This window comes from Narcine bancroftii, chromosome 3, assembly GCF_036971445.1.
Source record: "Narcine bancroftii isolate sNarBan1 chromosome 3, sNarBan1.hap1, whole genome shotgun sequence".
NCBI lineage: Eukaryota > Metazoa > Chordata > Chondrichthyes > Torpediniformes > Narcinidae > Narcine > Narcine bancroftii.
The window spans coordinates 226,575,359-226,863,716 of record NC_091471.1 but is presented as its reverse complement, the minus strand read 5'-3'; the positions used below and the strand labels follow the sequence as shown (position 1 = coordinate 226,863,716).

General features: G+C 41.7%; 3 protein-coding genes and 1 pseudogene across 11 annotated transcripts; 2 read left to right on the top strand and 2 right to left on the bottom strand.

Moving 5' to 3' along the window:
- The first annotated feature begins 15,928 nt into the window (after positions 1–15,928).
- Positions 15,929–28,147, top strand: LOC138756392 (C-X-C motif chemokine 11-1-like). Its single transcript, XM_069922889.1, has 4 exons — positions 15,929–16,033; positions 23,779–23,911; positions 24,712–24,795; positions 26,269–28,147. Exons 1-4 carry the CDS (start codon positions 15,973–15,975, stop codon positions 26,276–26,278), a joined length of 288 nt encoding a protein of 95 aa, XP_069778990.1. The 5' UTR covers positions 15,929–15,972; the 3' UTR covers positions 26,279–28,147.
- A 24,907-nt stretch (positions 28,148–53,054) lies between these two features.
- cnot6l (CCR4-NOT transcription complex, subunit 6-like) lies at positions 53,055–187,880 on the bottom strand. Of its 9 annotated transcripts, XM_069926768.1 has the most exons (16): positions 187,706–187,880; positions 179,117–179,195; positions 140,132–140,321; positions 138,368–138,459; positions 123,507–123,629; positions 122,635–122,821; positions 115,992–116,077; positions 112,857–112,946; positions 111,667–111,735; positions 107,677–107,727; positions 86,914–87,071; positions 81,418–81,572; positions 77,781–77,929; positions 75,834–76,067; positions 75,223–75,425; positions 53,055–54,896 (listed from the first exon to the last, which is right to left on the bottom strand). In XM_069926768.1, exons 4-16 carry the CDS (start codon positions 138,375–138,377, stop codon positions 54,687–54,689), a joined length of 1,725 nt encoding a protein of 574 aa, XP_069782869.1. In that variant the 5' UTR covers positions 138,378–138,459; positions 140,132–140,321; positions 179,117–179,195; positions 187,706–187,880; the 3' UTR covers positions 53,055–54,686. The 9 variants fall into 9 exon arrangements, 8 of the variants coding, with proteins under 8 accessions (XP_069782869.1, XP_069782874.1, XP_069782873.1 ...); XM_069926773.1 differs by lacking the exons at positions 138,368–138,459; positions 140,132–140,321 and adding an exon at positions 176,312–176,416; XM_069926772.1 differs by lacking the exon at positions 138,368–138,459.
- Positions 187,881–187,908: 28 nt separating this feature from the next.
- mrpl1 (mitochondrial ribosomal protein L1) lies at positions 187,909–262,267 on the top strand. Its single transcript, XM_069926776.1, has 9 exons — positions 187,909–188,017; positions 197,322–197,427; positions 201,180–201,450; positions 203,994–204,077; positions 204,915–204,986; positions 231,863–231,974; positions 238,725–238,825; positions 255,745–255,826; positions 261,588–262,267. Exons 1-9 carry the CDS (start codon positions 187,990–187,992, stop codon positions 261,698–261,700), a joined length of 969 nt encoding a protein of 322 aa, XP_069782877.1. The 5' UTR covers positions 187,909–187,989; the 3' UTR covers positions 261,701–262,267.
- LOC138759664 (U2 spliceosomal RNA) lies at positions 225,718–225,835 on the bottom strand (annotated as a pseudogene).
- Positions 262,268–288,358: the final 26,091 nt, after the last annotated feature.

Here is a 288,358-nt window from a genome sequence, read left to right as displayed (position 1 = left end):
CCTCGCTGGGACTCGACACACCTCTCTGCAACTGGATCCTGGACTTCCTCGCAGAAAGTTCAGTCTGTCTGTGTCAGTAGCAGATTATCGAGCACCGTCATGCTGAGCACTGGTGCAATTCACAGCCGTGGGCTCGGCCCGCTCTTGTTCATGATACTGGCCCATGACTGCATCACCATTTCCAGCTCCAACAGCGTCATCAAGTTTGTAGATGACACGACAGTCGTCGACCTCGTCAACAACGAATCTCACTACAGAGAAGAGGTAGGAAATCTCGTGAAATGGTGCGAGATAACAACCTGAGTCGCAACATGGACAAGACAAAGGAGATGATCATGGATTTCAGGAGGACCAAGAATGACCACCCTCCACTATTCATCAACAACTTTGTGGTAGAGAGAGTGGAGAGCACAAAGTTCCTTGGAATTCACTAAACTAGTGGCCTATCATGGACACTCAACATCTCCTCACTTGTCAGGAAAGCTCAACAGCAACTGCACTTCCTGAGAAGACTGAAGCAGGTAAGGCTATGTTAACCTTCTGGAGGAGCTCTATTGAGAATGTCCTGGACAGCTGCATTACAGTGAGGAACGATTTCTGGAGAGAAATGGATCAGAGGTCAATCCACTGGACCATAAAAGATCTCTGGAGCTCCCCCAATATCGATGTGCTCCACCAGGATCGTTGTCTGAAGATGGAGTTCAAAATCATGGTGGATCCTTTTCACACAGAATCTCTCAGCTACTAACTGTCCAGGAAGAGATACAGGAGTATCGGAGCCAACACTATCTGGTTGAGAAACAACTTTTTCCCAGTCAATGAGAATGCTGAACGACCAAAGGAACTGCTCACACTAACCTCCAAGACTTTGATCTGTACAAAATAATATTTATTTATTTTGTTACGAACCGCATGTAATTAGCAGCAATAGCCAATGAACAAGACAGTGTTTAATTTTATTAAGCTATAGTCTTAACTCCTAAACTATCTTTAACACTGAATCTATCCCCATCTATGCGCAGGTGTCGTGTGTGTGTGTGTGTGTGTGTGTGTGTGTGTGTGTGTGTGTGTGTGTGTGTGTGTGTGTGTGTGTGTGTGTGTGTGTGTGTGTGTGTGTGTGTGTGTGTGTGTCCCTGATGGAGACGGTGTCCTCCCTGCCACGAACGTGGGATTGGCGTGGAGCAGTTTCACCCTTTCCACCAGGGGGCCAGCCTTGCTTCTCCTCACGTGCTTCCTGAGAAGGACTGGACCAGGAGCAGTGAGCCACGTTGAGAGTGTAGTTCCCGATGCCGACCTTATTTTGAAATTGAATAGGATCTCATGAGGAGTAGCGTTGTTCGCAGTACATAGTAGCAACCCGATAGAATGGAGCGCCATGGGGAGGACTTCCTGCCAGCATGAGTCTGGAAGGCCTTTTGACTTCAAGGCCAATTTGACCACCTTCCAGACCATGGTGGCTTTTAAGAGAGGTCGAGCCTTATCAGCGTATTGAGGGATCCACTGGGCATAATATGAGAAAAACCCCAGGCATCTCCTCAAAACTTTTAAGGTCCTATGAACGGGGCGCTCTAACAGGGAGCACATCCTATCAGGATCGGGGCCAGTGATGCCATAGACCCAATACTGTGCAATATCATTCACCATGTCCAAAATACAAGGGAAGAAGTATGCGTCAGGAGTGTGTATCATTTAATAGTTTGACTATAGTCAATTACTAGCCGAAACTTGTTTTCCCCCTTTACCACTGCCACTTGCGCTCTCCATGGGCTGGTGCTAGGTTCGATGATACCTTCATCGAGCAGACGCTGTGTCTCAGACTTTATGAAGTCTCGATCTGCTGTACTGCCCCTTCTGCTCTTGATAGCAATAGGTTTGTGTGGTGGTACACCACCGGCCTACTGCACGGGGCAACCTCTGTACCTGCAGGAGTGTAAGGGGACAGGACAACACCTGACTGACTGTCAATCAGTCAGCCTGAATGGATCAAGCCCCATCAAGTCGGGTGTTAATCACCCTCCGCCCTCCCGAAGCCTCATTCAGAGTTACTGCAGCTACAGCCAGCCTGGGCTGGCTCTGTGGATGAGTCTGTACCTTGTGTATCCCTGATTCTGGCTAACAGCGCACAATTTAACCCACAAAATTTTCCCACGGCTGCCATGGAAAAACTCCTGAGCGCAGGGAGCCTCGAAGTCAACCCACGCCATCCAGAAGCCCAGACACGCTTCGAGACCTGGCGGCATGCGGTCGAGGCAATCATCGAGGCGCAAGCAAGCAGCATCCTGGACTCAGATCGGAAGAGGCTGGTCCTACTCCAGTCAAAGCTAGATCCCCACGCCTTCCAGGCAACCAAAGGCTGCTCCACGTACAAGAGCGCAATGGACACTCTCGAGAACTTGTACAAGCCGCCCGTGAATGCAGTCTATGCAAGGTACCTCCTCAACACCCAAGCCCAGCAACTCGGGGAGACGGCTGACTCTTACCTGGGACACCTGCGAGAGTTGGCCCGACCGTGTCTGGCTGAACCCAGGGTAGGCGCAAAGGAGGTCGAGAGGCTAATCCGGGATGCCTTCGTCCAAGGGCTACACTCGAGGGCCATCCAGCAGAAGCTGCTGGAAGATAGTATCTATGCCCTGACCAAGACAGTGGAAGTGGTCTGAACCCTTCGATTCCAGGTTCCCCCAGGCTCCCTCATGGCCCTCTCACACTGCAGCTTCAGCCCCAGACTGAGTTGGGGAGGAGAACATCACTGTGGCAGGCGCCTGGTGCCCCTGTAAGTACTGTGGGTTCTGTTGTGGGTCAGACCGATGATCGCACTGAAACTTCCTGGCTCGGAACCAGTACTGTTCCCGATGCAGCAAGTAAGGTCTAAAGTGCGCCTCTCAAAACCAGCCAGCAGCTCAGCGGCCCTCTATGACTTCCCCACCTCCCCCACGGACCCCTCCACGTGAGCGTGCTGGGCAGCACAACTTCCGCCTTCCCCAACTCCGACAGTGCAGCATCTGGCTCTGCCAGCGATGATCGCAGCATGTGCCCCAAGCACCTGGACCAGCCCACCCCCCCTCCACACACCGCCAGTGCCGCTCGGCAAGAACTACAACGACGTCACTTCCGGCTCATGTAATGATGTCACTGCCACTGACCGTGACGACGTCACTTCCCCCAGCGCAATTAACACAGCTGGGGAAGGAGGCCAGCCACGCAGCGGGCCCCCATGTGCCGCCGCCATCTGGGCCATCTCAGCTCCCGACGATGATGAGAATGACATGGGCAACGCGGGCGATGACCAGACCACCCTACCGACGCTCCCCATGCCTCCGGACGCCATCGGCTGCCGCATGCCGCACCCCACGACCATCATTGATATAGTCAACACGGACGATGACCTGCTGCCCTACCGACGCTCCCCAAGTCTCCGGATGCCATAAATCTCTGCGCACAACCAGAGAGCAATGGCTCCGAACCCGAGACGGCCTTGGCTGCCACTAGGCTGACCAGGGACATCCCTCACGACCTCGGGGACTCTATGATGGTCGTGCAAGTCAACGGGCAGGTAACAAAGTGCCTGTTCAACGGTGGCAGCACCGAGAGCTTCATTCACCCGAGCGTGGCCCTCTCCCTGAAATTAAAAGTCCACCCCACCACCTGCTCGATCGCCCACGCCACCAAGGATAAGACTGTTGGTACCCTTGGGCGCTGCTCAGCCGATAAAACTGTGGGTGGGGAGATATACACAGGGTTCAGGCTCCTGGTCATGCCCAAACTGCGCCCCAGTCCTCCTGGGCCTAGATTTCACCTGCAGAGTGTCACCCTTGCCTTCGAGGGGCCCCAACCTTCACTCACGATACACAGCATGCCAACCTACCAGCCCCGGCTAACCTGCAGCCTCTCCAAACTACGCATCACCCCACCAGTGCTCTTCCCACATCTTATGCAAGGTTGCAAGTTGATCGCCACCAGAATTAGGTGCTATTGCACTGCAGACAGAGACTTCATCAAGGCGGAGGTGCAGTGACCTCTGGCAGAAGGTGTCATAGAGCCCAGTAACAGCCCTTGGAAAGGCCAAGTCTTGGTGGTCAAAGGGGGAAGTAAGCTGAGGATGGTTGTGGATTACAGCCAGACCATTAACCGGTACACCCAACTGGACGCCTACCCCCTGCCGAGGATTGCCGACATGGTCAACGATATAGCCCGCTACCGGGTTTTCACCATGGTTGACCTGAAGTCAGCGTATCACCAAATCCCCATCCACCCGAAGGACAAGCCCTACACCATCTTCAAGGCAGACGGGCACCTGTACCAGTTCTGCTGAGTTCCCTTTGGGGTCACGAACGGGTTCTCCATCTTCCAGCGGGAGATGGATCGCATGGTAGACTGGCACAAGCCAAAGGCGACACTCCCGTATCTGGATAATGTCACTATCTGCGGCGTGACCAGAAGGACCACGATGCTAACCTGGAGACATTCCTCCAGACATCCGTGGAGCTGAAACTCACTTACAACAAGGAGAAGTGTCTGTTTAGCACCACCCACCTCGTCATCCTGGGGAACATCATAGCCCATCGGGTCGTCGGCCCAGATCCAGAAAGGATGTGCCCATTAATGGAGCTACCTATCCCACCACGCTAAAGGCCCTCCTCAGGTGCCTTAGACTATTCTCCTATTACTCGCAGTGGATCCCTCACTTCTCGGACAAGGTCCACCCACTAGCCAAAGCCACAACATTTCCCCTCCCACCCGAGGCGCAGGCAGCTTTCATCTGGATCAGGCAGGACATCGCAGATGCCACGATGCAGGCTGTGGATGAGGACTCCCCCTTCCAGTTGGAGAGCGATACCTCTGAGGTAGCCATTGCCGCTACCTTAAACCAAAAGGGTGCCCTGTTGCTTTCTTCTCTAGGACCCTCCATGGCTCTGAGCTAGGGCATTCCGCCATTGAAAAGGACGCCCAGTCGATTGTGGAAGCGATCCGCCACTGGTGCCACTACCTGGCCATCAGGAGATTCACCCTCCTCACGGACCAGCAGGACGTGGCATTCATTTTTCACACTACCCACAAGAGCAAGATCAAGAATGACAAGATCCTGGACTGGAGAGTCGAGCTGACAACCTACAGCTACGACATCCAGTACCACCCCAGGAAGTTTAATGACTCCCCCATGCCCTCTCTCGGACCTGTGCATCTATGCACGACAACATGCTGCAGGCATTGCATGAGTCCCTCTGCCACCCGGAGGTCACCAGGTTGTACCACTTCATTAAGTCCCGGAACCTGCCGTATACCATCAGGGACGTCAGGGACATGACCGAAGCCTGCCAGGTCTGCGCGGAGTGTAAACCCCATTTCTTCCTCCCGCCACAGGCTCATGTTGTAAAGGCCACTCGGCCCTTCGAGCATCTCGGCATGGACTTCAAAGAGCCTCTGCTTTCCACGAACCAAAACATCTACTTCCTCACAGTAGTGGACGTGTACTCACGCTTCCCTTTTGCTATCCCTTGCCCAGACACCTCCATGGCCACCATCATCAGGGTCCTGGGGCAGATCTTCACCTTGTTTGGCTACCTCACTATCATCCACAGCGACCGGAGTTTTAGTTTCATGAGTGACAAGCTGCGCCAGTACCTGACGGTGAGGGGCATCACGACCAGTTGCACCATGAGTTATAACCTGAGAGGCAATGGGCAAGTGGAATGTGAAAACAGGATGGTCGGGAAGGCAGTCCTCCTGGCACTCAAGTCGAAAGGGTGGGCTGTTGAGTACTGGCAGGATGCCCTGCCCGAGACGCTCCATGCCATTCATTCGCTGCTATGTACGGCTACCAACAAGACCCCTCATGAATGTCTATTCACATTCCCCACGAAGTCGGCGACTGGAATGTCCCTCCCAGCATGGGTCACATCCCCGGGACTGGTATTCCTGTGTAAGGACGTATGGACACACAAACCCGAAGCCCTGGTGGAACAGGTCTTCCTCCTACATGCGAACCACAACTACACCTACATTAGGTTCGGCAGTGGCAGGAAGGACACCCTCTCAACCAGGGACCTGGCACCAGCAAAGGCACCCACCACCCCACGGCATCCTTCAACCCAGGACGACGCCGACCAGGCATACATCCCTGTCCCCAGGCAGCTATGGGGCACGCAGGACTTCCTTGACCACCAGGACCCCGCTTCAGCCCTGGGGACGAACCTGCCCCACCACCCATCCAATATGATTCTCATACATCGACCCTCGCCCCCTCGGCCACCCCTCCACGCAGCACCACACCAGTCACACAGGCCCCTGCTGCCAGCCACCCCATTTCCCCTCCAATCAGTGATCAAAAGCCAGTCCTACGATGGTCACAGAGATCCTGGCAGCCGCCGTATCATCGCCGGATACCCCCATTCACAGCAACATCCCCCCATTCACAGAAACACATCCCCCCCATTCACACCAACATACACCCCCATTCTCAGCAAAACACACACCCCATTCTCAGGAACACACCCCCCACCGTTCTCAGCATCACCCTCCCCCCCCGATCTCAGGAACACCCCGACCCCCATTCTCAGCAACACCCTCCCCCCCCGATCTCAGGAACACCCCGACCCCCATTCTCAGCAATATACACACCCCCATTCTCAGCAACACCCTCCCTCGTCCCCAACAACCTACACACACCCTCATTAACAGCACCACATATGCCCCCGTTCTCAGCAACACACACCCCTCCCCTGTTCTCAGCAAAACCCTCCCCCCCGATCTCAGGAACACCCCGACCCCCATTCTCAGCAATATACACACCCCCCATTCTCAGCAACACCCTCCCTCGTCCCCAACAACCTACACACACCCTCATCAACAGCACCACATATGTCCCCGTTCTCAGCAACACACACCCTTCCCCTGTTCTCAGCAACACACCCCCCTCATACACAGCAACACCCCCCGTTCTCAGCAACACCCCCCCATACACAGCAACACCCCCCTCATACACAGCAACACACACCCCGTTCTCAGCAACACCTGCCCTCATATACAGCAACACACACCCCTGTTCTCAGGCACATTCCCCCTCATATAAAGCAACACTCCCCCCCCCCGTTCTCAGCAACACCCACCTCTCCTCATTCTCAGCAACACACACCACTCCCCCCACTTTTAGCAACACACACCCCTCCCCCATTCTCAGTAACACACCACCCCCCACCCCCCGCCGATTTCAGAACCTCCCCTTCATCCATGCGATAAATTCCCCAGCATGATAAACATGACTGTCCTTACCTTAATCATTTTGACTCACCACTTCTAAATATCCGCTGCACCTCAGGGTGACCGTGCCCGGTACTATATCTTTTAAAATGGCCTCACTTAACGTCCTCTCTCAAAGAACATTTGGTGGACGTTAACGGGTCCTAGTACTCATCGCGGTATATCCGAATTCGCGTTAAATTGGGGCACATTAAATCCATTGTAGAAAGGTCCTTTTTGAAAGATCTGGGGATTAAGGGCTATATCGTGCACAGTTGAGATCTGGGGAAGATCAACCATGATCATGTAAGATCTACTCCTGCACCTATTTTGTTGTATTTGATTGCCTCGAGCAAGGCTAAAGGGATTACATTTAAGTTCTAAATTGGTAGCCCTGGACCCAAATCTGGGTTGCAAAGTGATCTCCTTTGCTGAGTGAATAATATGTCCATTTATGATATCTGGTGACTCACCACTCCTCTTCCATGCACCAGGCCTTCAAATGCCATTTTGGAATCAAAACAGCTTCCACAATGCCATACAAATGGATGCTTCAGAACAATGAATCCTCTCAAAACGTTCACTAACTCACTTGACCATGGTTCCTGCCTGTGGGTAAAATAACTTTCTCATTCAGAAGTTGCCATCTGCTTTTGATGCATATCTTTTAACCATCTACCCCCAAATATACCCCAGACTGTGGATGTATCTGGCTTATTTTCGAACAGCCACTTTCACTTTCTAAGACTTGTGGTATGTGGGTTGATTGTGGTAAACAGCATCAAGATGCATCGAACAGTTTCCAGTCAGAAGTTTTTAAAAACCTGGCCCTCGTGTGCAGCTGGTAAGCCCTTTTATAACCCAAATTCTGCTGCTTAAAAGAGATAGCCAGTGAAAGATTTCTGTCTGAGAATAGGAATGATCAGAATTTTTGTACCTGCAACCCCTTGCAAGGAAAAAGTTGCCTTTCCATTGACTTGAGATCCCATTAAGAATAGATGCCATCTGATCACGAGGAAAATTACATATTTAAAAAAGAAATTTTTTTAAATGTTTAATTTTAATATATTTTAATTTAGACACACTGCACTGTTACTGCCCTTCTGGTCCGCAAGTTCACGCCACACAAGTACCCCAGTTTTGGGGTGGCACAATTGGCATAACAGTTGGTGCTGTTGCAGCACCAGCGATCAGGACTGCGGTTCGAATCCCCCGTTGTCTGGAGTGGAGCTAGGGATTCTTTTGTCCTCTTGAAAGCCGTGACTGTCTCTTCGCTCCAGGCCAAGTCCTTCTGTTTGTGCTGCAACAGGTATAAAGGGATTGTAAAAATTGACCATGCTGACGAACTCCTGAAGGCCCTTGACTGTGTTGGGTCTTGTGAACTGCTGAATGGCCTCCACCTTCTCTAGCAATGGTATCACTCCATCCCTGGTGATGCTGTGGCCAAGAAAATCGGTCACCTCCTGGCCGATCTGGCACTCTGCTGGGTTGATTGTGAGGCCGAAGTCAGCCAGGCAGGAATAGAGCTACCGTAGGTGGGCAGCATCTTCCTGGTAGTTTCTGTTGTTGATGAGGATGTCGTCCATGTATATGAAAACAAAATCTAGGCCCCTGCCCATTGCATCCATTAGGCACTGGAAGGTCTGCGCTGCATTTTTTAGTCCAAAAGGCATGTGAAGGAAATCGAGGAGTTCGAAGGGTGTTACGTGGATGTCATCTGGATGGACAGGGATTTGATGGTAACCTCGCATCAAGTCGACCTTGGAGAAAACGGTTGCACCGTGCAGGTTGGCCGTGAAGTCCTGTATATGTGGTACTGGGTAGTGTTCCAGGGTAGCTGAATCAATGAGGTGCCTATAGTCTCCGCAAAGGCGCCAATTCCTGTGGCCTTGGGTACCATGAGCAGGGGAGAAGCCCATGAGCTGTTGGACCTACGGACAATACCCAGCTCTTCCATTCATTTGAGTTCCTCCTTGGGTAGTTGCAGCTTGTCTGAGTGTAGTCATCTGGCCTTTGCATGAATGGGTGTCAGAATGTGGTGCAGCACCCCATGTTTTGGCATGGCGGACGTGAACTGGGGCCTGAGGATAGACAGAAATTCGGCCAAGGAGCGGCTGTACCTGTGGGTGGGGGTTGGTAACAGTGGCCCCACTGTCTGGTCCCGAGCACTGGTGGCCGCAAGCTGGATCATCTGGGCATGCTCCAGGCATTTAGCTTTGAGGTCCACCGGCAGGCTGGGTGCTCGGAGGAACCGAGGAGTTGCTTCTCTACTGTGGCCAGTGTGAACCCCCAGTGGAAAGTCTCATCGCCAAGGCAGTGCACGAGGCCATGGACAGACATGGAGTGGGGAGTGGAATTGAAATGGTTAGCCACCAGGAAGATCCCCTGCCATTGCCATGGACAGAGCAAAGGTGCTCAGTGAACCATGTCTCAGTCAGCATCCAGTCTCTCTGAACAATGGGAGCACCGGATGTAGTAGATGACCCCCCCACCGCCCCCCCACCTCCACAGATATATGTTTTGTTCTATGAAATATTGAGGAACCTCAAGTGATTAATGCAATTTGTGAAATTTTTAGAAGAAGCAGTGCAAGTGCATTTCACATGTTTCACGGAGAAAGCCTTGTGAGAATATGATCTTGTTGGTGTCCAAGGCAAATAACAAGGCCTACTGACTCCACCTCTTAGACTCCTGCCCAGCATTGACTGAGCCTGAACCAGATATGGTTTGCTTGTCTGGAATCCAATCATTCTCACTTTAAAAGAATGGGCACAACGAAGATTTTCCTGAACTACAACTTGTTGGTTTCTCTCCGGTGCATTGAGGAACCCAGTGGGGTGGAGTGGGTGGGGGTGGAGGGGTTTAGAGTTCCTCAACCCTACATAACCACTTACCAGTTCCTTAATGTTTTCTGGATCCACAGTTTCAGGTTCAGCAAGCGTACCCCGATTCCAGCTTTTTTGATCTTCTTGGAGGTGCGGTCTGAAACAATTATCAGTGAAGCAGGCTCAATGGGGCTTGCCTATGAGTTCTTAGGACATTAACAGAAATACTGTCCAGGTCCGGACTTAATATTCATGTCCTGACCAAGTGTATCGTTGAGTCCCAACCCGAAATGTCATCCCACCATTTCTCTCCACAGATGCTTGCCTGACCCCATTGTGTCCTTCCAGCTTACTTTGGAAATAAGAGCAGGAGTAGGCCTGTCGTGCCTGCTCCGCCTTTCAATCATCTGATGATTGGCTCATCTCCACCTACCTGCCTCTTTCCCCTAACCCATATTTCCCCTTGGTCTTTAAATTTAAATTTAAACAAACATCACGGTAACAGGCCTTTGTGGCCCACGAGCCCATTCTGCCCAATTTACACCCCGTTAACCACCAACCCTGGCATGTTTCTTTTTTTTTTCTTTTTCTTTTTTATTTGTTTTTTTTTTGAGCCAGTTTCTCCGCCCCACCCACCCCCCCCCCCCCCCCACCCCCACAACCCTGGTATGTTTCGAATGGTGGGAGGAAACCAGAGTGTCCCGGGAAAAACCCACGCAGACATGGGGAGAACGTCCAAACTTCTTACAGACAGCGCGGTATACGAACCAAGGTCCCAGTCGCTGGAGCTGTAAAAGCATGGTGCCGATCACTACACTGACTGTGCCACCCTTAAATAATTGAGGAGTACAATGCTTTTACAGGTACACAATCCTTTATCTGGAACCCTTGGGAGACAGTGTGTTTCAAATTTTGGATTTTTACAGATTTCATAAAGCCAGGTTTAAGCCCACCCAAATTGTGCTTCTGTATCCACCCCACCCCTTCCAGTCACCCTGTCATCTCCCGCCACCCCCTTTGCCCGCCCGGCCATCCGACTCACTCTGCCGGTCTCTCGGCCGCCCGAATCACGCCTGCCCAACTTGCGCTGCCGTCTCTCTCCCCACTTGCCAGATTTTGGAACTTCCCGGATTTTGGATGTGTGGATAAAGGATCGTGTACCTGTATTTTCAAATTACATTAGATTTTGCCCTCTGTCTTTTGTCTTTTAAACTTGGCACTGTGCAGATGTTTTAGTGAAGTGCAGTATCAGCAAACTCCAAGACCTGGGAGTTAACATGCCACTGTGCGATTGGATTATGGATTTCCTCATTGATGCCCCATCAATCACTCAGGAGACTATTGTGGAGAAACCCATAGGCTTTAATTCACTTGAGAACATAGCATATCCCTACTGTTTGGTTGTCCTGCTCTGAGTTGCAGGGGGGCTGTGGAACAGCCACCTTTATACAGGAGGCTGTGAGGAGGGGCCACTGGTACAACCAGCCAATAGGTATGCTTGACCAGCTCATTATACATCACAGTGGTTTACCACACTCACCTCCAGACCACAATCAGCAGAAAGTGGTAAGAACTTCTCCTCCACAATCTCCAGCAGTACTGGAGTACCGCAGGACTGTGTTCTTAGCCCCCTGCTCTACTCACTACACATCTATAACTGCGTTGCTCGGTACGAAACTAACACCATCTACAAATTTGCCGACGATATCATGGCAGTGGGTTGTATAAAGGAAGGGGATGAGTCAGCGTACAGGATGGAGATTGAAAACTTAGCTGAATGGTGCACCAACAACAACCTTGTGCTCAGTGTCATCAAAACTAAGGAGCTGATTGTTGACTTCAGGAAAGGAAATCCAGAGGTTTACAATCCAGTGATATTTGGGGGATCAGAGGTGGAGAGGGTGAGCACATTTAACTTCTTGGGAGTCACTATCTCGGAAGATCCTTACTGGACCCAACACACCAATGGCATCGTGAAGAAAGCAGAGTTTGTGGAGGTTTGGTATGGCACCAGAAACCCTGGCAAATTTCCACAGATGTGCAGTGGACAGTGTGGTGACTGGCTGCATCACAGTCTGGTATAGGGACACCAATATCCCTGAGTGAAAACCTTTCCAAAAGGTCGTGGACACAGCCCAGGACATCACAGGCAAAACCCTCTCCACTATCGAGTACATTTACAGGGAAGCAGCAGCGATCATCGAGGATCCACACCACCTGGCGCACGCTCTGTTCTCGCTGCTACCATCAGGAAAGAGGTGCAGGTGCCACAAGACTCACATCACCAGGTTCAGGAACAGCTGCTCCCCCTCCACCATCAGACTCCTCAACAACAATCTCAATCAGGGACTCATTTACAGACTCTTGTGCACTTTATTGACTTTCATTTTTATTCTCTCTGCATTTCACAATCAGTTTGTTTACATTCATTATCTGTTTGCAGTTCTTTGTTTGGATGTTTCACGCTGTGTACAGTTTATTTTTTGCACCACAAATAATTGGTAATTCTGCCGTTCCAGCAGGAAAAAAGGAATCTTAGGGTTTTATATGATGTCATGTATGTACTCTGACAATAAATCTGAAATCTGAAAGAGTGTGTCTCAGTCAACCAAAAAATTTGCATATCCCGCATCCGCAATCCCGTAGGTGCCAGATACCATGGATTTTACTGTATACTTACTGAGGTCACCTCCAAGGGGAAGAGAATTCCACAGATTCACCATTCTCTGGAAAAATTAGTTCCTCCTCATCTACTACCCTGAATCTTGAGGCTGTGTACCCTAGTTTTAGTCACACCTACCAGTGAGAAAAAAAAACTTACCGACCTCCCTCTTGCCTATTCCTTTCATAATTTTATCCCTTTCTCCAGGATCCCCCACTCGTTTCTTCAGAATTCCAGTGAGTACAGTCCCAGATGGCTCAGGCCCTCCTTATAAGCTAAACCCCCTCATCTCTGGAATCAACTTGGTGACCCGTCTCCAAAGCTTCCTCAAGTTAGGGGAACCAGAACTACATACAGTACTCCAGGTGCAGCCTCACCAGTACCCTGTACAGTCGCGACACAACCCCCCCACCCTGGGCTCCTCGCTGTTTGCTCAAGGTTTCAGCATCATCTGCCATCCTCTGTGCTGCTGCCTTGCTCCATCTGTAGGGTTGTTGCAGACATTGCACAGCCGAGCATTGCTTTTTTCCCCACTGTCAGCTTGGAGAATGGAGGTGATGTGCCCTTTCCTGTCAGTTCTGCCAGACTGAAGGTGCCATTAAAATCATTCCCCACAATGCCCACTTGGATTCGCAAGGGGAGCAGTGGTGGGAGCTGTTGGAGGGTACAAATCATTTCATTCTTCCGTGCGGATTGATGGTGCAGGGAGAAATATTTTTCTGCCTTTGCATCTTCGACTAAGGTCGGTAGGCAGCCACCTCTTAGCTTCAAGGGCAATGCCATCCACCGAGTCTGCTTCGCTGAACGTTGTTTCCTTCTGCCTGACTGACACCTACAGGGAGTTCAAAAGGCTGGAATGGAGTCGGGTGGGGGGGGGGGGGCGTTACATTTGCTGAACCTGAAACCGGAGATCCAGAAAGCATTGAGGAATTAGGACGGGATAATGTAGGTTTACAAGCTCAAAGAGTATCAACCTGAGTCCCAGTGTGGACAAGACAAAGGAAATGCTTGTGGACTTCAGGAGGACGCAGGACCACTTCCCACTACATATCAATGGCTCCGTCATAGAGAGAGCAGGAGCACAAAGTTCCCTTGGCGTTCATTTACTGGATGGCCTATCCTGGACCCAATAGTCAGGAAGGTGCATCAGCACCTCCACCTCCCAAGGAGGTGGAGGAGGGCAAGGCTACCGGCCAACAACATTCTGCAGGAGCATAGAGAGTGTCCTGGCCTGCTACGTCATGGCGTGGTAAAGTAGCTGCAAAGTAATCGATCGGAGGTCAGTACGGAGGGCGGCTACAACTACTGAGAAGGTCACTGGGGTCTCCCCTCTATCGACGACATTTACAGGGAACGGTGTTTAAAGAGGGCTCGGAGAATCATTGAGGACCATGATCTGCAGCAAAGATGATCTTCAAAGAAGACTGAAACTGAATTCTAAGTAAAGGATCCTGACCCGAAAATGTTCAGCCACCATTTCTCGTCATGGACGTTTCCTGACCCATTGAGTTCCTCCAGCTTCTCATGACTTGCTCGCTTCACTGCAGCTGCTGTTAGATATATTTTTTTAAACTGGTGTAGGTTAGGGGAAAGTAACAAAGGGTGGTTTGATTCTGAGCAAAAAAATGCTTGTAAACCTCCCAAAATGAATTGCACCGTGAGACCAAAAACATGAAAAGCCAATGGATTTTTTCCCCCAATGGATGGGCGATAAAATTATGTCTCGACAAAATCTACTAAATACTGCAGTAAACACAAATTAAATCATGTTGATCGCACACTGTTTCTCAGGTAGTCATGTTAGTCAAGTCCAATCAAGTTTATTGTCATCTGATTGCACAAGTACAACCTGTACAACCTGTCTGCAACAACCCTACCTCAGGTCCTCGGTGCAAAGCACGCAGACACACAACCAGACGTGACACACATATGGGCAAATAATACATATGCAGGACAAGTATACATATAAGCAAATAAACATATATTGGTTCATAATTAATGAGAGTCTCAGATGGTCAGTGTGAGCAGTTCCTTTAGTCATTCAGCATTGTCACTTCCCATTGGAAGAAGCTGTTCCTCAGCCTGGTGGTGCTGGCTCTGATACTCCTGTATCTCTTCCCTGACGGGAGCAGCTGAAAGATCCTGTGTTCAGGGTGGAAGGGGATCCCCAAATATTTTTGTGTGCCCTCTTCAGGCAACCATCCCGGTGGATCACGTCGATGGCGGGTGGAGGGAGACTCCCATGATCCTCTCTGCCACTCTTACAGTTCTGTGTTTGACCTCAGATCCATTTCTCTGCAGCGACCATACCACACTGTGATGCAGTCAGTCGGGACACTCTCGATAGAGCACCTGTAGAAGGTTGACGTAATGGTGGCCAGTAACCTTGCCCGCTTTCATCTTCTCAGAAAGTGGAATTGCTGTTGCACCTTCCTGACATGTTGATTGTCCACAGTAGGTCACTAGTTAAGTGAACTCCAAGGAACTTGGTGCTCTCCACTCTCTCCACCACAGATTTATTCATGTGTAGTGGAGGGTGGTCAATCCTGGTCATCCTGACATCCACGAATCATCTCCTTCGACTTGTCCACATTGAGACTCAGGTTGCTAATCTCGCACCAACACAGCAGTAAAGGCAAATCACCTTCCCTCGTGCTGTAGCTCTCATTGATTACCTACTCCATCCTTTTAATAGGACTTCCAGTACTGCGAATAACTGCCTTAAAATACAACTGGTGTCAAATTTGGAAAATCCGAAATAAACCGCAGATGCTGGAAAACTGAAATAGAAACAAAATGCTTGGTTGAGCAGTAGCGATGGAAATAAAAACAATGGTTCTGTGTCAGAGCACTAATTGCAGTGGGACTGCCAGATTGGAATATATGTGGCCGGATTGGCTGGAAGGACAGGCAGATACTCGGAGTGGTCAACGAAGAAATGTGCACCCGGAACTCAAGCAACTCATTGTTTCGTTCACAGAGGATAAACTTTTAGAGCTTACCAATCACTCTTTCCAAAACAAAGCATAAATAAATGGAGAAAGTCTGTCCTCGCGTCATTAGTTCAGAAGAAATGACTCAAGAGCAAAAAGTTAATGACTATTCATTTATGCTTATGTTTTCTTGCAGGGACTGATGACCTAACTTCCTCTGCACTTGCTAATAAATTCAAGGTCTGGCGTACCAAATTAACACACTCTGAAGGGTGTCAACTGCTGATTGAAGACCAGAAGTGATACAAGCTCACTGACAATGAAGATTCAGACAGCATTCCTGTTGATGGCAGTAGCTGTCGTCTGCCTAGCTGTTCACGGTAAGTAACCGTTTAAATTTAGTGGGGCCACCACTATCTTCTATTTAAAACAGGGCTGATATGATTAATGATAGGGGTTTCGTTGATTCTGGAGTGAAATGGACACAGTTCTGTTAGCATAAAGATAGCCCAAATGCTTGATTTCCCACTCAATTGAAATCTTCCACCATCTCATCTAAAAGGAAAGGTGCATTGTATGATACAGAGAGTTGTTGTCTCACATCTGAAATCTAATCCAACCTAATTTAAACATCCCAGTAAGATTAACCTGTTATCTTTTCTCTGATTTAAGGAATAAATTAAGGAATTTTTTTGGAGAATTTCAATGAAAGCTGTGAGCCAATCTGGATACATTTGAAATTTATCAATCTTTTAATCTCAACAGAAGCCAGTAGCATTCACCATTAGTGTGGAAGGATGCCCCATTACAGCTGGAGTGTGGATAGGTTTTCATTTTGCAAAGGATGCATGCTTCCATTCAATATACAGAGCCTTTCTCATGTCACTTTGCCATAAACTAGTGCCATCAGGAGGAATGGCAACCAATTCATTGCAAGCAGTCTTTGAAGCTTGAGACCGATTTTCCAATATTTTCGGTTATTAGACAAGTTCTTGTCGCAAGTTATCCCAGTTACATCCATTGAATAAATCAGGGGAAATTTGTACCTTTTGAGATCTTTTCCCTATATAAAAAAAATACTAAGACTGCAGACAAACTTGGGAAGGTTTCCTAAATGGCTCCGCAAATCATTATGCTTATAACAGGGGTTCACGGTTGGCGTAGCAGACGCCTTTATTGCCCCAGTGATCGGGACCTGGGTTAGAATCCCTGTTGTCTGTAAGGAGTTTGTACATTCTCCCCATGTCTCCGTGGGTGTCCTCTGGGGGCTCCGGTATCTTCCCACCCTTCAAAACGTATCGGAGGCTGTAGGTTAATTGGGCGGCACGGGCTTGTGAGCAGCAAGGGTCTGTTACCATGCTGTATGTCTGAACTAAAATTAAAAATTGAAATTCACATTTTTAAAATTAAAATTTATAATTTATGAACTCACATCAACAGGGCACTTTTCACGTAGCAGTTAGCACAACAGGGCCAGCGACCCAGGTTCGAATCCCACATTGCCTGTAAGGAGTTTGTACGCTCTCCCCGTGTCTCCGTGAGCTTCCCCCCGGGGGCTCAGTTTTCCTTCCTCTGTTCGAATCGTAGCAGGGGTGTAGGTTAAATTTGGGGGAAATTGGGTGGCACAGGTTTGAATGGCCAAAATCTGCTTCTTCCGTGCTGTAAATAAATTAAAAAATTTACACAAAAGATTGGAATTCTACTGCTTACCGCATTGAACAAGCCTTCAAGCTACGCTGGGTCATCCGGAGTTATCCACAATTAATCCCATTGTCATTCTCTCATTCTTTTGATCTGCATCTACTCAATTTCAAATGTTTAACACAACTTTTCTTAAAATGCTTCATTCTTTGCCCCAATTATTTCATTGTAACTTGTATCGTTCTACTCTTCCTGGTTATTTATTTATTTCTGTACTCTTTGACAATTTTTGATTTGTCAAACAATGCAAAGAACCTTTTCCAATTTACCCATAAACAATTTTTCAAAATCCTTAAAAATGCAAAACCACTATCACCCTCTTGAGTCAAATCCAACTCTGAAAGAATTGTAAAATATATGCTTCACTTTATAATTTTGCCTTGATTCAAAAGTAAAATGGGCTGCCTTCTTGCAATGAACCTGTGCTTTACCCAGGTTTCTCTTTAAAGGTATTGGGGGATTTGGGGTAGATGGAAAATAAGTCATTTCATTTTATGGGATTAAAATCAAGCCCAATGAATGGCAGAGAAGTCCCCTCACTCTGGGGCCGCTAATCCTCTTGCAACGCATAACAAATGTTGTTGATACGAGATATTGCAGATACTGGATCCTGGAAGAAACAAAAATGCTGGACGATCCCTGTTTGATGCAATATCAGGAAAAAGGCAGTCGTGATGCAGAGTCACAACCTGAAACGCCATTAACGTGGACTTCTCCAGCATCCTCTAGCCTGCGCTCTGTCCTCCCTCCATTCCCTTTCCCCTTTTTTCTTCCAGCTCTCAACCTCCATCCCTCTCCATTTACAGCCATCCCCCGCTTGCTGTTGTACCCTCCCTCCATTATCCACCTATTACCTCCTGCCTTTAGGGCTGTTCTCCTTCCCCTTGCACCTCCCTCCACCATGATGTTCGGGCACCTGCCGACATTTTTTCATACCTCGAGCCTGAAACATTGGTTATGTACCTTTACCTTTGCTATATAACATCATCAACATTCATTGGAGCGACTTCATCTCCAACATCGAAGTACTCGAGATGGCAGAGGCCGACAGCATCGAATCCACGCTGCTGAAGATCAAACTGCACTGGGTAGGTCACGTCTCCAGAATAGAGGACCATCGCCTTCCCAAGATCGCGTTCTATGGCGAGCTCTCCACTGGCCACCGAGACAGAGGTGCACCAAAGAAGAGGTACAAGGACTGCCTAAAGAAAGCTCTTGGTGCCTGCCACATTGACCATCGCCAGTGGGCTGATATCACCTCAAACTATGCATCTTGGCACCTCACAGTTCGGCGGGCAGCAACCTCCTTTGAAGAAAACCGCAGAGCCTACCTCACTGTCAAAAGACAAAGGAGGAAAAACCAAACACCCAACCCCAACCAACCAATTTTCCCTTGCAATCGCTGCAACCGTGTCTGCCAGTCCCACATCGGACTTGTCAGCCACAAACGAGCCTGCAGCTGATGTGGACATTACCCCTCCATAAATCTTCATCCGCGAAGCCAAGCCAAAGAAAAAAAGAAAATAATGTCCACTGTTTGACCAGCCAGCATTGTGCGATGCACCAACAATAACTCCAAAAAACTGGAAGTGATGCAAAACTGACAGGCTTTTATTTGCTATAGAATGAAGGCACATCCATGCTGGTCAACTGTCCAGAACTGGAATGGGGGCTGTAGAGCAGTCACCTTTAATCAGGAGTCTTTGAGTGAAGCCACAGGTACAGTTGGCCAGTGGGTGTGCTCAGGCAGTTAAGTATACAGACAGTGGTTTACCACATTCACCCTTTGTTTTTAAAAAGGTTTGGCAGAGTGAATTGCGTCCGAAGTTATCAGAAATCAAGTCTTTCGGGTAGTTTGATCTGCCGCTGAGACCATCGTAGGGCCAGCTGTGGCTGCATTGCAGCAATGGGGTCCTGGACAGTCTGTCTGGGACGCCTGTCTGCAGTCGTCAGCGATGGTTGGGTGGATATGTGGCGTTGAGTCTAGCATGGTTGGGGCTGGAGTCAGATGCCATGGTTCTGGTGCATTGTGGGTGATGATAAATGAGGGGGATGTGGCGTGATCGGTAATGGTCTCTGGAACCCTGAGGGCGCTGTGATAGTACAGATGCTATCACCAATGTGTATATGTACATATGTACAGATGGTAGTGTAGGATGACTGTGATTGGCTGAGAGTGTAGCCAGACCTACTGGTAGGTCTTAAAGGATTGCTCCAAGCCAGACCAGATCATTCTGGACTGGTCAACCTACTTGTGATATGCTCCAGTCTTTTAGTAAATAAAAGCCTTGGTTTGGATCAACAAGTCTTTGGTTCTTTCGACGCACATTACAGGCGCCAGGTCCACAACGAAGATTTTGCCCTCTTGCCCGTCAGGGTACACCACATAGGTGTTTTGGGGGTTGGCGAGCAGGAGGTGGATCCTTTCGACCAGTGGGTTGGAGTAGGTCCGGCCCTGGGGACATCAGCCAGATCGGTAGCATGGTCCTTGTTGCAGACTTCCTGGGGAAAGAAAACATTCTTTTTGTGGAGTGGCATTGGTGGTGATACATAGGAGAGGTCTGATGGAGTGGAGTGCCTCAGGGAGGACATCTTACCAGCAGGAAATGGAAGGCTTCTAGACCTCAGGGCTCGGAGGACAGCCTTCCAGACAGTGTCATTCTCCCTTTCCACCTGCCCGTTCCTTCGGGGGTTGTAGCTAGTAATTCTGCTTGTGGTGATGCCTCTGGCCAGCAGGTATTGGCGCAGCTCAGCACTCATAAAGGAGGGGCCCCAGTTACTATGGATATAGCAGGGAAACCCAAACAGAATGAAGAGATTGCGTTGGGCCTTGTTGACTGTGGCAGTGGTCATGTCCAGGCTGGGGAAGGTGAACGAGAAACGTGAGGACTCATCAATGATGTTGAGGAAGTACAGGTTGTAGTCAGAAGAGGGGAGGAGTCCTTTGGAATCAATGCTCAGATGTTCAAAGGGGCAGGTGGCCTTTATCAGCTGCTCTCCGTCTGGTCGTTAGAAGGGCAGTTTGCACTCTGCGCAGACCTGGCTGTTTCTGGTCATAGTCCTGATCTCCTCGAGGGAGTAAGGTAGATTGCGGGCTTTGATAAAGTGGAAGAACCTGGTGACCCCGGGGTGGCAGAGATCATTGCAGAGGGCTTGTAAGCGGTTGATTTGTGTGCTGGCACATGTTCTGTGGGATAGAGCATCTGGGGGCTCGTTGAGTTTCCCGGGCCACTACAAGATATCGTAATTGTAGGTGGAAAGTTCAATTCTACACCTCGATATCTTGTCATTTTTGATTTTGCCTCGCTGTTGGTTGTTAAAGTTGAAAGCCACTACCCATTGGTCAGTCAGCAAGGTAAATCATTTGCTGGCAAGGTAGTGTCTCCAGTGCCGTACTGCCTCAAAAATGGCCTGGGCCTCCTTCTCGACAGAGGAGTGTAGAATTTCAGAGCCCTGCAGGGTGTGGCTAAAGAAGGCAACAGGTCTGCCCGCCTGGTTAAGTGTGGCAGCCAAAGCAAAGTCGGATGCATCACTCTCTACCTGGAATGAAATGGAATCATCCATTGCATGCATCGTTGTTTTGGCAATGTCTGCCTTGGTGTGGCTGAAAGCTGCACGGGCCTCTGGTGCCAGGAGGAAAGGAGGTAGATTTAATGAGGGGGCGAGCCTTGTCCGCATAATTGGGGATCCACTGGGCATGGTAGGAAAAGAAGCCCAAATGTCTTTTCAGGGCTTTGTGGCTGTGGGGAAGGGGGAGTTCCAAAAGTGGATGCATGCGATCAAGGTCGGGGCTGATGACTCTGTTCTCCATGACACAGCCATGGATGATAAGGTGTAACAAAATACCCATTTAGCCTTATTGTACGTGAGGTTGAGGAGTCTGGCAGTCTGGAGGAATTCTTGGAGATTAGCGCCATGGTCCTGCAGGTCATGGCTGCAAATGATGACGAGGTCCAGATATGGGAATATGGCCTGCAGCTCATACTGGTCTACCTGGAAGACCAAGACCCTGTTAGTGATGCTGAAGGGAACCTTCAGGAAAAGGTAAAGGTGGCAATCCACCTCAAAACCAGTATATTGGCAGACCTCCAGGTGGATGGGGAGCTGGTGGTTAGCTGACTTTAGATTGGTGGTGGAAAAACCCAATATTGTGGAATTTGGTTTACCATATTGGATACGCAGGGAAGAGGGTACATGTCCAGCTGTGTATCTGTTAATGGTCTGACTGTTTTTCTCCCCATTCCTAACCACCACCAATTGGGCTCTCTAAGGGCTGGTGTTGGCTTCAATGAACCCCTCATTGAGCAGCCCCTACATATCCGACCTAATAAACGACCTCGTTTGATTTCTTCAAGTACTGTCCCCAGCACTGTACCATCTACTTTGGGTAGCAACAGGTTTACAGTCAGGGGTGAGGTGAGTGAACAGTGGTGAACAGTGCAGGGGTGATCTTGAGAGTTGAGAGTCCGAGGGTCATGCGCTTTGGGAAATCTTCAGGTTACTGGCAGGAAACATTGGGGTAAGAGGCCGGGGGTGGGGTTCACTGGTGGAGTGCAGTGGACATTTTAAGAATTGCTACTAGTTGGGGCACATCCTACTCCATCATCACGCTTTTAAGGTGGCATTGGAAGTCCAGTCACAGTAGCACAGCAGCAGAGTTTAAAGTCCTTGTCATCTGTAGCCTGCATGGTCAGGGTCACTATGTAGGGACTTTGAGGCCAAGGAGAATTTATGACTCACTGGCCTAACCACGAGGGAGTAGCACTGCACTGTGTCTGGGTGAATGAAGCTCTCCATGCTCCCACTGTCAAACAGACAGCTCAACACCTGGCCATTCACCTGGATGTCCACCATTGATCTGGCGAGCTGGTGAGGACCACCTTGATCCAACGTGATGGAGGCCAATGTCAGGTTGCTGCCTGTAGCTGCAGTGGATAGTTCGTGTGTTAGGTCGAAAGATGGTGGCATCCAAGATGGCGCCCCACAGCTCGTATGCGGCACTACTGTGTCACAAAGATGGCGGTGTCCAAGAGAGTGACCCCCACGGTCCGCACGCAGCACTGCTAGTTTGGGGTGACTTTGACTTGCCCTCTTTCTCGTAATGACCTTTCTTTCCACAGTTGGAGCAGACCGTATCTTTCACCAGGCAACTTTCCCTTGGGTGTTTGCTCAGGCCACAGAAGTAACTTTTCAGGGGCTCACAGAGCACAACTGCCATGGTCAGATTGCTGGCAGTGTGTGGCGGTGGCAGTGCATCCCAAGATGGCGGCACCCAGGGCAACCACAAGGCAGCTGCATTGACAGCCGAGTAGGCTTGCATATTCTGGAGGACCACCTCCAGCATGCCTGGCAGTTCAACCACCCTCTGCAAATTGAGATGACCCTGCCCCAACAGTCCCTGAATGATGTAGTTGGACCTGATGCCTGTGATAGATGTGTGTCTAATCAGGTCCTCCATGTTCTCTGTGGCTGTCATGGCCTTGAAGTCGCAGGCTCGTCCGAGCTTCATAGAACCTGTAGGTACTCAGCGCTTGGTTCCTCGCGTCGCTGTTTTTGGGTGGCCAGGAGGTGCCTCGCGTAGAACTCATTTATTCTCTTTAGGTACTGGCCCTTCAGAATGTCCATCACGTCTGAGTACAACACAGCATCCCTGATTACTGAGTACACCAGGGGCCTGACCCGGGAGTGTAGTACCTGCAGCTTGTCGTTCTCTGAGCAGGCGATGGCAGATGATGCCTGCAGGAACGTTTCGAAGCAACGCAGCCAGAGTTCGAAGTTGGTGGAGGATTCAGGTGCTTTCCAACTTCTCCGGCTTCAGGATCTGCTCCATTGTCAAAATTTATTGCGAATAAAATTGATGCACCATCAATAACTCCAAAAGACTGGAAGTTATGCAAAACTGACAGGCTTTCATTCACAATAGAATGGAGGCACATCCATGCTGGTCGACGGTCCTGAACTGGGCAGGTGATTGTCGAACAGTCACCTTCATACAGGATTAGTAAGGGATTGCTTAAGGTGGTATGTAGGTGGAAAGAAAAGTTTTGAAAACGACTGTTTTAAATCGTACCTCATCGACTTATTATGTGCACGGTTTCGTAACTCCAAAGGAAATGAGCCAATCACATTTTTTCAAGCAAAATATTTCAGTAACAGTTGGGTCAATTGGAGCAGTGGTTCTCAACCTTCCCTTCCCACCCTTAAGTAATCCCTTACTAATCACAGAGCACCGATGACATAGGGATTACTTAAGGTGGAATGTGAGTTTTTAAAAAATGATGCCCATCCCTAATCTAGTGTAATTAGGAACAGTCAGTGAAAATGTTCACAATTGGGTATAAATTTTGAAAACTATCTTAAATGGAATTTTCTGTATTGAATGATCCATTTTAGATCTTTCTCGTTCTTTTTTCTTTCACTGCAGGTCTGTGTTTAACAAATACAAAAATCTCAAGGTGCAGATGTGTGAAAGTCTCATCACAATTCATTCACCCCATAAGATTTAAACATATCGACATCTTTCCTCAGGGCCCCTACTGCCGAAAGGTGGAGATTGTGTAAGTACTCAAGCAAATTCAATCTCCTGCACTCTAATAGTGAAGCTAAGAACTCAACATTGTCATCCTGAATAAAAGTGTACTTTGGATGAATTTTGTACCCTTAGGAGTTGATCAATCATGCATTACTCTGAAGGGAGAACTGAATTTCTCCTATGATAAAATCCAAATCACCATTTATTATTGACTCTTTTGGAGAAGGGAATGGTGTAAATCTATCCCATTGTCTTGTTATAGTTTGAGTTGGTTATTAACATGATTTGTCTTTATTAAGTACTTAGTCAAGAAAATCTACAGATGTCACAAAGGCTTGGATGTAATTGATTAGAATTTTGCATCCATTGGCATATATTGCCTTTTTTTGGTAACTCCATAAACATTGTCTTTTTGGTTTATTTATCTATATATAGCTGTCTCGCGCTTCATAAATTCCCATTCATTTAAATTGTGAAAGAGAATTCACTTCCAGAATTCTACATTCTTGTGTTAACATTTCAACAACAGTTGTGGGAGGGGGGGGTGGGTGGTGGCACGATTGGCATAGTGGTTAGCGCAACGCCTTTACAGCACCAGCGATTGAGATCGGGGTTTGAATCCCGCGCTGTCTGGAAGGAGTATGTTGTGCGTCTGCGTGGGTTTTCCCCTGGGACACTGGTTTCCTCCTACCGTTTGAAATGTACCGGGGGGGGGGGGGGTGGGGTGTAAATTAGGCGGCACAAGTTCGTGGGCTGAAATGGCCTGTTACCGAGCCGTAGGCCTAAATTTAAAATGTAAAAATATTTTCTCTTTACGTATGGCAGAATTACCTTGAAGAACGAGATGAAGGTCTGTGTGAATCCAAAAACTTTATGGGTCAAAAGAGTCATTAATATCCTGACTGAAAGGTAAATCATATTAATTGATGATCAATTTTTTGTGTTAACTGGATTTTAGTTGACTGTAGTGCCAACAACCTACAAGCACAAGACACACGACTCAAGGTCACATACGGCAGCCACTTAAAACTGAATTCATATTATCTAGGTGAAAGAAAGATATGGATTTATAGAATGTCTTTCATGACCTGAGACATCTCAAGTCCATAAGACCTTAAGACATAGGAGCAGAACTAGGCTATTAAGCCCATCGAGCCTGCCCCACCATTCAATCATGAGTTGATCCATTTTCCCACTCAGCCCCACTGCCTGACCTTCTCACCATAACCTTTGATGCCCTGGCTAATCAAGAACCTATCAATCTCTGCCTTAAATACACCCAATACCCTGGCCTCCACAATCACCTGTGGAAACAAATTCCATGTATTCGCCACCCTTTGGCTGCAGAAATTCCTCCACATCTCTGTGGGTACCCTTCAATCCTGAAGTTGTACTCTCAGGTGTTCGACTCTCCCAGCATGGGAAACAACCTTTCTACATCTGCTCTGTCCATGTCTTTCCACATTCAAAATGTTTCAATGAGATAGCACCCCACCCCCACCCCCATTCTCCGAATTTACGGCGAGTACATGCCAAGAGCTGCCAAACTTTCCTTATTTCTTTCATTCCCGGTATCATCATTTTGAAACTCCCCTGAACTTTCTCTAACGACAGCACGTCCTTTCTTAAATGAGGAGCCCAAAACCGCTTGCAATACTCCGAGGTCTCACCCTATAAATTATCAACATCACTTCTCAGCACTTAAATCCCACTCCTCTTGGCAGTATTGCGTGCATTTGTGTCATCCCCACTGTAACGCAGGGAGAACAGTCAAAGGGCGGATGAGCCTTCTCATAGGGTCAACGGCCGTCGAGTAAACACGTGGCGTGAAGCGCATAAAGGGCATCCCTTGCATCGAAGCTTGTTCTGGCCATTCACTGCAACAGAACTTCCCCGAGCCGTTGGGGAATGTCAAGAGGGTAGGGTCTGGACCTTTGCAACCACCTACTCACCTAAAATCCATTCATGCACATGCTGTTCCTTTCTGAGGAGTGGAGTATCCTATCAAACCCCACAAACTGAGAGGAATCATTGTCCTATGAGACAACTAGCCAGAAGAAGTCGGAAATGCAAGGGGCTAATTTACTTTTGGTAAACTGCATTGTGAAAATGGCCAGATAATTTATTTTTATTTGTGCCAATTAAAGGTAATGTGATAATACAGATTTTCTTTGAAATGGAGTACTGAGGCTTTTACATCCACCTGAGTGAGCATACTTGAATCCAAAAGACAAGATTTTTCCATTAACCTTGTGATTGTTCAGTCACTAATCTCCTCGTAGAATGCAATACTTTAGCCAGCAAATTTCAATAAATGTCATCAGCAATTAAAACCAATTTCACATTTTCAACTCATCTTGTTTCTTTTTTGGTATTTCCTAGAAACAGATAAAAATGAAGGCTCTTTGCCACCAACTGCAGCAAACGCATTGGCTCAGTGAAACAAAGTGTTCTTCCGAAAAGCAGATGGCATCCATTTTCAAGGCAGGCTTTGCATTTAAAGGTGCAGTCTGGCAGTCCTGCACATAGCTAAAACGTATTCTCTTTCTCTCACTGACAATTTGGTGACTATTGCAATATATAGAAATCCATATAAATCTTTGTAATCTATCACTTGTGTCTAACTATTTCACAGAGCTTATGAGGCATACGTCTGAATACAGTGACGTTTTTTTATTCAATAAATTGACGATAATGAAAACATATAATTATTTTTCCTCTGCTGACAAGCATCTGAAAGAATTATTCCTTCAGTTGATTTAAGTGGATAGAAGGGTCAAAGCTGTCATGTTTTAAGTTATCATGCTCTAACATTGACCTCTGTAAATTGGAAACAAAAGCAATGTGAAAACTAGTTGGCTAGAGAATTTTGCTGGTTGGCTAGCGAATTTTGCTGTAGTTGGCGAGTGAATTTCATAACTTATTCATGATAATAAATTCTGAATCAATGTAATAAATAATAGAACATTACAGCACAGTACAGGCCCTTCAGCCCACAACGTTAAGCTGACCCGTGTAAAATGACTCACAAAAATATCATTTTTCTCCACCTCACATCCATAACCATTCAAATGCCATTTTGGTAAGTCATAGGGCTAGAAATCGAAGGGCTTCCAAAAAGTGGGAAGGTGGCACATTCCTCCCTTCAACCCCCCCCCCTTCCCCCCTCAAACTCCCACTCCCATTAGCCAAACCACAAAATTTTGTTGTGTGCAAACAGCAGAAGGATATTGGGGCCCAGGTGGGTGCCAGGTTGTTGCTGTGGGCGGGTCAGGCTAAGTTGAAGAGAAGATTGTGGAAACCAGATGGGTTAATGTGGCTGGTTTCAAATTGAGTGAGTTGTGCTTCATAATAAATAAGGCCTCTTAGGGTAAGAGAAGCAAGGGTTGGAATGGGGGGAACAAACACCAAAAGTACTTAAAGTGGGACATACCCAGAGGGGAAAGGGCACCTCACTTCTCCTTTTAGCAACACCAGTGCAGATCTTAACCTGCATTTGGGTTGCAAGGTCCACACCTTTCACAAGATTTCCCCCCCCCCCCACCCCCCACCCCATGTCAGAACATGCAGGAAATAATAAAGTCTCCAGGAGTGTGTACATCACACAAATGAAAGGCTCAGAATAAATTTCCAAACATCTTTAATGATCAGGTTTCTGATAAAATCCCATCACCTGGAACATAAACTTTACACCAAAGAATTTCTAGCTCATTGGTCAGCATCCCAATTATCACTTAGCACAGGTAAATTGTTATCGGCAACTCGTCAATTATCTCTTTTTGTAATCACCAGCTCATGTTATTTACTGTCATTTGATACAATTCCAGTAATTGATCATTCTGTTCATCTTTCTAATGTACATTTAAATGCTGTTACAAGTATCCCTGGAGTATTTTCTACCAATTTACATGTATAAACTTGGGACAGCACAATGCTATTACAGCACCAGCGAACCCAGGTTGGAATCCGGCACTGTCTCGAAGGAGTTTGTACGTTTTTCCCATGACTGCACATGGTTTCACCCCTCAAAACAAACAGGGGACAGACATTAATCAGAATATTTGGACAGCAAGGGTTCGCGGGCTGCAAGGGCCCTATTACTGTGCTGTTTGATTAAACTTCAAATAGAATCATGCATAGGTATTGTATAATAAGAGCATGCATGGAAGAATTGTGTGGACCAATTGAGATGAATTTCAATGCCTTGATATACTGTGCACTGCTCCTCATGGATCAATAAAGGATGTTGGTTTCGTCGTTCCATTCTTGTTGCTCACTTTACTGTGAAAAAAGCTGCAGACGTTATACACATTGACCAGTATGGAATATTCCTGGAGAAGTGTATAGTGGCTGCATGGAAGTTCGACTCTCCACTTAGCATTACATGCTGGAGTACGGAAATGTGGAGTTGCATTCCCCTGGAGACTTATAACGGAAGTATGATACGTTCACCAAAGTGTAGCAGCCGTACCTGGGGCACATGGGTGCGCAGATATGATCTATACTCCCCGTTAAGAAAGGAATCAAATTACTTTGGAAAATATACCTACTACCTTTCATTATGTATTCATTAATCCGTGACTAGGTAACCATTAACTATGTAATTCAAATACATTGTTTATAGAAAATATTCATGCAATTAAGTAACAGCCACAGTATGTAGAAAAGTTGGCTGATTATAGGATGAGTAGAATTTTACAACTCCAAAGCCTGCTAACTTTAAAACACAAAGAGGGAAAATATCTTCTTCCCCAAGGTTACACAAAACGGCTAACTTTAAAACACAAGTCCAGAAAGAAACGATGAAGATCATACATTCAAATCTAATCGTGGTTACAGGCACCAGGAGAATAAGCATTCATACAGGATGAGATTAGGGGAATAACAGGAGATCAGATAGGAGAAGTTAGACAGGACGAGGTAGGAGGAACCATAGTGCCAAGTGATTTATTCTGAAACAGGCCAGTTACAAGAAAATAGTGTAGTGCAAGGAGATGTGATAAGGGTACCAAGAATGAGAAATGAACCCGGGATGAGCTCATTGGTACAAAACATTAATCAAAGTCAAACATTGGTAAGTAACTGAAAGTCTGTACAAAAAAAAGAGCAGTGTCTCATAGCAACAGGCATTTCAGAGTACGGGCTTTGATTTGTCTCAGCCTTGACTTGCAAATAAAGATTAAATCTTCCTGAAGAATTCTCCACGTTGCCTGACTTGTTTTTGGACCTCAGAAAACCACACCAATATAAACCGTCCTGTGCAGTGAGCTGGGATTCACTGTCTATGCGTGTGTAGATTAGACGGCCGACTGCTCCTCTTGGCTCCTGCCCCCATTGGTCCCGATATAAACCCTGTTTTCCCGCCTCACCTCAGAATTACCTGAAGACCTCTGTAAATACTGGCCGTTCATCCTAAGCCAATAAAAGAGTGTGCTCCTCACAAGTCTCCGAGTTCTATCGATCATGTTGCATTCTGAGAGATAAATAAAGAAAAGACTGGATTAAGGTTGTGGAATAGATGATGTGTTTTAATTTTTAGATTTTTTTTTCTTTGCCTTTTATGGTTTATTTAATATTGGGGGAAGAGTGAAAAAAACTTTATTTTTATCTATATATAAAATATATTGTTACACTCCCCAGCAGCAAATAGGAGGCACACAAACGAATGAGTTAAATTTAACACAAAAATTATTAACCAAACTAACAATAATAGAATTAACTCAATAAACTTAATGCCTGAACACCAGCCTTAATGGCAACTCTATATCAACAACAGTCTATTAATGTACGGTGTATGTGGAAAAAAAAACCCAGAACATTACAGTCCGGGCTGAAATGCCCCAAAAATCACCAAAATTCCCAAAACTAAACTGCAAAACCAAAAACCCCCAGGCCAGTCATGTCAAGTCTGTCAGGGCAGCACAAGTCTGCCTTTGGGTACGAATGGGGCTACCATCACCCTTCACTTCCTTTATCTGGAAATTTCTACAGTGATCTCCTGGTCACTATATGAGGTTCACGCCTCCGGAACCTACTTTAGGGTTTGCAAGTGCCCTTCTAGCACGCGAGTCCTTCTTCCTTGGACACCTAACTTGAGTGGTCTGGTGACCCTCCAAAGCCCTCTTTAGGGTGTGATAGTGCCCTTCTGGCACATGGGTCCTCTTCCTTGAAAGGGGACAGGAGAGGCACTGGTTAGTCCCGCACACTCCACCAACAAACCCTCCCTCCAGAATTAGCACTCTGCGGTTTTTAAGCTGCCCAGTGCTGCCTCCAGCTCTCTCCATTGGTGGAGAGAGGTTAGAAGCTGCAGGCTGGCTCTCCTGTGAGCCCACAGACTTCTAGCGTCTGGCTCCCATGCTTTGACAGCTCCCAAAATTTCCTAGTGGCAGCTTAGCGCTACTACAGCCATCAAATCCCCACAGCAAGTTCAGTCCTGTCAAAAAACAAAATACTCAAGGTCCATAACTATACATATATATTGATATTACATTGTATGATAAGAAAATGACTTATATTGTTTATATATATTTGCTAGAGTCTTTTAAAATAAAATATTTTAAAAAACAACTGGCATTTTGGAACAGCAGCATAAATGATAGCAGTAGACAAAGTGCATATGTGTGAGAAGTGCAAGGAATCTGTGTAATTTGTACTGTGGACAAATAAGTAGAAATATTCCTGCAAATAAATTATATAGTCAGGGCCCAGAAGGACAAGGCATAATAGATTGGTGGTTTTCAAACTTCCCTCTAAACTCACATCCCACTTTAAGTAATCCCTCTGCCATTGGTGCTCTGTGATTAGTAAGGGATTGCTTAAGGTGGGATGTGAGTGGCAGGGAAGGTTGAGAAACACCGCTCTAGACCCAATTGTTACTGAAATATTTGCTTGAGGAAAATTGTCATTGGCCTTTGGAATTATGAAACCGTGCACATGAGGGACAATTAAAACAGTGGATTTCAAACTCTTTCTTTCTACCCACCTTAAGCAATCCCTTACTAATCACAGAGCAATTGCGGCATAGGGATTACTTAAAGTGGGATGTGAGTCACCGGTTTGAAAACCACTGCAATAAAGCAACAACCGACACAGAAAGAAGAGGGAGTGGCGAATTTTACAGGTGCAGAGGCAAAAGACACACAAAATGTCTGTGAATTTATCAACGCCTCATGAAAATGTGGTGAAAACTTTGGAATGATATTTGAACATCATGCCTTCAAACATTTTAAGAGTTACAAATGAAGCAACTGCAACCAAAGCTGGTGGATAGATTGTCAGGATATGTAGACTGGCTAAAACAATGAGATTTTCAGACATTTTAGATTGGAGTCATTTAGTATGTGTGCAGTTAGCAAAACAGAATTCAAGGAGAAATGTTTGAAACACCAATCTTAAGTTTCAAAGAACTAAGAATAATAGTCATTGGTACAAAAATGTGAAGTTGTTTTATGAGGCGGTGTCTTAAAAAAAGCACCCCTACCACCCAGGCTATGCCCCCTTCACTCTGCTACCATTGGGGAAAAGATACAGGAGCCTGAAGATGAGCTACTCAGCGGCACAAGGACAGCTTCTTCCCTGCCACCATCAGATTCCTGAATGATCAATGAACGAAACGCACTGCCTCACTTTTCGTGCACTAATATATATTTTTTAAGCAGTCTTGTTGTCAGATGGTTACAATATGAATATTTACACTGTGATGCTGCCGCAGAAACACCGAATGTCATGACTTGTTCGTAACGATAAATCCTGATTCTGAAGGATACATGAAAGATAGGAGGAGTGCCGGCAGGAATTCTAGTGTGATCATCTACCTCATGACCAAGTCACATGGTTGAGGCATATGGATTCATTTGGATATCAAATGAGTACCTGAGCCAGAATGTTTGTGAATCCTTCCTCCCTCCCATAAAAGATTCATGGATAGTCTCCTCGCCACTGTTAACGTCAATTAATTGGACCTCTCGTTGGTAAAATCAAGCCGCCTTTTCACTTAACTAAACTGTTTCTCTATAACTCTGCACTTGTGTATAATTCTGCATGACCTGTTGTACTCAAGAATAGATTGACTTGATGAGATGGCATACAAAGTATTTTTCACTATACTTTGTGTTTCATTTTGCATTTCTTTGTGTGAGTTCTTAGACAACACATGCATGAAGGAAAAGGTTCTTTACTTTAAATTTGTTGCAAACAGCACCATGAGACAGGTCATGAGGCTGCAAGCCTCCATTACAGATCTTGCATATTATATGTCAGCCCCCTGCTGGCAGCCAAATCTAATCAAATAGGAGCTATAATCCTGAAGGCATTGCTAGTTGCATTGCAACCATGATCACTGTCATTACATATTGTTCTATTTTTAAAAATTTAGATATACAGCATGGCAACAGGCCCTTTTGGCCCGCGAGCCTGTTCTATTCAATTGCACCCAATTAACCAAAACCCCCCGTATGTTTCAAGCGTTGGGAGGATACTGGAGCCTCCCAGGGAAAACCCACACAGACACAGGGAGAAATGGGTATTTTGGAATAGCAGTATAAAGGATAAGGCAACAGGGTTGGCCCAAAAGGGGGTATCCGCGGGCATTGCCCCCCCAACATGGTCGCGGCCAACCCTGGCTGTCAGACCTGCCCACTCCCTCCCGCATCAGTAGCGTCTAGGTTGACACGCGCTAACAACTCCACCCACCCGCGTCACTGTCCAACATCAGAGGGATGGCCTCAAGGACAGGCAGGCCCCACTGATAGGTCGGACCCTGCCAGCAACCCCTCCAGTTGACAGGTCAGATCCTGCCACCACCTCCCTCACCAGTTGACAGATCAGTCCCTGCCCCCCTCTAACCTGCTAATGCCCCCTCTCCAACATGCATTCTGGCGCTAACCCTGTAAGGCAGACAAAGATTCACCATCAGAAGAAATTGCCCGCCCCCTCCCCTTACAGTTACAGAAAGAGAGTCCCTTAAGAGTACCCGAGTGTCTGAGCATTTGCCCCCAGCGCTCCCGCAGTCTCTGCAGCTAAACAGACTCCACTCTCAACTATTGGAACGTGAGATCCAGGTCGAAACCTCGAAAAGGATGAGCCAACTATCAGCATCAAAGGCCCCTTGGGAGCCCCTTCTGCCCTTGGCCCTCTCTTGCATACCTGGTACCTCTTCAACCAGTCTCAAGCAGTCCTCCATCTTTGCTTGAGTCCTTTGACCACAAGTAGCTAGTTGCCTACAGCCTTCATGGGTTCCTCACTTCAGGGCAGCTATGGTTGGTGTAGCAGTTAGCGGAACACCTTTACAGCACCAGTGATCAGGACCGGGCCAGTGTTCGAAGCCCGCGCTGTCTTCAAGGAGCTTGCATGTTCTCCCTGTGTCTAAGTGGTTTCCTCCCACTGAGAATGTAGGCTAATGTGGTGCAAATTGGGCAGCACAGACACATGGGCTGAAGTGGCCTGTTACTGTGCTGCACGTCCAAATTTTAAAAAAGACCAACAGTCTACCGCCAGTGCGCTCTTCATCTGCACAGGCCTCTCGCTCGTCTGCCACCATGCTCACAATCCCGTAGCGTCATCTCTTCACCTTCTCCCTCTCAAATGGGAAGTGTTATTCCCATTTTCTGGTGCCCTGCACCAGCCCTCTGCTTTCCCGCAGTCTGCAACCCCTTGGGGCCATTGCCAACACAGGCACCGCCATCTTGGGCCCAGACTAGACGGTCGCAGGATTTTAGAAATAAAACTCCGGCAGTTGCTTCAGCAGGAGCTTCTCCAGAGCCGTCGGTTGAAGGACTGGGAGGTAGAACCCTGCGGAGACCACTGCGTTGCCCTTCCCTGCTCGCCCCAGGTCCACACCACTGCCAATGCAGCACCGCCATTTTAAAAAAGCGCGCGGTGTAGTGAATAATTTAATACGCAAGGATGTAAAAGGCAGGGGGCCTTGCAATGGGCATCATTAAATGAAACGCATTAATCATCAGAGAAAATTCGTGGCCACAGACTATTCACCTGACAGGCTCCAAATACGACCGGTTTGCCATACAAGATTAAAGAAACCTGGCTAACTCTAGGATTTTGAAAAATATCCTATTAAAACCCTATCAAACTTCTACAGAAATGTGTTGTGGAAAGTGTGCTGATCAGCTGCATCACTGTCTGGTATGGAAACCCCTGAGCGTGAAGCCCTCTAAAAGATAGCGGACACATCGCAGGCAACACCCTCCCCACTACTAAGCACATCTACAAGGAATATTGCTGTCGGAGGGCAGCAGCGATCACAGCACACGCCTTGTCCATCAGGGAAGAGGTACAGGTGCCACAAGACCTCGTACCCCCAGGTTCAGGAACAGCTGCTACCGCTCCACCATCAGAACCCTCAACAACAAACATAATCAGGGACTTGTTTGAGGACTCTTACTTGTGCACTTTATTGTTTATTTACATTTATTATTTGTTTACATGTTTATGATATGTACAGTTTATTTTTTTGCACTACCAGTTAGTGGTAATTCTGCCTTGCCCGCAGGAAAAGGAATCTCAGGGTTGTATGTGACGGTGTGTATGTACTCTGACAATAAATCTGAAAGAGAGTTTTTAAACCATGAACTTAGTTTGGTAGAATTGGAGTAAATTAAGTTTCAAGGCAGAATTTGTATAACATATTTTCCAAAATTGCTTGACCAAGGCCATTTCCATCTTTTACTTCATCAGGGCTGATTGTGGAAACTCATTCCTTACTAATTTCAATCCAAAAGCTTACTGAAGAACAAATTAGAGGTGTGCAGCGGGGTCGCTACGGTTGTTGCTCAAGGTATAATGGGGTTATAGCTCAAGGTTGAAGAAAGAAGACTCTCACACCAAGGGAGTGCAATCAACACTGATTTTATTGGATTGCAGCTCTGCCTTCTCAGGCAGCCAGCTGCATCATCCCCCTGCCATCCGCTGGCGGTGATTGGCCGACTCGACTGCCGTTCCTGTGGCCTATGGGGAGTGGGCATCTCATCCTGCATGCTGGGTGCCCGATCACCGTGCTCAATGGCTGATCCCTGGGTCAGCCCGCGGGCCGCCTCAGGTGAGAGAAAAAGCACCTTATCTGTTGCACCCATTTGCGGAGAATTCCCAACATTGTGTGTTTTCTTGATTTCCTATGTTGACAATTTTCTGCTTTGCAACAGTTGAAGTTTTCTTCCTGCAACCCTTTCCATCCCATGAATGGATTAATTCCAACATTAATTCAGCAGGTGAAAATAAAACTTTAATGTCTTCGATGTAACATGGGATCTGCAACGTACAAGATTGGCACAAAATCTCCAGTGTTGGTGTTGATGATCCACGAATCTCTTCATCCTGCTTGATCTAATTAGGCAAATAACTTCTTTTTTCAATCACGTAACATCTTTGTCATTTTGAAAGTGATTAATGAAATACTCAGACATTAAAGGGATTTCAAGTCTCACTTCAGTTCGTCATTGCTGTGAATTGCTACATTTCAACCCTAGCTCTCAATGGAAACATCCTATCAGCACTTATTTTGTTTTTTTTTATTTTTATTTTTCACACTATGAACCATATTAACCAAAATACACACAAACATTTCCCTCTTGAATATACACAGTGTCATTTTCTCCCCTTTTCCCCCTTCCTTTCCCTCCCTCCTTCCCACCCCCTCACTACCCACTAAACGTTCAACATATACAATACAATAAAACCATTAAACAATGTCATCACACAATGAAAATAAACAAGACAATTGTGTCATCTACTTTTACACACTGGGTCAGTTCATTTCGTCTTCTCATTCTGTCATTTTAGGGGGTGGAGGTCCGCGGTAGGTCCTCTCTGTTGTGTTCCATGTACGGTTCCCAAATTTGTTTGATTACTGTGATGTTATTTTTTTAATTATATGTTATTTTTTCCAATGGAATACACATTCATTTCTATGTACCATTGCTGTACTCTCAGGCTCTCTTCAGATATCCAGGTTGATATTATATTTTTTTTGCTACAGCTAAGGCTATCACAATAAATCTTTTTTGTGCTTCATCCAAATCGAGGCCTAGTTCTTTACTTCTTATATTACTTAGAAGAAAGATCTCTGGGTTTTTTGTTATGTTGCTTTTTGTGATTTTATTTAATACCTGATTTAGATCTTCCCAAAACTTTTCCACTTTCTCACATGCCCAAATTGCATGTTCTGTTGTTCCCATTTCCTTCTTACAGCGAAAACATCTATCTGATATTGTTGGAGCCCATTTATTTAACTTTTGGAGCATGGTATATAGTCTGTGTAACCAATTATACTGTATCATGCATAACCTCGTGTTTATTGTATTTCTTATAGTTCCAGAGCATAGCTTTTCCCATTTTTCATTTTTTATCTTTGTTTAGATCTTGTTCCCACTTTTGTTTGGGTTTACAGCTTATTTCATCGTTCTCTTTCTCTTGCAGTTTGATGTACATGTTTGTTATAAATCTTTTAATTATCATTGTGTCTGTAATCACGTATTCAAAGCTGCTTCCTTCTGGTAATCTCAGTCTGCTTCCCAGTTTGTCCTTTAAGTAGGTTTTCAGTTGGTGGTATGCAAATATTGTACCATGAGTTATTCCATATTTGTACTTCATTTGTTCAAAAGATAATAAATTGTTTTCCAAAAAACAATTTTCTATTCTTTTGATCCCTTTTCTCTCCCATTCTCAAAAGGAAAGGTTATCTATTGTGAAAGGGATTAGTTGATTTTGCATCAATAAGAATTTTGGTAGTTGATAATTTGTTTTTTTCCTTTCTACGTGAATCTTCTTCCAAATGTTGAGCAGATGGTGCGGTACTGGTGAACTTCTACGTAGCACCAGCTTTTCATCCCACTTATAAAGTATATGTTCTGGTACCTTCTCCCCTATTTTATCTCGCTCTATCTTGGTCCAATCTGGTTTTTCCCTTGTTTGATAAAAATCTGATAGATATCTTAATTGTGCTGCTCTTTAATAATTCTTAAAGTTTGGTAGCTGTAAGCCCCCTTGTTTGTACCATTCTATTAACTTATATAGCGCTATCCTCGGTTTCCCCGCTTTCCATAAGAATTTTCTTATTATTTTCTTTAGCTCATTGAAGAATTTCTCTGTTAAGGGAATTGGTAATGATTGAAATAGGTATTGTATCCTTGGGAAGATATTCATTTTAATGCAATTTACCCTTCCTATCAGTGTTATTGGTAAATCTTTCCAATGTTCTAAGTAGTCTTGTAATTTCTTATCTAATGGCTGACAATTTAATTTGTATAGATGGCCTAGATTATTATCGAGTTGAATACCTAGGTATCGGATTGCTTGTGTTTGCCATCTAAATGGTGATTCTTTCTTAAACTTTGTGAAATCCGCATTATTCATTGGCATCACTTCACTTTTATTTGCGTTGATCTTGTTCCCCGATACTTCTCCATGTTCCTTCAATTTCTTATGTAATTCTTTTATTGATAATTCTGGTTCTGACAAGTATACTATGACATGATCTGCAAATAGACTGATTTTATATTCCTTCTCTTTTATTTTTATGCCTTTATTTTATTTTCTGTTCTTATCAGTTCTTCCAAGGGTTCTATAGGTAAAGCGAACAGTGAGGGAGATAGTGGACATCCCTGCCTAGTTGACCTGTTTAATTTAAATTGGTTCGATATATATCCATTTACTCTAACCTTCACCAATGGTCCCTTATATAATGCTTTAATCCAATTAATATATTTCTCTGGTAGGTTGAACCTCTGTAGTACTTTGAATAAATAATTCCATTCTACCCTGTCAAAGGCTTTCTCTGCATCTAAAGCAACCACCACTGTTGGCGTCTTATTTCCTTGTACTGCATGGATTAAGTTAATGAACTTACAGATATTGTCCGTTTTTCATCTTTTCTTAATAAATCCAGTTTGATCTAGTTTAGCAGTTATTTTGTTATAACAAATCAGTACTTTGCAGGAAATTATCTTGACTCTCTGGTCTGCACATTCAAGCCCCTTTTGCATTTGCCAGTGATCCCAGGAATTGAAAGCCAATCAGCCTTTAAAGTGGCAAGTGTGAAAGCAAAATCTGCTCAACGCTGGGGTAAGATGATGTCATATCACAGCGGGGATTGTCGGCCTCGACCCCTAGGACAATCCCCAACATCTGCATGATGCCGGCATTGAGATCAGGCAGGTGTAAAACTGGCAGCAACATTGCAGGCACTTCTGATTAAAGGTAGAACAGACCAAATGCCGAGTATAAACCCTTGCAAGTGTGAAAGCATTCAGTGTCTGGTTAGTGCGAAAGGCCAAACCCCCTCCCCATTCCTATCCCAGGATACTGAATGGCCAATTTACTGGGATGCTAGTGTGAAAGGGGCTTCAGATACACCCCCTCCCCCAACATGTTAGGTTTGAATCCTGCTGTGTTAGGATTCAGGTGTGAACCCAGATTACTGCTGATACTCTTGCAGCAGTGGAGGAGATGAACAGTCTGCCTTGCTGCCTCCTGATGCATGTAAGGGAAGACCCCTATTTGGCTTCACAGCTCTTTCCAGCCCAGACAATTGTCCCATGGTAACAAGCCCTAGGAAGGGCCATACAGTGGCTTCCATCAGATCCAAGAGGTGGCGAATTGAGAGACAATAGTAAGTGGGGAGCATTGCCATCTCCACAATTGATCCACAATTCACCATGTGACCAAAATGCTTCCCCAGGCACCAAGAAGTCACACAGTGACCTCAACTCATCCAACAAAACCCACCTTAGGCAGGCTTTCCCCATTGTGCCATTCTGATTTCTCGATTTACACCAAGTTCCAAGTTCAGCTGTGCTGTCAATAATGCAGCTCAATGTATGTACAGGTAGTCCCCGACTTAAAACCATAATTGGGACCAAAGGATCAGTTGTATCTCAGAATGGATGCGTCGGAATTTTGCATGCAGTACAGAAACCTTAAAGCAAACATTTCAATCAAATCTTTTTTCTTCAATGCTGCCCAACTGTTGGGGGACCCTCATGAGCAACATGCTCGCTCTCAACAATGGCCACACCTCCTGCCCGCTGTTCCAGCGGATCTTCCTGGAGAGGCTGCCCGAGGACATCCGGTTGCTCCTCGCAGAGGAAGACTTTGATGGTCCCAGGAAGGTGGCGGCCCGAGCAGACCCGCTATAGACGGCAAAGAGGGATGCCTCGCTCAAGCAGTTGACAGCACTGAGTCATCAGTGCTTGGCCAGGAAGACCACTGACCGACTGTTGATACGCCACACACCACTGGTTAGCAGTACTGTTTCTATCACCAACAGTGGGGTTCTAAGGTCCATCGATGCCACTCCCCCTGCACATTCCAGGGAAACTCCCAGGCTGGCCGTCATTAATGGCTGCGATGACTGACCAACTGCAAAGCCTGCTAGGCATTCAAGAGTCCCTGTCGGACCGACCTTTCTTGGTGGACACTAGGACATAAAACAGCGTTATTCCCCCGACCAGCCTGGAGGCCTGTTGTTGCAAAGTGGGCTGGGAGCTCTGAGCAGCAAATGGCTCCAACATCCGAACATTCGGCACTTGCACCGTTCCCCTACAATTCGGGGAGAGACAATTCACTTGGAAGTTTCAGGTGACGGCCATGCAACAACCATTACTGGGTGCAGATTTCCTGTGGCCCAACTCACTCCTGCTGGATATCAAGGGGGATCAGCTGTTGCACACCCAGACATTTCAGTCACTCTCGTTCAAGGGTACTGAACTCACCAGCCCCCACCTGCATGCGGTGAGTACTGCCAACAATGAATTCACTCACAAGAGCACTGAACTCACCAGCCCCCACCTGCACTCCGTGGGTACTGCTGACAACAAATTCACTTTGGTCCTAGCAGAATTCCCCTCCATCACCAAACATGGAGTGAGGTGCCAAATCGTCACAGAGGGACCTCCCCTCCACGCCAGGGTGCAGCATCTCCCCTTCCCCTGAGAAACTCAACCTAGCCAGGGATGAGTTCCAAAAGTTGGAAGAACTCGGCATTGTGCGGCGCTCCAATAGTCCTTGGGTTTCCCCTCTCCACATGGTCCCCAAGACAGTGGGTGGAGGCCATCCGGAGATTATCGCCACCTCAACAAGGCCACCATTCCAGACAGATATCCCTTGCCCCATATCCAAGACTTCACCACTAACCTTCAAGGGGCAAAGATATTCTCAAAGGTGGCTCTCATCAGGGGCTATCACCAGATCCTGATCCACCCTGACAACATCCCAAAAACCACCATCATAACCCCCTTTGGATTGTTTGAATTTTTCCACATGCCCTTTGGGTTAAAAAACGTGGCTCAGACTTTCCAGAGGTTGATGAGCCGGGATCTGCATTTTGCTTTCATCTACCTCGACGACATTTTAATTGCCAGCCACACCTGCACCGAGCACACCACCCACAATTATTCTCTGGACTGAGTGATTTTGGCCTAACCATCAACCCAGCCAAATGTCAGTTTGGTGAGAGACTATGGACTTCCTTGGCCATTGTATCGACCAACATGGAGCCAGACCGTTACCCACTAAGGTAGATGCTATTCGCTCTTTCCCCATGCCATCGACAGTGAAGGGACTACAAGAGTTTGCGGGTATGGTCAACTTTCGTCGCCGCTTCATCCCTGCAGTGGCCCGCATCATGAGCCCTCTATTTCCCCTCATGGCAGGATCTGGTAAAAACATACAATGGAACCAGGAGGTGACCAATGACTTCCAGGTCACCAAAAACACCTTAGCCAATGTTACCCTCTTCGTACACCCATGGACGGATGCCCCAACTGCCCTCATGACAGATGCCTCCAGCACAGGGGTTGGAGGTGAACTTGAGCAGCTCGTTGATGGACAATGGCAACCGCTAGCCTTTTCCAGTAAATACCTCAGGCCACCAGAGCTCAAGTACAGGGCCTTTGATAGAGAACTGCTAGCTTTATACCTGGCAATTCGGCACTTTCATTACTTCCTGGAGGGCAGGAAGTTCAACATTTAAACAGACCACCAACCCTTTACCTGTGCCTTTAGTAAGCTGTTAGATCTGTGGTCAGCCAGGCACCAGTGGCACATGTCCTACATTTCCAAATTTACAATGGACATTGAACACGTAGCCAGCAAATCCAATATGGTGGTTGATGTCCTATCCCATCCGGCTATCTTGACAGTGCACAACCCTACCCCTGGCATCAACTATGCGGCCCTGGCTGATGCGCAGCAAGCAGACCCTGACTTTCCAGTGCTCTGGACAGCGCTCACCAGCTTACAACTGGAGGACATCCAGATCACCCCTGGCAATCACACACTGCTCTGTGACACCACGATGGGTAAACCTTGCCCTGTCATTCTGGCTGCATGGAAGAGACTGGTTTTTGACTCATTCCACAACTTGGCTCACCCCACCATCTGACTACAGTCGAAATGGTGGTGAACAGGTATGTCTGGCATGGCCTCTGCAAAGAGGTTGCCCTCTGGGCCAAGATTTGTACTCAGTGCCAGTCATCCAAATTCCAGACTCATATCAAAGCTCCACCACAGACATTCGAGCCAGCGTGTTGCCACTTCAGTCATTGACATTGTGGGACCCCAACCCATATCCAGAGGCACACATTACCTTCTCACAATGGTTGACTAGTGACCAGACGCAGTGCCATTATCAGAGGCTTCCACAGAGCATGCACACAGGCTTTACTCAACACTTGGGAAGTGGGCTTCGGGGTTCCCGAACACCTTAGCTCGGACAGTGGGGTCCAATTCACTTCCAGTCAGTGGACTGCCTTAGCCCACACCCTGGGGATTCAATTCCACCACACCATGGCATATCACCCAGAGGCCAACAGGTTGGTGGAGAGGTTCCACAGACACCTTAAGGCAGACTTAACGGCATGGGTTACCGGACCTAACTGGGCCAACAAACTCCCTTGGGTCCTATTAGGCATCCGCACCACACCCAAGGAGGACCTTGAGGCATCCTCTACAAAGTTAGTCTATGGGGCCCCCTTAGTTATACTGGGCAAATTCATGAAGGCCTCTGAGGACTTGGAGCCCTTGGTGTCCACATTGTCCCATCTACGCGAATGTCTATGCACCCTGGCCCCCAACTAAACCTAGACCCCACAGCGCAGGGGTCAGCATCCTTAAAAGCAATGCCCCAACTGCTGGTTCTAGGGGAGGGGGGGGGGTCGTGTAGTGGCCTGCACCTCAGGCTAACACAGTAAATGGCCGTCGAACGCAACCGGCAAACAGGGTGCAGGCTGAAACACCTGTTTCCATAGGCCGCCGGCAGAACGGTGAAACTGGACAATCACCACTGGTGGATCGCAGGAGGCCCAATCAGGGTCCAGGCATCCAGAGAAAGTCAATCAGCAGCTGGCTCGCTCAAGGCACGCCCCAGTGATGATGAGGCCGAGCTAACTATAAAAGGCAGAGCTGCCACGGAATAAACTCAAGTGTCGAACACACTCTGCTGGTGCGTGTTTCTTCTCCTGCAGATTCGAGCTACAGCCTTGGGGGTATAACCGAGAGCTGTATCCTTGTTGCAGCCGTAGTGCCCTCGCTACACTCCGCCAGTTTAAAGTTTACAATTTCATGAGTTTTACTGCCAATAAATTAATGGGTTTCAGCAATTTTTAAGTCTAGCTGTCGCAATGTTTTAAAAATGGATTATAATGTATTTTTGTGGCGATTGGAGAACCAAAGTATTAGAATCCATTGCAACTTAAAATGAGACAAAACCCCATCTATTGCAAAGGTGTTTTTAAACAGGAATGGTTCATCAACTTTCAAAATTCACCAATGATACATTGCACAAATTAAATACGATGATAGTTCTTGAAGATGTGATTCAGATGACAGCATCTTCCTCTGCATTCAGTTATATACACATTTTATAAAGGTTTGAATGAATAATTGATGTCACACAATAAGCAGCTTCATTTTGCCAACTACCCAATCATTTAAGTCTGCAGTGTTCAAAATCATTTAAAGTTTCAATGTCCAACAGTGACAACTCAGTTTATTCACGGCATTGTCCTTCATGCTTTTAAATACCTTCTGCAAGTTTAAAGGTGTATGTTTGCTCAGCTGTAGATGCTTCAACTAGGGAAGCAGAACTGTAGATGGTGGAATCTCAAGCAATGAGAAGCTGGGGGCGGCCAAGGTTGCACTAGACTTGTTTTTCATCAGACCTGAAAGTGATCAGACATGCAAAATGCGTAGAAAGTGCAGCGTGTAGAATACCTATTAGTTCCGACAATGGATCATTGACCTGAAATAAAATCATTTTCTCTTTCCACTGATCCTACCTGAACGCTGAGTGGGCCCAGCACTTGTGTATTTTTTTTTACTAACAGGAAACCCAAGTGTTGCCCGGGTGCAGAGACAGCAACCTACACCTGAACGTCAACAAGACAAATGAGATGGTGGTCAACTTCAGGAGTCACTCTCTACTGCCCATCCACAGCTCCACCGTTAAGGTAGTCCAGAGCGCCGAATTCCACCTGGTGGAGGATCTCTCCTCATCCCCCAACACCAGATCCATTGTCAGAATGCCTTTACTTCCTGTGGAAGTTGAGGGAAGTCCAGCTTCTGCCCTCTACCCTCACAACATCCTACGTAACTGCATCACCACCTGGTTTGGGAACTGCACCATCCCAGAACGCAAGTCTCTGCGGCGGATAGTAAAGTCTGCTTAGGGTGTCTCTCTCTGCCAAGATAGACATTTATAATGGCCGCTGTTTGCAGAAAGCCATAAACATTGTTAAGGACTCCACACACACACTCCTCCCACAATCTATTCTCCCTCCGGCCATCCAGGAAGAGGTACCAAAAGCGATCGGGCCCTCACAACCAGATTGTGCAAGATTTTCCCTCCAAGCCGTGAGGCTTCTGATCTCCGGGGACACAGGGCTAGCACATGCAACATGATATTTTAAAATGATACATTTCTTAAAAATATTCTGATGCAATTTATTCATATAAATAACCAGCTCCAGGGTCTGGAGAAACACTATCTCGTTTTCACTGTACACTGCATGAACGACAAATAAACGCGACTTGACTTGAATCACAAATAAAACTCAGTTGTTGACTACTGTACATGGTTGAAACAAAATACCCCAAAAACATAATGGTTATTCTGCATAAATACATTTTTTTCCCCCAAACATAACATCTATGTTCTTTGCAACATAGATACACAGTTCAAACAAAGTTAACTTCTGGCCAAAACATAGACAAACAATTCTCAGCTAAGGGCTTCATTATAAACAATGTTCTTAGTTTTTCCAGCTGGAGCACTTGCCAGATTTTCTATTAGAACAACATATCGATGGCGTTTCCACTTCTTTGCTCCACAACGTTGACATACCTTTGACAATGGAGCCAGTTATGACTACATTACTGAAGGGACACTCAATGTCAACTGAGTAATTGAATGCAGCATTTTACAGGTTGGCTGTAGTAAATGGCGCTGCCCTTCAGCTGTTGGCTTTTCTTCACGTTGCTTGGAGTGTTGCTTTATTCATCTTCATCAATCTCTTGTTGTCTGCTCATGAAATTCCTGGTGGCATCAGCCCTGGGGTGGGCTTGGCATTGTTCCTCAGTTTCCTGAAGTTTGTTTGGCTGGAGGTCCGAGGCAGGCCTGGTGTTGCTGCCCTCTTTCCCGCTGCCTGTCCCCCTTGCCTATCCGAAGGCCTGAGCACTGAGACGGGCGTATCGCTTCTGTTCTGTTTCCTGCTGTCTGCTCCTTGCATGCCTGGAAGCATCAGCAGTGAGGGGGGGAGAGACTGATGATCCTCTGCTGTTTCTTGATTTCTCCTTTGTCTCACTCTACGGGCTTGTAAAGAATTTTGGCCAATGTTGCTTCGCTTTTTTGAGCCCATATTGAACTGGGTTTGGCCACTTGTTTTTATTCTGAATGTACATTGATGCACAGCACTTGACTAATTGAACTTCATATGACCTTAAAGGCTACATTCAATGTGGTCATGACACTCAGCGACTTAATGTTACCACAATTATAGTAAACAGTAATGCAAATCAGTGCTGGCTGGTCCAAAAACACTTTTGAACTTCATATGACCTTAAAGTGGTCATGACATTCAGTATCAAATGTTCCCCCTACTGAACCTCCCTTAGATATTTCAAGAGTGCTTTGTATTGATTTGCATGGAGAACAGACATACGTGTACAAAATATATATTAAATTTCAGGATTCCAGCAATTTCTTTTTTAAAAAAAATTACACTGTAGAATTTTCCTTCTGATATCTCCAGAGCCATGCTGTTGTCAAAAGATGTATTTATCCATTTTGGGGGAAAAAAATTCCCAAAGATTAAAATAGAGATAAATCACCCAAGCATAAAGCAAGTTACATGTTCAAAATATTGAATACAAGTCTACCTGTGTGCATGACTTGGAAGAGATCGGCAGGGGAGGTGTCCATGCTTCTACACCTGCATGTCGCAGTAAATTCCAGAACAAATCATGCCAGAAAGTTCCACCGTCTTCTCCTCAGCAGTGAGGCTCAGGAGGAGCTCAATCTGAACACACTTGGCATCTGGCTTGAGTTTACACCACCAACTTGGTTTGAAAGTAATCAGTTCAATATTTCTGCATTTAAATCAACGCTCATTTAATTTCTCGTGTATTTTTAAGTTAAAAATGTTAAAGTTCCTCATTGGCAGACCCCAGTCAGTAATGGATAGGCAACATCTCCTTGCTGACCTCTGTCCTTGTCCTCAATTTCAGCTCTGGACCAGGCTATAAATTCACTGATGGTACAACCGTTGTTGGCTGAATAACTGGAAAGGCTTCGGAAAGCACAAAGGAGATTAAGAATCTGGTTGGGTGATGCCTGACTAACAATCTGGCTCTCAATAGACACCAAGACCAAGGAGTTTATTGTTGATTTTGGGAAGGGGAAGCCGAGGGATCACGCACCTGACGGGTGGAGCAGATTAGTACCTTCCAGTTCCTGGGAGTCCATTTGTCAGAAATCCTCTCCTGGAGCCAGCACATCAAGACAACTGTGAAGGGATGCCAACACCTCTACTTCCTAAGTCATCTGAGAAGATTTGCCATGTTGTCGAATACTCAAACATCTGCAAAGTGTATTGTGGAATGCATACCATCATAAAAGGCCTCATCACCCTCACCCTTTTCTTTCCAAAAGCCACCTGGGCTCGTGAATCCTCCCTTGTTACACAAATCATGAACTATTCCATCAAAACACAAAAGTTGTCCGCGCAGCTGTAATGCCACCTAAACTACGGGAACAGTAAATATTATTTATTTTTTATGACTCTAATACATTTTTAAAAATTGAGTACCTGTTCAATCGCGGGCCCCCCCACCAAAGAAATTATTGTACAAATGAACAATGCATATGACAATAAAACCCATTATTATAATTCAACAATAACGTTTCTCTTTATCTTGATTGTTTTTGGATGACTGATTATGAGGTACCCCTCTATCCGACTGTTCAAAAATCCCAGTGTCTTGGGGTTTTTACTCATCAAGTGCAGGTGACTGCGTCCGCTGAAACACACCAGGACGTTGTCCCCACACTTCTTCAAACATACTCATCCCATCCTTGGGTCAAATTCCCTGAGGCCACCCCCCCCCCACCTTTCCTGCGATCTATGAAAATTTCCAGACCCTGTTCTTCCATACTCCCTCATTTCTTGCACTCTGTTTAAAATCGCAAATCCACTGATAAACCTGAGTGACCATGCATCAAAAGGTGGTCAGTATCAAGTGTTGGCATATGAATTGCAGTAACATTCAAAACCTGTCAGCCTGGCATCAAAGACCTAGCTGGCTGGATGAGCAGTTTTAACGTGATGCAATTTTGTCATCAAATTGTTGTTGATACAATTAAAGCAGCATATGGTTTCAGCACCCAAACAGCACCCTGGATGATTATACCTCCATAAAGAGGTGACGAGACTGCGAGCACAGTTCCAAATTTGAGTGCTTTGATTGCCACACCATTGCTCTTTTTGATTCTTCTATTCTTACTTTTAATCCCAGACGTCTCGCCTGTCAATCACACTCATTTTCAAGCAATCTCCCCTCTTAAATATCCATCCTGACCGGCCAAATACCACTCCATCTTTAAATTCACTGACATCAGTATTGAAAGTCAAGTTACCAAATAATGCTGAGACAGAATACTGAAAGGCAACAGAATCTTGTGATCTGGGGCAAGATAACAACCTCTCTCTCAATGTCAACAAGAAAAAGGAGCCCACTCCCCTACCCACATCAATGGCGCTGATGTGGAGGCAGGAAATAGCTTCAGTCCTTATGAGTAAACATTTCCAGTGATGTGACTGGGACCGACTATGTAGAGGTGAAGGTTCAGAGAGCACACAAAGTTCAGCATGTCCCCCTAGCCTGATGTATGTTCACCTGAGATGGGAGCTACTCTGGCCAAGATTGGAAGCCACAAACCTCTCTCCCTTCCATCAACTCTCTGATGCCTCAGTAAGGCAACCAACATACTGAAGGACTCATCCCACCCTGGTCGCACTCATCTCCTTCAAGTATGTGAGATCACAAAGGCTCAGACTATTTCTTCCCTTCAGGCCTCCGAATGAACCTCACGATTGGGATTTAATGCTGCCAGGGCCATGTTCTAATGATCTTATCAAAGGATGATTCCAGGAATGAAAGGGTCATCATATGAGGGGTGTTTGATAGCTCTTGGCCAGTATTCATTGGAATTGAAGAGAATGAGGAGGGATCTCATTGAAACATTTCAAATGTTGATAGTGTGGACAGGGTAGATGTAGAAAGAAGTAAAACATAAAAGTCTTCAGGCAGTGATTGAAGTAAAAACAATGCTGGAGAAACTCAGCAGGTCAAATAGCGTACTTTATATAGCAAAGATAAAGATACATAACCAATATTTCAGGCTTGAGCCCTTCATCAAGTTATGGACAAAAAGTGAGCAGGTGCCCAAACACAGAATGATGTGGGGGGGGGGGGGAGGTGGAGAAGGAAAGACAGGGGAGACTCCCTGCTTTTCCTCTCACCTCCCTTGTCTTCTTTCCACCTATCCACCTCTTCCCTCTCCATATACTGAGCCACCCACCCCCCCATTTGGTGGTGTGCCCCCCCTCTCTTATCCACCTATTACCTCCTATCTGTGGGACTGCCCACATTTTATCCATACCTTGATAAGGGCTCAATTCCATAACGTTGGTTATGTATCTTTATCTTTGCTATATAAAGTACACTGACCTGCTGAGTTTCTCCAGCATTATGTGTTTAGATGTAGAAAGGTTGGTTCGCATGAAGGGAGAGTCTAGGACAAGAGGGCATACCTTCAGGATTTAAGGGTGTCCATTTAAAAAGGAGGTGCATTGGTAAATCTGTGGCTGTTGTGGAGTCCAGGTCATTGGGTGCATTTAAGACAGAGGTTGATAGGTTTTTGATTTGGCAAAGGCATCAAAGCTTATGGCAGACGGCCAGTCAGTGGGGCTGAGTGGGGAAATGGACCAGCTCATGACTAAATGGTGGAGTAGACTCGATGAGCTGAATGGCCTATTTCTGCTCCTACGTCATGGTCTTTTCACTACACATTGTAATATGCTCTTGCTCTTCTTTCTACTACTGCATTCAGGTTGACTTGCTGGGCAGCTTCTGAAATAAACCTTTCTCACCATATCAGGTAGAGCAGTACATTTCAAATGCTACCACTATCTTCAGCTTCCTCATGAACAAACCAAACTTCCTCTTTGGTTTCTCGTCATTTTCTAGAGGTCTTAAAATAGCATTTGCCAGTTTTCTTTTTTTTTAAAACAGCAACCCAATTACTCTATCCTACATTTGCCTTTTCAGTTCTCACCTTCACCATCCTTGCAAGCTAAACAGCAGTTCACTTACACTTCATATCATTTAGTGCCTGTATTTGGCGCTCACCCCACAGTCTCCTCTACATCAGAGAAATCAGAGCATCTCCATACAATCCTCAATCACTCCTGAGTTTTCAGTCACTAGAGTTCTCCATCCCATTCTGACCTTGCTGCTCTGAATAAAACCCATTGTGCGAGCTTAAAAAATGAAACCTCATTGTTCATTCAGACACAATGTAGCTACTGAGACTATCAAACTGAATAGGGTTGAAAGACTGATTTCCCTAAAACTATGCAAGAGGCTTTCAATTAATTTCCAACATATAGAAATCATAACATTAAACGCTATGAATGTTTTTCACATGTAGTTTTAAAATCTGATCCAAACCAATTTTCATATCTGCGTCTGGTTAGTTAATTCTTTCTTCTTTGGCTTGGCTTCGCGGATGAAGATTTATGGAGGGGTAATGTCCATGTCAGCTGCAGGCTCGTTTGTGGCTGACAAGTCCGATGCAGGACAGGCAGACATGGTTGCAGCGGTTGCAAGGGAAAATTGGTTGGTTGGGGTTGGGTGTTTCCTCCTTTATCTTTTGTCGGTGAGGTGGGATCTGCGGTCTTCTTCAAAGGAAGTTGCTGCCCGCCGAACTGTGAGGCGCCAAGATGCACGGTTTGAGGCGAGATCAGCCCACTGGCGGTGGTCAATGTGGCAGGCACCAAGAGATTTCTTTAGACAGTCCTTGTACCTCTTCTTTGGTGCACCTCTGTCACGGTGGCCAGCGGAGAGCTCGCCATATAACACGATCTTGGGAAGGCGATGGTCCTCCATTCTGGAGACGTGACCTACCCAGCACAGTTGGATCTTCAGCAGCGTGGATTCGATGCTGTCGGCCTCTGCCATCTCGAGTACTTCGATGTTAATTACAATGCACTGTAATTTTGCATGGTTTGGCTGCAACATTGCAAAATGAGACGGTTAAATGACTAAATTACAAATGTACTTCCGAATCACATTCAAGTATCATAAAACTTCTGTGACAATTTATATAAACTGACAATATAAAATTAAAACCAACTCATTGGTGTTAACTGAACTCCCACAATGATGTTTCCTTATTGCTTCATTCAAAACTCATTGAACACAGGACATTTTCAAATGATTGTTTATTGCCTACAGTTAAAGGAAAAAAAATACACAGGTGCAAGGGAACAAGCAGACATAATTTAGCTCCATATATTAAGAGCAATACCTGACCTCCATATGAAATAAAAACCCTTTCTTTCAATCTTTCTAACGGTACATGCGAAACACACATTTGAGCTGCCAAAGGTTTAGAGGCAGGCTGCATGAACAGTTTCTGGCTTGGTTTGAATTTCTCAATTTACAGTTAACCAACTGCAGTCAAGAGTAGATCAGATACTGCACAACATTTAAGAGATTTTGCAAATTAAAAGTTTATCCTTTGACTAGTAGCACTTTTTGGAGTTAAAAAATTTAGCTGGTGAAAATCCAAGAACGTTCTATTACATACTCAATCCAAGTAAATAACCATCTAATAATATCAGCAAGAGCCAATTTTCTCTTACTAAACTACAACATTTTAATCCATTGATTCTGCAAAGAAACACACCATATTTTTGTGAAGGGGGGGAGAGAAGGAATATCTAATTGTTCATGCTTCAGGAGAATAAATACTACCCAATAACCAATGGTTCAATAGACTCCGGTGACCCAGCACAATCCACTTTCATTTTCCTATTAACCATGATCATTTTTAATCATAATTTTTTTTCTTTAAAAATTTTTAAAAAAATAAGTGGCCAAATGCTGAAAATGTTTGATCAGTGTTTCAAAAAACTAAATCACTGCTACCACATTTACAAACTATAATCTTTTAATACAATGCAGACAAGTTTGGCAAACAGAAGCACCACATGTCTCAAAGAGTCATATCACTCATTTTTTTTTGGTATTGAAAATCAATTAAAAATCTAAAATATGCACATCCAAGTTATGTAGCTCACTCTAAAATCCCACTAGGCATCTTTCAAAATTCAAAGAATGAATTTTAAAATAAATCATTATGAATTATGTCCAATTTAAATCTTCTAAAATTGTATGCAGAGGTGGCCTTGAAATTACACTTTCCAGAGATCAAATCAAGAAAATTCAAAAAAGTTTCTATAGACATCCTTTAGTTGTTCACTGTTTCAATTTGAGTATCACTGCACCAAGATCTTGGTGTCCTTAAACTCGAATCTTGTAGAAGTGGTTACAGGTGACATACAACATGCAAAAACCTGCATCCATTTCTTCTGCCATTATCAGAACTCAGTCCTTTCCCCAATGACATAGAGGTGGGGGAGCCAATCAGGTCAGCAGTCTTTGAATGATTCATTTATGAATTATGAGGGGAGAGGTCTGCAAAAGTAAATCAACCCCTCTCTCACTCAATTTAAAAGAAGTGCAATAATCTTTTTTTCAGTTCCTGGAGACTGATCCAATTTTAAAAAGTATTTAGAAATAGTTTCCATTAGCTGATGTGGAAAATGCATTTTAATTAGCTCAATTTAAGTCCTCCTTTGACATTCCATTAAAAGTACCTGGAAATTAAAGCCAATAAGTGCTTTACTTTTGGTACATGGTTTCAAAACCACATTTGTGGCTATCTGCAGGGTAGCATTAAGGTTGGCCTTGAACAATTCTGAGAAATACAAAGCAACCACTATAAAAATCTTTCTTCCTTTCTTCCCCAGCCCTTTTGTTCAGGTGCCTGCCTACTTTTCACTGATGCCTTGAAGGGCTGCTCAAGCCCTCAACATTGGTTACGCATCTTTACCTCCAATGGACGCTGCGAGACCTGCTGAGTTCCTCCAGCCCTTTTGTCTTTCCCCAACAATCACAACATATTTCACGTTTCATTATAAAAATCTGCCTTTTATAACTGAATTAAGCTATGAAACCCGTACTTCATTTTAAATGACATTAAGTGACATCAATGCTGAGTGATATGAAGCCTTGAAAAACTGGAATTCAGTAGCTTTTCAATCCGTTGAAGTTAGTAAGCACTTCTGATAAGAGCAATTATTACTGAACAAGGAAGGAGAAGCTTTCCACATCAAAATACATAATACCCAAAAAAGTAATGAAGACCTTTATGCATATCCAATCTGTTGCTGAGGATAGGTCTCCTCCATTACACAAAGGCAAAACCAAAAGGCAAGCCGTGCTAGGAATGGGATGGGGGAAAAAAAAGCTGGTCTCAGAACTTATTATGACATGGTGCAGTTTCCGACAACTTACTCTCCTTACACCAAAGATAAACATATTACAGAGCTTGTACAAAATTGTTTTTAAGTTGTTTTTCTTCTCTTTTTTTTTACATAAAATCTCACAAATCTTAATAGGTTTATTGTACAGAGTTTTAAAAGTTGCCTGGAGAAGGCCTGTCAGGTTTTCTCTGCTTGCTTCGGCAGTGTTGCTGCTCGAGCAAATTGAATGAGGCACATTGTTATGAAACGATTGACATAAATGTAACATACATGAACCTGACCATGTTTTCTTCACTTTTTTGCCTGAACAACTATGATCAACACACATACCAAATTTGCTCTCGTCGTATTTCACTTTTTAAAAAAAATGTTCTTCCCCTCAATTATTTGTATATTTTTCAGTAGTTATCTGTACTGTAAAGTATACAGTTGTGGAAAAATACATAGAGAAACAAAGAAAACCTGACAGTCTCAATTCATTTACATTGAAAGCAGTCAAAGTTTGCAGCTATTAATACTTAAATTTTCCCAAAAACTGTTTTCCTCTTCAATTATATAAAAAAAACCAAATATTCAGCAAATGGGCTCCTTGGAATTTCATGTACAATCATTATAGATGAATTTTAAATTCCATTTTATACATACAGATCTGACAAAATATTGGGAGTGAAGTATGGGAAGATAATATTGCTTGTCTTTATTAAAATAAATGTGTGAATGAATTGAAGTCATCAGGTTTCCAGAAGCAAGATCAAGACAATTATATGTACAAGGCCAAGGGTACGAAAGGTTCAAAAACTTCATTATCTCAACAAAAAAAGGCTTTAATATATATATCTATATAGATATACATATCTATATAGATATATATATCTATATAGATATACATATATATATCTATATAGATATACATATCTATAGATATATATATATCTATAGATATATATATATCTATAGATATATAGATATATATATATCTATAGATATATAGAAATATATATATATCTATATAGATATACATATCTATAGATATATATATATCTATAGATATATATATATATATTTTTGTATTTACTTAGTCCTTCTGGTCTCCCTCGGTCATCAACTTTGCCCTGCTGAATAATTTGCACCCTTAAGAGGATGACCTTCTTTCAATAATGTTGGCTTTAGGATTAAAGTGCTGACTTAAAACTTCAGATTTCAAGTAATCTTGTACCAAAAATCCAGTCAAAGATATAGGTGGTTACTGTATCTACTATAAGTATACCATGGCCACTTGTAAACTTTATTCAATGTAAAACTAGCATTACATCTTAAAACAGATTTTACACCAGAAGTTACGTTGTTTTGCTAATTCAAATAATCCCGCACATCGGTTCTTGAAGCACAGTATTTCTTTTCCCCTGAAGTGCTGGGGACACATTAGACAGATGTTATATTGACTGCACCAAAACCCATTTCTCTATAAAGTGCAATATGTTGTTGGAATAAACAACTTGAAAATTAACGACCATTAGATGGTGCTCTTTGACTGCAGAGTAATTTTAAGGTGCTGCACTGATCTCACAACCAAATTACTTTTAATGCACTTCAATTTCTACTTGCCCAATGTTTTATTTGGTCAAGAAAAATCTGGTCTCTACCAATCACTTCATTAAATTGTACTCTCTGTTGGCTAGTAATGCACATCATTGACTTGCACTTATGACCACCTTGCCCTCTTGGAAGGAGCTGACTGAATATTGGTTTAGGAATTTTAAAAAATGATTCATGCATCAATTTTTTTTTTCCAAAATCTCGACTTTCATTGACTTCCACAAAAGGACTTGTTATTTCCTTCAAGGGCAATATATTTTAACCTATTAATTTGGAAAATCTGAAGCTTGCCTCTCTCTCTCTCTCCAAAGAAATAAATAATGGGTGAAAATAGGTATGAACCATATACCATGCGAAGAAAAAAAGCACAAGAATGTTAAATCAAATTGTAGCTAAATAGTATTCCCTATGGCTTCAATGACCTCTACATTCAAAATCCAGAAATTCCACTAAACTGTTAAGTAACCAGAATAAAGAGAGGGACTCTGGACATCAATGGCAAAAACAGATTAAATGCATGAATGAATTAAAGTGAACAACAAAATATTTGATTGATACAGGAAAGGAAATGGAAGATGCCAAATGGAAAGGCATCAAATTCTTATTCAAAATTGTGAAATGCATCAAGACAGGTTTGGAAACAGATGCACAAATAGATCCAAGGCAACTCGGGCAGGGACAAAGCTCAGAACAAATACCTCAAGGTATTTTGCCTGTTGGTCTTTGGAAGAAGAATCAATGGCACTGCATAGCAAAGCATGTAATGCTGCTGTTTCAATGCCAGATTAGGTATATAATCCAACAGGAAAACATGAAAATAACACATGACATTATGAGATAAAACACTTTCAGAGTTGTGAACAATGCCTAGTTCCAGTGTCCCCTAGGATCGTGGTTAAACTCCAGCCTAGTGACAATACAGTGATGTAAACTACGAAGGAGTAATACTAGAAACTACAGAACATACATTTAAAAAAAGAGAATTTTTTTTTTTTTTTTTACAGACCATACTTCACTCCGTCATACTTTGATTTTACAACTGTACATGTCCATAAAAGCAGGCAGTGCTTCTCGGTGAGGGCTCCACTACCTCCTGCTGGGTAAGTGCACACCATTTAAAGGTGGCAAGGAAAGTTGAAGTTCAAGCTGTATTAACAGTGAGAAGTGGTCAGAAGGGATATGAGGATGTGGACATCCAGTGATAGAGTTTTCCACAAGCCACTGAGGATCCAAAGGGCCAAGAACACCCAGCACTTTCATTAGCGTCTTGGAATAGAAAATGTAGTCAATAACACCCTAGGAAACAAAAGAAAACAAAGATCATTTTGACATTAACCTACATCCTGTGAACATCCATCTACCTACATCGTATCACGAACACATTCGCTGTTTGAAGAAGAGTAAAACGATGGCTCAAAGGAAACAAAGGCTTGGGCCCATTATATTTCTATTACCAATCACAGGGATATATACACCTTACTGCACCCATCTCCCCATAGAAAAGTATTTTAAAAAAGATGCGAGGAAAGGGCTGAAATTACAAATCATCAGCTCTCGACTGTTAACCCATTTTGCACCACAGCAATAAAAAAAAGCACAAAAATCCTTTTGTACACAATTTTAACAGAATAAATCTACCAGCACTGAATCTCAATGAAAGTTAGCCCAAAATGAAGTTAGCCAAATCAGACTTACCCTTAGGTAGCAATGTTACATTTGGAATCACATGAATGCAGGCACTGGGTGAATGCAGAGAATTGCTGGAGGTGCCGACTTTCAAATAATATGCTCAACCAAACACCCGATTTGCCCACAAAAGAGGAACAGTCATGCAATTTATGCAATATTCTAACATTTAATGAACATCACTAATGCATTTTATCTGAATATTTATCTCATGGCGACTTATTCCGTGCTGAAGCCTCCACTTCCTTATGAATAGGATGTACATTTGTTAGTTTTCAAGCACTTGAAGATTTGTAAAATGTTGAAGAAATGCTGTGCACAAATGAAATATATTATAAACATTGAAGTTAAATGTTCATAATATATATATCTTTGGCTTGGCTTCACGGACGAAGATTTATGGAGGGGGTAAAAGTCCATGTCAGCTGCAGGCTCGATTGTGGCTGACAAGTCCGATGCGGGACAGGCAGACACGGTTGCAGCGGTTGCAGGGGAAAATTGGTGGGTTGGGGTTGGGTGTTGGGTTTTTCCTCCTTTGTCTTTTGTCAGTGAGGTGGGCTCTGCGGTCTTCTTCAAAGGAGGTTGCTGCCCGCCAAACTGTGAGGCGCCAAGATGCACGGTTTGAGGCGATATCAGCCCACTGGCGGTGGTCAATGTGGCAGGCACCAAGAGATTTCTTTAGGCAGTCCTTGTACCTCTTCTTTGGTGCACCTCTGTCACGGTGGCCAGTGGAGAGCTCGCCATATAATACGATCTTGGGAAGGAGATGGTCCTCCATTCTGGAGACGTGACCCACCCAGCGCAGCTGGATCTTCAGCAGGGTGGATTCGATGCTATCGGCCTCTGCCATCTCGAGTACTTCGATGTTAGGGATGAAGTCGCTCCAATGAATGTTGAGGATGGAGCGGAGACAACGCTGGTGGAAGCGTTCTAGGAGCCGTAGGTGATGCCGGCAGAGGACCCATGATTCGGAGCCGAACAGTAGTGTGGGTATGACAACGGCTCTGTATACGCTTATCTTTGTGAGGTTTTTCAGTTGGTTGATTTTCCAGACTCTTTTGTGTAGTCTTCCAAAGGCGCTATTTGCCTTGGAGAGTCTGTTGTCTATCTCGTTGTCGATCCTTGCATCTGATGAAATGGTGCAGCCGAGATAGGTAAACTGGTTGACCGTTTTGAGTTTTGTGTGCCAGATGGAGATGTGGGGGGGCTGGTAGTCATGGTGGGGAGCTGGCTGATGGAGGACCTCAGTTTTCTTCAGGCTGACTTCCAGGCCAAACATTTTGGCAGTTTCCGCAAAACAGGATGTCAAGTGCTGAAGAGCTAGCTCTGAATGGGCAACTAAAGCGGCATCGTCTGCAAAGAGTAGTTCACGGACAAGTTGCTCTTGTGTCTTGGTGCGAGCTTGCAGGCGCCTCAGATTGAAGAGACTGCCATCCGTGCGGTACCGGATGTAAACAGCGTCTTCATTGTTGAGGTCTTTCATGGCTTGGTTCAGCATCATGCTGAAGAAGATTGAAAAGAGGGTTGGTGCGAGAACACAGCCTTGCTTCACGCCATTGTTAATATATATATAATTAATGTTATATAACGTTCATCACTCTCAAAGCAATGTCTCAAAGTTGCACGCACAAATATGCAATTTAGAGCAAAGTAAGTCATCCATTTGAAACACGCTATGCCTGCATTAACAATACAATAGTCCTGGTCATTTTCATCCACTCTCTGTTCACATTGACTCATCAATTTAGTCTCAAACACTGATGGAATTTAGTCCTCAACCACGAAGAGCAGATGTGAATGACAGCCTCACAATTCTAAGGTAATTATTTTCTGATCTGACTCATGTGTTTTTGATCCTTCAACTAATGAAGACAGTCTGGGGCAATCACATACCATTCTTTCCTAAATTTAAATCATAAGGTAAAGGAGGTCTTTGTGCCAATCACTCTATGTCAGCTCTTTGAAAGACAAACAACTAACCCCATTTCTATTCCTATATTGTTAGAATTTAAAAAAAAAACTGGCTCAATTTGTGTTTAAACACAATAGTCGAATCTCAGTGAATATTGTTTCCATGTCTCAAGTCTTAATAGTTTTTACAATAGTGTTGGATATGGACATGCTTGAGGTTTTAGATAGTTTCACCTATAATTTATGCCTTTCATATTCTCCACTTCGCATTTTCAAAACAAAAACTATTACAATTAACACCTTCAACTTGCTTAATCTATTTAGTAACTAAAACAGTCTCCCCATTATGTCAACGCCCGTTTGCTCAACACACTTAGCTTACCTCTTCAAGTACAGTTTGTTAATTTTGAACGAGACATGTATACAAGTTGATCGTGCATACGATTGTGGACACAATCGTTCCCCAGAAGACACGTCACCAGTTCCAATCACTGGAAAAACTGCCTCTAATCATCAATTTTCCTCCCACCTTTCCAACCATTTTAAACTTAATTTATTATCTTTTCCCTGTTCAATCTCCCTTCAGTCATACCTTTGAACATTTTTACCTTGGACAAAGTTGCAAGTCTGCTACTGCTGTGTGACTTACTTGGCAGATTATTACATTTGTTTACAGTTCACTATACAACTTTAATATGGGTCTGACAAATCTAACTGTTCCCTCCATAGATCTTACATGACAATCTCGTATCATAAACTGAAGTGGCAGACAGTGGAATATAATAAATATAAAATTATATAGTTCCAGCAACTTAACAATGATAAATGCAAACAAAAAAACTCCAGAAGCTAAACTAAGATTTCTACCATAACTAGGATATGGCAAATTTAAGTTTGGAGGATCTTTCGTGGACTCAACACACTAATGGCATTGTGAAGAAGGCTCCTCAACACCTGTAGGTCCTCAGGATTTGCATACCAATCCTCAGGTTTGGTATGACGTCGAAAACCATGGCAAATCTTTACAGAGGTTTGGTGGAAAGCGTGCTGACTGGCTGCATCATGGTCTGATCTGGGGACACCAATACACCAGAGTGGAAAGCCCTCCAAAAGGTAGCCCAGAATATCACAGGCAAAACCCTCCCTACCATCGAGAACATTTACAGGGAACGCTGCCCTGGAGAACAGCAGCAATCATCAAAGACCCACACCACCCAGCACATGCTCTATCCTCACTGCTGCCATTAGGAAAGAGGTATTATCACCACAAGACTCACACCACCAGGTTCAGGAACAGCTGCTCCCCCTCTACCATCAGAATCCTCAATAACAAACTCAATCAGGGACTCATTTAAGGTCTCTTACTTCTGCATTTTATTGATTTTTTTCTCTCTCTGTATTGCACAGTTTGTTTATATTTCTTTACTTGTTCACATGTTTTTGTTGAGTACAGTTTTCTTTTTGCACTGTCAATAAGTGGCAATTCTCCTTGGTCCACAGGAAAAGGAATCTCAGCAATGCATGTATGTACTCTGACAATAAATCTGAAATCTCAGAAATTTAAGACCATATCAAAGTAATCCTATTTTATTAACTGGTGAGTAATGATAAATGACAATCGATATTTTATACACAATCACTGGCTGCAATAATTGATTGTGTTAAGATTTTTCAGATACAAGTGTGGACCGATTCTTTGAATCAAGATCCACACTCTGAATTTATACCAATAGTATCTTACAGCATGGTCAGAGACCCATTCTTAGGATCAGTTATGATGAGGCGACATCTGTTGGAGCCAAAGTCTTGCAACAGGCCGGGAGTCTGCGCACACAGTGGGCTGGATGACGCAATGCTCCAAGGCCGCAAGTATTCAGACACTTACAAAAATTGGCACTCTTATTTTTTTCTTCTACGATGGCAAATTTAACTTCAGTAAATCTCTTGTTAATCCAGCACATATAGGATTTTGATGGTGCCAATTGTAGATGTACCAGACTATTCAATGTTATTATGCTCCAATACACAATTAAGAAGAGAATAAAAACACTTGAAGGACCCAACAGGTCAAGCAACCTCTGTAGAGGCAAACTATCCAGGTTGACGTTTAGGTTTGAGACCTGTATCAGGACAGAGGGAACAGGAAAGAACCCAGTAGGTAGCAGTAAAGAGGATTGGATAGCTTTTAGAAATCAACAGATGGCAACAATATCAAAAAAAACTGGAAGGGGAAATAGAAATAGGAAGGTAAGCTTGTGAATAATATGAAAGGGGACATTGTAGTGGGCGCACAGCACGGTAATTACAGCAGACGGCATATCTCCATTATCAGGCAAGGTAGACGTCATCCATACATTCTCCAGACCTGTCACCATCAAAGGGCTACAGAAGTTTTTGGGAATGATAAATTTTTAATCACAGATTTATTCCCAGGATTGCTGACATCCTGCGACCCCTGTTTGACATAATCTCTGCTCCAAACAAAAACATTACCTGGACTGCAAAGGCAGAGGCCGCATTAATGTCCGGCAAAGAGGCATTAGCCAAAGCAGCAATGCTTGCACATCCAAATCCTGACCCTGCTTTAACGCTTAGCACAGATGCCTCGGGAACAGCTGTGGGTGCAGTTCTGGTACAATACATCAATGGCCATTAACAGCCCCTTGCCTTCATTAGTCGTCATCTAAGACCAGCAGAAATGAAGTACAGCGCCTTTGATTGAGAACTATTAGCACTTTATCTGGCTATATGGCACTTTCGTTATATCTTGGAAGGTCGACATTTCACCATATTCACAGACCATAAACTGCTCATTTTTGCCTTTAACAAAGTCACAAATCCTTGGTCGGCAAGACAACAACGACATTTGTCCTACATTTCGGAGTTTACCACGGACATACGTCATATTTCTGGAAAGGACAATCTGGTCGCAGATGTGCTCTCTAGATTAAGTGTGTGCCATATTCAAGGTGGAGTCAACATTGCTGAACTGGCTGCGGCACAATCCGTGGATCCGGATATACAGGCATACAGTACACCTATTACTGGACTTGACATTCAACAGGTGGCACCACAACAAGGTGGTGATATATCGTTGGGCTATCCTTGACCATTGGTCCCATTATCTTGGAGACGTCATCTTTCTGATGACATTCACAATCTATCACACCCATCCATCAGGGCTTCAGTCAAAATAACGTCAAAGAGGCATAATGTGGCATGCGCTGAAAAAAGATGTCGTGCAATGGGAACGAACACGTATATCCTGCCAATCTGCTAAAATTCAACACCACACCAAGGCACCCCTGCAGCCTTTCCCGACAATACGCAGATGATTTGAGCATGTCCACATGGATCTGGTTGGACCATTACCAGTATCACAGGACATGAGGTATATTCTCACAGCAGTAGACCGCTTCACACGATGGCCAGAGGCCATTCCATTAACAATCAGTGATACTGAGGCATGTGCTAGAGCATTCATCTTAAATTGGATTGCTAGATTCGGAGTGCCGACACACATAACTTCAGACCGTGTGGATCACAGTTCACTTCAGCGTTACGGGCTTCCTTGGCTTGTTTTTGTGGTACACAGTTCCACCACACTACTGCATACCATCCGCAGTCCAACGGCCTGGTGGAACGTTTCCATCGACAACTTAAATCTTCACTGAAAGCCCGACTCACCGGCCCCAACTGGGTCGATGAACTACCTTGGGTTCTACTAGGAGTATGAACACCTCCAAAAGAAGATCTGTCTGCATCGACTGCAGAATTGATGTATGGTACGGCCCTTAGGGTTCCAGGAGATATTAACTTCACAAGCAATTCAGACATGTACATCCTGCAACAACTCCGCAAGGGTATTGCTAACAGCAAACTATCCTCTACCAACTGGCATGGAAAACCTAGGCAACAAGTGTCCCAATCACTATTAAACACTGAATTTGTATTCGTACGAATACAGGTTCCAAGAGCACGGTTACTAAAGCCATGTGAAGGACTATTTCGTGTGATAAAGAGAGATGGAGTGGTATATAAATGAGACATCGGAGGGCATCTGCAGCTATTCAGCGTGGACAGACTTAAACCCACCCATACGGACCCTACTTCACCACTTCAGTGCCCTCAACACAGGTGACGTGGACGTCCGCCTAAGTTAAGCGTATCTCGTGTCTTAAGTTACGGTGACGATTCTGGGGGGGGGGAGGGGGCTGATGTAGTGGGCGCACCGTCAGTTCACAGTTCACAGACTTACTTGACAAATCGCAGGTTAGCAGTGCTGAGCGCCAAAGTACAGCGAGTGGATCAGATGAAGCCCCTGCCTAAAGGCGCGGGACGCTAATGGCTCATCGCTTTCACCTGTTGGTCCACAGGATCAGCAGCTGTTCACTAACGAGCTCGTTAACAGGTAGGGAATAAAAGGTCTGTAAATGTCTGCAATAAACCAGTCTTGAGTTGACTACCTTTGTGTGCGTTTGTCTTTATTTAGTAGCATCTACCGTAGTAGCCGCTACAACATCAAGTTTATTTTTTCCCCAGACATATAAAGACTGTTGGAAATTTTTTTTTGGAATATTTTATTTTTTCTTTTACCATCAAAAAACAAGGAGATAACACCACTGACTGTTAAAGAATTATATCAATATCTCTCAGAAATCTACATTCACGAGGTGTTTCTCCACCTCCCATTTCCACCTCCCCCCACAAAGGGAAAGACAGAGAAAAAAGAAAGAAAAAAAGTGGCACTTCCAGTAAATGTCCATAGAGACTGTGGAGCCACCCCCTTATATAATTACTTATATTAATCCATACTACTGGTAGATCTCTAAGTATTTTATCTGAGTGTGACTATAGCTGTGCTCCCGTTTATGTCACGGACTGTTGGAAAATTACAAAGTAACGGTGAATGAACTGAGTACAGGTACACAATCCTTTATCTGGAACCCTTGGGGGACATTGTGTCCCGAACTTTGGATTTTTCCAGATTTCGGAAAGCCAGACTTAGACCCACCCAAATTGTGCTGCCCACCCCCTTCCAGTCGTGCTGTCATCTCTCCCCTCCCCTTGCTCGTCCGACTCGCGCTGCCAGTCCTCCCCCCCCCTCGCCCGCCCGACTCATGCTGCTTGTCTCTCCCCCCTCGCCCGCCCGACTCGCACTGCCTGTCTCTCTCCCCCCTCACCCGCCTGATTCACGCTGCCAGTCCTCCCCCCCCTCGCCCGCCCGACTCATGCTGCCTGTCTCTTCCCCCTTGCCCGCCCGACTCGCACTGCCTGTCTCTCTCCCCCCTCACCCGCCCGACTCGCGCTGCCTGCCTCTCCCCCTTGCCTGTCCGACTCTCGCTGCTGGTCTCTCCCCCTCGCCTGCCCAACGCGCTGCTGGTCTCTACCCCTCGCCCGCCCAACTCGCGGGGCTGTCTCTCTCCCCACTTGCCAGATTTTGCAGCTTTCTGGATGTTAGATGTCCAGATAAAGGATTGGGTACCTGTATTTTGCATCAGTCTTCAATATGAAAAACACCAGTCATATGCCAGAAATTTGAGAAAGTCGGGGGCAGAAATAAGTGTAGTCATTATTACAAAGGAGTGCAGTAGTTTGTTGGGAAGGTGGATGTCTCCTGGACTGGATGAACCACATCCAAGGGTTTGGAAAGAGGAAGCTGAAGAGATTGTGAATGCATTAGTAGTGATCTTTTAAGAATTACTAGTGATGGGAATTGGTCTAAAGGGCTGGAAAATTGAAAATGTCACTCCACTTCACTCTTTAAGAAGAGAGAGATTAAAAAGAGTGGAAAAGGCCAATTACCCTAACTTCATCAGTTGGCAAGATTCTAAAGTGTATTATTAAAGACAAGGTTTTGGGAGTATTTGAAAACACAAGATAAAATAGACTGAAGTCAGCATGGTTACCTTCAGTGGAGACCTTGTCTGACTAATCTGTTGGAGTTCTTTGAGGAAATGACAAAGGAGAGCCAGTGGATATTATTTACTTGGATTTTATGAAGGCCTTTGACATGAGGCCGGTAAACAAGATAGGAGCCCTTGGTAATACAGGAAAGATACTAGTATGCATGGAAAAATAGCTGACTGGTAGAAGGCAGAGTGGGAATAAAAGGGGCTTTTCTGGCTGGCTACTAGTGACTAGTGATGTCCACATGGGACGGTGTTTGACCTGCTTTTCACGCCGTATGTAAACTATTTAGATTATTAAATTGATAGCTTTGTGGCTAAGTTGTGGATGATATAAAGATAGGTGGAGGAGCATGTAGTATTGAGGAAGTTGGACTGCAGAGTAATTTGGATATGTTCCCCACAGGAGGTTGGAAAATGGTGGAGGCATTAGGTATAAATAAGGAGGTAGTGAAACGGATTCAGCAATGGTTGGATGGGAGGTGTCAGAGAGTAGTGGTAGAAAATTTTCTGTCAAATTGGAGGCCGGTGACTTGTGGAGTTCCTCAGGGATCGGTCCTGGGTCCACTATTGTTTGTTATATATATTTACGATCTGGAAGAAGAGGTGGTAAATTGGATAAGTAAGTTTGCAGATGATTCAAAGATTGGTGGTATTGTGGACAGTGAGGAAGATTACCATAGCTTAAAAAGAGATATAGGAAAGCTAGAGGAGTGGGCTGAGAAATGTCTGATGGAATTTAATAGAGTTAAGTGTGAAGAGTTGCGTTTTGGAAAGGCAAATCTAAATAGGTCATATACATTGAATGGTAGACAATTGAGGAGTGCAGAGCAACAAAAGGATTTAGGAGTTATGGTAAATAGTACCCTCAAAGTTGATACTTAGGTAGATAGAGTGGTGAAGAAGGCATTTGGAATGTTGGCCTTCATAAATCAGAGTATTGAATTCAAGAGTTCGGATGTTATGATGAAATTGTACAAAGCATTGGTGAGGCCAAGTTTGGAATACTGTGTGCAGTTTTGGTCACTGAATTATAGGAAGGATATAAACAAAATAGAGAGAGTGCAGAGAAGGTTCAGAGAAAGGTTGAGCAGCCTGGGGCTTTTTTCTCTGGAGCGTAGAAGATTGAGGGGGGATTTGATGGAGATGTTCAAGATTTTAAAAGGGACAGAGAGAGTCAACGTGGATAGGCTTTTTCAATTAAGAGCGGGGGATATTCAAACCAGAGGCCATGGTTTGAGATTGCAGGGGGAAAATTATAAGGGGAACATCAGGGGAAATTTCTTCACGCAAAGGGTGGTTGGGATATGGAATAAGCTTCTGGCAGAGGTGGTTGAAGCAAGGACGTTATTTACATTTAAGGAAAGACTGGATAATTACATGGAGGGGAGAGGATTGGAGGGGTACGGACCAAGTGCAGGACAGTGGGACTAGGAAGGTGGGGATTTGTTCTGGCATGGACTAGTAGGGCCAAACTGGCCTGTTCTGCGCTGCATATGGTTATGTGGTTATATATACATAAATACAAGTTAGAATAGAAGTTAACTACCGGTGTCTTGGAGAGGCCGTTTTATCCAATGTCGTGGCACCCCTCATATTATTTTGCAATAGTACATAAAAATGTAGTATATAATGTTAGACTTCAACTTTTGTCTGCCGTGGGGGCGTGGCAAAATGGCGTAGAGGACAGACGTGCAGTCCTAATCCTCCCCAGCCAGTTTTTTTTAAAGTACCCGTGTTTAAACTTTAATTTAGGTATATAAACGCTTTAATTCTGTTTTTAAGTATATCAGTTGTCTATAATGGCGACTAATATTAAAAAACCTTAGGTTCAACTACAGAAAAAACTACTTTTTAAAAGTGCTGAAGAACTGAGGCCTACCTGTCCAGCTGGAACCATGGAGCTGCCGATAGGAGCCTCCAAGCAACAGGAACTCCAGCCAGGTTGAATATCACGCTGGCACCAGCCTTCTCCCCGCAAGATGGCACCGGCTTGTTGAAGAAATCGACCAACGACCCGCGCGTTTGCAAAGTCGGGCGTGCGGCCGATCTAATGGAATAAGGAACCCTTGGGCCCGCGCTACCGTCAGGCGCTGGAGACTGCCCCTGCGTAGCCCCTTGCTCTACCGGGCATGCGCGGTGCTTCCCGGGTCCGGGATCTGTTAGAACGTGTGTGGGCTGCGGTAGGGCCTGAGCAGCGGAATCCCAACATGGTTGGGGTGCTGTCGTCGGGTGTCCAAACCCGCAGCCACACGGGGAAAGTCTTGACAAAGAGGGAACAAGAAGAGGACTTGCCTTATACAGCTAGTTCGCAGGAACAACTGGAGGAGGAGTTTGAAGAAGGTTGGTCTCAAGATGTGGCAATGGCATCCGGACTGAACTCTATTTTTACTGTGTTGGAAAGGATTGCTTGTTATATGGATATTACGTCTCATCAAATGACTCAAATGCAATCTACAATGTCTGAAGATTTATCTACGCTAAGAGAGAGGTTAATAAATGCCTTAATTCAGTAGATGTGGTACAGGAGAATTTAAAAAAAATTGAGACAGCTTTTTCTGAATGTAAAGAGTAAGTTTAACATAATAAAGAAAAAGTAGAAAAAGTGGAAGATTTGTTTGTGGACTTGGGGAATTCAGAAGGGAGAATTATTTAAAAAAAATAGATTCATTGGAAAATCAAAGACGGAGAAATAAAGTAAAAATTGTGGGCCTTCCGGAAGATATGGAAGTTGTGGATCTGATAAAATTTTTTAAGGATTAGATCCCTGAGATGTTAGGTAAAGAGTTCTTTCTGGGTGATTTGGTACTGGAAAGGGCACATAGAGCGTTGAAGAGGAAACAGTTACCGGGTCAACCATCACAAGCAGTGTTAATTCGGTGCTTGAATTATCAGGATAGAGAAATGATTTTACTGTTGGCAGTACAGAAGGCAAGACAAAGTCAAGCCCCAGTGATGATTGAGAATAATAGTTTTTTTTAAAATGTTGATTTGAGTCAAGAAATTATCAGACGTCGACATGAGTTAAATTCGGCCAAGGAAATGCTGTGACGGAAAGGATACAAGTTTGCTTTTCGATATCCTGCAGTGTTGAAGGTTTTTTATGGCAATTATCAGTCTCGATTTTTTGAGAATGATCATGATGTATTGGTTTTCGCTAATTCGTTACCGGATTTACGTGGTCAGGGAAGAATTTCACCGTCGTCACCCAAAAGGGCCAATGGACATGGAAATGGACAGAATGGAAAGAACGGGAAGAATGGGAAAGATGGGAAGAAGGAGGCTTTGACACACAGTCCTAGTGATGTTGAGAATTCGAATCAATCTTTGGGACTGGAGTCCCAGGGCTGAATATATTAATGATGCTGAATTACATTCTTATATATATTGTATTTCTGGCTGGGGAGGGAGGTGGATGGCACTGGTATCTTTGATAGTCATCTGCCACTGGTGGGGTGTTCCACACCCAGTTTTTTAGGGAATTAGGGTGTTTTTTTTTCTTTTCTGGGGGGGGGGGTGGAATTAATTGTATTCCTTTCCATATTAACTTTTTTTTATAACATTAGGGGAGGGAGAGTAGATTTTGTTTATTAACAGGAGAGCATTTTTTTTATATTACATGCTTAAATTGATAGTTTATTAAAATGTCAAGTTTGAAATTTGCAACTTTTAATGTTCAGGGATTAAATTCAGGGATTAAACGAAAGAGAGTTTTAGCTTATATTAAGAAAATGAAAATTGATATTGATTTTTTTTACAAGAAACACATTTGACTGAAAAAGCACATTTGAAATTGAAAAGAGATTGGGTTGGTCATATTTTTTTTTCTTCATTTAACTCTTAAGGCAAAAGGTGTAGCGATTCTTGTTCATAAAAATTTATCTTTTGAGTTACAGACTGTAGAGGGGAATGCTGGGAGGGTTTTAAAAGTGGACTGTAAAATTTTTTATGAACTCTGGACTTCACTCAATATCTAGCACCTAATGTAGATGATGAATGTTTTACTTCAGACGCTTTTTTTGTTATTGTCAAGCTAATGAAAATATTTTAGTTGGGGGAGATTTTAATTGTGTTTTGGATCCATTAATGGATAAATCCCCAAAATGTATCAGAAAATCAAAGATGGCGATACAAATTGGGGCTTTAATAAAATACTTAAATTTGGTAGATATTTGGAGAAGGATTTTTCTTTTTATTCTTCTAGGTATGATTCCTTTTCTGAATAGATTTTTTTTAATAGCGTCACATTTACAAGGAAAGGTATTGCAGGCAGATTATAAAAGTATAGTAATATCTGATCACTCTTTATTATTTTTGAAAGTTCAAAGGTGTTATGTCCATCTTATAGATGGAGGTTTAATACAATGTTGTTGAAAAAACCTGAGTTTTTGCTTTTGTTAAGAAACAGATTGATTTTTTCTTAATAGAAAATGTTAACTCTGTTCAAGTAGATTTGTAGTATGGGATGCGTTAAAGGCTTATTTAAGAGGGCAAATAATTAGTTACACTACTAAAGTTAAGAAAGGGTATATGGCTGAAATTATTAAATTAGAAAAGCAGATTGATGAATTGGAGAAGGAATTTCAGAAGGTAGTAACAGAAGATAGCTTTGACTAGATTGAAACTGTGATAATACATTACAGACTTAACAATTTGAATGTTTACTTAATTGAACCAAACAACGATATTATGAGTGGGGTGAGAAGGCACATAAAGTATTTGCGTGGCAGTTAAAGAAAGAGCAGTCCTCAAGGGTTATTAATGCTGTTAAAAAGGATTCAACAGTTACCTATAAACCTCAGGAAATCAATGAACAGTTTTATTCATTTTATAAAAAATTATATACTTCTGAGGGGAAACAGGATAAAAATGGATCTATTGATTCTTTTTTATCTATATTAAAGTTACCAGCATTAGATGAAGAAGATATTTTAGATTTGGAAGCTCCGTTCACAGATCTAGAAATTAATCTATGATGGAAATGCCTAATGGTAAGTCACCAGGTGATGATGGGTTTTTGGTGGAATTTTAAAAAGTTTTTTTTATGAAGATTTATCTTCGGTGTTTGTGGAGGTATTACAACAAGTGACTGAACATTATGAGTTACCAGAATCTTGTTCTAGTGCTTTAATTACTGTAATTCCAAACAAAGATAGAGATCCATTAAAGGTCTCTTCATATAGACCTATTTCTTTATTGAATGTGGACTATAAAATAATAGCTAAATTGTTAGCAAATCGGCTTACTAAATATTTACCTAAATTGATACATGTAGATCAAACAGGTTTTATTAAAAATAGACATGCTTTGGATAATATTCTTCGACTAATTAGTTTAACCAATGCATACCGACGGCAGCCCAACTTGATGTGGAAAAAGCTTTTGATAGGGTCAAATGGAATTTTTTATTTTAGGTCTTGGAAAAATTTAAATTTGGCCCTTTTTTTATTGGCTGGGTTAAAGCTTTATATACAAACCCGACTGCTAGGGTGGTGACAAATGGACAAATTTTGTCGTTATTTAAATTAACACGTTCTACTCGACAGGGTTGTCCATTGTCACCAGCCCTATTTGCGTTGGTCATTGAACCGTTAGCTCAATTAGTACGGCAAAATGAGTAGATACAAGGGATGAGAGTTTTGGATGAAGAGTATAAGATAAATTTATTTGAAGATGATGTTTTGATATACTTAACAAATCCGGAACAATCTTTGCTGCATTTATGGGAATGTTTATTACAGTATGGATCATTATCTGGGTATAAAGTTAGGTATAAAAGTGAAATTTTAACCGGTAGGTGGAGATTATTCAGTTTATAAAAAATGTTATTAATTTGAAATGGACAGAAAAATTATGTTCCATTGTTGAAAAAGATAAAAGCAGACTTAATTAAGTGGAAAAACCTTCTGTTAACTTTAATTGGTCGGGTTAATTGTATTAAAACGAATATTTTTCCACGTATTCAATATTTGTTTCAATCAATACCGTGTTTTCCTACAAGGAACTTTTTCCAGGATTTCAATAAAACTAGGGAATTTTTATGGAAAGGTAAATTACCAAGGGTAGCATTAAATAAGCTTTCTTGGAAGTATGCATTAGGTGAATTGCAGTTACCTCATTTTCAGAATTATTATGAGGCAGCCCAACTTAAATTTATTAGTGGTTTGATGGATTTGGATCAATCTCCAAGTTGGGCTCAAGTTGAGATGGCATGTATTTCTGAAACTGCAGTACATCAATTTATATTTCGGTGGAATATAGATTTATTATGGGAGTATAATGTGCCGATATTAAAACATCTATTGATGTTATGGACAAAAAAGAATAAGACTATAGGATCAAAAGGTAAATTATCTATTTTAACGCCATTATATAATAATCAGCATATTCCTTTTTCATTGTTTTAATAGTCATTTAAAGAATTGGGATTTTAATGGGATAAAAATATTGCAGGATTGTTTTGTAGAAGGTCAATTTCTTTCTTTTACTCAATTGAAAGAGCGTTTTGATATTGCTGAAGCTTCTTTATTTCTTTATTATCAACTTCGGTCACTGGTTTAAAAAAATGTATGGTTGAGAGATGGTTTTACCTGTATTGTCGGAGTTTGAGTCTTTGATTTCTTCTATGTCTAAAAAGGGTTATATTTCTGTTATGTATCAGGTATTACAAGATAATATGGACAAGTTGGAATGGGAGAATGGGAATGGGAGAAGTCAAAGTTTTAATTGGAAAATGATTTAACTTTTGTTTTTCCTGAAGATTACTGGATGGATATGTGTCATGATAGTGTTCTTTGGCTTGGCTTCGCGGACGAAGATTTATGGAGGGGGTAAAAAGTCCACGTCAGCTGCAGGCTCGTTTGTGGCTGACAAGTCCGATGCGGGACAGGCAGACACGATTGCAGCGGTTGCAAGGGAAAATTGGTTGGTTGGGGTTGGGTGTTGGGTTTTTCCTCCTTTGCCTTTTGTTCGTGAGGTGGGCTCTGCGGTCTTCTTCAAAGGAGGTTGCTGCCCGCCAAACTGTGAGGCGCCAAGATGCACGGTTTGAGGCGTTATCAGCCCACTGGCGGTGGTCAATGTGGCAGGCACCAAGAGATTTCTTTAGGCAGTCCTTGTACCTTTTCTTTGGTGCACCTCTGTCACGGTGGCCAGTGGAGAGCTCGCCATATAACAGGATCTTGGGAAGGCGATGGTCCTCCATTCTGGAGACGTGACCCATCCAGCGCAGCTGGATCTTCAGCAGCGTGGACTCGATGCTGTCGACCTCTGCCATCTCGAGTACTTCGACGTTAGGGGTGTAAGCGCTCCAATGGATGTTGAGGATGGAGCGGAGACAACGCTGGTGGAAGCGTTCTAGGAGCCGTAGGTGGTGCCGGTAGATGACCCATGATTCGGAGCCGAACAGGAGTGTGGGTATGACAACGGCTCTGTATACGCTTATCTTTGTGAGGTTTTTCAGTTGGTTGTTTTTCCAGACTCTTTTGTGTAGTCTTCCAAAGGCGCTATTTGCCTTGGCGAGTCTGTTGTCTATCTCATTGTCGATCCTTGCATCTGATGAAATGGTGCAGCCGAGATAGGTAAACTGGTTGACCGTTTTGAGTTTTGTGTGCCCGATGGAGATGTGGGGGGGCTGGTAGTCATGGTGGGGAGCTGGCTGATGGAGGACCTCAGTTTTCTTCAGGCTGACTTCCAGGCCAAACATTTTGGCAGTTTCCGCAAAGCAGGACGTCAAGCGCTGAAGAGCTGGCTCTGAATGGGCAACTAAAGCGGCATCGTCTGCAAAGAGTAGTTCACGGACAAGTTTCTCTTGTGTCTTGGTGTGAGCTTGCAGGCGCCTCAGATTGAAGAGACTGCCATCCGTGCGGTACCGGATGTAAACAGCGTCTTCATTGTTGGGGTCTTTCATGGCTTGGTTCAGCATCATGCTGAAGAGGATTGAAAAGAGGGTTGGTGCGAGAACACAGCCTTGCTTCACGCCATTGTTAATGGAGAAGGGTTCAGAGAGCTCATTGCTGTATCTGACCCGACCTTGTTGGTTTTCGTGCAGTTGGATAATCATGTTGAGGAACTTTGGGGGACATCCGATGCGCTCTAGTATTTGCCAAAGCCCTTTCCTGCTCACGGTGTCGAAGGCTTTGGTGAGGTCAACAAAGGTGATGTAGAGTCCTTTGTTTTGTTCTCTGCACTTTTCTTGGAGCTGTCTGAGGGCAAAGACCATGTCAGTGGTTCCTCTGTTTGCGCGAAAGCCGCACTGTGATTCTGGGAGAATATTCTCGGCGACACTAGGTATTATTATATAGTGTTACTAGATTGACAAATGCACGATATGGAATGGTTAATTATAATTTTTTGCATCAGTTATATTGAACTCCTGAGAAATTGAAACAAATATGGCTTTAATAATTCAGATTCCTGTTTTACATGTGGTACATGTGTTAGAACTTTTTTTTACATGCTGTTTGGTCTTGTATGTATGTACAACCATTTTGGGAAGAAATTAAGTCAATGTTGGAAAAATTGTACAAGATTAAGTTACCATTAAATCCATCTGTTTTTTTACTGAGTTATGTGATTCCTTTAAAAGGATTGGGGTTGGATAAATTTCAAATCGCATTTGTACATTTAGTGTTGTCCGTTGCTCGAAAATGTATAGCAAGTACATGGAAGGATAAGACAGTGATTAGTATAACGCGATGGCTTAATGAAATGAAAGCTTGTATTGGTATTGATAAAATGCATGATAATTATTCTTTTTTTGTTAATAAGGTCATTATATTTGGAATATATGCATTTAGAGGTACTTTGATTTATTTTATTCTTTTTTTAGTTTTTTTTCATATATATTTCTTTGGCTCTCCTCAAGAGAACTGGATGAAGGGGTGGGGTTTCCCTTTTTTTTTCTTTATTTTCATAAATATAAGTTTTGTTGTGAAGTGCATTTTGTATGTTTACCAATAAATTTTCAATAAAGTTTGAAAAAAAAAACCTTTTGTCTGCCGTAAAGCAAGGAGTCACCATAAGCACTATAGAGTGCTCCTAACAATAAGAGAAAGAGAAGTAAAACAGAGTTCAGATACCGAGTGTCCATGCATTCACCTCCAGCACTCTTGCAGCCTCTGCTGCTACAAAGACTCTCTGTTCAAACCATTTGCATCCTGAGCTCCATGTCCAAACCCAGAATTGGACATTTTGGCACCCGCATTTTGGTGACGGACATTTTGGTAAAAAAGCCTTTTGTAGTCCTTTGGACATTTTGCCACCCACAGTTTGGCTCTGGACAGATTGGCCCAGCTCCCCATCTCACTCACTGTCTGCTGGCCAAGGTCCTGCTGCACTGCCTGGCATTGTAGCATTGGCTTGGCATTTCAGAAACTATCACCCCTGGGAAACCCCTTTCCCGGCAAACAAGGGCTTTCGAAGCCCATAATTTTGCTTAATTATTTAATAAATATTTTTAAATAATTTAATTGGTAATTTTTGCAACAACTGGATCTTTTTAATGTGTTTTTAATTTTTAATACCTTTAAATTAAATTAATTATTTATTCCAATTAGACATAATAAATATATCATTATAATTTATCAAAAGCTCTTGTTTTTGATTCTTCCTTGACTGTTTTTAATAAGCTACAAAAAGCCCTTGTTTGCCAGGGAAGCGGTTTTCTGGGGAGAGGGAGTTTCTGCAATGCTGAGGTTTCAGGCAGTTTGATGGGACAGCAGATTGTGAGGGAGTGTCTGGTGTCAAACTGTGAGGGCCAAAATATCCTGGACCCCTCCAAACCACCTACACAATCAAGAGGCCTTCACCGCCCAAGGCCCTTTGGAAGCCCCTCTTGCTCTCAGCGTCCTCTTAAATTTTGGTTCCCATGAACCAGTCGCCAGCAGTCTGTGTGAGACCTTTGACCGCTTATCGCCAGTGTCCTGAAGCCTGTGTGGGTCCTTTAGCTGCTAAGCCCCTTGCTGGTCCTTTGCCATTGTCATGTTCCCTGTAGGGCCATTCCCCCATGTTTCTCCTTCTCAATGGGGGATAGTCTCCCTGTTTCTGGTGCCCTGTGATTTGTTGCTCCCCTGGAGTCTGCAACCTCTTGTAGTACGCTGCCCAGCACAGGTGATGCCATCTTTGGCACAGATCTCAGTGCTTACAGCCCTTTAAAGCCATGCAGCAGGACTCTGGAGCAGAGCCTGTGTCTCTGCTCCTCACTCTCCTGAATCCACACCAGTGGCAAAGCTGCTGTTAAAGCAACACTGCCTTTTTCTAATAGAGCATCAAAGGTTATGGAGAGAGAGCAGGAAAATGAGAATGAAAGGAACAATCCATCAGCCATGATTTGATTGTGAGCGCAGACTCAAAGGCCTAATTCTTCTCTTCCACTTTCTGGTTTTAAGAGGGTAAGAAGGTGACAGGTGTAACCAGATTGAAAGGGGCTGATGATTAAATGGAACAGTGTGGCAATGCATGGGAAGAATAAACAAAGGGAAAAAGAATAAAAGATAGATAGACATGGTATGTGTGGAGGAGAGACCCTGAAGTGTGGATCCAACTCGACCCTACTATTTGTTTCACTATACCTCTTTCCGGCTTTCCACAGAGATCACTCTCATAAGATTCCCTGGATTCTCATCCCTCACATTAATTGTAAGGGAATGGGACAGGTAACACCTACCCCTTCAACTTTTCCCCTTTTCCATCACCATCATCCAACGACTGAAACAGTTCTTGCAGGTGAGGCACAGGCTCACCTGCATCTCTTCTAAACTGATCTACTGTATTTGGTGCTCAAAATTGGTGTTACCAGGCATGGATGGCGATCATTTTGGCAGAGCATCTATACTCTGTTTACACAGCCATCTCAGCTGTGAGTTGCATGTCATTTCAACTCTCCTTCCCATACCCATGACAATTTGTTTGTCGTTGGCCTCGTGCATTCAACGAAGAGGCCAAACTTAAATAGGAAGAACTTTTCATTTCCCACTTGAGTTGTATTTTTTTTTTAAATTTCAGTTAAATTGGACATGCTGAGTTCTTCCTACATTCCGATTTTTGTTCAAGATACCAGAATCTGAAATCTACTTTGCTTGTACGCTTAATTCATTTTTTCTTTAAATGTTACAAAGTAAATGTACTTTTACCTGTAAAAGCATTTAAAGTGAGTGCAAAAACAGAGACCACCCCCCCCCCCCCACCCCTTGCAGGTGAATAGGGAAACCACCTGAGAGAGTGGATGAGGAGGGAAAAAAAAATTATTTACTTCTGAATGGCTAAATAATGGATTATTGGAGTTTTACAGTTTTTATTCCATCTCTGACAATTTATTTTTGTTCCCCCCCACAACCCCCATTAATGCCCTTGCCTCATTCCGAGAGAACAAAGTTTATTTTGCCTTCTCTTTTCCAGATGGTTAACATTTACAAACTCTTCCTGAGCATTTCTACAGTTCATGTCAGTTTGATCCCACAATTTAATCATACTATTAAAAACACTTTAATCTATTATTTTAGTTATGCTTGATTTGGCACTTGTCTCTCAGAATGATTCCTGTCAATTAAAATGAATGGAACTGTTCAACTTTGTAGTATCTAATGATTAACCATATAACCATTTACGGAGCGGAAACAGGCCATGTTGGCCTTTCGAGTCCGCACCGGTTCACTGATTTTGTGTGCCCTCTTCAGGCAGTATTCTGATTTCCAGTAATAACTAGTGAGAACCTCGTTTCCGTTGCAGGACTTCACAAGGAATGCAACATCAGAGCGCAGTTGGAATGTTCAAGATTTTATTGAGTATTTTAGATTGTTAATCTGGCCCTTCCTGCAAAATGTCGTGTGGGTCCGCCCAAGCACACAAGAATGATGGATTTGGTTTGAAAGATAATCCAATGGGCAAATACATTTTCCAAATATTTAGACAACAAGCTGGCTGAGTGTTCACAAGTACAATATTTGGCATAATTTTCTCTTAAAACATGCACACAGCCTTAATTAGGGGATAAAAATTTAACTCTACACCATCACCACAAAATTAGTCAATAATGGTTCATACCCAACAAGGAGGTGAAAAAAAGTCTGCAAAACATAACCTCAACATAACAGTAATCGAAGTGCAAGTTTATTATTTACCTTGAAGTCAAAGGTGTAATTTGTGTAAGGCATCAAGTTGTTTTCATAGGCGCTCTTGAGTTGGAAATCATGAGTAATTCTGCCATCTGAAGTTCCGTTCTTTCCATTGCAGCTGAAGTTTGTCAAACACTCATTGTACCTCAATTCCTTGAAGTCTTTATGATTCTGTGCCACACCTCCAGTACTCAAGTATTCCACAACACCTATACATTAAGTGGAGTTAATATGATGCATCTAAGCCATTGTTTGTCAGTTCCCATAAACACAATGTTGATAGCCGCGTAGATTTGGTTTACAGCTTATTACACAATGGTCCATATCTTGCGCTCTCTTATATAGTACTTCAATTGAACTGTACACAAAGCTTTCTATAACATAATCTGCTGAATACAAGGAAATGTAACATCATACTGATAAGGACATGTGTTTTTAAAAGAAAAAGCAGTGCACTTCAACTTGAAATGGACATTTTCTCTGCATAATGTTTAGAAGTATTCCAAAACCTATTTCTTAACTTTACTGAAAATCAGAGTGAAATGTGTATTAAAATATTTAAAAATTCACAAGTTAATTTATTAAATCATTTTGAGACATTCTGCTCTTAATCTTACCAGAATCTGGTAGTGAATTGAGATCTGCACACAGCACCAATGGGATGCAGTTAGGGTCTGCAGAAGGGCAACTTGGCCTAAGAGATACAGCTGACTTCTCAAGGAGAGCTTTGAGTTCTGAAATAATCATCATGGTTTGGATGAGCTTCACATCAGAATACTCAGGGTCCCAGTGCATATGTGCATTGGCCACCAGAATTAGCTGCTTTTCTGCTCCATGAAGTGCCTTTGCACCTGAAAGGGATGACGCCTTTAAATGTATGCAGCAATTGAACAAAAAAAACAAAGTTAGATTGACATAGCGTCTTTCACAATCTCAGGACATCCCAAAGCGCTTTTAGCAATGATATAATTCTGATGTCTTCACTTATTGTACCGTAGGTAACATGGCTACAAACTTGCACACAGCAAGGTCCCACATACAGCTACAAGATAAATCTTTTAAATGCTGGCTAAAATAAAAACAGTGGTTGAAAGGAGTAGTAGAATTTCCCTGCTCTGCTTTTAACAGCTTAACATCCACCACAGGATGAATAGAATATTGATTTAATGCCACGATTAAAAAAAAAGCAGTATTTCCACGAATATTACACCAGATGGATTGTACGCAAGCACGTGTGGATTTAATCTCTAGGTCCAAGACACACACTCATTAAGGACATTTTTTTATTAACTTGCATGTATATTTAGAAGTGATAGAAAGATGTTTTGCCTAGATTTTCTGAAAGTGAGTCATCTGCCTTATCCAGCAGTGAAGTAGTTAGTGACATGTTCCTCTGGTTTACTGTGCTACCCTTGGACATCACCAATTGGTCTTAGTGGGCATTAGTACAGGTCTGTTCAAATACTATGCACATGAGGATCCCAGTCCTCTCTCTCTCCAATACAAATCAAAAAAATATTTTTATAAAATTTGTTAATTTCAATAAAAATTCCTACTTCATTGAGAGGAAACCATCCTTGCTAAAATTTGAAAAGAAGCATTTCTAAAGGATCTGTACCTATAAACTTCACTGTGGAATATTACAAAAAAAGCAGACCCAAAACATGGTCTTTATTTATTCTTTGATTATACAAACACAATAAATTTTGACTTATTTTTCACTTCAGTGCCAGTGCCAGACACAAAAATATATATTCTAGATGACATCTTGGGTTAATTCCTGCAATTTTTAGAAGAGGTAGCATTAATAAAGACTCGTGGCCAACACAATCACTCTGCCTGCATGAATCTCCCAGTGGCCAATCACTTCAATTCCACATTCCAAAGCCAGTGACATGTCTACCCATGGACTCATGTTCTGCCAAGTTGAGGCCACCCAGAAAACGGAGGAACACTTTATATCTATCTTGGCAGTTTCCAACCAGATGGCATCAATATCAATTTCTCCAACTTCCATTCACCCCTTTTCTGGTCTCTCCCTTTTCCCACATCCCTCTGACCCCCATCTTCCAGCTCCTTCCCTTCTCCTATTGGAGCTATCTTTCTCAGTCCTGTGGCTTCTACCCCCACCCCCCATCACAGTGCTTTTTTTCTCTTCTCCCCCTCCCACCAATAGCCAACTCTTATCAGGTAGCCTGTTCCTCCACCCCCCCACCCCATCTTTTTATGCTATTCAGGCATCTTCTGATTTTCTGGATCGCTCAGGAAGGGCTCATGCCTGAAACACCGTCAGCCTTTACTTATTATGGATGCTGCATGACCTGCTAAGTTTCTCCAGCAATTTTGTGAAATGCACTAATAACCCACCCTTTTGCCCAAGGAATGAGTCATAAATGGAGAAAGCCACTGACACAAACCAAAAATTATCAGAATCATAAGTACTCTTCTTCCCTTCAGAGACCACATATTAAATTATCCCTGAAAAGTAAGGCAGATGATGTATCAAAAACATCATACACATAATCCCCATCAAAAGGTCAATTAGTTTAGTTCAAAACATGTACCTCCAAAGAGATCCTTGTGGACTTCCAAAAGCACTGCCACCCCAATATTATCTTTTGTCATGACTCGATTGAGCATGGCTTCAGAGCCGTCTGAATTAGCCATTGCCAATTGGTTGAATTCCACTGTGTGCTTCTGCACCAATGCAAATCTAAGAATTGGGAGGGGGGGGGGGAGAAAAAAAATGTAGGTATAACTGTATATCTTCCAAAATTAACTGAATTGAGCATACATTGACAACACAAAGAAGCATGATAGTATGTTTTTATAAGACTGACAAATTAGAATTAACAACGATTAAGGTAAACAGATGAATGAAAACAGTCAAATTTATCAGAATAGAGACATCAAATAGTTCAGCTCAATTATTTCATCCTTAAAATTTTTTTTAAAAACTTTAATAAAAATGGTGGCCCAATCCTCAATTCTAAATTCTGACACAGGGGAGGTGGCAAAGTGGGATAAGCTACAATTGGGAAACTATAATTTTAATACTTGGGTTATTTTAACTTACACCAAACCAAAAATAACTCAACTACTTTGAACACAAATGTAATTGCCAATGAAAAAGTATTATCATACCTCCACCCTCTACCCACCAGCCCGTATTTTTTTTTCCCCCAATATATTTTACAGGAAAGAAAATCAAAATTTCATAATCTAAAAACGCCACGTTATCTTGAGCAATACAACCTCATTTAAAATGATCACCAGATTACCCCTTATCAAAAATTTAAGGAAAAAAAAATCCACATCCAAGATGCACCAGCTTCCAGTGCAATCTTGCACCAGATCTGGTATTGAGTATTATGTAAAAATCAAAAGTCCCCTCAGCTGGCAGAACAGAATGTAATTACTACAACTAAAAAAAATTCAAAACAGAACACATGGGAATAAACCTAAGAATAGTGTTACAGGTATTTGTGGTCAGTTAACATTTGATTGAGGACCTGCTTCTGAGCGTAAAGGGAAGATGGCCAGTTTCAAGAGGAACAAGGGCAGGGTAATAGAGAGGGTGATAAAAGGAACCAGGTGAAATGGGAGATGATGAGCTGATGTAACCAGGTGAAGTAGAAGGAGGATGGGCGTTTAGACAGAAGCTGGTGGATAATACGTAGAAACAAGCAAGAAATAAAAATTAGGCAGATGGAGCCAGGTGATTCTGCATCTCAATTCAAAATGTCAACCATTCCTTTGCTTCAACAGATGCTGTTTGACCTGCTGTGCTCCTCCAGCAGTTTATTTTTGCTTCAGATTCTGATCTTGTCTCTCCATGTTGAAAAATAAGGATGCAATATCCTTCTTCACTTCATGTATTAAGGCACCTCATGGCCTAATGGTGGTAGTGGACAGGTATTTTCAAAATAAATGCGAGTCCTATTAATCAACTCAAATAGATATATTGCTCTTACTTTGTACAAGCACAAGCATTCTTTCTTCACCGTTACAACATGCTCTCTTCCACCCCATGAAATCTCAATAGGTATGGCCAGAATAGGGACATCAAAACAAAGTCATGCTGACTGAAAGTAGGCTGAAAAGAAAGGAGCAGTATCTGAAGAATTTCATTACATTTGTTCATGATTTCTTGTATTCCCTCTGGATAAAGGATAAATATCAATGCTTCAAGTACATGAAGAATCTCCCTGTTGTGAACAGGGACTGGATTTCTAATTTGAAATCATCCACAAAAGGGTTAAAAACAGCAAGAGAGCTTCAAAACACAAAATCTTTTTAACTGCAAATTTAAGTGTTTGCACCTCCATTAAGAATATAGCCTGCAATAAAAGATGCTGGAAGCACCCAGCAGATTTCATAACATCTCTGATTACAGGAAAAGTGGTAACATTTCAGGCCAATGGCATTCTATTAAAACTAAAATTAGAAATCTAACATGTTTAAGGTTGTATAGAAGATGGAGGGGTGAACAGATGAAGGATGAAGGGATTTAGTAATTAGTGTTTTTTGGTATGTACTTTAAATTCTATAAATAAAGTTTTCAAAAAAAATTATTACATTGTAAAATGAAATACAGCTCTTCAGCTTATATTGGAAAAAAGAAACAAATGAATAGCCAAAATGCTTCAGAAAGTGACAACTTCAGGGTTCAATGAATTTAGTAACTTGAGATAACCATCAAAATATTCTTCAGTATAATTTAATAGAACTGGCAAAGAATTGTATCATAACTGGGGATTGTTAAAATGAATAAAGAAATTATTCATTTTCAAATCCAACTTTCAAGCTGCACTAGGACTGAGTAAAAAACATTCCCAAGATTCTCTGAATATTGACAAACTTATGATAAGAAATCACAAAAAGTAAGTTTATCCAATAACATTTAAGATCAAACATTCAATGTACATTCTGAACTCCACCAGCAAAGTTTGTAGGCAACTGAAAAGGCACCAGTGTTCAGCATAGTGTATTACACTGCCCTTCAGGCAAAAGCAAATTGGCATGGACACGTCCTTCATTCCTCTTTGTGATAAGAAAATCCTCAACCAAATCATCAGTTTCGAAGAATAAAATACATTGCGCCATGACAGATTACATTTCTGAGAAAGAATGTGAGATAATTTGGGCGACATGATTGGCGTGGCGGTTTGGGCAACACTGTTGCAGTGCCAGCGATCAGGACCGGGGCTTGAATCCCCCGGACTGTCTGTAAGTTCCTCCCGTGTCTGTGTGGTTTCCTCTGGGGGCTCCAGTTTCCTCCCACCATTCAAAATGTCCCAGAGGGTTGTAGGTCAATTGGGTGGCATGGACTCAAGGCCTGTTACCATGTTGTAGAACTAAATTTAATTTTTAAGGAAATCTGGCCAGGCAAAGCAATTTTCCAGAAAATCCAAGTACAGTACTTTGATTCAGCTATGTTAATGCTTCCTCTAACGTGACATTTTTGGTTGAAAGGTCCAGCGAACCCAGCCTGTTCAGTAATTGTGCAAATGCTCTTTGGAAGCTGACAAATACAAAGTTTCATGGTGTTCTCCTTTGCTCTCTTCTGACTGAAACAATAATACAGGTACACAATCCTTTATCTGGACATCTAAAATCCAGAAAGCTCCAAAAACCGGCAAGTGGGGGGGGGGGGGGGTTGGGGTGGGTGGGCAGAGAGAGAGACGGCAGTGCAAGTTGGGCAGGTGAGGGGAGAAGACCAACAGCGCAAGTCGGGAAGGTGAGGTTGGGGGGGGTGGAGACGGCAGCGCGACTGGAAGGGGGTGGGGGTGGATACGGCAGCACAATTTGGGTAGGCTCAAATCTGGCTTTCCGAAATCCGGAAAAATCCGAAATTCAGAACACACTGTCCCCCAAGGATTCCAGATAAAGGATTGTGTACCTGTAGTGTATTTAAGTTGTACCTAATATGAGTTGACTTGCCTGGGTAGCATATGATACAACATTTTTTACCACATCTCAGTACAAGTGAATGTCACTTTATTATGATAAATTATTGTAAGTTCTTGCTATAAAATCCTTGATTAAACTGTAGTTTTGTTAATCATGCCAATTATGTTAGATAAAAACATGATGAATGAAGTTAATGTCACCAATAAATCAACATCCATGATGAAAATTACAAGATTTGAACATTAACAAATTTAAAATTCCCATCAATTGAGGCTGGCTCGAACATACTTCTCTGTCTTGAAGAATATTGCACATCCATCTACATGCTTCCTTTCCTGTTCAGACATCAATTTGGCACGAGATTTTGGACAGAAGAATCCATCATAGCCTCGTTGCTTCAACTCAGGCAGAAAGAGGTTAAAGTATTGCTCCGTTTCTACTTCCTATTAAAGATAAAGAAACAATTCTTATACGTCCATCAAGATATCAAAAACCGGCAAAGAACTGGAAATTTGTTTATAATGTCGACAGAGAGTGTTACAGTCAGTGCTAATGGGTTGTAAATCAGATATGAACCCCCCAGCCTTCCTCTGATCCTGCATGCTGCTAAGGGACATGCTGCAACCTCCTGCCTTCTCTGCTGCTGCGGGATTTGTGGCAGTAACCTGAAATAAAATCCTGCCCTCTACTAACACTGTCACAGCAATAAATCATCCATGGCTCAGTGTGAAGAGACTGCAGCCATGGATGCTGAGCAAGGTGAGGCAAGCAGTTTGATCAGTCAGGATTGTGACACTCTGCATACCGACAAGCCTAATGAAGAGGCTCACTGCTGAAAAATGTGCTAATGTACAAAGCACAGCTGCTTGAACATCTGACAGATTGTTTAGATCTTATAGTATCTTTCATCATTTTCTGTTTAATGTCTTTCTGTCTGCCCACAAATGCTTGCTTTTCCCACCCAGAGAGCTCTTCTCAGGGAGGGAGTGGGGCCGAACATCGAAGCAGAACGGGTGGGGGAAGCGAAAAGTGGGCAGGAGGGGAGAGTTGGGCAGAGAGCGAGGGGAAAGAGGGGGAGCGGAGAGCGAGGGGAAAGAGGGGGAGCGGAGAGCGAGGGGAAAGAGGGGGAGCGGAGAGCGAGGGGAAAGAGGGGGAGCGGAGAGCGAGGGGAAAGAGGGGGAGCGGAGAGCGAGGGGAAAGAGGGGGAGCGGAGAGCGAGGGGAAAGAGGGGGAGCGGAGAGCGAGGGGAAAGAGGGGGAGCGGAGAGCGAGGGGAAAGAGGGGGAGCGGAGAGCGAGGGGAAAGAGGGGGAGCGGAGAGCGAGGGGAAAGAGGGGGAGCGGAGAGCGAGGGGAAAGAGGGGGAGCGGAGAGCGAGGGGAAAGAGGGGGAGCGGAGAGCGAGGGGAAAGAGGGGGAGCGGAGAGCGAGGGGAAAGAGGGGGAGCGGAGAGCGAGGGGAAAGAGGGGGAGCGGAGAGCGAGGGGAAAGAGGGGGAGCGGAGAGCGAGGGGAAAGAGGGGGAGCGGAGAGCGAGGGGAAAGAGGGGGAGCGGAGAGCGAGGGGAAAGAGGGGGAGCGGAGAGCGAGGGGAAAGAGGGGGAGCGGAGAGCGAGGGGAAAGAGGGGGAGCGGAGAGCGAGGGGAAAGAGGGGGAGCGGAGAGCGAGGGGAAAGAGGGGGAGCGGAGAGCGAGGGGAAAGAGGGGGAGCGGAGAGCGAGGGGAAAGAGGGGGAGCGGAGAGCGAGGGGAAAGAGGGGGAGCGGAGAGGAAAGAGGGGGAGCGGAGAGCGAGGGGAAAGCGGGGGAGCGGAGAGCGAGGGGAAAGCGGGGGAGCGGAGAGCGAGGGGAAAGCGGGGGAGCGGAGAGCGAGGGGAAAGCGGGGGAGCGGAGAGCGAGGGGAAAGCGGGGGAGCGGAGAGCGAGGGGAAAGAGGGGGAGCGGAGAGCGAGGGGAAAGAGGGGGAGCGGAGAGCGAGGGGAAAGAGGGGGAGCGGAGAGCGAGGGGAAAGAGGGGGAGCGGAGATCGAGGGGAAAGAGGGGGAGCGGAGAGCGAGGGGAAAGTGGGGGAGCGGAGAGCGAGTGGAAAGTGGGGGAGCGGAGAGCGAGGGGAAAGTGGGGAAGCGGAGAGCGAGGGGAAGAGGGGGAGCGGAGAGCGAGGGGAAAGAGGGGGAATGGAGAGCGAGGGGAAAGTGGGGGAGCGGAGAGCGAGGGGAAAGTGGGGGAGCGGAGAGCGAGGGGAAAGTGGGGGAGCGGAGAGCGAGGGGAAAGTGGGGAAGCGGAGAGCGAGGGGAAGAGGGGGAGCGGAGAGCGAGGGGAAAGAGGGGGAACGGAGAGCGAGGGGAAAGTGGGGGAGCGGAGAGAGAGGGGGAAGAGGAGAAGGTGTGGTGAATCTGAGTTGGGCTGTCAGTCCCCACTGTGCTTAGTCTGCCTTACTGACATTGGACGTGTATTATTTCTACCACTAAAGACACTCCCCTTGGGTATAACTGTGTATGCACCCTTTGTCTTTCATTATTGTACCACGAGTTTCTGCTAATAAAAGCCATGACTACTGGTTAACTACACAGCCTTCATCTTCTTCATAGGGGAGCAGTAAGTGGGGGTTAGTCGAGACATCAGCACGGGGGGGGGAACCGAGGTGCGAGAGGGTGCCAAGAGATGGAGAGGGGGGGTGAAACACCAGCTCGGGTGGGGGTGGGGGGTGGGGTGGTGGTAAGAGGAACAAATCACAAAGAGGATATGATGAGTGACTGCAGAACATTGAACAGTACACTACAGGCCCTTCTGCCCACAATGTTGTGATGACCTACGTAAACCTATTCCAGCATTTATTTTGGGATATGGCCAGTCTTCCAAATGCTGCGTGTGCACAAAACTGGGGCCGCAAGGTTATCCTTGCGTTGAGTGTCATGCTAATATACAGTGCCAGTGACCCGGGTTCAAATCTGGCGCTGTCTGTGAGGAGTTTGTATGTGCTCCCTGAGACTCCACAGGTTTCATCCAGGTGCTCACATGGAGAATGTTTTCTTCGCACATTCCAAAGGGATACGTGGTTGGCAGGAAGGGCCTGTTACTGTGCCATATCGCTAAATAAAAAACTAAAAACTGTTGTTAGATATCTTGTTTTTCATTAAATGCAGGGAATATTTTCCTGTGAGTGTTTGCAATAGAGGACGAGGAGCATGACAGTAAATTGGCACTCTGTGGGTTAGCACCAAGTTGGGCAATAGTGTTTTTAGTAAGTTAAAAGATTCCCATGACACAAATCTCATCTTTTGCCACCATCAAAGATTTATCTGGAAATATACAAACAAGAATATTTTGAATAAGAGACGGCTATTCAAAATTTTGGCCCTGCTTCACCTTTCAGCTTGACCCTGGTTGAATATCCACTTTAGTATTGCATTCCTTACATCACCCTGTATTAAGATTCCCTAATGTGTGTTCACACTCTCTAAAAATATACCATTTAGTTCAGATACATTTTCATTCTTCCTAGCTGAATAAATCTGTTCACTTCACTGCATATTTCAGAGAATTTCACCAATATGTCCACTCATTAATCTCTTTACTTTCTCCAGAGGAGAGTACATAAACAGGCCTTTTAACTCACATGTCTGTGCTAAACATGATGTCCAATACTGCTCACACATGCTTGACATCACTCTATTCCTTGCACATTCACATGTCCATCCCGCAACCTCTTAAATGCAATGTTTTGTCCCTTCAACACATCAAAGACCCGACCATTAAAACACCTCCAAAAAATTCAGTAGTCGTAAAACTGCCAGAGACTCACCAATGCATACTTTCTTCCAGTCTGAACAACTGGAATTCTGGACTATCTTCCACTGTCCCCTGCCCCATTGTGCATTCACTTTGGTGGTATTCTTTGAATAGCCACAAGATATAATTTTACCTCCAGTTACAAGACACGTATTGACAAAATACCTTTTGGAAATTCACAAGCACATCAACCACCCTAATCACAAAAACCATTGGTCACTTGAAAGAAATGAAGTTAATCAAATATTTGGGAATAAATGGTTCTCAACCTTTTTCTTTCCGCTCACATGCCACTTTAAATAATCCCTATGCCATTGGTGCTCTGTGATTAGTGAGGGATTACTTAAGGTAGTAGAAGATGGGAAGGGAAGGTTGAAAATCACTGCTCTCGACCCAATTGTTACTGAAATATTTTGCTTGAGAAAAATTGTCATTGGCCCATTTCCTTTGGAGTTATGATACTTTGCACATAACGAGTCAATGAGGTACAATTAAAACAGTGGTTTTCAAACTTTTTCTTTCCACCCACATAACACCTTAAGCAATCCCTTACTAATCACAGAGCACCAATGGCATAAGGAATACTTAAAATGGTATGTGAGTGGAAAGAAAAAGGTTGAGAACCACCGGGCTAAATATTAACTCAATTTTCAAGTGATCACTCCCTCTTTAACCACATCATTTAGTCCTACATTTTTAGTCCTCCAAAGCTGTCATATTCCCCTACATTTTTAGTCCTCCAAAGCTGTCATATTCCCATTGAACCGGGACAGAACTCCTTACTTACTGAAGAAATCCAAGATGCATCTCATGCAGACCGTTAATCCTCCTAATTTGAGCATTGCCAAACTTTTAAATTCCTTTTCCAATTTTAATTCCATCAAATTTTCTCTTCCACACCTGAACCAGTAGAATCCTTTTAATTAACAGCAGCTGATGCGAAGTAAACCACTGGTATCTTCGACATGCCCTTTGACCTTATGAGGGTGACATCCTTTCGAATGCCACTCTTCCTTGACAATCCTTTAAGAAAATGTATTGAAAAAATCTGATTTCATATGTAGCTGATTTTTGGAATAGATACTGAGAACAGGGTAATAGAGTAGAAAAGCCCATTATCCCTCCTCCTTGTTTTATCTGTGAAAATTGGTACACACAAGTGTATAAATGGTTTCTTAAAGTGACAATGCTCTATTTTTCATGTTTTACCAAAGAGTAAACAAATACTCTTGGTCCTCAAAATAGGGGAGTAAATGCTGTTTTGTTGAATGTATCGCCAACGAAAGATCGCAGTAGAAATAATTTCTCACAGATCTTTAGGGCCGATGATGGCAAACATAGATCAGCTCTCATTGAAAATGTAAATGTTTCCAGTCAGAGAAAATGCCCAGTTCAGTACCATTTCTCAGTACAGTACTATAATTTTATTGTTTTCTATTTAAACCCTTGGAAATATACTGAAGGAAGACATAAATCTCACACATCAGTGCTACATTTGCAAACAAATTGGGGAGACAAGTGAAGAAGCAGTATGGTAACCCCATGTGAAACTCATCTGAAAACTGCAAAAAGCACAATTTGTTCCCACATTTCCATCAGTCAGCGCCGTAATGGTAAATTATATTGTTTTTAGAAACAATATTGGCATTAGCTTTGAAAGAAAATTTGAAAGATATGGAATGAAGGTGGGATTAAAGACAAGTATCTGCACTTTTTCACTTCCTGGATTCATTCTGTCTAAGAAACAGTTGGAGAGGCAATACTCAAAGAATACATGAAACACACTTCATCAACCTTGCTAAAATGAATTCTGATTGTGGTCTGAAAAGAAGCTTACTATTTAAACACAGACTTCTTACCTGGGATTTAAACACTGAGCACGCTGATGTTTCAAGCACCTCATTAAGCCCATAAGGGATATTACTTTTCTTCTTTAATTTGTATAACTTCTGCTCATTTATTGTTTGCAGGGAAGGGTAACATCAGTTTACATGCACATCTAGCTACCTGAAGGCTTAGGATGTCTGCATCACAGTTTACGATTTCTTCCATGATTCCTTTTTTCCTGTATTCCCAGTTCAAAGCCCAGGATGGGCAGTAGCCGTACAGCTGTCTTGTGGCATACTTGTCACATAGAACATTATAACACATGACAGTGAACAATGCTGTAAAGAAAATCCATACATCATTAAAAGGAGTAAACCATTATCAGTTTAACTAACACTGGAGACTCTGGATTGACAGAACAACAAACAAACAAAATAAAATGTCCAATTACATCAATACACATGCAGAAATAAAGACAAATGTAGACGAACATCATCTACGGACATTGTAGCCCAAAAATAATTGACAAAGTATTGGTATGAAAATATATACAAATATGCTTATTTAGTTAATAATTTCATAAGATTAAATTAAAAATATTGTTGATTTTTTTTCAATTAACCACAATTCCATCAATATAAAGCACTTCAGATCAGAGGCAATGTGTGTTCAATAACAGTGAAGTCCTCTTAATTCTGTAAACATATGCTTAATCTATACTGTAACCCAAAACGCCAGTCATTATCTTCCTTAAGAGCCATTAGTACAGCTTGTTGCCTCCCTTTATCTGATTTCAACACATTCATCAAGGAAACGAGCTTAGTAAGTTTTAACGGTTTCCCTCTCACAGTGACAATTCTGATCCTTGTTCAAGTACGATTCAATGATCTCAATTCTTCAATGATAATTGTGTCTGCTTGCTCATTTATCAGTCATTCCACAAGTATCAACTATGGAGGCAGAGAGTCCTGCCCAGTCCTGTTTAACAGGATTAGATAACTATCAGAAATTGACTCAGAGCTTCAATTTTCATCTGTAAAATATCTCAACTCCTATTACCAGTTGAGAGCATTCAACTCAGGGGTTCTCAACCTTTTTCTTTCCACTCACGTTCCACTTTATGAATTCCCTATGCCTTAGGTGTTCTGCGATTAATAAGGGATTGCTTAAGGTGGGATGTGGGTGAAAGAAAACAATTTTAATCCTAACTAATTGACTTGTTAGGTGCACGGTTTCAGAACTCCAAAGGAAATGGACCAATGACAATTTTTCTCAAGCAAAATATTTCAGTAACAATTGGGTCTAGAGCAGTGATTCTCAACCTTCCCTTCCCACTCACATATCGGCTTAAGCAATCCTTTCCTAATCACAGAGCACCGATGGCAGAGAGATTACTTAAAGCGGTAGGTGAGTGGAAAGAAAAAGTTTGAGAACCACTGAACAAACTCACTGCAGAGGAAGATTTAAATTGTCATCTCCAGGTCTAAAAACCTGTTTGTATTATTATGTCTGCTACAATTCCATACACCATACTTAAAAATTGATACATTGGCCACTGTACACATTCATACATTGAAGAACTTGGTGGAATTGACAGCTGGGCCAATGGCAGGGAAAAGGAGGCAAAGAGAGCTGGGAAGCTGTGGAGAATAGCTAATTCAAGAGGATTAACCAAGCTTGGGCTCCCAACATGATCTGCTCCTATTTATGTGACAATGTGAATGATTTTGGCCAGTAAATGCACTGCAAGAAATTATGTTCTATGCACAGTTGGTAGGGAATTCAGTATGTTACTATATTTTAAGTGTGGCTCAATTCAACCATGGAAATATTCACAATTAAGTTATTTTATAGAGATGAGCAAAACTCAGACACCAAATTCCATGGGAAAATAACAGCCTTTGCTTCCAGTCCACATTTTCAGGTCTATATTCCGAATAGTTATGTGTGATGTCAATATTATTCCAGTGGGGAAATCAGTTAAGCAACTCTGTGCTCAGGAGATTTAGTACTGAGCAAATAAAAATTATTAGAGAAACAGTCAATCAACCAAGCAATAAACTTATTGATCTTCAAGAGCTCTTCTAGGTGCTTCTTTCAGAGTCCAAAGTATAAGGGAACTAATGTACATAACACAATTGAACAAAAATTGCATGGCATTTTGGTAGATGGATGTATGAATCTGACAATGCGATCCATCAAGCATCAGATGTCTTTATAAGATAAAGAACAGCAGATATTTTAACAAAATTATTATTCATTCATCAAACACAGCAACAGTATTAATTTCTCGCTATGTCTAATATTATTCATCTGGCACATTATATTTGAATATCGAACTGCTATTTAAAATCCTATATTACAAGCCTTCAATTAAGATTAGAAATTAAAATTCTTGAACAGTTGTTGAACAATGGATCCAGATGCTTGAATTCTCACCTCCAAACATGACTATGATTGAGACCCAACTCAGAGAATTAATCATTACAAGACAACAGGAACTCAGCCCATGACAGTCAAGGGCATGGTTGACAGAGAATGGAACTGGAAGTAATCCAGCTCCATTGAGTTGAACATCTTCAAGTAATGGAGAGCCAAGTATTTTCCAGTGTGGAAACAGGACCTTCAGCTCATCTTGACCATGCCAACCAAACTGCCCACTAAGTTGGTCCCATTCACCTATGTTTGACCCAAGTTTGGACTAAGTTCTTCCCATCCTTATACCGGTCTAACATGCTTCATTCAGATACAGCACAGTACAAGGCCCACAAGCCTGTGCTGCCCTGATACACCCATATAACCAATTAATCTGCCAACCACCTATGTCTTTGGTACATGGGAGGAAACCACAGCACCCGGAGGAAATCCATATAGACATGGGAGAAAATACAAGCTCCTTACAGTCTGTGCTGGATTTGAACCTGGGACACTGGCGCCGTAACAGCATTGCACTTCCGCTGGATAACTATGCTCTCTCTTGAACACTGCAATTGTACCCAGCTCCAAGACTTCCTGTGGAAGAGCATTCCATTTAACCATCACCCTGACTGTAGGGGTGGGGGGGGGGGGGGGGGAGATAAAGACTTTTCTCACTCATCTTAAATCTGTGCCCTCTAGTTTTTTTCAGTTACATTACAAATACATTTACTTTGACAATCCTTTCAGAAACTGAATTCCAAACCCTGATAATAATCACATAACTGAACAGAAAGGATATTATCAGTCCATCAACTCATTGCCTGCTTCAAGTTAACAATCCCATCAGATCCATCTGATGAATCTGCCAATTATTTTCACTTCGAAATCTGTTCAAATCCCTTTTGAAAGTCATGGCAGATTAGATTACCATCTTCCTTTCATGCAAGTTCCAGATCAAGACTAATCTGTAGGCCTTTTTATAGAGGGGGGAAAAAAGTGAATATATAAAGGCAGATATTCTCTCTCTTTACTTCGCTTCACTTATCTTCATAAAAGTTCCGAGGGCGGATTCATTAGGCGAATTCCAATTCATCTAGAGCACACATGTCAAACTCAGGCCCGCAGGCCAAATGTGGCAAGATCATATCAAATATGTATTAGAGCTGGCCCGCTGGCCGCCGCGCCAGTATAGCGCATGCACAGCTAATACTACAAATCCCAGAATGCTTTGCAAATGCGTTGGCGCCGGCCCGTCAGCCTGCTAATCGCCCCCACCTCCTCTCTTTACTTTCATTAGCATCTGTGACCTGTCGCCCAACTCACATGTAATAAACCCCTTACGAAAAATGGCCAAACGAAAGACAGAAAACAGGACCTTTCAACACAGATGGGAGGCAAACTCTGACCCCAGAGTTTGATGAACTTGCATCTAAGAAGAGATGCCAAGTACCTGCTTTAGACCCAGGTGCATCAGAGTAAATCACAGTGTATCAAGCTAAGCTTGGATTAATATTTTCTTTGGTTAACTTTGGACTGTTCATAGTTGAAAGATTGGATTTTCATTGAAGCAAGTTGTTATTTTTTTTGACTTGTTGGCTTGTGAAAAAAATACATTTAAAAGGAGCTTAAAGGTTATAGAGAAATATTATTTATTGAATATTTTATTTCTCATTTGATAATGCTTCTTCTGGAAAGAGTTTAACCAAAACTATTATTAAACATTTATTTTATAAGAAAAAGTTTAACATTACATATGTTGAAAGAAGAGAAAACATGCAGATGTTGTTGAAAAATTTCAATAAATATTTAGTTTGGCCCATGACTTAGTCCAAGTTTTTAATTTTGGCCTTCTGTGAATTTAGTTTGACACCCCTGATCTAGAGGGTGCACTCAGAGGTCACTCCACCTCCTCCATAAAGGCAATGCTGCTGAGTGGCTGCAAAAGGCTGGTCTGATGATGTCGTCAGCCTGCGACCCAGGAGCGCAATTTTTAAAACCTGTGTTCTCACTCGGTAGTGAACGTTAGACAGGAGATCTGCCCAAGTCCTTGAACAGATTTCCACCAGCACTCTTACCTGGTCTTTGGTCGCCATTTCGGGTATTGGCTGCTTTCCCTTCTCGGTGCACAGACGGGTGGTGCTACTGCACCGCTCGCCCTGCCTCCCTCAGCTCCTGATGCTGCTCAGTATGAAGCCAACGTTGGATCAGCCTTGTAGGCCTTCTCCATAAAAGGTAAATTCACCTTCTTTTCGTTGAGCCAGTTTTAATACACAGTTGCACCATAAAAAGGGCTTGTGTACCAAAGATCTTTCAGCTGAGAGAAACATTTTCCCTCTATTTACCCTATCTTTGACATTTCTATCAAATATTCACTTCATTGTCTTTGGTCGAGGAGGGAAACAATCTCAGCCCCTCCTGAGAAAGCTAGTAGATTATATTCCTCATCCTAAAATGGAAATGCTCCAGTAAATCTTTATGATCCCTTGAGAAATCTTCCAAACACAAGAAATGTTGAATTGAAAACCCTGTTCAGTTGAGACTAAATAAGCATTTCTTACAGGTTCAACATGACATCCCTTACTTTATATTCTATTCTTCCAGAAATCCTAGAATCTGTCAGATTTCACTTCCCATTCTCAACAGGGCCAATCGTGGCTTTGTGCATGTGAGATTGTGTCCCACGATCTGATAAGATGTTTTATGAGGAGGTGACCAAGAGAATTGAAAAGAGCAGAGTGGTGGACTTTGTACCTCTGAACCCTGACAAGGCCTCGCACAATAGGCTAGTTAAAGAGGGCGACAGTAATAGGCCTCATTGACGACCACTCCAAGCCATTGATCTCCACAATTATGGTGTCTAGTGATAGAATACATCAAAGTTCAATTTGTCAACAGATGGAAATATTCCACTGAGGATGCTACAGCCTTGTCACTCCGCTACATCCCAACCCACCTGGAGAACAACGTCTTATATACCAGGCTGCTGCTCATCAGGTTCAGCTCGGCGTTTAATATGATCTTTCCCAAGAGGCTGGTGGAGAAGTTGTCCTCACAAGGATTTAACAACTCTCTCTGCAACTGGATTCTGGACTTCCTAATAGAAAGACTATCATTAGTCCAGGACGGTAGCACAACGTTGAGCACTGTCAATCGAAGCACTGACGCACCTCAGTGCTGAGTGCTCAGCCCACTCCAATTCATGCTATTGATCTATGACTGCATCACCAGATCCACCTCCAACCATGTCATCAAGTTTGCAGATGACAGGACAGTAGTTGGCCTAATCAGCAACAGTGATGAGTTGCATGACACAGATGGAAAATCCTGTGATATGATGCGAGAATAACAACTCATCTCAACATGGACGAGACAAAGATGATGACTGTGGACTTCAGGAGGACTAGAAACCACCACTCCTCTACACATTAATAGATCGGTAGTGGAGCGAGTAGAGAGCATCAAGTTCCTCGGAGTCCACTTAGATCATGACTGATCCTAGACACACATCTCCTCACTTGCCAGGAAGGTGCAACAGTGACTACACTTCCTGAGAAGAGTGAAGCAGGCAATGCTACCGGCCACCATCCTATCAACTTTCTACAGAGCTCTATCAGTAGCATCCTGGCTGGCTGCATCACAGAGTGGTATGGTTTCTGTCGAGCATTGGATCGGCAGTCAAGCCACAGGACCCTAAGAGCAGCAGAGAGATCATTGGCATTGCCAGTTTCTCCACCGCATCTCACCTCCCAATCCATGTCATCGACCTGGATCATTGACTGAAGAGGGCTCGCAAAATCGTTTAGGACCTCTACCACCCCACACATCGCATCTTCCACCTACCCCCATCAGGAAATAGATACAGGAATATCAGAGCAGGAAGCAGCAGGACGAGAAGGCTGAATGAGTGATGAACTGCTCAGACAATCTCTCCATTATTTATTAAACAATATTTATTTAATTTTATATATGTACTGCAAATAAATCGCTTGTAAATATGTGCTTGCATGTTCTTACACTGAGGATTGGATGAAAATAATAAACCTAAACTAAAATCATATGGAATCAAAGATGAACTGGTCAATTGGATTGAAAACTGGCAGAAGTAGAAGACAGAGAACAATAGTGGGGGAGCGGTTTTCTTCTGATTAAAGCCTTGTGACCAACGGGAAGCCATTGAAGTTGGTGCTGGTTCCATTGTTGTCTATAATCTACTTTAACTACTTGCATGGCAATGTCGTTAACATGATCAATAAATTAGCAGATGGCACCAGTTTGGCAACAAGATCTCAATCTGTTGGGAAAGTGAACCAATAAAATGTTAAGTGGAATTCTAACAAGTGTGAGGTCCTCACTTCAGAAGTCAAGCCATGGCAGCAGGACTTGCACAGCCCTGGAGAAATGTGGTAAAACAGAAAGACCTTGAGGTACAATTGCAGAGTTCCATGAAAATGATGACTTATTTGGAAAGTGTGAAGGCAGCGTTTGGCACACTCGCCTTCATTGATTGGGGTACTGGACAGGTAGTCCCAGACTTACGACTGTAATGGGGAGCGAAGAATCGGTCATATCTCGGAATGGATGCAAGTCAGAATTGTGTCTGTGTGTGGAATGTTGAAGTCTTAAAGCAAACCTTTTCATTGTCTTTTTTTTTCATCATACATTTGACAATAACAACTTAAAGCTTTCTGAATTTGTAGATCAACCTTGGCAAATATTTCCACATTCTGGTCCATGCTAACCTTGTTAGATGGCGTTCCAGGGTCCCAGGGCTGAGTGCAGCTATCTTGATTACTTCAGTGGGTTCTGACGACAGTGAAATCACATCCTTAACTCTTGCACGTGCGCCAACCGAACTCCCAATACATGAACTCACCGCACAGGAATCGTGCCGAGTCCCAGGACCCCAGAACGCCAACTGACAAGGTAAGTACACACCTTTTGACTCTTACATGCTCTATATCCCTGTTATATTTTGTGAAGTACAACATAAATTATATTTTAAAAAATTTACACAGTTTAAAATTTGGTCATATGTGTGGATGGTCGTTCAGTTGCATAGGTGGTAAGTCAGGGACTACCTGCACTTAAGTTGGGACCTGATGATAAAGCTGTACAAGGCATTGGTGAAATCAAACAGAGTGTTGTGTATAATTCTGGTTGTCCAGCAACAGAAGGACATCAATAAATTGGAGGGTGTGCAAAGGATATTCACGAGAATGCTGCCAGGTCTGAAATGCTTGAGCTAAAAGGAGAGGTTGGGGAGGATGAGTCTTTATTCTCTGGAGTGCAGGAGATGAAGAGGTAACCTTAGAAAAGTCTTCATGAGGAGCATGAATGGAGTGAATGTTCATAGTCTATTTCCGAGGGTAGACAATTCTCGAACTCGAAGGCATAGGTTCAAGATGAGAGGGACCCAAGGGGCAGCATTTAAAAAAACAAAACAAACGGGTACAGTATCTGCAATGAATACTACAGAAAGCTACAGAGGTGGGCACAATTACTAGCTCAAAGGCAACTGGATAGCTACAGTGCCCTCCTTAATGTTTGGAACAAACATACTTTTTTCCTTTATTTTCCCATACTCCATGGTTTTAAATTTGTAATCAAACAATTCACACATGATTAAAGTGCACATTGCACATTTTATTCAAGATTAGTTGTGTACATTTTAGTTTGACCATGTAGAAATTACCGCACTATATATATGTACAAAGTTCTCCCATTTCAGGGCATCATAATGTTTGGGACATTTGGTTTCACAGGTGTTTGTTATTACTAAGGTATATTTGATGCTTCATTAGTGCAGGTATAAGAGAGCTAGGCTTGCTTCTAAGCTTTAGATCAGTGGCTCTCAACCTTTTTCGTTCCACTCACATACCACTTTAAGTATTCCCTATGCCATTGGTGCTCTGTGATTAGTAAGTGATTGCTTAAGGTGATAGGTGGGTGGAAAGAAAAGGTTTGAAAACCACTTTTTTAATTGTACCCAATTTACTAATTCTGTGCACGGTTTCATAACTCCAAAGAAAATGGGCCAAAGACAATTTTTCTCAAGCAAAATATTTCAGTAACAATTGGGTCCAGAGAAGTGTTCTCAACTTTCCCTTCCCTCTCCCATACCACCTTAAGCAATTCCTTACTAATCACAGAGCACCGATGGGATTACTTCAAGTGGTATGTGAGTGGAAAGAAAAAGCTATATTTCTATTGATGCTTTGGATCACCTTTGAAGTTTGCAGTTGCCATTTTTTGAATGAGGACCGAGTTGAGCTAATGAAAGCCAAAGAAGCCATTATGAGGCTGAAAAACAAGAACAAAACAGCAAGAGACATTACCTAAACCTTTGGACTACCAAAATCAACCGTTTGGAACATCATTAAGAAAAATCGTACTGGTAAGCTCAGTAACCGTAAAGGGACTGGGAGGTCCAGGAAGATCTCCATTGCTGATGACAGAAGAATTCTCATCATAATGAAGAAAAATCCCCAAATCCCTGTCTGACAGATCGGAAACACTCTTCAGGAGGCAGGTGTAGATGCGTCAATGACGACTATCTGCAGAAGACTTCATAAACAGAAATACAGAGATGACACTGCAAGATGCAAACCACTAGCTAGCCAGAAACCAGATTACAGTTTGCCATGGAGTATTTAAAAGAGCCTGCAGAATTCTGAAAGAAGGTCATGTGGACATAAGAGACCAAGATGAACCTCAGAGTGATGGCAAGAATAAAGTGTGGAAGCGTAAAGGAATTGCCCAAGATCCAAAGCATACCACCTCATCTATGAAACATGGTGGTGGAGGTGTTATGGCCTGGGCATGTATGGCTGCCACAGGTACTGGTACACTTATTTTCATCAATGATTTAACTCCTGATGGCAGTAGCAAAATGAATTCTGAGGTGTACAGAAACATCAGCTCAAATTCGAGCAAATGCCTCCAAACTTCATCCTACAGCAAGACAACAATTCCAAACATATTGCTCAAGCAACAAAGGAGCTTTTCAAAGCTTAAAAACTGCAAAATTCTTGAAAGGCCAAGGCAGCCACCTGATCTAAATTCAATTGAGCATGCGTTTCATATGCTGAAGAGAAAACCTCAGGGGATAAGTCCCCAAAACAAGAAGGAGCTGAAGAAGCCTGCAGTGGAGGCCTGGCAGAGCATCACCAGAAGATATTCAGCACCTATTCAGTCTTCCAGCAGTCATTGCATGCAACAAAGTAATAAGCATGTAATAAGCATAACTACTTTAATATACATACTATTGCTTTGTCCCAAATATTATGGAGCCCTGAAATGAGGAGACTATGTACAAAAAGTGCTGTAATTTCTACATGGTCACACCAAAATGAGCACAAATACCCTTTAATAAAATTTGAAAATGCATTTTAATCACATGTGAATTATTGAATTAGAAATTTAAAACTGTGAAGCACAGGGGTAAGTGAAGGAAAAATGTGTCTTTGTCCCAAACATCATGGAGGGCATTGCACGTGAAGTGGAAAGTCTCGGAAGGACATGGGCAAACAGGACGAGCCCAAAATGCCATCTTAATTGACATAGATGAGTTGGGCTGAAGGATCGGTTTTATGTGATATGATTCTTTCATCACATTGAAAGATTTTGAATATGTACACACGCAGGTCACTTTGGAACAGTGTCATTCGCTGTCTTTCTCCCCATTAACCATATTTGCAAGTTTGCTGTCATTTGACCATGCACTCATTAATTTTATCTGATATTACATGTTCGCATCGTCCAGTCTGAAGAGCAACTATTTAACAAACTGCTTTCAGTCTTTAATCAAATATCTTGCTTATGCCGTCTTAGACCCTTACAATACCATGGGCCTCAAATTTTGTAAACTCATGAAACTTTGTCTAATGCCTTCTCAGAACTCATTTAAAAAAACTGCTCAATTCCTTCACTCAATCTTCTGTTACTCTACACAAAATTCGCCTTCAACAAATTTGCACTGGTTTTCCTCTGGAAACTCAAATTTCTCAAAGTGAGTGTTAATACTTTGCCTGATCATTGTTTATAATAGTGAACAAAGAGAATCTAGAGACCCAATTGGTCAGGCAGCATCCTTTGGTAGAAACAATCAGTCAACATTTTGGCTCAAAATTCATCATCTTCCAACAAAAATTGCTGCTGCCAAACTTTCCCTTGCTCTTCTTTCTGAAACAGAATATAAGATTTGCCATTTTCTCGCCCTTTGGCATGTCCCCTTTACCTTAACTCACTCCTTATGATTCAACAAGGAGTTATTTCCATTCCTTTTCTATGCGTCTTGAGGTAGCCGATAAAGCACACATACTTTCAATGAGCATGTTACAGTCTCCCCTCCCCTGATGAGGCTTTAAAAACAGACTTGAAGGATTCTCTTTTCTCCTGAAAACCTTTAGCTATGCCAAGAAATGGAAGAAGTGTCTCGCTTCAGGAGTCTGGCGTCAGGAATGCAAATTGGAGCTGGCTGAGTATAAATAGTCGAAGGCTTGGGACGTTGGCCTGGGAGCAAAATTATGCCAACGTTTCTCCTAACTCCATATCGCAATCTTGAATACATCCCATCAGGCCAAGTTGAGCATGTCCAATCTTTCCACTAATCTTCTCTCCACCCTTTATTCATAATGTCTCCCCCTTCATTGAAAGCATCCAACCCTTTAAAAAAAAAACTGAAGTACCAATTCAATATTTCAACTTAATCTTCCACTTCTTTGCAATTCCTTCTTTATCCCAAATTGCGTCAACCCTCACCCTATGTGCTCACACGTCTGCGGCCAGCTTTGGTTTCCTGCTTTCTGTTAAATATCATTCTCTTTTCACAATCTCTCTTTTCCTTTCTTCCCCCAAACCCACTCAGCTAATATTTTTCATTTCATTTAGGGAGTTCTGGCTTTGGTTCCGCATCCTCTCAGAATATTCTGTGCCCTTGCAATATATTTAACAGGAGCACACACATTTCAGCAAAGCCTACACTTTTTGACCATGAACAATATTCTAATCACTGTTGGAGTAACTGAAATCACCTCCCCTCAGTAACAGCAGGGGAGGTGAAACTGCTACACTTGACTCCTTCAGGACATTTACCCTAACACTCCATACTCTGATAAAAGCAAGTAATCCACAGGTTCTTAACCACCCAATCCACCTCTGCTTTGCCCTTAAAGGGATCTGTTGAAAGGCATTTCAAGAGTGTCGATTCACTACCCTGAGCAACTTGGCATTTATCATGAACGTGCGCAAATAGCTCACAAGTTGAAGACTGAATTCTATATGGCATTTTAATGCTCACTTAACCAGGCCACAGACTCTTTCCTGCAAATTGGAACTTTATTTTATACCTATCACACTAAAAGTTTCAGCAACGTTGGCAAACTTGATTCTGAACTCAAGAGTACAAGTGAGGTGATCATGAGAGGATTAAGAAAGCACTATATTGAAAGAACCAACATCATTCACATTATATATTAAACATAAGCCTGTCTACTTTGCAAATTAAAAACTGAAAGCCATGATTACAAGAGAGGAATTATTTCCCATGTTTTACTTCACTGATCTATAATCCACATTAATAATCTCTGGTCATCATCACAAGACGCACAAGTGACTGCAGATGCTGGAACCTGAAGCCAAACAAATTGTTGAACAAGTTCAGGGAACCATAGTGAAGAAGCAGAGGGACAGGCAGCTAGCAACCAAGGAGGGGCAAGGGAGTTGGTGTGGAAGGACAGGCAGTTAAGACAAAGTTGCAGACATGGGGATGCTTTGCAATACAACAGGGAGTCGAATTTAACAAATAAAGAGCTAAAGGTTTTGTATTTCTGCACATAAATAAAGTGGATGACCTTGAAGTACAGCTACACAGAGACAGGTATGATGTTGTGGCCATAATGGAGTCGTGGCCAATGGATGGATGTCACTGGAAGCTGAATATCCAAGGAGGCAGAGTGTATCAAAAGGACAGGCAGGTAAGCAGAGGGGGTGGTGTGGCTCTGTTGGTAAGAAACCACATTTAGAGGTGACATAGGATTAGAAGATGCAGTCATTGTGGTTTGAGTTTTGAAATGGCAAGGGTTAAAAGACACTATTAGCGATGATATACAGACCTCCAAACAGTAGCTGCGATGTGGATAACAAATTGCAACAGAAGAGAGAAATGATGTGTCAGCAGGGCAATGTTAGTCATGGAGGATTTTAACATGCAAATAGATTGGGAAAACCGTGCTGGGATTGGATCTTGAGATTTTGTAGAAAGCCAATGAGATGGCTTTTTACAGCAGCTTGTTGATAAGCCCACAAGAGAATCATCTGTATCTGATAAGGAGGTTGAGCCTGCTGGGTCTAAACACCTCCCTCTGCATCTAGATTTTCAACTTCCTATCAGGGAGACCTCAAGCAGTCTGGATCAGTAACAGCACTTCCAAGAACATCATACTGAGCACAGGGGCCCCCGGGGCTGTTCACTCTGCTGATCCACAAGTGTACAGCTAAACACTGCTCAAACCACATCATCAAGTTTGCTGACGTGACCGTGGTAGGCCGTGAGGAGTCAGCATACAGAGATGAGGTGCAGTCACTAACGAACTGGCGCAGAGCCAACAACCTGTATCTGAATGTTAATAAAACAAAAGAGATGTTTGTCGACTTCAGGAGGGTCCGGGGGACCACGCTCTGCTGACCATTGATGGCTCCACCATTGAGGTCATCAAGAATATCAAGTTCTTTGAAGTGCACTTGGCAGAGAATATCACTTGGTCCCTCAACACCAGCTCCATAGCCAAGAAAGCCCAGCAGCACCTCTACTTCCTGCGAAGGCTGAGGAAAGTTCACCTCCCACCCTCCATCCTCACTACATTCTACAGAGGATGTATTAAGAGCATCCTGTGTAACTGCATCATCGCCTAGTTTGGAAGCTGTACCACCTCCGACTGCAAGACCCTGCAGAGGATAGTGGAGTCAGCGGAAAAGATCATTGGGGGCTCTCTTCCTATCATGAAGGACATCTACAACATTCGATACAGGCGAAAGACAAACGTTGTGAAGGACTCCACACATTCCTCACGTAAACTGTTCTCCCTTCTGCCGTACTCAGGTCATTACATCCAGTTTGGGCAACAGTTTTTTTTCCCCTCAAGCCATCAGGCTCCTGAATTTCCAAAACATATATGGGTAATGTACTGGGGACTTCACTGTATACATCTTACTATTTCAATGTGTTTAATTTCTATTCAAACTTTTATGTAAATATGCTCCATGGTCCTGGAGAAATGCAATCTCATCTTTACCATGTGAGCATGGCATGAACAATAAATAAACGTGACTTGACCTTTGGGGGGTAGTGATCACAATATGATGAGGTTCAATCTGAGATTTAACAAGGAGAAAATAAAAACGGATGTGTTGGAATTTCAGTGGAGTGAAGGGAATTGCAGTGGCATGAAAGAAGAACTGACCTCAGCAGATTGGAAGGAAGCACTAGTAGGGAGGATGGAAAAGCAGCAACAGAAGGAATTTCTGCAAGAAATGGGAAGGTGCAAAATAAATACCCAACAACACAGAGAATGGAAAAAAGTCATAACTTTGGCTAACTAGGGAAGTCCAAGCCAATGTGAAAGTAAAAGAGAGGAGTATACAAGGAAGCATATATTAATAGGAAGATTGAAGATTGGGAAATTTTCAAAAAGTTACAGGTTATTGAAAAACTCACAAGCAGGGAAAAGATGAACTAAGAAAGTAATTCAGCAAATCAAAAGGATACAAAAAGCTTTGTAAAGAATAAAAAAAGGTGATATAGGACCATGAGAAATAACAAGATGGCAGAGGAACTCAATGAGTATTTTGTAACAATTTTCACTGTGAAAGACACGAGGAGCGTGTCAGATGTCGAAGGGCAACAGGAAAAAGAAGTGAGTGCAGTTATTATTTCAAAGGAGAAGGTGCTCAGTAGCTGAATGGTCTGAAGGTGGAATAAGTCCCCCAGACTAGATGGATTGCACCCTCTGGTCCTGAAAGAGATAGTGGTATTGATTGTGGAGGGAGTGATAATAATCTTTCAGGAATCAATAGATTCTGGTATGGTCCCAGACGACTGGAAAATTGCAAATATCACCCCACTGTTCAAGAAGGGAGGGAGACAGCAGAAAGGAAATTATAGGCCGGTTCGCCTGGCTTCAGTGGTTGTGAAAATGTTGCAGTCAATTGTAAAGGATGACGTTCGAGTACTTGGAGGCATGTGACAGGATAGACCATGGTTTCCTGAAAGGAAAATCTTGCTTGACATGGCTACTGGAATTCTTTGTGACAAGGAAGCCAGATAAGGGAGATTCAATGATTTTGGATTTTCAGAAGCATTTGACAAGGTGCTGCACACAAGGCTACTTAACAAGGACTGATAGTATAACAGAAAACATACATTAGTGTGGGTAGAGCATTGGCTGATGGGCAGGAAGCAGACAAGGATTATTTTCTGATTGGCTTCCAATTGCCAGTGGTATTCCACAGAGATTGGCTTTGGGACAGCTTCTTTTTAGGTGGTATATTAAAAATGATAATGATTTAGATTTTGCAATGAAAGGCTTTGCGATCAAGTTTGCAGATGCTACGAAAGCAAGAACAGTTAAGGGCCGAAAGTAATAGCCTGGGTAAGTGAAGTGTGTACTACTTAAACTGACTAGGTAGAATGTCTGTAGGTGAAGTGCTTTGTGGTGAGTGTCAGATGTGGGGGTCCCGGGAAACTCCAAGCCTTCCCAATGCCTACATCTGCACCAGGTGCACCAAGATGCAGCTCTTTAGGGAGCTTGTTAAGGAACTGGAGCTGGGGCTTGATGACCTACTGCTCATGAGGGAGAGTGAACACATAATAGACAGGAGCTACAGGAAGTTAGTGGAGAGCACCTCTGTGGCCGCCTCCCCTCAGCAAAGGGGTGGCGTGGCTCTGCTGGTAAACTGCAATATCAAATTATTGGAAAGCAGTTACAGAGGATTAGAAGATGTATACTTATGGGTTGACTTAAGGAATGGTAAAGGGAAAAGGACACTAATGGCAGATGTATGCAAGACTTCAAACAGCTGCCAGGATGTAGACTACAAAATCATGGGGGACTTTAACATGAAAGTAGATTGGGAAATTCAGGTCGATATGGGATTCCTGGGGGAGAGTTTGTGGAATGCTGATCCGATGGCTCTTGGAGCACTTGCTGATGAGCCCACAAGGGGATCGACTATTTTGGAATGGATGCTATAAAATGAACTAGAGGTGACTAGAAAGCTTAAGGTAGAGACCCTTAGGAGACAGTGAGGATTGAGTTCACTGTGAAATTTGAAAAGGAAAGGCTAAAGTCTGATGTGTCAATATTTCAGTGGAGTAAAGGAAATTACAGTGGCATGAGAGAGGATCTGGCCAAAGCACATTAATGGGTAAAGACAACAGATCAGCAATGGCTGGAGTTTCTGAAAAACAATGAGGAAAGTGCAGGACAGGTACACACCAAAAGGAAAGAAAGTTGTGAATGTAAAAATGAGACAATTATGGCCGACGAGGGAAGTTAGCCAAAGTAAAAGCAAAAGAGAGGGCAGACAAGGAAGCAAAAAATAGTGGGAAGATCGAGAACTGAAAAATTTATAAATACAGAGAAGGCAACTAAGAAGGTGGTTAGGAAGGAAAAGAGAAATTATTCAAGGTTAGCAAATAATATCAAAGAGGACTCAAACAGTTTTTTTAAGTATATAAAGACCAAAAGAGAGACGAGTAGAGAGAATGATGCTGGAGAGATTACAATGGGAGACAAGGAGATGGCAGAGGAACTGAATGAATATTTTGGGTCAGTCTTCACGGTGGAAAACATTAATACCTCACCAGACTCTCAAGCGTCTTTGGGAAGTGAAGTGAGAGCTGCCAAGATCACAAGAGAGAAGGTAGTTGGGAAGATAATGGTTTAAGGGTAGACAAGTCTCCCGAACCAAATTGAATACACCCTTGAGTTTTAAAGGAGGTTACTGCAGAGATTGTGGAAGCATTAGTAATGATCTTCCAGGTATCAATGCATTCTAGCATGGTTCCAGAGGACTGGAGAATTGCAAATGTCACTCCACTGTTTAAGATAAGGAGGCAGCAGAAAGGAATTTTAGGACAAAAGGGGGGAAATTTCTTTAGCCAAAGGATTGAATTCTGTGGAATGTTGCCACAGGCCTTTTGGGTGTATTTAAGACAGAAATTGACAGGTATTAGATTTGTCAGGGCATTAAGGGTTATGGGTCAATTAGCCTACTTCTGCACATAATCTTGTGAAAAGGTGGAGGAGCAGGAAGTGTAGAGGAAACACGGAGGTTGCAGTAGGACTTAGATTTGGAGAATGGGCAGAGAAGTGGAAAATTAAATACAAGGTTAGAAAGCGTACAGTCATGCACATTGGTAGAAAAAAAATAAATGGGCAGACGATTTTTTTTTAAAAAGGGGAGAAAATTGAAAAATCCCAGATGCAAAGGATGCTAGGAGTCCTCATGCAGGATAACCTGAAGATAAACCTGCTTGTTCAGAAGGTGGTGAAAAAGGCAAATGTAATGCTGGTATTCAGAATCAGAATTTATTGACATGAACAAGTCATGAAATTCAATGTTTTACAGCTGCATCACAGTGTAAACATTCATAACCATCTTTCAACATTACTTTCAACAATAAAAATAAAGTAGTAGTGCCCGAAAAGTAAAGCAGTGTCTTTGGTTCATTGATTATTCTGGAATCTGATGGCAGCGGGGAAGAAGTTGTCCTTGTGCTGCTGAGGGCTCATCTTTAGGCTCCTGTACCTGTTTCCCGATGGTAGCAGAATGAAGAGGGCATGGCCTATGTGCTGGGGATCTTTGAGGACAGAGGCTGCCTTTTTTAAAAAAAAAGACACCGCCTCATGTAGATGTCCTCGATGGAGCGGAGTCTGGTGGCTGTGATGTCGCAGACTCAGTTAACAACCCTCTTGAGTTTACTCTCGTCCTGAGAGTTGGTGCCTCCATACCAGGGGGTGATGCAAACATCCAGAATGCTTTCCACGGTACACCTGTAGAAGATTGAGAGTTTCCCGTCATAGATTGAATCTCCTCAGACCGCTCACAAAGTACAACTGCTGGCGAGCCTTCTTTGTGATTGCATCAACATAGAGGTTCCAGGACAGATGCTCAGAGAGGCTGACATCCAGGAATTTGAAGTTCTCAACCCTCTCCTCGACTGAACCCAATATGAGGACTGGGTCATGTTCCCCTAACTTTTGAAGTCCATAATCATCTCTTGGTTTTGCTAACGTTGAGCGCAAGTTTGTTGACGTTACTCCATTCAACGAGCTGATCTATCTCCATTCTGTACACTTCCTCACTGTCGTTTGTGATTCTGTCCACAACTGTGTGTCACTGACAAACTTGTAGATGGCATTGGAATTATGCCTGGCCACTCAGCCATGGCTGTATAATAAGTAGAGCAGTGGGCTAAACACGTATTTCGAAGTTAATATTGTACAATATCTTGACTCTCGTTATTTACTTTCATGTAATACAGTGGGATCAGTGTGGGGACTGATACAACGCTGTCAAGGGAGAGCTGCATCAATGTGTGACTGATGCAGGGCTGTGGGGAAAGAGCCCCACAGCCTGGGATCATTTTGGGAATTGATACAGCATTGTCGAAGACAGCTGGGCAGTGGGATCAGTGTAGGGACTGATAAAGAGCTGTGGGGTGTGATACAGCACCGTCAGTGTATACTTGTATTCTTCAACTTGCAATTTTTTAGACTTATGATGGGGTTGTTATAATGCAACCCCATTGTAAATCGAGGAGCATCTGTATTTAAGACAGTGATTGATAGGTTCTTGATTAGCCAGGGCATCAATATTATGGGGAGAAGGCTGGGGTTGAGTGGGGAAAATGGATCACCTCATGATTAAATGGCAGAGATGCTGGGCTGAAAAACCTATTTCTGCTCCTCTATGCTATGGCCTTTGATCAAAGAGTATCAGTGGGAGGAAAGGAATGATTGACATTTCAGCCAAATTGCTTTATCAGGACTGAGGAACTGTAGCACAGAAGACAGAGTAAAGAGGACAGGATAAGAGAGGTGAGATGGGTAAAATATGGGATTAGTAGTCCAGGAAGAGGTGAAATATGACAGACAGAGGCAAAGGATTGTCAGATTTCAGAGAAAGGGAGAGAGAGAAGAACAACAAACAGATGAGCTGAATGTGGACTGACGACAGACACCAGCATTGTTGGCCAAATAACTGGAAAAGGGGAGTCAAAATATCAGATGGAGATTGAGAACCTGGCCAGGTGGTGCCAGAACAACAATAATGCTTTCAACATCACCGATAGTAACACACTTTTAGGAAGGAGAGACCAAGTGAATGCACATCTCTCCTCATTGATGAGACAGGAGGTGGAAAGGGTTAGAACTTTCCAGTTCCCAGGAGTCCAAGATTCAGAAAACCTTTCCTGGAGCCAACATATTGAGGCAATAGTGAAGAAGACACATCAATGCATCTGCTTTCTAAGGAGATTTAGCATGTTGTGGGAAACTTATCAAACCTCTACAGTGCACTGTGGAAAGTATGCTGACTGGTTGCCCAGGTACACAGAAGGCTACAGATGACAGCAAACATAGCCTTTCTACTTATTCCTTGAAGAAGAGCTCAGGCCCGAAACATCAGCAATGTACCGTTACCTCCTGTAAATGCTGAAAAGACCGGCTGAGATCCTTCAGCACTTTGGTGCATTTTTACTAAAATCAGAGCATCTGTAGACTTTTGTGTTTCATGCAAACATAGCCAGGTCCAGCAGTCCTCTGTCCTCCCATCCATTACAGACATTGTGTGAGGCATTGCTTCAGGAAGGCAACCAACATCAGAGAAAAAAAAACTATTATCCGGTCACAAACTTCTTCCAGTCACCTAAGAGCAGAACACCAACACTAAGTTGTCTGAACAGCTTTCTTTCTGCAACCATCTCTTTTGGATCTCTCCTTGTTACACTAATTGTGGATAGTTATGACAGCACAAAAGGAATGTCTGCATCTTTTTTGGCAGTAAATATTTATTATCCACCTATTTTATGTATTTTTAATTCAATTAAGTTCACTATTATATTTTTTAACAAATACCTATTCAGCCCATTTCAGTGCCTATGTACAATGTGCAATATACATGACAAATTCATTATCTGAGTCATGCAGATAGAAGTGGGTGATAAAAGATAAAGGCTGCCAATACTGGAATCTGGTAAATTTGCAGGTGAGGGTGGCAGGGAAGGGGTGTGGGAGGCAAGGGAAAGAGGAGCAAGCGCAAGAAACCAGTGGGAAGATACATCTGGAGAGGAGCAAAACCATACAGGGGGATGAGAAGAGGTGGGGGGCTGGGTGGCTAATGAGACAGGGGGGGGGGGGGGGGGGGGCGGGTGAGTATAGAAGAAAGGGGACTTAGCACCTAAAATTTAAAAATTCTGTTTGTACCATTGGACTGTACACTGCCCAGAGAAATTACAAGGAGTTGTTCCTCTGGTTTACATTGGGTCTCACTCGAGTAGTGGAGAAGTCCCAGGAAAGACAATGTGGGTGGGAAAGTTGAATGGCATGGAACTAGAATGTCAGGATGGCCACTCCAGAGCATATATGCTCTGCAAAATGGTGCCCAAGTTGCATTTTGTTCAGCTGATGGCAAGGTGGCTACATTGGGAACACAGAATGCAGCAGTTGAAGTTAGAAAAGGTCCATGTGAATCTTTTCTTCATGTGGAAGAGCTGTTTGGATCTTTGGCTAGTACCGAGGGATGAAACATAACAGAGTTGTACTTCCTGCAATTGCAGGGTAAAGTTCCAGGGGAAACAGAGAGGTTGGTGTGGAGAGATGACTGTACAAGAAAATCATGGAGAGAGAAATCCCTATAGAAGGCAGATCAGAGGTGGGGAGGGATGCAAGTGTCTGGCATTGGGGTCCAGTTGCAGCTGGCAAAATATCAGAAAATGATGAGCTGAATGCAGAGGCTAGTGCTGGAAGGCAAGGACAACCAGAACCATAGCTCTGTTCTGTTAGAACGAGTAGATCTCCAAGAGACGGGAAATATAGGAGATGCTCTATTGATCACAGCAGACAGGGAGTCGTGCTGCTTGAGAAATGAGATCATTTGAAATGTCTTTGAATGGAAGGCCTCATATTGAGATGCAGAGAAACTGATGCATACTCACAGGAGACTGGGTTGGAGGTGGTGTGATTGAGGTAATTTTGGGAGTTGTACTTTCACCACAGATGTCCAGTCTTAAGGACATCTCCATCCCACCATGAGGAACATCTCAAAGTCCTCAGCTCGCTCCTGAAATCATATTCTGACCTGTTTTCCGATACCAATATTCATCCAGGAGGGAGAACTTATTTTCGCTCTTAATAATTTCTCTTTTGATAGCTCTCATTTGTTGAAATCAAAGGGCACTAGCATGGGTTCAACTACTCCTACCCTTTTTTTCTGTGTAAAAAAAAGTCTTTGCTCCACACCTACCCCAGCACCACCTCCAACTCTTCCTCTTTGATGACAGCATTGGAGTTCTTCCTGTGTATGTGCAGAACAAGTCAATTTTATCAAATTTGCTATTTTATCAACTTCACCACATTCTGAAATTCACTTGGAATATTTCTGACACATCTCTTCCCTTTCTGGATCTCCTGTCTCCTATACAGTGACAGGAGATCTACTGACAAGTTATCTATTGACTTTTACTACAAGCCCACTGTCTCCTTCAGTCTCCTCAACTACACCTCCACTCACCCAGACTCCTTTAAGGATGCCATCCTTTTCTTCCAGTTTCTCAATACAAAGCATTCCATTCCATAACATCTGAAATTTTAACTTTATTTTTAAAGTTTAGACATTCGGCAAGGTAACAGGCCCCTTCAGCCCAAGAGCCCATGCCACCCAATTGACCAACAACCCTCCACCCCCCAGTATGTTTTGAAGGGTGGGAGGAAACCGGAGCACCCGGAGGAAACCGACACAGACACGGGGAGAATGTACAAACTCCTTCCAGTCAGCGCTGGATTCGAACTTGGTCTCGGCTATTGGCACTGTAAGAATGTTGTGTGAACCACCACGCTAAATGCGCCACCCTCCTTTTGTTAAGCAATACAATTTTCTCTCTACTGTCATTAACAGAGCCACCAGCTGCATTTTCTCACATTCTCAGAAATCTACTTTTACCATCCTTCCTTCCAAACAGAACAGAAATTTGGTGCCCCTTATCCTCATCTTTCATACCAGCTGCCTCTATATTCAGCACACCATCATTTGTGCCATCTGCAACTAATCCCAAGCACCAGACACATCTGCTCCTTCCCATCCCTTCCTGCCTTCCATAGGGATCGCTCTCTCAGTGATTCCCTTGTCGGCTCATCCCTCTCCAACCACCTCTCTGTTAACCTTAGTACTTTCCTCTGCAACCGCAGAAATGGCAACAGTTGCTGTTGCACTCCCCCCATCACCAACATTCAGGGTCCTAATCAACCCTCACATGTAAGGCATGGATTCATATGTGCCTCTTCTAACATCATCTGCTACAATCCACATTCCAAATGTACCCTCCTCTTGTGTGTCAAGACCAAACACAGATTTGGTTACCATTTTGCAGAGCATCTACCCTCTGTTTGCAATGGCTATCATGAGCTACCATTTCAACTCCCCTTCCCATACTCACACTGACATGTCTGACCTGGGCCTTTTCCACTGGCAGTGAGGTCTAACATGATTAGAAGAACACACATTTTGCCTGGGCAGTCTACAGCCCAATGGTATAAATGCAGAATTTACTAATTTCAGGGAAGAGGACTCTGCTCTTTTTCTCTTCTGCTTCTCCCCTTTCCCACTGTGTCCCCCCACATTCACATCCTTCCCCCCCTACATTTGATTCCATCCTCATCCACCCTCCATCTCCCCAACGGATTCTTCTGCTCTCTCCTTTCTTTCTCCCCCACCTATTTCCCCCTTCATTCCCTTTTGGTCTCTCCAGCACTGGCAACTTTTGATTTCTAATAACCCACTCCATTCTGTATGACTGGTCTTCCTCCTGCTGTCCTGTTCGTTTTTCTTGCCTTTCTCTCACTTTGTCTACCTCTGTCCATCATGTTCACCTCTACCTAGTTCACAAATCCAACGTGGGGCACTGTCCCCGCCAGTCCTCTTTACTCAGGCGTCTGTAGTGCATCCTCTCAGTATTGATATCGAGTTGCAGCCCAAAACAGTAACCACTCCTTTTCTCCCACTGATGCAGCTTGATTTGCCGAATTCTTCAGCAGATTGGTTATTATCACATTACAGTTTATAGGGTTTGCTGTTAAAAAAGTCATCCTTCCCACGTTACCAAAGTGATTCAAAAATACATCACTGGCTGCACGATACATCAAGACAGCAAAGACTGAGGAAACATCATACAAATCTCTCTTTCAGCTGTTAATTGCTTACAAAAATAGCTCCATAAAATGATTGAAAGTTCATCGAATGAACAATCAATTAAACTGCATTTTTTTGAAAAAACTAATTTCTCACTCAACCAAGAATCTAGGTAGATCCAATAAGACATAAATTCACTTTCAAAATAATCCAAGAACTGCATTCTAATGCAAAAAGTTTAACAGGCAAAGAGGATGAACTTATGGCATGGTTAGGTACAAGGGACCAGGATATTATAGCTATAACACAAACATGGCCGAGACAGGAGACATGAGCACCTGAATGTTCCGGGACACAAATGCTACAGCTGAGATAGAGGTGGAGGTGAGAGAAATGGCACAATGAGTTTTCGATCAAGGAAAACACTGAAAGAGAATAGAAGGGATCACTCAGTGGAACGATCTGATGGAGCTTAGAAATAGGATGAGAATGATTACTTTGATGGGGTTGTATTATAGCCCCCCCCCCCCGCCTTCCCCCAATAGTCAATGGGATGAAAAGGAGCAAATGTGCAGGGAGATCACAAATAACTGATTGGTGTAATGGTCTCAATAGTTGCTGTTTTCCACTACCCCCACATTGACTGGGATTCCAAAAGGCTTGGATAGGGTGGGATATATTCAATGTGTCCAAAAGAATTTTCTCAACTAGCCTGACTAGACTGAGTGCAACAATGGACAACCTCTTGGGAAATGGGCAGGGTACGTGAATGAGATTTCAGCAGGAGAGCACTCTGAGACCAGCCACCGCAAGTCCATCAGTTTTAAGAGTTATGGAATAAGATGAGACTAGTACACAGCTAAAGTCCTGAAAAAAAAAGGAGCAAGACAAATGTTGAAGGCATTAGATAGATTGGGAAGGGAACATCTAGAGAAATCATGTTCCTTTCAGAGTAAAGGGCAAAGGTGGCAAGATTAGGGAAGTCTGGATGACCAGAAATGTTGAGGCTCTGGTCAAGAACATGGAGGCATATCTTGTTTATAGACAGTTGAAATCAAGAGGATGTAGGAGTTCACTTGAGAGGAAAATAAAAAGGACAAGGCAGGGAGATAGCTCTGGCAGATAAGGAGAATCCCAAGAGATTCCACAAGTATATTAAAGGCAAAAGAGAAACTCAGGAAGGAATAGAGCCCCTGAAAGTCATCCATGTGTGGAGTCATCAGAGATAGGAGCGGTCCAAAATGAGTATTTATCATCTGTATTTACAATGAGAAAGGCATGGAGACTAGGGACTCAGCAAAGTAAATAGTCATGTCTTGAAAAGAGTCCACTCAACAGAAAGTGATGGAAGTCTTAAAATGCATAAAGATAGATAAATCCTCTGGGGCCTGCTCAAGTGCATCTGAGGACGTACAGGGACACAAGGGAGGAGACTGTAGGAGCCCTGGCAGAGATATTTACATGATTGATGAGCAGTGGTGAGATGCCAGAAGACTTAAAAATGGCTAGTGTTGTGCTTTTATTTTAAAATTGGTGCAAGAACAAACGAGGGAACTACAGGCCAGTGAGCTTAACATCAGTTAGGCATAAATTAGTGAAGGGGATTCTGAGAAAATGGATTTACTTGCATCTGGAAAAGCAAGAAAAGCATGGCTTTATCCATGGGAAATCATGTCTCACAAATGTGATTTTTTTTTAAAAAAGGGGTGTGACCAAAAAGATTAATGGAGCATTTTTTTCCCCCTTGGAGCACATGAGAGACAAAGGTAGCTTATAAAATCATGAAGGACGTAAAAAGGTAAATAGTTCTAGCCTTTTCCCCAAGATGATAGAATCTATAACTAGTAGGCAAAGATTTAAAAGGAACATCTGAAAGGCACCTTTTTCACATAGGGTGATGGGCACATGGAACGAGCTGCCAAAAGAAATAGTTGTAGCGGGTACAACTGTAACATTAAAAAGAAATTGAGACGTGCAAGGATCAGAAACCTTTAAAGGTGCATGAGCTAAACATTGGCAAGTTGGACTTGCTTGGTTGGCAAGCAAAAGTTCGGCTGAAGGACCAGTTTCCATGCAGTAGAGTTCAATGACACAATATTATTTCTTTACCTGTTGGCAATACTTGATTCCTTTCCTTCAATGTGACCCATGGCCGCTGAGGAAGCTGCTCTGGATGAACTTGGGAAAGAAAAGAAAATCACTTTTGAAAAACTATTTTTCCTTCTTTATCTATCTTCTGGTTACCGCAGGATTGAAACTTAAGAGTACCTATGTCCAATATTACACACTTGAAAAATAACCACTGGAAATTGCCAAAAATAAATACTGCCCATACAATGTATCTCAGAATGGACAAGGTTCAGAGGGAATAAGATTGAGCTATACAAGATGATGAGGGGTTTCGATAAAATAGACTAAAGGAATCTTTTCCTCTCATCGAAGATAAAACTGGAGGATATTCATTTAAGGGGATTAGAAGGGGAACTTTTCACCCAGAGAATGGGAAGTATCCAGAATGTATCCCTGGAGAGCGTAATAGAAGCAAAGTCACGAAAAGGTGTCCAGGTGATAACTTGAATTGCTGAGAAATTAAAGGACATGTGCCAAGTGCTGGAAGAGTTTTGGTCATCATGCTATAGGAAAGATGTTGTTTAGTTGGAGAGGATGCAAAGAAGATTTACGAGGATGTTGCCAGGACTCAGGGGCCTGAGTTATTGGGAGAGGTTGAGCAGGCTAGTGCTTTATTCCTTGGAATGAAGCAGAAGGAATGGTCATCTTATGGAGGAAAACAAAATCACGAGAGGAAGAAATCGGGTGAAGGCAGAGAGTCTTTTTCACAGAGTAAGGGATTCAGGAGCCAGAGGACATAGGTTTAAGATGAGGAAGAAGAGAAATAATAGAAACTGAGGGGTAACATTTGTTTTTACTCAGAGGGTGATGGGTACATGGAATAGGCTGCTAGAGGTGCAACATTTAAGAAAAGAATTAGGACAAATATATGGATAGGATGGGTATTGAGGAATATGGGCAAAATGCTGGCAGGTGGGACGAGTGTAGGATGGTCATTTTTTTGTTGCAAGGGCAAGTTGGGCCTGTTTCCACACTGTCTGACTCTATGGGATTAATAGAGGTGGGTGCTCAAAGTGTGAACATGGTGGCTAAATGGTTTGTTTGTATGTATGTTGTACAACTCCATGACTATATCTCAAATGTACACAGTAGACTTTTACAGATTTTAAAAACAAATGCAAGCATAAAACATGACTACAGATATTAGTGGAAAAATCTCATTAATATACCGGCTAAATTGTCAAGCATATAGTTCAGTAGCTTTCTGGTTCCATCTGGTTCTTGATAGAAGTTCAAGATATCTTGCGACAAAGGATTGCCTGTCACCAAAATAAACATTAATATTCCATTAAATTCTATACGCTGACTCGGCCAATAAAAGTGAAATCCATTATTTTTAGTTCCCTTTAAATTAACTTGTTAATCACTACTCAGCTGGCAAAGTGAATAAAGAGCAAGAAATCAGAAGACAAGTCTCTCGATCACAAGTAGCATAAAAATTCAGGTAAAAATGACAAAAATCACTGACTTGCTATCTTAAAAGAGAAATTACTGGATACTATACTGGGGAAATAAACAAAAAAAAATTAAATTAAATGATGTAACAATACATTTATTGGAAGGATTATTCTTCTCAGCAATCACCTGAAAGTTCATTTTTAACACTTGTATTCATCAACAGTAGAATCTCCATTATCCAGAATTCAATCAACCAGAAACTCAAACAAGCAACAAAAAAAAACCCAAGGGAATAAATACATAAATAAATAAGACGGGGTGGACGGATCCCACAGGGGAGCGCTGAGACTTTATTGGACAAGCACAGGTTTGCTCCACTAAACTAGCAATGCATGCGCATTCTTTTTTGCTGTTGACACTTGTATGGAAGTGAGCCGGGTTGTCGGTTTCAGGATGATACACCGAATGCCTGACTGGGACACTTGTGTAGACGTGAGCCGGGTGGTCAGTGTAAGGAAGATGTCCTGAGGGACTGACTGGGACACTTGCGAGGAAGTGAACCGGGTTGTTGGATTCAGGATGATACACCGAATTCCTGATTGGGACCCTTGCACGGAGGTGAATCGGGTTGTCAGTGTGAGGAAGATGTGCCAAGGGCCTGATTAGGACACTTGCGTGGAGGTGAATTAGGTTGGCAGCATGAAGAACGTGGTCAAGCGCACCTTGGGCCTGACTGGGTCACTTGAGTTGAAACTAGCAGGATGGGAAAAGGATATGGAGGGGGAGTGCGAAGATGGCAACAGTGTTGAGGATTTCAGACAGTGGAGCGCCACAGTCGTACCTCAGCTGTTTGAATAAAATTTCAATAAAGTTGCAATGGAATGAAATAGCTACGGCTGCTCGCTGCTGGGGTTACTCTCCCAAATTTTCTTCCTATCCCTGCCTAGCAAGTTTAATCTTCATTAGTATACGTTAAGACTTTAAACTTTGGGGAGGGGGTTAATTATGATAGCAGCACAGTTAGCATACCAGCGCCAGCAACTGGGATCTGAATTTAAATTTTTTAATGACAGAAATTACCTGATTAAAGTGAGCTTTACAATTCCCAAAATTATTTTACATGTTGCACCGTCTTTTGCCTTTTAAACAGTTGTATAAGTGAGGCATTGAAAGAATTTTTAACATCTTTTCATCTGTATTTCAGGTGGAGCCTTGACCAAATCCAAGAAACTGCTCTCTTCGGGGATATTGAACCATGGAGTTTTTCTGTACCTGTGCTACGGGTTGTGGCCTTCTCTACATTGTTGACTGGAAGAACCATCTTATTCAAATGGAAAGATTCTAGACCTCCAGCAAGGTTTCAATGGTTCTCTCATATTATGAGCGGTTTTAAGTTCAGAAAAAAAAAATTAGATATCATGTATTTGAAGATACCTGGTGACCTTTTTTTTGTGTCTTATTTTCATTTGATGTAAATGTTTTTAATGTGATTAGATGTACTCACTCTTCTAGACGAGATTTTGTCTTTGTTTTTTTGATTCACGGTATGAATCAAAAGCTACATAATATATGTAACCCTCAGAAAAAACCTGCTCAGGTGTTTTTTTATATAAAAGTGTAGGGTAGGTGGGTTCTTTACATACACACACCACACACACACTTTTGATGTATTTTCTTTTTTCACCCAGTGGAGGGGAGGGGTGGGGGTGGGGGGGCGGAGAACCAAGTTTATACTGTTGGGTTTTATCTTGAAATATATACATACCATATATGTTTTCAGTTTCATTCCCTTCCCCTCCCCCCATTGTACTGTATTAATTACAATAACCAATAAAGATTGAAAAGTAAAAGAATTGTACTCTATGAAGTTGCAGAACAGTAAAATATTCTTAACAAGGGGTTTCAAATACTGGCATTATTTCGAGGTATTAGGCTGTGACCATCTTCTGTAATTATTAATTTGTAGTATTTTCAAAAAACTTTTTATAGCTATTGTCAATTTTAAAATGTTTCTTTTGTACAAGTTTCAGCCTGTCAGACCTGTGCTTAGTGTCAAAATTTTTTTAAAAAAGGAGTTGAAAGAGTGAGTCTCAGTCGACTGGAAAATTTGCACATCTGACTTCTGTGATCCCTGTTGATGCTGGAAAATGGGGATTCTACTGTATGATGTTTTTAACTGAAATGAAATGCAGATTTTAAGACCCAGGCAAAAATTACCTTGCATCCTTCTGCATCTAAAACCATCATCTCAAAAAAAGTCAAGACATTTTTATTTCTGTATCCTTCTTGAACTATACACACATTGCTGTACTCTCTATCTGTTCTGAAACAAAATCGGTGTACTGTTCCACATTCTGGAAGCAAATCATTACTAACATGTTAATACGAGCATAAGTAGGGGAAAGAAGCTACCTCACAAATATTCAAACAACACCTTTTAGAAGAGTTCCATTGGAGACACAAACTTTGCAAATACTGTACCTGCCAATCAATAATTAAAAAAAGAGGCAAGAAATGTTTTGAACTGCAATCTAAAACCACATGACACATGACAGCGAGGAACAGCTGTGTACCTCAAACATGTGATTTTCGTAAAGATCGCACAGCAAATCAAGTTTGAGTGCTCCACCAGGGAAACTGCATGGATTTTGCGGCAGAGCACTTCATTTACTTCAAACTGAACTACTTCACAGAGACGTTGCAAAACACAAATCTAGTTGACTCAATCCTGTCCACTTATCCTTTTTTAAGGATTAAAAGTTTTCTTAAGAATAAACATACATGTGTCAAAATGTTATATATCGGTCATATTTTAAAAAAATATATTCTGCAACAACATCTAAATTTTAAATGCTATAGGAGGTGCAAGATATTGAAAACGTAAGAAGATACTCATCAACCCTGACCTTTTAACCCCAAGGTTTGTAGCTGGAACAGTCGTCCTAGTTCATAAGGCAAAACTCGTAACAGATTGTTATTTAAAAGCAATTCCCTGCAGAAGAAGGAGAAAAAACTTAAATGTAGTTTTTTTCATTTCTGTTCACCCTTCGCCCCAGAATGCTCCTCATCAAGTTTCATGTATTTTTATCAAGTCACATAATAAGCCAAAGTAAAAAAGTTGATGACTTCCAGTCTCAGAGGGTAGGGAGACTCTTCAGCATCTCTACTTCTTGCGACTGCTTTATGGACAATTTCTTTTTTGAAAACTTGGCTGTTGTGGTTCTGAATCTTGATCTGATGAGGAAAACGTTGAATTGACTTGACTCACTTAGCCAATACACTGGAACAAGCCATTTGCAAAAGGCAGAAGTATATTATCATTACACCTTTGTGTTTTTTTTTAAAGTATTGGTTACAATCACTGGAAAAAGTCACTCAAAGGAAGTTAATCTTCTCCTTGCAGAATAAAAACACCCAGAGCACCCAATAGATGTTTGGACAAGAGACTCTGAGTTTATAGGTGGAGGTTGGATAGACAAGGTTGTTATTCCATAGAATATAGGATTGAGGGTGACATTAAAGAGGCTTATACCTGGCCTCAAAGTGAATATGCACTCTTCATTTTGCAGGGTAAATATTCTAGATCTAAAGGAGAGAGATGCAAGATGAGAGGGGAGAGATTAAGAGCAAGATGCGGGACCTTATTTCCCCAGGCTGTGTCTGGAATGAGGTGCCAGAGGAAGCTATGGAGGCTATTCGTCAGATATATGGATAGAAAGGCTTAGAAGAATCTGGACCAAATACAGGCAAAAAGGGACTAGCCCAGAATGTGAAATTGGTTGGCATGGACAACTTGGGCTGAAGTGCCTGTTCTGTGCTGCATGACTCCAGCAGCGTGCTAATAAGCAAAGCAATCACACAACCAATATCACCTTATTATTCTACAGCCTTCTTGTATCCAACTTAGAAAGATTTGGCAATAAGGAGATCCATGAACATTACTACTTTCCAACCTTGGTAAACCAAATTAATGCACAAAAGGCTATCAAATGGCTCCCAATACTTTCACCTGAAAAGCACCTCACATGGCTCTCTTCCAATATCTCCCACTTCCTGATCCCAGTGTCCAACCAATTTGTTTCACCATTTCTAGTGGCTGAATACATACTCATGTGTTCTAACAACTCAGCTGCAATGCTCAAAATACATGCATTAGAACTAGTATTCTCTCAAATCAAAATATGCATATGGCACTTGTATCTGTCCAACAATATATACAATTAACCACACATTTTCCATTTGCTTAAACTAAAAGAACAGAATATAACTAATCTTCACCTAACTACCTGGAACCATTCCTGTATTGTTTGTTGAACTTGTATTTGCACAATCGAGATCCAAACAATGTCAATTTCTACATGGCATGGCAATTTCTTCATTGTGCATCCTTTTGATAGCTGTAAGTGGCAAAAGATACACACGACTTGCTGCCCCTTCTGGGCAGATCTCCTGGACAAACATGAAACTACTAGCAGTATACTCACAAGCGAAGGAACTTCAGGTTTTCATCTACAAAATATCCCATCTGATCAATCTGAGATTGCACCTAGGGCTTGTCAAATAAACTGAAAAGAGTTGGAGGCAAGGTCTTGGCTTGTCCCAGATGTTGGACAGGGTTAATGAAGACCCCACAGTTGTTAAGCTGCGATGTGAACTTAGTACAGGCATATCACATTGATTCCTCCTCTTGATACATATCACAAAGATCGACAGAAATTTCATTTGACCACTTCTGTGTCAAGAACAAGTACACGGATTGGTTTGTGGTTCACTGTCTCCCAGTCAGGGAGTACAATCACACACAGGAATATTCGCACCAGATTGCAGTTGTTCATCATCTTCGTCTGCAAAGATGCAAGTTCTTCTCATATGATGAAGAATTTGAAATTATTCATTTTCAACAAGTGAATAATATTGAATAATAAAACAATTTTATTCTCAGATACAAATCTTAAACTGAGACAGAAAGCTCCTTTTCATGAAATTCATAGGTCTGAACAAATGTCCGGGCTTCTATTGTAAAACAAATTTGGAATTTGCTTGCTGTCTGATGCACTCACCCACCTCTAACCACAGTTGTAATATTGGGTACATTTTTCATAATCCATATCTGTACTATTGGCCTTGATTGTATGGAGTTGATAAAGAATGTCTGTGCTGCACTGGATGGCAACTGAATGAATTGGGTGTCACTGCACTTCCCAATTTGAAGTCAAAGCTGTTCAGGTGATGAAACCTATCCTTGGCCTTAACACTCCTGTGTGTCTTAAAGAATGCCAATTCTGTCAGATTTCACTCTTAGCTTCTCAATGGTACAATCACATTCAAGTGGGTAATTTCCAGAAAAAGATATTCAGATAATGCAAGTAGAGTCACATAACAACACATTTTCTGCTTGATGTTGACGAGTAAATGCCTACAGATCTGCAATTGATCTTCTTTCAATATATCCAATTGAACGTCAACTTCTGAAGACAAAATCAATTTTAAGTTCACGGTTAAATCTGGCAAGGTTTTAGTTAACCAACTGAGAGGATTTGGAGCTAAGCGACATATGACAAAGATTTGTAAGGACATTGGTAACATTACCACAGATCACTGAGATAAAAGATACATTTAGAAAATTTTACTCTCAACTTTATATTTCTGAATGTACAAATGATGATAAATTTCCGAGATTGGTTCAATATTCCTATTATCTCCTTGGATAATTAAATGAAATTCGATGAGCCTATATCACAGAAGGAAATAGTTGCTGCTAGTTGCTCATTACAATCTGAAAAGTCTCTAGGACCTGATGGGCTTCCAGTGAAGTTTTTCAAATAATTTTCTTACTTGCTCTCACCTTTGTCTATATCTTTGGTTGGCCATATTAATTCTATTAAAATGAATATTTTACCCAAATTACCCAAGCAATTTTTAAAAATAAATACCAAGTTTTATCCCTAAATTGTTTTTTGATTCACTTGATTCGACTCTATTGTCTTATATATGGAAGGACAAGCACCCTCGTTTAAATAAAATACATTGGCAAAATCTAAATGAAATGGAGATATTGCACAACCTAATTTTGGATTTTATTATTGGGCAGTCAACATTTGTTGCCTTATGTTTTAGTCACATTTATGTAATCATAATGGGAAGCAATGGAGTTCAATTCTGCTAAAAGAAATTCCGATTTAGCACTTCTTGGATCTTCACTTCCATTTCAACTAAGTTAATTGAGAATCCATTACTAAGCATTCTCAGTTTTTTTCTATCGTCTAATCATTCCCAACCCCCGCCACCCCCCCCCCCCCCCCACCCCAACCTTCTTAACATGACTTTGACTTTCAGGAATGGCACAGAGCAGGTATTCAATGTTTTAAAGATCTTTTTGTTTTATTAACAACAGCTTTGTTTCATTCGATTAACTCTCTGAAAAGTTTAATTTACCCAACACTCACTTCTTTAGAGAATTGCAATTTAGGCATTTTCGTCAATCTTAGATTTATGATTTCTCTGGAGCTCCTGATGCAAACTTTGTGGATGAATTTTTTAACACCACTGATAGCCATATGAGCAATTTTAATTAAATGGAAAGATAATATTGATTAAATGGAAAGATCGTTTACCACCTACTCATATGCATCGGATACAGGATATTATGTTTTGCTTCTGTTTGGCGAAAATTAGATATAATATTAAAGAAACTATGACTGAATTTGACAAACTATGGGGCCCATTCATGGGCTATTATGATAATTTGATTACAGAGGCTTGAGTGTTCTGGGGATTACTTGCTTGTTGTGTGGAGGCCGAAACTCGATTCTTTGCTTACTTTTGGCTGTTGACCGTGTTCCGTGAGAGGGATAGGATGAGTATGGGGTGGGGGTCCTTTCTTTTATTTAAAATTTGTTTTTTCTCCTCTTTTTATTTCCTTGTTTCTTTACATTTAGAAGAAATGACTTTATTTAAGTTATCAGGAATTTATTTCAATAATAGAAATATGAACCGGTTTTTCCAAATAATTCTACTATATATGATTATTGCATACAATGTAATGTATAATTTGTTTATGATTCATGTTCTGTACTTTATTGCATTAAGATGTACAATTATTGTTCAATATATGGCATGTAATATTTCTCTCTTCCAAACCAATAAAAATACTAAGAATTTTTTTTTATAAGTTCGTAGCCTTCTTGTAAAGGCTTAATATCTATTATTTATGGTAAGTTACTATGTTTAAGACAGGCCCTGTTATTAAAAATTAAATATGCCTGGGAATGGGATTTAATATCAGATGAACTTTGGGACAAATTTTTAAGTTGATCATTTACACATCGTTATGTGCTCATCATTGTTTACTACAATTTGAAGATGCACATATGTCCAAAGCTAAATTATCTCGTTTTTATCCAGATATAAATTCTTGCTATGATAAATGTAAGAGAGGAGAGGCTTCTTTAATTCATATGTTCTGGACTTGCCCAATCTAGAAAAGTAGCGAAATGTCTCTTCAATACTTTATCTTTCATTCTTAATTTTAATTTAGAATTGAATCCTTTGGTTGCTCTTTTGACTTCAATTAAATGTTGAACTCTTATCCTTTGCTTCTCTTTGGCGAGACGGGCAATATTATTTCGATGGAAGGATGCTGCCCCGCCCACTCATGCTCAATGGCTGAGAGGCATTACGCATGCTTAAACTTAGAGAAGATTTGTTATTCAATTAATAATTCAGATACAAGATTTCAAATGCTGTGGGGGTCATTTAAGAGTCATTTTCTTAGTCTTTAAAATTATGCTTGACCTTTATTTTTTGCTCTCTTGTTTCATTTTAAGTATTAAAAGTATACTTATTATCAAACAATGGTTGATAAAGTAGGATAATATGTTTATGATTTCTGTATCTTTTTAATGATTTAATCTGCTATTTACACATTACTCCACAATTGCCTTTTGTATTTTTACGTTTCTATTGCTTTATAATCAAAATCAATAAAAATATTTCAAAAAGGAAAGATCTGCAAGACTGTTCTTTTCAGTTTAGGCTTTTAAAAAAAATTGGATTGAAATTTCAAATTGCATTCTTTTGTGCATAATTCATTTCTTTTTCGTAGTTTAGAACTAAATATAAAATGCAGAAATATATACCTAAATTACTTTAATTTTTCCCCCCCCCCCCTCACAACATGAACTCTGTTTTTGCACTAGTATAAATAAATCCTGTAGAATTCATCCAGATTGCATTTTGAAATAGAATGAATGGAGAAGCATACTTGAAAGCTACATTCAGTTACGATCTTCCCATTGTCAGTCTTTGATAAGATTTACCTTCAAGTCTGCTTTGAGAATGCCAACAGCCATTTTGCCCACTGGTAGCCAAAGTTGATATATTTCTTTGGTACTGACACTGCTTATGTATTTATTGACTGTTGTAAAATGGACTTATTTCACCTTTTCAGTTAATACGAGTTGACTGGGAATTGAAGAATGACTAATCTAAGCATGATTTTCAGTACCAACAAAATCTACAAATCCACTCTCATAATGGCAACTTTGAGTCTTTCTGCCTTTATAAACCCAAAATTCTGGTTCCTCACCATTGGCTTTCCTCTCCAGTATGTCCCCAAACCCTCTTCCTTTTGTTATCCTGGGGGAGCAGGCAATCTCTTCAACCTTCTTTTATTTTAAAACTGGCGTCAGTTTAAGTAAATGCAAGGCAACTCAGTCTGCCCACTTCAAGGTTTATGAGTTCCATACGGTCAGTTATTTCTTTGCAGACATTTCAGCAACATTTATACCTCAAGCAGAATGTTACTGGGAGGCATTTTTTTTTTTTTTTCGAAGTATTAATTCCATTTCTGCACTGCAACTTTTGAATCAACATTGGGGTACTTGCTGGTGATGCTGTGCTTGGTTCATATGGTGATTTGAAACTGCATTCTTCCATAATTGTCGTACACACCTCTGATTCCATAGATGCACAGTAGAAAGAGACTTCTTTTCTTTGGGATTTAAGTTTTACATTTCAGTGGACTTTGCATTATTGTCTCACCGGGTAGTCTACATCCACTTGTTTTCCTGGAACTTCTGAATTGGTATAGTTTCATTTTTAAGTCTTCTGAAGAGCAACTACAACAAAAGGAAAAAGCTAAAAAGAGAATCGCAGTTCCAAATGCCCCACGACGTTAGATCCAGCCTTCAGATTTACCAGTCAAAACAGAGTAACATGCACTCAGGTATGTGAACATCTGGAACATTGGAAATAATTATGCTAGGAGGAATGCATTTCCATGTTTTAATTCAGACTGGTTTAAAGCATCCAACAAGCAATTTTGAAATGCTGCCGCAGCACCAAAATTTCCACAATGACTTAACAAGCATATTCGGATAAAGATCACCTCTAGTTTTAGTGCGCATTTCATCCCTAGTCATGAATTTAGACATATACTTATTCCACCATACAAAATTCAGCTGTGAACAGAACAGCTCAAAAGTCCAAAAGAACTTTAATTTTACATTTTCTAATGTACTTGTACAGAGATTGATCAAAGTTACTCACCTGAGTGACACCATGTTTCCAATTTCAGCTGGTAAACTGCGCAGTTTATTAGATGAAAGATCCAGGTAAACTAGATTATGTAGCTTGGCAATATCAGGTGGAATGCGTGCAAGGTGGTTGTCATTCAAATGCAAAACAGTCAAGTGTGTCAAAGACCACAGTGAAGTACTTAAGCTCTTCACTTTACCTAAATAAAGAAAGAATTTAGAAATAAAAGTCACAGAGACCAAAACTTGGTCAATTTTTTAAAAACCACGCATATACTGGCTGCAGAAAGCATTTGTTGCTGGTTAGCTGATTTCTCTGATTAACTGCATCTTAATATTAATGCAAGCATATGCTGTTTAACTGGACTTCTGGTATGTGACCAAAGCTTCTTCGTAAACCCAGAACAAATGTCTGAGCAGTTTCCCTTTAACCTTCATTTGGGCCAAAGGACCTTGCACTGCAGTTTACAATATTTGTTGGCTGGAATAATGAAATGAGGCAGAGGTCAATGAATTACATGCAAGAAAATAGAAATTAAGCAAAATATTTCCGTTTGTAATCTTGGGCTGCAGATGCTATTTTTGGGGTTTCTACCAGCATCAAAAAGCAACAGCAACTGTTCAACATACACGGCACAACCCAGATAAATAACCCACCACATACAATCCAAGGCACAACAAATTTTCAAACAATATGCTGGTCTCAGCGCATTAGACCATAGGTGCCAATTCCAAAGTAGGAAAGAAACTTCGACAAGGTCTACAGTATTTTTAGACTTCTCAAAAGTCTCAATTAATACTTAATACTTAATTGGTTGCACAGGTTCTAAAAATTCATGCACTCCATGAAGGAAGACTGCATTCAGCAGAGCCACAGCTACTTACCAGAGATCTCTAATTCTGCCCAGTGTGATTTCTTCCCATTAGCAGCCTCTTCTAAGGACATGATTGCATATATTCTACGTATATCTTTTGGATCATATTTTTCTTTTGGCATTCCTATTAAATCTAGAAAAGAAATACCGTCAGTATCCCAATGCAATCATTCCCAGTTTTCTCCTTTCCACTTCTGGACGAATGTGAAACTGGATGTTTTCCAGCACATGACAATGCAACATCAAATTTAGCAACTTCAATTGGCATCTACTCAATGACAAGACGACGTATTTTATGAATATTTGTTTTTTTGTCTTTTATATTTATTATCTCTTTCAATACCAAGTGATATAATGCTTTCTATTGCAGTTTTTTCCCCAAGTGCAAGAATTTTGTTGTATATTTACATTGTACTTGTGTATTTGACAATTGACTCATTAACATAAGTACTGACTCCAAAGCAGCCAAATACATAAAGATTGATGAAGGGTTCAAGCACAAAACTTGAGTTATGCTCTTTATCTTTGCTACATAAAGCACTCTGTTTGACCTGGTGTGTTTCTCCAACACGGCGTTTTTATTTTCAATACATAAAGATGATTAGATCAACCAGAACACAACTACATAAAAGGAATTATATTATTTTTTTTAAATTAAAAAAAATTTTAAATTATTTTTTAAAATTTAGACATTCATCGGGGTAGCAAGCCATTTTGGCCCACCAATCCCTGCTGCCTAATTTACACCCAATTAACTTCCACCTCTGTTTTGAACAGTGGGCGGAAACCAGACCCCCTGGAGAAAACCCATGCAGACACTAGAAGAACGTACAAACTCCTTATAGAAAGCATGGGATTCAAACACTGGACCCGATCACTGGTGCTGTAACAATGACAAGTTGGGCCCCTACTGAGCATTTCATTTTTATTAATTCAAATTACAACTGGAGAGTGTGCAGCACTAGGCCCTTTCAGGTGGCCTGAACACCCCAGTGTAAAGCCGCATAATCTCCCCCATTGCGGCTAAAGGCATACTCACCTGAATGCAGCAGAAGTGCCTCCAAGACAGCGATGCCAACCCTCCTTGGGAAGGATAATCGGTGAAGAACCGGGCTCTGCCGAGGCACCTGAATGTGCAGCCGCTGTAAGTGGCTGCCTGGGGGTCAACTGATGACTCTATCAGTCGACGACCCAACTCCCGGCTGCCCGACAGCCTCCTGCCTCGCTGCCCGACGGACCTCACCCCACCGGGGAGGGGTGGTTGGTGGGGGACATCAGGGCAGCCGGCGGGGGACAGTCGGAGTGGGATGTCACAGCTGCTCTCCGCTCTGTGTTTCCCTTAACAGTTTCAGCTGTGTGGGGGATTATGGGTAGGGAAGACCACCATTGCTATGCTGCATATTTAGGATGGGTGGTGCTGCGGCACCAGTCGCCCTGCCTCCATCAGATCCGGAGGCGCTACAAGGTGCCTCTGGAATCAAATGGGCCCTTTCAGGTGGACCAGGCATTACTGCGGGAGCCTTTTAGGGCTGCCACCTGAAAGTTGAGTCCACAAATTAAGATCTGCTCCTGCCGCCGCCCTCAAAGGGGAGGGTCCACCTGGGCCTACTGTTTAGGGAGTGTTAGTTTTAATTCAGATGTGCAATTTGCATTCGTTCTCATTAAAGTGGAGGATATGAAGTTTGGGTGATCTCTTCATGGAACAGCTGTACTCTATGGGTTTAACCTTGAACTTACAGTGGCCAACCATTTCAATTCCTTGCAGCATCCTCAGACAGACACGTTTATCCTCAGCCACCTCCAGGATGAGGTCAAATACAAACGTGAGGAACCATGCATATTCCTCATAATCAAAATTAGGCTTCTTATCATGAAGATGGGTCACAAAATTTGTTTCGGGGAATAAATATTGTCCATTGCAGGTGCAAAATTGATATAATTACAATTCCTTTTGGATAGCCTTAAACTCGCATAAACATTGATTCTTCTTTTGTTCTGTAATCCACCCGTCTCTCTGGTTCAAATGTTTCCCTTTCTATCTCTTCATGTTCTTGTTTTTTTATCCAAACCCATCCCCACCCCATGTAGTCTCTTGCTCTACCATCTCTCCACCATCTGTCCAATAGCACATGATCTTTTGGCCTCACTCCAGCTTCTTTTTCCCCTTTTCTCATGATTAAATCACCTCTTAAATCTCGATAGAGCCGGAGGAGTCATGTGATGGCGTAGTGGCTGGTAGGGTAATACCAGCCCTCTCCAGAAAAAAAGAAAAAAAAGTGAAGGACAAATTTCAATAAATACAAAATATAAAAAATAAAAGATAAAGTTGTAGAGAAAGAAAATAGCACCCAAGAAGGAAAAAGTAAAAACAATAGGAAAAAAAAAACGCCAGAAAATAAAGGAGAAGGCCTTACCTGCAAGAAGAAACAGGGAGCCATGGTGAAGAGCACATGATCTCTGAGGTTGGCGACGGCCCCGCGTAGTCGCAACCCCCCTCCTCCGATAGCTGGACTGCAAAAATGGCTCTCTGAGCCAAACAAAAGTGCGCAGTGTGCAAACTAAGGAGAAGGAGAACACCGACGGGAGGGGAGCTCAGCTGAGGAGCGGGCAACTACAGCACGACCAGCTGAGGGATGCCCAACACCAGGGCTCTCAGCTGGAAGAGGAGGAAAGCGGCAGGAGCGGGAGTGAAAGGAAAGAAGAGCAGCAGCAGGAGGCTCAACAGATGAGCAGCTCAGAAGAAGAGGACCAACAGCAAGAGGCCAAGCAAGAAGAGGCCCAACAAAGTGAGACAAGCAATTCATCAGGAAAGTCAGAAGAGATACAGATACAAAGAAGACACAAACACAGGTACAGACACAGAAGAAGACGACCAAGATCTCCACAGAGATATAGAAGGCAAAACAGATGGACAGAATAAAGCTTTTTTGCCAAGAACAAATGAGAGCATTAAAAGAATGGTTGTCATTAGAATTTAGTGCAATTAAAAGAAAAATGAAAAGAACAGAAGATAAACTGCAAAGATTAGAGTTAGTCATGATAGAAATAGGGAAAAGAGTAGAAAATGTGGAAGAACGAGAAACGGCTGTAGAAATGGAAGTAAATGACACGAGGAAAATTGGAAGAAAGTGATAAAAAAGTTAAAGAGTCACAAGAGATGTTAGCTCAGAAAATTATAGTAGGCGAAACAACATAAAAATAGTGGGCCTGAAGGAAGATGAAGAAGGCACAGATATGAAGGAATTTATAAAAGAATGGATCCCAAACGCCCTGGGAACGACAGAAATGCAGGAAGGAATGGAAATAGAAAGGGCACACGGAACACTAGCTCCAAAACCACAGACATATCAAAAACCAAGATCCATTTTAGTAAAATTTTTGAGATATACAAGAGAAAATATACTGGAGCGGGCAAGGAATAAAATTATAGAAGACAATAAACCATTGGAATACAAGGGTCAAAAAATATTTTTTTACCCAGACATAAGTTTTGAACTCTTAAAGAGGAAGGAGTTTAATACAGCAAAATCGATCCTATGGAAAACAGGTTATAAATTTATGTTAAGATATCCAGCTGTGCTTAAAATATTTATCCCTGGGGAGCAAAACAGACTGTTCTCGGATCTGGAAGAAGCACGAGAATTTGCAGAACGCCTGCAGGACAGAAGGAGAGATGAAGAGATGTAACAAGAATGAAGAACGGCGATAAAATATATATAAAGATGTAAAAATAATGTATATGTAAAGGGAAAGAGAAGGGGAGAAAGGAAGTAAGAGGAAAAAAAGGGAGAACTTTTGTTATACGTTTAAAAAAAGTGTTTTCTGGGGGTGGGGGGAGAGAATAACCGTCAATGTGAAATCAGTTGACACTTGCGAACAGGTTCACAATCTAAATGGAAAGGGGAGTTGTGGTTGCCTGGCAAAGGATAAGGGGCAACTCAGAGAGGAGGGGAGATATTTGGGGTTAAGGGAATATTGGATGTAGGAGTTGTTGGAGTATTTTATGTTTTAAATGTGTTGTCATACATTGAGTTTAAAAATGGAAAACTGAGAGATGAAAATGGGGAAAAGGGGGGGGGGTGGTGGTGGTGGTGAGGAAACGGAAATGAGGTGTAAACAGGATATGAGGTGGCCATGTTGAACTATATGACTATAAATATTAATGGAATACATAACCAAATTAAAAGGAAGAGGCTATTAAATTTACTGAAAAAATAAAAAATAGATATAGCATTTGTGCAGGAAACACATCTAACTGAAGTGGAACATAACAAATTAAAGAGAGACTGGGTAGGGCACGTAGCAGCAGCATCATATAATTCAAAAGCTAGAGGTGTAGCTATATTAATTAATAAAAATGTACAATCAAAATAGAGGAAGAAATAATAGATCCAGCAGGGAGGTATGTAATGATAAAGTGTCAGATATATTCAGAATTTTGGAATTTGCTCAATATATATGCACCTAATGAAGAGGATCAAAAGTTTATGCAAGATATTTTTTTTGAAGATTGTAGATACACAAGGAAATATATTGATAGGAGGGGATTTTAACCTTAATTTGGATCCAATGTTGGATAAAACTGGACAAAAGACCAGTACAAAGAATAAAGTGGCCAAATTTATGGTTAAATCAATGCAGGAAATGAAACTTATGGATATATGGCAGCACCCAAGAGAGAAGGAATACTCATATTATTCAAGTAGGCATAAAACATACTCAAGGATTGATATGTTTTTGTTGTCGGCCCATATTCAAGGGAGAGTTAGGAAAATTGAATAGAAAGCTAGATTACTATCAGATCATTCACCCCTATTATTACCAATAGAATTGGAGGACATCCCACCAAGAACATATAGATGGAGGTTAAACTGCTAAGTGGGATGAAAAGCTGGTACAATATAAAAGCTCACTAGTACTGCTTCATTTACTTAATATATGGAAGAAGATTCACTTAGAAAGGAAAAATAAACAAATTACCAAGTACCAAAATTACTATTGACGCAAAATTCGCGAATCCCTTTTACAATAGTTAACCTTTCCTTTAGAGAATGGGAGAGAAAAGGAATTAAAAGAATAGAAAATTGTTTTTTGGGAAATAATTTATTAACATTTGAACAGTTGAAGTACAAATATGGAATAACTCAGGGAACAATGTTTGCATATCATCAACTGAAAATTTATTTAAAGGATAAATTGGGAAACAGTCTGAGATTACTAGAAGGAAGCAGCTTTGAATATGGGATTACAGACATAATGATAATTAAAAGCTTTATAACGAACATGTACATTAAGCTGCAAGGAAAATGATGAAATAAGTTTAAACCCAAACAAAAGTGGGAAAAGGATTTAAACAAAGATAAAAAATGAAACATGGGAAAAGTTATGTTCTGGAACTATGAAAAATATAATAAACACAAGGTTACGCATGAGAAAGTGTAATTGGTTACACAGGTTATATATCACGCCCCAAAAGTTTTTTAAAAATGGGATCCAACATTATCAGATAGATGTTTTCTCTGTAAGAAGGAAATGGGAACAACAATACATGTAATTTGGGCATGTGAGAAAGTGAAAATGTTTTGGGAAGATATAATCAGATATTAAATAAAATTACAAAAAATAACATACCAAAAAATCCAGAGATATTTCTTCTAAGTAATATAAGAAGTAAGGAATTAGGCCTCAAATTGGATAAAGCGCAAAAAAGATTTATAATGATAGCTTTACCAGAAGCAAAAAAATGTATAATGCCAACTTGGAAAATGGAAGAGAGCATGAGAGTAAAGCAACGGTACATGGAAATAGATAAATGTATTCCATTGGAAAAAATAACATATAATTTTAAAAATAAAGTCACATTATTTGAACAAATTTGGGAACCATACATGGAACACAACAGAGAGGGTCTACTGCACCTCCACCCCCTAAAATGATAAGACGACAAAATGACGATCCAGTGTGTAAAAGTAGATAATTTTTCTTTGTGTGATGACATTGTTTAATGGTTTTATTGTATTGTATATGTTGAATTCTTGGTGTGAGCTTGCAGGCGCCTCAGATTGAAGAGACTGCCATCCGTGCGGTACCGGATGTAAACAGCGTCTTCATTGTTGGGGTCTTTCATGGCTTGGTTCAGCATCATGCTGAAGAAGATTGAAAAGAGGGTTGGTGCGAGAACACAGCCTTGCTTCACGCCATTGTTAATGGAGAAGGGTTCAGAGAGCTCATTTCTGTATCTGACCCGACCTTGTTGGTTTTCGTGCAGTTGGATAATCATGTTGAGGAACTTTGGGGGACATCCGATGCGCTCTAGTATTTGCCAAAGCCCTTTCCTGCTCACGGTGTCGAAGGCTTTGGTGAGGTCAACAAAGGTGATGTAGAGTCCTTTGTTTTGTTCTCTGCACTTTTCTTGGAGCTGTCTGAGGGCAAAGACCATGTCAGTGGTTCCTCTGTTTGCGCGAAAGCCGCACTGTGATTCTGGGAGAATATTCTCGGCGACACTAGGTATTATTCTATTTAGTAGAATCCTAGCGAAGATTTTGCCTGCAATGGAGAGCAACGTGATTCCCCTGTAGTTTGAGCAGTCTGATTTCTCGCCTTTGTTTTTGTACAGGGTGATGATGGTGGCATCACGAAGATCCTGAGGCAGTTTACCTTGGTCCCAACAAAGCTTGAAAAACTCATGCAGTTTGGCATGCAGAGTTTTGCCGCCAGCCTTCCAGACTTCTGGGGGGATTCCATCCATACCTGCTGCTTTGCCACTTTTCAGTTGTTCGATTGCCTTATATGTCTCATCCAGGGTGGGAACCTCATCCAGCTCTAGCCTTAGGGGCTGTTGAGGGAGCTGGAGCAGGGCGGAATCTTGACTGAGCGGTTGGCACTGAAAAGAGATTGGAAGTGTTCTGACCATCGGTTGAGGATGGAGATCTTGTCGCTGAGGAGGACTTTGCCGTCTGAGCTGCGCAGCGGGCTTTGGACTTGGGGTGAGGGGCCGTACACAGCCTTTAGAGCCTCGTAGAAACCCCTGAAGTCGCCAATGTCCGCGCTGAGCTGGGTTCGTTTGGCGAGGCTAGTCCACCACTCATTTTGGATCTCCCGGAGTTTGCGCTGAAGATGGCTGCATGCGCGACGGAAGGCTTGTTTCTTCTCTGGACAGGACGGCTTTGTAAGGTGAGCCTGGTGGGCAGCTCGCTTCTTTGCCAGCAGCTCCTGGATTTCCTGGCTGTTTTCGTCAAACCAGTCCTTGTTTTTCCTGGAGGAGAAGCCCAGTACCTCTTCAGTGGATTGCAGTATGGTAGTCTTCAACTGATCCCAGAGGGTTTCAGGGGACGGGTCCGTGAGGCGGGTTGCAACGTCGAGCTTTGCTTTGAGGTTTGCCTGGAAGTTTCCTCTCGCTTCGTCTGACTGCAGGTTTCCAACATTGAACCTCTTTCTGGGGGCTTTATTGTTCCTGGGCTTTGGCTTGAAGTGAAGGTTGAGCTTGCAGCGAACCAGCCGGTGGTTAGTGTGGCATTCCGCACTAGGCATGACCCTGGTGTGGAGCACATCTTGTTTGTCACTTTCTCGCACCAGGATGTAGTCCAGGAGGTGCCAATGTTTGGATCGGGGATGCATCCAGGTGGTCTTAAGGCTGTCCCTCTGCTGAAAAAGGGTGTTTGTAATGACAAGTCGCTGTTCTGCGCAGAGCTCCAACAGGAGGCGCCCATTGTCGTTGCACTTGCCGACGCCATGCTTGCCCAGGATTCCTGGCCAGGTTTCTGAGTCTTTGCCGACACGAGCGTTGAAGTCGCCCAGGATGACAACCTTGTCGGCTGTAGGGGTACGTTGGATGAGGTTGCGCAGGTCGGTGTAGAACTTGTTCTTTTCTGCTGGTTCCGCCTGGAGGGTTGGAGCATAGACACTGATGAGGGTGATGTGACGCTTGTTTTGAAGTGGGAGTCGCATGGACATGATTCGGTCCGAGAGGCCTGTCGGAAGGTTTTCGAGTTTGGAGGCAATGAAGCTCTTGATCATGAAGCCTACACCAGATAGGCGTCGTTCATCCGAAGGCTTGCCAGACCAGTAGAGTGTGTAGCCCGCGCCGCGTTCTTGGAGGCTGCCTACATCTGCCAGGCGGACTTCACTGAGAGCGGCTATGTCGATGTCAAGTCTGAGGAGTTCACGTGCAATGAGGGCAGACCGACGTTCAGGTCGGTGGCTGTCAGCCTTGTCTAGCATGATTCTGATGTTCCAGCATGCTAGCTTGAGTTTGTGAGCATCTTTTGAGGGGGAGGACGTGGAGGGGGAGGACATGGAGGGGGAGGACATGGACCTGTCCTCGGGCCTGCGCAAAGGAGCTTTTAGGTGGAGTGCAGTGCGCGCAGTACTGGCCCCACCCTTTACACCCATGGTTCGTGTTCTGAGGCGCCTGCAAGCTCACACCAAGACACAAGAGAAACTTGTCCGTGAACTACTCTTTGCAGATGATGCCGCTTTAGTTGCCCATTCAGAGCCAGCTCTTCAGCGGTTGACGTTCTGCTTTGCGGAAACTGCCAAAATGTTTGGCCTGGAAGTCAGCCTGAAGAAAACTGAGGTCCTCCATCAGCCAGATCCCCACCATGACTACCAGCCCCCCCACATCTCCATCGGGCACACAAAACTCAAAACGGTCAACCAGTTTACCTATCTCGGCTGCACCATTTCATCAGATGCAAGGATCGACAATGAGATAGACAACAGACTCGCCAAGGCAAATAGCGCCTTTGGAAGACTACACAAAAGAGTCTGGAAAAACAACCAACTGAAAAACCTCACAAAGATAAGCGTATACAGAGCCGTTGTCATACCCACACTCCTGTTCGGCTCCGAATCATGGGTCCTCTACCGGCACCACCTACGGCTCCTAGAACGCTTCCACCAGCGTTGTCTCCGCTCCATCCTCAACATCCATTGGAGCGCTTACACCCCAAGCGTCGAAGTACTCGAGATGGCAGAGGTCGACAGCATCGAGTCCACGCTGCTGAAGATCCAGCTGCGCTGGATGGGTCACGTCTCCAGAATGGAGGACCATCGCCTTCCCAAGATCGTGTTATATGGCGAGTTCTCCACTGGCCACCGTGACAGAGGTGCACCAAAGAAAAGGTACAAGGACTGCCTAAAGAAATCTCTTGGTGCCTGCCACATTGACCACCGCCAGTGGGCTGATAACGCCTCAAACCGTGCATCTTGGCGCCTCACAGTTTGGCGGGCAGCAACCTCCTTTGAAGAAGACCGCAGAGCCCACCTCACTGACAAAAGGCAAAGGAGGAAAAACCCAACACCCAACCCCAACCAACCAATTTTCCCTTGCAACCGCTGCAATCGTGTCTGCCTGTCCCGCATCGGACTTGTCAGCCACAAACGAGCCTGCAGCTGACGTGGACTTTTTACCCCCTCCATAAATCTTCGTCCGCGAAGCCAAGCCAAAGAAAGAAGATATGTTGAATACTGATTTTGGAGGGGGGAGGGAAAAATAGGGAGAAAATGCCACTGTGTACATTTAATGAGTAACATTTGTATACATCTTGGTTGATATGGTTTACAGTATGAAAAATTTAAAAAAATTTTTAAAATCTCGATAGAGCCCCATCCGAAATGTTGATAACCAGGCAGCAAAGTTGCCGTAGTGGTTAGCACAATGCCTTCACAGCACCAGCAATTGGGGCTGGACCAGGGTTCGAATCTCGCGCTGTAAGGAGTTTGTACATTGTTTTCTGTGTGGGTTTTCTCTGGAGACTCCAGTTTCCTCTCACTGTTCAAAATGCATCAAGGATGGAGGTTAAAGGGGTGCAAATTGGGCAGCACAGACTCGTGGGCTGAAATGGCCTGTTAGTGTGCTGTATGTCTAGATTCAAATTTAAAATTTCTGCCTGAAGTTCTTCCAGCTTCTCTTTCTTTTTCTGCAGACCTCACTGACAAAGAAAGCTATCAGCAAAGATCTTATCTCGGCTTCAACCACATTGGTCATGATCAGGTATTGCTTGATGTCCAACAACTACATTTTCATTGTGAGAAATGTGCAGCTTAATTAATTTAAAGAATATTCATCAACAGCAAACTGAAACAATATACAAGAAATCTATAAACATTTTAAGGTGCACAAAATTTTTAAAAAATGCACAATATTATCAAAGAATGAATATTAAAGGCAAGTGAAAGCAACTTTTTTTTTAAATTTAAGTAATTTTACAACCTTCCAGTTTTTTCTCAAGGACTAAGATTTCACTAAACTACAACAAAGGTTCAACACACCATTAAAGGCATTCACATCCCACTTGTCAAAGTGTAATTCAAAACCCTACCACTGAGAACCCCTCCTATTTATTAACCTCTAGTTCTTTTCCTGCTTTTAATCACCTCATTCTGGTCTTTTGACTGCTCTGGATCGTTTCATTTCCAATTGCTGCTGAGACATCAACCGCTTCAACTTCACTACTCCACATTGATTTTAATCATATTCCTCTCAGAATACACTGCCCTCCATTCTTTCAGCGCCATATTTTACTTTCAAACCCACAAAGATGGTGCTAGTGTCGTCCAGTGCACTGACCTCTCCTTTGCCAAGGCCAGACAATAGCTCTTAAGACATCTCTTCCGACTTCCATCTTGAACAGGATGCCACTGTCCGGCCACCTTCTCCCACACCATCACTGACTCCATCACTTCCAGTAATCCCTTGTCCACAGCCCAATCTCACACTGCACAGTTCTACAACTTCCCTAGATCCACCAACCAAACTGCCCAAGTAGACCCATTGACTCCTCGTTCACCAAACTGGTATCATCATGCCTCGACTCTTTTTGGACAACTTGGTCCAGTTCTATTCCACCCATGTCTGGAACACCTCACATGCTCTCAATCACTCTGACAACTTTCAGTTCCCTCAGATGGACTGCATCAATTTCACTATGGACATAAAAGAAGGGCTCATGGCTCTGCACATCTTCCTGGATTACAGATCTAACCAGTCCCCCTTCACCACCACCCCCCCTGCATCTGGCACAACTTGTACTCACCTTCTCTAACCTCCCCTTTGGCTCATTCCGCATTCTCCAAATAAAAAGTTGTAGCCTTGTTTGGGTCTCAGTTATTCCTTTCTTTTTGTCAGATATGTGAAGCAACTTACCTGCACAGTTAAGTCTACTCAACTCTGCCCCTGTTCCATTGATGACTACATTAGTGCTACCTCTTGTACCCAAGATGAGCTCATCAACTTTCTTCAAATTGTTGCCCACTTTCATCTGACCTCAAATTCATTTGATACATCTTTGGTAACCCTCTCCCTCTTCTCGATCTGCCCATCTCCATTTTGGGAGACAAACTATCTATGGGCATCTTCCATAAACACCCAGTTACCTCAGCGACACTTCTTCCCACCCTGTTTCTTTTAAAGATTTTATTATTTTCTCTCAATTCCTTCATCTCCACTACATCTGCTCAAAGGGTGAGGCTCTCCATTCCAGGATGCCCAAGATGTCCTCCTTTTTCAGAAAACAGCTTCACTGAAGTGCCATTAGCACAGCCCTCATGCGCTCCTCTATTTCCCCCATACCTTACCTGCCCCTTCCCTCCCAAATGTTACAAGGACAGGGTTCCCCTCAGGAATGTAGGTATGATTCCCCAACTACCTCATCAGCCTCCACATTTGATAGATATTGTTCAGCAATTTTTGCCTCCAACAACAGGATCCTACCACCAAACCCATCTTCCCCTCCCTTTTCCACTTTCTGCAGAGATCACTCGCTCTGTGACTCCCTTGTCCACTGATGACATCCCTACCTATTACGTGACTGCAAGAAGTACTGCACTTGCACCTCCACATCTCCCTCACTGCTATTCCTTCCAAGTGAAACAAAACATCATCCTACAGGAGTCATATACTACATCCAGTGCTCCCAGGAAGACAGTGCACAGTTTGATGCTTTGAGCATCTTTGCAACAAAAGCAAGGAATTCCAAGTGGTGAACCACTTCAATTCCACACCCCATTTCCACACTGACGTGTCTGTCTATTGCCTCACGCACTGTCAAATTTTAAATTCAATTTAGACAGACAGCATGATAACAGGCCCTTCTGGCCCACAAGTCCACACCACCTAAATACCCCATGCATTTTGAAGTTGAGACCATTTGTAAATTGGACGAGCCACACCATATGTTCCACCACGGCAATCTCAAACCAGACGGACTCAATATCGACTTCTCTAATTTCTATTAATTCCCATTTCTTCTTTCCCTCATCCCTGTCTCCCTTCCTCGATCAGAGAGCTATCTCTCTCAGCCTTCGGACCTCTCCTCTGAGGGAAATCAGTTTCCCTCCAACTACACCCACATGTTCACCTGAGCTCCCCCCACCTTATTATTTGGGTGTCTGCTTGATTTTTGGCATTTCCAAAGAAGGGCTCAAACCCAAACCACGAATGCCTTTTGTTTTCTATGGATACAGCATGACCCGACTAGTTTCTGCAGCATTTTTGTGTAACATTTTTAAGATATTTTACAGCAACAATAGTTTGTAATCCTGAAGAAGAGACTAAAACACAAACCGTGAAAGACCAGCGAATTAGTAAAAAAAAACTTCTGGAATTCCACATTTTTAAGTGTTCATATTTAAAATAACCTGCCCACTTCACAATGTCATGACTCTGAACCCTATTAACTTCACAAGTGCTAAATTTTAACTTAAATGATATGATTATTTCACTCAAGGACAGCATTAGTTGCTTTCCCATTTCTAATCTGAAATATTGGAATAATTTAGCTCCCAAGTAACACAGAAGACCCTCAAGCCGACACATATTACATCAATATCTCCATATTTACATATCCTGCCTCAGGAAAGGATATTCAAAACAAATGAGAGGGTAAACAAAGGAGTCAGATGTAAAATTCTGAGCACAATGTGAAAAAACTGGAGGAAGAAACTAAAAAAAACTTAATCAAAACCTTGCTTTATTGTCCACTTTATGATTTCATCTTATTGATACCACAACAGGTGGCATGATTAGCATAGCAGATCGCACAACACCGTTACAGCCGCCAGCAACTGGGATTTGAATCTGGCACTGCCTGAAAGCAGTTTGTACACTCTCCCTGTGTCTGTGTGGATTTTCTCTGGTGCTCCCGTTTCATCCCACCGTTCATAAATCCAGCAGGGTTGTAGGGCAATTGGGCGGCACGAGCTCGTGGGCTGAAAGAGCCTGTTACTGAGCTGTGTGTCTAAATTAAAAATTATAATCAAGTTCAAAAATTAAAATCAAACTTTCTTCAGAGGGCACATTGCAGTTCTAAATCACCAGGAACCAAGAATTAAATATTGTCACACTTAGTGTCACGATGAAAGCTAGCCCATCCCTCATCCAAGCATCCATTTCTCCCCTGCCCATCCACAGACATACACAAATTCATTTAAATTTTCCTCCACAACATCAGCTAACCTTCACAAAGACTTTGCTGCCAGGATACCCATCTGACACGTCAATCACAAATAGATCCCATACAAGTCCTCAATCTTACACCATTTCTCTAATCTGATGTCAACTTATCTCATTCTTTTGTACCCACAATCACCACTGCATGGACTTAGGAGTTATCTGGAAATGATGACTTGAGTTCCTGCTCAATTTTCTTCTCATACCTGAAACTTGCCCAAGAAGCTGATGTTGTCACGAACATTCAGAATGTACTCTCAAAGAACTTCACTGTTCGTCTCACAAATAATTATTCCATTGCTATGTTATATGACTTATGCCAAGAAAAAAAAATGCAAGACATTAACTTGTCATGAGTAAAATTACGGTCAGGTTCATTTCGTGGCAAATAAGGCAAAGCTGTAGTTAGCAAGATACTGCCATTATGTTAGAGGAAATCAGAAAATGCATTGTGCAATGAAACTCGCAATACTCTCCTTTAGGTATGTCCCAAGTGTTAAAATAGCATGTTATTTTGCTTGAGTATTGCTAAACACCCACACCAATTATTGATCGTGGAAGATGGGAAGATCATCCATTCACACAAGTAAGTACTCAACTAGGAGTAGAAATAATTTTGGTTAGATAAATGAATGATGAAAGATATGATGTAATTAATCAAGAGGGGAACACAAAATTCAAAGTGACTTTCATAAATGGGTCACATGGTGAAACATTGAAAAAAAAATTCAGAACAGAAATGTGCAAGGTTGAAACTATAATGAGAAAGATCAATGGAGATCAGTAAATAAAAACAAAATACTGAAAAATGTAATGGACAAATATACAAAAATCTGAAAATGTAACGTTGATGCTTACAATGAGGATTATAATATACAAATGGAAGTTCATTGCACTGTACAAAGTACATCTGCAGATCCGGGTATTGTTCTTGCTGCCACAGCCTTCAGAGAACATAGTGACCATGGAAAGATTGTACCATAATGTTACACAGAATAATTAACCAGAATCAGAGATATTAGGACATAAAAGTAAATGGAGAACTTAACTGAAGTTCTGAGGATTTTGAAAAGAACAGAGGACAGTTGTCAACATCATTTGCTCCAGGGTGAAGATTGTAGGATAAGAGTACACAGCCTTAAATGGAAACAAGGCCTCTGGTTGGAGAAGCCAGGAAGTAGCACATCTTCCTGAAAAAGGATGTCAGAAATGTGCAGATTTCTCCCAGAAATAAAACCTTTTCAAAATCCATGCAAGATGGAGCTGGAAGGCCCATCCTGATGGACAACATTACCCATAAAGTCAAAATTTAACATCAAAATTAATTTGGACAAAACTGGTCACATGCATTAAAAACAAACAACAGACCAATATCCAAGATGGTATTTTTTTCCTCTATGATAACAGAAACAAATATTTACCATTGAACATCAGAAAGTCACTGTATTCACTATTCCCCTTTCACGCTTGCAAATGGTCCCAGGAATTAACAGCCAATTGGTCTTTAAAATGTCTAGAGTGAAAGGAAAACTGTCTCAACTCCGGCATCAGATGAGTTATTTCACTTTGGGGATTGACGGCCTCAACCCCTAGTACAATCCCCGGCATTTGCAGTTGCCGGCGTTGCAATCAAGCAAGTGTAATTGCATTGTGGGATTGAAAGGACCCAAGATTTTGCGTGAATGTGGGAACGTGAAGGAAGAAGATTAAAGTGAAGGTATAAATTTGCTGTGGGAAAGACACAGCAGGGGGGGGGGCGGGAAGAGAGAGAGAGAGAGAGAGAAAGAAAATAGCAATAAATAGTAATAGTGGACAATTTATAAAGACCGTGGGGAAAAAAGCAATGGCAGACCTGAATGCCGTGTGGCAGAGAAACCCTCCATAAGTGCAATGTGCGTGCAGCTGTGCTTATAGCCCTTACTCTTCCGCTCCCCACCACCCACATTATTTCTATATTGTGCGTGATAGTGCTACCACTTTTCCACACTGTTTAAATTGTGTGCAATAGTGCTACCAACTTCCCCATGCTATTTAAAAATTGTCTGCAGATGCTATTTATTGGTTTCACTTTCCCACAGTCTCTTATAAAGGTTTATATAGGTCGGCACAACAAGAGGGGCTGAAGGGCTCATACTGTGCATAAAGCTTAATCGTTATAATTAGGCATGAATAATTTTGTTCAAAGATCATAATACATTGATCAGGATTTAGGGCAGGTCCACCATCACTCGATGCATCATGACGTCACCAGTAGAAGGTAGAACAGTCCTAATCCTGGGGATGGCTCCTTGCAAGTGTGAAAGCATTCAGTGTCCCAGTCAAGAGTGAAAAGCCAAACCTCCTTTCCTATCTTGGGACACGAGTGTGAAAGCAGCCTCTGTTTCAGATCCTTGTAGATGTGGAATACAATATAAAAATGTAAACTAAATCTTACTGGAAAAGACATTGTAAATTTAAAGCTTCAGTTATTTATCCAAGCAAAATTATTGAGCCTTAACTTCTATAAATTTACACAACTGTTAATGAAACTGACTGCATTAAAACAATTTATAAATTATTTTTATGTGGCAATTAAACAGAATATTCCAAAGTGCTCCACTGGAGCTCTCAGCCAAAATTTGAAACTGTACAAGGACATAGCGGGACACATTTTCTAAAGTTATTGAAAGGAAAATGTAGAGGGTTCAATTAAGAAATTCCAGAACTTTGGGTCCAGAACTTTATAGAAGTTGAAGGAACAGCCTTCAATATGATGAGGCAAAAAAAAAGTGGGAACATGAAAAGGTTTACATTCAACAAATGTAAGAGCTCTCAGCCAGTTACAGGGAAAAGGTACCATGACAGAGGGGCAAGATCACTGAGGTTTGAAATTAGATACATCATGGTAACAGGCCCTTCCAGTCCCCAAGCCCATGCCACCCAAATGATCAATTAACCTACTAATCCCATACATCTTTGGAACATTGGAGAAAACCAGAGCACCCGGAGGAAACACCTCTTAATAAGGGGAGAACACTTACACTCTTCAAAGAGCAGAAGTCAAAGCGCTCTACTAACCAAACAAGAAATTAGGTTTTTTTTAAAAAATAAACTTCACCGAGGCACTGCAAGACCAACAAACAATACAGAAGAGTCATATTTTGTTTTTAATTGTGTTAAACCATTATAATCATACACTGCATTACCAGGATCAGCAGGAATTCTCTGTCCCTAAGACACGTTAACCAAAGTAATCATTGGTTCTTCTTCCAATCTCTCAGTCATTTTGCCATCCATTCTCAGACGGCTCTTCTTGCATGCTTGCCTTTGGTTTATTATATGCTCTGAGGACCATAGCACCCAAGTGTATCATCAACAACTGTTCTCAGCGTCCGCCTGTAATTCAAGGTTCAATATCATGCTTGAATATGCTGAATCTTGACATGAAATTGAAAATTCACTGAGCTAAAATGCATTAGCACTCTATTTATCTCGAATGTATTCAAACTATTCACAAGAAAACAATTAATTTGATAATGCTAGACCATTATCAATAGATACATCAAGTGCTTGCAGAACATTTGCAACAGTGTTCCACACTTAAATTACCCATAAGGAATATCAGCAGAAATATTCTATTTAAAAAAAATATGTTGACCAAGATCTCAAAATTATTTATCTGGCAGCTACCATTGTCCTCTTTGGAGGTCATACAAAAAAAAAATGCAGACTGCCCATTTATTGTAAAAGCATCCTCCAAATTGTTATTCCATTCGAAATTCAGACCTTGATTTCTCCAGTGTCCCACTTAAATTGTTGTTAGATCAAGAGGATTCATTCACTGATTCTCTCATGGAATGAAACCCAGTTAAATTGTTATTGGATCAAGAGGATTCATTCACTGATTCTCTCATGGAATGAAAAGAATTAAAATTGCATGCATGAATTTAAACCAATTGCCATTAAAACTTCTGAAATAAAAAACAAGTCGCAGATACATTTTGAAAATTAATTATGAGATGCCAAGGCAACACAATTGCTATTAGTCTGTGCATTCAAGCAGGTAAAGATTCCAGAAGTTCCTCTTTCAAAGATATCATTTGACTTACTCAGCCACAATAAACAATGCTTTTGTCAACAAAGGTATGGCTCAATGATAGAACTCAAGGTGAAACACTCACTCCGCAGTGGCAGGAATGCTGCATTTTCAAAGGTGTCAATTTAATGTTTCATTTGAAAGTAAGGTCCTAAATGCCCTTGCAGATCAACAGAATGATTCAGCATATAATTCAAAGAGTGTTTGGGAAAATTCACCTCATAACCTGATCAACATTGTTGACTCAACCAAAATCACAAAAACAAAATGTTTTTCACAAATACAGTCTATGAGAGGTTGTGGAGAAATGTACTGATATTCTCCCCTGAATAACAATAGGATACATCTCTTGAGCGAATTTTAAAAAAGTCACTGAACATGATGCATTAGTCTATTTATTCACTCAAGAGATTATGGGCTTCCCAAACTGAGCCAGCCAGCATTGAATTGCTCATCTCCAATGGCCCTTTAAATGTGCTGGTAAGCTGCCTTCATGAATCGCTGCAGTCCACAATGCTGTTAGGGACAGAGTTCCAGGATTTTGACTCAGCAGCAGTGAAGGACCAGCAATATACTTCACATCAGGATGGTGTGTAGCTTGGAGGGAAATCCAAATGGTGATATTCCCATGCTTTTGCTCCCCTTGTCCTTTTTGTTGAAATAGCTTGTGTGTTTGGAAGGTGCTGTCCAGGAGTCTTTTTTTTTTATTAATTAAATTTTTTATTTTTCACACCATAAATCACAATAGCCATGATATACACTTTTTCTTTTTCACACATTTACAGTGACTTTTTCTCCCGCCCCCCCCCACCCCTCCTCCCAAGCCACCCCCCCACCCCCCCCCCCTCTCATCCATTTTAGGTATACAATCAAGGTTGCATTAATTCAGTCAGACAATGTTGTCATTCAACAAAAATACAACAGAAATTCTACAGAGTCCATTCTTTTCTTTCCTTCTCCTTCCATCAACTTAGGTAATGTTTGTCCCCGGTAGGTTTTCGCTATTGTATTTAATGTAAGGCTCCCATACTTGTTCGAATATTTCAATATTATTTCTTAAACTATATGTTATTTTTTCTAATGGGATACATTTATTCATTTCTATATACCATTGTTGTATTTTCAAATTATCTTCCAATTTCCAGGTTGACATAATACATTTTTTTGCTACGGCTAGGGCTATCTTAACAAATCTTTTTTGTGCATCTTCCAAGTCAATTCCAAATTCTTTATTTTTTATGTTACTTAGGAGAAAGATCTCTGGATTCTTTGGTATATTGTTTTCTGTTATTTTATTTAATATCTGATTGAGATCATCCCAAAATTTTTCTACTCTCTCACATGTCCAGATTGCATGAATTGTTGTTCCCCTTTCTTTTTTACATTGAAAACATCTATCAGATACTGTTGGGTCCCATTTATTTAACTTTTGCGGTGTAATGTATAGTCTGTGTAACCAATTATATTGTATCATACGCAGCCTCGTATTTATTGTATTTCTCATCGTTCCAGAACATAATTTCTCCCATGTTTCCTTTTTTATCTTTATATTTAAATCTTGTTCCCATTTTTGTTTAGTTTTACCATTTGTTTCCTCATTCTCCTTTTCTTGCAGTTTAATATATATATTTGTTATAAATCTTTTGATTAACATTGTATCTGTAATCACATATTCAAGGTTACTTCCCTCTGGTAAACTCAAATTGCTTCCTAATTTATCTTTCAAGTAGGATCTCAGTTGGTAATATGCCAGCGCTGTATCTCCAGTTATATTGTACTTATCTCTCATTTGTTCAAAGGATAAGAATCTACTTCCTGAAAAACAATTTTCTATTCTTTTAATCCCTTTTTTTTCCCCATTTTCTAAAGGAAAGGTTGTCTATTGTAAAAGGGAGTAGCTTATTTTGCGTCAATGTTAGTTTTGGTATTTGATAATTTGTTTTATTTCTTTCTACATGAATCTTCTTCCATATATTGAGGAGATGGTGTAATACTGGAGAAGTTCTATGTTGTACCAATTTTTCATCCCATTTATATAATATGTGTTCAGGTATCTTTTCCCCTATTTTATCTAATTCTAGTCTCGTCCAGTCTGGTTTTTCCCTTGTTTGATAAAAATCTGATAGGTACCTTAATTGTGCGGCTCTATAATAATTTTTGAAGTTTGGCAATTGTAAGCCTCCTTGTTTATACCATTCTGTTAATTTATCTAGTGCTATCCTCGGTTTCCCCCCTCTCCATAAAAATCTCCTTATTATTTTCTTTAACTCTTTGAAGAATTTTTCTGTCAGTTGTATTGGCAATGCCTGAAATAAGTATAGTATCCTTGGAAAAATGTTCATTTTAATACAGTTTATCCTTCCTATCAGTGTTAGTGGTAGCTCTTTCCAATGCTCTAAATCGTCCTGTAATTTTTTCATTAGTGGATTGTAATTGAGTTTATATAATTGTCCTAGATTTTTGTTTATTTGCACACCTAGGTATCTTATTGCCTGCATTTGCCATCTGAATGGGGATTCCTCCTTAAATTTTGAGAAATCCGCGTTATTCATAGGCATTGCTTCACTTTTATTTACGTTTATCTTGTATCCCGACACTTCTCCATATTCCTTCAATTTCTTATATAGTTCTTTTATTGATAGTTCTGGTTCTGTTAAGTACACTATCACATCATCCGCAAATAGACTGATTTTATATTCCCTGTCTTTTATTTTTATTCCTTTTATATTATTATCTATTCTTATCGATTCTGCTAGTGGTTCTATAGCTAGCGCAAACAATAATGGTGATAGTGGGCATCCCTGCCGCGTTGACCTGCTTAAGTTAAATTGCTTTGATACATGTCCATTTACTGTCACTTTCGCTAACGGTCCCTTATATAATGCTTTAATCCAATTAATATACTTCTCCGGTAAACTGAATTTTTGCAATACTTTGAACAAGTAATTCCATTCTACTCTGTCGAAGGCCTTCTCTGCGTCTAAAGCAACTGCTACTGCCGGTGCTTTATTTCCTTCTACTGCATGAATTAAGTTAATAAATTTACAAATATTGTCTGTTGTGCGTCTTTTTTTGATAAATCCAGTTTGGTCTAAATTTACCATTTTCGGTACCTGTTCTGCTAATCTGTTTGCTAATAGTTTAGCTATTATCTTATAATCTGTGTTTAGCAGAGATATTGGTCTATATGACGCTGGTGAGAGTGGAACTTTCCCTTGTTTTAGTATCACTGTAATTATTGCTGTTTTACATGAATCTGGTAAGATTTGTGTCTCATCAATCTGGTTGATTACATCCAGGAGGGGCGGTATTAATAGATCTTTAAATGTTTTGTAGAATTCTATTGGGAGTCCATCCTCTCCAGGTGTCTTATTATTTGGTAATTTTTTTATTATCTCTTATATTTCTACTGTTCCAAATGGTTCTGTTAATTTATTTTGTTCCTCTATTTGTAGTTTTGGTAGTTCAATTTTAGTCAAAAATTCATCTATTTTCCCTTCTTTCCCTTCGTTTTCAGTTCGGTATAATTGTTCATAGAATTCTCTGAAGTTTTCCTTAATTTCTTTTGGATTATATGTAATTTGTTTGTCTTTTTTCCTTGTTGCCAATACCATTTTCTTAGTTTGCTCTGTCTTAAGCTGCCATGCTAAGATTTTGTGTGTTTTTTCACCTAGTTCATAATATTTCTGTTTTGTCTTCATTATATTCTTCTCCACCTTATATGTTTGTAATGTTTCATATTTTATTTTTTTATCCGCCAATTCTCTTCTTTTGGTTGTATCTTCCTTTATTGCTAATTTTTTTTCTATGTTTATTATTTCCCTTTCCAACTGCTCTGTTTCCTGATTATAGTCCTTCTTCATCTTGGTTGCATAACTTATTATTTGTCCTCTAATGAATGCTTTCATTGCGTCCCATAGTATAAACTTATCTTCCACTGATTCTGTATTTACTTCAAAGTACATTTTTAATTGTTTTTCAATAAATTCTCTAAAATCCTGTCTTTTAAGTAGCATGGGGTTTAATCTCCATCTATACATTCTTGGAGGGATGTCCTCTAGCTTTACTGTCAGTATTAAGGGTGAATGGTCCGATAGCATTCTCGCTTTATATTCTGTTTTTCTTACTCTATCCTGCATACGAGCTGATAACAAAAATAGGTCTATTCTTGAGTATGTTTTATGTCTAGTCGAGTAGTATGAGTATTCCTTTTCTTTTGGGTTTTGTTTCCTCCATATGTCCACAAGTTTCATTTCTTGCATTGATTTAATTATAAATTTGGTTACTTTGTTCTTCCTGTTAATTTTTTTCCCCGTTTTATCCATATTTGGATCCAAATTCAGATTGAAATCCCCTCCTATTAGTATGTTCCCTTGCGTATTAGCTACCTTCAAAAAGATATCTTGCATAAACCTTTGATCTTCTTCGTTAGGTGAATATATATTAAGTAGATTCCAAAGCTCCGAATATATCTGACATTTTATCATAACATATCTCCCTGCTGGATCTATTATTTCCTCTTCTATTTTAAATGGCACATTTTTGCTAATTAATATAGCCACTCCTCTTGCTTTTGAATTATACGATGCTGCTGTTACATGTCCTACCCAATCTCTCTTTAATTTCTTGTGCTCCAATTCAGTTAAGTGTGTTTCTTGGACAAATGCTATATCTATTTTTTCCTTTTTCAGTAAATTTAGTAGTTTCTTCCTTTTAATTTGGTTATGTATTCCATTAATATTTAAAGTCATATAGTTCAGCGTAGCCATTTTATATTTTGTTTATCTTCTCTTTCCGTTTTTCCATCATTACCTTTCCTCCTTTTCCATTTCTGTTTTCTTATTTTCAACTCTTTACCAGACAACATTCCTACAACATCCAACATTTTCCTTATTCTCCTATTTCTATCTTCTTTATCCCCAATCTCCCCTTCCCCTCCTGAGTTGTCCTTTATCCCTTGTCGGACAACCACATCTCCCCTCTTCATTTGGATTTGCGAATCCACTCGCAAGCGTCAACTGATTTTGCAGTGACCGCTCTTTTCCCCCACCCAGCCCCCCCCCAGAAAAGATTTCACTTTTCATATGTCACAAAGGTCACTCTTTTAATTCCCTCCTTATTCTCTCTATTCCATTACCTTCCCTTATTAATTCTTGTCTATACTATCTATGTTTTCCTCTAATTACAGATACTTTCACGTATGCCCATTGTCTCTATTCACTCTTATACCTCTTTACCCGCATACATATCAATCGTGGTCATTTTTACCCTCATTACCCGTCTTCATCCCTCAGTCTATTTTTGTCTTTACCCACATACATATCAATCGTGATCATTTTTACTCTCATTACCCGTCTTCATCCCTCAGTCTATTTTTGTAATTGTTCTGCAAATTTTCGTGCTTCTTCTGGATCCGAGAACAGTCTGTTTTGTTGTCCTGGAATAAATATTTTCAATACCGCAGGATGCTTCAGTGTAAATTTATATCCTTTCTTCCATAAAATCGCTTTTGCTGTATTGAACTCTTTTCTCTTCTTTAGGAGTTCAAAGCTTATATCTGGATAAATGAAGATTTTTTGCCCTTTTTGCCCTTTATACTCCAGTGGTTTTTCCATTGTCTTCTCCAGTACCTTTTCTCTTGTAGTATATCTTAGGAATTTTACTACAATAGATCTTGGTTTTTGTTGTGGTTGTGGTTTAGGGGCCAATGCTCTATGTGCCCTTTCTATTTCCATTTCTTGCTGTAGTTCTGGACATCCTAGGGCCTTAGGGATCCATTCTTTTATAAACTGCCTCATATTCTTGCCTTCTTCATCTTCCTTAAGGCCCACTATCTTTATGTTATTTCTTCTGTTATAATTTTCCATTATATCTATTTTTTGGGCTAGTAATTCTTGTGTCTCTTTAGTTTTTTTATTAGATTCCTCCAATTTCTTTTTTAAGTCTTCTACCTCCATTTCTGCTGCTATTGCCCATTCTTCCATCTTGTCCATTTTTTTCCCCATTTCTGTTAAGGTCATATCCATTTTATTTATTTTCTTTTCTGTGTTGTTTATTCTTCTTCTTAAATCATTGAATTCCTGTGTTTGCCATTCTTTAAATGACTCCATGTATCCTCTAACAAGAGCAAGTATATCCTTTACCTTGCCTTTCCCTTTATCTATTTCACTGTATTCTTCCTCTGGGTTGGCCATCTGTTGTTTCTTTGATGCCCTTTCCTCCTCCTCTTTCTTGTTTCCATTGTCTTCTGTGGTCTCTTCTTGCTGCAGGTGTTCTGCAGCTGTCGTTGCCGGCTGTGGAGATCGACTCCCCAGCTGGTCCCCCCTCCCGTCGGTGTGTTTTTTTTCATGCGCGGTTGCGCACTTTTACTCGGCTCTGTGAGCCATTGTTGTAGTTCTTTTTCTACCGACCTGAGGTAGTGGGCTCCTCTCTCCACAGCGGGCCTCTTCGGACAGGTAAGGCCTTCACCTTTTTCCTCCGTTGTCTTCTCTTCCTCTCTTCTTTCCGTTGATTTTGATTTTTCTCCTTTTGTCTCCATCTTCTTTCCACCTTTATACTCACTTTTCTTTAACTTGTATTTCTGTGCCTTTGTATTTTCTCTTGTTTTTCCCGACTTTTCTGGAGAGGGCTGGAGTTCACCGTCCGGCCACTACTCCATCACGTGACTCCTCCCTGTCCAGGAGTCTTGATAAGTTCGTTAATGCTGTACATCTTGTAGATAGTACAAACTGTTGCAACTGTACATTGGTTGTGGAGTGGGTGAATGGATTATGGATAGGGTGCCAATCAAATCTGCTGCTATGTTCTGTATATGGTGTTGAGCTTTTTGAATGTTGTTGAAGTTTCACTCATCCAGGCAAGGAGCGGTTGTTCCATCACACTCCTGACTTGAACCTTGAAGATGGACAGGCTACCTGTTCTTGTGGCCATATTGTGCACATGGTAAATCTGGGTTTTTTTTGTCAGTGGGAATCACAGGATATTGATAGTGTCATTGATAATGCCAATAATGTCACTGAATGTTAAAGGGCGACAGCAGGATTTTCTCGCATTGGACATCATCATTGCTTGGCACTTGTGGGACATGAACATTAGTCCACGCCTGGATATAGTCCAGGTCTCACTGCATCTGATTGTGTTTTTTGTTTGTTTGTGAACTTCTAAGCAATTACAAAAGGTGTTGAACTTTGTGCAACCATCAGCAAATATTCTTACTTCCTACTTAATAACTGAAGCAAGGTCACAGATGAAACAGTTGAAAATGGTTGGGCCTTTGACACTTCTGTAATGAATACCTGCAGAGATATCCTGCGACTGAAAGATCAACCTCCAACCACCACAACCCTCTTCCAACCAGTGGACTCTAGTTTAGCGAGGGATCCTTGATGCCATACTCAATCAAATGCTGCACTGATGGCCACTGCAGTTACTCTAGCTTCACCTTAGGAATTCAGTTCTTTTGTCCACATTTACATGAAAGATGAGGTAATGAGAACCACTAGCTCAGTTGGCTGAGAAGTACAGAAATTTGCATCTGCAATACTAACCAGTGAATGAAGTGAAACATGAAAGTCTGCAGACACTGTAATTATATTGTTGGAGGAACTCAGCAGATCTCACAGTGTCCCTCGGAGGTAAAGAAATATATCTGACATTTTGGGCATGAGCACTTTTTCAATGTAGGAGCAAAAAGCAGGAAGGTGCCTGATTCGGAGGCAAGTTGAGGTGAATTCATGGTTGTAGAGCTTCAGAGCAGCAGTGAGTGCACATGGGGAGCAGTGAGAGACCCTCTCACAGAACTCCCTTCAAAGCGAGGAGAACTTCAGGGTGGCATCCCTCAAAGGGGATTTCTCAATGGAGCAACTGAATGCAATGAAACACTCAAGTCTGTGGACACTGTGATTGTAAATACTGGAGGAACACAGACAGTCTCGCAGCATCCATAGAAGGTAAAGACTTATAACTGATGTTTCGGGCCTGAGCCCTTCCTCAAAGAATGAATCAAAGGTCACCATCTTGGCACCAGCAACCCACATGACTGTGCCTCTGGCACATTCTCTCAACCTGACCTTGACAACCGGCAAGACGAGACTCCGACACAAACTCTTACCCAGACCCCGGTGGCCTATGTGACTGAGCCTCCATCGTAAACTCTCTCTGGCCCCTCTCACCTCATCCTCCGCTCTCTGATGAGCCCAACCAACACCTCCTCCATTAGATCTTTCCTAATCACCACCACCTGATCCACCCCATCCACTCCCTGCTTTCTCCCCCCCCCCCACCCTATTGATGACCATCCAACCCCTGCCTGGTCTTCACCATCACCTCTGAACTTCCCCTCTTGGAGATGGTGCTCTGATCTCAGTAGAGGCCTCACCTTCACCCCACCTTCTCCCATGCTCAACGAGTTCCTTGCCAATGATGCCAGATTCATTTTTCATTGGGTCCATCTCCAAGCCCACTTCAACAACCAGGATTCTTTACCACCCCCTCCCCCTCCCCACTACATAGCCCTTCTCATGCTTTAAACCTTCCACCTTCTGAACATTTTTCTGGTCTCCTGCCTGCTCTGGACCTTTATATTTTCAACTGCCGCCGATACATCAACAGTCTTGACTTCACTACTCCCCTCACAAATTCCTTACTCCTGCGGAATGCCTCGCCTCCACTCTCTCTGCACTAATCTCAGCCTTGCCATCAAACCTGCAGACAAGAGTGGCGCTGTTGTGGTCTAGCATACTGACCTCCATCTGGTCAAAGCCAGATGACTTCTCAGGCACCTCCTTACTTATCCCTCCAACAAAACTCATGAAACCACAATGCGTGATCCAATCTCTTAACTCATCCCTTCAGCTCATTTCCCCTGCATGGCCTCCAACCTCATCATTTCCCAACCCTGCACTGCTAGTTTTTATCTCCTACCCAAGATCCACAAACCCAATCGCTCAGTAGACCCACCGTTTTCACATGTGCATGCCCCCACCAAACTGATATTCGCTTATCTTGACTCTGTTTAGTCCCCCTGGACCAGCCCTCCCCACCTTCATCAGGGAAACTTCACACACCTTTTATCACTTCAACAACTTCCAGTTACCTGAACTCAACTGTCTCATATTTACCAGGGACATCCAATCATTATATATCTCCATATCCCATACTGAAGGCTTCAAAGTCCTGAGTTTCTTTCTTGACAACAGACCAAACCAGTACCCCTTAACCACCACCTTCCTCCTCTAACCAGAAGAACTTGTCATAGCCCTCAATATCCATCCCACTTTCTTCAGGTCAAAGGGGTGGCCATGGGTATCTGCGTGGGCTCCAACTATGCCTACTTTTTTGTTAGTTACGGAGCAATCCATACTACATCTATATAGGCAAGGGCCCTCAACTCTTCCTCCACGACATTGATGACTACTTTGGTGCTGCCTCGTTGAGCTTGTTGACTTTATCCACTTTGAAGCCAACTTCCATCCTCACCTCAAATTTCTGGTCCATCTTGCACAAAACACTCCCCTTTCTCAATATCTCGGTCTCCATCTCAGGAGATAAATTCCTGACAGGCATCTTCGACAAACCCACCTACTCCCACAGCTACCTCGACCACACCTCTTCACACCCTGTCCCCTTTAAGGATGCCATTTCTCTCTTAATTCCTCTGCCTCATTTGCTCTCAGGAAGAGGTCTTCCATGCCAGATTATCTAAGATGTCCTCTTTCTTCTACCACCATCAACTCAACCCTTATACACGTATCCTCCATTACCCTCACATCTGCCCTGACCCCCCTCAACCCCCATGTGCAACAAGGACAGGATTTCCTTTGTCCTCACCTCCCACCCCACCAGCCTCCACACCCAACAAATCATGCTCCGTCATCTACTGTGATATCACCAGACACATTTTCATTCCCTCTCCACCTTCCACAAGCACCTGTCCCTTCAAGACTCCCTCGGCCACTCCTACCTTCCAACCAATTGCCCCATTGGCACCTACCAGTGACCACAAGAGGTGCTCCACTTGCACCCAAACCTCTTTCCTCATTCAGGGCTTCAAACTGTCCTTCCAGTGAAGCAACACTTCACTTGTAAATCTGGAGAGGTCATCTACTGTATCCTCTGCTCCCATTGTGGTCTCCACTGCATCAGATACACAGATTGAGAGATCACTTTGTTGATCACCTCTGCCAAGAAAGCAGGGATTTCCCAGTAGCCATCCATTTCAATACCCCACCCCATTCCCTTGCTGAAATGTCTATCTGTGGTCTCATGCACTGCCAGATTGAGGCAACCTGCTAAATGAAGGAACAGCACCTCATATTCGGTCTGGGCACCCTCCAACCAGACAGCATTAATGTCGACTTCTCCAGTTTCCATTAGACTCCCCGCCATATCTTTCCTGATGTCTTCTTTCCTCCAGCTCTCTTTCCATCGGCCTCCTTTCACAGAGCCAACAACCCACTCCCCCAATCAATTCTCATATTTCTTCTCTTCGGTCACCGTACCATATCAAATTAATACCATTTGTCTGTTAGTATGTACCCCTCCCCCTTCCATTCTTCACTATGCCCAGCCATTTAATTCAGACACCAGCCTACTTTTTACTCATACCTTGAAGAAGGTCTCAGGCTCAAAACATTGGTTATGCCTTTATCTCCTCTGGATGCTGTTAGACCTGCTGAGTTCCTCCAGTATGCGTTTTTACAAACTACTGAACAGCAAGGATATTAAATCCAAAAGGCATCCTTTCATGGAGTTTTAAGACATGGCTCTTGGTTACTCCATGTTAATTTTGCACTCAACATCAGCAAAACCAAGGAAATGATTGTGGACTTCAGGAGGAAATCAGGAGAACACAATCCAGTCCTTATTGAGGGCTTAGTAGTGGAAAGGGTCAAGAACTTCACATCCCTGGGTATCAACATCTCTGAGGATCTGTCCTGGCACCTTCATGTTCATGCAATCACAAAGAAGGCTTGCCAGTGGCTATACTTCGTGAGGTGTCTGAGGAGATTCAGTATGTCACCGAAGACTCTTGTAAACTTCTACAGGTGTACCGTGGAAAGCATTCTGGCTGGTTGCATCACTGCCTAGTAGGGAGGTGCCAACTCTCAGTACAAGAATAACTCCAGAGCGTTGTTGACTTGGCCTCCAACATCACAGGCACCAAACTTGCCTCCATCAAGGATATCTACATGAGGCAGTGTCTTTGCAAAGCAGCCTCTATCCTCAAAAACCCCCACCAGCCAGGTCATGCCCTCTTCACTCTATCACCATTGGGGAAAAAAGTACAGGAGCCTAACGACGAGCACTCAACAGCATAAGGACAGCTTCTTTCCCACCACCGTCAGATTCCTAATAATTAATGAACTAAAGACACTCTCTTACTTTTTGTGCCCTATTACTTTTTATATTATAATGTTGTGAAATGGTTATAATATGAATGTTTGCTCTATGACGCTGCCGCAAAACACAGAATTTCATGACTTGTTCGTGACAATAATATTTGATTCCGATTTATAATAGGAGTAGGACATCATGAAACAAATATTGTTTGGCATTGTGCTTTTTTCTGCATCCAAAAGATATCCAAGAGTAAAAGACGTTTCTACCTAGTTTCTCCAACAGCTGCTTGCAGTGGCAGGGCAAACTCCATTTGTCAGCTGATTTAATCAAAGCCAATTTAAAAGGAGTATCACAGAGCAGAGCACTTAACAATCCTACAACCAGCTGTTATAACAATCAGCTTGATAGGTGGACAGAGAAGCATGACACTTCAAACAGGATTACATAAAATTACAATAAAGGTATATGCTTCTCGACTCATCCATTTACCCAATCAACAGCAGCTAACGGTGTTTTTCGATTCCTTCAACTATTCAAGTTTACTGTTATCTGATTGGAGATACTGCCTGACAAAACAGCACATCTCTAGACCATAGTACAGATACAGTACACCCTACACACATGCAACATATATACGCAGCTCTGGTTTTTATGCTCCTGCGCCTCTTGTTCTCCCGCCTTTTGAACCTCACCCTATAAACTGCATTATTTATATCCTCGTACAATCTACACCAATCATTAACTGGTAATAGTTTCATCATCTTCTACGCAGAAGACACATTTTTCATCCTCTGTTTTGAACCTTGAACAAGTAAGAAGACGAGTACGGAAGGAAAAAGGCCTTACAGCAATTTTGTCGGATTTTGGAGAGATGAGACCAAGTTTACTGTGCATTGTTTTGGTCTTATAGTCCCATGCATTTTCCATAGAGGGAGGGGACAGCAAGTCAACTATCCCTGTAGTTTAAAAGAATGAGAGACCACCTCACTGAAACTCCGAATATGAAGGGTGGGCTATTTAGGATCTTTGGAATTCTCTGTCCCAATGACTCTGTAATTAAGCTTACACAAATCTGAACAAAAGATTTAAAGATGTCAATAAAGTCAAGGGGTATGGGAATAGTGCCCAAAAATAACACTGGAGCAAATGATCAGACTTGCTCTTGAATGGTGCTGCAGGTTCTAAGATCTAGATTACCTTCTCTTGCTCCAGTTTTTTTTTGTCCTCAAATATAATAATCTTCCATAGACTCCTGAATTAATCTCTGCTTCTCCCTCCATGCACCAGGCTGCATCTTTGTGCACTCTGCTGTTCCCATTCTACACTTTGATATCTTTCTTCTTTATGTGGCACCCAAAATAGCATGGAACTCAAAATAGATTGACTAATTGATACAACTTTCATCTTCTGTAATGCTCGGCATGGACCCTGGATTGCAATGGCATTTTTTCCCCCCAAATCAAAAAAGACTGTCCATTTAAATGGGTTACTATTGTGAACCTTAACCCTGGAGCATTCTGCACTTCCACATATGATCAGTGGCCACAACTTGCCACCCATCTAGCACAGATTTTAAAAATGCATAAATTCCCTCTCAAAACATGAAAATATCCTAGGCAGATGGCAACCAATAACTGATATAAAATTTTGAAATGAATTGTGATGCACAAAATCTGACAGGCAATTTACACACATTAATGTCTTAATACAGCAATGTGAAAATAACCAAATAAATTGTTTTAGTCATGCTAATGTTGACAAGGACATCCATTGCCTTCAAGAAAATACTACCACAGCACCTTGTTCCAGCAACCTGCAATAGGTTACATATACAAGATGTTGGTTAAACATCTCACCTGAAAGATCGTTTATTTATCATACAATTGCACAAAGATAACCTGATGAAATAGCAATCTCCAATCCTGCAAAATATGCAGGCACACCCAACAGTTCAACAAAGATGGCATATCCACAAAGCCAAGGGCAGCAACAGTGAAGATTTGGTTGCCAAGACTTTGCAAAGGATAGACACTTTCTCTAGAATTCATGGCAGATCCTTTCCCGCTGTTCTCTCTCTTGAAAGGACCTCTGCAAACGGGACAACCCTAACTTGTTTAACTGTACTTTTCTCTAGATCCGACATTTAGTACCAGTAACATTGTACCCTCGCCTTTCTGACTTTATCATATCTCTACAGCCTGCAGATTTTGTTTATCTGCTGAACTTAGTGCCATGGGCTGTCTTGCCTGGGAAGTACACAAACTTTTCATTGTGTCTTCGTACAGTACATTTCCCTGTACCCAAAGTTCTGAATACCGAAAAGATCCAAAAACCAAACTTTTTTTGTGGTGCCGACATGACGTCACAGAACAAGAAATCATGTAGTTTATAAAATCAAAAAGAGACTTCTAAGACAAAAACCATTGTTCAAGAGGCAGACGACAATGGAAGAACCAATTAAAAAAGCCATAGTGGAGAATTTTTGGTGTTTGGTGCTGTATTAATCTTACTTTGTAAGCAGAGATCAAGTTTTATTGGTAGGTATTCTTCTTCTTCTTTGGCTTGGCTTCGCGGACGAAGATTTATGGAGGGGGTAAAAAGTCCGCGTCAGCTGCAGGCTCGTTTGTGGCTGACAAGTCCGATGCGGGACAGGGAGACACGGTTGCAGCGGTTGCAAGGGAAAATTGGTGGGTTGGGGTTGGGTGTTGGGTTTTTCCTCCTTTGTCTTTTGTCAGTGAGGTGGGCTCTGCGGTCTTCTTCAAAGGAGGTTGCTGCCCGCCAAACTGTGAGGCGCCAAGATGCACGGTTTGAGGCGATATCAGCCCACTGGCGGTGGTCAATGTGGCAGGCACCAAGAGATTTCTTTAGGCAGTCCTTGTACCTTTTCTTTGGTGCACCTCTGTCACGGTGGCCAGTGGAGAGCTCGCCATAGAACACGATCTTGGGAAGGCGATGGTCCTCCATACATTATTTTATGCTCAAAAGCCTTCCATTTGTTTTCTGTTGTTGTTGTTTCACCACCGATACAAGTATTCTGCTATTGCTACTGAGCTGTTTAAAGCCATTGTTCAGATAACCGAAAAAAAAACAATAACCGAAAACCATCCAGTCCCAAGCATTTTGGATATGGGGAAACATACTGCACATGAAAAAATGAGTTAAATAAGTATGCAGACGTAGTTTCTCCATCTTCTTAATACATGAACAATTCAATGGAACACATAACCACACTTTGATAAAGGAATGCAAAATAGAATAACAGAGTTGACTGGCAAGAGATACAAATACATATTAAAAGGATTTTCATAGGCTTATAAAAATGATGCCTGGGCGATTAAAGACAGACAGGACCATTTATAATGGGCTTCGGTAAATGACAAAGGAATTGATCCAAAAAACATGAAAAATTGCTGAGATTGTAAACCGATAAATTCCAAGGATTTGCATTTTAGAATCCTGAAAGTGACTTCAGTGATAATGGGATGCATTTATCATCATCTTACAAACTTCAAAAGACTGGAACTTTTCCAATGGTTTGGAAGGCAACAAAATGACCCTGATATTTTAGAAGGGGGGTGGGGGGAAAAGAGACATACAAGAGAACTATCCACTTGTTATCTTAACGTCACTGGTGGGGAAAATACCATCAATCACAATGAAGGATAAAATGACACCTTCACAAGGGGAGTTAGTAAGATGGAACAGAACCAACATGGATTTTTGTAAGAAAATAAATGTTAACTTATCCGCTGAACTTCTGTGAGGATACGACACACAAAATTAGAAAGCAATGCATGCGGTGTATTCGGATATTTGGAATACAGATTTGTGCTTGGGCTCCAGCTTTTCACGATCTGTATCAAATATTTGGCTGAGGAAGAAGTTTGCTGATGACCTGGTAGGCAGGTGTTGCTGAAGATCAACCTGGAAATCCACTAAAGCAAAAGGGCAACTAGTTTATTATCCTTTATTAAAAGAAACTTTTACAAGAAAAGATTTGAATGACAGTGAAGACCAGTTCATTTCAATGGAACAGGATCCTGTTGGAGATCAGTGTGCAGTTTTAGTCTCCATTTTTCAAGACAAATTTATTGTCATCTGATTGTACGAGTCTAACCCGACGAAACTGTGTTCTCCGGTCCTCGGTGCAAAACATGCAGACTCATAACCAGACATAACACACATACAGACAAATAATCCATCAACAGGACAAGTAATCTATCTATGAAAGTAAATAAAATTTCCCAGAGAGAATGACTTGCCCTGGAGGGGGTGAAGCAAAAATTAAGTAAACTCGATCCAGGAGTGGCAAGTTAACTTTACGAGGAAAGCTTGAGGAAACTGAAACTGTATTTTCTACAATTGAGGAGGAAAATAAAAGGAAATGTCACCAAAACATGCAGGATTTTTAAAAAGGACTTTTCAGGTCAAATTGAGAACCAAAAGAGATACCGAATAAAGGGTAGGATCAAGAAGAGATCTGTTTGCACAAGGTATGGCAAAGTTTTGATTTGTACAACTGAGAGGGCTGCAGATCTCAGTTTTTGTATTCATTGAAAACACAATGATTTTTTTTTAAATTGAAGAATCCAAAACTATGGTGACAATCATGGAAAATGATGATGAGATAGATTAAACCAATGATCTTAGTGAATAGCAGAGGAAGCTCATTGGACCAAATATCTATTCCCACTCATATATCATTTAATTTGAGAGGACAGGATCAACTAAAGCATGGCTGAATTCCACAATAATGCTTTTAAAAGATGTAGAATGGCAAATGAAAAATGGAGGACATTTTCAATTGTCAATGAGGCAATTAAAAATATTATATGTCATCTCGATTTGAGAACAATCTAAAAGAGAAAATAAAAACAAACAACTTCAATCAAATAAAGAGTTACAACCAAGTGGCTTTAATCCTCTTCAATCTCCCTTTCTGTTCTCCAGGAAATTATCTTCAACCTCCAGGGAGGGGAGACGTCATGCGATGATGTCCCGTGAAAACACGAGTCTCCAAATTTATTAGTCAAAAGGTAGATATTTAGGGTGGAAAACTTTTCAAAATGTTTTTAACCATGGAAGCAACATTTTACAACGTCTCCAAAAGGAGCAAAGAATAAAGACTTTGCAGACATACCTCAAGCCCAACAGGAAAAGCAGGCTGGAGGGCTTACAATGACTCTAAGGCAGCGGACTGGAGCTCACGTAGATCCTAGGATGAGTGATCTGGAAGCACCAATCAAAAGCAACAGGAATATGGCATTGCAGAAAGAATCTGGAAGTAGATCACGCATGCGCAATAAACCAGGGCCCTCTGTAATAATGTCTGAGATCGAGCCAGGCTCAGAAAAATCTACAAGTGACCCAAGGAAGATGAAGAAGAAATATAATTATCTGAAGAGGAGACAGGGAAAGAAGCAAGGTCTTTAAGTACATGATACAAGCAACATTGTATTTTGAGTGCAATAAGGAAGGATTTTAATGAAGTTAAAGAATCAGTGGATAAAATTAACAAAAAAATAGATAAGCTAGGATGAGAAGATGAAGAATATGCAGCAGGATATGCTACAATTTGATGAGAGAGTCGTGATTCCCAAAGTGGGCGCAGCTACACCTTTGTGGGTGGTGGAAAGATTCAAGGAGGTGATGAGAAAAAAAAGCCATTCAGGAAAAAGGGGGTGCCCCAAAATCTTCTGTCTTGTTATTATTCTGTTTGCTGCAAAGTATAACGAAGAAGCCAGTGCAGTTATTTTCTGGCAGTAGTGAGTAAAATAAACGGCGACAAGGTGTTCTCGTGAAAGCTGGTCTCGGTGGCCACTATGTTGTATTAGCATTACTACCGCCCTCTTGGCACCGCCACTACCCCTCTTGGCAGTGCCTATAACCCTCGCATCATTGTATGACACTCGGGATGTGGCCTGGAAGCCAAGGGAGCAGCAGCTTGAAAAGGTTTTGGAACCACTTTGATAGAGCAACACAAGTTGAAGATAATACTACTGTTTTGGATATGGTGACTCATAAGCTTCAACAAAAAAGTAAATGTGTTGGAAAATTTCAGTAGGATAAATAAGACTAAAATAGTGAGCCTTAAAGAAGGACTAGAGGAAGAAGATGCAATTAATTTTTTTCAAAAGTCGATTCCTGAAGTTATGGGAGAAGAAAATTTTCAAGATGCTATTGAAAGAGTTCAGAGCTCTCAGAGGGAAACCATCTCCAGGTCAGAGACCGAAGTCAGTGTTGATTAAATTTTTTCAATCCCAGGAGAGAGAAAAGATTTTGAGATTTGCGATGCAAGGGGCAAAAGACAGGAAAGGCCCTCATATATCTAGAGCAGGGGTGTCAAACTCAAATTCAGAGGGCCAAAATTAAAAACTGCATGTTTTCACTTCTTTCAACATATGTAATGTTAAACTTTTTCTTATTAAAAGAAATGTTTAATAATAGTTTTGGTTAAACTCTTTCCAGAAGAAGCATTAACAAATGAGAAATAAAATATTCAATAAATAATATTTATCTATAGCCTTTAAGCTCCTTTTAAATGTATTTTTTTTCACAAGCCAACAAGTCAAAAAAATAACAACTTGCTTCAATGAAAATCCAATCTTTCAACTATGAACAGTCCAAAGTTAACCAAAGAAAATATTAATCCAAGCTTAGCTTGCTACACTGTGATTTACTCTGATGCACCTGGGTCTAAAGCAGATACTTGGCATCTCTTAGATGCAAGTTCATCAAAATCTGGGGTCAGAGTTTGCCTCCCACCTGTCTTGAAAGGTCCTGTTTTCTGTCTTTCGTTTGGCCATTTTTGCGACAGGTCGCAGATGCTAATGAAAGTAAAGAGAGGAGGTGGGGGCGATTAGCGGGCTGACGGGCCGGTGCCAATGCATTTGCAAAGCATTCTGGGATTTGTAGTATTAGCTGTGCATGCGCTATACTGGCGCGGCGGCCAGCGGGCCAGCTCTAATACATATTTGATATGATCTTGCGGCCAAATATGGCCCGCAGGCCTGAGTTTGACATGTGTGATCTAGAAGATAGTCTTGTTTTATCCTGAGTTAAGTGAAGATTTGCTGTAAAGAAGAAGAGAATTTAATTTGGCAAAAAAAAAAGGGTCTCTGGGAGAAAAGATAAAAGGTTGTATTTGAAAAAAGAAAATTTTTTAAAATGTTAAAGATACATATTAAAATCTAATCAATATTAATTGAAATGTAAATATTCCGAGTATAACAGCCATATTAATAAAAAATTATAATCGTGTGAAACATATGTATTTTTTTTCCATTATTAAACAATATTTCATCTCATTATGCCATCTATTAATATCAATCATATTTGTATCTTTCCACGTACTAGCAATACATTTTTTCACTACGAATAAAGCTAAATATACAAAAGCAAGCTGAAACTTATCTAATCCCAAGCCTTTCAGAGGTTGCAAACTACCCAATAAAAATACTGTTGGATCTAAAACTATTTTAATCTTATAAAGATTTTCTAAAAACGATTGAATTTTCCTCCAAAAAGATTGTATATGTATACATGACCAAACAACATGAAAAAAAGTTCCAACCATATCACCACATCTAAAACACAAATCTGATTCATTAAAACCATATTTTTTTAAATTTTTCAGGTGTCAAATATAATTGATGTAAAAAATTGTAATTAATCATTGCATAACATGCATTTATCAATCTAGTTACACTATCATAACAGATATCTAACCAATCCTCTTCAGAAAAAGTAAAACCAATATCTACTTCCCATTTAATTTTTGATCTATCCCAACCCTTTTTATCCATACCATCCTGTAATATTTGATACATAAATGAAATATAACCCTTCTCTGGTACCTTCATAACATAAGTCTCAAATTTTAGTCATTTTAGGTACAATCATATCTCTACCAAGCATACATTTTACCAAAGATCGAATTTGATAATAAAGAAATAAAGAATTCTTATCAATACCAAAATCTTCCCTCATCTGATTAAAAGATAAAAACTTACACTCTTTAAAACAATCTCCCAATTTTTTCACAATAAACTTTGATTATATATTGAGAAAGAAATAAGTTGATTATTATACAACGGAGTCAAAGCCAATAATTTACCCCTAGAACAGGGGTGTCAAACTCAAATTCACCGAGGGCCAAAATTAAAAAGTTAGACTAAGTATTCATCCAAACTAAATATTTATTGAAAATTTTCAACAACATCTGCATGTTTTCTCTTCTTTCAACATATGTAATGTTAAACTTTTTCTTATTAAAATAAATGTTTAACAATAGTTTTGGTTAAACTCTTTCCAGAAGAAGCATTAACAAATGAGAAATAAAATATTCAATAAATAATATTTCTTTATAGCCTTTAAGCTCCTTTTAAATGTTTTTTTTCACAAGCCAACAAGTCAAAAAAATAACAAATTGCTTCAATGAAAATCCAATCTTTCAACTATGAACAGTCCAAAGTTAACCAAAGAAAATATTAATCCAAGCTTAGCTTGCTACACTCTGATGCATCTGGGTCTAAACCAGATACTTGGCATCTCTTCTTAGATGCAAGTTCATCAAACTCTGGTGTCAGACTCTGAGCTGAGGAAATCTTCAGGACTGAATGAAGGTGCTCGTCAGTAAGACGACTCCTGTGTAGTGTTTTGATCATCTTCATCAAAGAGAAGAGTTGTTCGCAGAGATACGTGCTGCCGAACATTGACAGCATTTGATCAGCTTGTGCACGGAGTTGGGGCAGTGTGTCGGGAAGGAACTGTGGGAACTGCGGAACACCGACAGAGTCATACTTTGACTCGAGTGTGTCATTACACTGGAGCTCAATCAGCTCCATTTGGAGGTTGGTTGGAGCACTTGTCACGTCAACTACAAACGGATTGCTGTGTAGTTCAAATCTGCATTTCTGGGCTTCAAAGTCAGCAAATCATCGGGAAAACTCCACACGAAGTACGCTTAGTTTTTCAGCAAACTCTGCACTGGGCAACACGGCAGGTGAGATCTGTTCTTTCATAATTTGGCATCACAGAAAATGAGCCATGTTTCCCTGCAGCATCTGAGTCTCCCACAAGCACAACTTGGTTCTAAAAGTCCTCACTGCACTGAACATGTCTGTAATGACGTGCCCTCGTCCCTGTAGATGCAGGTTTAGCGCATCGAGATAGCTCACGATGTCACACAGGAGTGCCAGCTCACATTGAAACTTTTTATCCCTGAGCTCTGTTGTGTCTTTGCTTTTGCTCTCCATAAACAGACATATTTCTTCACGTAGCTCAAAGCATCTCTTCAGTACTTTTCCTCGGCTAAGCCATCGCACCTCTCTGTATTCTGACCCTAACTCCTCCAGAAAGGAGGAGAACTGGTGGTGATTTAAACCTTTGGCTCTTATGAAGTTAACTACTCAAGTTACAGTGTTCATAATATGCTCCATTTTCAAGGCTTTGCCACACAAGGCTTCCTCGTGGATTATGCAGTGATAAACTGTAAGCTCACCTGCATGACTCTCCCGCATCTTCTGCTGAATCCTGCCCACCAGTCCACTTTTCTGACCGCACATCGCAGGCGCACCATCTGTCGTTAGTCCCACAAGTTGATCCCAAGGCAGCATCATTTCATTGAGACATTTGGACACCTCCTCGAAGATTTCTTTTCCTGCGGTTGTGCCATGCATGGATTTTAATCCTACAAGTTCCTCTGTAACGGAAAGTTTCGTGTCCACTCCACGGATGAATATTGATAGCTGGGCAGTATCTGATGTGTCGCTGCTCTCGTCTACAGCAAGTGAGTATGCCATAAAATCTTTCCCCTTCTCCTTCAGTTGTTCTTCTAGATTAGTAGCAAGCTCACAAGCACGTGCAGCCACGGTGTTTCTGCTCAGGTTCACATTTAAAAACGCTTGCTTTTCATCTGGGCAAATGACATCGCAAACTTTGAGCAGGCACTTTTTAATAAACTCTCCCTCTATAAAGGGCCTGGCTGATTTGGCGATCTCTGCAGCCACAATAAAACTAACTTTTACAGCAGGCTCACTTTGGGATTCTGCTTTGGTGAACATAGTTTGCTGTAAAACCAGACTTCTTTTCATCTCCTCCACCTTCTGGAGCTTTTGCTTCTCGTTCAGAAATGTCCAGCGGGCCAGCTCGAATACATATTTGATATGATCTTGCGGGCCAAATATAATTATATCACGGGCCAAATTTGGCCCGCGGGCCTGAGTTTGACATATGTGCCCTAGAACCTATCATTTTATTTTTCTTTATCCTTCTTTGGCTTGGCTTCGCAGACGAAGATTTATGGAGGGGTAATGTCCACGTCAGCTACAGGCTCGTTTGTGGCTGACAAGTCCGATGCAATACACAAGACAAAAATAACACTGACGGAAGGGGGGACCAGCTGAGGAATAAATCTCCACAGCACAGACAACTACAACACAACAGCAAGACTCTCAACTGGAAAACATAGAAAATAACAAGAACAAGAAGGAAGAGAATAAAAATAAAAATCAAAGAAATAACAGATGACCAACCCAGAGGAAGAAGACCAACACCAAGACACCTTTAATAAAAATAAGAAGACCAAAAATACCCAACAAAATAAAACAAACAACCCAACAAGAAAACCAGAGGAGACAGAGGTAAAGGACACAGATCCTGGAGTGGACTCAGAAGAAGAGGAGGAAGAACACAGAGAAATGGAAGATGAAGGGAAGGGCAAGTACATGGATATATTTTTTTTTAAAGAATATATGGAAACAGTAAAAGAATGGCAGTCACAAGAATTCAGTGAAATAAAAAGAAGAATAAAAAGTACAGAAGAAAAAGTGAATAGATTAGAGATGATCATGACAGATATAAGAAAAAGAGTGGACAAGGTGGAAGAACGATAAACAGCCATAGAAATGGAAGTAGATGACTTAAAAAAGAAATTTGAAGAATCTGATAAAAAAAAGCTGAAGAGACACAGGAGCTGTTAGCTCAGAAGATAGATATAATGGAAAATTATAATAGAAGAAACAATATAAAGATAGTGGGCCTTAAGGAAGATGAAGAAGGCAAAAATATGAAAGAATTAATAAAAGAATGGATCCCCAGGGTCCTAGGAAGACCAGAATTACAGGAGAATTACAGGAAGAAATGGAAATAGAAAGGGCACACAGAACATTAGCCCCTAAACCACAACAGAAACCAAGATCCATTCTAGTAAAATTCCTAAGATATACAACAAGAGAAAATATATTGGAGAAGGCAATGGAAAAAATAAGAGAAGACAAAAAAACCACTGTCAAAATTTTTTTTTTCTATCCAGATAGAAGTTTTGAACTCCTGAAGAAGAGGAAGGAGTTCAATGCAGCAAAAACGACCCTATGGAAAAAAGGTTATAAATTTATGTTAAAATACCCAGCGGTACTTAAAATAGTTATTCCGGGGCAGCAAAGCAAACTATTCTTGGATCCGGAAGAAGCACGAAAATTTGCAGAACAACTACAAAACAGATATATATATATATATATATATATATATATATATATATGTAAAATAGAGTATAGGTAAGAACTAAGAAGGGGAAGAAAGGAAGTAAGGAGGGAATTAAGAGAGTGACCTTTGTTATATATGACGATTAAAATCTTTTCTGGGGGGGGGCTGGGTGGGGAAGAATAACAGTCACTGCGAAATCAGTTGACGCTTGCGAGCGGTTTCACAAATCCAAATGGAGAGGGGAGATGTGGTTGCCCGACAAGTGACAAAGGGCAACTCAGAAAGGGGAGGGACTTTTGGGGTTAAAGGAATTTTACATATGAGAATAGTGGAAATATTTTATGTTTTAGAAATGTTGTCTTATAATGTGTTCAAAAAAAGAAAGCAGAAATGGATAAGAAGGGAAGGTGGCGATAAGGAAACGGAAAGGAAAGATAAACAAAGTATGAAATGACTATGTTGAACTATATGACTTTAAATATTAATGGAATACATAACCAAATCAAAAGGAAGAAACTGTTAAATTTACTGAAAAAATAAAAAAATGATATAGCATTCGTACAAGAAGCACACCTAACTGAAGTGGAACACAAGAAATTAAAGAGAGATTGGATAGGACATGTAACAGCAGCATCATATAATTCAAAAGCCAGAGGAGTAGCTATATTAATCAATAAAAATGTACCAATCAAAATAGAAGAGGAAATAATAGATCCAGCAGGGAGATATGTAATGATAAAATGTCAGATATATTCAGAATTTTGGAATTTATTCAATGTATATTCACCTAATGAAGATCAAAAATTTATGCAAGATATCTTTTTGAAGATAGCAGATATGCAAGGGAACATACTAATAGGAGATTTTAACCTTAATTTGGACTCAAACATGGATAAAACTGGAAAAAAAACTAACAGAAAGAACAAAGTAACCAAATTTATAATTAAATCGATGCAAGAAATGCAACTTTTGAATATATGGAGGAAACAACACCCAAAGGAAATGGAATATTCATATTATTCGGGTAGACATAAAACATACTCAAGGATAGACCTATTCCTGTTATCAGCCCACATTCAAGGGAGAGTTAGGAAAACGGAATATAAAGCTAGACTATTATCGGACCACTCACCCCTGTTATTGGCAATAGAGCTAGAGGACATCCCTCCAAGAATGTATAGATGGAGATTAAACTCCATGCTACTTAAAAGACAGGATTTTAGAGAATTAATTGAATGACAAATTAAAATGTACTTTGAAATAAATACGGAATCAGTGAAAGATAAGTTTATACTATGGGACGCAATGAAAGCGTTCATCAGAGGGCAAATAATAAGTTATGTAACTATGAAGAAGGACTACAATCGGAAACAGAACAGTTGGAAAGGGAAATAGCAAATATAGAAAAAGAATTAGCAATAAAGGAAGATACAACTAAAAGAGAATTGGCAGATAAAAAAATAAAATATGAAACACTGCAAACATATAAGGTGGAGAAGAACATAATGAAGACAAAACAGAAATATTATGAGCTAGGAGAAAAAACGCACAAAATTCTAGCGTAGCAGCTTAAGACAGAACAAACTAAAAGAATGGTATTGGCATTAAGGAAAAAGGACAAACAAATTACATATAATCCAACGGAGATCAATAAAAACTTCAGGGAATTCTACGAGCAACTATATCAAACTGAAAACGAAGGGAAAGAAGACAAAATAGATGAATTTCTAACTAAAATTGAACTACCGAAATTACAAACAGAGGAGCAAAATAAATTAATAAAACCATTTGAAATAGAAGAATTACAGGAGATATTAAAAAAACTACCGAACAATAAAACACCAGGAGAGGATGGATTCCCAAGGGAATTCAATAAAATATTTAAAGACTTATTAATTCCTCCCCTCCTGAAAGTAATCAACCAGATTGATAAAACACAAAGCATACCAAATTCATGCAAAACAGCAATAATTACAGTAATACCAAAGACACGGAAAGATCCACTTGCACCAGCGTCATATAGACCAATATCTCTACTTAACACAGATTATAAGGTAATAGCTAAACTATTAGCAAACAGATTGGCCGACTATGTACCAAAAATAGTAAATCTAGACCAAACTGGATTTATTAAAAAAAGACGAACAACAGACAATATCTGTAAATTTATTAACTTAATTCATGCAGTAGAAGGAAATAAAACTCCAACAGTAGTGGTTGCTTTAGACGCAGAGAAGGCCTTTGACAGAGTAGAATGGAATTATTTATTCAAAGTACTACAAAAATTCAGCAAACCAGAGAAATATATTAATTGGATTAAAGCATTATATAAGGGGCCATTGGCGAAAGTGACAGTAAATGGATATATATCAAAACAATTTAACTTAAGCAGATCAACAAGGCAGGGATGTCCACCATCTCCCTCACTGTTCGCGTTAGCTATAGAACCACTAGCAGAACTGATAAGAACACAAAGTAAAATAAGAGGGATAAAAATAAAAGAGAAGGAATATAAAATCAGTCTATTTGCAGATGACGTTATAATATACTTAACAGAACCAGAAATATCAATAAAAGAATTACATAGGAAATTGAAGGAATATGGAGAAGTATCGGGGTACAAGATCAACGCAAATAAAAGTGAAGCAATGCCAATGAATAATGCGGATTTCACAAAGTTTAAGAAAGAATCGCCATTTAGATGGCAAGCACAAGCAATGCGATACCTAGGTATACAACTAAATAAAAATCTCGGCCATCTATATAAACTCAATTACCATCCATTAATGAAAAAAATTACAAGACGACTTAGAGCATTGGAAAGACTTACCACTAACACTGATAGGAAGGATAAACTGTATTAAAATGAATATTTTCCCAAGGATACAATACCTATTTCAGTCATTACCAATACACCTAACAGAGAAATTCTTCAAGGAGTTAAAGAAAATAATAAGGAAATTCTTATGGAAAGGGGGGAAACCGAGAATAGCACTAGATAAATTAATAGAATGGTACAAACAAGGAGGCTTACAACTACCAAACTTTAAAAATTATTATAGAGCCGCACAATTAAGATACCTATCAGATTTTTATCAAACAAGGGAAAAACCAGATTGGACCAGATTAGAACTAGGTAAAATAGGGGAGAAGATACCTGAACATATACTATATAAATGGGAAGAAAAATTGGTGCAATGTAGGAATTCACCGGTATTGCATCATCTGCTTAACATTTGGAAGAAGATTCATGTAGAAAGGAATAAAACAAATTACCAACTACCAAAACTAATATTGACGCAAAATCAGCTAATCCCTTTCACAATAGATAACCTTTCCTTTAGAGAATGGGAGAGAAAAGGGATCAAAAGTATAGAAAATTGTTTTTCGGGAAATAAATTATTATCCTTTGAACAAATGAAGGATAAATATAATATAACTCACAATACAATGTTTGCATACTACCAACTGAAAACCTACTTCAAGGACAAATTGGGAAACAGTCTGAGGTATCAGAAGGAAGCAATTTTGAATATGTGATTATAGACACAATGATAATTAAAAAGTTTGTAACAAACATGTACATCAAACTGCAAGAAAAGGAGAACGAGGAAACAAACGGTAAACCTAAACAAAAATGGGAACAAGATCTAAACATAAAGATAAAGAATGAAACATGGGAGAAGCTATGCTCCGGAACTATGAGAAACACAATAAACACGAGGTTACGCATGATACAATACAACTGGATACACAGGCTATACATCATACCTCAAAAGTTAAATAAATGGGACCCAACAGTATCAGACAGATGTTTTCGCTGTAAAAAGGAAACGGGAACAACAATTCATGCAATTTGGACATGTGAGAAAGTGGAAAAATTTTGGGAAGATCTAAACCAGATATTAAATAAAATCACAAAAAGCAATATACCAAAAAAACCCAGAGATCTTCCTCCTAAGTAATATCTCTTTGGCTTGGCTTCACGGAAACAAAGAATTTGGACTCGATTTGGATGGAGCACAAAAAAGATTTGTTATGATAGCCCTACCTATAGCAAAAAAATGTATTATGTCAACCTGGAAATTAGAAGACAACTTGAGAATACAACAATGGTATATAGAAATGAATAAATGTATTCCATTAGAAAAAATAACATATAATTTAAGAAATAACATTACAATATTTGAACAAATATGGGAGTCATACATGAAACACAATAGAGAAATCCTACCATGGACTTCCACCACCTAAAATGACAGAAGGAGAAGATAACAAAAAGAACTGACTCAGTAAAATTTCTTGTTTATTTTTATTAAGTGACAACATTGTTTAACGGGTTTAATGTATCTTATAGATTGAATTTCAAATAAATGGGGAAGGGGGTGAGGGAGGGAGGGGGGAAAAACGACACTGTATATATAAGAAGAAAAATGTCTGTATGGTCTATAGTGTGAAAATAATTTTTTTTTAAAAAAGTATTGGATAAATTTGGGGTTGGACAGACTATTATAAACTGGATTAGGGCTAAAGTAATGACAAATGGACAAATACCTGTTCCATTTCAATTAACACTATCTAGCATTCAAGAATATTCTTTATCTCCATCTTTATTTGTATTAGCTATAGAACCATTGACAGAAGCAATTAGAAATGATTTGGAAATAAAAGGATTTAGGATTGGTCAAAAAGAGCATAAAAATCAGTTTATTTGCAGATGATATACGAATTTATTTGACAGAACCTGAGAATTCTTTGCAAAAATTATACACTAAATTGGAAGAGTATGTAAAGATTTCAGGGTATAAAGATTGCAGCAATAAAAGTGAAATCATGCTATTTACGGAAGGAGATTATAGTCAATGTCAAAATGATACTCAATTCAAATGGCCAAAAAAAATTAAATATTTAGGAATTTATATAGATGATAATTTAAAAAATTTTATAAATTATTTACCATTATTTAAAAAGTTTGAAGAGGATTTACATGGATGAATTTACCTATAACGTTAGTAGGTCGGTTTAATTGCATTATGATTAATATTTTTCCAAGAATACATCTTTTTCAAACTTTGCTGATAATATGATCTCAAAAAATTTTTTATGGAAGTATGAATTGGGAAGATTACCACTTCCTAATTTTAAGAATTATTCTCCAGCAGCTCAAATGAGATTTCTTACTTCTTCATTTGAAGGAAAGAGAAAACCTGCATGGTTTCAAATAGAATTGGAAAAGATAGGAGAGAGTAGCAGAAGAGTGTGTGCGTGTGTGTGTGAGATCGATATATAAAAATTAATAGTAGGTGAAAAACAAAAACCACTGTTGAAACACAAAGTTTGGAATAAGATAAATGATGAAACTGGAATTAAAGGAAGTGTGTTGCCTCAGACACTGTTATTTCAAATTAATCTTATACCTTTTTCAAAGATTAATTTTTTTTTAGTATTTGGTCCTGTAGAGTATCTTCAAGAATATTGAAAATTGTTATGACAGAATTAAATGATGTCATTTCAACAATTAAAGGATAAATATAGGATATATGGTAATACTCTTTTCTGCTATTTCCAATTGAGAGGATATTTAAGAGAAAAACTGGGTTCAGCTGTACTATATCTTTTTATTACAAACAGAAACTCCTAAACATGGAGTTCATAAATTTAAAAAGGTGGGAGACAGATTTGAATATTATAATTAATGAACAAAGATGGTCAGAGGTTTGTTGAGATTCTTTGACTAATACTATTAAAATAAAGGTACAGATTAGTTCAGTCTAATTTTTACACCAGCTATACTTATGCTGCAAAAATTGAATAGAATGAAATCAGACATATCGGTTCAATGTTTTACATGTGATCAAGAGGTGGGGACTTTCTTGCGTTCAACATGGTCATGTCCCAAAATAAGGCAGTGTTGGGTGGATTTGGGGAACTTTTTAAGGAGGTTACAAATGTTGTATTTCTGCAAAATCCAGATCTCCATTTATTGGGGAATATACAAGGGACAAGACCTAAATTCAACTTATCAATAGATGAAGTGGAATCTGTTCAGTTTGCACTAGCAGAGGGAAGAAAATGCTCTGGAAATCAGACTCACGTTTGGGTCTGGAAAGAGAGAATGTGGAAATTCACAGTTGTATTCTTTTAGGGAAAAATAGAGTACATTTTTACAAATATGGCACCCATATATGCAAACATTAGGCTAAATATGCACGTCTTCTTCCTTTCCCTTCAGACCTGTCCAATCCTCTCTGTAGAAGATTGTGTGTTTGTGCATCTCAGAGCAATTCTTTTTCTAGTTTATCTCACTAGATGATTGTCCTTGAACACAAGGGGGTTAGGGAAGGGGGAAGTGTAATTGTTGAATTTTACTGAGGTATTAATTAATGGCTAAGGCCATGCATAGAAAACATTAATAAGAACCTCCAGGGAGCACTGGGCCCCTCAAGGCAGAACAGCACGTAAACAAATCCAACTGCCCAAACTCGTCGCTCAGCGGGAGAAAGTTGGTTTATTGTCCTCGGTTTCCAGCCTTCGGAGGTGAAGCTGGAGGATGGGCCGCGGCGTCCAGACATCCCCGAGATAAAGCGAGGAGCGCAAGGCCTCGGGACTCGACCCTCCGCGGGCCACTGCATGGATGAGCTGCGGCAGGAGGCGGCCCGGGCCGCACCTGGCTCTGGCGGCGGTCCCTTCCCCGCCGGCTGCCAGCGGCAGCGAGCGCAACCCCCGCCCCCCCGCCCCCACGCGACCCCGGCCTCAGCTGATCCTCAGGCCTCGGAATCTCGCCCCAACTCCCAGGCCAGGCAGGAGCAGCGAGGTTTCCGGTCACCCTCCTCCTCCTCCTCCCGGGACACTCACCTTCAGCTGCTGCGGCGCTCGCATCTCCCGCAGAGCCGGGGACACCGTGGAGGGGAGGCGGCCGCCAGGCACCGAGCCCAACCCCAGGCCGCGCCGACTCACTGAGCCGCTGTCATGGCGTTCCCTCCGCCACCGAGCCAGCAGCTGCCTCACTTCCTCCTCCCACTACCTGTGGGGGCACGGAGTGCGCGTGGTGTCATGCATTCAGGGCACCCTAAGGAGACGCACCCATTGCAACTGGCCCATGGGGGTCGTGCATGCACAAACAATGCACACACTGGACGAATCATGCAATTTTTAGAGCGTGCATTCTCAGATGCACAACAAGTTCTCCAAATATCACGGGCAATATTTACATTCTGCACAAATAAATATGGACAAAATATTTTTAACTTGGTGCCCAAGATACATAACCGACTGTCAAAACAAAGCACATGCTATGATAATTAACCATAAATCCACAATAGTTGTTCCTATCGGTGTGAAAAATGGTTGAAAGTGATTAAACTCGCACCATTCTGTGAAAAGTAAAGGAATGCAAAGTATGGAGATAAAAGCTTGAGAGTAGACAGTACTAGCTAGTGGGCCCCTTCCTATCAGGAGCCCCAAGGATGCAAGGATCTGATTCAGGCAGGTACAGTGACCTAAGTCGTTTATAGCTAGTACTGCACTTGCTTAATAGAGACTGAATATTAACTTAGAAGCCCCTAAGGAGGGAATGAACTAATTAACATAACATGCGATGTATGAAGAAGGAGGAACTGAGTGAGACTTGGATTGATGGAGGGAGGAGAAGATTGTAATGAACTAAGATTCTGATTGGAAGAAGGTAACTGAAGGTGGGGTGATGTTGAGCCCAGGACTGTACAAAAGAGTGATGATTCTGAATCTCTGGTGTGTCTCCAAACCAGGGGCACCCGACTCTGCAGACTCGAAATAAAGCTGAACCTGTTCTCCAAGACTTTATCTCCAGCGTAGTGATTGTGAACACTTTATATTTCACAAGCTTGGGGACTCGTCCGGGATCCTCAACTCCCACTGCTTGGTGACTGGCTATCGAAGAACGAGAAGGCGCACCCCACTGATTTCAGTGGGCTCCGATTTCCTTGCTTGTCGTCAGCGGTTTGAGCGAGTGATACCCGGACAGGAGACTCTGGAGAACGAGACCTAGGAAAGCTCCGGTAGAGGGAGTGGAACAGAATGAAGGGACTCTGGTAGGAGGAGTGGTTCGGTCGGGGCAACTCTCGTGCACAAGACCCGGATAAGAAAAATTGACTGTTAAGTACTACTCGGGCGACCGGGATTCTGTCAGGAGTGAGTGATCTGACAGGGATATGGGTAATAAGACTACCCGAGGGAAGAAGGGACTCCAGAGTGGGGGGTCCCGGGATTGACATTCCGCTCGATAGTCTGTTGGCGGTGGATGTTAGGAAACTGGGGTCGGGGAAGGACCCAGGGAAAGACTAAGGAGACTATAATAAAGTTTGTTATTACAAATGGCCTCAGACTCCGATTCTGGAGTCTTCGGTTTGGTAGGCCCGACTGGGGTCAGATGAAGATTGGATATGTCAGAAATTAAATTTATTCATAAATGAAAGAAGCCCTCCAGACCCGGAGGAGTCAGATTATGCAGCATGTTGGATCTGAGTGACCGAACTGTTTAAGGTTGCTGTAAAAAAAAATGAGGAGGAAGATGTACCTCCCTGGGATCTTTTGAAGCACCTGCCCCCGCCATATGACAGTCAGAGGGGAGGATCATCAGGGTGCTGGTGATATCCCTCCCGGGGATCACCGATTTGGTGAGTGAACCCGTTGGAAGGGTAGAGGCCAGTGCCCCTGAGGGGCACGGAAAAACCAGAGAAAAAGAGAAATACTACAGGATGATATAAAATCCTTTCCGTTGGAGAGAAAGGAACAGAAAGATCAAGCCGATTGGCAAATGTTCCCTTTGTGGGAGGTTCCCATAGGAAGGGCATTGAGATTTGTCAACGTTCCTCTTAATAGTACAGAAGTGAGAAACTTTAAAAAGATGAAAAGTCTCTTAGAAGACCTCCTAGGCTTGGCTGAAGAGTTTGATCAATTCTTGGGACCTAACATTTAAACCTGGGGTGAAATGCAATCGATATTAGGAACTTTATTCACTGCAGAAGAAAGACAAATGGTCCGGCAGGCAGGAATGAGAATTTTGGAGAGAGCACCCCCCCCCCGCCCCCACCCCCCGGAGACCAGAAGCTAAATTTCCAATTGTTCAGACAGGCTGGGAAAAGCAGCAGGAGGAGGGAAGGAGGAATATGCAGGATTTAAGAGATCTAATAATAAAAGGAATTAGAGAAGGCTGGCCGTTGGTACTCGGGATGATGAATTCATTAAAGAGCTCTTTGGAAAGTGGCGCCTGTTAGCACAAGAAAGAAAAGAGATAGGCTTGCAGGATGCCAAACTAACACTGTAAAAGTGGCAGAAGGGGGGACAGTAAACCTATGGATGTCCTCCAGAAAGAATGTGCATATAGAAAGGAGCAGGACAGGAAAAATCAGGAAAGGAAAAAAAGCAAAGGGTAGGCAGGAGAAGCCTCCTGGACAGGAGGATAAACAAAGACTACATAGTCAAATGGAAGTCCTAAGGCTGACGAAGGAGGGAGAGATGAGTGAAACCGAGTACTCCTCGGGAACCCCCCCAAGGACACAACTACCATATCATCTGCCTGTATCTAGACCCCGAGCCAGCAAAACCCAAAGTATTTTCGGATACTGTTAGTACTCGAATCCAGAGCCATGATAAATCATCCGGCCACTGTAACAAAGAAGTTAAGATTTAAAGTCTGTGGAAAATTCTAGCAGCTTTTGTTCAAACACGTTTGTTTGCATTTGCTCAGTTTAAAAATTAAGCTGTTCTCAGTGAGGACAGAGAGAACACAGCATAAAAACATAAGATACCAGCCAGGCAAATTGGCAGGAAGCCCAGAAGAAGAGATTACGCAGCCAGTTTGTGCAGAATACTACAGAGCAGAGAACGAAGACAGCCAGGAATACTCTTAAAGTGGCCACACAAGATACCAATTTGTTTGCAATTTAAAGTTGAGCACATACCCATGATAAAGATGTGATTTCTTAACTTAATGAGGCAGCAGATAAAGTATCTAAAGGGTTATCAAGATTGGGACCCCAAAGATTTAGTTCAACATGAGTTCTCCTCAACGAGCCTTATACCTTCCAACCAGGAGATTAGACTCCACCAGAGGGACGCCTCTGATAGAGAAATTGAGCGATGGAAATGTTCCGGTTGTTATTATGTTGATGTACTTGAGTTTTGGGTAACCCCAGCAGGCAGGGGGTTACTATTGTGGGAAAGTGGGACATTTCAAACAGGAATGTCCCAAATTAAAGAGGGAAAGGGATGCGATCCCTCTGATGACTTTTGGGGAGGATTAAAGGTATCAGGGGTTTCTTCCAGGTGGGACTCAACAAAGAGGATGCTGTTTTTCTGGTGGACACAGAGGCCACTAGATCATCATTAAACGTTAGATTCACTCGTCCACAATTAAAGATATCGGAAGTAGGGGGGAGAGTCACGAAGACCCCTCTGATCAAGGGGGTCTGTGTGAAGTATAAAGACAGGGAGGCAATTGGAGACCTGATTCTGGTTCCTCAAGCTGGGGTGAATCTGATGGGACGAGATCTGCAAATTAGACTAGGAGTCGGTACCGCTCCAGTGGAAGGACGTATAATGGTGAAATTGTACATTGAGGGAAGAGGATATCCAGGACATTCTGGACTGTGTCTGGGCTGGAGAGGGAAACAGGGGAGGACTGCAAATAACCCCACTCAAAATAACCCTAAAGGAGGGGTTCCAGCCAGTATGGGTGAAACAGTATTCTATTTCGGTAGAAGGACGAAGAGGCCTTCAGCCAGTTATTGAAAATTTGCTGCGAGATGGAATGCTAGAAAGTTGCATGTCTCCTTATAACACCCCTATCCTCCCTGTACAAAAAACAGATGGGACTTTCCGCTTGGTCCAGGATCTACGAGAATTAAATAAGATTGTTCAGACACGACATCCAGTAGTCCCAAACCCCTATAACATATTGGATCGAATTCCCCCGGAACACGAGTGGTTTAGTGTTGTAGATTTGAAAAATGCTTTTTGGAGTTGCCCCTTGGATGAGAATAGTCGGGACTTGTTTGCATTCGAGTGGGAGGACCCTCACTCGGGAAGAAAACAGCAGTATCAATGGACAGTCCTCCCCCAAGGGTTTACAGAATCTCCCAATCTATTTGGACAAGTTTTAGAGCAAGTAAGAAGAACACTCAAGCACTCCAGGAACACAGTTAAATCAGTATGTAGACGATCTGTTGATTTCAGGAACAAAGGAAAATGAAGTTTCTGAATCCACTATTGAGTTGCTAAACTTCTTGGGAGAGAAAGGGTTAAGAGTTTCTAAGAACAAACTGCATTAGTCGAACAGGAAGTATTTGGGTCACTTGATTAGCCAAGGGAAAAAGAGAATCAGACCTGAATGAATGCTGGTATCATTGGTTTGTCTATACCTAAAAATCAAAGGAGATAAGGAAGTTCCTTGGATTAATTGGGTATTGGCGGCTGTGGATAGATAAAAATGCACAGAATGTCCGATTCTTGAATGAAAAACTAAGTAGCGAAAAAGGAGGAGTGCTTGAGGAACAGCAGGAATTTAATCGCTTGAAGAAAGACTTGATTAATGCTCCAGTCCTGGCCTTGCCTGATATCAATCAACCTTTCCACTTGTTTGTAAATGTGGAAAAAGGGATAGCTTTGGGAGTGCTAGCTCAGAAAAGAGGAGGCTAGAGGCAACCTGTGGCATTCCTCTCAAAAATGTTGGACCCAGTCACGAGGGTGGCTGGAATGCATTCAAACAGTAGCAGCCACGGCAGCATTAGTGGAAGAAAGCCGAAAATTTACCTTTGGAGGGAGTCTGGTTGTATTCACTCCCCACGCTGTCAGAACCATTTTAACTCATAAGTCTCACAGACTCGAGAATTTTAAAGTATGAGTCAATCTTAATGGAAAAAGATGACTTAACTATTTGTACAGATAAAAGTCTGAACCTTTCACAGTTCATGTACTCATCAGGAGAAGATAAAGAACCAGAGGACTCAGGGCATGACTGTAGCGAGGTGGTCGAGTTGCAAATGAAAAGTTGAGATGACTTAGAAGAGGAGCCCCTCTCGGAAGGGCAACGGTGGTTCATAGATGGATTGTCAAGCTGTATAGATGGGAAGAGATACAGTGGATATGCTATCGTTGATGGAGTTAACGGAACCAAAGTGGAAACTGGGCGTCTGCCCGGCAGCTGGTCCGCTCAGTCCTGCGAGTTGTATGCCCTAATGAGAGCCCTGAAACTGTTGGAAAGGCAGGAAAGTACCATATATACAGATTTGAAATATGCGTTTGGAGTGGTGCACACATTTGGGAAAATTTGGAAAGAACGAGGGATGATAACAGCAAGAGGACATGCTCATGAGGAACTAATTGAAAAGATTTTAGAAGCATTAATCAAACCAGATTTTAGAAGCATTAATCAAACCAGAAAAAATTGCCATATTACATGTACCAGGACATCAGAAGGGAAACTTACCGATAGCTCTTCTCAGAATTTAGACAGCCCCACGACAAGACATTAGAATATCCCCTTACGAGATGTTATGTGGACTCCCATATTTGGGGCGGGTCGAAGGAATACCTACAGTCGAAAGTAATGATGTGTTTTTAAGGAACTATTTACTGGCAGTCTCTCGTTCTCTTGCAGATTTAAAAGCTAAGGGTCTGCTGGCGCAGAAGCCTTCTCTGGATTTCCCTGTCCACTCTGTGAATGCTGGTGACTGGGTCCTGATCAAATCGTGGAAATAAGAAAAGCTTCAGCCCCGGTGGAACGGACCATATCTGGTACTGTTGACCACAGAAACAGCGGTCCGAATGAAGGAAACGGGGTGGACACATGCTTCAAGAATAAAGGGACCAGTGGACCCACCACCAGCCACAGAAGGAAGGAAAGAGGAGTAAAAAGGGACAGAAAAGAAAACTACAATAATGAAACTTTTACGCTTACTATTTCAATTTGTACTTATACATACCATAGTTTTGCGTGTTGAACCTAAAAATTCTTTTATCTCTCTATGTACTAATTATGCTAAGAAACAAAATCAAACCGATTGTTGGGTATGTGCGAAAAGTCAGGAGTTCCCTTAGTATCTGTCTCTCTCTCCCTTCATGAATTGATATATATACCTTGCCCAGCAACAGTGATCCAACCACTGAAGTTAAATACAAACGATGGTCTATACGACCAACAAGGTCAGTAACTACTCAGTCTGGAGTGTGGCTTCCTTTTGAGGAGGGACTTAAGAATATAACTTTTCTCTGTAATATAAATTGATCTTCTCCATTCCAACTAGGAGTTTCCAATTGCATGCAGAATTGGACTGTCACACGACTGCGAATTCCGCAGCCTGTAAATGGCACATATTGGGTGTGTGGATGTAAAATTTATTCATGGTTACCCGGGGAAAAGGAATGTTGGAATCGGACAAAAGGGTTTAAATTGACCCCCACACCTAAAGGTTGGAGTGGATGTTGTTACCTGCTCTACTTAATTCCCCATGTCCGCGTTCTTAACCAGCTACCAGTCTCGTCCCATGGGCAAAGCAAAAGAAAGTGAACAATAATGTGTTTAATCAGAAATACACGGTAAAGAGAAAAAAGGAGGAATTGTGAAAAATGGTTGAAAGTGAATAAACTCACACCATTCTGTGAAAAGTCATGGAATGCAAAGTATGTAGGTAAAAGCTTGAGAGTAGAACGTACTGGTTAGCGGGCCCCTTCCTATCAGGAGCCCCAAGGATGCAAGGATTTGGTTCAGGCTGGTACAGTGCCCCAAGGTAGTTTATACCTAGTACTGCGCTTGCTTAATAGAGACATGAATATTAACTTAGACGCTCCTAAGGAGGGAATGAACTAATTAACATAGCATGCGATGTATGAAGGAGGAGGAACTGAGTGATACTTGGAAGAGAGAAGAAGATTATTGTAATGTACTAACATTCTGACTGGAAGAAAGTAAATGAAGGTGGGGTGATATTGAGCCCGGGACTGTACAAAAGAGTGATGATTCTGAACCTCCGGTGTGTCTCTAGACCAGAGGAACCCGACTCTGCAGACTCGAAATAAAGCTGAACCTGTTCTCCAAGACTTTGTCTCCAGAGTAGTGATTGTAAACACTTTATATTTCACATCTGTAAGTACACTATCTACACATGTTACCCAATGAAGCAGATGTTCTTGCAAGTCACACACAGTTTTTTAAAAAATATACTGTACCCAAGAACTTAAAAGCACGATAAGCAACCACAATCAACTTGACATTTTGTGGTCCATTTGTTCTGGATCCTCCTTATGTTGTGACATACACATAATTTTGAAGTCATTTGTGCAGAATTGTTTGGGGCACTTATGGTTCACCAACTCCAGAAGCCACGCAGCCTTAAAAAGAGCAGAAGCCTATATTTTTGTGTAAATACCTCGGTCGTGGTTCCGGAGTCCAACACATAATTTTCTGTCAGTTAGATGCAACTTCTTTTTTTTTTAAATAATTCACCTGCCCACCAAAGTTCAAACCCAAGTATCAAATTCTGGATCCCTCTCCCCATTAATGTTTGGAGTCTAACCTCTAGTCCAATTTCCCACACACAATCTCCAGCAATAACCCACTCACAATGATCCAAACTGATCCAACTTTTGGATCGACGTCATTAACAAAACGCTCTGTGAAGATCGCAACAGGATAACAGCACCAATGAACAGAAAGATGCATGGAACCCAAGCTCTAATCCTGAAAACCAGAGTAAATGTTTGAACAAATAACAAAAGTGACAGACGCAAAAGAAACACGGGATGCTGATTTCCAGCTGAAGCTCAAATAAATTCATCGTATGGATGGGAATGACATCTTGGCTTTGGTTGGTGTTAAATGCCACAGCCCTGATAGATGAAAATGCCTGATAAAAGGAATAGTGGGGCTCATATCCCAAAGTTAGATACTAATCAGATACACAGAGTGGTATGTGTGCGTCTGACAGAGACATTGACCAACTGAAGCTTGACGCACAGTGAAATTAAGTTCACCTAATCTAAATTCAATTGTTTATTTTTAATTCAAACATACTCCAAAGCACTTTTTAAATTCAGTTAATGCAATTCAAAGCTTTTACTTTAGCTTTGCCCACACAGAAGTTGTCAAGAAAGAAAGCAGCAAAATTTGATTTATTATAAATGTTAATTATAGTTTTAAATCATCTTTAGTTTTGAATCTTCAAAGATAGATGATGTGTGATAGTTTAGAAGTAAAACAGTAGGGTAAAATAGTTGATGGAAATACAAGACTCACATTCCATTACTTAATTTGCTGGCATCGTGAACAAGTGCAGACAAATGAACCCCTTCCACCAACAGCTCTCGCACGTCATCTGTGATAAAAATTATTTTGAAACAGCAAGGTTAGAGTCAAACCACATGGCTGTGTTAAAAGAAATAAATCTTGGGATGAAAGAGCAAAATAGCTAATGTTTTTGAAGATTTTAATATGAGATTTCACATCCAAAGTACAGAGTAACTATGGATAGATGTTAAAATTCTCAAAGATACACTACACTTAAAATCACCAATGCCTGAAGAGGGCACACAAAATCAGTGAACCGGTGTGGACTCGAAAGGCCAACATGGCCTGTTTCCGCTCCGTAAATGGTTATATGGTTATATGGATAGAAACAATTGAGGACTTGGGAGATGTAATAATTACATAATCTGTGGAATGCGAGTGTTTAAGAATAATATTGTAAACTTGAGGTAAAGGTTTGGAACATGTTATTTATGATGTTTAACTGAAAAATTAAGGAAGTGACTGTGTAAACCTGAAATGATAAATTTGATTTTGCTTTTATCACATGACAAAGGGAAATTACATTAATGTCATCATAATTAACAAACTGGCCAAGGAAGGGATAAACCGGTGGGAGTCAGAATAAAGAAGTTTGGTTAAGGGTACTCACTTGAAAGATTTTATTTCATACGCAAAGTCATGAAGCCAAGAGTTAATTCTATGGCCATCTCAGAAAAAGTGGAGAGGATGAACGGAAGTTTAAAAAAAAATAGACTTAGTCCAGACCATTCAGAAAACAGGGAAGTCATCGGCAAAACCACCCAGTGCAACACCCAGTTGAATGACTGGACTTTTCCTGTCACCAGTTCACAAGGACAAGCAGCAAGTTTGTCAGAGGAGATCGTTACAAGTGGAGGAAACAATGGTCCCTGAAGGACTGGTTCAGGAGTAATGTTCCAGAGCTAAACATCAGCTAAAGGATAAGAAGCAGGTTCAAAATTCAAATCATTTATTAGAGTACATATATGACATACTACCTAGATATCCTTTTTCCTGTGGGCCAGGGAGAATTTCTGCCCATCGGTAACTTCAAGCTGTACTCAAGAAAAATGTGTATGCAAAAGCGAGAAATGTCAACAAGCTAAATGTGCAAAACAGAAAAAAATAAATATTCAGCAATAAATAATGTACAAAGTAAGAGTTCTAAAATGATTCTCTGATTGAGTCTGTACTATACTAGTCTGATGCTGGAGAGGTAGCAACTGCTCGTGAAGCTGGTGACATGTCTTGTAGCACCTATACCAGTACCTCTTTCCTGATGGCTGTAGTGAGAACATAGCATGTCCTGGGTGGTAAGGATCCTTGATGATTGCTGCTGGTCTCCAATGGATGGTGTCCACTACCTTTTGCAGGGCTTTCCACTCAAGCGATTTTGATGTTCCCATATAGCAGGTCAGCACACTTTTCACTACACATTTGTAGAAGTTTGCCAAGGTTTCTAACATCATCCCGAACTTACACAAGCTCCTGTTGAAGTAGAGGCCCTGACATGCTTTCTTCATGATGCCATTTGAGTGTTGGGTTCAGGAAAGATCCTCCAAGATAGGAATTCCTCCCAGGAATTTGGGTTTGCTCACCCTCTCCACCTCTGATTTCCCCCAATGATCACTGAATCATGCACCTCTGGTTTTCTCTTGTGAAATGAGCTCCTTGGTTTTGGTGACATTGAGAGTGAGTTTGTTGTTGGTGCACCATTCGGCCAAGTTTTCAATCTTGGCCGACTCATTTTTTAAAAAAATACAGCCTACTACAGATACACAATCCTTTATCCGGATATCTAAAATCCAGAAAGCTCCAAAATCCGGCAAGTGGGGAGAGAGACAGCAGTGCAAGTCGGGCGATGGGGGGGCGGGAAGAACGGCAGCGCGAGTCGGGCAGGCGAGGGGAGACAGCAGCATGACTGGAAGGGGTTTACAATTCTCAGACTCAATGAAAAGGAACATCTTTTCCGTTCCTGCCCCATCCAGTTTTACTCAAGTCTAACAGTACCAGACATTTCAAGGGTGAGAGCGAACTTCCTGGCACCAACACACACAGCATTGCACGTCTTTTCATCCCGTCACCTCTCCTGATAATCAGGTCATCACTATGATCCCAAGGGTCTCAACATTTACCTTTATACATTAGGTGCTGATGGAGATTGTGGAGATGTTCCTGCCAATCCTCACTGATTGGCGTCTGGAGGTGAGGAAATCCAGGATCCAATTAGACAGTGGGGTATTGAAATTGTATAGGAACAGAAGGAAATTCAGGAGAACAAGGGAGGTGTATAGTCCCAGGCAAATGCACACAGGGAAAAGAAAGGGGAATGGTGTAATGCAGGGTTTCCCAACCAGGGGGTGCGAGATGGCGTCCCAGGGGGTGCGAGATGGCGTCCCAGGGGGTGCGAGATGGCGTCCCAGGGGGTGCGAGATGGCGTCCCAGGGGGTGCGAGATGGCGTCCCAGGGGGTGCGAGATGGCGTCCCAGGGGGTGCGAGATGGCGTCCCAGGGGGTGCGAGATGGCGTCCCAGGGGGTGCGAGATGGCGTCCCAGGGGGTGCGAGATGGCGTCCCAGGGGGTGCGAGATGGCGTCCCAGGGGGTGCGAGATGGCGTCCCAGGGGGTGCGAGATGGCGTCCCAGGGGGTGCGAGATGGCGTCCCAGGGGGTGCGAGATGGCGTCCCAGGGGGTGCGAGATGGCGTCCCAGGGGGTGCGAGATGGCGTCCCAGGGGGTGCGAGATGGCGTCCCAGGGGGTGCGAGATGGCGTCCCAGGGGGTGCGAGATGGCGTCCCAGGGGGTGCGAGATGGCGTCCCAGGGGGTGCGAGATGGCGTCCCAGGGGGTGCGAGATGGCGTCCCAGGGGGTGCGAGATGGCGTCCCAGGGGGTGCGAGATGGCGTCCCAGGGGGTGCGAGATGGCGTCCCAGGGGGTGCGAGATGGCGTCCCAGGGGGTGCGAGATGGCGTCCCAGGGGGTGCGAGATGGCGTCCCAGGGGGTGCGAGATGGCGTCCCAGGGGGTGCGAGATGGCGTCCCAGGGGGTGCGAGATGGCGTCCCAGGGGGTGCGAGATGGCGTCCCAGGGGGTGCGAGATGGCATTCCAGTTTTTTTAATAAATCCATGCTTCTACAATTTGGATAATATGTCGGATGATGAAGAGCTGAAGGAAGATCTTACTGAACTGCGCACAAATCAAGCTCTTGAAATGCAGTTTGAAAGCAAAACTTTGGAACTTCGGCAATGGACACGTTTCCAAGACTTTGTGGAACAGCACTAACTGTGCTCATCCCATTCGCGACGACATACTTATGCGAGTCTGGATTTATTGCTCTTTTGTCAATCAAGACAAAATCTAGAAATCACTTGGGTGCACAGGCAGATGTGCGAATTGCCATCAGCAACAAAGTGCCATGTTTTGAAAAACTCAAGCAATAAACAGGAACAAAAGAGTCATTAAATTTAAATTGGCTTATGAACATTTGAATATTTGTTCTTTAATTTTTTAAAGAAATTTCATGCAAGGATGAAAATTTAATTTTTTTGTAGGGTTTATGCAACTTTTAATTTGTTGTAATATTTTTTTCTTTTCTATATGTTTCAATTTTGTTTATATATTATTAAAAATTGATTATTCAAATTTGTTTTTGTCACCTTCACCTTTATTCTTAAATAAATTATTACTTTAAGGGGTGCAAGAGCATATTAAAATTATGCAGGGCATAAAAAAGGTTGGAAACAACTGGTGTAGTGGATGAATCAGATTCATCCCCCATGTAAAAATTATGAATAATTCATATTTGTATACTGTATGTGAATGAATTTGCAGGGACAGGAAATAAAATGGAGCATAACGAGACTTGAGTACATCAATTTTAGATGAAAATTGGGACAACACGCTTGATCTGATTAATACTTAATTCTGTGCATGGCATTGTTCAATACAATTTAAAGTTGTATACAGAACACACATGACCAAAGTTAGATCATCTCGTTTTTATATTGATATTGATCCACAAAGTGACACAAGTAAAATTTTTGAGGCCTCTCTGATTCATATGTTTTGGGAGTGTCCAGAATTGCAAGAATAATGGGACAATTCTTTAAAATTCTTATCACAGATTCTTAGGATTAAATTAGAACCCTGCCCTTCTATTGCTTTGTTCGGTTATTCTCAAGAAGAGTGTGAGAGATGAGTAAAACTAATATGAAAATATGAAAGATGAAGAAAACTAGTATGGATAAATGTGTAATGAATAAAGCCAGTATGAATAAGATAAGGATAGATAACAGAATGTAGGAAGTAAAGTTAGTCCGAATAAGATAAAGGTCTTCTAGCCTTTTAGACAGAATCAGCAAGTTCCGTATATGTAATTAGTAAGCATTAGACAGAATTAGCAAGTTCTGCATATAAGAAGTTAGTCAGCTCTGAGAGTTGGGAAGGTGTGAATAAGGACAATGACATGATGGGACACCAACAGGATACCCCCTGGTCCTCCAAGTTCACAGAAACAGCAAGTAGGCAGACAGGATTGCCTAATGCCAAACTCATCCAGGAGGCAGAAGAATGTAAGGGGGAGGGTACTTCTAGACTGAAATCAACTGTATAAAAGTTGGGTGAGCCCCAGTGTATGTGTGTATTCCCAGGGTAAGGGGAAGCACCCAACTTTGCATTGTTGTATAATAAATGTTCTTTGTTCTCAATTTTTGTCCCGCGAAATTCCTGTGAAGGTACTTCTGTTTCTCACAAGAGGATTTCCTCAAATTAAACTCAAAATAGAATAGGAGCTTTTACTTCATTGAAAGCCAGATGAGCAATTTTGATTAGCTGGAAAGAGAGCACAGCACCCAACTCGCATACAATGGTTTCCAGTTTCGAAAAAAATTAGAGATAATTTCAAAGAGATCAAAGTTGAATTTGATAAAGATATGGGGCCCATTCATGGACTATGATCACAGTTTGATGACTTCGGGAGGGGTGCTCTAGGGGCTTTCTATCCAACGTCCGAGAGCTGATACTTGATTCTTTACTATTTATTGGCTGGTGACCGTGTTTAGTGGGAGGGGTTAGATTAGTATGGGGGGGGTCTTTTTTTTCCTCTTGTGGCAGCTCACCACTAGGCAGGCGAACTGGCCCTGCTTGTAAGCCACGCGGTGGCGGGGCAGCTGGCCAAAATGGCGCCGTCAGGGAGGTGTTCCCTTCCTCCCAGCATGGGGCTCAGAAGCCCCGTGCTGGGGGACCACGTGACACCTGGGTGATGTCAGCGCCCTCCAGCGCTGTTCTCAGCCAGGTCCGAGCTGGCAGTATAAGTGCAGCCAAGCAGCCTGCAATAAACTAGTCTTGTTGACTGAGCTCAACCGTCTGGTTATGTGTGTTCTTGCAGGAGCAGTGTAGCTGCCGCTACATTCTTTCGTTCTTTTTTTTTAAAAAACTAGAAGGGATTGGTCTCTTTAGATAATTACAACATTAGAAAATGAGGGCAAATTCTCATAAGAATATTTCACTTTATTGGGGGAAATTATAATCGACAATGTTTCATTTATATGTGACTCATATCCTTCATTGCATTATATAAAAGCTAGACAATTATTATTGAAACAATATATACGTGTAATATTTCTCTATCAAATTTAGGAAATATTTTCAAAACGAAGGAAAGAAAATAGAGCATGAGAATACTGATCATATACTGGTAATTTTCAAGATTCCTTGATTGTCACGTAATAGCGCAGAACAAGTCATAGGACTCAAGATTGCCTCTGCCTGTCACCCGGCCCACTAAATGCAAAAGAGAGTCCCTTCAGTCACCGAGTGCCCATGGATTTGCTTCCATTGTCCCGCAGCGTCTACAGCCGCACAGACCCCTGGACGATCCATCGGCCACCCAAGTTTAACATCCAAACCTCTGACGTGATCAGCTCCAGAGGACCTCCGAGAACCCTTCTTGCCCTCCGCACCCTCTCAAATCCTCGTTCCAAAACCTGGCTCCCATTAGCCTGTATCCAGCAGCTCGCACAGGGCAGATGGCCGCTTGTGACTCGTGGCGAAGAACCCACGGAGGCTGTGAGCTGCTGTAGACTGTGGTTAAGGGACTCGCGTCAGGCTAGTGAAGATTGGCTCAAAACTGGTTGACAGGGGTACCATGTATTGGAACCAGGATGCGAGGGTGCCAAGGGAACGGAAGGGTTCCTGATGGTGTGGAGGCTTGGAGCTGAAGCTCAGGTTGCCAATGGTTTGTGGCGGTCGAGCCTGTGCGAGTGCTGGAAGCAAATCCATGGATATTCGGTGACTCTGGGGCGATCTCTCATTTGTTTCTCTTTCTCTAATTGTAAGAGGCACTTCAGGCAGTTTCTGCCAATGGCAAATCTGTCTGCCTTACAGCAGACAACAACAATCTTGGGTAATATGACACCATTACATGAAAATAAATAGAAACTTGGTCTTGGATATAAGCTATCACTAAAGAGTTAGCTCTGAGGAAAATATGAGGGTCTAAAGATAGACAGGTCCTCTGGTATTGATAAAATGCATCCAAGGGGACTGAAAGAAATGGCAGAAATTATATTAGAGGTTTTAGTGATAATTCATCAAGGTTCTTTGGAATCTGGCAGCTCCCAGCACATTGAAACATGGCAAAAAAAAATGGAGGCAAAAGGAAGGGATGTGTTAGACAGTTAGTTTAACATCTACAGTTAGGAAAATGTTTGAAGCTATCATTAAAGAAGAAATAACAAAACATCTGGAGCAAAATGGATCCATCCGGCAGACACAGCGTAGGTTCAACAAGGGCAGGTTCTGCATGACAAATTTGCTGGAGTTCTTGGAGGATAACAAGCACGGTAGATAGAGGAGAGCAGATGGACATTACCTGGATTTGCAAAAGACAATGGAACTGTTTAGAAGGAATTTTAAAAAGCAGGTGCAAATAAACAGTTCAGGCTCATAGTGCTGATAAAATCTTTCAAGGACTGGGTTAGCTCTGCAAGAAGGGTTTTTTTTTACAAGCAGAGGATAAAACCAAACAGGGAGAGGGAGGAGAGATTACCCCAAGGTAATCCTATCTCCAATTCTCCATCCCATTCCTATTCTTAGATATTGATCTGTGACCGCCTGCCCTTTTATAAGAGTTGAGGAACACCATCTCAACTTTCATCTTGCCTATTCATCGACATCAAACACTACAATTTCAGGCATCTTGTACTCACTGAAAGAACTCAGACAGCGTCTGGGGAGCCAAAATGTTTAAGTTGACAGTTTGGATCAAGACTTAACACAAGACCTGAAGCCTATATGAGACTATGATAACCATCTTACAACAATAAACAAAAATAGTTTACAGAAATCCAAAGTAAGGCTTTTATTTTGGCTCATTGATCATTCAGGAATCTGATGGCAGCAGGGGAAAAAGCTGTCCTTGTGCTGCTTAGCACTCGTCTTTAGGCTCCTGCATCTCCTTCCCAATGGTAGCAGTGCAAAGTGGGCATGGCTTGGGTGGTGGGGGTCCTTGAAGATAGAGGCTGCTTTCTTAAGACACTACCTCTTTTCAGTATCCTCAGTTGAATGAAGACATGTCCATGATGTCACAGGCAAAGTTAACAACCTTCTGGAGTTTTTTTTTCCCCTGTCCTGAGCAGACAGTGGTGCAACCAGCCAGAATGTTCTCCATGGTACACCTGTAGAAGTTTTCAAGACTCTTCAGTGATGTACCGAACCTCTTCAAACACTTCATAAAAAGTCACAAAGTATATCCGCTGCTGAGTCTTCTTCACGATTGCATTCTCATGGAGGCTTCTGAATGGATCCTCGGAGACAATGACACCCAGGAATTTGAAGTTCTTGATCCTCTGCACGACTGAGCCCTTGGCGAGTTCATTTTCTCCCGACCTTCTCTTGAAGATCACAATCACCTCTGCGATTTTGCTAACACTGAGTGCAAGGTTGCTGGTGTGCCACCACCAAACAACCTGATCCATCCCCCTCATTGTCGTTTGTGCCACCCTGACACCAGCCGCGTTGTCACTGGCAAACTAGTAGGAATTGCGCTTGGCCTGTCAAGGGGACAAGTCTTGAGACCAAGTTCTACTGCACAGGCACGGTTAGCCCCACGATTAGAGTGCCACAAGCGGGCCGGGGGTTCAAACCCTGCACTGCCTGTAAGGAGATTGTACGTTCTGCGTGGGGCTCCGGTTTCCTACCACCATACCAGGGGTTCTAAGTCAACTGGGCAGCACAGGTTTGTGGGCCTGCTGCCATGCCGTATGCCTACATTAAAATCACCAATAAACAAAAAGGTGCAAGAGCCCGATGATGACTCTCCCTTGAGCATGTGGATAGCTCAGTTCAGACACTCATACACAACCTCCTCCTTGCTCAAACTCGCCCAGGCCTTTTCCACCTTCACTCCTCCTGGTCCCTGAATCCCCTCTCCTTAGTTCAGAAGGGGGCTGGGCCCGTCATTCTCTCTTCACGGTTGCATTTTTTTTATGGACCACACTCTCTGCCTTGCAGCTGGGGACCAGAAAGTCTATTTTCTTTTTGAATAAAGGAAAAACCACCTTACCTGCCGAGTGTGAAGGGCCATTTTAACGCTGGACTCGCGGCCCTCAACCCGTGCACTGGAAGCTCCTGCATTTTGAATCATTCTCTTTAAAAATGGCGTTGGTTCAATTAAAAAAAAATCTCGGCGGGCAAAAGGTTGCACCGTAGAGAGAGTGAGCAATGTACAGGAAGTGGTGGGGAATATATTGTGGCTGCACACGGCACTCGGAAGGAAGCGGAACCAACGGCGGGGAGGATGCAGCGCTGGGGACACGAAGTGAAGGAAGCACCTGTGGAGTAAGGAGCATGGCTGCGGTGGCTAAGTGGTGTCCAGGTTGGTGCGGGACCTCATTCAGCTGAAATTGGAGCCCTGGCGTGTGAGGGAGGCGTGCTCCACCCGGGTGGGCGTCGGTAGGAGGAGAGGGGGGGTGGAGGGGAGGGGAGGAGAGGAGAGGAGAAGGGGGGGGGAGGAGGAGGAGGGGAGGGGGGGAGGAGGAGGGGAGGAGGAGGGGAGGGGGGGAGGGGGAGGAGGAGGGGAGGGGGGGAGGGGGGGAGGGGGAGGAGGAGGGGGGAGGGGGAGGGGAGGGGGGGAGGGGGAGGAGGAGGGGGGAGGGGGAGGAGGAGGGGGGAGGGGGAGGAGAGGGGGGAGGGGGAGGAGGAGGGGGGGAGGGGGAGGGGGGGGAGGGGGGGGGAGGGGGGGAGGGAGGGAGGGGGGGAGGGAGGGAGGGGGGGAGGGAGGGAGGGAGGGAGGGAGGGAGGGAGGGAGGGGGGGGGAGGGAGGAGGGGAGGGGGGGGAGGGGGGAAGGGGGGGAGGAGGGGAGGGGGGGAAGGGGGGGAAGGGAGGGGAGGGGAGGAGGGGAGGGGAGGAGGGGAGGGGAGGAGGGGAGGGGAGGGGGGGGAGGAGGGGGGAAGGGAGGAAAAGGAAAGGCCTTTATAACTGATGAAGTGGACGTGTCTGCACATGGAATGCCAAATGAGAAGCAAGAGTACTCATCAATGACAGAGAGGAAGAAGGTGTTCCCATTTCTGGAGGGGAGGGGAAAGGACCCTTAAAATTGTCACTGGGCCTGGATGACTTGATTGGGTGCGCCTTCGATGGGCGGTAAAAGTGTGGCTTCCTCTCCGTGCAGCCCTGGCAAGTCCTGGTTATTTCCCTAAGGTAAGGTAGATTGCTTGCCTTGACAAAATGAGCCATTCAGGTGACCCCTGGATGGCATAGCTTATTATGCGGAGACCACAGTTGGCTGGTGTGTGCAGAGGCACAGCTTCTTCTGGATAAGGCATCTGGAGGGTTATTAATGGCTCCTGGCGGATAGGCAATGTCATAATTATAGGTGGAGAGCTCGAATCTCTTAGCAATCTTGTCATTCTTGATTTTTCCCCTCTTGACATTACTTTTTTTTCACTACTTTATTTATTTGTTCAACAAGGTTATTACATACAGTAGAAAAAGTACATATTGTGAACAATAAAAAAAAATATTAAAAAAAAAAGAACCCCTCCCCTTCTCACCCAGCTCTCTTTAGGAGAGCCAAAAAGAAAGAAAACTAAAATATAAACTAAAAAATATATACTAAAATCTAATCAAAGTAAATTTAAATGTAAATGTGAATATAAAAACCACTTATTAAGGAAAAAGAATAATTATTATGTAAAAGATATGTAATTTTTTCCATTACCAAACAAGTTTTCATCTCATTATGCCATCTATTAATATCAATCACATTAGCATTTTTCCATGTACTTGCTATACATTTTTTTTGCTACAAATTCAGCTAAATATACAAAAGCAATCTGAAATTTATCTAATCACAAATCTTTCAAAGGCTTCAACTTGCCCAACAAAAATATTGTCAGGTCTAAAAGTATTTTAATCTTATACAAATGTTCCAAAAACAATTGAATTGCTTTCCAAAAAGATTGTATATGTTTCTTTCTTCTTTGGCTTGGCTTCGCGGACGAAGATTTATGGAGGGGTAATGTCCACGTCAGCTGCAGGCTCATTTGTGGCTGACAAGTCCGATGTGGGACAGGCAGTCACGGTTGCAGCGGTTGCAGGGGAAAATTGGTTGGTTGGGTTGGGTGTTGAGTTTTTCCTCCTTTGTCTTTTGACAGTGAGGTGGGCTTTGCTGTCTTCTTCAAAGGAGGTTGCTGCCCGCCGAACTGTGAGGCGCCAAGATGCACGGTTTGAGGCGATATCAGCCCACTGGCGATGGTCAATGTGGTAGGCACCAAGAGCTTTTTTTAGGCAGTCCTTGTACCTCTTCTTTGGTGCACCTCTGTTTCGGTGGCCAGTGGAGAGCTCGCCATATAACACGATCTTGGGAAGGCGATGGTCCTCCATTCTGGAGATGTGACCTACTCAGCGCAGTTGGATCTTCATCAGTGTGGATTCGATGCTGTCGGCCTCTGCCATCTCGAGTACTTCAACGTTGGAGATGAAGTCGCTCCAATGAATGTTGAGGATAGAGCGGAGACAACGCTGGTGGAAGCGTTCTAGGAGCCATAGGTGATGCCCGTAGAGGACCCATGATTCGGAACCGAACAGGAGTGTGGGTATGACAATGGTTCTGTATACGCTAATCTTTGTGAGGTTTTTCAGTTGGTTGTTTTTCCAGACTCTTTTGTGTAGTCTTCCAAAGGCGCTATTTGCCTTGGCGAGTCTGTTGTCTATCTCGATTGTATATGTACATATAACCAAACAGCATGAAAAAAAGTTCCAACCGCATTAAATTTTTGAGCCCTATTTTTGCAGTAGAGCAAAGGAAGATGCCATTAATTTTGGTTGTTTTAATGATCCTCTGTATTTACTCATCTAATGCTTTGCAGCTACTGTTCCATTCAATGATGCAGCCAGGCAGGACACTCAGTTGTGTTCCTGTAAAATGGTTTTAATTTATTTTTAATTTCGAGTACCTGTGCTGCCCCAAATTCACCAAATCCCATATGTCATTGAGAAATGTGGGAGGAAACCGAACTTCCACGGTACGGGGAGAACATGAAAAACTCCTTGCAAGAGCCGGTTTCGAACCCCGGTTGCGGGCGCTGTAATAGCATTGTGTAATAATCTTTCAAAGCTTTGGGCCACGAAACTTGCCATCCTTAACCTCAAGAAGTGTAAGTTCTGCTGTGTAGGAGTTGTGGGTCCAGGAGTGGTCACATGCACACCAAGGAATTTTGTGTTCTCCATTCGCTCCAGGACAGAACCATTGATGAGAAGTGGAGAATGGTTGACTTTCATCCTCAAAGTTCATAATCACCTCCATTGTCCTGTCTGTTTTGAGACTGTGGTTGCTGTTGCCACACCATTCCATGAGCCTACCAACCTCCTCTCTGTCAGCCAACTCCTCTTTGTTGCTGACGATGGCAAAGACTGTTGTATCACCTGATGCTGAATCTGGAGAAGCAGTATGATGATTGAGATTTACTACCAATCTGCACTGACTCTGGTCTTTCAGTCAAGAAGTCCAAGATCCAGTGGCAGAATGTTCAGGAGTGTTAGGTTTCAGAAAGGACAGTTGATCACCAGCTTCTGAGATATGACCCTGTTGAACACTGAGCTGAAGCCAATGAAGTTAGCTTGGTGTAGGAGGCATCATTTTCTTGGTGGGTTGATATGGAGTGGATGGTGTCATCTGTGGACTGGTTTGGACAGTGGACAAACTGGAAAGGGTCCAGTGTTGCTGGATGGTGGAAGCTTTTTTTCCCTTCTTTCCCTTCGTTTTCAGTTCGGTATAATTGTTCATAGAATTCTCTAAAGTTTTCCTTAATTTCTTTTGGATTATATGTAATTTGTTTGTCTTTTTTCCTTGATGCCAATACCATTTTCTTAGCTTGTTCTGTCTTAAGCTACCATGCTAGGATTTTGTGCGTTTTTTCACCCAGTTCATAATATTTCTGTTTTGTCTTCATTATATTCTTCTCCACCTTATATGTTTGTAGTGTTTCATATTTTATTTTTTTATCTGCCAATTCTCTTCTTTTAGTTGTATCTTCCTTCATTGCTAATTCTTTTTCTATATTTACTATTTCCCTTTCCAACTGCTCTGTTTCCTGATTATAGTCTTTCTTCATCTTGGTTACATAACTTATTATTTGCCCTCTAATGAATGCTTTCATTGCATCCCATAGTATAAACTTACCTTCCACTGATTCTGTATTTATTTCAAAAAACATTTTTATTTGTTTTTCAATAAATTCTCTAAAATCCTGCCTTTTAAGTAACATGGGGTTTAATCTCCATCTATACATTCTTGGAGGGATGTCCTCTAACTTTACTGTCAATATTAAGGGTGAATGGTCCGATAGTATTCTAGCTTTATATTCTGTTTTTCTTACTCTATCTTGCATATGAGCTGATAACAAAAATAGGTCTATTCTTGAGTATGTTTTATGTCTAGCCGAGTAATATGAATATTCCTTTTCCTTTGGGTGTTGTTTCCTCCATATATCCAAAAGTTGCATTTCTTCCATCGATATAATTATAAATTTGGTTACTTTGTTCTTTCTGTTAATTTTTTTCCCAGTTTTGTCCATATTTGAATCCAAATTCAGGTTGAAATCCCCTCCTATTAATATGTTCCCTTGCGTATCTGCTACCTTCAAAAAGATATCTTGCATAAACTTTTGATCTTCTTCGTTAGGTGAATATACATTGAGTAGATTCCAAAACTCCGAATATATCTGACATTTTATCATTACATATCTCCCTGCTGGATCTATTATTTCCTCTTCTATTTTAAATGGCACATTTTTACTAATTAATATAGCTACTCCTCTTGCTTTTTAATTATACGATGCTGCTGTTACGTGTCCTACCCAATCTCTCTTTAATTTCTTGTGGTCCAATTCAGTTAAATGTGTTTCTTGCACAAATGCTATATCAATTTTTTCTTTTTTCAGTAAATTTAGCAGTTTCTTCCTTTTAATTTGGTTATCTATTCCATTAATATTTAAAGTCATATAGTTCAACGTAGCCATTTTATACTTTGTTTATCTTCCCTTTCCGTTTCTCCATCATTACCTTTCCTTCTTATCCATTTCTGTTTTCTTGTTTTGAACCCTTTATAAGACAACATTCCTAAAACATCAAACATTTTCCTTATTCTCCTATTTAAAACTTCTTTAGCCCCAATCTCCCCTTCCCCTCCTGAGTTGTCCTTTATCCCTTGTCGGACAACCACATCACCCCTCTCCATTTGGATTTGCGAATTCACTCGCAAGCGTCAGCTGATTTTGCAGTGACTGCAACTCCTCCCCACCCAGCCCCCCCCAGAAAAGATTTCACTTTTCATATGTAACAAAGGTCACTCTTTTAGTTCCCTCCTTATTCCCTCTATTCCATTTCCTTCCCTTATTAATTCTTGTCTATACTATCTATATTTTCCTCTAAATACGGATACATTCATGTATGTACATTATACATATACACACATATACCTCTTTACCCACATACATATAAATCGTGGTCATTTTTACTCTTATTACATATCTTCATCTCTCTGGTTGTTTTGTAGTTGTTCTGCAAATTTCCTTGCTTCCTCTGGATCCGAGAATAGTTTTTTTTCCATAAGATCATTTTCGATGTATTGAACTCCTTTTTCTTCTTCAGGAGTTCAAAACTTATGTGTCTTTTTAGTTCTCAGTCTTTTGTACTCTCGTTACACGTCTTCATCCCTCAGTCTATTTTGTAATTGTTCTGCAAATTTTCGTGCTTCCTCTGGATCCGAGAATAGTCTGTTTTGTTGTCCTGGAATAAATATTTTCAATACCGCTGGATGCTTTAGTATAAATTTATACCCTTTCTTCCATAAAATCGCCTTTGCTGTATTGAACTCCTTTCTCTTCTTCAGGAGTTCAAAACTTATATCTGGATAAATGAAGATTTTTTGCCCTTTGTACTCCAGTGGCTTGTTGCCTTCTCTTACTTTTTCCATTGTCTTCTCCAGTACCTTTTCTCTTGTAGTATATCTTAGGAATTTTACTGAAATAGATCTTGGCCTTTGTTGTGGTTGTGGTTTAAAGGCCAATGCTCTATGTGCCCTTTCTATTTCCATATCTTGTTGTAGTTCTGGACATCCTAGGATCCTGGGGATCCAATCTTTTATAAACTCTCTCATATTCTTGCCTTCTTCATCTTCCTTAAGGCCCACTATCTTTATGTTATTTCTTCTGTTATAATTTTCCATTATATCTATTTTCTGAGCTAACAGTTCTTGTGTCTCTATAACTTTTTTATTAGATTCCTCTAATTTCTTTTTTAAGTCCTCTACCTCCATTTCTACTGCTGCTTCCCGCTCTTCCATCTTGTCCATTTTCTTTCCCATTTCTGTTAAGGTCATATCTATTTTATTCATTTTCTCTTCTGTATTGTTTATTCTTCTTCTTAAATCATTAAATTCTTGCGCTTGCCATTCTTTAAATGACTCCATGTATTCTTTAATAAGAGAAAGTATATCCTTTATCTTGCCTTTCCCTTCTTCTTCTATTTCACTGTACTCTTCCTCTTCCTCTTCTTCTTCCTCTGGGTTGGCCATCTGTTGTTTCTTTGTTGCCCTTTTCTTCTCTTCTTTCTTGTTTTCGTTGTCCTCTATGTTCTCCTCTTGCTGCAGGTGTTCTGCAGCTGTCATTGCCGGCTGTGGAGATCGACTCCCCAGCTGGTCACCCCTCCCGTCGGTGTGTTTTTTTTCATGCGCATCGCGCATGCACGACTCCTCACGCATGCGCGGTTGCGCACTTTTACTCGGCTCAGCGAGCCATTTTTGTAGTCCACTTTTTACCGACCTGAGGGAGCGGGTTTCTCTCTCCACCGCGGGCCTCTTCGAGCAGGTAAGGCCTTCTCCTTCTTCTTCCGTTGTCTTCTCTTCCTCTCTTCTTACCGTTGATTTCGATTTTTCTTTTTTCGTCGCCATCTTCTTTCCACCTTTATATTCACTTTTCTTTAATTTTTATTTTTGTGCCTTTGTGTTTTCCTTTGTTTTTTCCGACTTTTCTGGAGAGGGCTGGACTTCACCGTCCGGCCACTACTCCATCACGTGACTCCTCCCTGGATGGTGGAAGTTGATGCATTCCATGACCAGTCGCGAAAAGTACTTCATGGTGGTTGAGGTCTGTGCCGTTGGATGGTAGTCATTAAACTGGTATAAAAGGTGGATTTGAGAGTTCGTGTCGTATTTTGATGTGGATTTCCCACATTTACCACAAAATAGACTTGTTGAACTTGATTGGATTAAAAGGGCTGTGATGGAGCATGTTGCTATTTTTGTGTGCAAAGGAGAGCAGAAAATGGTGTCGTTATCTTTCATATTGTACAAGTCGATTTAAAAAGCCATTGTTTTTGTCGATATGGTTTCTTTACAGGACAATTTCAGCGTTTGCCATTGACAGGAACTTGCAAATATAACAGCGAAGGAATAATATGTATCAGGAAGAAAAAAGTAGATGAGTGAAAATGCACAATGAATTGATGCAGAGACAAATGTAATCATTTTATTGAGAAGAATGTAGAGAAGCAATCTCAGCAGTGGTAGAATTTGAAATGAAATATAAGGATAGTGAGATGGATTCTGAAAGTGAAGTGGATTAAGAAGATTGATCCTTATTCGTGAGGAATGAGACAAACATTTCCTGTGTAGAGAAAAAAAATTGAAAATACTGCTTGGGTTGTTGGCAATTATGTTCAGACTTCATGACTTGCAGCAGTTCAATGCTCGATGAATACAAGTTCTCTATAAATTTCACCTCGTATACTTTTGTCTGTCAAAGCAAGATGAAGTTTAAAAAGATAAATAGTCGTCCTGCCGGAGCTGCTGCATAGGCAGTGCTGCCGCTGATGTGGACCTGGGGAAAGTGGGGAGCGGAGACACAACACTTGCCCATGATGTCCGACTTCCCCGTCTGACTTCTGTCGTTTCCGTGCAGGCTTCAATTAGCCTGTTGAAGGAGCCGGTGGTGTTTTATTTAAAACCTTGCGGCTGCTAGGTCTGGGCCCAAGATGGCATTGCCTGCATTTGGCAGTGGCCTTGAGGGGTTGCAGGCTCCACGGGGGCAGCAGACTGGCGCAGGGCACCAGTAGCAGGGAGAGCACTCCCTGTTGAAAAGGAGAAGCAGGAGACCATGATGGCAAACCCATGAGGTGCTATTCAGCTGAAGGGCATGCACAGTCATTGAGCAGTTGATGACTTGCAGGTGAGGAACCCACACAGGCTGTGCGGGCTACTGGCATCCGGCTCATGAGAACTGGGTTTCGGAACTGGTATTCAAGAGGGTGCTGAGGGCAAGAAGGGCTCCCGAAGGGCCCTGGCCGCTGAAGGCTTCCTCGTCGTCTCAGAGGTTTGGATCTGGAACTCAGGTTGCCAATGGTTTGATCTGAACTGAAGTCTTGCGCAGCTGCAGATGCTGCGGGAGCACTGGAGGTGAATCCGTGGACACTCAGTGACTCTGGAAGGACTCTACTTCTCTTCCTCTGACATTAAGGTGTGCCGGGCAATGGTCAGACTAATGATGAATCTTTAACTGTACGGTAATTCTTCAGTTTATCCCTTTAGTCCTGAACCCTGACATGGAACTTGCCTGTTCTTTTTCACCTCTCCTCATGAACTCCTTCAGAGTTTGCAGTCAACAGGAAATGTTGAAATATTGCAGCGAAGGAATAATGAATTTCTCATTTTGTCTTTTTCTGATATAAATACTTCCTGATCGGAGTATTTTGAACACTTTGTGTTGATTCCCAGCATCTTGGTGCAACAGTATTAGTGTTTCTCTGGTTATATTGAGCTGAAAACGTTTTGATTGAATGATCGGAGAGGAACTGGATACAAATTTTATTTCCACCATTTTTGGTGCCTTAACTAGGAATTGTGTTTTACACCTGTGCCCTGTCGTTTCTGATAAAATTGCATTCTCGTTTTCAAATATTGCTTTCATACTTAATTTTTGGAAACAGGATAAAACAATTTTGAAGATTCACAGATGCCATCTACTGTCCGAACTCGTGAGAACACTCCAGACTGGGAAGTGGGTCATGGCTGTTCACAACTCTCTCAGTGGTTGCCACCCAGACTGGAGAGGACATGGTGGTGGTGGGGGGTGGGGGAAGGTATTTGAAGTAAGCCAAAAATGAGGGGAGGTGGAAATGAACGGAGAAGGATTAAAGTTAGGGTGGGAAGGCTATGCAATGTTGGGTTAAGCATTCCACCCCTCTTCCAGCACCCTCACATCGGGTGAAGATCCATGCTGCAATGGATGACTGTCCCTGCTCTCACTGGGACCAGTGTTCACAGCACTTTCTGAAGCGATCCTGGTCAGTACTGAAAGAAGATGGAACATATCAATTAAGTTAGGGGAGTTATTGAAGATAAAAATGATAGCTTGGCAAGGACCCTATAATGCAGTTTTTTTTTGAAGATGTCTCTTGTTTTATTATGATTGAGTAATGAAGTTCAGTCATGATCTTTTGACCTTGTTTTTGACAGTGGGTCCAAATTATGCAGCACAAGTATTGATGTCATTAAATGTGCTACGTGCAGCAGAAGCGACGGCAGTGGTAGAATGAATTAGAACAGGAAGTCATGAATTGTGTCATTATATAACCACAATGTTTGAATGCATAAATGACCACGCTGTTTTTCTTTTTCCAGTGCTTGCTGGATGCAATGTACATGCATTAATGAGGATCCAGAGCATGAGTGGAAGATCTCCTTTATTGAAGAAAGAGTTTCCAATCAGGCAGTTTGCTGCACTGAAGTAAGATATTGTTCACAATTATTAAAATATTTACATTGAATTGGATGGTTTTTAAATATTTTTTTACTGAACTATTAATCTTCCAGTGAGGGCATTCATTTTTTTTTTAAATTTTTTATTTTTCACACCATAAACCACATTGACCATGATACATACATTTTCCTTTTCAAATATATACAGTGTCATTTTCTCCCCCGCCTCCCTCCTCCCATCCCACCCTCCCTACCTCCCCCCCTCCCTACCTCCCCCCCCCATCCATTCAAAGCACAAAATCTAAGATACATTAAACCAGTCAAACAATGTTGTCACTCAATAAAAATAAACAAGAAATTCCACTGAGTCAATTCTTTTCATTTCCTTCTCCTTTCATTAATTTAGGTAGTGAATGTCCCTGGTAGGTTTTCTCTATTGTGTTTCATGTAAGGCTCCCATATTTGTTCAAATATTTCAATATTATTTCTTAAACTATATGTTATTTTTTCTAATGGAATACATTTATTCATTTCTATATACCATTGTTGTATTTTCAAATTATCTTCCAATTTCCAGGTTAACATAATACATTTTTTTGCTACGGCTAGAGCTATCTTAACAAATCTTTTTTGTGCACCATCCAAATCAATTCCAAATTCTTTGTTTTTTATGTTACTTAGGAGGAAGATCTCTGGATTTTTTGGTATATTGTTTTCTGTAATTTTATTTAATATTTGGTTTAGATCTTCCCAAAATTTTTCTACTTTCTCACATGTCCAGATTGCATGAATTGTTGTTCCCATTTCTTTTTTACATCGAAAACATCTATCAGATACTGTTGGGTCCCATTTATTTAACTTTTGAGGTGTAATGTATAACCTGTGTATCCAGTTATATTGTATCATACGTAACCTCGTATTTATTGTATTTCTCATCGTTCCAGAACATAATTTCTCCCATGTTTCCTTTTTTATCTTTATATTTAAATCTTGTTCCCATTTTTGTTTAGTTTTAACATTTGTTTCCTCATTCTCCTTTTCTTGTAGTTTAATATACATATTTGTTATAAATCTTTTGATTATCATTGTATCTGTAATCACATATTCAAAGTTACTTCCCACTGGTAAACTCAGACTGCTTCCTAATTTGTCCTTCAAATAGGATCTCAATTGGTAATATGCCAGCACTGTATCTTGAGTTATATTGTATTTATCTTTCATTTGTTCAAAGGATAATAATCTATTTTCTGAAAAACAATTTTCTATTCTTTTGATCCCTTTTTTCTCCCATTCTCTAAAGGAAAGGTTATCTATTGTAAAAGGGAGTAACTTATTTTGCATCAATATTAGTTTTGGTAATTGGTAATTTGTTTTATTCCTTTCTACATGAATCTTTTTCCAAATATTGAGTAGATGATGTAATACTGGAGAACTCCGTGAGGGCATTCATGAAGTAACTTTTACTTCTCAGATACTTGTTGGACAGATTTGATGAAAGTCTGCACTCGCGTCAATCTGAAATCATAACAGATCTGTAACTTGTAAAACCTTTTCCACATCTTGACAAACTTTGGGTTAATAAAAGTTTATCAAGCACAATTTTAAAGTTATTTTAGATCTGGCAATTGGGGAACAGAATCCCAAATTTCAGGAAGAAATGTCAAGTTTATGGTCAAGTGCAATGCAGTGAAACTGCGTTCTATGGTCCTCAGTACAAAACATGCGGATGTTCAAACAGACATAGCATACTTACGAACCAACAAACAATATATATGCAAGACAGGTATTCATATAGACATGTTTCATAGACAGATGGAGTTGAATGCAGAAGTGGTGTGGATAAAATCTTGGGCACAGAGGAATGCTCCTTACAGAAAGCCTTTATTTTAAAATGCGACACCATGGAGAGAGTCCAGGTGCTTTCAAACTGCCTTGTAAAATGGGGTTAACCAGGCAATTTGCCCGGTTAGCACCCCACACAAGTCCAGAGGACCCCAAAAACCAGCAACACAGGGTTACTTAAACAAAAGTTGTTTTTAATTATATTTGAACAAGAAAACAGAATTAAACTTTAACTTATTACTTAACCTCCCTAACGACTTAATCCGCCCTCGCCCAATACTAAGCACAGGTGTGTGATGTATATTAAGATTTAAAAAGTTCTTTGGATCACAGTCCAATCTCACTGGTTGCAGGCAATTCTTGTACTGTGCACAGAAGTTAGCATTAACAAAGTTCACCAGTCTTTGGTGCTTAACAGACAAATGGTTACCACTCAGGAGGGTTCTTGCTGGTTTTCAGAGAGAGATTCCTTTCCCAGGGCATCCACAACTGATTCCTTCTCAATCAGAAACTTGCCCCCTTCAGGGTTCTCCAGATGATCCTCTTTCTTTCAGGTCATCTTTCAGACCACCAATCTCCTTCTTTGACTAGACAGCCTTCCAAAGTTTGCCAGCTTGTCCTTCTGGAACTGATTTTTGTCTCCTCTCTCTGTTTCACACCCTCCCTCTCTGAGAGCAAAACTGTTCTCCTCTGCCTGCAAAGATCACATGGTCTCCCAGGCAAGCTGCTGTCTATACTTTGTTGCCTCCTGCAAAAAGCATTCTGCAAAAGTCCTGCAAATATTCTGTGCCTCACAATGTGTGTGTGCAAGCTGCTCTAACAATTCCTCCCAAACCTCCTCTAAATATTCTGTCACACAAGGCAACTTGAAAGGGTCCGACCCAGTCAGCATCGTCCAAAGTCAACTGGGTCCCTGCCCTACCTCAGAGGTAGTCAGGGAACCTAGTTAAACTTACCCAGGATGTGTTGACCGGCAGCTGGAACAACAAAATGGCTGACCCGGTTACTCCTGTGACGTCAGCACGAGAGGTCATAGTTTTAAGGTGAAAGGGGAAAGGTTTAGGGGAAAGTTCTTCACTCAGAGTGGTGGGAGTGTGGAATGAGCTGCCATCCGATGTGGTGAATGCAGGCTTGGTCTTAAATTTTAAGAATGAATTGGATAAATACATGGATGGGAGAGGTCTGGAGGGTTTATGGAATGGGAGCAGGTCAATGGGACTCATGGAATGATGGTCACCACAGTCTAGAGAGGCCAAATGTGGTTCTAAGGATGGTTAGTGTGAACAGTTTTTTTTTCAGCATTCTCACTGTCTGGGAAGGTACCGACCCTGATACTCCTTTCCCTATGTCTCTTTCCCAACAAAAAGAGGCAAAGTAATTTTTGACACTTTGTCAAGTCATTCCTTTGGATAAAGCAAAAACTGCAAAAAGAATCCTCCAATTTTTGAGTTTTCTTGTTTTGTATAATCGAATGCTTTTCTCACTTAAGTTGCAAAGGCAGCGTGTTATGGTATTGAGAAGCACAATCTAAATGTGAAACTGTTAGCTGAGGCAGCATTGCTGGTGCTCGAGCTTTGAACCTGGAATAATGGGTTCAAGTCCATCGCATTCAAAAACTTAAGTACAAAACTGTAAACTAGAATTTCACTGCTGTAAGAGACATTAGCCAAAGGTCTTGTCCTCTCAGATGACTGTGAAACAATTTAAGGAAAGGAGTTTTGCCTAATTTGATCTGGCTCACTCCATGACAAAAATCAATGTTCACATTGAGTTTGCATGTTATAAATGGCTCCTCCCTTGCCTGTCATATCATGCTCAGAGAATTCAAATGTAATTCATTCACTAAAACACTTTGGGCCTTTTCTATTTGTATGAACTAATTTTCTGCATGATCTTACTGCATTATTTCCCAATTTTTTTTAAATTCTGATATAATAGAGCTTCCAAAAAAGTACAGAAGGATCCGAAGAAAGAAAGCCTCAAACCTAAAATCGTGAAAAAGACTGATTCATACAACCAATTTAAAAAAGATTGTTTGACAGCCTTGGATCCAATTGACGATGTTTACTGGGTCCAGAATTATGCAAAACCAGTGTTGGACATTGAGACAGCAATCGACTCTCTGAAGAAATTTCAACAGTTAGATTTTACATACCCAAAGCAGCCTGTTTACATTGATTTGAGGCTTGACATGAAACTGGAAAAGAAGGTGATGTTCACAAGTATCTGCTTTAAATTGTAGTGTGTATAAACATAAAGGAATAGCCTAATTTGCTGCTTTTAATATGTTGTTTGAGCATAATCAGTTAAGGTCCTCTGTTTCTTTATTATTGTATTCAAATAGTTGTCTGAGCTTTTACTTGTTCTGGCACAAGGATGCCTTCACTTCCATCAGCTGTGTCAGATCCCACCTGAGCAATCTCAATAGAACTCTGCCCCTTTCTCTTTCCCCTGTTGCCCTTTGAGATGCATATCTTTCTCTTGCAAGAGCAATCCCCATCTTTTTGCTATTAATCTGCCAGGACCTCACTGGGATATGGGAAGAAACAATAACACGCGGAGGAAACTCGCACAGAAATGGCAAGAACACTCAAACTCGACACAGGCTCAGGATCAAGCCCAATCCCAGAAGCTGTGAGGCAGCATCACTGATTGTTAAGCTTCAGACCTTATTAGTACCATATATGCTGGCGTACAAGACGGTCCTGAACTTTAACAATTTCACTCCAAAACCAGGGGTCGCCAAGTTTAAAATCCAAACCGTCTCAGCAAAGTCTCAGCATTTCCCCCTGCGCCAAGTATAAAATCCGAACCTTAGCAGCAAAGCCTCAGCACTCCCCGCAGGGTCCATCCCCCCAATCTGACTGCTGTCGGGTCCATACAGGCTTTAATTGGCCTGTTAAAGGAGCCAATGGTGGTTTATTTTTAAAAAAATGCTTATAAAATTTAAACCTTTACTGAGTGATTTGCTTTTAAAATATCGTGAATTGGTATATTAAATGTGCCTGGCAGTATCACTCCACTGGTCAGAGGTAAGTGCCAGACTTGGGGTAGTTTTATACAGCAAGTATAGCTCAAAACATACATTGTTGGTGGAAATTTGGGGGTGGGGTGGGGGGAGTGTCACCTTGTACAAGAGTCCTCTTGTACGCAGGTGTATACAGTGGATGCACTATTTTTCAGATCTTTCATTTGGATATAAATTCTATACACTGTTGTTAAACTTTGTTAATCCAGTGTACTTCAGTCTTTGGTACTGGACTAACAAATTAGTGTAGCCGTTAGCACAGCACTAATTACAGTGCCAGTGACGCAGATCCAAATTGGGTGCTGTCTGTAAAGAATTTTTATCTTCTTCCTGTGACCTGTGTGAGTTTTCTCCAGCTGCTCTGGTTTCTTCCCATCCTCCAAAGCAGATGGGGTTGGAATGTTAATTGGGTTTCATGGGAGGCCTTTTTAGGGATTTAATTTTTTTTTAAGTTTTTTGGATTATCAGATACGATTTAATTGCTAATCCAAAACTCTTAAGTTTACTTGTTTTTTTTAAAAGTTAAATTGTCAATTTTGGAGGTTGGGTGGAGTCAGGGGGGGTTAAAAAACAGAACCAGGTTCAATGGGAAACAAGTGGCTGAGTGGACAAGGAGGCAAGGGTTGAGTCCCTGATGGATTCAGCAGAGGAGGGAGCGCAGCAACCCCATCGTGTGATGATCCAGATGCCAAGCTATCTGCATTTCCCAGTGATTGGGTACGGGATCATCAGAATTTCCCTTGAAATAATTCTTGGCATGTGAGTAACTTGTGGTACATTTCCTACAATCGGAATCTGTTCTTTTATTAAATTTTTAGCCCTGATACACTGAATAAATCAAGCCTGTTAATATTTGGTTTGTTTTCCTTTTTCACTAAAACTGTTATCCATTGGATATAAAATGCTAATTTTAAACAAAAAAAAACCGTTAAAATAAAATTGCACTCCCAAAATCGCACGCATTTTGCACACGTTCATTTCTTGGCTTCCAACTGCAGGGTGAAGCCAATTGAGCAGCAAGATTACTGCAACAGCACACAAATGCTGGAGAAACTCATCAGGTCAAACAGTGCCTTTATGCAGCAATGGTAAAGATGCGTCATCCTGGATAAATGGCTCAAGCCCGAAACGTTGGTGATGGATCTTTACCTTTGCTACATAAAGGCACTGATTGACCTGCTGAGTTTCTCCAGCATTGGTGTGTGTTGTTTTTTTTTCACTTAACCACGACGTCAACAGAATCCTGTGTTTTACCTAAGGTTAGTGTAACACCTAGTGCAATGCTATTACACCATCGTCAATCTGGATTGGAATCGGGTGCTGTCTATAAGGTGTTTGCATGTTCTCCCTGTGACTGATATGGGCTTCCTCCGGGTGCTCCAGTTTCCTCCCAACCTCAAAAAAAAAAACACATATGGAGTTGGTAGGATATTTGGTGTATTTGCGTGACTTGGGCTTGTGCGACTCTAAATTATTTTTTTAAATTGAAATGAAATAAACATTAAACTGCAATCTGCTTTGTGATAGCAAATTGAAAACAAGTGGTTCAGAATTGATATTTTTCTACTTAAATTTTCTTACCCCATTTTGCCTCCCTCATTTTCCCTTGGACCAATGGTCTACATTAATTACAACAGAAATGCCCACATCATCACTTATTAAATAATAAATAATTATACTTTCTGGCATGTTGTTCATGATGAGAAACGTTTCTTGTATCTCAGAAAAAAGTGGATCCATTCGTCAGAGTTGTACAGTTGCCTTATGCTTTTACGACAAAGCCCAACAGCGTGGTTGTGTTCACAGAGGTGAGTGAAAATTGTTTAATTTTCATTAGTTTCAGAAGTACCTTTGCAACTGAGGATGCTCCAAATTCTTGGTCATTTTTACAGATGGTGAGTATATATAGAAAATAGAAAAAAAAATCTGGATGAGGTTTCCGACATTGCCGAAGCCATGGTCGGTCTGTCCATTGACTGCAATGTACTAGAGCTGGGGTGACCAACCTTTTAATTTTAAATATAGACCTACAGCATGGTAACAGGCCATTTCAGCCCATGAGACCGTTTTGCCCAATTTGCACCCGATTAACCTAAACCCGCGGTACGTACTCGTGGGCCAAAATGGCCTGTTACTATGCTGTATGTCTAACTTAAAAGGTTGGCCACCCCTGTACTTGATTTTGTGATGGATGAGAGAGGGGAAGCAATTAAAATGGAAAATTGAGCATTTCTGGTCTTATTTAGTTTGCATCCATGCAGAATTTGTTTATCTGACTGATGTGAAGCAGCAATTTGGATGGCTATCCAATTAAAAATGAACAACATTAATTATATTTACTCTGTTATTGATTTTGTCTTCTTGGCTCTGCGTTAACCTCAAAATGAGTGTCCTCTTTTAGGATCTATTTTATAAAATCTGCAGATGTTAAAATAAAAATAGAAAATGCTGGAAACACTTGGCAGATCCGTGGAAAGAGAAATAGAATTAAATGTTTTGGGTCAAAGACCTGTTGTCTGAACTCTTGTGTTTTTTTTTGACCGTCTTTAAGCTAAAATTTAATATTGTTCCTGCTTCTGCACCTGCTGAAAATTTCCAGTCCTTTTCGCCAGCGTTTATCTGAAATGTTGTTTTCTTCCCTGCAGAATCCAGAAGTAGTTACTGTAGCTCAGCAGCATGGAGCAGATGTCGTAGGTGGAATGGAGCTTCTTCAAAGAGTATGTACTTGTGACAAAATTGAACATATTTTTCACAGTTGAAAGTGAGTCAAAAATATTCCTAACAGCATGTTTAAAATATTCATGAAGTTTATTAAATGTGGTGATTTATTTTTAGAATGGCACAGTGTACCTTGCCCCATATTAATGGAAACGAAGAGCACAGCACAAAGCAGCAGTTTCCAGAACTTTCATAGTTTGCGGATTATTAGGGCCTCTTTGTAGCCGGTCCTCCTTCCTTGAATTTTCTTGGTGAAAGTTATTCATGGCGAGGATGCAGTAGTTCTGGAGAAAAATTGTACTAGTATATGCCATTTACCTTGAAGAGGGGCTCAGGCCCGAAACGTTGGTTATAAATCTTTATCTCCTGTGGACTCTGTGAAACTTTGGTTTTAAATCTTTATCTTCTGTGGACCCTGTGAAACGTTGGTTATAAATCTTTATCTCCTGCATCAAGAGCTGTGACTGCAGCAGACCACCTCTGGCTTGTGTTGACCAGTGTCTCGCTTGTGAAGAGCAGGAGAGACGATCTTGCCATTGTCAACCAGCATGATCAGTGCATTTTTTTTTGGTTTAACAGCAGTCATTCACACTCCTTGCCTCTGTTCATTCCATTATCATCTTTTCGTCGTGGATCCATTACTTGAGGTCCTTTGAGATTTGGAGAGAACATGGATGTTGTAGTGCTCTGCTTTGCTCGAGAAATGCACTTGCATGATGAGTCACAGCTGTCACTCTAAATAAAAAAAAAAAGTATCAGTCACTGCCCCTCAAGGCACAACCAAATAAAACTGCAATTAATGTTTAAACATTATGAACCCAGTGTGTTTATCCCTCAAATCCCTTGTGATTCATTCTACTGCATTCCTGTTGAAGGATTCATTCAGCACCTAAATCAGTCGTTGTATTTAATATTGTTATTTATTTTGTCCTGCGGCTCTTCGAATAAACAAGATGGAGAGGACAGTGCACTAAACTTGTAATTTGCTGTGATTTCAACAGGACAGAATGCTTGGGATGGGAATCAGTGCTGCTGCAATGACTAAGTCCTGATCATAACCACAAACTGGTCTTTTTGCAAGGGTATTAAAAATGTTCACTGTGCACTCCTTCATGAATTTGAAAGTTAAGGTAGCTTTTTAATACTTCCAAAGGGAAAACAACTTTTCACGCTGATAAGTGCACATCATTTTTGAGGGTGATTATATAAAAAAAAAACCTCATGAGGGTCAATCTTAAGAAAGTGTCCTGTTGTACTTGGCTCTATTCTGAAAACCTACACAAATCAAATGGGTGGAAATTTTAGTCCTTTTTCAAACTGCGAAAAAAGGACATACATCTATCGAGAAGATCAAGGTGACCTTCCTCAAAGACTATCGGATGATGCCTCCTGCATCACCCACAATGAAGTGTTTCAAAAGATTGCTGATGGAGCAAATCCACTCTCGTCCCTGGAAGGACCTGGACCCACTTCAATTCATCTATAACGGGTCAACAGCAGATGCCGTCTGACTGGCCTTCCATTCTGCATTGGGTTAAGTAGTCCACAAGAACACTTAACAACTCGTATTTAACACCATCCTATCAGCAAAGCTGAGAACCATTGAACTTAACAGCACAGAAAAAAAGGCCCTTCAAGTCTATGCCGAACTATTCTGCTGGGTTCCACTGACTTACACAGTCCACAGCCCTCCATACTCCTCCCATCCATGTACCTGTCCAAATTCTTCATAAATATGTAAATTGAGCCCTCATTCAACACTTCATCTGGCAGTTCATTCCACACTTCCTCCAATCTATCTGTGAAGAAGTTCTCCCAAATTATTTCCCAAAACTTTCCCCTTTTGCCCTTACCCATGTTCTCTGTTTTGTATCTCACCTACCTTCAGTGGAAAAAGCCTAGTTGCATTCACTCTACCTTTTCCATTCATAATTTTGTATACCTCTGTCAATCTCTCCTCATTCTTCTATCCTCCAGGGAATAAAGTACTAAGCTTTCCCTGTAATTCAGCTCCTGAAGTCCCAGCAACATCCTCGTAAATCTTCTCTGCACTCTTTCTAACGTATTGATTACTTCCTAAAATTAGATGACCAAAGCTGCACACGGTTCTCCAAATTTGGCTTCACCAATATCAAAAACAACTTTACCATAACATCCCAAACTCCTATACTCAATACTTTGATTTATGAAGGCTGATTTGCCAAAAGCTCTCTTTTCTACCATATCTACCTATGACACCACTTTCAGAGAATTATGTATCTGTGTTTCCAGATCCCTTTCCTCCACTGCATTCCTCAGTGCAGTACCATTTACCATATTTGTCCGACCTTGGTTCATTACAAAATGCAACACCTCACACTTGTTCTGCATTTTTCAGCCTATTTTTCCAGCTGATCCACATCCTTCTGCAAGCTTTGAAAGCCTTCCTTGCTGTCCAAAATGCCTCCAATCTTGGTGTCATCTGCAAACTTGTTGATCCAATTCGCCACATGATCATCCAGGTCATTGATATAGATGACAAGCAACAATGTTCCAAGACTGATCCCTGAGGCACACCTCAGGCCTCTATTCACAGGCCTCTCGTCTGAGAAGAAATCATCCACTTCCACTCTCTGGCTTCTCCCATGTAGTCAATGTTGAATCCAGTTTTCTGCCTCACCATGAATACCGAGTGTCTGAACCTTCGTGACTAATCTCCCAGGTACAACGTTTTCAAAGGCCTCGTTAAGGTCATACAGTCAACATCCACAGCCTTTCCTTCATCAACTTTCCTGGTAACTTGAAAAATTCTACAAGATTGGTTAGCCTAAGGAGGAGTCACGTGATGGAGTAGTGGCCGGACGGTGAACTCCAGCCCTCTCCAGAAAAGTCGGGAAAAATAAGAGAAAACACAAAGGCACAGAAATAAAAGTTACAGAAAAGTGAGTATAAAGGTGGAAAGAAGATGGCGACAAAAAAAGAAAAGTCGAAAGCAACGGTAAGAAGAGAGGAAGAGAAGACAAAGGAGGAAAAAGGTGAAGGCCTTACCTGTCCGAAGAGGCCCGCTGCGGAGAGAGAAACCCGCTCCCTCAGGTCGGTAAATAATGGACTACAAAAATGGCTCGCAGAGCCGAGTAAAAGTGCGCAACCGCGCATGAAAAAAAACACACCGACGGGAGGGGGGACCAGCTGGGGAGTCGATCTCCACAGCCGGCAACGACAGCTGCAGAACACCTGCAGCAAGAAGAGACCACAGAAGACAATAGAAACAAGAAAGAAGAGGAGGAAAGGGCAACAAAGAAACAACAGATGGTCAACCCAGAGGAAGAAGAAGAGGAAGAGTATGGTGAAATAGAAGAAGAAAAGAAAGGCAAGGTAAAGGATATACTTGCTCTTATTAAAGGATACATGGAGTCATTTAAAGAATGGCAAACACAGGAATTTAAGGATTTAAGAAAAAGAATAAACAACACAGAAGAGAAAATAAATAAAATGGAGATGACCTTAACAGAAATGGGAAAGAAAATGGACAAGATGGAAGAGCGGGCAGTAGCAGCAGAAATGGAGGTAGAAGACTTAAAAAAGAAATTGGAGAAATCTAATAAAAAAACTAAAGAGACACAAGAACTACTAGCTCAAAAAATAGATACAATGGAAAACCATAACAGAAGAAATAACATAAAGATAGTGGGCCTTAAGGAAGATGAAGAAGGCAAGAATATGAGGGAGTTTATAAAAGAGTGGATCCCTAAGACCCTAGGATGTCCAGAACTACAGCAAGAATTGGAAATAGAAAGGGCACATAGAGTATTGGCCTCTAAACCACAACCACAACAAAAACCAAGATCTATTGTAGTAAAATTCCTAAGATATACTACAAGAGAAAAGGTACTGGAGAAGACAATGGAAAAAGTAAGAGAGAGCAACAAACCACTGGAGTATAAAGGGCAAAAAATCTTCATTTATCCAGATATAAGTTTTGAACTCCTAAAGAAGAGAAAAGAGTTCAATACAGCAACGGCGATTTTATGGAAGAAAGGGTATAAATTTATACTAAAGCATCCAGCGGTATTGAAAATATTTATTCCAGGACAACAAAACAGACTATTCTTGGATCCAGAAGAAGCACGAAAATTTGCAGAACAATTACAAAAATAGACTGAGGGAGGAAGACGGGTAATGAGAGTTAAATTGATCACGATTGATATGTATGTGGGTAAAGACAAAAATAGACTGAGGGATGAAGATGGGTAATGAGAGTAAAAATGATCACGATTGATATGTATGCGGGTAAAGAGGTATAAGAGTGAATAGAGACAATGAGCATACATGAATGTATCTGTACTTAGAGGAAAATATAGATAGTATAGACAAGAATTAATAAGGGAAGGTAATGGAATAGAGAGAATAAGGAGGGAATTAAAAGAGTGACCTTTGTGACATATGAAAAGTGAAATCTTTTCTGGGGGAGGCGGGGTGGGGGGAAATAGCGGTCACTGCAAAATCAGTTGATGCTTGCGAGTGGATTCGCAAATCCAAATGGAGAGGGGAGATGTGGTTGTCCGACAAGGGATAAAGGACAACTCAGGAGGTGAAGGGGAGATTGGGGATAAATAAGATAGAAATAGGAGAATAAGGAAAATGTTGGATGTTGTAGGAATGTTGTCTTATAAAGAGTTGAAAATAAGAAAACAGAAATGGAAAAGGAGGAAAGGTAATGATGGAAAAACGGAAAGAGAAGATAAACAAAATATAAAAGGGCTACGCTGAACTATATGTCTTTAAATATTAATGGAATACATAACCAAATTAAAAAGGAAGAAACTACTAAATTTAAATGAATAAATGTATTCCATTAGAAAAAATAACATATTGGTTAAGAAATAATATTGAAATATTCGAACAAGTATAGGAGCCTTACATTAAATACAATAGCGAAAACCTACCGGGGACAAACATTACCTAAGTTGATGGAAGGAGAAGGAAAGAAAAGAATGGACTCAGTAGAATTTCTGGTGTAATTTTGTTGAATGACAACATTGTCTGACTGGCTTAATGCAACCTAGATTGTATACCTAAAATGGATGAGGGGGGGGTGGGGGGGTGGTTTGGGAGGAAAGTGGGGGGGGAGAAAAAGTCACTGTATATGTGTGAAAAAGAAATAGTGTATATCATGGCTAATGTGATTTATGGTGTGAAAAATATATAAAAAAAAAAGATTGGTTAGCCTACCATGCACAAAGCCACGTTGACTATGCTCAATCAGTCCCTGGCTATCCATATACTTGAATATCTGATCTCTTTGGGCACTTTCCAATAATTTACCTCCAATTCCCATCAGGCTCGCCAGTCCATAATTTCCTGGGTTTCTTTGGGAGCCTTTTTTAAACAATGGAAAAGCATGAGCTGCCCTCCAATCCTCTGGCATGACACCCGTGGCTGAGGTCATTTTAAATATTTTTCCCTGGGCACCTGCAATTTCTACACTAGCTTCTATCAAGGTTTGAAGGATTATCTTATCAGCCCTGGGGATTTATCCACTCTTATTTGCTTTAAGACACGAAGCACCTCCTCCTCTTGCATATGTGTAGGTTCCATGACCTCACTGCTTGTTTTTCTTACTTCCCTGGACTCTGTGCCTGTTCCTGGAGTAAATACAGATGCAAAAAAAGATTTAAGATGTCTCCCATCTCTTCTGGCTCCATACTTAGCTGACTACTCTGATCTTCAAGGGGACCAATGTTGTCCCTTACTATTTTTTTGCTCTTAATATACCTGTAGAAACCCATGGGATTTCCTTCACATTGTCTGCCAAAACAACCTCGTGTCTTCTTTTAGCCTTGCTGATTTCCTTCTTGTTTTTTCTTTATTTTACTCCACAAATACCTCATTTGGTCCATGTTGCCGATAACCAGATCGCCAGTATATCTCAAATATGCCTGTCATGAGACGCGTAGGACGTGGGATCATAAACCTCCTGGGAAAATAGAAGAAAGTGATTATTTAGCTAAAGTAAAGAGATTAAAATACAAAGGAAGAAGATAAGAACAGTCCATTTACTTTTTAAAATGCCTTTGAAGAAAGGAACGGTTGTTGCTGGAGCTGATGAAGGTGTTCCTGGATATGAGAAGAGGCCTCTGACGCAGAGAAGTCCCAGATCTGGAGTGACAACTAAGGCCTGTCAGAGAGTTGAGTTGCTGGGAGTGGCAGCGAGTGTGACCAACCTTTCGGCTGGTGAAGATGGCGTTGGGCTAAAGAAAACAGATCCTTCAAGCAAGGTCAGAATGTCAAGTTCGAGTGAGATGATTGATTTCAGTGGTGAATTAGCAAGTGTTGTAGAACAAGGACAGACAAGATTTGGAGAGACTGCTTCAGTCTATGAAGATGTTAAACAAATTAAATATAAAACTAAGGCTATACAAAAGGATAAAGAGAACCCTGATGGTGAATTGCAACAAGTATGCCTGTTAACTTTCCCTTTAATGCATATTATACTCTTAAAATTTCTCCTTTGACAATACCTTCAGTTACTGAACACATCCTTGCCAGAAATCATCCTGTCCAAATCCACGCTTTCTCGATCCTTTCTCATTTCCTCAAAATTGGTCTATTTCCAGTTTAGATTCTCAACCCTCAGGCCTATCCTTTTCCACAATTACCCTGAAGCCTACAGCATTATGGTCACTAGTCCCAAAAATAATGTGTTCATCATCATATTATACCATGTACCTATGCACTGAAATTAGTAAGCTTAATTGAATTAAAAGGTACAAATACATGACATCATCACAGTAATTCTTGTGCAAAAAATTGGCTTGTGATAGAGCATGTAGTCCCTTTGTGCTTTCGTAGCAGTCCTTGACTGTTGTAATGGGGAGGTTCAAGAATCAAACAGCTGCTCTTGAACCAAGAGGTGTTGCTTTTCAGGCTTCTGGTTGAAGTGAGAAGAGTAAATCCATAAAATTGCTGGAGAAACTCAATAGGTGCTGCAGCCTCCATTGGAGGCAAAGATGACCAACATTTTGGGACTGAGCCTTTTGTCAAGATGTGAGCAAAAAGATGGCAGGTGCGTGAATAAAAAGGTAGGGGGAGGTGGAAGAAGGGGCAAGGGGATGAGCATTGGCCAATAGCCATGGGCTGAAGAGATGAAAAAGCTGAGGATTGATTGGGGAACTAGAGTGGTGGGGGGGGGAGGTAGGGTAGCTCTGTCAATACAGAGGTTGTGACCAGGGTGACGGGGGCCATTTAGAATGTTGGCATCCTCCTTAAGGTAGTGCCTCACATAAATGTCTTCAATGGATGAGAGTCAGACCTTGCAATGGACCTGGCTATTTTTTATTATCTTCTGCAGACTTCTGATATCCTGGGCATTGAATCACCAAACCAGGCCGCGATGCAACTCGGCAGCAGCATACTTTCCACAGTGCACCTGTAGAAATTTGATGACCTGCCCAATCTCCTCAGACTCCAGAGGAAATTGAGATGATGGTGTGCCTTCTTCAGGGTGCCTCGACGTGCTGGCTCCAGGAATGGTCTTCTGTCGTATGGATTCTCAGGAACTTGATGGTTCTGACCCTCTCCACCTCGGGGGCCCATCAATGCAGTTAGCTGCATCGTACCTTGGGATCTCTTTCTTCAGTTGAACAATAAGCTTGGCCTTGGTGATGCTGAGGGCAAGATTGTTGTTCTGGCACCACCTAACTAGATTGTCGATTTCTATCTGGTCATCTGATTCATAATGGTGGTGCCATAAGCGGATGGGAGGATTGTTTTGTAGCTGGACAGCTACCCAATCATGGGTGCATGGGAAATGAAGTAAAGGACTGAGCACGCAGCCTTGGGGGCCCTTTTTGGTCAGCGTGGTGATGTGGTCAATCTGCACATGGTGTTTGCAGATGAGGAAGTTGTAGGGAGAGGAATAGAGTTTGTAAGTTTTGCTGGAGTGATGGTGTTGAACACCAAGCTGTAGTCAATGAGCAACAGCCTTATGTCGGCGTTCCTGTTCTCTCATTGATCAATCACTATGAGAAAGCGTGTGTTGTTGACATTATCATGATGGGCAATTTTAAATGGGTCCAGGTTCTTCCTGAGACAGAAGTTGATGCTCTTCCAAAACATCCTTGAAGAACTTCACAGTAGTAGTCAGGGCCACCGGCTGCCCATTGCTGAGAAAGTTCACCTTGCTATTCTTGGGCATCAGGATGATGGATAAAAACACAGAAATGCTGGAGGAACAATCTTAGCGTCAGCAGACATGTGTTTCTCTCCATCGGAATGATGGATGTCCTTTTGCAGCGAGGCATTGAAATTGTCTATAAAAACTCCAGCCAGTTGGTTTGAACAGATTTTCAGGATGCTGCCAGGTATGTGGTCTTAACTGTTTCAGTGCATCCAGCAAAGGCAACAATTTATCAAGCAAAGCCTGGGGCAAAGAAAAGACTTTTAAGTCACTTAAAGAAGATACCAGCACACTAGGTCAGTAAATGCAGCACAAGGAAGCTTGGTAATCGTCATTGAAGTGAACTTCAAATAAGATTGAATAGTAGGGAGCTGCATCACAACAACTCACACTCCCTCCCACACTCCCCATCCAGTATCATTTCAGCCCTTTGACATTCTCTGGAGAATCAAATTGAGGGCCTGATTGCTGTACTAAAGGGACATCCGGAATCGCTGCACACTCTGCTTCACAGAGACCTGGCTCATCCCAACTCTACGGATTCAGCCCGAAGGTTTCTCCCAACATTGCATGGACAAGATGGCATCCTCGGGTAAATGAAGAGGCGATGTGTGTGCTCCATGGTTAACTCTTCATGGTGCTTAAATGGTGTGATCCTGTCTCAAGACTGTTTCCCTTACCTGGTATATGGGGACTGAAGTGGCAACCATTCTCTTCCATTGGCCTGACTAAAGTCTCCATCTGTCTACATGTTAAGCCAGCACTGGAAGATCTATTTGCCATGTTCAATTATCCTGATACCTTCTCAATCATTGCTGGAGACATAAATCAGGCCAGCTTAAAGAAGGTACTACTAAACTACCACCACTAATGATTTTTGCCTGGATCAAACGCTCACTTAGCCTTCAGTACACTGAGGATTCTGATCGCTCTATTCCACTTTGGAAAGTCAGACAACCTGACTGCTACTCCTTCCTGCGCACAGACAGAAACTGAAGAGTGGTGAAGATCTGGGGAAGTAGAAGAGCAGCCAATCACTTCATGGACATCCAATCCCTCTAGGCTGAAACGATAGGGGTATTTAAGACTTTTAGACATCACGTGTGAAGGAAAAGTTACGGGGTTAGAAAGGTTTCGTATTTTTGTTATGAATAGATAGATTGGCATATTGAGGGCTGAAAGGCCTGTACTGTGCTATCGTGTTCTACGTTTTTAGAAGATTTGAATGGGAGAATGAGGTGACTGTGGCAGACAATTCAAAGACAGCAGAGAGGCTATACAAAATTGCAAATTTTGTACACTGGCGAATTAGTAATAGGGAACAAGAGTTGGCAGATGAACAGTGTATGTGCGATAGATGTCAGCATACAAGATGCAAAACATAAAGTCTGCCAATACTATTGTTAAAGTAAAAGCACAATGCTGGAGAAACTCAGCAAGTCAAATAGTGTTTTTTATACTGTATAGCAAAGAGAAAATTGCATAACTGACATTTCGGGCTTGAGGTAACCTTTTTATTAAACTTTATTTATTTGAAGAATCATTAGTAGTAATACAGAATACATTCCATAAAGAAAACTTTATATGCAAGGGAGAGTTAGGAAAACGGAATATAAAGCTAGACTATTATCGGACCACTCACCCCTGTTATTGGCAATAGAGCTAGAAGACATCCCTCCAAGAATGTATAGATGGAGATTAAACCCCATGCTACTTAAAAGACAGGATTTTAGAGAATTTATTGAAAAACAATTAAAAATGTACTTTGAAGTAAATACGGAATCAGTGGAAGATAAGTTTATACTATGGGACGCAATGAAAGCATTCATTAGAGGGCAAATAATAAGTTATGCAACCAAGATGAAGAAGGACTATAATCAGGAAACAGAGCAGTTGGAAAGGGAAATAATAAACATAGAAAAAAAATTAGCAATAAAGGAAGATACAACCAAAAGAAGAGAATTGGCGGATAAAAAAATAAAATATGAAACATTACAAACATATAAGGTGGAGAAGAATATAATGAAGACAAAACAGAAATATTATGAACTAGGGGAAAAAACACACAAAATCCTAGCATGGCAGCTTAAGACAGAGCAAACTAAGAAAACGGTATTGGCAACAAGGAAAAAAGACAAACAAATTACATATAATCCAAAAGAAATTAAGGAAAACTTCAGAGAATTCTATGAACAATTATACCGAACCGAAAACGAAGGGAAAGAAGGGAAAATAGATGAATTTTTGACTAAAATTGAACTACCAAAACTACAAATAGAGGAACAAAATAAATTAACAGAACCATTTGGAACAGTAGAAATACAAGAGATAATAAAAAATTTACCAAATAATAAGACACCAGGAGAGGATGGACTCCCAATAGAATTCTACAAAACATTTAAAGACCTAATAATACCGCCCCTCCTGGATGTAATCAACCAGATTGATGAGACACAAAACTTACCAGATTCATGTAAAACAGCAATAATTACAGTGATACTAAAACAAGGGAAAGATCCACTCTCACCAGCGTCATATAGACCAATATCTTTGCTAAACACAGATTATAAGATAATAGCTAAACTATTAGCGAACAGATTAGCAGAACAGGTACCGAAAATGGTAAATTTAGACCAAACTGGATTTATCAAAAAAAGACGCACAACAGACAATATTTGTAAATTTATTAACTTAATTCATGCAGTAGAAGGAAATAAAGCACCGGCAGTAGCAGTTGCTTTAGACGCAGAGAAGGCCTTCGACAGAGTAGAGTGGAATTACTTGTTCAAAGTATTGCAAAAATTCAGTTTACCGGAGAAGTATATTAATTGGATTAAAGCATTATATAAGGGACCGTTAGCGAAAGTGACAGTAAATGGACATGTATCAAAGCAATTTAACTTAAGCAGGTCAACGCGGCAGGGATGCCCACTATCACCATTATTGTTTGCGCTAGCTATAGAACCACTAGCAGAATCGATAAGAAGAGATAATAATATAAAAGGAATAAAAATAAAAGACAGGGAATATAAAATCAGTCTGTTTGCGGATGATGTGATAGTGTACTTAACAGAACCAGAACTATCAATAAAAGAACTATATAAGAAATTGAAGGAATATGGAGAAGTGTCGGGATACAAGATAAACGTAAATAAAAGTGAAGCAATGCCTATGAATAACGCGGATTTCGCAAAATTTAAGGAGGAATCCCCATTCAGATGGCAAACGCAGGCAATAAGATACCTAGGTGTGCAAATAAACAAAAATCTAGGCCAATTATATAAACTCAATTACAATCCACTAATGAAAAAACTACAGGACGATTTAGAGCATTGGAAAGAGCTACCACTAACACTGATAGGAAGGATAAACTGTATTAAAATGAACATTTTTCCAAGGATACTATACTTATTTCAGGCATTGCCAATACAACTGACAGAAAAATTCTTCAAAGAATTAAAGAAAATAATAAGGAGATTTTTATGGAGAGGGGGGAAACCGAGGATAGCACTAGACAAATTAACAGAATGGTATAAACAAGGAGGCTTACAATTGCCAAACTTCAAAAATTATTATAGAGCCGCACAATTAAGGTACCTATCAGATTTTTATCAAACAAGGGAAAAACCAGACTGGACGAGACTAGAATTAGATAAAATAGGGGAAAAGATACCGGAACACATATTATATAAATGGGACGAAAAATTGGTACAACATAGAACTTCTCCAGTATTACACCATCTCCTCAATATATGGAAGAAGATACATGTAGAAAGAAATAAAATAAATTACCAAATACCAAAACTAATATTGACGCAAAATAAGCTACTCCCTTTTACAATAGACAACCTTGCCTTTAGAAAATGGGAAAAAAAAGGGATTAAAAGGATAGAAAATTGTTTTTCAGGAAGTAGATTCTTATCCTTTGAACAAATGAGAGATAAGTACAATATAACGGGAGATACAGCGCTGGCATATTACCAACTGAGATCCTACTTGAAAGATAAATTAGGAAGCAACTTGAGTTTACCAGAGGGAAGTAACCTTGAATATGTGATTACAGATACAATGTTAATCAAAAGATTTATAAAAAATATGTATATTAAACTGCAAGAAAAGGAAAATGAGGAAACAAATGGTAAAACTAAACAAAAATGGGAACAAGATTTAAATATAAAGATAAAAAAGGAAACATGGGAGAAGTTATGCTCTGGAACGATGAGAAATACAATAAATACGAGGCTGCGTATGATACAATATAATTGGTTACACAGACTATACATTACACCGCAAAAGTTAAATAAATGGGACCCAACAGTATCTGATAGATGTTTTCGATGTAAAAAAGAAAGGGGAACAACAATTCATGCAATCTGGACATGTGAGAGAGTAGAAAAATTTTGGGATGATCTCAATCAGATATTAAATAAAATAACAGAAAACAATATACCAAAGAATCCAGAGATCTTTCTCCTAAGTAACATAAAAAATAAAGAATTTGGAATTGACTTGGAGGATGCACAAAAAAGATTTGTTAAGATAGCCCTAGCTGTAGCAAAAAAATGTATTATGTCAACCTGGAAATTGGAAGATAATTTGAAAATACAACAATGGTATATAGAAATGAATAAATGTATTCCATTAGAAAAAATAACATATAGTTTAAGAAATAATATTGAAATATTCGAACAAGTATGGGAGCCTTACATTAAATACAATAGCGAAAACCTACCGGGAACAAACATTACCTAAGTTGATGGAAGGAGAAGAGAAGAAAAAAATGGACTCAGTAGAATTTCTGGTGTATTTTTGTTGAATGACAACATTGTCTAACTGAATTAATGCAACCTAGATTGTATAACTAAAATGGATGAGAGGGGGGAGGGATGGGGGGGTGGCTTGGGAGGAGGGAGGGGGGAGGGAGAAAAAGTCACTGTAAATGTGTGGAAAAGAAAAAGTGTATATCATGGCTATTGTGATTTATGGTGTGAAAAATAAAAAATTAAAAAAAAAAAAAAAAAAGAAAACTTTATATGAAAAAAATATATATATATATATTTATAAAAAAAAACAAAAAGAAAATAATAATAATTTAAAAAAAAATTAAATTAAATTCCCCACCCAGTCAGCCAGCTCTCTTAAGGAGAGCTAAAAATATATAAACAGAAACTAAGAATATATATAATAAATCAAAATATATCTAAATGCATATATTCCAAATATGGTAACTATTTATTAACAAAAAAAGAATAATTGTCATGCAGATTATATGTAATTTTTTCCATAACAATACAAGCTTTCATTTCATTTTGCCATCGCATTATATCAATCTTGCCATGTTTTTGCTACACATTTTCGAGCTACAGACAATGCTAAATATATAAATGCAATTTGAAATTTATCCAACCCTAATCCCTTTAAAGGAATCATATAACCCATTAAAAAAAATAGATGGATCTAATGGTAACTTAAAATTATATAATTTTTCCAAAATTAACTTAATTTCATCCCAGAATGATTATACATGCACACAAGACCAAACAGCATGTAAAAAAGTTCCAGTACATACACCACATCTAAAACAAGAATCCGAATTACTAAAACCATATTTTTTCAATTTCTATGGGGTTAAATACAACTGATGTAGAAAGTTATAATTAACCATTCCATACTGCACATTCGTCAATTTAGTAACACTATCATGACACGTATCTGCCCTTTAGTCTTCAGGAAAAACAAAAGCTAAATCATTTTCCCATTTAAGCTTAGACTTCTCCCATTCCGGCTTATCCATATTGTCTTGTAATAGTTGGTACATAACAGAGATATAACCCCATTTTGGTATAGAAGAAATCAAAGACTCGAATTCCATCAATACAGGTAAAATCATCTCTCTACCAAACATATTTTTCACCAAAGCTCAAAGTTGATAATAAACATATAAAGAATTTTCAGCAATATCAAAACGCTCTTTCAATTGATTAAAAGAAATAAACTGTCCTTGTACAAAACAATCCTGTAACGTTTTTATACCCTTAGAATCCCAGCTCTTTAAATGACTATTAAACATTGAAAAAGAAATAAGCTGATTATTATATAATGGGGTTAAAATTGACAATTTACCTTTTGATCCTAAGATCTTTTTTTTAATCCATAGCTTTAATAGAAGTTTTAATATTGGCATATTATATTCCCTCAACAAATTTACATTCCATTGAAATATAAATTGATACAACTCGACTTCAGAAATACAAGCCATCTCAACTTTAGACCAACTCGGGAGATGGTCCAAATCCATCAGACTACTAATAAATTTCAACTAGGCTGCTTCATAATAACTTTGAGAATGGGGTAATTGAAGCCCACCTAACGCATACTTCCAAGTAAGTTTATATAATGCTACCTGCGGTAATTTACCTTTGCATAAAAATTCTCTCGTAACTTTATTTAAATCCTGAAAAAAAACCCTTTGAAAGAGAACACTGTATTGATTGAAATAAATATTGAATACAAGGAAAAGTATTCATCTTAATACAATTAACTCAACCAATTAAAGTTAACAGAAGATCTTTCCACTTAATTAAATCTGCTTTAATTTTTTTAAATAATGGAACATAATTTAACTTGTTTAAAGATTGATACTCAGTATTTACAATTATTCCTAAATATTTAATTTTATCAGACCATTTCAGATTTATAATGTTTTTATACTCTGAGTAATCTCCTTCTCCGACTGGCAAAATTTCACTCTTGTCCCAGTTAACTTTATATCCAGATAATGTTCCATATTGTAATAAACATTCCCGCAAATGTGGCAATGATTGTTCTGGGTTTGTTAAATATATCAAAACATCATCTGCAAATAAATTAATCTTATACTCTTCATCCTTAACTCTCATCCCTCTTATCTGTTCATTCTGCCTTATTGTTTGAGCTAACCGTTCAATAGCCAATGCAAACAGAACTGGTGACAATAGACAGCCTTGTCGAGTTGAACATGTCAGTTTAAACGATGATGAAACTTGACCATTTGTCACTACCCTAGCAGTCGGGTTCGTATATAAAGCTTTAACCCAACCAATAAAAAAAAAAGGGACAAATTTGAACTTCTCCAATATTTTAAATAAAAAACCCATTCGACCCTGTCAAAGGCTTTTTCCGCATCAAGCGCAACCACCATTGGATGGTTGGGCTGCTGTCGATATGCATTGATCAAACTAATCAATTGAAGAATATTATCTGAAGCATTTCTATTTTTAATAAAACCTGTTTGATCAACATGTATCAATTTAGGTAAATACTTGGCAAGTCGATTTGCTAACACTTTTGCTATAATTTTATAATTGACATTCAATAAAGAAATGGGTCTATACGAAGACACATTCAACGGGTCTCTATTGTTTTTCAGGATTACAGTAATTAAAGCACTAGAGCAAGATTCTGGTAACTCATGCTGTTCAGTCACTTGTTGTAATACCTCCTCAAACACTGAAGATAAATCTTCATAAAAAGTTTTATAAAATTCCACCGAAAACCCATCATCACCTGGTGACTTCCCATTGGGCATTTCCAACATAGCCACCTTACTCTCTAATTCTGTAAACGGAGCTTCCAGATCCGTAACATCCTCCTCTTCTAATGCCGATGACGTTAACTTAGATAAATAAGAATCAATAGAACCACTATCCTGTTTCTCCTCAGAAGTATATAATATTTTATAAAATGAATAAAACTGGTCATTAATTTCCTGAGGTTTATAGGTAACTGTGAATTCTTTTTTACAGCATTAATAGTCTGTGAAACCTGTTCCATCTTTAACTGCCATGCAAGTACCTTGTGTGCCTTCTCACCCAATTCATAATAATGCTGCTTAGATCGATTAATTAATCATTCAAATTAATAAGTCTGCAATGTATTATAACGCAATTTCAGTTTAGTCAAAGCCACTTTTTTTAATCTTCTGTCACTTCCTTCTGAAATTCCTTCTCCAATTCATCAATTTGCTTTTCTAATTCTAAACTTTGCCATATACTGCTTCTTAACTTTAGTGATATAGCTAATAATCTGTCCTCTTAAATAAGATTTTAATACATCCCATAACACAAAATGATTTTCTACTGAATTAGCATTCTCAGACAAAAAGAAAGTAATTTTTTTCAACAAAGGTAAAGAACTCTGGTTTTTTCAACAACATTGTGTTAAATCTCCATCTATAAGATGAACGAACCACTTTTGAACTTGCACAAGAAAAAAAAATAAAGAATGATCTGATATAACCTTGCTTTTATATTCCGCCTGTAGTACCCTTCCTTGTAAATGTGCTGATACTAAAAAATAATCTATTCTAGAAAATGAATAATGTCGAGATGAGTAAAAGGAAAAATCCTTCATCAAGTCCCAATTTGTATTGCCATCTTTGATTTCTTTATACTTTTTGGGGATCTATCCAACAAAGGATCCAAGACACATTTAATATCTCCCCCAACTAAAATATTTTCATTAGCTTTATTTAATAACAAAAAAGCATCCAAAATAAAACACTCATCGTCCACGTTAGGTGCATAAACATTAAAGAAAGTCCAAGATTCAGTAAAAATTTTACAATTCACCCTTAAAACACTTCCAGCATTCCCTTTCATAGTTTGCAATTCAAAAGGCAAATTCTTATGAATTAAAATTGCTATACCCCTTGCCTTAGAATTAAATGAAGAAAAAAACACATGCCCAACCCAATCTCTCTTCAATTTCAAATGTTCTTTTTCAGTCAAATGTGTTTCTTGTAAAAAGGCAATATCAGTTTTCATTTTCTTAATATAAGCCAAAACTCGCTTTCGCTTAATCAGGTTATTTAACCCCTGAACATTAAAAGTTGCAAATTTCAAATTAGGCATCCTTGTAAACAACAATATAATCACACTACAAAATATCGCTCCCCTTCTAGTAACTTAAAACCACTCTGCCTCCCCTAAATATTTTTTTAAAAGAAAATATATATAAAAATTTTTTTTAATTATCCTCCCCAAAAAAACTACCCAAAGGTAGTAACGCCCTAAAAAACTGGGTGTGGTAAACCCCACTAGTGGCAGATGACTATCCAGCCCCCCCCCCCCACCAGCCAGAAATACATAATTCACATCAATGCAATCCAGTACTGTAAGTATATTCAACCCAATGATTCCATTCCCAATGATTGTTCCATATCTTCAATGTCAATAAGACTTTGTGTTAAAACCTCTTTCTTTCCATTTCCATTTCCCCTCTTTTTAGGTGACGGTGGCGAAACTCTTCCATGTCCACGTAAACCCGGTAATGAATTAGCAAAAATTAATGCATCATGATCATTCTCAAAAAATTGAGATTGAAAGTTGCCATAAAAGACTTTTAACACAGCAGGATATCAAAAAACAAATTTATAACCCTTCCGCCACAGTACTTCTTTAGCCGAATTAAATTCCCATCGACGCCTAATAATTTCTTGACTCAAATCTGTATAAAAAAAATGCTCTGTTATTTTGAGTCATCATTGGAGATTGACTTTGTCGGGCCTTCTGTCCGGCCCACCGTAGTATCATTTCTCTATCTTGATAGTTCAGGCACCGAACTAAGACTGCTCATGGCGGTTGTCCCGGTAACGGTTTCTTTCGTAACGCTCTATGTGCCCTCTCCAATACTAGACCACCCAAGAAAAACTCTTTACCCAACACCTCGGGAATCCAACTCTTGAAAAATTTTATTGGATCAGATCCTTCAATGTCTTCTGGAAGACCCACAATTTTTACATTGTTTCTCCGACTTTGATTTTCCAATGAATAAACTTTTTTTCAGTGTCTTTCTTCTGGATTCCCCAATCCACAAACGAATCTTTCACTTTCTCTATTTTTTCCTTGTTACATTCAACTTGAATTTTACACTCAGAAAAAGCTGTTTCAATTTTTTTTTAAATTTCTTGCACTGTATCCACTGATTTAATACATTTACTGATATCCCTCTTAACTGTAGGTATATCTTCAGTCATATGAGATATTTTAGTTGTCACATCCAGAAATCCTTGAGTCATTTGTTTAAACATATTGTCCATTTGATAGGCAATCCCTTCCAAGACTGTGCAAACTGACTCCATTCCAGATTCCAGTTCCACATTTTGAGGCCTACCTTCTCTAGACTCCATCTCCAGTTGTTCCTGTGAACTGCTCGTTAAAGGTAAGTCTTCCTCTTCTTCCAGTGTTGTCGTGCCCTTCCCAGTGCGGCTGCGGGTTTGTAGTCGGGATGCTGCCGCTCGGGCTCCCCCACAGCCCACACATGGACCAGTAGTTCATGGACCTTTAAAGCACTGCGCAAGCCCGGCAAGGCCAAGGACTGCGCAGAGGCAGCTTCCAACGCCATTCTGCTCGTCCCCGGCCCACCTGACGGCAGCCCGGGCTCAAGGGCTCTTCTCTCAACCGGGTCGTCCGCGCGCCCAACATCGCAAATGTGCGGATCGACTCTGGCCGAGCTCATCATCATGCCGGCGCCATCTTGTGGAGACAAGGTCGGCGCCGGTGTAATACTCAGCCTGGCAGGAGTTCTCTGTGCCTTGGAGGTTCCAAACGACAATACCGTGGCTTCAATTGAACAGGTAGGCCTCAATTCTTCAGCACTTTTAAAAGGTAATTTCTTCTGTAGTATTTTTTAACATTAGTCGCCATTATGACCCACTAATGTTCCCAAAAATAAAGATATAACTTTTAATCACTTAGATAAACTTTAAAGATGGGTGCTTAAAAAACTGGCTGAGGAAGGGTGGGATCACACATCTGCCCTCTACGCCATCTTGCCGGGCTTGAGGTAACCTTGATGAAGGGCTCAAGCCCAAAATGTCAATTATGCAATTTTATCTCGGCATACAAGATGATGCCAGAATTTCCACTTAAAATGTAAGTTTTGAACAATACTACTGTATATTACTGCCCCAAGCCTGGCACTTATCACTGAGAGCTGACTGCCCCAATTGTTCCTGTAATTTCTGCGCTATTTTAATTTTCTGCCTCCGTACCAGATCATTTCTTTTCATAAAAAGGCTACACTGTTTATGAAGAAGTGAAAACTTTCCAAGAAACGCTATCTTTAAAAATTTTAAAGTAACTGATCACTGCAAGATTTATTATTGTGATAGCCTTTCAAGGCAGTGTCAGCCTGGGACCCTGGCTGATTGTTTACGGTTTGTCAGCTCCTGCAAATGGTGACTGGTGTGTGATGTTAGCAGTGCTGTTATTTTAAGGTATTTTGAACAAGTTTATAATATATTTTTATTGTTTTAATATAATATTACTATTAATTCAGTTTCCCCAACGCAAGTTTCAGCAAAAAGAATTTAGTGGTATGGCTGTAGGAGTTAAGCAAGTGTTTTATCTTGTTCTTTATCGCCGTGGGGGTCACTGATGCGTAGGATAATAAGCTTCAGATTTTATTCTTGGCATATGAATATGACCCAGGTTTTGGGGTGGCATTTTTAAGGTTCAAATACTGTCTTATACACAAACAAACCTGGAATTTTGCACTCCTCTTCATTGTGGAAGACAACGGCAACACATCAGAAATTTGAGAGTCAGGGACAAAAATTGCATGTGTTATTTCAAAGGAAAAGGTGCTTTGGAAGCTGAAGGCATTGAAGATTTGACGTACTTTTTATTGTCAAGTAATAAAACAGTTATTACATGAAATTACATTTAGTCTGCTGCAGGGCAGTCCAAGGTTCGCCATCAGCAGAAATTGCCCAGCACCCTTTACAGTCAGAGAAAGGGAAGCAAAAGAGAGTTCCCCCAGAGTTGCGGAGTGTTTGTCGATTCACCTTCAGCACTCCCGTGGCCTCTGCAGTTACACAGTCTTCACTCAAAATCAGTGCTCCAGATCCAGGAAGCCTTCAGCGCCCAAGGCCCCTAGGGAGTCCTTCCTGCCTTTGGCACCCTCTTGCATCCCGCTTCTGATACTTGGTACCCCTTCAGTCAGTCTCCAGCAGTGTACAACCTGTGTGTCCTTGACCACAAGTTACCCATAGCCTGCGTAGTTTTTCAGAGTTCTGAAAGAAGTTACTGAAGAGATTTTTGAGACATTGGTTGGGATCTTTCAAGAATCACAAGTCAGGAATAATTCTTGTGGACTGCAAGATTGAAAATGTTACTCCAAGCAGGAGAGGTAAAGGACAGGAAATGATAGGCCGATTAGCCTGACTTCAGTTGTTGTTAAGATTTTGGAGCCCATTATTGAGGATGAGGTCTCAGTGGACTTCTAAGCACATGACAAAACATGGTTTCCTTCTAAACAGATCTTGCCTGACAAATCTGTTGAATTTTTTGAGTAAAAACAAACAGGACAAACAAATGAAAGTCTGTGGATATAATTTTAACTTTCAGGAGGTTTATTTTGGCAAGGTTTCACACATGTAACTGCTTTTTAGATATATATATGAAAAAAGATGGGAGCCCATCATATCTCAGGAAGGGTACAAGCATGGATTGACTGGCAGAGGTGCAAAGAATGGAAATAAAGGGGGCTCTGTGTGGCAGGCTGGTGGTGATGACTGGTTTTATTTTTATTTTTGGTGCACCATTCCCAGAGGCACTGCAATTCTGGGTCGATGCGTGGAGTGGACGGAGCAAGCCCCTATTCCATCTCCCTGTTCCAAAAATCAATTTAAATATGGTCCGCAGATAAGTTTTCTCTGTAGTGTAAAAGTTCGCTTCATTGAACAGACAAACTATAAATGAGTCACGAAAGGGTTTTTAATCAACTTGCGTCCAGATGGGAGTGGGAGGACGGATCACACAGGTTATTGCATGCACTATGTGCATCTGTAGTAACCACTCAAAGCATGCTCACACATCCAAGGTTTTTAATAACATTATTAGCACTTAAACACATTAGTCATTTAAACCAAAGTCCAGCCGTAGCATGTGGGCTAGTTGTCCTTAAGAGGTTTACTTCCATCTGATAAACAATTTCGATTTCACTCATTCTAATTTGTGATTACATATTTTTTGTATTCCAGCAGTTTCAACCTATTTAAATATAGTTGTTTTTCAATTTGTTTCAAGACATTATGTAGTTGATATGATAATTCACAGTCAACAATTCTGTTCAAATCATTTTTCATAAAAGTTTTGTAAAAGTATTGTTTTTCAGTAGCAGACGGTGTTGTGTCTGTTGTTTTCCATGTTACACGTCAATGATCTGGCTGTTGGCATTGATGGCTTTGTGGCCAGCTTCATAGATAATACAGAGATAGGTGGGAAGGGTAGGTCGTGTTGAGGATGTAGTTTAGGAGGTTGGCCAGGTTAGGAGAATGGACAAAGAAGTGACAGATGGAAAACAAAGTGGGGAAGTGTACTATTCTGCACTTTGATTGAGGGAATAAAGGCAATTACTATCCAAAGTGTCTTGGGAGTTCTGGTGCAGTGTACCTCAAAGGCTAATTTGCAGGTTGAATTGGTAGTAACGAAGGCAAATGCAATGTTAACATTCATTTTGAGATAACTGAAGTATAAAAGCACGATGTTCTGCTGAGGTAATGGTCAGACCACATTTGAAGTATTGTGAACACTTCTGGGTGCTTATGTGCTGGCGTTGGACAGGTTTCAGAAAAAAAGTTTATGAGATGAGAGGGTTAAAGTTTGTGAAGTGTTTGATGGTTCTGGGCCTTCCATTAGGATGGAAGCATATCAAATTTGGCCTGGACAGAGTGGATGTGGAGAGAACGTTTCCAGGATCAGAAGAGTTTGGGCCTCCAGAGTTAAGCCTCAGAATAAAAGAACATCCCTTTAGAACAGAGTTGAGAAGGAATTTCTTTAGCAAAAGGGTTGTGAGTCTGTGCAATTCATTGCCACAGACTGCTATGGAGGCAAAGTTATTCAGTATGTTTAAAGCTGACGTCATTAGGTTCTTGATTTGAAAGGTGGTAAAATTGAAAAGGCAGGAGTGAGGGGAAAATACATCAGCTATGATTGAATGGCAGAGCAGACCTGATGGGCCAAGGTGTCTAATTCTGCTCATGCATCTGATGGTCCAACAGCTATCAGGTTGTTGAATATCCCTGTACAATCCTAATCACAATCATTAACTAATCTGAGACCATCAAAAGATCTATTTGCAATTTTGGAGCATCACTCTTTTTCTTGCAATTGGTGAATATTTATCTTTCTAACCTTTTTGTATTTAGTGTCTTTTTTTTTCTATTTTGACATATTCTTGAAATTAGGTGTGTACTCTTGTTGTTAGTGTATCTTGCCTACCTGTTTGGCTGTAGCCAGTAAGAATTTTGATTCTTCCTTTCGTATATGACAATAAACTTTCATTAATTCATTGTGTCAAAAGTTTCACTTTCTGTGTACCAAATGTATCTTAATAATTGTGTATCTTACTAATTCAACAGATTTCCTAATTTCTTAGCTTGTTGTGCCCTGCATTGAGCAATGCTGTTATTTGGTGTCTAATACTGAAACTGCAGACTGCTGGTGGAAAGATGTTCATGTCACCTTGTTTGTTTTGTTGAGACCATGTACCTGCTCTACTTGTTCTTAGCGAATTTTCACTGTTACTTCCAGAGAAATTTCATAGTATGCATGGATGTCTTGTCGAATCTTTTACAATTGTGCACAACCTCCTTCCTTTGGTTTCCCAAAATGGACAATATACCACTTACCTATTTAATTAATGGTTTGATAACTTTGTACTTCTTGAAAAGTGTATTCTTGTATGAGGTGCAAGTTCGGGTGGCAGGAACTCTGAGGAGAGGGAGCACCTTTGGTGCTGAGAGCTGTGCCTCACTAAGGTGGGGATGGTAGGTATCACTGGGCCTCACTCATCTCCTAAATCTCTCACTTGTTGGCTCCTCATGCCACATCCTGGAAACTGCTTCAGCTAGCAGGCGAAAACAAGAGAGGGAGGGGGTGGTGTCATTACTACACCACTTGGTGATCATCTCAACGGCGGAGCAGGCGGAAGAGGAGACATCTCCCAATGGCTAAAAAGGCAGATGAGGATGCCCAACAATGGGTTGGGAGGCTTGCGAGCACGCCGCAAGAACTGCCGTAGACCCATAACACTCAGGGCCTGTCTACCGAGCGTGTGAAGCCTGGATTCAGCAGACTGTGTGGAAGAAACCATCATTGGATCAACGAGCAGAAAGGCGATTCTCAACAATGCGTCGTGGAGCACTAAGAGGGCACAATGAGACATACATAGAACACTGCTGGCCATCCACTGCATCCTGACCCGCCTCCAGGCGTCTTGACTATGTCTTGCCACTGGGTCCAGATAGGCCAGGATGAGAGAGTGAGGCTGACGACCTGCACAACTCTCCCTCACTTTAATCCAAGTCAAGTGCAAGTCATGACTTCAATTCTTATGCAATATACGGCATCTTCCACTCAATCTGCCTACAGCCCTTTGTAAGTCCATCCCACAAATGTAATTTTGCTCCTTTCCAAATTGCTGACAGCACAAAGAAAACACGACGTATGGTCTCGTCATCTAATACAGATTGTACCTAACTGAGTTCCCAACATTAATCCCTGAGGTACCTTACTCGTCGAAGCTTGCCAACTGAAAATAACAGATTTATCTTTCCTCCCTATGTCCATTGGGACACGTTACTCGCAACTCTACGACCGACTGTCATGTGCAGTTTTCTTGGCACATTTTTTAAAACCTTCAGCAAGTCTGAAACAACATTCACCAGCTCCTTTTTGTGTGCTTTGCTGGTTATTTCCTCCAATGCACTCGACTGATGGTGGACAGAGGAAAATATCAGGGATGTGCTCAAAAGAAGTAACACCCCCAATAAAGAACCTCTTGCCCATAAACACTCAAAGTGGAGAAGTATCATTTGGAATAGTATTAAGAACATTTCTGCTGTTCATTTGGACAATGCCGAGGTCCTTTGTCGGCAGTGGAGATTCAGACCTCTTCACAATGACCATCTGTCTGTCTCATTGGCTACCGTCTGCCCCACATTGACGATTAACTAGCACAGAATTCAGAAACCCTGAGTGGAAGTAAAAGAAATTCTGTTAAATTTGTTTCATTCTCTTTCTTTTCATAAGAGTTAGTTCATAATTTTTTCCCTCCTTCCTTTCTTTAATCTTTTGCCATCCATTGGGACCTTCTCAGAGTGGATGGAACTTCGGAAGATCTCAACCAGAACAGCTACATTTTATCAGCAATCGCAGAAATTGGACTTCCTGGATTTCTCATTAGTGCGCCAAATCCTTTTTCTCAACTGATATTAAATAGTTTTAAGCCCCCCCCCCCCCCACTTTTTTTTGGCCAGTGGTAAGCCACTGCTTTTTTGTTGCTTTTGTGGTCTTCTAAAATGAAGTTGTCACAAAATATTTGTAACGTCTTACTTTTCATTATTCCTCAGTACTCTTTGTCTCATTTCCAAGGAACCAATGTTGACTTCTGCTACATTCTTGCTGTACATATTTGCGGAAGCTCTTGCAACATTATTTTTCTTATTTTCTCTCTCCTCATTCACTTTATCCATTTATACCTTGCTGCAATGGACAATTTTTATTTTCTCCCAGCAAACTTCTCTAGCATGACTCCTTTATGTAATGATCGATGTGTATATGTGTGTGTATAAAAGAATCTGAGCACTGAGGTCCATGTGATCCTGTTTGTACAGCATTATGTTCACTAAACTTCACTCCTCTGTTTTTCTCTCACAAAGCCAACTTTGACCCCAACTTTCCACGATCTCAGTTGGACTGACTTTCCTAAATGACTTGCAAAAAGCATTGGGGTTATTGTACTTCATAAAACATGTTGCCATCACTGGCCCACCTTGTCTTATGCCAGGTGTGGCCATACTTGCTTAACATTAGAGCCAGATGTTTGAGAGCCTTGAGATGTCAAAAAATATTGCATGCGTTTTTGGTTATACATACACATTTTGTTTCAATACTTTTATATAAATATTAAGAAATACATACATGTATGTAATTTATTTTTGTGTGTAATTTTTAAACAGCTAATTTGTATTAATCTCAGTAATCAAAAGTACACATTCCATATTACACTCTTAATTGTCAGATATTATGGACCAATTTTTAGGGTAAAAGTTTGGGGCTTGATATTACATGCGTTCTACTTTTGACTGCAGTAAGTACTGCAGTGTCATTCGGGGCATCGGGAGCTCTGGTGGGAGGGAGCCAGGGACTAGTCGAGAGCCTGATGTTGGGCCGTCAGGAATTTGTATAGGGGATTGGCTGGGACCCAGGCGAGAGTCTGAGGTAGGGGTGTCAGGAGTTTCGATGGGTGGATGGCCGGCGCCTAGGCATGTGTCCGCGACCAGGGTGGCGGGAGATCCGGTGAGTGGGCAAGGCCTAGGTGAGAGTTTGTCATTGGGAGTGCTGATGGAATGATGGTTGGGGCGTTGGGAGTGTGGATGGTCTCAGCCAGCGTATTTCAGTGAGTCGCACATTGTGTGGCTTGCGAGCCATGGTTTGGCCACCTCTGATTAATAATTATACCCTGAGAAAATTCAGCCATATGGTCAGACACAACCTTCCCGTACAAATTCACAAAGATTGTCCATGATTAATTTCTCCGTCCAGCACAGTGGCATTGCATTTTGCATTGTCACCTCGGCTCCAGAGACCAAGTTTGGTTATTGAGCTCTGATGTACTCTTCCCATGTCTATCTGAATTCCTTTAGGATACTCTGATTCCAAATGCAAGCCGGTAGATCAATTTGGCAATTGTAAATGACTTCTTTTCTGCAGTAAAAAGAATTAAAAGGAGACCGAGATGAGCACAAATCCGAGAAAGTCTGTGACACAGAAATAATGAGAGAGGGAATGAGACGATTGGGAATGCTGCCTGGGAGCAGTGATGGATCAAGCAGCCTGAATGACTTCCTGCTGCATGGATACGTACAAATATAAGATGGATGTTGAATTACACAGTTCCCATTTAATTTATTGTTATTTTGTCAGGTGTGCTTTCTATTTTGTTACCTATAAAGATGTCATAAAGTGGCTCTGCATGGATATTGGAATGCAACATTCTTCATTTAGTGGCATATAACGTGTACTAAGTTTTTAATTAAAACTTGGCAATAGGAGTGTATCTGCACAACGGCATTAATCAACATTTTTAACTGCATGTTTTGAAACAAATTCAGTGTTAATTTTGGAGTGAAGTTATTTATTTAAGAACTGGAAAGCCAGCTGATGGTTTATCTATTCTACATTTTAGATGCACTTTAATACACTAAATGCTGCTGCGATGCAATGTGTTTATCTAAATTTAGGCATAGTTCTCATAACTACGTTAGATGTATTATGCCCCAACTGTTGTAAATTATTCAAATAAAAGCAGTAGAGAGCTTGCACAGGATGTTGCAATATCAATAGATATAGGAGCAGGAATAGATGGTCAGCCCATAGTGTTTGCCCTGCCATTTAATCATGAGCTGATCCATTTTCCCGCTCATCCCATCTGCCCAGCCCTAACCTTTGATGCCCTTGCTATCAATTTCTGTCTTAAAAACACTCAATGACTTGGCCTCCACAACCACCTGTGGCAACAAATGCCACAGATTCACCAACCTCTGGTCAAAGAAATCCTTCATCATCGATCAAAACAGCAAGTTGAACAGGCGCACATTGAAAATTGATATATCGGAATATAATTTGTCCAACTTGTTGTCCATCATAGAATTCTTTATTAATTTTTCAGATCTTGGATGAAGAAGTTGAAGGAGATTTCTATATCTGTACTCCTGACATGGTGTCCAAACTGGGACCTCTGAAAAACAAGCTCAGGAAAAGGTTTCCCAAAAGCAAGCGGGGTAATTAAATGTTGATCATGTGCATTTTAGAAGTGAGAATATATCATAATTCAATTGGAGAGTTCATTTCAAAAACTACCAATTTTAAATATGTGCCTGCAGAAATTAATCAAAGTCACATTCTGATTGTAAGAGCTTCATTTAGGAGGAGAAACTAACTTTAGGCTTTCTCCTCGGTTCCTGGAATGAAACTGCTCAGGAAATGAAGGGTGTTTTAATGTTATTCAAAATCCAGAAGTATTAATTTGATTGTGATGCAGCTGTTTTGTAAGATAGAGTTTTAATTGTGATCTGTCCAAAACTGGCTATGCTTTATATTGAAACATTCTTGAATAGAGAACATTATCATCATTTCATTTTCAAAGCTGCTTTTAGTAATTTTCCTGTTTAATTTGTTAATGCTGAGTTTGCCGAACTAAATTTGTGTATCTCAAATTGTAATGCTTCCAATGCCGACAGTTCAGGGTCACTGGAATTTGCATCCCTTTAGCTCAAGCACTGAGTGAATTCTACTTTTTTTGCTCCATAATTAACTTACTGACCACGCTGCCAGATGTTCTTTAATATCATTGACCCTGCCATAGGCAGGGTTGTCATGCAGCATTTGATTATGTCAAAGGAAAAAGCTGGGGAAAAAAAGTCTTAACTTTTCAATGTGTTTTGGCAGGACAAACCAGAATTGTTACATGACATGCTGGACTTTCACCACACTGTGGAGCTGTGGCAAGCTCTATTTTGAAATGGCAGCTTCCTGTTAACTCAAGTCCTCCTTTATAAAGATGTCAGTTCTCTGTTACTCTCATGCAGTAAAGCTCCTGGTACCTGCCACCTATGGTGATTGGTCAATGTCTAATAAGTGAATTTGTCAGTTGCTTGAGATTGTGTGTTACGTGACTGGCAAACTAACCACGAGGGGCGCAGAGTTTAAACTTTTGTATTTTTTTAACTATTTATTTTCTGATTTTTTTTTTGCCATTTACTTGAGGCTGCTGGTTACTTGAATTGCACATAACAAGGATTTTACTGCATGTGGTAATTCAACATTACAATAGAAAATGTAATGAATAATTAAATTTAAAAAAAAATTAAAATCTGCAAATGGCCATTGTCATTGTCACAAAATATTGCAAGGTACCGTTGAGAAATGATGGAACAAAATGTGACTGATTCGTGTGGAGTATGATCCCAGAGACAGAAAGAAATGGAGAGATTTAGGGCAAAGTAATACTAGCATATGATAAAGCATAAGTATGACTTGAGATCATTAGTTCTTATGGCCTAAGGAACTTGAGGTTAAAATACAAGTTGTCTGGTATTTGGTTCTCACTCAGGCCTTCTGTATTCAAAAATATGCAGTTTCAGTCTTTTAAATGTTTGCATGCATTTTTGGAATGCTGGTAACATTTGTTTCAGTACAGTACTCCAATGACCAAAGTAGGTTTTTCAACATTGTGGTACATTTTTATGAAAATCTCCCATTTAAAAAAAAATAGTTTGTTAAATAGTTATAAAGAGTCAGAAAAAAGATCTATTGTTGGAAAAAAATTAGCATGGATGTTATAGATAAACAAAAGGAAAATAAACATTGATTCAGCGAAGTAAGTGTGGGTTTTTGCTGTTTCAATGCTGTAATGGACTCGTCATGGAGTCGATGGGGCACTGCAAACATCAGAAGATTTCCCAGTTTAGAAGCTGGACCTCTGAACCTGTGACACCCATACTTAATGCAGGTCCGGTGTAACCATTAACTTCATGGGGATAAACTGTTTTGGGGACAATTGTGATTCATCTGATTTGAAAATAAAAATCATTTGCAGGTTGATTTAAATCAGTTGATTTTTTTTTAAAAAAGAAATGAAACCAGTTTTTGTGTGAGTGTTGAGTATTTTTGAAATTTAAATAGGTAATTTTAACCCATTCTTAAAAACTTTAAAAAATACTAAAATGTTTGTACAGAGAAAATATCTGTAATGTGGCACCTACAGGGATGCTAGACAAACAAATTTTCTGGTTGACTGAGACTCACTCTTCCAATGCCTAACTAATATACCTGCATTAAGAATACATTGTTTAAAAGACAAAAGACAGTGCAAAATGCAAAGTCATTTGGAAAAAAAAAATCAGTTCTGTAATGTTCATTTTAATCAGGTAATTCCTGTAATTTACAAAATTTAAATTCCTACCCCAGTCGCTGGAGGTCAAACAGTGTTGTGCTAGCCACTACATTAACCATTCTGTTGTTATAATTAACCCCATCCCTCAAGTTTACAGATAAAGCCTTACTGATGTACATAATACTAATAAAAATTGTTGGGTATAAGCCCGCCCTCTGCTGGGCATCATGATGCCCACGTCATGATGTCACCCTTCCATATCTATATATGGAAGTGTGTGTGTATATATATATATATAACCCTCTGTGTCAGTAGCCATGTTAGTCTAATAGAAGTAAAGGATGAGAAAGCATCAAGTCTCAGAGTTTGAATTGTGTGAGTGCATACAGAACAGTGGTGACGAGGAACGAAACAAACCCTACATGTGCTCCATGCACCAACCGTGAGAAGGAAAATAACAGAAGAAAGGTAGGAAACGATTACCTAACATCCCAAACAAATTCCCATCCAGGAATGGTATGAATGAAGGCACTAGCCTGGATGCATGCCTGGCAGCCCTCCATAGACACAGGGACGAAGACATTCAACAAATTATGCACTGCTCCAAGGAGCCATTTCAGCCCCAAACCACCAGTTATGGCAGAAAGGCAACGATTCTTTGAATGGAGACAAGGACCAGGGGAAACAGTAACTGAATACCTGGCATTGTTGCGCAAACTGGCAGAGCTCTGTCACTTCAAGCAGTTTCTAAATCAAGCACTGTGAGACAAGATTAGTGATGGGGCTGGTAAATCACCAAGCAAGGCAAAAGTTATTAGTAATTGATGACAACATTACGTTACAAATTGCATACAAGACTGCATGCAGCTCTGAAATGGCAGATAAAAACTTGGATGTGGGTCAACGAGACCTACTGGTTGGGACGTCTTCCTGCCAACAATGCTTCCGTTGTGAGAAATACAACCACTGACCAGAAAACTGTTTCTTCAGAAATTCTAAATGCAACCATTGCAAAACAGAAGGACATATCGAGGCTAAATGCCCGCTGCTGAAGCGCAGGTGGCCTGAAATTAAGCAGGCAGCTAAAGTCAAAACAATTGCAGAGAGGGGGGCAACCTAGCAACAATGATACAGCCCAAACACTGACCTTCAAGGTCCTAAAATTTCAGCTCCTGAGACATTACGCATCTGAGGAATAAATGGAGGAAACACAGCAATCTTTATACAGTTAAAAATAAACAGAAACCCCCTGAAGATAGACACAGGGGCAGAGGTATCCCTAATGCCGTTACATATAAAGGAGCGCTTGCTTCCACGCCTCCTGGTAAAAACAACTGAAATAACTCTAAGATCGGTTACAGGAGACAGAATCAAAGTGTTTGGACAATGCGAGGTCCAAGTACAATACAAACAACAGGAACAAAAACACTCTCTCTCTACATTGTATATATCCAGGGACCCACACTTTTCGGAAGAAACTGGCTACAACACATTCCCCTAGACTGGCAGGAAATCGGTTCAATACTAAATGTAAACCACACAGACACCTCTCAGCCAGAACGCAATCAAATCTTCAACAACTATGCAGTGGTTTTCCAACAAGAATTGGGGAAAATCAAAGGTGTTCAACCCAAAATGCAATTAAAAGATAATGCAGAACCAAAATTCTTCAAAGCCAGAACAGTCCCATTTGCTTTGAAAGGGAAAATTAAGGCTGAATTAAATAGACTAAAACATGAAGACATATTAGAACCAATACAATACAGCAATTGGGCAACGTCCATCGTACCCGTACGAAAAGCAAACGTGAGATTTGCATTTGCGACGATTCCAAAGTCACCATCAATCCATCACTTAAAATACCCGAACACCCCATGCCCAAGGCAGAAGAATTGTTCCAAGCACTAAACGGAAGGCAAAAATTCACAAAACTAGATTTGTCACAAGCGTATCAACAGATAGAATTGGACAAAAAAAATCAAGGGAATATGTGACGATCAATCTGGGATTATTTACCTATACACACAGGCCTTATGGAATTCCAGCACCACCTGTGATTTTTGAAGCAACAATGGACAAATCACTACGTGGACTCTCAGTTGAGTGTTACCTAGATGATATTATCACGGTTCGAAACGACAGTAAACACTTACAAAACCTTAAAGGTTTTAACCAGACTACAACAGGCTGAAGGACAAATGTGTCTTCATGCGCCCCTCAGTAACATATCTTGGGTTTACAATCAACAACGAGGGGATGAGAATGAATTCAGCAGGAACAGGAGCCATTTGCAAGGCCCCATACCCAACCAACAAATAGGAATTACAGTCTTTCCTAGGACTTGAAACATAACACTACTGAAAACATATCCCTCATATGTCTACACTGTGCAGCCCGCTGAACCAATGACTCAAGAAAGATCAAACATGGTATTGGAACACAGAAACTAAAAACACAGTCTATCAACTAAAGGAAACACTAACGTCAACAAATAAGGTGCTGATCCACTATGACCCTAGTAAAGAAATTACATTAGCCATGGATACTTCACCAGTGGGATGAGGAGCGGTACTATCCCAAATCACAGGAAAAGGTGAGCAACCAGTAGCGTATGCTTCGTGAACATTAACCACAAGCGAACGTAATTACGCCCAACTAGAAAAAGGATTGGCAATAATTTTTGGTGTTTATATATAATCAAAAAAAAACCTACCATATCTTTATGGAAGAAAATTCACCCTGATCACAGACAACAAGCCTCTTAGTTTAATCCTGGGGCCACCTAAAGGTCGACCAGTATTAGCTGCAGACAGAATTCAAAGTTGGGCCATGCTATTAGCAGCGTATAACTATGATATAAAACATAAATCATGAAACTTCTAAATGCCTCCTGGACACACAAAATTGCAGATTTCCTATTGGGGTACAGAAACATACCACATTCTACCACAAAACGCACCCCAGCAGAACTAATGTTTGGCCTCAACCTGCAGTCCAGGCTGTCCATAGTTCATCCAGATCTGGGTCTCCGACTGCAAAAGACAGCATTGCCACAAACTTCACCTAAAATATTGGAAGTGGGCGAGAGAGCTCGAGTACAAGATTATAGACTATATAAAGACCCATGGGTGGAAGGAGTAATTTTACAAAAATTGAGCCCCTGCTCATACTCTGTTCTAGCAGTGGGCAGATTGTGGAAGCATCACATTGACCAATTACGAGCATTGACTGACACTAAGGTCCATGAACTGCCTTATGAACTGGAGGAGGTGGAATCAGACCCGCCGTGGCCTGCCCCGACCATCCCACCCTCCGGCCAAGTTGGGGGGGGGTGATCATGGAGCCAAGGAGTCCAATAACTGAGGCACACTGCCAGGAGGGCAGTGAAGGCAGGCAGTTGCCGCCAACCTGACTATCTACAGGTCCTGATCAAAAGACTGGCACAGCAAACCACACCGAGGCAGTCCAAAAGAGAAAGAAGACCACCTGAACACTTTAAGGACTGTGTTCCCTGATTATTATTAAATACTTTTCCTTTTATAATTATAATTACTCATGAGATGTATTCTAATTCTCACTTGTAGTCCTGCGCCCAAAGTTCAAAGGGGCCCAGTCAGCACTTATCGCACGGTGGGGCGGGGGGGGGGGGGGGGGGGGTAGTGTTGGGTATAAGCTGCCCTCTGCTGGACACTCTTCCAAACATATATATAAACCTGTGTTTCAGTTGCCATGTTAGTCAAAAAGAAGTAAAGGATGAGAAAGCATCATGTCTCTGAGTCTTTATTTGGGAGAATGCCCAGCTGCGAAGGGAATTGACCAGCTCTTCATCCTGGTGTCCTAGTCAGGACCTCAGTGCAACCCAACTCACACTAAAAATCTGACTCCTCCATGCAAGTGGCAACAGTGAAAAGAATATGCACACATTAAGGGCTGTTGTCTATTCAGCTGGGGAAATCTGTGCATGTCTAATGAGGTCTCAGTGCTCTCCATAGGGACCATTCACCCCATCTTATTTATTTCTATTTATTTTCTCAAATTTTTTTTGCCGATTGTTTTAAGTTTCCAGTTGATTGAATGCTGGATAACAGGGATTTTACTGCCTTTGTCTTTGTGAATCACAGACATCCAACTGGAAAAACAGCCTGTGAACTGGAGCACAGTCTCACTGGCTCACAGACTCACTGGCTGTTAATGCTATCCTTGTGGGAGAAGCTGCCACTTGTCCTTGGTGTGACCGACAATTAACCAGGAGCTGGTTCTCAGTGGAGAAGTTTGCCCAGGGGCATGTTGAAAGAGTGTGGTCTGAGGCAAGCAACTGGTGAAGTTGGGCAGCCTGCTGCTCAATGGAAGATTGCCATCTGGTCCACTCCTAACATACACGTTTTATTGCTGTATTATTTGACATGATGTTTAAATAAGCTGGTTGCCATGAAATACTTTTTTTAAACAAATATATTTTGGCAAATTTGTTCTGAATCTGCAATTTTGTATGTTGAAAGGAATCCTGCATTCTTTTGCATGTCAATGGTTAAAGATGCATGTTTTCCTGGAAATCTTTTTTTTTTAAAAGCCACATTATATTCAAATGCACCAACTGCAAAAGACTAAAACAGTTTTCTGAAATTTTGCTCCCCAGGGTCTGTTGGGCACAATATTCCTGAAATGATAAAGACATTTAAAACTGGCCATGAATACCAGGTGGAACGTGATTGTTATATCTTTTCTAAAGTAGGAATGGTAAGTCTTGTGCGCTTTAACATTCGGTATTTAAAATTGATGATTGCAAGTCAGATTGTCAGCTGGCTGTCGGGTGCCATGAAGTCATGACCTCAACACAAAGTGCTTGGTGTCCTTCGAGCCATCGGAACTACTGACCAAATTTGGCAGACTAACTCAAGGGTAGAAATCCATACTACTTGTTGTTCATTGACCTACAGGGGAGATCATGTCACCATCATCTCCTGTTCTGATGATATCAGCTTTAAAAACCATCCAAGGCCTACGTGTAAAGTGTCATTGATTTGCTCCAACAAAAATTATGAATGGAATGTGATAAATGAATTACTGTTGCATTAGTTCTTTTCTAAAAAAAAATTTTAATTTTTTAAAACTTGGGCATAACATCACAGTAGCAAGCCGTTTCAGCCCAAGAGCCCTGTGCTGCCTGATTACACGCAGTTAACCTACTCCCCCCCAGTACGTTTTGAAGGATGGGAGAAAACCCATGCAAACAAGGGGAGAAAGTACAAACTCGTCATAGCACGGGATTCGAACCCCCGTCCTGATGGTTGGAGCTGTAATGGCATTGCATGAAACGCTACACGAACTGTGCTGCCCAACTATTCAATTGATCCTAAATGATCCTTATTCTTTTCAAAAGGAACTGAGAGCTTCCCTTGGCAAATTACAGTGATGGTTGCCAGGGAAATAAGAATATCTAAAATTAAAGCTTATAACCATAAATATTGGTCAAGTATTCTTACCTGTATCTAACCTCAGAAAAACTGACTTCCTTTCAGAGGATGAAATAATTGCACAGCCTATTTTAGTCTAAATCCTGAGTCCGAAGAACCAAGGTTAGTTTTTGTATGTTATAAAAATGTAAAATGCTGAAAGAATTTGGCAGGTTAAGCAATATCTGTGGAAAGAAAAACAGTCACTGTTTTGGGTCCATGGCTTTTTGTCAGAATTGGGACTGAAATGGAGGAGGGAAGTGTGGTACAGAGAATGTCGAAAAGGGGGATTTGGCACTGCTTAATGACAGCGGTTTCCAGCAAATTAAGCTACTGGTGTGAAATAAATATCTCAAACTATTAAATGGTGAGTTGAAGAAAAGAAACTGCCAGCAGAAGGTGATTTGGCTCTTTGGGACTGTTCTGTAACTCATCAAGTTAAAGACAACGACACCTCCCTTCCAAACAGACTGAACATGTTCTATATACAGCTTGATGAGGAGAACAGGATGTCACAGAAAAAAGCTCAGTGTCTCTGATGGGCATGACCCCTGCATATCTGCGGCCGATATCCAAGGTGAACCCACACAAGGCAGCGGTACCAGGCAAAATTTTTGGTTGTGTTTTGAAGGGCTTCACAGACCAATTGAAGGAGGTCTTTAGAGACATCTTCAATGCCTCACTGCAGCGGTCCATTGCCCTGCTGGTTTCAAGACGGCCACCATCACCCCAGTACCAAAGAGGGCGTCAGTAACAGGCCTCAATGACTGCCACCCGTGGCACTGACCTCCTTTTCTTTTTCTTTCTTTGGCTTGGCTTCGCGGACGAAGATTTATGGAGGGGTAATGTTCACGTCAGCTGCAGGCTCGTTTGTGGCTGACAAGTCCGATGTGGGACAGGCAGACGCGGTTGCAAGGGACCTCCACCATTATGAGATGCTTCGAGCATCTGCTGATGGAATGCATCAAAGCACAGCTCCCAGAGATACGAGACCCATTTCAATTCACCTATGGAAGAAACCATTCCTGTGATGATGCTATAGCCTTGTCCCTGCACTCTGTCCTGACCCATCTGCACCGTGCATCAGTCTGCTGTTCATCGACTTCAGCTTGGCATTTAATACTATTGTTCACCAGAGGCTGGTGGAGAAGCTATCCTCACTGGAACTCAACACCCCTCTCTGTAACTGGATTCTTGACGACTTAATGTTTGTTCAGTCAGTAACACATTGTTGAGTACTGTCACGCTGAGCACAGGTGCACTGCACCAGAGGGCTGTGTGCTCAGCCCACTCCTGTTTTCACTGGTGATGCATGACTGGATTGCCAGATCCAATTTTGCAGATGCCACAACAGTTGACCTCATCAGCAACAACGATCACCACAAAGAGGTGGAAATTCTCATGATATGGGGCGAGGATAACAACCTGAGTATTAACGTGGATATGATGAAGGAGATGATCACGGACTTCAGGAGGATCAGGAACGATCACCCAGCACAACACATCATTAACTCTGTAGTGGAGAGAGGCGAGAGCACCAAATTCCTTGGCATCTACTTAAAAAGGGACCCATCATGAACAACATCTCACTCATTGAGAAGGCGCAACAGCAACTGCCCTTCCTGAGAAGACTGAAGTGGGCAAGGCTACCGGCCACCATCGTGTCAACCTTCTACAGGAGCTCTATCGAGAGCATTTTGGCTGGCTGCAAATCAGTGTGGTACAGCTGCTGTCGAGAATTGCATCGAAGGTCAATCAACAGGACCAGAAGAGTGGCAGATCATTGGGCACTCGTGCACCCACCTCCCATTAACAGGATTGTTGTCTGAAGAGGGCAGGCAAAATTGTTGAGAATCTTTCACCGATCCCTGTCGAGGAAGAGATACGGGAGGATCAGAGGCAGCCAGCACAACCAGGCTGAGGAACAGCTTCTTCCCACGGGGAGCGAGACCAAAGGAACTGCTCACACTGACCATATGAGGCTCTGATATTAAATTTTTTTCATTAATTGTTGTTTTTATTCATACATTTGTCCTGCATGTGAATTGTGTGCTTTTGTGTTTGGTTGCATGTTTTGCACCGAAGTCCAAAGAATGCTGTTGAGTCGGGTTGTTCTTGTTGATGGTGAAATCCTGTGAATTCACAATTCTCTTAATTTTTTTTAAACCTATCGATCTCTGTTCAGATGAATTGAATGGTTGAATCTGTATGTCTGTCAGGGATAGAGGATTCAATGATTTACCATTCTAAAGACATTTCTTAACTAAATACCACTCTCCAATTCCCCTCTTCTCGTGCCTTGATCAATGTGCTTCCACCCCCCTGATACCTGGACGAAAATAAATTCCTTTGGATTTATGGGTCAAGTTGACATGAAAAAAGATTGAATTGCCCAAATCTGAAGAATAGTGCCAGTGACAATGGCTGAAAATTCTATGCATGCTGCTCTATCGCTTCTGGAATTGGTTTGGTGCAGGAATTTCTAGATTCCTGCAGTATCATGTTGGTCCAAGTTGTGGTGTCAGGTCGATTAAATATGAAAAGTAGTAACTTAATTTGATCATGGAAATAATCATTTGCTTCCAAGATTTTCTGTTTAAACAAACTAAATTGTGTTTATTGAATCTTTAACAGTTAGATTACAATCCAATGTACAGGTTAAAACTGCTCACAAAGCCAATGTTTTAGGTAGATTTTCCTCAAATTTGATTTTTAAAGTATTAATTTTTTTTGTTTTCATTTGTGTATGATAGGTTGAAATATGAATACAGACTGTCAATTAATTTGATATATTTAAAATTGTTGTATCATTGGGCACAAATAATTATTTGAAAGAAGTAATATACTTGTGAGAGATTTCCATCTCTATTTAAAATGTCCCAGTCCAAAAGGTTGACTGATCATTTTTGACCTCCAGAAAGGATCTGGCAAGTATGGATAGGGACAGATTGCTTTCTGGCAAAGGTGTGCTTGAGGAGAGGCATTTTGAGAGTGCAGAATTTGCAAGCTCCTGTCAGAATTAAAGGCATGTAGAACCTTGGTTTTTTGACAGCCACTTTAGCCCTGGTGAAGGAGGAGGAGGTACAGGTATCCGTTGAGGCACTTGAGTATTAAAAGTGCAAGAAAACACTTGAGATGGAAATCGAGAGTGCTCAAAGAAAGCACAATGTTACACTGGCAGATAGGTGAAGGAAAATTCCAAGGTTTTCTTCAGATGTATCAAGAGCAAAAGGTTAGCAAGGAACAAAATTGTTCCTGTTGAAGATCAGAGTGGCCATTGATGTATGGAGCCAAAAGAGACGGAGGAAGTCTAAAATTGGGTTTTATGCATCTGTATTGATTTACTCAGGAGACCGGCATTGAATCCCTATTGGTGAGGATGGACCCGGTACAGAAAACAAAGAAGCAGGTGTGTTGGGCGCTATCGGTAGCCCCAATAATGACGCAGACAAAGACTGAGGGGAACAATAGACTTTATTGAGCAAGAGACTGCTGGCCCGGGTCTAGGCTAGGAAAATGACCGGGAAGGAGAGGGGACTCTACCGTTATGGCCCCGGGTCACATGGGTAGGATAAAGGGAGGAACTAAGGCAGGGAGACCCTGAAGGGCGGGCCAGCCAGTACATACAGTCATATCACCACATTCACCCCCCCTTTAAAAAAAGAACCCACCGGTAACAACAAAACCTAGAGTCAAATACAACAGCAATACAGAAATATTTAACAATTAACAAACAGTCAGGCTGAAGAAGCGGGCCCCCCCCCCCTCCACCCCAGCTAGAGGTTGAGCCAAACAGGTGGCCTCCTCTGCCAGACTGCCGGGAAACCGGCGTGTCAGTATGGCACACCTCCAAAGAGGGGGCCGACGGGGGAGTGTCCGCTGAAGGAACTGTTGGGGTTGGGGTGCTGGCGGTGGACTCTTGGAGTACTGGGGGGTCCTCTGCAGCTGCAGGAGTGGTAGGAGCCTGGACGTCCGTTGCAAGATAGTCGGCTCAGACTCCAGGGCTGTGCTTGGATGTGGTATCATTGGGTCCACAGCGTGGTCAGCAGCTGGCAAGGCAGCCTCAGGGTCTCTGGCCCTTGCTAAGTCTCGTATGGGCACAGTGTCCTCCTGGCCATCCGGGTACCTCACAAATGCATACTGGGGGTTGGCATGAATGACGTGTACCGCTTCAACCAGTGGATCCATCTTGTGCTCCGAAGGAGAACCGGCCCTGGGGATGTCAGCTGGGGTGGGGGGGGGGTGGTTGAAGAACCATTCGCTAACCTTCTAGGGAAAGCAAAGAGGTGTTCATACAGGGTGGTGTTAGTAGTGGTGCAGAGTAACGACCGGATGGTGTGGAGAGCTTTGGGCAGCCCATCCTGCCAGCGGGACACTGGCAAGTCTTTGGACCTCAGGGCCAGGAACACCGCCTTTAAAATGGTGCTGTCCTCCCTTTCCACCTGGCCATTACCTCTGGGGTTATAGCTGGTGGTCCTGCTGGTGGCTATGCCTCTGGTCAGGAAGTACTGATTCAGCTCCTTGCTCATGAACGAGGTCCCCCACCGGTCACTATGAATATAGTTGGGGTACCCGAACAGAGTGAAGATACTGCTCAGGGCCTTGATGACCGTGGCTGAGGTCATATCTGGGCAGGGAATTGCAATGGGGAACCTAGAAAACTCATTCACCACCGTAAGGAAGTAGGTGTTCCTATTTGTGGTCGGGAGGGGGTCCTTGAAATCGACACTGAGTCATTCAAAAGGGTGAGTGGGCTTGATGAGGTGTGCCTTTTCTGGCCGGTAGAACTAAGGCTTACACTCAGCGCAGATTTGGCAGTGTCTGGTTGTGGACCAGACATCCTCGACGGAGTAAGGGAGGTTCCTTGACCTGATAAAGTGATATAACCTCGTAACTCCAGGGTGGCACAGACTGTTGTGCAGGACCTGGAAACGGTTGAGATACGCACTTGCACATGTCCCTCGGGATAGGGCGTTGAGCTTACCCGGCCGGTACTAGATGTCATAGTTGTAGGTGGATAGCTCAATCCTCCACCTCAGAATCTTGTCATTTTTGATTTTACCCCATTTGTTTGGCACTGAACATGAAGGCCACTGTCCACTGATCAGTCAACAGGGTAAATCTTTTGCTGGCTACGTAGTGCCGCCAGTGGTACACTGCCTCAACGATCGCTTGTGCCTCCTTCTTGACGGAGGAGTGCCGGAGTTCATGACCGTGAAGGATGCGGGAAAAAATTGCTATCGGCCTGCCTGCCTGGTTTAATGTGGCCAGTGCGAAGTCGAAGGCATCACTTTCCACCTGAAAGGAGATGGATTCATCCACGGCATGCATTATGGCCTTAGCGATGTCCCCACCGATCTGATTAAAACTAGCTTGGGCCTCTGCTGAAGGTGGAAAAATGGTTGACCGAATTAGGGGATGGGCCTATCAGCGTAGTTGGGCACCCACTGCGCATAGTATGAGAACAGCCCTAGGCATCTTTTCAGCGCCTTCAGGGTGTTTGGGCCAGGAAGTTCCAGAAGTGGTCACATGAGGTCAGGGTCAGGAGCAATGACGCCATGTGCCACGACGCATCCAAGAAGGGCCAGGCGTTCCGTGTTGAACACACACTTGTCCTTATTGTATGTCAAGACGCAAGAACTTGGCGAGGTTTGCATCGTGGTCCTACAGATCATGGCCGCAGATGGTGACATTGTCGAGGTAGGGGAACGTTGTCGTCAGCCCGTGTTCCTCCACTATCTGGTCCATTACTCTCTGGAAAGCAGAAACACTGTTAGTAATGCCGAAGGGCACCTGCAGGAAATGGAAGAGTTTCCCGTTGGCTTCGAATCCGGTATAGATTCGATCGCTCGGTTAAAGGGGGAGTTGGTAGTATGCCGTCTTGAGGTCAATAGTCGTAAAAATTCTGTATTTGGCAACCATATTGACCAAGTCAGCTATACAGGGGAGCGGGTACGCATCCAGCTGGGTGAAGTGGTTGATGGTTTGACTATAGTCATTTACCATCTGGGGCTTGCCCGCCCTTCTGACCACAAGGACCTGTGCTGTCCAGGGGCTGGTGCAAGGGGCTATGATCACCTCAGCCAGGAGTCGCTGGACCTCAGCCCGGATAAATTGCATATCCTCTGAACTATAGTGCCAACTCTTGGTGGCGATGGGTTTGTAATCCGGAATGAGGTTCACAAACAGCGATGGAGGGGGCACCCTTAAGGTGGTGAGGCCACAAGTCGTAGGTCGAGTGCCGCGACCGCTGGACGATGCCGAGGACTGGGTGCCAATACCGCTGGACAATGACGGGGACCGAGTGCCAATACCGTTGGACCATGTCGGAGATTGGATGCTGGGGCCACAGGGTGGTAACGGGGGCTGGCTATCCAGTCAGGGATGGACACCTGAATACTGTGGGGTGTGAATGGTCACTGGTGGTTGGGGGCCTCTGAATGCCATCATCACACTCCTAAACTGACTCTGAAAGTCAAGGCCGAGGAGGATTGGCGTGCAGAGGCAGGGCATGATTAATTAAACAAAGTCATTATAACATTTCCCCCCCCCACCATCAGCGAAAATACACAATACCCCCCGGATACTCGTCTGTTGGTCCATAGCCACCATTGAAATCTAGCCAGTCATGGGTCGAACCAGGAGGGAGAGTCCCTGGACCACATCGAGGTGTACGAAACTTTCCGTATTGCTGCTATCAAAAAGACAGTTATTTTTATGTCCATTCACCTTGATCAGTATCATTGAGTTCGAGATCGGGTGAGGTTTGGTTCAGTGTCACTGAAGCGAGGAGCAGCAATCATTCATTGTCATCGTCAGTGGGGAGGCCCACCCAAGTTGGTGACCTCCATGTTGACCAGGCAGCATTGAATGAAGAAGAAGCCGGAAATGGAGTCGCGGCGGACAGAAATGACATCACTAGAGCGGTAGGCCGAGGTACCTAGGTTGGGAGCGGTGGCCAGTAAGATGGCGCTCCCCTCACCGCGCAGCGGTCAGCACTGAAAGCTCTTTAGGGATGCACGCTGACCTGTAGACCCTTTGATAGTGGCCCCTCTTTCCACAACCCAAGCACGACACTCCTTTCGCAGGGCAGAGGCGCCTCACGTGCCTGACCTGCCCACAGAAGTTGCATCTCGACGATGCTGATTGCGGCCACGGTTGGGTTTCTGATACCCGACGCTGAGTCCCAGGCCAATGGCCCTCATGGTGGAGCGTACAGAGTTGGTTCGCTTCTGCCCACGATCGACACCACTTGGCGCTGGGCCGAGTCCAGAGTTCTGACCAGTTCGATAGCATTTTTGAGAGGGAGCGGGTCCTCCTCGAGGAGTCTTTGCCAGATGCAGTCCGACACCACAGTCGTCTCTTATCAGCTCTTCCACGCACTGATTCAGCAATATCGTGCCCAGGCCCGTGAGATCCCGCAAACAGTCTTTTATCTGTGTGACCAGAGACCAGATGAACTCTTCAGCAGACTCACCAGGCTGTTGTTTCCGGGACGCCAGCAAGTAATGGGAGTAAACCGAGTTCACCTTGGGTTTATAGAGTGCCTGCAGCTCAGCCATCACTTCAATGTAGGTCGTGCAGCCCAGGATGGTCAGGTAGGCCTTCTGGCCAACTCGTGCTTGAAGGATCTTGAGCTTCTTTTCGTCCGAGTCGACAACCTCTGCGTCGGCGTCAAGGAAACAGTTCACCCACTGCTCGAAGAGCACCGATGCACCTGGGACTTGGGGATCTACTTCCAGCCGTTCAGGGCGCAGCAATTTATCCATAACCGGAGAGTTCAAAAATCTTGTTGGGCGCTATCAGTAGCCCCAATAATGACGCAGACAGAAGACTGAGGAGAACGATAGGCTTTATTGAGCTAGAGACTACTGGCCCAGGTCTAGGCTAGGAAAATGAACGGGAAGGAGAGGGAACTCGAGCTTTATGGTCCAGGATCACATGGGTAGGATCAAGGGAGAAACTAAGGCAGGGAGACCCTGGAGGGCAGGCCAGCCAGGGCATACAAGGTGCCACAAGGTGCTTACTGTCTTAAGGCAAATAATGGTGGCTAAATCCCTAGGAACTGCCAAAATGTGTCCTTGGACCTTGAGGGAGTCTCATGCAGAAATTGGAGGGGCCCAAGCACAAGTATTTAAAATGTCTTTAGTAATGGGTGGGCTGCTGGAGGATTGGAGTATTGTTCCATTGTTTCAGAAATGGTCTAAGAATTATCTGGGAAATTATAACCCAGTGAGACTGGTTTCACCAGTGGAGAAGTTATTGAAAGAGAAACAGGATATGTAGCGACTTGGGTGGAAAGGGACTGGTGAGGGATAGTCAATACAGTGATGTGTTTGGTAGGTCAAGTCTAATCAGTCTTGGAGACTTTTGTGAAGAGATTACCAGGAAAGTTGATGAAGGAAAGGCAGAGAAGGTTGGTCAAGAAGAATTCAGGATGGGGTATAAATAGGCTAAAGCGTTGGCTGTATGGTAAAGGTATTGATAAAGGTATTAGAAGAAACATGCATGAAAAGCTTTAACTTTGTCTACTGTAAGGAAAACAGAGTCGCCACTTTGTCCAGCGCCCTTCACAGAAATGAAGACCCAGCGAGGAAACAACTCACGACCCCTGCTTTACAAGACCAGTGCTCTAACCACTGAGCTATCAGAGTCTCTAATGGAGAATGGTGGAAGAGGATTGCATCGCTGATTGAATGCCTGTGACTAGTGCTGCAGCTCAGGGATCGGTGCTGGGACCATGGTTTGTCATCAGTATCAACAATCTGGATGATAATGTAGTAAATTGGATCAGCAAATTTGCCGATGACACCAAGATTAGATGTGTGATGGGCAGTGAGGAAGGCTTTCAAAGCTTGCAGAGGGATCTGGAGCAACCAGAAAAATGGGCTGTAAAATGGCATGTGGAATGCGGACAAGTGAGATGTGTTGCATTTTAGGAGGATGAACCAAGATAAGATTTGTATGGTAAATGGGAGGGAACTGCAGAGTGTGGGAGAACAGAGGGATGGGGAAAACGATTGCATAATTTCTCGCAAGTGGTGTCACAGGTAGGCAAGGTTGTTGATAAAACTTTTGACATATGGGCCTTCATTTATCAAAGTATTGAGTTTAAATGAGTACGGAGAAAATTTCAGTGGATATTGCCAGGGTTGAAGAGTCCGTTATAGGGAAAAGTTGAACCAGTGAGAGGTTTATTCCCTGGAGTGTCTGAGAATGTGGGGAGGTTTGATCGAGGTATATAAGATTATGAGGTAAAATGCAAACTGGATTTTTCCACTGAGGTTAGGTGAGGCAAGAACTGGAGGGCATGCCTTAAGGGTGAAATGTTTAAGGGAGTGTTCTGGAGAAAATTCTTCACTGGGAGGGTGGTGAGAGTGTGGAATGAACTGCCAACAGAAGTGGTGGATGTGGGTTCGATTTTGACATCTAAGAGAAGATAGGAAGGGTATGGAGGGCTATGGTCCAGGTACAGTGCCATGGGACCAGGTGGAATAAATATTTTGGCACGGGCTCGATGAGGTGAAGGGCCTGTTTCTGTGCTGCATTCTTCTATAATTCTACCCATTGATGTTGTCTGGTCTGCTGAGTCTCTCCAAATTCTTGATTCTTTCAAGATACCAGCATCTGCAATTTTAATTTTTTTCTTGCATGAGATGTGTGTGAGATGTAACTGCCATATGAGAATTAATAATTTTGTAAATTAAGGCTGCGTCTAATGGAATTAAGAGAAAATGTAAATGAGTGCTTTTACAGGAGCAAATCATTAAGTAAAAGGTCGTGAAGATTTTAAATTATGTTGGAAACAGCTTAAAATTCTGTCCTGGGTAAACTTGTACCTTCTCACTTTGTTCGTTTTAAATTAGTCACAGTGTTTGAGCTACCAAAAGAAAACAGACACACACGCCGAGAGCACTTCAGTTAATACAAATCTTTCTTACAAATTCTAAAGCTAATATTAAACTACATTATGCTAGCCCTTCCCAATTATACTTATCAACGTCTGTACTGGTCCCAACTGCCGAGGTGAGGCAATGACTACACACTTGTAGTAGGTTGTTGGGGCACTGGTAGCAGCTTTTCCACCTCCCCCGACCGGGACGTTGGCTGGGACTCTAGAAGTTCTTCTTCTTGCTGAGAGATGTTGCCACCTTTCGGAGAGTCTCAAACTTCAGCAGCGGGATCATGGATTATATTACCCAAAAACTGCTTTCTCAAGCACCTATTCCTAGCACAAAAAGAAAGATAAGCGAGCAAGCTAGCATGCCTTGGCTTCTATCGAATAACACAACTTTCAGCTTATCACTTTGAATACAATGGTTTATCTTGCGTCAAGGTTAGGTCTCTGCCTGAAAGACTGTGACCAAAACAAGCAGGAAGATTAAATGTTCTTGGTGCACAGATGTCTTTTTGTCAGATAACTGCATCTCTGGGCCCCATGGTGGAATCTGTTGAGTCTCAAGCAGGTTACTGATTCTCAGCCTTGCAGAAGCAAAAACATTGTTTAAATCCTCCAATACAAATTCCTTTGACCATGTTTGCTACCTCTCTCAACATTTTATCTTTCCATATCCTGTTCTCCACTTTGCAGTCATGCTTGTCATCTTTCTCTGATATATATAATCAAGATGTATTGATGATATGATAACCGTTTGGTAGCATTTAGTCATTGTAGCACTTCATGGCAAAGGTAATGCATGGGTCGAGCCATGTACCCTCCAGGAAGAGCCAATTTGTCCAAGAAATTTAACCTGGTGCACAAATGAGTATAGTAGTGTGTTTCTTTTATTATTCTGCAAGTACCTGTAATTAGTGAACAGCAGACCGGCCGAATTGGATCCATTCAGTAAAGTTGATGATAAATAACTAATCCCCAAAGTTGCCTCACATTACGGAGTTCAAGTTTTCTGAAGGGTCTGGTTATGCTGCTGCTATCTGCATCTGTTAGATGCTGTCCTCCCTTCAGGATATGAGCAGTTGCTCCAATTTCTATGGTTCTGGTGTTGCATGCAGGAACACTGAAAATAGAGCAGACTCCTGCAGTAAAATTATGTTTTATGTTGGGGAACAGCTTGTCAAGGCTGCTTGGTCTTTATTATATAGAATTAGCAACTCCAGTGGTATACTATCCTGTCACTTAATACTCTGGCAGAAGAACAATGATTCTTGATGAGTTTCTCATTGTAGGCAATATCTAAGACCTAATTTTAAAAGGCAAAGTCGAGCTGGGATGGAAATAGCTGAACAAGGTGCTATCAATAGTTGTAGTAGTAGTAACGTGAAGCAACTTTGGGGATTAGTTATTTACTGAATAGATCCAATTCGGCCGGTCTGCTGTTTACTAATTACAGACGATGCCGCTTTAGTTGCCCATTCAGAGCCAGCTCTTCAGCGCTTGGCGTCCTGTTTTGCGGAAACTGCCAAAATGTTTGGCCTGGAAGTCAGCCTGAAGAAAACGGAGGTCCTCCATCAGCCAGCTCACCACCATGACTACTAGCCCCCCCACATCTCCATCGGGCACACAAAACTCAAAACGGTCAACCAGTTTACCTATCTCGGATGCACCATTTCATCAGATGCAAGGATCGACAACGAGATAGACAACAGACTCGCCAAGGCAAATAGCGCCTTTGGAAGACTACACAAAAGAGTCTGGAAAAACAACCAACTGAAAAACCTCACAAAGTTTAGCGTATACAGAGCCGTTGTCATACCCACACTCCTGTTCGGCTCCGAATCGTGGGTCCTCTACCGGCATCACCTACGGCTCCTAGAACGCTCCCACCAGCGTTGTCTCCGCTCCATCCTCAACATCCATAGGAGCGCTTTCATCCCTAACGTCGAAGTACTCGAGATGGCAGAGGTCGACAGCATCGAGTCCACGCTGCTGAAGATCCAGCTGCGCTGAGTGGGTCACGTCTCCAGAATGGAGGACCATCGCCTTCCCAAGATCGTGTTATATGGCGAGTTCTCCACTGGCCACCGTGACAGAGGTGCACCAAAGAAAAGGTACAAGGACTGCCTAAAGAAATCTCTTGGTGCCTGCCACATTGACCACCGCCAGTGGGCTGATCTCGCCTCAAACCGTGCATCTTGGCGCCTCACAGTTTGGCGGGCAGCAACCTCCTTTGAAGAAGACCGCGGAGCCCACCTCACTGACAAAAGGCAAAGGAGGAAAAACCCAACACCCAACCCCAACCAACCAATTTTCCCCTGCAGCCGCTGCAACCGTGTCTGCCTGTCCCGCATCGGACTTGTCAGTCACAAACGAGCCTGCAGCTGATGTGGACATTTACACCTCCACAAATCTTCGTCCGCGAAGCCAAGCCAAAGAAAGTAGTAGTAGTAGCAACAGCAGTTAGTTAACAAATGCTCTTGGAAGATGACACAAAAAGGTTGGCAGTAGTCACATTAAACTGAAGAGGCTGACTGATGGAACGAGTTTTCAGTCAAAATTCGTGCTGCAAAAGCAAAAGACTGAAGCAAGTCAACCAGGATTGTTGTAGGGCCCAAGGACATCTTGTATAATCACCCTGTGGTGAACATGAAGTACTGCAGTGAGAGCTAACAAAGAATTAATTGGTGGCCTTGTAACCTTTGGGATAACTTAATGGTTGGAGCACCAGTATTCAATGTTGTTACAATTATAAAGGTTGATGAACTGAATAATAATTTATCAGATAATCTCTGATTAAGTTTGATGACAATGGGACCAGCATGCTAGTAACATTATTTTTCTGCTGTAGTTTATAGGGGAACAGATTAATTAAAAGTTCAAAGTTCAGATTTATTGTCAGAGTACATGTATGACATCACATACAACCCTGAAATTCTTTTTCCGATGGGCGAGGCAGAAATACCACTTATTGGTAGGCCCAAAGCTGTACTCAAAAAGATATACGCATGTAAACAAATAAAGAAATTTAAACATATTGTGCAATACAGAGAGAAAATATCAATAAATTGCAAAATTAAGAGTCTTTAAAAAACAGTCTATGAGTCTGTTGAGGAGTTTGATTATGATTTCTGAACCTTTTTGGTGCGAGTCTTTGGCACCAATATCTCTTTGCTGATGATGGCAGCGAGAACAGTGCATGCTCTGGGTCATGTGGGTTCTTGATGATTGCTGCTGCTCTCAGACGGCAACACTCCCTGTAGATGCACTCAGTAGTGGGGAGGGTTTTGCCTGTGATGTCCTGAACTGTGTCCACTACCCTTTGGATAGCTTTACGCTCATGAGTATTAATGTCCCCGTTCCGATGTCATACCAGGCCTCCCCAAACGCCTGAGGAAGTAGAGGCGCTGATATGCTTTCTCTACGATGCCATTATTGGGTTGGGTCCAGTAAAGATCCTCCCAAGATGGTGCCTCTGAAGAACTTAAATTTGTTCACTCTCTCCACTTTGATCCCCAATTACTCAGAAGATTTCACACCAGACTTGGAATATTAATAGCTTTAGGAGTTGCCTGTGGACTTCTGATTGACAGTTTCAAGAATTTAAATTTCTTTTGACTGCATCATGAAGAGAATGCAGTAAAATCCCCATTATCTGGAATTCAATCAACCGGAAACTTGAATAATCGGCGAAAACAATGAAGGAAATAAATAGATAAATGACGGTTGAATAAGACTGGCCTGATGGAATCCACGGGGGACTGTTGAGAATTGATTGGACACGCACAGGTTTGCTTCGCTGAACTAGCAATGCCCCTCAGTGCGCACGCATTCTTTTTGCTCTCGCCATTTGCGTGGAGGTGAGTTGGGTCGTCAGTGCAAGGAATGTGTGCCGAGGGCCTGACCGGGACACTTGTGTGAAGGTGAGTCGGATTGTCGGTGTGAGGAACATGTGACTGGGTCACGCATGGAGGTGAGCTGGGTTGTCAGCGTGAGGAAGATGTGCCGAGGGCCTGACCGGGACACTTGCTTGGGAGTTAGTCACGTTGCGTTGGGAGAAGATGGGAGCAAGCATTCAGCCAGTGGAGCACCCCAGTCATGTCCAGCCCACAGCAGCTGTTAGAATAAAGTTTCAATAAAGTTGTGTTGGAATAAAATGGCAAACACCTAGGATGAAGAGCTGGCCAATGCTGCTCTCCGCTGGGGCAACTCTCCCAAAGTGTCTCCCTATCCCTACCCAGTAGGAGTCTTTATTAGTATTAAGTATATTAGTAAGGCTTTATGTGTCAATTTATGGGGGGCACGGGGTGGGGGGGGGGGGGTGGTGGGAAGTTAATTATGATGGCGACACTGTTACAGCACCAGTGACTGGGTATCAAAGTTAAATTTTGTAAGTTACAGGAATTACTTGATTAAAGAGAACTTTACATAATTAAAGACAACAACACTGATTTTTTTTTCATTTTACATTTTGCTCTATCTTTTGCTTTTTAAATAGAGTATTAGTTAGGCATTGGAAGAGTCAGTCTCAGTCAACTGGAAAATTCACATTTCCAGCTTCCCATGATCCCCATAGGTGCCGGATAATGGGAATTTTACTGTATTCATGTAGAAAATAAATTGAACTTGCAAGCCTGTTTAGCGGTAACTGTTGCAACTGCAGAGTTGAAATTGCCGGAGGTTGTGTGTTTGATCTCGTCTGCATACAAATTGGCTTGTAATTCTTCAGTGATGGCCTATTCAATTCAACATTCCACCTTTTTTTAAAATTCCATTTTCTAACTTTGACACGGAGCTGAATTTATAGCGGCCACAATTGCTTGACTCTCTTCTAACGTGAACAAAGTTGAGTCTTTGCCCACCTGAATTGTTCCACGTTACCCGAACAATGCTCATGCTAATAAAGAGATTATGGGGGCACTTGCTATTTTTGTGAATTTTTCTGAATTTATATCCTGCCTTCTGTGTTCATTGAATTAAACTCACATGTTATAACATGATCTTTACTGACCTGGTGGAAAATTGTGGTTCTCCTATTTCCACTCCAATTTAAACTCCAAATAACTCCTGAAAACAGATGTAGTAGTTTGGGAATGAATTGCAGCAAAAATACCATAAATATTTGAGTATAATGCGAAAAATTTTGTTCCAAAATTTGATGCCAAATTAGGGGGGGTCTGTTATACATGAGGTTATAATAACGATAAGTAAGATTATCAGTAGCCGCCTACATTGACGGCAGGCCGACTGTGGGGGGGGGGGCAGGGGGAGAGACTACAGCGCAACTCGGGCAGGTGGGGAGAGAGACGCCAGCGCGATTCGGGTGGGCGAGGTGGGGAGAGACGCCAGCGCGATTCGGGTGGGCGAGGTGGGGAGAGACGCCAGCGCGATTCGGGTGGGCGAGGTGGGGAGAGACGCCAGTGCGCATCGGGCGGGCGGGGGGGGAGACGCCAGCACGAATCGGGCGGGCGAGGGGGGAGAGAGACGCCAGAACAACTCGGGTGGGTGAGGAAGGGGGGTCGTATTATACATGAGGGTAAAAAAATTTCCCCTCAAAAATATGGGGGGTGGTTGCATTATCCACGAATATTATACACGGTATATTTGTGTCTTAAAAGGATGTTGCTACAAAACTGTTGTTAGAATTTAAATCTAGAATTTAATAACTTTGTTTTTAATACAGTCTGACAGAGACTATTGATTAAAATCCGCAATAATATACTTCGTCGGCACTTAATTTATATCTTAATATACGTAAAGTAGAAAAGTTCCCTGGCTCTGACATCTGAAAGCATAAATTTGAAATGTTCTGTGCTGTACATGCACAGTTTATTTAAAAATAGAAAAAAAAATCAAGGTTCCTGAGTTAGAAACGGCGAAGATTTGGTTTGCTTGTTTGTGCTGAGTTAGCTCGAATGGCAGGATAGCTAAGAGCTGATTTCATTGGAATTGGGAAGGCAAAATTGACTAGCTTTCAACTTGATTGGTGGGTAACAATCCTTGTTAAGCATAAACGTATCAGTTGCACCAAGATGAAATGGAGTTCAGCTGCATGGCCACCAAGTGATAGATTTGCTGCACCTCTTTGGGGAGAAGAGCCTACGTTTAAACTGTGCCTGTGAGATGGTGAAAAGAGGGAGAAGCACTGTTGAAAAGTGATCAGGCATTTGGATAGAAAAGTGGAGAATTACCTGGGAAATCTTAATAACGAACCGTTCAATAATGGTGTTATTGTGGAACTATAAATACAGTAAGTTTCATTTTGCTGTTTGTATTTACATGGAACATATCCTTGTGAACTTTTTCAGCTGGACATGCCAAAGGAACACATTGCAGCTAATGTTGCTGCAATCATCAAGGATGCTTGTACCCAAAGACCAGTGAGCTTTGGTGAGTGATAATATTGCTGTTATTCAGTTTTTTGAAAGCTTGGGAGAAATATGCCAAACCATCCTCCATGTGATGTATTCATTTGGAACTGTTACGGAGTCCTGAGGACCCCTAAAACCAGCAGCAATAGAGATGCACCACAACATAGGGTCGCTTAAACAAAAGTAGATTTTAATTATAATTGAACAAGAAAACAGAATTGAACTTTAACTTATTACTTAACCTACCTAACCCATTTAATCTCCCCTCTAATACTAAGTGCAGGTGTGTGTAATGTACATTTAAGATTAGAAGAGTTCTTTGGATCACTGGTTGCAGGCAATTCTTGTACTGTGCACAGAGTTAGCATTATCAAAGTTCACCAGTCTTTGGTGCTTAACAAGCAAATGGTTACCACTCAGGAGGGTTCTTGCTGCTTTTCAGAGAGAAATACCTTTTCCAGGTCATTTGCAATTGATTCCTTCTGAATCAGTCTTGCTGACAAAACTTGCCCCCTTCAGGGTTCTCCAGGTGATCCTCTTTCTTTCAGGTCACCTTTCAGACCGCCAGCCTTCTCCTTTGACCAGGCTGCCTTCCAAAGTTTGCCAACTTTGTCCTCCTGGAACTGATTTTTATTTTGGAGAAAGATATTTTGTGGACTTAAAACAAGATGTACAGTGTCCTTCATAAGGTTTGGACAACAATATTTATTTTCCCCCTGTGCTCCACTGTTTTAAATTTGTAATCAAGCAATTCACATGTAACGAAAGTACAAATTACAGATTTTATTCAAGGTGATTTGTCCACATTTTGGTTTGACCAGTAGAAATTGCTCCCTCATTTCAGGGCATGTTTGAGACACTTGGGTTCACAGGTGTTTCGAAGTACTCAGCAATGTTTAATTGCTTCATTGGTGCAGGTAAAAGAGCTGGATTTGCTTCTAAGCTTTTTTTGATCACCTTTTTGGAGTCTGTTGTTGCCATTTCTCAACATGAAAGTCAAAAAAAGCCGTCATGGTGCTGAAAAACAATAAAACAGTAAGAGACTGCCTAAATTTTAAGATGACCAAAAGCAACAGTTTGGAACATATTCTAGAAGGAAGAGTGTTCTGGTGAGCTCAGTCATCACAAAGGGACTGGTATTCCAAGGATGATCTCCACTGCTGATGACAGAAGAATTCTCATCATAATGAAGAAATAAAGTCCCCAAACGTATGTCCTGACAGATCAGAAACATTCTTCAGGAGGCAGGCATGGATATGTCAATGACGACTTTCCACAGAAGACTTCATCAACAGAAATGCAGAGGCTATTGCAAGATGCAAACCATGACAAAGGTGATTTGCTTTGAATCTTGGGCGGTTTCTTTACACCTCCACACTCTGCTCTGGCCATCCCTCTGATACAGGTTAACTTTGGTCTTGGGTGTCCACAAGACCCTTTTTCAGAATTCTACAGACACTTGTAAATATATCGTAGTAAACTGCAATCTGGCCATCCTTTGCAGTGTAGCCTCTATATTCCTGTTCATGAAGTCTTCTCCAGACAGTAGTCATTGACATGTCCACACCTGGCTCCTGAAGGGTATTTCTGATCCGTCGGACACGCATTATGATGAGAATTTTTCTGTCCTCAGCAGTGGAGGTCTTCCTTGGAAGACCAGTCCCTTTGCGATTGCTGAACTCTTTCTTCTTCATGCTGTTCCAGTTGATTTTGGTCGTCCTCAGGTTTGGGCGAAGTTTCTTCCTGTTTTATTCTTGTTTTTCATCCCCATTGGCTTCTTTGACTTTTGTTGGCACAGCTCTGGTTCCCGTGCTGAAATATGACAACGACAGACTCTTAAGGTGATCAATAGCTAAGAAGCTAGCCTAACTCTCTTATACCTGCACCAATGAAGCAATTAAACATGCCTGAGGACTCACAAACACCTGTATCCTAAACATTGTGCCCTGAAATGAGGGGAAGTATGTATAAAAAGTGCTGTAATTTCTACCAAACGAAAATGTATGCCAATAATCTGGAATGTGTAGTTTCATTACATGTGAATTGTTTGATTATAAATTTAAAACTGGGGAGCATGGGGGCAAATAAAGGAAAAAAAGTGTCTGTCCCAAACATTATGGGGCACTGTATGTATCGTGAAGAAGGCATTTAATTCCACAATTCTAATGTCTTTTTTGACTTGAGCATTAATTCAAGATGTTTTTTGCTGTATCTGGACAATTCAAAAATCAACGTTCTTCAGTTGAGAGCAGGGAAGGTTCGGAGTTCCTTATCCTAGTTGTGTTAACTAGAATTGTTGGAGAAGGGAGGTAAAATTTGGCCATCTGTCACTTTGAATGCTGTGCTGAAATCCGTATGGAACATTCCATGTCAACTGGACGAGTTCAGTGGCATGTTACCAAATGCTGGAGTTGCTGCATTTCATTATGGACGTGAAGGGACTTTTATTTTAAAAAATCTATTAAACAAAGTGCTGGTGTCAAGTGCAATACATAAACATGATGGAGAAACTCAGCAGGTCATGCAACATCGATAAGAAGTGAGGGGCAACCAAAGTTTTGGCCCTGGGCCCTTTGTCACGTACAAGCAAAAACGGGTAGGTGCATAAAAAGGTGGGGCGAAGAAGAAAGGGACAGGATGAGGTGTCCAGGCTGATAGGTAAGAGGTCATAAGTGGATACAGGTGGTAAGGGAGAAAACAAAAATGCTTAGACGAGAGGAATACTGGGAAAGAAAGGATCTTGGGGGAGGAGGGGGTTAACAGAAGTTGGAGAAGTTGATGTTAATGCCATCTGGTTGGAGAGTGTCTGGGCAGAATCTAAGATGTTGTTCCTCCGATTAGTGTGTAGCTTCGGTTTAGCAGTGCATGAGGCCATGTTAGTGTCGGAATGGCGTGTGGAATTGAAATGGTTGGCTTATGGCAAGTCTTTGCTGTGGCAGTGGACAGAGGAGAGGAGAAAAGATCAACGAAACAATCTCCCAATTTGCATCCAGTGTCGCCGATGTTGAGGAGGTCACATCAGGAGCGCCAGATGCAGTAAATGAACCCAAAAGATTTACAAGTGAAATGTTGCTTCACTTGGAAGGACTCCATGGAGTCCTGAATTGTGGTGAGGGACAAGGTGGAGGCACAAGTGAAGCATTTCCTATAGTAACAGGGGTAAGTACCAAGGGAGGGATGAGGGAGGCCCAGAAGAAGCAGCCCCTGCAAGAGAGAAAAAGTGTCTGATGGTGGGATCGTGATGTCATTGGCAGAAATTGCAGAGGATAATTTGTTGGATGAGGGGCTGGTGGTGTGGTAGGGAGAACAAGGGGAATCCTTTTCTTGTTGCATCTCTGGGTGGAAGATCCAGGAGAGATGTGCGGGAAATAGAGGAGATGCAGGTAAAGGCTGAGGTGATGGCAGTAGAGGGGAAACCACATTTTTATTTTTTTGAAGGAGGACATTATCTGGAATGGAATATCTCATCTTGGCCGTAGATGCAATGGAGACTGAAAAATTGAGAGAAGAAATAGAATCCTAACAGGAGATAGGATGGGAAGAGGTATAGTTGAGATAACTGTGGGAGTTAGTTTGTCTCCTGAGATTAAGCCCGAGAGATTGAGAAAGGGGTGAGTATTGCAGGAAATGGACCAAGTAAATTTGAGGTCAGGGTGAAAGTTAGCAGCAAAGATGATAAAGTTGATGAGCACATCATGGGGGCAGGAGGGTGCTTCCAAAATGACCTCCTCTATATCGGTGAGACTGGACGCAGACCGGGAGATCACTTTGTTGAGCACCTCTCTGTCAACTGCAACAAGAACCTCCCAGCGGTCAACCATTTCAATTCCACAAACCTTTTCCAACCTGATATGTTTGCCCGTGGCTGCATGCACTGCCAAATCAGGGCTACCTGCAAACTGGATGAACAATACCTTGTATTCTATCTTGGCACTCTCCAACCAGATGGCATTATCATTGACCTCCAATTTCTGTTCACCCCCTCGCTGTCTCTCTCCCAATCCCTCTGTCTCCTTTCCTTCAGCTGTACCACCTTCCTTTTGCATATAGAGAGCTACCCTCTTCCCCATCACCTCGGCTCTTCTCTTCCACCCTCTCATCTCTATACACCTATGACCTTTTACCTGTTAGCCTTTGCTCCTCCTTCCCCTGCCCCACTCTTCCTCTTCTCTTTTCCTCCTACCCCTCCCCCACCATTTTATTCAGGCACGTGCCAGTTTTTGTTCATACCTGATGAAAGGCCCAGGTGCAAAACATTCCTTGAAGAAAGACTCCAGCGCGAAACGTCGGTAATACATCCTTACCTCCTATGGACGCTATGAGACCTGCTGAGTTCATCCAGCATCTGCAGACTCCATGTTTCACTCCAAAACAATGGTTATCTTTTACTTCTTATGGATGTTGTGTGAACAGCTAAGTTTTTGTAGCTCTTTTATGTATTAAGTTTCTGTGTATTGTTACAGCCCCAGCAGCAATAGAAATTCACCAAGATGAATGGTAACTTAAACAAAAGTTGCTTTTAATTTTCTTTAAACATAAAAACAGGATCAAACTTTAATTTATTATTAACTTAACCCCCTTCTAATTCTAAGTGCATGTGTATGTAATGTGTATAAGTTCAGAAAAGTTATTTGATTCACAGTCCAATCTCACTTCTCACTCCTCTAAGTTCACCAGTATCAGGCAATTCTTATACTGTGCACAGAATTTAACATTTATGAATTTTCACCAAGCTCTGGTGCTTAAAGGTAATTGGTTACCACTCAGGAAGGCTCTTGTTGGTTTCAGAGAGAGATTTGTGGCTCGTTGGTCACACACAAACTGATTCCCTCAGTTCTGCCACTTCAGTGTCTTGCCGAAGAAACTTGCCCCATCATGGGTTTTCCAAATGATGACCTCTTCTTCCAGGTCACCACAGAATTCCTTTTGTTTCCCTTATTTCAGGTGAAACACTCTAGTCAGCCATTTCCTCTTATATGGACCACAAGGGTTTTCAACAGACTGAAACTGTCCAAAATGGGGTTTCAACAAGCTGTCAGCTTGCCATGACTGCAGAAATCAGTTCCCTCTCCCTCTCTTCCCCCCACCTTGCAAAACCACGTGACTTTCTTAGAATAGCAAACTGCAACCAGACAGATTGTGGAACCAGACGCAAACTTCTGAACCCATTCATCTGTTGCTTTCAAAACAATAACCCATTACTCCACAGCATGTCCAATTAACATCTACTTGTAAAGTCTCTTGAGCCCGGGCTCTTCTACTTGCACCTCCTTATGAAAACCTCTAGCAAAACAGTTTTTATTGTCTTTACAAATGCCCCGGGCCCAAAATGTTTAGTGTGAGCAAAACTCTTGCATTTTCAAGGAGATCTGTTTTGTGAAGTGTTTGTGACTTACACTACCCTCATAATCTGTCTCCTTCAAACATATACAATATAAAATATATAATCCGTCACAGTATCTGTTCAAAATACATACTGGGATGTTTATTAATGAAAAGTGTAAAATTTGGTTTTGGAATATGAGTGACGAGTTTAGAGATCAAAGTGGAGAAAGCAAAGTTCCTTTACCATTGATCAAATATCCAACATTAAATGAAGACTGTCCATTAATCTATATTGTATGTGATCATTTTGGGTAATGCTTCTTAATTTGAACTTGGAGCTCCCAATTTAAAAAAAAAATACCTATTTTAATGATGGTGGATTTAGTTTTCTACTTGCATATTTTCCTGTTTTATTTTTAACAAACTTCTAATCTGAATTATTTCCTTTTTCTCAGGTCCATTTGTTGAAAGAGCCATCATCTGCAGTGCAACCAGTGAGTCTTTGTTGTTCAAAGCAGAACCTTTCCTTCCTCAAATAACAGAAGACATTGAAAATGAAAATCAATAGCCCAATGCTTAATTATTGACTTTCCTGAGTATAACATCTCCATTTGGCAGACAGAGGCATTAAACCTTTATGCATGTTAATTTATCAGCACTGCTTAAACACTGGTTATGTGAACTGAAATCAAGTAAATATCCAATCAGTGTTTCATTAATGTTTATTTGATATGTCTGTTTGCTGTTCCAAAGATTTGGTCCTTCTCAGTTTGCTGAATGGATAGGATGCCCTCACACTATGGTAAATATAGAATTCTGCAGTAAAATTTTCACATGGATTCATTCTATTAGAGCATGGACATTTTCAAAATTTCAAATAAATACTACTTTGAAACACTGCTTTGAAAACAAATTCTCACTTAAATATATGTGGACTTATTTTGGAGTCATTGCTTCAGTTGAGCAAGTTGTCAGCAAATAGGACTGATCACTCGCCGCCCCCTGCCCCCCCCACCCCCATCCTTTGTATCAGTTATGGCTCCAATGTTGTGTCATTTTGCCTTTGATTCCTATTGACGATTGCAGAGTTGACATTGCATTCAGATCATCCATTAAATGGTAGCAGTTTGAAGAACACTGGGGTGTATTTCTTGTTGTTATATTTGTATGACTTCTGTTTCCTTGAGGGTCTTCATATTACTGTTGTCAACAAATGCGTGATGTGGAGAATTCTGCTTTAATCGTGATCACTGCTTTAGTAAGGTCTGGATCACAGTCTTTTTAAGCATTGATAAGTAGCATTCGTTGAAACTTACTCTTGTCAATGCTTGAACTGTGCTCGTGGAATTATAGATTCAAAATTATTGTTAGAGTAAATAGATGGCATCACATACAACTCCGAATTTTTTTTTCCTGCGGGTAAGACAGAATTACCACTTACTGGTAGTGCAAAAAAAACTGTACTCTTCGTATGCATTGTAAACAAATAAAGAAATTGAAACAAACTGCAATAGAAAGGAAGAAAAATCAATAAAGTCCACAAATAAGAGCCCCTCAGTGAGTCCCTGATTGAGTTTGTTGTTGAGGAGTCTGATGGTGCAGGGGTAGCAGCTGTTCCTGAACCTGGTGGTGTGAGTCTTGTGGCACCTACACCTCTCCTGATGGCAGCAGCGAGAACAGAATGTGTGTCAGGTAGTATGCATCCTTGACGTTGCTGCTGCTCTCCGACGGCAGTATTCCCTGTAGATGTTCTTGATGGTGGGAAGGGTTTTATCTGCAATATCCTGGCTGTGTCCATGACCTTTTGCTGGACTTTACACTCAGAAGCAGTGATATGTTCATACTAACCGGTCAGCACACTTTCCATAACAAATTTGTAGAAAATTGCCAGAGTTTCTGATGTCATACCAAACTTCACAAACTCTTGACGAAGTAGAGGCACTGATGTGTTTTATCTATGGTGTCATGAATGTGTTGGGTCCAGGAAAGATCCCGCGCGGTGGTTACTCCCAAGAACGTAAATTTGCTCGCCCTCTCCATCTCTGAACCCGAAATGATCACTGGATTGTACACCTATATAGTGCATATCGTTAGCTGAATGGGATTTGCCCTTGGTAGTGAAGTGCAATAATTTTCCATATTGTCTTGTCATGAGAACAATGTGAGATTAAGTATATTTTAATGATTTTGATTAGACATACTGTTGGTGGGGGGCGTGGCAAGATGGCATAGGGAACAGACGTGCCTTCCAGACCTCTCCTGACTCTGATTTATTGTTTTGTCTTTAAGTGCCCGTTAAAGTTCTTTTAAAAGTTTATAAATAATAAGAGGTGTTGGATTAGTGCCTAATGGTTTATATGCAAAAAAAAAAGGTAAAAGAAAACATCAGCAGACTGTTAAAAAACTACATTTTCCGAAATTGTCTGACCCTACTTGTTTACAAGAAGCCAGGACTCAGCGTAGAATGGATCCAGAGGAGGATGTGCAGAGTTCGGCATTGAAGCTCCGTTTTAAGCCGGTGAGGCTCTCTGAAGGTCGCACTCAACTGCTTTCAGACCAAAGAGCTGGACGGGTGCCAGTATTTCACACAATGGCCACTGTGAGTGCTGTTACTCAGACTTTGACAGTTGAATCAGCTGGGGCGCCACCAGCTGGAGAGTTAAAGAGTTGTCATTCGACTGCTATAGTGGTGGCGCTGCAAAATGCATCTTCAATTACAACGGTTTTTCCAGACATCGATTCAGTGAAGATGATTAAAGAGATTTGGCTTAAAGATAACCCTGATCTTCAGTCTCCTGGCATTGCTGGGGGGACTTTGAGAGGGATTTTTATACAAAGTCAAACTGCTAGAAAAGATACTAAATTAAGGGAAGGGACAGAAGATCCCGTGGTCTCTAAGGAACAGCAAGACCCCATTATGCCTGAATCTACTTCTGTTGAAATGTCTGTTAAGGATCTTGAAGATAAGATACATTCTGTATCGAGTCACTTAGCTAATTTTGTGAACCTGTTTATTTCCAAGATTAATGCGATGGCGGAAGTCATTAATGGTGCTTTTAAGCTTGAAACCATTGAAAGATTTGAAATGTGTGATCAAGGTTTAGTCGACGCACAGGATCAACTGCAAGATGAAAATAGAATAATTGAAACATTGCAGATCCAAAATAAAAATTTAGCAAAAAAGGTTGATTATTTGGAGAATTAATCTAGACGGAACAACGTGAAAATTGTTGGTTTGCCAGAAGGCATAGAAGGACCAGATCCAAGAAAATCTTTTACTGAATGGATTCCACGAGTGTTAGGACAGGATAAATTCCCTGAAAGTTTAATACTGGAATGTGCTTATAGAGTATTAAGAAGAAAATCTTTTTCAGGACAGAATCCAAGATCTGTTTTGATCCGTTGTTTAAACTATTATGACAGAGAGACAATTTTACATACGGCTATTAGAAATGCCCAGAAAAATAGATCTCTTTTGATGGTTCAGAATAATCCTGTTTTCTTCTATCAAGATTTGAGTCAAGAAATTATGTTTCAACGACGCAAATTTAATTCTGTAAAAGAACGGTTGTGGAAAAAAAGACATAAGGCAACATTCAGGTATTCTGCGGTACTGAAGATTTTTTAGGATGGAAATTAGCCAAAGTTCTTTAACAATCCTAAAGAGGTTATGGACTTTGCTCAGTCTCTACCAATCATGCAGTTTCAGGAACGATGTAGTCCTTCAAGGTCTCCTAAGAGAGTAGAGATGTAAGGTGGGATCCAGTTTTTTTAAAAGAAATGGAAGCAATGGTGACCGAAGTGGTAACGTTGATTTTTAAAAAATAAATCTTTTATCCTTTTTTTTGAGAAGAGTTTAAATAGTTTAAATAATGATGATAGTTTAATGAAATGGGAGTTGGGAGAGGGAACTGGGTGGGCACTAGTTTCCAGAAGTCATCAGCTACCTGTGAGTTATCACACCCAATATTTTGGGGGAGTTACCGCTTTGGGCGGTTTAAACAGGAGGAGGTAGTTGTGACCTCTGACCTTTTTTTTTCTTTTTAATTTTTGGGTTAAGAAGTGAAGGTTTTTTTAAATTATTTTTTAAATAAATAATTTTTTTTTAACTTTTTTTGTTTTCTGATTGTAATTGAGAGGGAATTAGGAGGTTTTTTCTCTTTTTTTCTTTTTTTTGGGTTTTTTTTCTCTTTTTTCTTTCTTTTTTAAGAGGATTATGTCACAGAAGATAATAAGTCAAAAATTGAGGATGTTGAATTAGATGAAGAGGAAGATGAGGGGAAAGGTGATAAGAAGAAAAGGAAGAAAATTAAGTACAAATACATTGAGGGAGAAGAGTTTAATAAAATTAAGTTAATTTCGATAGAGAACTTTAAAGATGTTATAAATGAAGAATATGGAGAATTTTATAAGAGTTTGAACTTTTTTCTTTTTTTTTCTTTTATATAAGGGGAGGGGAAGGGAATAAAAAGTTTATCTGATTGTTTTTCTAAGGGATGTTTTTGTTCTCAATGAATTATAAAGGAAACTTGGTATTAATGGAAATTCTGTATTTACAACATTGTTAATTAATTCTTCACTCTTTATTTTGGGGGGAGGGTTGGACTAATTTTAAATTAGATGATTAATATTGTGTTATAATTATTGGGGGGGGGTTAATTTGTGTAGTTTAATGATGTAGTATTCTAATTTTTATTATCTTATTTTTTATTATTTTTTTAAATGTAATTTTTATTTTATTCATGTCATAAAATTTTAAATAAAGTTTAAAAAAAAAGACATACTGTTGGTATGTTTTATTTTTCATCTAAAAATCAATTCAAATTTGCATTAGTCTATCTGAAGGAGTTTGGGTCGAGAGAACACACGTTGGTAGCTTAAACAGGGAAGTCTGCAGACCCTGGGGTTGTAATGCTCCACACAAAAGTGCTGGAGAAATTTAGCAGGTTATGCAGCATCTAAAGAAAGGGTAACCCATGAGCCCTCAAGGGCTCAGCATGGCTTTGATTGGAAGAGATCTAGTCTGACGAATTTAATTGAATTTTTTTTAAAGAAGTAGAAACATTCATTGGTGATGGCATTGCAGTTGATGTAGTCTACGACTACTTCAATACAGCCTGTGACAAGCTCCTACAGGTTAGAATTTGTGAGATTTAGGACTAATTGACAAAAGTGGTACCAAAATTAGTTTGGTCACAGGAGACAGATGATGATGGTGGAGGGTTAGTTTTTGTGATTGAAAGTCAGTGACCACATGTTCCTAATTTTATATACTTGAATATTGAGGAACATAATGTACAGTCCCAAGGATCCTCTATTGTGGCAACATCGATTAATGATGTGGGGCAACCTGATGGTGGTATACAAAACCATCAGATCATGTGCATGGTAAGAAAGCTGTCCCCATGGCAGCTGCCTTCAAAAAGGGCATGGGTTTATGGTAGAAAGTTTCAAGAGGATCTGAGGAAGAGCTGTTTGACTTGGGCAGTACATTCCAGATTCCAACTTTGTCCCATCTTTTTCTCTGCAGCAAAACAATGTCAGAAACATGTTTGGCTATTCAGGGAGAAACAAGGAAGAACAATTCAACATGTTGGAAATGCGTAAGGGAATGGTGCTCCTCTGCACTGACATCTATAAAAGTCCTAGTGGGCAGAAGCTTGCGCCACTGCTGTTTCCCAACCATTGTTGCCTTCTGACATTATGCAGCATTTCAATTTAAATTCTTAAGAGATCAAGTTTGTTCATCAACAATATGATGTATTAACGTTGTACGATCATGCAGGATCTTCAACTTGGGACAGAGATTCCAAAGCACTTGTTACCAAATGGTTTTTTTTTAAAGCCAGTGCATGGGATAAGTATTAAGAGGAGATGGTCACTGGGATGATCAAAAATGTTGGTTTTTAAGGGATATCTTACGAAAGGGAGAGTTCAACACCAAAGCATGACTGGTAAAGGTGCAAATTAAATACGAGGATGACGAGGAGCCCAGGGCTGAAGGAAGAAAGCAAAGGGTAAACTCGTGGGACGATCTGGGGTCACTGTAAATTATTCATCACATTGGTGATCTTCCTGGGGGTGGGGGGGGGGGGGGAGGGAAATCTTAATACATTGACAATTCTTGCCAGCTTAAAGAAACTCTTGAAATTGAGTTGAACAAGAAATAGGACAGAAAGAAACACATTTGGTGCAAGACAGTAGGACTCAAAATAGTTTGGCAGAGAAGGGCTGAAGGGTCTGACTCTGTGCACTACTGTTCTTAGGTCTGTTAGGGTAGAAGAGGCTTTGATGCTACCCTACCAAATGGTACACCTTTTGGCATCAAATCTACTCTCCTGCCTCCTCCCCATCACGCACGATTTATCCCGTAGTCCACATATCTATCTTGCTTTGAATATGCTTCGAGCACTTTTTCTGGAGCACCATTATTGGGGAAACTCCCAGGATGAATCATATTACAAAAGGGAATGATCTGGCCGACATTAGTTTACCAATTTGAAATGGCATGCTTCCTGGATAAATTATAACCCTGAGATTGATTTCTTCGAGACGATTGCTTTTTTCTCCCCGTTCTCACAGCCCACCTGTCCATTCCCCATTTGGAGCAACATTAGGTTTTCAGGATAATCATGGGAATGTGAAGTTTATTCTCATCTGTAAAACCAAGGTTCCTTATCAGCCTGCGAGAAGTTTTTTTTTTGTCAAAATAGCTGTACAGAAGTAAAACTATTTCTGGGTTATTTTAAACCTGTGTACTCTGCAAGCAGTTATAATTCTCAGAAGACATGTCTGCATAACGATTGATTCTTCCATTGACACTCCTCAACAGTGACATTTTTTTTTCCTTTAGGAGCTAACAGTAGTGTAGCATTGGGATTGTAGCAATATTATCCATGGCTTGAGCACATGGACACAGTTCAGTTGTGAATGGATGTTTTTAACTCTTATTAGTTCTATTTAAAGCCACTGTCAATCTGACAAAACATGCTCCGACGAAGAATAGTAGAAAAAAGAGGCTGCAATTGAAGATAACAGCCGCAGAGACAACAATGGTGAATGGAAAATTCACGTAATTACAACAGCAAGTAGAGGTAACTTTGGATTCTTGATTTTGATGTCTAAGCAATTCCATTCACCGATTCAAATTTTAAATGACGGAGGAATAATTTTTCTTAATTTAGACCTCTAGCGTATGAACAAGCCAGTGCTGCCTAATTCCACCCAATTGGCATACAACCCCTGGTACATTTTGAACGGTGGGAAGGAAACTGGAGCCTTTGGGGGAAAACCCCACACAGACATGGGGAGAAGGTACCCACTCCTTCAGAAAGCACGGGATTCAAACCTGCCCACCCCCCCCCCCCCCCAGTGGTGGGAGGAGAAGGGGGGCGGGTTGCGCTGGCCACGATGCCAACCGTGCTGAAATTCTATCTGGTTGGTTGGCAAATTGACTCCTTGCCCAGTACTTGTGCTTCACCTCCCTTTCAACGTTCTTGCAGAACCTTTCTGATCTTGAGCTGAATGTCAAATTTCTCTGCATGTGCTGCCATTTAAAAGCATCTTAACCTTGAAAGATATCTGTAATGGATAACATAATGAAATGAATACTGAACCTTCTGTGTGCAGGTCACCAAAAACTCTTTCATCAGATTGTATTGCTTTAAGTCACTGAAAGTAAATACAATGGAAGAGAATTTATTCAACCGCTTCCCATCAAGATAAGAAAACTGCTCTGGCTAGGGGCAGATTAGTAAACGTCTTTTATTCTGAAGTAATAAGCCCTCCATCTCTTTAATGACTTCCAATTCCCTGAACTTGACTGCTTCATTTTCACTGTGGACGTCCAATCTCCTTACACCTCCATCCGCCTTTGTTTCTTTCTTGACAAGAGACCCAATCCGTCCCCCTCTACCAGCACCCTCCACCTGGCAGAACATTCTCAGTTTCAATAACTTCTCCTTTGATTCGTCCCACTTTCTCCAAATCGAAGGAGTAGCCATAAGTGCCCACATGAGTCCCAGCTCTGCCTGCCTCTATGAGGGCTCTGGAGCCATCCATGCTGCAAGCCTGCACAGACAAGGTCCCTCAACTCTTCCTCTGCTCTATTGACGACCACATCGGGGCTGTCTAATGCACCCATGATGAGCTTGTCAACTTTATTCACTTTGCTTTCATCTTTCACCCTGATCTCAAATTCACGGTCCATCTCTGGTGACACTCTCCCTTTTCTTGATCTCTCTGTCTCCATGTCGGGAAACAAGCTTTCTACAGACATTATTTACAAACCTACCAGTTCCCACAACTACCTTGAGTTCCTCACACCTAGTTCCCTGCAAGGATTCTTTTCCTTCCTCCATCGTTTCTACTCCCAGGATGAGGTCTTCCAGTCCAGATAACCTTAGATGTCCTCCTCCTTCCACAATGTGACTTCCCCTCCATCAACTCAGTCCTTGCCAGCATCATTTCCCTCTGCTCCCAGATGCAACAAAAATAGGATTCTCCTTGTCCTCACCTACTACCCCACCAGCCTCCACATCCATCACTTTATCGCTAATAATTTCTGCCACCACCATACAAATCTTCCCCTCTCCTCCTTCTGAAGGGATTTCTCCCTCAGTGACTACCTCGTCCACTCATCCCTTCCCATTAATTGCACCGTTCGCTTGTGTATATGCGGGAGTCATCTACTGCGTCAGGTGCTCCCGTTGTGACCTCTACATCAGAGACACTGGAAGCAGACTGGGAGATCAATTCACTGAGCACCTTCGCTCTCTCCACATTAGCGACGGGGATCTCCCAGTGATGAAACATTTCAATTTTGCGCCCCACTCCCGCACTGACCTGTCTGCCCATGGTCTCGTGTATTGTCAAACCAAGTCCACCCATAAATTGGAGGAGCAACACCCATTTCTCTGTCTGAACACCTTCCAACCAGATGGCATTAACATAGACTTCTCTGGTTTTTGCTAGACCATTCCTCGTTCTCCCTTTCTTCCCTATCCCTCTGCCTTTCCTCCAGCTCCTTCCCTCCCCTTGACTCTCCATGCACCGAGCCATCACCTCTCCCCCTGCTTGCTGGTGTGCCCTTCCTCCCTCATCCACCTATCACCTACTGCCAGTGGGTCTGTGCTCCTTCCTGCCCCTACCTCAGCCCCCCCCCCCTTCTCCTCCCACCATTTTGTTCAGGCATCTGCCTACATTTTATCCATACCTTAGGCAGGCTCAAGCTCGGGTCTTGCCACATGATGACTGGGGTTAGACTGCAAATCCCTACTCTCCTCGAAAAAGTTGGGAAAAAGAGTCAAAACAGTTAGCAAAACTTAAAAATAGGAGAAAGAAGTATTGGAAGACCTGCAGGACATTTTAAAATGGCACCAAAGAAAGAAGAGCCAGCCTTTACAGTACAGAAAACTGAGCAAGAAAAAGATCGCGATGAGGACGAAAGGCCTACCTTGAGGAAGGATCCAGGAGCTGTTCATAAGGTACAGCCTAGGCGAGATAAGCCAGGAACCGGGGAGACCTTGGAATCTGCAGTGCAGGGTCTCTCCAGACAATGGCCGCCTGACTCGGGTGAAGATGTGACTCTGCACATATGCAGAGCACAAGAAAAAACAGGCAACTTTAAAAAAGATCTTACAGACTTCCAGCTCCAGTGGGCAAGAGGAGGAACAGGAAGAACAGGAGACTTTGTTTACTCAAGGTTCTGAGGCCAAACAGATGGAGAAAATGAAAGAATCATTTATTTCTACAGCAAAAATGTGAAAATACATGGAATCTTCCCAACAAGTCAAGGTTTATAATGGGAGAAAGGTATAGAGAGATTGTAGCTGAAAACAAAACTTTTATGGAGAAAGTTGAAAAAATGATGCAGCAGGTAGATAAAAGATTTGAAGTTATGGATGAGAAAATTAAAGGAAATGAATTTAAAATTCGAGGCATTAAGGAGTAAATGAAAACAGCAGAAGCAGAAGCAGCTGCAACAAAAGATCAGTTAATGCAGAAAAGAGACATTTTTAGAGAACTTCTGCAGAAGAAACAACATAAAGATTATTGGACTTAAAGAAGGTGATGAACGACAAGAAATTTTAAAAGTTTTTACAGCGTTGGATTCCACAGTCTTTGGGAGTGACTGAATTTCAAGGAGATATTGAAATTGAGAGAGCACATTGAGCATTGAGACCAAAGCCGGACCAGAAGCCGTGCCTGATACTATATTAAGTACAAGAGAAGATTTTAGAGCTGGCAGCGAAGCAAGATAAAGAATGACAGTCACCCATGATTTATAATCGGAATAAGATTTTTTTTCTATCCTGATACAAGTTTTAAGTTGTTGAAAAAGAGGAAAGAATTCATTGCAGTTAAAAATGTTTTATAGAAGAAAGGTCTTAAGGTATTTGGCAGTTTTGAAGGTCTGTTCCAGAAGGGAGAAATAGGTTTTTCACGGAACCTAATGAGGCAAAGGTGTATGGCGATTCATTGCCTGAAAAAGCAAAGACAGGTGGATGCTGATACTTGAATGTATTATCAGATGGAAAAAGGTTTGCTGTATCTGGGGAAAAAAGTAATATTTCGAGAGAGTTTAAATGGGGTGGAGGGTTTAACCTTTAAGTGATCTATACATATATTTTTAAAGATCTATGAGAGGATTAGAATCTATGCTAAAAATAGAATAAGGGATTGTTTGGTATATCGAGCAAGTTAGTGGGGACCAAGTGCATGAATGTGATTTGGATCACATCCCAAATAGATCAGGGGAATAGAGACATAACAACGTCACATGCCTCGGGGGGGGGGGGGGGGGTCCTTTAGTTCTTATTTCTATCTTTTCTTATTTTATGCCTAGATTGACTAAGATTATTGTAATTTTAGTGGGAGTGAGAGGAGTGGGAAAGGGACAGCAGATTCTTTGCCATCTGGCACAATAATGGGATAAAGAGGATAAAAGATTGTTTCTTGGGTTCTTTTTTCTTGACTTTTGAACAAATGAAAGAGAAATGCAATATACCAAATAAAACTTTTTTCATAATATCAGCTTAAATCATATTTTAAAAAGAAATTGGGCGTGAATTTTAGACTTCCGGAACAGAGTATTTAATAATTCATACATTTATTGAGAAATGTATTACAATATGCATATACAATTACAAGACACAATGCAGAAAAAGGAACTATATAAGTAAAAAAAAAGAAAAAAGTTTTAAATATACAAATTCATGATGAGGCCTGGTCAAGATTGTGCCAGGAGAGTGTAACCAATACAATTAATGTTAGATATCAAATGGTACAATATCATTTTTTATACCAATTAGACTATACTCCGTATCAATTACATGGACTTCATTCAAATTGTTCTAACAAATGTTTCAGATGTAACAAAGAAACAGGATCCTTATTACATACATTTTAGTCTTGTGAAAAAGTGGGAAAATTTTGGGAAGACTTGAATATATTATTGGGACAAATTATGAAGATACAGATATCAAAAGATCCCAGTATTTTTTTTTGCTTGGTGATTTATATGACACTTCCGGCAGAGGTGGTTGAAGCAAGGACGTTATTTACATTTAAGGAAAGACTGGATAATTACGTGGGTGGGAGAGGATTGGAGGGGTATGGACCAGGTGCTGGTCAGTGGGACTAGGAGGGTGGGGATTTGTTCCAGCATGGACTAGTAGGGCCAAACTGGCCTGTTCTGTGCTGTACATGGTTACATTATATGATACTAAATGAAAGTTAGACAAATATCAACAAATATTTTTGAATGTAGCAATAGCGGTGGCATGGAAATGTATGGCAATAACATGGAAGTCAGATCATTTTATGAGGTTTGGATGGATGGCATACGGAAATTCAAGTTTGTAGACCATTGGAAAAGATTACGTACAATTTAAGGAATCAGCCTGAGAATTTTTATATGATTTGGAAACCATATATGGATTTCATCATCAAAAGTCTATCCACATCATCCATAGCACCTGCTTCTCCCAATTAATATGTACAGGGAAGAATATACGAATAGTGAATGATATATAAATTCAGGTGTTTTTTCTCTTTTTCTTTGGGGATGCAGGGGGGATAAAAAGAAAATAAATATCCTTTTCATTACATTGTATTATATGATGAAGAATTATTTGTATTGATGCAAATTTAAATTTAAAAAAAGCCTGAAACGTTGGTTATGTACCTTCTTCTTTGCTATAGAAAGGGCCTTGTTTGACCTGATGAGATTCTCCAGCATTGTGTTTTTACTTTAATTTTTTGGTTAGTCATTGTAAGACTTAAATACTGAAGACCTTAAATTAGATCGATGATAAGCAGTCGTTATTAGTTCTAGACAGGACAGCACAGTTTGCATAGCAGTTCGTGTGACACTTTTACAGCGCCAACCACCCAGGTTCGAATCTGGTGCTATCTGTACGGAGTTTACAGTACATGTTCTCCCTGCATCTGCATGCATTTCCTCTGTGTTCCAGTTTCCTCACACTGTTCAAAAACAGGTTAATTTGTGTGTTTGGGGACACGGGTTCTAGCCCTGGAAGGCCAGTTGCCATGCTGTACGTCTAAACTTAGAATTCCACATGAAAACTCCGAAGTATTTGCCAACAATTCAAATTGACAATGCATTTTGAAAAAGGATATCTAAATGTGAAACCGCTGCCGTCCCCATATTATTTTGCTTTTCTTTCTGGACTGGGCCGACTTTTGGTCGGGCAAATCTCAACAATTATCATGTTACCCCCCCCCAGTACTTAAGAGCCGTAGAATTTTACAGGCCAGAAATGGATCCTTTGGATCAACTTTATTGACCCCCAGGAGCAACAGAAACAGGATTCCCCTTGTTCTCACCTACCACCCCACCAGGCACCACATCCAACACGTGATCCTCCGTAATTTCCGCCTCCAACAACATGATCCCACCACCAGACAAATCTTCCCCTCTCCTTCTTCACGGAGGGACCACTCCCTCTGTGATGCCCTCGTCCACTCATCCCATTAATTGCCCCCTATGCTTGTGAATCTGCGGGCATCATCTACTACATCCGGTGCTCCCATTGTGGCCTTCTGTACATCAGAGCTACCAACCAAGTTAGTACCCAATCACATTTCCCTGCATTCGGCCCATTATCACTCCTAAATCTGTCTTATCCATATGCTTTTGGTCCACATCCTCCTTAACCTTCCCAGTCCTTGTTCTTCCACGTGCAACCCTATACAGTAAGGGTTGGAAAGCAATGGCAAAAGCAAAGGTCATTGCAATATCTCAAACATAATTCAGAAATGTGCCAAACAACTTGCATATTATAAATTCTCTCAAGTTTGCTGATCTTTTAGTATTGTTTGTGGAATTTTGGCCAGGACACAGATCTTGAAATTTCCCCTCAATTGCTGTTTGTGTTTTTTTTTGTCTTTACCTGGCAAGGTCATGATGGAAATAAACGTCATTTGCTTGTTCGGTTAGCACAAAACCCTCCACAGTGCTTAAACTCCATAAGAGGTCAGGATGACAACTCGCCCTATGGGGAACTTGTGATTTAATTTCCACTGCTCGTTTTACACTTTCCATTTTATTTCTCCATTGATTTGAAAGCCTAAAACCTATCACAGGTTTTGATGTTGCCACACATCATACTTTTCTGCTGTCATTCTTTTATATGCAAAACACTTGGCAGATATGAATCAATTATGTGTGATAAACGCCTCATTGGTAGGGTTAGTCAATTGAGAAACAGATTTTTGATTATAAGAGGATAGGGACTGGACTAGCAATACTTGAAGACAAAAGGAATTCTTGCAGACATTTCAGGTTTCACTTTTTGAAAATTTTATTTTTCATTTGCATTAATAACAAATACAATCATACAGAATAATAAAACAAATATAAAAGGAATACATAATTTTTATATTTTCTCCCCCTCCCCAAAAAAATTATCATATATCCTTCATTGATTAATTGAATTTCAAATTTACAAATATAATCTTAGACCTTAAATTAATAACTAAGTTGGAGCCGCAGATGAACTCTTAACCAATCAAATCCACGTAAGGTTTCCCAATCTTATAAAATTTTTCTGGTTGATTCTGTAAATTATACATTATCTTCTCTAATGATATACAATTTCATAATTCCGTTTGCCATCTATTCAACCCCACATTATTGTCTCGTTTCCGCGTTACTGCCAAACATTTCTTTGCTACTGCTATTGCTACTCTTAGAAACTTTCTCTAGTAAATATCTAACTTCAAATCATGAATATCCCCTAACAAAAATATGTTTTGGGTCTTTTGGAACTTGTATCTTCATAAGTTGTCCCAGTATCTTCCCAAAAAATTTTCTACTTCTTCACATTGCCATACTCTATGTGAAGAGGTTCCTACCTCTTTATTACATCTAAAACGTGGATCACAGCAATTTGAATCAAGTCCATGTAATTTGTGTGGAGTATAATGTAATTGATGTAAAAAAAATAAATTGTACCATTTGATATCTGACATTAATTGTATTGGTTACACCTTCATAACATAGTTTTGACCCTACTTCTTGGATTTCTATATTTCAATCTCTTTCCCATCTCACTAGATTTAAATAGATCTTTTTTCTGCATGGTCTCTTGAAATTTTATTTATATATTTATATATATTAGTAATAAATCTTTTAATAAACTCATTCAAATTGACTTTGTTCAGATAATCTAAAATTTAGTCCGAACTTTCTTTTTAAATATGATTTGAGATGATAATAAGAAAAAAAATGGTATTATTTGTTATATTATACTTATCTTTCAATTGGTCAAAAGTAAAAAAAACAGAACCCAAAAAACAATCCTTTATCCTTTTTATTCCACAGTTATACGAAATATCAAAAAAATGATTATTAACTGTAAAAGGAATTAAAGGATTTTGCCTTAATATTTGAGCTATTTGATAATTCTTCATTCCTCTTTCTACAGGATTCCATTCCATACTTTGTTTCAAAATTGGTGAATATATTTTCCCTTTCGACAGTTCTTCATGCCATTTATACAAAATAGCTTGGGGATTATTTTGTCATTGTAGGTGAATATCAGTCTCTGAGTTGTAAGTTGAGGGTTAAAACAAATGTCTGTAGTAATCTATAAACATATCATTTCTATCCTATGTTGCTTTAAGCCAAAATTTGTATAAAGACAAAGGAAAGAGTTTGATTGTGACTTTTCCACACTACCTGTGCTTTAGTGATAAAAGAGAAGATCAGAACTGAGCTCTCTAGATGAGCAATAACACACAGAAAGACTGGAGGAACTCAGCTGATCTTGCAGCCTCCAGGTTTCGGGCCAACACCCTTCTTCAATGTGTGAGAAATAGAAGTACCTTCACAGAAATTGCTTGAGACAAAAATTGAGAACTAAGAACATTTATTATACAACAATGCAAAGTTGGGTGCTTTCCCCTTACTTTGGGAATACACACACATACTGGGGCTCACCCAACTTTTATGCAGTTTATTTCAGTGTAGAGGTACCCCCCCCCCTAACATTCTTCTGCCTCCTGGATAAGTTTGGCATTAGGCAATCCTGTCTGCCTACGTGCTGTTTCTGTGAACTTGGAGGACCAGGGGGTATCCTGTCGGTGTCCCATCATGTCATTGTCCTTATTCACCTGCCTTTGTCCTTATTCACACCTTCCCAACCCTCAGGGCTTACTAACTCTTATATGCAGAACTTGCTAATTCTGTCTAAGGCTTACTAATTACATATGCGGAACTTGCTGACTCTAAGGCTAGAAGACCCTTATCTTATTCAGACTAACTTTACTTCCTACATTCTATTATCTACCCTTATCCTATTCATACTGGCTTTATTCATTACACATATATCCATACTAGCTTTCTTCATCTCTCATATTTTCATATTAGTTTTACTCATCTCTCACAAATTTGTAAGCTTTAAAAAAAACAGGAAGGCATCTGAACAAAGACTGAATACTGGCAGGGGGTAGGAATCCAGGCCAACAAAAGGTGTTACTTGGATATGATAAGAGGAAAGGTGAAATTTGATTTTGGCTCTGTGAAAGGAGACAGGGAAGAGAGATAAGAGATTTTTACAAAAATCCTGTGATATTGCCATCAGGAAGACCCAGCATTAAGCCAACTTTGATCGTTTACACTTGAAGCGAACAAACCCAGCTTAATGCCGGGTCAGTGTGTCTTTTTACACAGCAAGCCAGCATTCTAGGAGCAAAGGAGGAGGGAAATGTAACACAACAGCATTGACATCTAGTTTCATGTATAACATACTATTTGAAGGCATATTAGACCCACCTTCCCCCCCCCCAAAAAAAAATGGATCAAAAATGTTTGCCCAGGTCTTGTATGCAAAGTTGAAATTATGGTGATAATGGTGAATAATGCAGACAGTGTTGTGTGGTTCACTAACATCACCAGCTGGGGGCCCGTTGTCGGTCCCCACACTGGTAATTGTGTTGAGAAAGAGTCAGGTTCGAGAGAGACGAGTCTGGACACAGGGGTTTGCAATCAAATGTACTTTTAATAACACAATTAATGGAAGAGTGTGAAAAATCGTAGTTGCAATAAAACACGTGCGCACAATTTATAAAAGAGCATGGGAAAATCTGCAAGTACTGATCTATAGCAGCAGATTTCAAACTTTTTATTTCTGCTCGCATACCACTTTAAGTAATCCCTATGCCATAAGTGCTTTGTGATTAGTAAGGGATGGCTTAAGTGGTAGATGAGTGAGGAAAAAAGGTTGAGAACCACTGCTCTGGACCCAATTGTAACTGAAATATTTTGCTTGAGAAAAATTGTCATTGGCCCATTTCCTTTGGAGCTATGAAACCGTGCACATAATGAGTCAATGAAGTACGGGTAGAACAGTGGTTTTTAACCTTTATATTTCCCCCCACATACTACCTTAAGTAATCCCTTACTAAGCTCTGCTATCTATTGTTGGGGGCTGGTGATAGATAACAAGAAATATCTTGTTGTGGTCTTCAGACTATTCAAACTGAGGACAACCCCACAGACCAGCTTGCTCACAGCACAAGGCAAATAGAGACACCTGGGGACAGCTGAGAGCGGGTCGGTGTGTTCAGTGTGGGGGCTGGTCTTTTATCACAATGCCACTCCCTAACACTAATCTCCTTTCCCTTAATATCTGAAGGTCTGTCAGTAACTGTCTTGCATACATTCAGTAACTGAGCATTTGCAACTTCCTCCTGTAGATTTCCAAATTCAGTACCCTTTGATACATACTTTTTAATCTTACTGATGAATGATCAAGCCCTATTTTGAAAGATCAATAACCACCCCATTTCTCTCCTATCAAAACTATAAATTATGTACTCATGAATCAAATCATCTCTCATTCTCTCCCAGCAACACATCAGTGCTTCACCCACCTCCAGACGGAAATTCTAGTCGAGGATGCATCGCTATTTCACCACCAGCTCATTTCAGACTTCTGCATTTATGGGAGCATGCACAGACATCTAAGATGGGCTAAACCCCAAGGACCTGTGTTACGAGCCCAGAGGACCCCAAAACCCAGCAACAATAGAAATTCACCAAGACAAATGGTTATTTAAACAAAAGTTGCTTTTAATTATCTTTTAACATGAAAACAGTATCAAACTTTAACTTATCAGTATTAACTAACCTAACTTAACCCCCTTCTAATTCTAAGCACATGTGTATGTAATGTGTTTGTAAGTTTAGAAAAGTTATTTGATTCACAGTCCAATCTCACTTCTCACGCCTCCAAGTTCACTGGTTGAAGGCAATTCTTATACTGTGCACAGAATTTAACATTTATGAATCTTCACCAAGCTTTGGTGCTTGAAAAGTAAATGGTTACCGCTCAGGAAGATTCTTGACACCCATAACTGATTCCATGTAACCAGACACTTCAGTGTCTTGCTGAAGAAACTTGCCCCATCAGGGTTCTCCAGATGATAACCTCGTTCTTTCAGGTCACCATAGAGTTCCTTTTTGTTTCCCTTATTTCAAGTGAAACATTAGACAGCCAGTCCTCTCCTCTTGCATGAACCACAAGGGCTTTGACCAAGCTGAACAAAACAGTCACAACCCGTCTTCCAAATAGGGTTTTCCTCAAGCTTGCCAGATTGTCCCATTCCAGTCCAAGCTGTTGCTGCTGACTGTAAAACTACAGAACTGATCTCTCTCTGTCTCTCTCTCTTTCAGAGAAAAAGCCTGTTTGACTCTCTCTGCTTGCAAAACCACATGGCCCTCTAAGAACAGCAAGTTCCCCTCCAGAGAGCATGCGGCTCTGAGTGTTGTTTCATCCGTTGTCTTTTTGCAAATGACAATCCATTAGTGAAGTCTCTTGGGCACTCTCCAAAGCTTTTGCAAAGGCTCTTGGAGCCGGAATGTCTAGCATGAGCAGAGCTCTAATATTTTAAATAAGATCTGTTTTAAAATGTTTGTATGCGACCTACACTAAAAAACCTGTCCCAATGTATCTCCCAAAAACATATCTATATGCAATACAAACACAACATAACATGTCATACCTGCAGGTCAGGTATTCCCCAGTGAACTTCTCACTGTCAGCCAGATCAACTTTGCCTTTCACCTTTGCTATATAATTGCAGACTGCCGGGAGAGAGCAGGAGGGCAGTATTATTATTAAAAAAACATTTTTCCTGTTGTCCTACTTCCACATTTTGTCCAAATTTTAAACGCTTACCAGTTAATACACTTAAAAAAAATACAATACACATCCTTATCCTAGTTGGTCCCGGAATGCCGATTGCCCTTTCACACAGATGGCGTACCAGCACTGTTGCTACCTCTACTGCTGGAAAAAAATACCGGGATGGGAATGACCCTCCCACCCCGCACCCAATGTCATGTCGGTCCTTTTTACACAACAGTTGTTGTGTACAAAAAGCCGCAAATATCCCGGAATAAAGCGGCTGTGTAAAAGTCTCTAAAGAGAGAGCTGGGGTAAGAAAGGTGGGCGGGGGGGGGGGGGCGGATTGTTAATGAGACACAGATTCAAAATCAATTCTCACCTTTCCTCTTATCCAATTTACACCTTTGGTTGTTGGTCTGGATTTCCCTCACCCTTGCTATTCTTCAGTTTTCATTCAGATGTCTTCTAATTTCTTGCTTGCACTGTAGCGTACTGGAGTTAAAGATCGAGCTCCTGTCAAGATACAAAAAGTACAACCAAGCCACACAGTACAATTCAAACAGAGTTTATTCGAATAACGCTAGCGGGAATGAGCAGTTTGTAGTGTTGGGTAGACAAGGTTACTTCACTAAGACTGTTTGGTCTTAAAGGATTAACTGTAGAAAGGCAATGGCAAGCATTTAAGGTTCACCTGGATGAAATACAGCGTTTGTTCATCCTGGTTTGGAAAAAGAATAACTCAAGGAGGGTAGTACATCTTTGGATAACAAGGGAAATCAGGGAGAGTATCAAGTGTAAAGGGGAAGCGTACAGACTAGCCAGGAAAGAGAGAATACCAGAGGATTGGGAGAAATTCAGAGTTCGACAGAGGAAGACAAAGGAATTAATCAGGAAAGGCAAAAGAGATTATGGAAGAAAGTTGGCAGGGAACATAAAAAATGACTGCAAAAGTTTTTATAGATAGGTAAAGAGAAAGAGACTAGTAAAGACAAATGTGGGTCCTTTGCAGTCCGAAACAGGTGAATTGGTCATGGGGAAAAACAGGTGATTTGGTCATGGGGAACAAGGAAATGGCAGACCAATTAAATAACTAGGGAAAATATGAATAATCTTCAGGAAATAATAGGGGACCATGGGGCTAATGTGATGGAAGGACTGAGGAAAATAAGTGTAAGTTATGAGGTTGTGTTGGATAAATTGAAGGGATTAAAGGCAGACAAGCCACCAGGGCCAGATGGTCTGCATCCCAGAGTGCTAAAGGAAGTAACCCATGAAATAGTGGATGCATTGTTGATAATTTTTCAAAACTCTTTAGATTCTGGAGTAGTTCCTGAGGACTGGAGGGTGGCTAATGTAACTCCACTTTTTAAAAAGGGAGGTAAAGAGAAATCATGGAATTATAGACTGGTTAGCTTGACATCGGTAGTGGGGAAAATTAAAGTTATTAAAGATGTGATTGTGACACATCTGGAAAGTGGTGAATTCATTGGTCAGAGCCAGCATGGTTTTATGAAGGGAAAATCGTGTCTGACTAATCTTATTGAACTTTTTGAGGATGTAACTAGTAGAGTGGATAGGAGAGAACCATTAGATGTAGTTTACCTGGATTTTCAGAAGGCTTTTGATAAGGTCCCACACAGGAGATTATTATACAAACTTAAGGCACACGGTATAGGGGATATGGTATTGAGGTGGATAGAGAATTGGTTGACAGATAGGAAGCAAAGAATGGGAATAAACGGGTACTTTTTGGAATGGCAGTCAGTTACTAGTGGGGTACCACAAGGCTCAGTGTTAGGACCCCAGTTATTTACGATATATATTAATGATTTAGATGAGGAAATGGAAAACAGCATTTCCAAGTTTGCAGACGACACGAAGCTGGGTGGGATTGTAAGCTGTGTAGAGGCTGTTAAGAGTGTGCAGGGTGACTTGGACAGGTTGGGTGAGTGGGCAAATGCATGGCAGATGCAATATAATGTGGATAAGTGTGTGGTTATCCACTATGGAGGAAAGAATGGAAGGGCTGAGTACTCTCTTAATGGTATTCAATTAGGAAAAGGGGAGTTGCAAAGGGACCTGGGTGTCACTGTGCATCAGTCATTAAAAGTGGGCAGACAGGTGCAGCAAGCAGTAAAAAAGGCGAATAGTATGTTGGCGTTCATAGCAAGAGGATTCGAGTACAGGAGCAGAGAGGTATTGATGCAGTTGTATAGAGCCTTGGTGAGACCTCACCTGAAGTATTGTGTTCAGTTTTGGTCTTCTTATCTGAGGAAGGACATCATTGCCATGGAGAGAGTGCAGAAAAGGTTGACCAGATTGATACCAGGGATGGTGGGACTTGCTTATGAAGAAAGGCTAGAATGACTGGGCTTGTATTCGCTGGAGTTTAGATGATTAAGAGGGGATTTAATAGAAACATTCAAAATTCTTAAGGGATTTGACAGGCTAGATGCAGGAAGATTGTTCCCAATGTTGAGCAAGTCTAGAACTAGGGGTCACAGTTTAAGGATAAAGGGGAAGTCCCTTAGGACTGAGATGAGGAAGAATTTTTTCACTTAGAGGGTGGTGAATTTATGGAATTCTCTGCCACAGGAAGTGATTGAGGCCGGTTCCATAGCTATATTTAAGAGAGAGTTAGATTTAGTACTTGTGACTAGGGGGATCAGGGGGTATGGAGAGAGAGCTGGAACAGGGTACTGAGTGGATGATCAGCCATGATCAAAATGAATGGCGGTGTAGGCTTGAAGGGCCAAATGGCCTACTCCTACACCTATTTTCTATGTTTTCTATGTCTCATTCAAAGAACACAGACACAGTGTACAATATTTAAGGCATTTTCCTGTATACGAATTGGATAACATTTTGAAGGTATTGCTACAGCTTATGTTTTACATTTTGCATATCCTCTTCCTAAAGTCAGGGAAACAATTTGTTGTTGGTCATTTAATCTCATGTACCAGTTACAATTAAGAACATCCTTCTGGTATACAAAGATCAACTGAAGTCTGGAAGGGTTGCTCACGGTACACATCAGTATCTATTCTCTGCCTGCCCGATTTCTGGTTTCGAATTTACACATGTAAATGGCTAGTTTCATAGTAATCTTAGATTCTTGAGGTTGGCAATGGTGGCCAACACTTCAGCAAAGACACAATGCCATTCAGGGACTGAGGGGTGCTGAATACTTATTGCTGCCTTTAGTTCTCATCTCACAGGTAGTAGTTAGTCAGTCACTATTGTGTTAAAGAGATCAGCTAGGCATTAGTATATGGTTCAGTAGAAGTGAGAATTGATTCCTGACCGGAATGTCCTTGGCCACTCTCTCTCTCTCTCTCTCTCTCTCTCTCTCTCTCTCTCTCTCCCCCAGCCTACAAAGTCTGTGTGATTGTTTCTTCATCATAATTCCCATAACTAGATATTCTCTAGCTAATATTCTACACTGGACGCGAGCGAGTGAATGGTCGGAGACACAGACTGTGAGCTCTGAAGTCACAGCAGGAATGTTTATTTAAACTTCACGCACTTGCTTTTCAGTGGTGCAGTCGGACGTTCTGCCACTTTTGTCACGCAACCTCCTTCCTGATCCCAAGAGGGTTGTCCCTTGAGCAGGCCCCTTGTACCAATACTTGCAAAACAAGAGCTGGAGGCATTTGGGTGTGATCATACGGGGGCAGGTAGCTTTGGGCACCAGTGGTGAGGTTCAGGGTGTCTAGGTGGCAATATACAATTTTCCTGAATGCTGTTCCCAATGTTTCCTCCTTTGGTACACCATCTTGTAACATGCCTTGTCCGTACCATGGGTTCCGAGCAGGCGGCCATGGGTGTCCTGTTCTAGATCACCTTGAAAACAGCAATTCATGCTGACAGCTGCTCTTCATTGACTACAGCTCAGCTTTCAATACCATTGTTCCCTCAGGGCTGGTTAAGAAACTACAGGCTCTAGGCCTCTCTACATCCCTTTGCAACTTTCTCATTGGAAGACCACAGTCAGTACAAATTGTAAACCACCCCTCCTCCTCAATGGTTAGCAATACAGGCGTACCCCAAGGATGGATGCTTAAGCCACTACCCTACTTGTTATACACCCATGACTGTGTGGCCAGGCACAATTCCAATGCTACCTACAAATAAATCAGGAAAAATGGGTGTACACACGTCTCCAAATCTTTACGCGTTTTGATTTCACAGGAATCCATGCTTATCAGCCAGAGGACATTAGTGATCAGGAAAAGGGTGATTATCCCATGATACAGCCCAGTGAGTATGTATTGATTAAGAACAGGGAATGGAAGGTTCATTCCAAATACTTCTTACCACTCCGTCTGCGGTAAAACTCGAAGGGAATCCAAGGTTGATCCATTGGGCGAACTGTAAGAGACTGGGGGAAAAACCAACACCGGTGAAGACTGAATAAGAGCAATTAAATTATTGTGTGTGATGTTGACCGTTAACTAGCCATTAACAATTCACAAGCCAAATTTCAAAGACCGAACCTACAAAGTTGTTGGCAGGATCACAAGTGCCAATGAGGAAGCTACAGGAGGGAGAGAGACCAGCTTGTTGAGTGGTGTCACAGCAACAACCTTGCACTAAATGTCAGCAAAACCAAGGAGATGATTGTGGAATTCAGGAGGAAGTCAGGGGAACACGACCCAGCCTTTATCAAGGGGTCAGTAGCGGAGAGTGTCAAAAACTTCATATCCCTGGGTGCCAACATTTCAGAGGATCTGGAGCCTTTATGTTGATGCAGTCATGAAGAAGGCTCACCAGCGGCTATATTTTGTGAAGTGTCTGAGGAGTATGCTACTGAAGACTCTGAAAATCTTCAACAGGTGGACTGTGGAGAGCATTCTGGCCAGTTGCATCACTGTCTGGAATGGAGGTGCCAACTCTCAGGACAAGAATAAACTCCAGAGGGTTGTTAACTCGGCCTGCGACATCACAGGCATCAGATATCACTCCATCGAAGACATCTACATGAGGCAGCATCTTTAAAAAGCAGCTTCTATCCTCAAAGACCCCCCACCACCACCCAGCCCGTACCCTCTTCACTCTGTTACCCTCGGGAAAAAGGTACAGGAGCCTAAAGACGAGCAGTCAGCAGCACAAGGACAGCTTCTGCCCCACTGCCCTCAGATTCCTGAATAATCAATGAACCAAAGACACGGCCTCACTTTTCGTGCACTATTATTTTAAATTTTTTTAAAGTATTTTTTGTTGTAAGATGGTTTATAATTTGAACGTTTGCACTGCGGTGCTGATGCAAAACACCGCATTTCACGACGTGCTCATGACAATTAATTCTGATATACATACCATTCAACAGATTCTTGCACTGAATATGTGGCACTGGTCGTAAGGGAACTCCTCCTTCAGAGTGGATGGGAATATGTGAGCAGATCCAACAACAAGAGACATTCGCCTTATTGGAATATCAATAAGGCACATGAAAAATGATGGGGAGCAATGGTTGTTTCAGTCTTTAAAATTTGGCTTGTGAATTGTTAATGGCTAGGTTATGGTCAAAATCACACACTATAATTTCATTGCTCTTATTCAGTCTCCACCTGCATAGGTTCTTCCCCCACTCTCTTACAATTCGCCCGATGGATCAACCTTGGATTCCCTTCGAGTTTTACCGGAGACGGAGTGATAAGAAGTATTTGGAATGAACCTTCCATTCCCTGTTCTTAATCAATACATACTCACTGGGCTGTATCATGGGATAATCACCCTTTTCCTGATCACTAATGTCATCTGGCTGATAAGCATGGATTCCTGTGAAATCAAAACTCGTAAAGATTTGGAGACGTGTGTACACCCATTTTTCCTGATTTATTTGGCTCAGCTCCCCAAGGGGTCAGCAATGTCTGTCCGTAGATGACCTCTGTTGGCAATAATCCGGAGCTGTTGGTGGAGTAACCCCCATCTGAAATAATCCCAGGGGTAGCACTTCTAGCAAATTAAGCCCAGTGTCCTCTCTTAATTTAGCTAAATTTTGATGTTAAAGTTCTATTTGCATGTTCCACTATTCCTGCTGCTTGTGGAGGTGGGAGCAGTGAACTACTGATCAATCATCAATTCTTCAGATGTTTTTTGCTATAAAATGTTGATCATTATCCAAACTTAACATTTCAGGCTGTCCAAAATGTTGGATAATTTCTCGTAGCAAGGATTTTATAACATACAATACAATATTATTGCATTGCATGATCATTGGGGGGGGCGGGGGGAATCAGAAGTGGAGAAGGTGAGAAAATTTACATTCTTGTGAGTTACTATCCCAGAGGATCTTTCCTGGACCAACTCACCAATGGCATAGCGAAGAAAGCATGTCAACGTCTCGACTTCCTCAGGAGTTTGCGGAGGTTTGGTATGACACCAGAAACCCTGGTAGATTTCGACAATTGTGTGGTGAAAAGTGTGCCGACTGGCTGAATAACAGACTGGTATGGGGACACCAATACCCCGAAGCGTAAAGCCCTGCAAAAAGTAGTGGACACAGCCCAGGACATCACAGGCAAAACCCTTCCCACCATTGAGAACATCGACAGGTGTAATGGAAGATTCAAACCTATTTTTTTTTTAACCTGTTTTTTCTTAATTTCCAGCTCTTGGTTCTGCAGAGCTGAGAACCTTTTTTTAAAAACTTGCAGCTTTGGGTTCTGCAAGGCTGAGAACCTAATTGTTTTTAGACTCAGCAGACATAAGCAAAATTCCACCGAGGGGCCAGAGATGCTGTTATCTGAAGAAAGGACATCTGTGTACCGAGAACATTTAATCTTCCTGCTTGTTTTGGTCACAGACTGTCAGAGACCTAGCCTGGATGTAGAATAAACCATTGTATTAAAAATGATAAGCTGAAAATTATGTTATTCGTTAATTAACCTAGCATGCTAGCTTGCTTGCTTATCTTTCTTGCTGTGCTGGGAATAGGTGCTTGGGTAAGCAGTTTTTGGGTAATATAAGGCATGGTCCCGCTGCTGAAGTTAGAGACTCTCCGAGAGGTGGCAACATCTCTCAGCAAGAAGAAGAAGAACTTCTGGAGTCCAGCCAACGTCCCGGTCAGGGGAGGATGAGAAGCTGCTACCGGCGCTCTGACAACTTACTACAAGTGTGCAGTCGTTGCCTTGCTTCGGCAGTTGGGACCAGTCCAAGCATTGATAAGTATAGTTGGGAAGGGCTTGCATATTGTAGTGTGAAATCAGCTTTTGAATTTGTAATAAACATTTGTATAATCTGAACTGTTCTCGGTGTGTGTGTCTATTTTCTTTCGGTAGTTCAAACACTGTGACCAATCTAAAACGAACAAAGTGAGAGGTACAAGTTTACCCAAGACAACAGGTAATGCGGCCGTCAGAGAGCAGCAGCAATCATCAAGGATCCACAGCACCCAGCACACGTTCTGCTCTCACTGCTAGCATCAGGAAAGCGATATTGGTGCCTCAAAACTCACACCACCAGGTTCAGGAACAGCTGCTACCCCTCCACCATCAGACCCCTCAATAATAAACTAATTCAGGGACTCTTTAAGGACTCTTACTGTGCACTTTATTTTTTGCACAGTCAGTTTGTTTACATTCATTATCTGTTCACAGTTTTTTATTTATTTACATGTTTACGCTGCGTACAGTTTTTTTTTGGAGACCTACCAATACGTAGTAATTATGCTTCTCCTGCAGGAGAAAGAATCTCAGGGTTGTATGTGACATCTGACAATAAATCTGAAATCTGATCTGAAATTGAAATCTGAATTTGATGCTATGTAGGTGCTCCGACAGTAAATTTTAAATCCGAGTATTATTTGTGGTAGGTATAGCTTTAGTCCACCAAATAAGCAAAACCACGATTACCAAACCTATAGTTTTAGAATAACTCATTAAAATCAAGTTTCAAACATGAAAAATGTCCACTTGACATGGGTTTTTTTTTCTGGTGGAACACAGAATTCTTTTTCCGACATTATGTTCCTTGCAAATAAGCTGAGTGTTATTCTATTTCAACAGAAAAATAAGATCAAGATTGAAGATCAAAAAAAGATGCAAGAAGATTTCAAGAGTATTTCTGCAGGAAGGGGCAGAGATGAATGTAAACAAATGACGAGAAGGAATAGGGATCATGATATTTAGTAAAAACAAGGAACTAGCTAAGAATTAATAGCAAGAAATAAGATGTTACCAAATGTTGGAGTCAATATTAAATGATAAGTACATAGCTGCATCTTGCAATCAAAACTTGAGAACAAAGGATGAAAGACTATAGTGAGAAGGATTGAGAAGTGGGTTGGGGCCAAGATGCTATGTTTGATATTGGTCTTCACTGAAATGTTGTTGGAGTCAGGATTTGTCTGCTGTTGTGGAACAATTGCTGTTGCTGTCAAGAGTCCTGTTGTCTGCAGGATGGATTCAAATATCGGTGGTCAGCTGTATCCTGCCACCCACTTCCCAAGAGACGGAGTCAATGTTTTCAGTGAGATAAAAGATAAAAGAACCAAATGGTGCTACTCCCTGCATTTTTCTTGCAAATGTCACATGATTTGCTGGCCTTCCAGATGGACAGAATTCCTA

Coding starts and splice junctions, on each gene's coding strand:
- cnot6l (XM_069926767.1), bottom strand. CDS start 138,044: ATGATGTTGACAACTGTCCTCTGTTCTTTTCAAAATCCTCAGAACTTC. Junction 107,728..111,666: donor GAATCAAGTATTGCCAACAG/GTAAAGAAATAA, acceptor GCACATACACAG/GAAGAACTCCAATGCTGTCA. Junction 77,930..81,417: donor ATATTCTTCAAGACAGAGAA/GTATGTTCGAGC, acceptor CCCAATTCTTAG/ATTTGCATTGGTGCAGAAGC.
- LOC138756392 (XM_069922889.1), top strand. CDS start 15,973: ATGAAGATTCAGACAGCATTCCTGTTGATGGCAGTAGCTGTCGTCTGC. Junction 16,034..23,778: donor CGTCTGCCTAGCTGTTCACG/GTAAGTAACCGT, acceptor CTTTCACTGCAG/GTCTGTGTTTAACAAATACA. Junction 23,912..24,711: donor TGCCGAAAGGTGGAGATTGT/GTAAGTACTCAA, acceptor TACGTATGGCAG/AATTACCTTGAAGAACGAGA.
- mrpl1 (XM_069926776.1), top strand. CDS start 187,990: ATGGCTGCGGTGGCTAAGTGGTGTCCAG. Junction 231,975..238,724: donor GTTTCCCAAAAGCAAGCGGG/GTAATTAAATGT, acceptor TTTGCTCCCCAG/GGTCTGTTGGGCACAATATT. Junction 238,826..255,744: donor TCTTTTCTAAAGTAGGAATG/GTAAGTCTTGTG, acceptor GAACTTTTTCAG/CTGGACATGCCAAAGGAACA.